Genomic DNA, 258517 nt, shown 5'->3' on the forward strand with positions numbered 1-258517 from the left:
TATGCTATTTCTATTTTTAATTTCTTGAGGAACGTTACTACTGTTTGCCTTAGGGGCTGCACCAGTTTGCATTCCAACCAACAGCATCATACATTTTTCTTAAGGCTAACGGTGCTCGGTTCAAGGGCTTCACCTTTATTCTCTCCTTTCACTTATGAAATGATGGCAATAGCAGACGGCACCTGCTTGTTTTATCTCTTTTGTGATGCGTTCTTTCCCCAGCAAAATTAAGTTGGCAACTTTGTCGGTTCTCCGTTTGGGACATCTTTCCGGCCTGTAAAATTTATAACTTGGGACATCTCCGACCGATGGGAGGTGCTGCGTGGTGAGAAGCCCTCTGTTCAAGCAAAGGAAAAGTCATTGCAAAACCCAGAGCTGGGCAAGTAGTAAATTAACATCAGTGGCCCCGAGCTGCAGCCATCTGCATGACATCTCAGAACAGCTAGGTTGCTATGGTTATCACTATACCTATGTAATTACCTAGGAAGTTGCTGTCTGTGTGACATATGAGGCCCATGCCATGCAGATATTCAAAAGAGGAGAGATTTTTGTGTCTGAGAAATGTACACGTGAGCCAACAAACGCCACTACTGGAATGCAGCTGCATGCACACGGGATAATAGTCATGCATCCAGGAGCAGCATTGTCTCTTGCCGGCTTTGGTAATGGGATGTGCCTCATGTGAAGTCCACACAGCTGTGGGAAACAGGCCTTGGTTCCAGAGACAGATCTTTCTCAGCCAGGATTCTTTCAATTGCTGGAAGCAGAAAAGTGGTCTCAGTGAGAGGGGAGTGAATTGGCTTGCCCAACTAAGAACGGAGTGTTTGCGTCAGGAATAGCTCGATCCAGGGGCTCAGTGACAGTAACAGGACTTGGCTTTCTCCCCATCCCCCTGACACTCTGCTTTCCACCGTGATTTCTGGGCACGGGCTCTCCCCTATGATGGCCTCACCACATGGTCAGCTGGCTGCCAAAGTCCTAACCTTGGATCCACCAGAAAAAAAAGAGAGCTTATCTTTTCCAGCAATTCAAACAAACAAAGGTTCTGCGCCTGGGCCTCATTAGCCTGAGTTAGATCACATGCCCAGAATCTGGAGCTGGGTTGTGGGGGAGCCTTAGTTCTCTAGAATATGGTCAGGGTCAAGGGATGGAGCCAGCCAAACTTACTTTCACTCCCAAAAGGAGTGTGTTCTGAGTAATCCCCAAAGGGCTATCACCCAGGCTGCTCATTCTCTTGCCTCTGTCTGCCTCCTTCCTGATCTGCTCTCCCCTCTGACATGCTGCCCTGTAGGGATTTCATTCCCAGGCCCCTGGCCGGCTGGGGCCTGATTGGATCAGACAACGAGAGGCACCAGCAGGTGATCTGAGGAGGGAGGGAGGAAAGAAAAAGAGGTGGGGGTATTTCTTCCACTACCTCCAGGGCCCCTCTCTCACTGGGCACCAGCCGTGTGCTGCTTCTTCCTCTGCTGCTGTGCTCCCTGGGCTCCCCCAGTGCCCGTAGTTTGTTCCTTTGATCCTGTCCATATATTGTACATGGCCCCTTAAAGTATTTTCATTTAAACCAAGGGTTAGCAAATTTTGGTCCCGTCCCAGCCGCTTTTCATAAAGATAGGCTTCCTGAATGGAACTCAGCCACACTGGTCACCTGTCACTTAGGTGCTCTGTGTGGCCGGCTGCGACAGAGACGACGTGACTCCCCAAAACCAAAATATTTATATCTGGTCCTTCACAGAAAAAAATTACCGACCCCTGGGCAAACCGTCGTGATGGATTTTGTTTCTGCTGGGACCCTGTCTACTACATTTTCTTATAAAATCTAAGAAGAGAATGCTACTTTTGCTGGGAGATTGGCATGTACATATTAATATAAAAGGTCAACCCTAAAATAATAATAATAATAATAAAAGGTCAACCCTGCTGGCTCAAGGAAAGACCACATAGGGGAGACAGGTGTAGCGATTTCTTTCTTTCTTTTTTTTTTTTTTTTTTTTCCAATCAGTGAGCCCAGCTCTCTTCCAGTCCTTGAGTTGAGGAGTCTAGGACAGAGGATGCTGGCCCCCCGGCTGGCACTCGTACAGACGGCACACCTGAGTGCTCCAACTCCATCGGAGCATGCCAGTGAACGGGAAAATCAATATGTAAAGAACCAAACCGAAATGCTGGAAGAAAAAGATGAACATTGCTAGGTTTAGAAAATAAAAATGTTCTAAACAGATAAACAGTAAGCATTGCGCTTTGATTTGTACTGTTTTCCAGGCCATAAACCCCTAATATCCACCGACGTTTCATTAAGAGCTTCCATGGCCCTCGGCGTGCCTGCTGCGGCTTGAACAGATTGCTGCAAAAATGTTATCCGAGCTGCAGACCCAATCTTTAGCAATGTTTTACATGGGTGCTAAATGGGGGAGAAGTCTGATCAATCATGAACAGAGCTCTAGTTTAGGGGAAAAGTAAATGCTAGAGTTAAATGAACAATATCTATCATTCTGCAACCCGGTTCTTCCAGGCAATCAAAAAAAAAAAAAAAAAAACTGTAGGCAAAGAGCATTTAGTGGAGTGAGGAACAGAAAATAAAATAAAATAAAATAAAAACAGCAATGAACACATGCAACCATATCCTTCGGCTCTCAGAAACAGGGAGGATTTATGTCGTGAATAATAACTTCAGTGAAATAAATGTTCAAATTATGTTGGAAAATTGTTCATTTGGACTCCTAGCCTTTTGCAATCTCCAAAGCTAATCATACTTCAGCTTATGAAATCCCTTGCTAATATATCAAAGCCTCTTCATCTGTTGTCATACTCATTCCCCTAGCGACACCTCCCCCCCACCCCCCCCCCACCACCCCCCCCGCCAAAGCTTTCCGAATGACCGGCCAGAATTGAAGGCACTATAGAGGATGCCTTTCTTTGACGATCTCCATCCCATGACTGCAAGGAAGAGGAAAAAGCCCTGGATAAGAACTCGGCAACCCAGAAGTGGATAAATTCTAGGCTGAGCTGAGAAGCCCTGGACAAATTATTAAATCACTCTCTGAGCCTCAGTTTCTTAATCTGCAAAATGGGACCAACCCCCTCTGCCTCTCACCACCCAGGTTCTTACAAGTTCATCTATTTCCATCTGATGCGCATTTAGTAAGCACCTTTTATGGGTCAGGATGGTGCTGGGCGAGGAGGAGGATGCAGCCCCTCCCTTCTGGAAGCTCACACGCAGAGAAGGGAAGGCTGGTGACAGCAGGGACAGCATGCTGTGACAAGCCCCAGGATGGCCAGAGACAGTTCTTCGAAAGCACCCAGGAGGCACCTGTGGGCCAGAAAGAGCTTCTGGAAGGAAAGGATCTCTAAAGAATTCTTGAAGAATAAGCCAGAGAGGAGGGATGGAACGGAAGATATTAGGGCGTCTGGGTGGCTCAGCGGTTGAGCATCTGCCTTCAGCTCAGGTCATGATCCTGGGGTCCTGGGATCGAGTCCCGCATCGGGTTCCCCCCAGGGAGCCTGCTTCTCCCTCTGCCTGTGTCTCTGCCTCTCTCTCTGTGTCTCTATGAATAAATAAATAAATGAACTCTTAAAAAATAGAATGGAGGATATTATCACCCCACAGGAGACAAGAGGTACTGGGAGCATCTAAGATTCAAGGTGGGGAGGCAGAGGCCCTGGGAAGGAAGGGGCGCTAAGCAGGACCCAGCCATCAAAGGCCTCATGGTTCTGCTGCAGACCCCGACTTAACCTCCTCAATGGGGAGCCCACTGAAGGGTTTCTGTTGGGGGAGGTGGCCTTTTAGGAAGGCCACCCCCCACCCCACCACAGCTGCCAGGTGGATGAGTTAGAGGGGAGGCTGGAGACAGGGAGACCCGCGGGCCAGGGGAGGCGCTCAGCTGCAGAAGTAGAATAAGGTATGAAGGGTGATGAAGGAAACGTGGAATCGACAGGACAGCTTGATAGATTGCTGGGGAGAGGAGAGGAAGGGATGATGCTAGGGTTCTGGCTTGGACAAAAGGGCAGGTGCTGGTTCTGTCCACTGAGAGAGTGCATGCTTGACCGTGGTGCTGGCACAAGGTAAGGTACACAGTAGGTGCTCCATAAGTGTTTGCTAACTCCAAGCAGAATCTTATTCTCCTAGCTTCATTCTCCTCCCACCCCTGGTCCCCACCCAACCCCCCTCCACTGCCCCCACCTACCGTACCTCATCCTGCACATCACTGCCTGGTAAATCTTCTTAAAACACCAATTTGTCTGTCAGATTTAAATGGCTCATTTAAATGGCTCAGGATTTCCCCAGGCACCACTCAGAGCCCCTCCGCTCAGCCTCTCTCATCCAGCTCCCCCACACCAAGCAGCCTGGTTTCTGTTTGGCCTCAGCCAGGCTATCCAGACAGTGGCCCCATGACCTACTGGCTGTCAGGCCTTAATTCAGGCTGTGCTTCCCTCCCTGGAGCACCCACCTCGCCTCCCCTTTATTCTCCAAATTCAAATCAGAGGATCACAGAGGAGACCAGGAAAAGAGAAAGCAATTCTCTCTGTACTCCTGTTACTTCTGTTCATTCAAGACAGGCTTAATTCTTTGACATCCAGGCGGCTCATGGGGTCTGCGGTTAAGGAAGTTGCGAAAGGAGAGAAACAAGAGGTAAGTTTATCTAGATTATAGATAAATTGGCTAAGCAAATGTGCCTTAATACATCCTCCTAGCATTCCAGACCTTCAGAGTCCTTTTGATTTTTGAAATGCTTTTTTAAAGCATGAGTGGATTATGACTGTTGCGGCGGGGGTGGGGGGGGGAGTGGGAAGCAGTTTTCTTACTGGCCTTAAGCTGTAGAAACTGCTATTCCCGTTCTTTCCACAAATGAACCCACTTTAGTATGTCCCGCTGGGAAATGAAGGCAATTGCTTTATGCCTGGGAATTACCAAAGATTTACTTGAAAGTGCTACCTCACACTCAGTGGGAAATAAGTCTAAATGAAAAGGAAGACAATTAGCCCAAATGTGCCAACTTCGACAGTGTTGGTTGGTTGATTCTGAAAGCCCATTTTTATTTCTAGAAGTTGCAAAAACAAACAACAAACAACAAGGCCCCCCAGTAGTTCTCTAGTCCAAGAATGAACAGGGTTACTTTGCAGGCCACCCATCTTTGTGTCTGAGCCCCTCCCCGGACTCTGGGAAGAGTATCCCACTGGACAAATTGCAATCCCTCAGGTCAAGAAAGCTACAGAGCTGCCTGAAACAACCAGCAGACCCAAGTTCTCTTGTCAGTCCACCATGCTTCCCCATTGCAACATGGCACATCCCCTGCTCCAAGTTGTCTTCACTTCCTTTCCAGCCACTAGGGCAGCGTTGCTCAAACTAGGGTCCAAGAACTATCTACACTTGCATTAATGCATAGTCCCTAGCCCATGCTTCTTGAGCCCAGATCTCTGAAGGTAGGTTCATTCTTCAACTCATTTGTGTGTAGTCAGACTAGCAAGGCTTCTCTTTTCTTCTAGTATATCGCATTTTCCTTCCATTGTACTTCTTATCCAATTTAGGGTATCTGGGCCATCATTTTATTCTAAGTATCCTTGCAATTGTTCCCTGCTCTGCAATTCTACTCTGTTTCCCCCAGAAACTCACTCCTCACCCACCTCAATAATGTTGTCAAGTCTCTTCTACTCTTTTCGAGTTATAATTTCCTAATTACTAATCCCACAACCTTGTAGCATCGGACCTCAGTCCCTAATTCTCTAAGGATTTAGAGGCTACCAAATGAGAATTCTCTCCTCCTCTAGACACACACACACACACACACACACACACACACCCCTGTCTCCACTGGTCCCATCCTTCACCTTGACTCTGGACCCCACCTTGCCCTCTTTCTCAGAACCTTACACTTTATTATGCCTCTTCTCTCCTGTGTTTTTAGGCACGTTCTTTTAACTGAACCTTTCCATTTGGCTTTCTTTTCTCATTGTAGAGCATCATAGAGTAAAAATTACTGTGGGAGTCCCATCCAATATTCCACTTGGAGAATAATTGCATTGATAAGGACATGTTCTCTACTCCGACACCACACTTGAATATTGTCCATAAATCCTTAATAGAATGAAGAATTATTTAACATAGTTTTTAATACTTGTGATTATAGAAGTTTTCAAATATATTCAAAAGCAGAGAAACTAGTATAAGGAGCCACCACTTACCCATCACCAAACCTCAGTAATTGTCATCAGTTCATGGATGTATTCAAAAGCCAATCCCATGTATCAAGTGACCACAAGGTGTAACTCCAGATGAAAAGAGCAGATTTCAAAAAACATAACATCCATCCATTATTATAACCAAATAATGGACAGTGATTCCTTAATATCCTCTAATACCCAATCCATAGTCCATTTTCCCAACTGTCTCAAGATGTCTTTATAAGTTGGATTGTTCAAAATCAGGATTTAGTCAAGAGTCCCACATTGTATCTTTGTTATGTTTCCAGTTGTTTTTATCCTGTAATAGTCTCCTTGCCTTTATTTTTTTTTTGAAAGATTGATTTCTTGGGCCATTTGTTATGCAGATTATCCCAAATTCTTGATTTGGGTGATCATATCCTTACAATGTTGATACCTCGTGTCTCTATCCTTCACACTTCTGGCAAACTGGTAATTACACCAAAAGATTTCATTAGATTTAGGTTCAGTCTTAGTAAGAATACTTCATAGGTCATATTTTTTAAACATGACATAGTAGAGATCACTTTTAGAAAACTCTCCCTCATATCACATCCTCTTCCAACTATTAACCTTTCTATCTCCCCATCCACAGCCAAACATTTCCAAAAAAGGCTGTCTTCACTTTCTTTCCTTCTTTCTTTCTTTCTTTCTTTCTTTCTTTCTTTCTTTCTTTCTTTCTTTCTTTCTTCTTTCTTTCTTTCTTCTTTCTCTTTCTTTCTTTCTTTCTTTCTTTCTTTCTTTCTTTCTTTCTTTCTTTCTTTCTTCTTTCTTTAACTTTAAAAAAAATTTTTTTTAGCTCCTACCCGCTCTTTAACCCACTCAGATCTGGCTTCTGCCCATATTGCTCCTAGAAACAGTAATGACTTCTATATCACCAAATCAAACAGATATTTTTTTTTCAATTCCTATTTTGTTCCAGTAGAAAATTTAGGAGCTTAAAACAAGAATTTATTTTTATCTCTTATGGTCCTGTGGATTGACTGGGATCAGCTGCACAGTTCTCACCTGGGGTTTCTCAAAGGGCTGGAATCATCTTGACATTCAACATGGCTTCTTTCCTCACGTCTGATACCCAGGCTGGAATAGCTGGATTAACCCGTGTCTGGCCAGGTCTCTCTCTCCCTCTCTCCTTCCATGAGGCATTCTTACAATTCGTTTGGACTTCTTCACAACGTGAATGTCTAAGGATAAAAGGACTTCTTACATGATGGCTGGCCTCCCTTTGAGCAAGCATTTCAAGAGACCAAGGAGGACATTAAAAGGATTCACATGACCTAAACTCAAAAGTCCCATAGTGTCCCTCTGTGCAGTTTAGTAGTTGAACAGGGGCAACCTTCATCCAATGTGAAGGATACTCCACAGAGGTATTAATTTCAGGAGGCACCATTCATTGGGGGGCCATCTTCAGAGACTAGCTGTTATATTTCTTTGACTTTTAAACAATTATCAGAGCCTCTGTGGACTATTTATTTTTTGAAATACTTTATTCCCTTGTCCCATAACACACCACATTTTTATTCTCTTTCTGCCTCTGATAAAAGTCTATCCATGGTCTTTGGATGCCTCATCTTCCTCTTCCCTTGTCCTGCAGGCCTGACCTTAAGCTTCTTCTTATTTAGGTCTCCTCTCCCAAAGCCATTTCATTGTCCATAGTTTTGATTAATTCCTAAAACATTCATGATGAAAATATTAGTAACTCCATTCCCATCTATCCTCTGAGTACCATACCCTCACTTTCTTGCAACCTCCCCTTGAATATCCAAAAGTACACTCAACTTAGCATGTCCAAACTGAACTCTCAATGGACCTCTTCCTCCAACTTGGGCTTCTTCCAGAATTTTCTATATCATCCAATGGTACCATCATTTCCTCTTTTTGCACAGAAACCTGAGGGTCATCCTCAATATCTCCCTCTCTCTTCTTTATTGGCTCTATTCATTCTTTCACCAAAACATTATTTCGAACATATTTCAGCTACTCTTCCCCATCTCTATCTCCATTATCACCACCTTCTATCCAGGTTACCATCTCAAACATGTCAACTTTAGGGCTAACCCTTGAAGAGGGTGAGACCCAGGGCAATGCATGACAGTGCAGAGTTCATCAAAAATACTGGCCCTTGAATGGAGGTCATTCTGTATTGGCATCTTTCATTGGCTCTTTGAGATACTGTTAAAAACAGCAACATCAAAACTGAATTGTAGTGATGTTGGTTAAATGATGTTCATTCTGCAACTCCCCACCCTAATTGTAGGGCTCAAGAAGATTCTCCATCCAAGGGAAAGGCCTGCTATCTGGTCTCCTTGCATCCACTCTTGTCCCTTTAGAATTTCTCCATGAAGTAGCAAAAGAGACCTTTTGCAAATTGAAAATATGGGTCATGCTCTCTGCTTAAAATTCTCTAATGACTTTCAATAGATCTTAGGATAAAGGCAGAAAAAAAACCCAGTCCTTAACATAGCCTCCAACATAAATAAGAGACATGGTCTTCTTTCTTTTTTAAAATTTTTTGAAGATTTTATTTATTTATTAGCGAGAGACACAGAGAGGCAGAGACATAGGCAGTGGGAGAAGCAGGTTCCCTGCGGGGAGCCTGATGCGAGACTTGATCCCAGGACCCTGGGATCATGCCCTGAGCCAAAGGAAGATGCTCAACCACTGAGCCACCCAGGTGCCCCTACCCCCTTCTTTCTTATCATGACATTTTGACCATGAGTATGAGAACTCGGCTCAATCTTGATTGAACAATAAGGAATTTCAGAAGGTATATGCCCCGTATCACAGGAAGTCCTGAGGTAGCATGGCCTTGGAGCAGGTTGATTCAGCAAGTCCACATTTATCAAGGGAAAAGTTCTTTCCACATGGCTACCCCACCACCCTTGCTGCCAGCTTCATCTTCAGGAGGAGAAGACGGCTGCAGCTGCCCACCCCCCCCCCCGACCCCCACCCCTCACATCCAGATTTGACAAAACTCACAGGAACAATTAAAGACTATCTTTTCTTTTGACTCACACTTAGGAACAAGGGAAGTTGGAAGTCCACAGGAAACTTTCCTTCTCTTCTCATTTGCAAGAATCAGGGCACAAGCTGAATTAAATTACTGGGAAAGGGACCACTCCCTTGAACTGGGAATGAAGGCAGTGTCTCTTGAGACAAAACACCATGTTCCAGGACGTCTGAATTCCTGAACAAAATGGAAATTGTGCTGGGAAGGAAGAGAGATGTGGGGATGCTGGGTAAGCTCTCCAGTCTGATCTCACTCCAAGTTCCCCTGGTTCTCTCCACCATGGCTACATGAATCTTCCTTCGCATCCTTGTCTGTACCTGCTTCTTTTGGTCAGAATCTTCATACATGCTCTAACCTGCCCCAGGAATGCTTCCCCCTGGGTAAATCTAAAGTATCCTTCCAAGCTCAGCTAAAGCAATACTTCCCCTTGGACTCACCCTTGACACCTGCAAAAAGATCAGATCTGTCTACTAAATAGACCCTCTTAGAACCATGGATTTCTCCCTTGTAGCATTCACCACTGCTGTAGTTCCTCGTGGATTTCTGTGATTATCCCATCAATATTTCTCTCCGGAAGTATTTCAGACTGAAAACAGAGACCACTACTTTATCATCAATGCCTAGTACAGTGTCTGACACAGAACAAAACCCCAAAACACAAAACTCAAAGAATCATGAGTTGCATGAATGAAAGAGTTTGAAATCAAAGAGAGTGATTTTAGTTAAGGTGACATTTACCTGGGCATTATAAGATCTGTAATCCAAAATGGAAATCTTTTGAGAGTGAAATTGGTTCACTTAATAATTAAACCAAGACAATTGGGTAAACCAAGAGAGTTCCATGAAAACCAGGATCTATGTTTACCCTCTCTGTCCCTCCACATTATCTAGAGTCTTTCCAATACTTCTGTTGTTGTTGTTGTTGTTATTTGTGGGCGTTTCTTTTTGTTTGTTCATTTCAAGTTTTTCCAATACTTCTTCAGGAAAGAATAGGACATGCATTTCCAGAGAACCACACTCACACTGGGGTGCCTCTCTTGAGACTTCCAAGGTGACCTTAATTTTCCTGGTTTATGTCTATGAGCCTTTGGGGGCACATCATACAACTTAAGTACAGATCCGTGGAGTGTCCACAGTTTGCATATTTTTCTATACCTGATAGTCATTTAGAAATCTGCTCTGTTACTTGCCGTTAGTGGGAATGTAATGTGGTCTACCTTTCTGGAGCACTATTTGGGAGTTTATCTTCAGAGTCTTCAGAAAATGATATACCCAGCAGTTCTACTTGTAGGGATTTGTTCCACAGAACAATCAGATAACACGCCAAGATATTCGTACAAGAATTTACTGTAGAAAAAGTCCCCAGTCCTCTACCCCTCCCTGGATCCACACCGTTTGCCCATCATTGTGCCAAGCTGTTCTACTCTGTGTGGTTGGCCACATGGTTTGCGCTTTGGCCAACAGGATGTGAGCAAATAGGACACAAGCAGAGGCTTGCAAAAGGGCTTGCACATTGCTGCCTCGGAATAGCCACAGGAACACGCTGGGGCTAGCCTCCTGAAGGATAACTCACCCGGACAGACCAGAACTGCCCTGGTTGTCCCAACTGTGAGCATCCTAAAGAAGCCAGTAGCCACCCAGTCGCAGACATGTGAACAAGTCAAAATGAGGATTGCTCAGCTAACAGGTAGCTGACTGCAAAGGTATAAGTGAGCCCAGCAGAGAACAGCCCAGCCAAGGCCAGAGTAGCTGAACTCCTGCAATCTTGTAAAGTAAACAAATGTTTATTCTTATAAGCCACTGCCTTTTTATGGTCACTCACTAGGTAGCATTATTGTGTCAAAGGCTACCTGAAACAATTGCAGTACATCCAATAATTGAAGAGTGGCAGGATCTCATGCAGCCATTAGGAATGTTGTGTAGGGGATCCCTGCGTGGCTGGGCAGGTTTGGCACCTGCCTTTGGCCCAGGGCTCAATCCTGGGGCCGCAGGATCGAGTCCCGCATCGTGCTCCCGGCATGGAGCCTGCTTCTCCCTCCTTCTGTGTCTCTGCCTCTCTCTCTCTCTGTCTATCATGAATAAATAAATCTTAAAAAAAAAAAAAAGGAATGTTGTGTAGATGGACACTGACTGGCAATGTTCACAAGGGACTGATAAATTCGAGAAGGAATGCAAAACACTGTATACAATATGATACCATTTTCATAAAACATACATGTCTGCACCTGCAAATGAAAGTGTCAGGTCTGATATACAACAAGAGGCTTGACATGGTTATCTCTGGGTGGTAGGATTTGGGGTGTTTTTCATCTTTGTTTATCCACATTTACAGTTCTTCTATAAGAATATGTGTTACTTGCATAATTTTTCAGGTGGAGAAAAAAACATATTTGTTATGGAGTACAACATCTGTTTGATGACCTTTCGGCTTACCAGTAATAAATAATCCTGAATGGCTTTCAGGTACCTTTTAGGGTAGGGTCATTGGTACTTTATGTCTACGACATCCTGTGCGGGAAACTTGGAAACATCGCCTCTTCTGAGATCCACCAAGGAGTGTGGGTAGTAGAACATACTTCTCTAATCCACCCCCCCCGCCCCCCAGCAAACCTGAGAAGAGAAGCTCTGTGGGTGGAGGTGGCTTCACACCAGCCCCGAAGTTTAGGAGAAACCTGTTTCCAGCCCCCTGTGAGAGCCAGGACACCGCAGAGCCCCCTCCCCTAGAGACAAGGGCTGAGGACACTGGGAGCCGACCAGAGCACCCTGGCAACTTCCTGCCTACAGGGCTTAGTTACAACCCTTCAACAAACAAAAGAGACCTTTCTCTAAATCCCTACTGACGGCTATCAAATTCCATACATTCAGAATAAGGAATTCAATGCCCTAGGGCAGGCCAAGCATCCCTAACACTAATTCCTTCCTCCCTCCCTCCCTCCCTCCCCCTCCCTCCCTCCCTTCTTTCCTTCCTTCCTTCCTTCCTTCCTTCCTCTCTCTCTCCCTCCCTCTGTCTCCCTCCCTCTCTCTCTCTCTCCCTTCCTGCCTCTCTTTCTCTCTCCTTCTCCCCTCTTCCTTCCTTATCCAATATTTTACAGTTAGATCCTCATTTAAAATCTGCCCTACTTTATAGCAACTCTATCCCTGTATTCTCTTTGTCAATCCTCAATTTGTAATAAATCCCACATTCTTTTTTTTTTTTCTGCCACAAGTGCTGCTGTTGCTCACACCTGCTTCACAGAGCTGGTGAAATCACACATCAGGCTGAGGGGTTCTACAGCAGCCATATAATAATAGTATTATTATATGTAATCCCATTTCAGCTGGCTGTCCCTAAAAACCTGGATTTCTTTTTCACATTACTACTTATTTCCTCATTTTCCTCCCTAATTTGAGTGGATCTTAAGCTTTTCAATCTTTTCTATGCCCCAAAACCTCTGCTTCTGCCCCCTCATACTCCGTGGAGACACTGAGTCTTAACATGTCAGATCCAAAGGCTGGCCTTCCTCCTCCTCCAACTTCCTTCTTGTGTCCTGTTAACCAACACGTCCCGCCCCCCCCCACTGCCACCCCCATCTCCCGCCAAAGTTCTTGGTCCCAATCTAACAGGTTTCCCCAGGACAGACAGGAGTCCATAAGGCGCTCCAGGTGATGCGTGGATCTTCTGAAATTAATGCAGAATTTTGTTCTTATGTCAATGTTTAGGTGCGAGTACCTGGCTTTCCTTGATTGATTGATTGATTTCCTTGATTGAGAACTTTGCTTCATCAGTTGCCTATTCTTTCTTGCATTTTTTTTAGGCTCTTCCGTTTTCGACTGGCATCCTCTTCCCTCTCTACAAATAATCTAGGGCCGTGGACAACCATAAAGTATAATTGCCAGGTATATTAGTCTATCCAGGCTGCCATAACAAAATACTACAGGCCGGGTGGCTTTAAGAACAGATTTATTTTTCCATGTTTTGGATGTTGGACATCCAATATCAGAGCCCCTGAGGCTGGTCTCTGGTGAGGACTCTTCCTGGATCATAGATAGCCACCTTCTTGCTATATCCTAAGATGGCCTTTCTCTGGTGTGTGCATGCAGGCAAGCTATGAGGGGGAGATCTCTCTCTTCTATTTCTTCTTCCTTTTATAATGCCATTATTCGTATCAGATTAGGCCCCTACACTCATGAGCTCATTTAACCTTTATTACCTCCTAAAGACTTCATCTCCAACTATTGTCACACTGGGAGTTCGGGCTTCCACGTATGACGGAGGGAAGGTAGCAGGCGGGAAACACAGTTCAGTTAATAGCACCAGAGATAAAAATAGCTTGGTCTGAGATATCAAAGTTGTACTCTTTGTTAAATTGGCAATGGTTTCCTAACTCATCTTCCTGCTCTTTAATCTACCCTTCCTGGCACAGTCATCGTTAACTGGAGGGAGAGACAGGGAAGTGCCCTTCCCCCAGGTAAGATAAGGCTCTGGAAAGTCTTGTTCACTGGAGAGTAGTTCTTTGTCATGGAGAACACTCTGAGCATAATGGTTACTGGGTTCAGAATGGTTACTTTAGAACATTGTCTTTTTTTTTTTTTTTTTTTTTTTTTTTTTTTTTAGAACATTGTCTTCTTCACGCGACTCTTACAGCCAGTTGTCTCGGGGCACAATGGCAACTCTTAAGGGAAAACTGATTGCACCAGTTGCAGAAGAAGAGGTAGCGATCCCAAACAATAAGATCACTGTAGTTGGTGTTGGACAAGTTGGTATGGCATGTGCCATCAGCATTCTGGGAAAGTCTCTGGCTGATGAACTTGCCCTTGTGGATGTTTTAAAAGATAAACTCAAAGGAGAAATGATGGATCTACAGCATGGGAGCTTATTTCTTCAGACACCTAAAATTGTGACAGATAAAGATTACTCTGTGCCTGCCAATTCTAAGATTGTGGTGTTGACTGCAGGAGTCCGCCAGCAGGAGGGAGAGAGCCGCCTCAATCTGGTGCAAAGGAATGTTAATGTCTTCAAATTCATTATTCCTCAGAGAGTCAAGTACAGTCCTCATTGTATCATAATTGTGGTTTCCAACCCAGTGGATGTTCTTACATATGTTACCTGGAAACTAAGTGGACTACCCAAGCACCGTGTGATTGGAAGTGGGTGAAATCTGGATTCTGCTAGAATTTGCTATTTTAAGGCTGAAAAATTTGGCATTCATCCCAGCAGCTGCCATGGATGGATTTTGGGAGAACATGGAGACTCAAGTGTGGCTGTGTGGAGTGGAGTGAATGTGGCAGGTGTTTCTCTTCAGGAACTGAATCCAGAAATGAGAACAGACAACGACAGTGAAAATTGGAAGGAGGTACATAAGACGGTGGTTGAAAAGTGCCTATGAAGTCATCAAACTAAAAGGATATACCAACTGGGCTATTGGATTAAGTGTGGCTGATCTCATTGAATCCATGTTGAAAAATCTCTCCAGGATTCATCCAGTGTCAACAATGGTGAAGGGCATGTATGATATTGAGAACGAAGTCTTCCTGAGTCTTCTGTGTATCCTGAATGCTTGGGGCTTAACCAGTGTGATCAACCAAAAGCTGAAGGATGATGAGGTTGCCCAGCTCTAGAAAAGTGCAGATACCTTGTCGGACATCCAGAAAGACCTAAAAGATCTGTGACTTCTGGCTTCTAGGCTGTAGAAATTTAAAACCATGATGTGATTAACTGTGAGCCTTTAGTTTTTCATCCATATACGTGGATCACAGTTTGCTTTTATCTTCCTAAATATGTGAATCTGGGCTCACAGAATCAAAGCCCATGCTTGGTTTAATGCTTGCAATATGAGCCTTGAATAAATACAATTAACTATTGTAGTGTGGAAAAAAAAAAAAAGAATGGTTACTTTCCCCTTCTACCTACCAGAGACAGAAGGTGATTTTTCTCTTGACACTTCACCATGAGAACCTGGTGGCATTCATGGCGGTAAAACCCATAAAAGTCTGCCCTCTGCCCTCAAGCCTATAGCACTCGAGATGCTCGCTCTCCCTGTAGTCCACACATTGACTCCAGCAATTCAGCAAAATTGCCATTTTAGTGTTCCTATCAGTTTTTGGTTCCAGCAGCTTCTGCTCCAGGTAAACTAACCGTGGCTCTGCCTTCACCTATCTGTCCGGATTTGAGGGTGATGGTTTGCTCTGCAATCTCAGTTTTCTGGTGGGTCCAAGAAGTCACTGATTCTCATTTTGTTCAGCTTTTTTTTTTTTTTTTTTTTTTTTTCTGTTATTGTAAATCCAGGAGTGACAACCTCTAAGGTCTTTATTTGTTGAGGCTGAAACTGGAAGTCCTGAGATAGGCTAGTTTTTCATTGCCTGAGGCTAGCTCTTTCATTGGCTACTTCGGCTTTGCCCCTGAAATCCAACAGTTGGTAGTAACAGGCCCTCCATTTAAATGTATTGAGACTTGTTTTATGGGCCAGAAAATGTTTTATCTTGGTGAATTTTTACACTTGAGAGTAACATGTATGCTGCTGTTATTGGGTGGAGTTTTTTAAAACGTTAATCAGGCCGAGCATTGCTAGAGTTGTTCAGGTCTAGTATATTTTTCCTGATTTGCTACTTGTTCCATTAGCTATTGAGGGAGCATTTTCTAAAAACTTATGGCCAGAGCTGTGTATTTGTCTATTTCTCTTTGCTATTTTTTTCCTTCATTTATTTTAAAGTTTTGCTATTAGGTGCATTAACATTGAGGATTGTTATACTCACTTGATTAAGTGATCCCTATGTGATTGTGAAATGTCTTTCTTTACTCTTGGCAATATTCTATCCTCGGAAATATTCCTTTTTTTTTTTTTTTGGAAATATTCCTTATCTGATATAAATGTAGTCACTCTAACATTCTTTTGATTAGTGTCAGCATGGTCTATTTCTTCTATCCTTTCCACCTATTTGTATCTTTATGTTTAAGATGCATTTCCTGTAGGCAGCATACAGGTGGGAGTTGCTTTTTTATATAATTTGACAATCTCTGCCTTTTAAACTGGAGTGTTTCTACAAATTACCTTTAATATGACCATTAACATGGTCAGGTTTGAGTCTATCATCTTGCTATTTGTTTCTACTTATCTCCTCTGTTCTGGGTTCTTTTTTTTCTCTTTGGGATTGAGTACTTTTTATGACTCCATTCTATGACCTTTGTTGGTTCATTCAACTCTTTGATACTTCTGTGTTGCTTTAGGGTTTAGAGGAGACTTCACATTAACAATGGGAGTTGAAGAGTCAAATGCTAAGGATGAAGACTCATGGGACCCAAAACGGCCATGCTTACAGAGACATATAGATATAGATGTAGATATAGATATAGATAGATAGATATCTCCACAGTAAATACATACCAACATTAAAGTAAAAACATGCATCCCAACCAAAGGCCATCTCACAGTGGGGGGGGGGGGTGGGTCTGGAAATGTCAGAAGGAGTCTTCTATTGCCTCCTTTTTCTATAAGGGTCACACAGCCAAATGCAATTTATGTCTTGGATCAGGAACCACTGTTGTGTACATTGAACACCTCAGAACCAAGTAGCCCCAGATGGCACCTTGTCCAGTCATGTCCAGTCATATTCTTGCTACATGGTGGACTCCTCCAGGAGTCTCAATCAATGATGCCGGAAAGTTGTAAAAATCGCCCCCAAATTTCTTGGACCTTTGGTTTCAAGGCAATACTATGAATGGGTATGTTTCATGCCTTTGCTATGCAGAAACTTAAGCAAAATAGCTCAGATTAAGTCCTAACCCACTGGAATTAACCCTTACAGCATAATCTTTACTATGTCATGGTCTACCATCCAGTGATACTTCACTACTTCATGTGTAATATAAGAACCTTAAAACAACGGACTTCCATTTCTCTCCTCTGGGCCTATATCCTATATACAGTTGTTATTATGTGTCTTACTTATGCATGTGTTATCAACGTTTTAAATAAGAAAAAAATGTCATAATATTTACCCTTTCGGTGACCATTTCTGATGCCTTTGGTTTCTATGTGTTCAGCCAGATTTCCAGCTGGTGATGCTTTCCCTCTGCCTTTTTCGTCTCTCTGGTCCTCCTTTACTGCTTTCTTTTGCATTAAGTGAATGTTTTCCAGTGTAGTATTTTCAGTCCCTTACTGTTTTTTTTTCAACCGTATATTTTTTGAGTTATTTCCTTAATACTTGACCTAAGGCCTATGTTCTACATCTTAACTCATTAGAATCTACATTAGATATACGAACTTAATTGCAACGAAATATAGAAATGTTCATTCTCGATAACTATTCTCTTTTCCAGCACGTGCTATTATTTTTACACATATTACATCTACAGATATGTTACAAACCTAACAATACATTGCTATAGTTATTACTTTATATAATTTTATGTCTTTTAAAGGAGCTGAAAAAAGAAAGTAAAGCAAATATATATTTATAGCTTTTGTTATATTTACCTTTTATTTGCCTTTTCTGGTTCTTTTTATTTGTCCTGTGGATTTGGTTTTATTTATCATCTGATCTAATACAGTCCAATATAGTTTTGTTCCCATCCACTTCCTTTATACTGTTATTGCCAAATATATTATGTATCTATATGTTATAGGCCTAACAATACGACTATATACATACTTTACATATACATTTTAAAATCAGTTATGGGGAGAAGAAATACACATCTATATTGCTTTTTATAATTATGTTATTATCTTTACTGGTGCTTGTGTGTGTGTGTGTGTATGCATGTGTGTATTTGAATTAGTTTCTTGAGTCGTTTGCTTTCTGCCTGAAGAACTTCCTTTAATACTTCTTGTAAGGTGGGTCTGTGAGCAACGAATTCTCTGGTTTTGTTTATCTGGCAATGTCTTTATTTCATCACTACTTTTGAAAGGTAGCTTTGCTGGATGCAGGATTTCTGGCTGGTTGGCTATAGGATCTGGTTTCCCTCATTGGCACTTCTTGTTGCCTCTATTTTTTTTTCCCTTGTCTTGTAATTTTCTTTGAAAACTGGATTATTTTAGATAACATAGCCTAGAACTCTAGATACTGGTCTTCCTCTTCTAGATCTTCTCCTTGTTGTTTGCTTATTTATTTGTTGATAGTCCAGTTGGCTGGAGTCTTTTAGGGGAAGTCTCTTCCCTCACATTGTGAAGCTTCTGACATTGCTCCTTAGGAGGTGCTACCTCAGACATGCATGGAACCACAGTGGTTTAAGCAGGGCTCTTTTTGACTATTTCCTAGACCACAACCAACTTTAGGCACCACTAATAGCCAGCTAATTGCTCTATAGTTTTAGCCAATGTCCTGGGGCAAAGACAGCTCCCCAGTCAGATCCCATTAAACTCATAATCCTTTCCAGGGGTAATTTTTTGAGATTGGTGTTTGAGGTGTGCTCTGACCCCAGGAGGGCTCTTCTTAGCTGTCTGTTTTCCCGGTTCTCTCTGGTAAACTAGCTGGCTTGTGATTTCATGTGTGTTTTTATCACTTAATTAGCATCCTTTCTTTAGCTTAAAGACAGCCCTTTAATGTTTCTTGTAAGGCCGGTTTATTGGTGAACCCCTTTAGCTTTTGCTTTTCTGGAAAACATTTTATTTCTCCTTCAGTTCTGAATGATAACCTTGCTAGGTAAAAAGTATTCTTGTTTGGAGGCGTTTCTCCTTTCAGCACTTTGAATGTTATCATACCACTCTCTTCTGGCCTGCAAAGTTTTCGCTGGAAAATCTGCTGATAATTTTATGAAGATTTTCTTGTAACACATTTTTTCTTTCTTGCTGCTTTTAATCTTCTGACATTTTAATTGTAATGTGTTTTGGTGTGGGTCTCTTTGGGTCCTCTTATTTGGAATTCTCTAGGCTTCCTGGATCTATATGTCTATTTCCTTCCTCAAATTAGGGAAGTTTCAACCAGTATTTCTTCAGGTAAGACTCCTGTCCCCTTTTCTCTCTTTTTTCCTTCTGAGAAACTTATGATGAGAATGTTAATGTATTTGATGTTGTCCCATAAGTCACTAAATGATCTCTACTCTTTTTCACTCTTTTATTTGTATTTTTACTGCTCTGTTTGGGTGAGTTCCACTGCTCTTTGAGTTGACTAACCCTTTCTTCTGCTTAGGCTGTTGAAGGCCTGTAGTGTATCTTTGAGTTCAGTTATTGTATTCTTCAGCTATGTGACTTCTGTTTGGTATTTTCTTATATTTTCCACCTCTTTGTTGCATTTTACACTGTGATCATCCTCTTTTCCCCATTTGGTGAACATCTTTATGACCATTACTTTTAATTCTTTATCAGAGATAAGTATAAGTCACTTCTCTTCATTTTACTAAGGCTTTTACTGAGGTTTTATGTTCTGTTTTTTGTTTTTTTTTTTTTTCATTTGGAACATAGTCTTCTGTTCTGTTTTTTTTTTGTGTGTGTGTGTGTGTGTGTGTGTTTTCTGTTTAGTTTGACTCTCTGTGGTGGTTTCTATGTAGTAGATGAAACAGTCCTCTCTCCCAGTCATGAAGGAGTGGGCTTGTATGGGAGATGAAACTTGTCACCCAACCTTGCCCCAGGTCTTTGTTGTCTCTCAAACCTTTGTGCTTGCCCAAGCAGTCTACTATAGGTTTAATAGCTCCCAGTAGTTCAGGATGTACCAAGACTTGATAATGTCCCAAAGAGGAGGATCTCAGCAACTAGTAAGTCAGACTTACTAGAAGTCAGACTCTCAGGCATCAGTTTTTAAAAATATGCAAATATATATAGTCCTGTGGGATCACAAGCACAAGCCCCACTGGCCACCAGAGCCAAGCAATGTAAAAGTGTCCCCTGGGAGCAGCCATCAGAGTGGGCACCAGACATGGGTACCTTCTAGGAGACACTGGTGCTCTGGACTGCAGCAGAGGGTGAGCCTAAAGGTAGAGCCTGCCCTCTGTTTATCTCTGGAAAGGATCACAGCCCCCCTAGATGGATGTGTAATTAGAAGTCTGCTCCTCAAGTCTAAGCCTGATGATGCTTAGCTAATAGGCCTCTTTCACAGCTCTAAGCTGCCTCTTGCTGTGCCCTGGGGGTGGCAGCTGTTTAAGAATTCTGCATCCTTTGATTATAGTGCTGTGGACCCAGTAAATAAGTCTTACTGGCCATCAGAGCTGGGTGATATAGAGGTGCTCTCTGGCAGCAGCCACAAAAATTGGCACACCAGATGCAACTATGAGCTCCTTTCTGGGTGACACTAATTATTAGAGTCCTACAGGACAAGGATTGCAAACTCCTTGGTCTCTGGAGCCAAGTGATCAAGAGAACTCCCCAGGCCACAGCAGCAAAAATCAGGACACCATATGTGTGTCAAAGCTCCCTTCCAGGAGATGCTGGTGCTCTGGCAAACGCTTTCATAGGAAGTGGGGAACCTCCTTCACTTTAAGCCTGGGTGCAATTGGCCATCCCCGAGCCTGAAGCCGATGAGCCTGAGGCCCAAACTTCCCTGTTTCTTGGTTTCTTGGCTCACTACAATCTTGTGGGTCTTGGGATATGAGCCCCATTGGTTTTCAAAGTTAAATGTTTTTACAAGGTTGTCTCTCAACTGTATGTCTTAAGAGTTCGGATGCTCAATGTGGGTCTCAACAGTTTACAGTAGGTGAACTGTTTTGTTTTTTCTACTTTAAATAAATTACATTTTTGAAATGGTAAAGGAAACCTAAACTCCAAATAAATAAGGTATTTTAAAAAAGTAGAGGGTGGCGATGGGAAGAATAGTCATTTTGACATTTGACGTTCCATCAAAAGAAACAAAAAAAGCGATGCCATCCCAGGGGAAATGATATAAATTCCTTTGGATTCACAGCAGTACTAGAATTCTCTGGTAATTCCCACAGGAGCCAAGACTACCTCTGGAACAATCTAACTATTGGAAACCACTAGTGTCTGGCAGAAAGCCAACTAGAACAGGGCAGAGGATGTGCCGCCCTCAATCCCGAGAGTCTGGATCAGTCCCAGGGGCCCAGGCCTGCCTATGGCAAAGTTGTGAATAAGCAAAGCAAAGACTGTCTCCAATCTCCACCCACTTTCCTACTCTCTTCCCAATCCTTCTCCTTTTAAGCCTTGATCTCTGGGTCTCCTCCCACTCCTCCTTCTCCCCCCTACTCAGTTCACATCACAGGCACAGGATGTGCCTGTGTGATGAGCACCAAAGGTACAAAGCCACCCACCTCAGTGCCCTCACATTTTAATAGGGAGCTCGCCTGCACCCGAAGTAACTGTTGCTTTATTGCTGGAAATTTAAGCCTCTATACTGACAGTGGGTGACATATCTCTTTTTAAGCACCGCACTGCCTGCCCTAAGGAGGTTGTGACACTGAAGTTGACATCCCCACATCTCACCGTGGGCAGGTGGGGATATACAGGGTCACAAGGGCATGACCTCAAACTCCACTGCTCACGCCAACTCACACAGGACCTTATCTTCCCTCATATACCCACAGCCCTGTGGTCTGGCTTAGCCTATCATCTTCAGCCTCAGTGTAGATGTCCCTTTCTTTGGGAGGCCTTCCCCCAATGGATCCCCAAATGTGGGTCCTGTCCCTCTGATGTACCCCCATAATACTGAACAGCTCTTGTCACACAGACTTGCCACTCAGTTAACCAGGACTCCTCACAGTACTCTGACATTTAGCAGGTGCTTAGTTTATTGAATGAATGATCTGTACAAACGCTCTAGCTCCGCGGACACGATGACTGTCTTGTTCCCCGTTGTATCCTCATCATCCAGTCCAGTGCTTAGGCCATGAAGGACACACAATAATTATTCATTAATTGATTCAGATAAGTCTTCATAAGAAAAGGTACTTGAATCTATGTTGATATGTCCTGGTATCCTTATTGCACAGCCCAGTGACCTCTTCTAGACCATCAGGATAGGGGGACAGAAAAAGATAAAGGAAATGCTCTGGGAGTACCGCTGTCCCGGGCTGTGGCAGTGGGCTCCTCTCTTCAACCTCAGCTTTAGTGTTCCAGGGATGCTTAACCTAGGCTCATCAGTGGGGCTTCAGAAGATTCATGAATCTTCCGACACTTTCATCAAACACTCGTGCCAGTGGCCGTATGTGCATTTTTCTGGAGGGAGACCTGTGGTTTTCAAATGAGTCCCAAAAGGCTGTGACACGGAATCTTTGCTCTTAGACCTGTACCGTCCAATACCATAGCCAGAGCCACGTGCAGCTATTTAAGTGTAAACTTAAAATTAAATCTTCAAAGCCTTAGTTACATTAGCAACCTATCAGGCGCTCGATAACCACTGCGGGCCAGCCCAGACACGGACATGACCGCAGAAAGTTCTACAGAGCTTCTCCGTGTCGGCAGCACCACTCTTGCCTTCAATGTACAGACAGGATTTGTTTAAAGCATGTAGTGCTCTGCCAAATGCGCTGCCATCGTCTAGAAGGGAAAGCATCAGACAGCTGCAATCCCGATTTCCTTTGGGAAACGGGACCATCCAGCAGCCCGGGGCCCGCACTCCGGGGCCTGGGAACGCACAGGGCTGCTCAGGCTCGCGGGCCGCGGCCTCGGCGCACGGGAGCTGCTCGCTGGGCCCTCCTGGACCTTTGAGTTTGCGACCCTCGGTGGTTCCAGGGGACCTCGGCCACCCTGGTTTCTTTCCAGACTCTCGCGTTTGGGACCAGACTCTAGATGCGCTAGGGGAGTGGGGTTGGATTTGGTTTAGGGGCGCATCTTGGGGCGGGGTCTAGGGCCGGGACTGGGGCGCCCCGCTGGAAGTTGGGGAGGGCCAGCGCCTCGCTCCCTCCCTCCCTCCCTCCTCCCAATTCTGCGGAACTGGAGGAAGAGAGGGCGCATTTTAGCCACAACATCTGTTGCTTGACAAAGAACTTGCGCGTCTCCCAGGAGCCCTCCGGCCCCCAGCCCCGCGCGCCGGGGCCCGCCCCTCGCGACCAGACCGCGGGGAGGGGCCGAGGCGAAACCCGAGCCCCGCGCCCACCCCCCGGGCCGCCGACGTGGCTCGGGCCCCCCCCCCCCGCCCCCCGCAGCCCGGCGGCCAATGGGCGCGCGAGCCCGGCCGCCCGAGCCTCCCTGCCCGCGGCCCGGGGCGCGCCCCCCGTCCGCTCCCGCCCCGCCCCGCCCCGGCCCCGTCCCCGTCCCCGGCCTCGGCCCCGGCCCCGTCCCCGCCGCCGCCGCCGCCGCGCCCGAGCCCCGCTGCCGAGCCGCCGTCCCCGCCGCCCGCTCGGCGCCCCCCGCCGGCCGCCCTCCCGCCCCGCCGATGGCGCGCGGCGGCCGCGACCGCGCCCTGGGGCTCGCCCTGGGGCTGCTGCTGGCGCTGGCGCTGGCGCCGCGGGCGCTGCGGGCCAAGCCCACGGTGCGCAAGGAGCGCGTGGTGCGGCCCGACTCGGAGCTGGGCGAGCGGCCGCCCGAGGACAACCAGAGCTTCCAGTACGACCACGAGGCCTTCCTGGGCAAGGAGGACTCCAAGACCTTCGACCAGCTCACCTCGGAGGAGAGCAAGGAGAGGCTGGGGTGAGCGGGGCGGCGCAGGTGCCCGCGGGGCGGCGGGGCGCGCGCCGCAAAGCGAAAGCGAAATCGGGTGCGCGGCCGGAGGGCGGGGGCCGCGGCGGGACGGCGGGAACGTGGCGGCGGGCGCGGGAGCCCGGGCGGCGAGGGCACCCCCCAGGCCCCTGGGGGCAGCGGTGTGCAGCAGCAGACTTGCTGTGCACGGTGGCCTTGGGGACAGTGACAGGATTCTCGCCCACCCTCCCAGTTTCCACATTCCCCGGGTGGAGGGCTTGTGACACTGCCAAGAAGGTCCCCAGGATGAGCGTAAATGGGTAAAAGACTGGTGGGGGGGGGGGTTGCGGATGCAGGAGAGGCTGATGCCCGGTGGGAGTTCCTGGGTGGGGGTTGGGAGGGGGGCCAGAGGTGCCCTGGCCTTCGGCCTGATAGTAGGGATGGCAGGAGGAGGGATATAAAAAGCTTGTTGAGGAGACAGAGGGGCATTAGGGGACAGGGAGTGAGAAGCGGGAATGGAAACTGGTCCCCGAGTTTGTGCCTCCAGCACATGTGAGTGAGCGGAGGCACCCGGTGCTTTGGCAGGGAGGGCAACAAGCTGGAGGGTGTGGTGGCAGATTGCAGAGCTTCGCTGGTGAAGCCAGCTGAATCGGGAGCCAAGCCTGGAACACAAAACTTCGGTACATCTCTGCACCCTCTCCAGGTCCCCTGGGGATTCACTTGGGCTTGGGCAGAGATATGTGGGACCCTTCCACAGAGGAACCAGCAGCCGAAACTTGATCCCAGGTGGAGGCTGCGCTGGGCTGGGCTGCGCTGGGCTGGGGGAGGAGGGGGAGAAGGGGGGGGATCCCAGTAGCCTTGCCTAATGGGCACCAGGCCTTCCTCCCGGAACCTGCTTCCTGGGGGTGGAGGATCTTCTCGTCCTGCTGCATGAAAAAGAACACAGCCATCCCTGTGCTGAGGGGGGCTACCAAAGGCCAATGTGGTTGGTTAAAATAGGAGGCTAAATTATACCTATTGTGTAGGTGCACCATCTGCCTGCTGATAAAAGGATCTTTCAACTTCAAAGTCATCTCCAAACAATCACCCTTTATTTTGCAGAGAAGTACTTTTCTCCGCTGATTCAGGATTTAACAATGGGGGCCATTGAGGAGTTCGGCCTATTGTATTGCTTTGAAGCACTTGGTAACTGATTTATTCTGGGACCCTGAGAGGCAGCCATGTGCCACGTTGTCATCAGGGAGGAGGACCAGAGGTCTGGGGATTTGGAGTAAGGAACTCTGCAGTTTGCGGTCCTAACAGCTTCCGGCTTTGATGCCTTTATCCTGACAGGCGAGCCTAGTGGTGAGAAATGGGGCTGGTGGTTGGTCTCCATCTGATGCTTGCATGAACACCTCAGCTTCATTCATTCAGTCATGCAGCAGACATCTGAATGGCTGTTGTGTGTCAGGCACCAGGTTGGCCGGCTGGCAGACACAAGCCGTATGCTCTAGGCCTCAAAGTACTTAGAATCGCCCAAGCAGACACTGCATGAATGCTGGGATGGCCGCATATACAAACCCCAGCGCACAGGCTCAGGAGGAGGAACCCCCAGAGCTTCAGGTTGGAGAGAGCGGCTTCAGGGCTCGGGGTTGTCACCTGATGAGAGCTTGTGGGATGGCTCAGAGACTGCCAGGTGTACAGGCAAGGGCAGGCATTCCTGCAGAGAAAACAATCTGCTCATAAAGGTACTGAAACCTGTTCTGGGGGATGGGGAGTGTTGGGACAGTAAAGGGACAGCACAGAAGTAGGAGGTGGGAGTGGAGGGAAGCTAAGGGCAGAGCAGAAAGGACCTCTGTGAGGTGGAGATTAGATGTTATCCCGTACACGATCAAATGTCATCATCCCCCAAACTTGTCAGGAATGTCAGACGGCAGAACAGAGAACATAACTGAGGCACGAATGGGGCGATCAGGGGCAGGGGAGTGGCTAGGAGGGCCGGAACCTGGCACAGCCAGTCCCAAGGGCCGGAGAGGGTGAATCCAGACACGAGTGGGAGGTAGAATGTGGGTACTTGGCTCTTGACTTGATGTGGGGGTGGGGAAGACGAGGGAGGAACCCAGGGGGTCATCTGATCTCTGGCCTGAATCACGGTTGGGTAGTGGGTAGCGGACGTACCACACACCTGTAAGGTGAAGCCAGGCCACAGGTGGAGGCTTGGAAACGATGGGTGCCATTGGGGACGGGATGGAGCATGAAAAGCCGCCTCTGTCCACAGCTCCCCGTGCACCAGACACCCCCTCCCAGCTTGGGCTGCTGAGGGAGGAGTGTGGCTGGATCCAGGCCATCACCACCTGACCCTGGGTTCTGAGAACGTGACCATTCTGAGGCCCCTGGAGACATGTAGGCCAGGGGCCCGCAAGGTGGAGGCCCGCAGGCCACACACATTCACAGACATGCTACACGGTCTAAGAGAAAACGGAAACTACACCCTGAGGGCTTTCACATACAGACCCTCATTTCTGGTTTCTCTGGACACCCGGCGACTTTTATTCCCATGTGTCCGTCATTGTCTGGAGCAGAGCTGGGCCGCCTTGCAGGCAGCTGGCCACAGATGTCCAGGTTTGCCCGAGGCTCTGCCTGGAGGCTCTGCACACTCTGTTACTCACTGGGGGTTTGCTGAGCTCTCGGTCTGCCTGTGATCTAGGGTCCTGTCCTTCGTAAGGCCAGGCACACATTCTCTCCTTTATTCGCCGCAACATCCCATGTAAAGCAGGTGTTCCAATTTAGAGTCAGGGAAATTGAGACCCCGAGAGGCTGTGCTTCCCTGGAGGGGAGCCTCGAGGCTCAGCTTGTTAGTCTTGAGACCTGTTAAAATGGCAAGTGAGGGGACACATTAAAGCTGTTAGGAGTGCTCAGGCTTTGCTGAGAAAGAGGAGCTTGGGCTACCCAGATTCAGGAGGGCGATGGGGACTTCACATGTCCTAATGCATTCATCCCCCATCTCTGTTTTTTTTTTTTTTTAATTTAAATTCAATTAGACAACATATTCATTGGTTTCAGATGTGGTGTTGTCTAACTTGTCAGTTCCAAATAACTCCCAGTGCTCATCACATCACGTGCCCTCCTTAGTGCCATCACCCAGTTACCCCATCTCCTCACCCCCCTCCCATCCAGCAACCCTCAGTTTATTTCCTAGAGTTAAGAGTCTCTTGCGGTTTTTCTCCTCATTTGTAGTTCATCAAAGAGTAACTGTCAATTAGGACTTCTGTTGACAGTAAGAAAGTTTTACCACTGAATTGACAGGTTTCCAGCCCAAAGCAAAGAAACAGATCCCTAATTAACCTGGGTGGCCCCATTGCAGGTAAATGGACCACTAAAGGAATACTTACTTCTTTCTTTCTTTCTTTCTTTAGTATATTTTTTTATTGGAGTTCGATTTGCCAATATGTAGTATAACACCCAGTGCTCATCCCGTCAATGCCCCCCCCCAGTGCCCGTCACCCAGTCACCCCATCCCCCCCGCCCACCTCCCCTTTCACTACCCCCTGTTCGTTTCCCAGAGTTAGGAGTCTCTCAGGCTTTGTCACCCTCTCTGATTTTTCCCACTCATTTTCTCTCCTACAGGGAATATAAAAAATAGTGAAAGTGATTATAGGGGAAAGGAATACTTTTTTAAACCTTAGAAATAGCTTCTGGGTATCCTTGATCCACAGGGAGAGCATCCCTAGCTTGGGACCCTTGGACCTAGAGATGGACACTGGTGAGTTCTCAGCCTGAAGTTTGCTCTGCATTAGGGTTTAGGGTGCCCCAGGCGAGTCCAATGGGCAGTCGCTGGACCCTGGGCCAGCTGTGGAACAGGAGACACCACTCTTGGACCTGGGCATCTTCACCCTGAGGTCAGGGGCGTCGGCTCCTGCAGCTGCTCAGCTGATCCAGTTTCTTGAATAATTTCCGTGGTGTGAAGGCTCTTTCATCCCTGACATCTTAGGCTTTGGTCAATAAGATCTGGTCTCTTTCTGCTTTAAGTTTCAAGTCTTTGAATCCAAAGGGGTGAGATTTAAAAAAAGAAGAGACGCATTCACTTATCTTTTGGTTTACATAGAATTTTCCTTTTTTATTTCTTCTTCTTCTTCTTCTTCTTCTTTTTTTTTTTTTTTTTTTTTTTGCATTGGCCCTAAAGCTCGGAGATGTAATTTCTTACCCTGATCATAGCACATACTAGCTGTGTGATCTCAGAAAAGTCATCCCATTTCCCTCCGCCTCTGTGCCATCACAAGGGTGTCGGACTGCACCCGGAGGAGACTGCTAGGTTTCATCTTACACATCAACTCTGATCAGTTGGTGGTGTCCTCCTGCAAAGCATTGTGTTGGGAAGGCTTCTGAGGCACCTCTGGGTTTATCAGGACAGAGGGCATGGCCCTCTCTGGCAATGTCTGCCATTGGCACGGGGTCAGGGGGAGGCACATTGTCTTCAGAAAAGAGAAACTTCAAGATCCTTTGCAGCACCATCGGATCATTGATTTTATTTCAGTTGTTTATGCATTTTAGATTCTGCGGTGTTTGATCTTTTTCTGGATCAGGATCACACAAACCTTGATAATAGCCTTGTGGGTTTTTTTGTTTTTTGTTTTTTTTTTCCTAAACTATAGGAAGATCGTTGATCGAATCGACAGTGATGGGGACAGCTTTGTAACCACTGAGGAGCTGAAAACCTGGATCAAACGAGTGCAGAAAAGATACATCTACGATAATGTCGCTAAAGTCTGGAAGGATTATGATCGGGACAAAGATGATAAAATTTCCTGGGAAGAATACAAGCAAGCCACGTATGGTTACTACCTAGGTAAGAGGTGCTGCACAGCTGTGGCCCGCACAACAAGCTCCTTGAGGGAGCCTCTCTTCTCTCTTGACACATCTACCGCCCGCTTGTGTAACATCCTCCTCTGCTTACTAAGAATGTACAGAGCTGCTTAGTCTGAGTCTGTAGGTGGTGAGCAGTGGGAGGGGTCTGGGGTCCAATAAAAAGTGACTTAGCCTAGGTGGCTCAGTTGGCTAAGCAGCTGATTCTCAATTTGGGCTCGGGGTCTTGAGATTGAGCCCCACGAGGGGCTCTGCACTGAGTGTGGAGCCTACTTAGGATTCTCTACCTCTCTCTCCCTCTCTCTCCCTCTGCCCCTCCCCTACCTCCCTCTATTAAAAAAACCCCACAAAAGTGACTGAGGTTGCTGTCGAATCTGAGCTGACAACCTCAGAGGCAAAGAGAACAGAGCAGAGGTGAAGCGTGTCTGTGGTACAGTTTCAAAATGTTGCCCAGTTTCAGAAAGCAAAGACCAAGTGGGCTGGAGCAGTCAAGGAAGGCTTCCTGGCGGAGGGTGGTCTGGGAGTTTGGCCTTGAAAAATGGATATATATTTGAAGAGATAGAGACGGGAGGGGAAGGTGGGCCAGCTGGAGGAACAAAGGGGCAGCAGTGCATTCAGCAGTGGGCAGGGTTTGGATATAAGACATGCTTGTTCATGGGGAACGATAGGGGGATGTGGACAAAGCACAGGGTGCAGCCCCACTGGGTACAGGGTAACAAGAGCTAGGAGACAGGTCTGAGGAGAGCCAGAGGAGCACACACTCACGGCTAGGTTCAGGGAGATCGTGAAAGCTAGACAGAAACCTGTAGACAGAATGTCATGGGTACTGGGGAGCCTGTGCAGGTTCTAGAGCAAAGAATGATATGATGAAAGCAGAGTTCTGCAAAGAAAAGCATGGCAGTAAGGCCCAAAGCCCACACTCTTAACCATTTGCTGTAATGCCCCCATAAACTGTTAGGGCCTGGATTGTGGGGCGGGGGCGGGGGGGGGGTGAAGGAACAGACCCTAAAGCCATCCTGAAAGAAAATGTTTCAAAGAACTCAGTGGCTCGGGACCTTCTGTCCTGTGTGTACCATTTGGGCATGAAGGATGAGTGATCTGGGAGGAGACGCTCTCCTTAGCAGCCCAGTTTAAACACTTCCGCGCACATCCTGCAGGAAACCCTGCTGAGTTTCAAGACTCTTTGGATCATCACACCTTTAAAAAGATGCTGCCCCGCGACGAGAGAAGGTTCAAGGCTGCAGACCTGGATGGTGACCAGACCGCCACTCGGGAGGAGTTCACCGCCTTCCTGCACCCTGAGGAGTTTGAGCACATGAAGGAAATTGTGGTTTTGGTAAGACAAATAGAGCCTGAGCCAGAGCCAAATCTGTACTAAAATCTTGTCCCTTCTTCCAAAGAGAGAGCATTCTTCAACTTGACAAGAATTAAGAGAAGAGCCCTGAAGTGGACTAGGTGGGAAATACCCGCCTACCCGCTGGCTTAGTCGGGACAGGCTGCCCACTGTAACAGCCCCGAGCCCAGCCGTGGGAAACAAAGCTTCTCCCAAGACCAGTGCAGGTGGTCCCCCAAGTCAGGTGGGCCTTCTGGGCATTTCTCCAAGTCCTGTCAGGTACCCGGGCTATTTGCACCATGTACTCAACCATCTTGTGGCTTCCGGGTCATCCTGGTGACAACCAGCTGGGAGACCAAGGACAAGAGAGGGAAAGAAAAGAGGGCAACAGTCTGCCATGACTGTTCTGGCCAAGAAATGGATCCTCCCTCCCTTTCACCTTCTGCGGACTCCTTCTAGAGAGGACAAGGCAGGGAGCTACTGTTCAGATGTGGGCGGGGCAAGAGCAGGTGGATTTAGGGATCAACTAGCTGGACTCTGTCCCATTTTTCAGCTCTGAGGGAACGAGAAAAAGACTCTGAAATGGACTGGTTGATTGTTAAGCCATTGGGGAACTTGAGAGTGGGAGAAGGATGTTCCTCATAGGAGTAGGGCTTGGGAGGGCACATGGGTCTGATTTTGACCCAAGGCTTTGAGGAATGGTTTCCATAGTGCTTTCCATGGCATCAGGTTGGGTCCCAAACGTCTTCATTTTCCAGAACAGTAAAATAATTGCCATCATCTATTTCCCGGGCAGATGTCCCAGGTCAGTTCTAACTGCTTCGATGCTGGGAAACAAGTGGCTTAAGTGTTTGTTCATAATCAGCCCTGGACTATTTCCGTTGCTCAGTTGGTGGATGGGGCCCGCTCTTGCCTCATGCTTCACTCTCGTGATCACCATGACACCGAAGACTGGGCAGTGGCTCTAGGGATCTTTTTACCACCCACCATCCATTTAGGATAGGTGATTTGCCAGAGGAACTGAATTGTCCACAAGCGCATCCTGTGCCTCTGGATTGGCTCTCTGCTCCCGGGGTTGGCTGTTGTCTTCCATCCAGGATGCCTCTGAGTTGCTGTGACAGTGGATCATAAATTCATTTACTTACTCACCCTAGCCGTAATCCCAATTAAGTCAAATATACTAAATGCAGAACATACACGTTCAAAAGTCAGATATGCTTTTACTTTTTAATTGCCCACTGTTTCATATTTTTGTGACACCAACTTAGTGTCCATCGTCCACTGAGCCCCGGCGTCTATTTTTTGTATCTCATCCACTGGTACCGCAGGGGATGGTTTGGCTGGATGGTGAAGATGGTTGGCCTGGCAGGGCTTCCTGATAAAAATCAGAGCCCTTCTGGGCTTCTACTTACATTTTCATTTGAAGAGAGTGTTCTGCTCTTAAAGTGGTGGGATGGGGGAGGAGGAACAGAAGCCACTGCCTGTTTTTTTACAGATAAGAAACCAATGCCCAGGGAGGTAAGGAGACCAGCCAAAAGTGGCCAAGGATTTTCAGCCATAAAGCCAGACAAAGGAGGACAACCGGTAGACTTCTCAGATTCACTTGGGGCGTGTAGCCATCTTGCCTTCTCTGTTCCTTTTTGTTTCCCAGGAAACTCTGGAGGACATCGACAAGAATGGGGATGGGTTCGTGGATCAAGATGAGTATATTGGTGAGTATGGCCTGGTGTCTTGCTCTGCTGGCCCAACTGGGCAACATTCCTGCACCCCCACATCGAGCTACTTTCCCCAGACGTCTCTGTTAGCAACAGCTGCAAGTCTGATGTTGTCACTCCTGTGCCCTCCCACTGGGAAGGGACTTGTCACACCAGCCCTAGTGGTACAGTATCAGGGAGGCACTCTGGAGACCTCACACGGTGGCTGCGAGCGGGCCCCATGGCTCTGCGAGGTGCCCCCCACCACACTGTCTAGTTTTACCCTTGCAAAATGGACATGGAGATCCCACAGATTCCCAGTGAGGCCAGAGCAGACTGTGCCAGACGAGAGCCCCTGAAGTCACACTGTGGGGCCCAGAAGTATGGAGCAGATGGAGCTGTGATGATTCCAGCTGTGGAGATGCCCAGGCATCTGCAGAGGGGTAGGGTAGCCTCCTTAGATGGCTGACTCCTTTTACAGAGTGCACGGCTGCCCCCTGGTTGGCCATTTGGTGCCTTTCTTTTTCTTTTTTTCTTTTTTTTTTTAAAAGATTTTATTTATTCATTCATGAAAGACAGAGAGAGGCAGAGACACAGGCAGAGGGAGAAGCAGGTTCCATGCAGGGAGCCTGACATGGGACTGGATCCCGGGTCTCCAGGATCATGCCCTGGGCTAAAGGCGGTGCCAAACTGCTGAGCCACCGGGGCTGCCCCATTTGGTGCCTTTCACTGAGACTACCGAACCTGGCATTTTGTTCTGATGGGCTCCATTTAAGCAGGAAGTTTTCAGGTACCGGGCACCCACCCGTGGAGCCGGAGTCCACTTAACGGCAGTTGAGTCAGAAGCTGCCTTGCTAGGTTAGAGCCCTTCGGAGCTGCATAAAGGACTGGGGGAGGCAATTTGGGGCTCTGGCACGTGGCTCCAAGTGGCAGGTGCCTTCTCACAGCAGCTCTTCTGCTCCCAAGTGTCAGTAAAGTATAAGCTGGCAAGTCTTTTGAAGGGTGGGACGATGCGTAGAATTTTTGTACGCGTACTCAGTAGAGGCAGTTAATCATCAGTTAATCCCCGTTCAGTGTGAAACTGGAGCCCGCGCCGCCTTCAGTCTCTGGTCTGTGGCTGTGTCTGACTTTGCCACCCCAGGCCCAAGAACAAGCGCCTTTGGTAATGAGGAGCAAAGTTTCTTCTAATCAAGAGAAATGATATTTGATCCGAAGGCCCGCACGCCGTTGTCCGCCGGTCCGTGGTTAACAGACAGGTAGCTCTCACCAGAGTAATTAAAGTGATCTTGGTGGCCCTACCTCTGCAGAGTAACAGATGCTGACAGGCCCCTCGTCAGGGCAAGCAGCAGAGCCTTCCTCTTGCCCGGTGTGCGTGCGACGGACGGTTCAGAGCCGCGGACGCCTCACCTTGACGGTGGTGATGGAATTAGAAAAGGCTGACGGATTGAAACGAGCAATGTAGCACTTTTGATTAAAAGTGTGTGCTCTTCCTGGCCCTCCTGAACTCCGCATTGAAACAGCGCAGAATCAGGGGCAAAGCTCTGAGTGGCTTTGCCTAGAAGAAACATTCCCTCCTTTATGTTGGGGGGGGTGGTTGCATGGTGGGGGGCCTTGTGCTTGAAAATGCAACTCTGAGCAGCTTGCAGTCCGAGAGGCCCGATGTGTGGATTGGTCCAGCAAGTGACTTCAGGCACGGAGGAGCCTTTTCTGGTGGGAGTGAGTGGAACACCAGTGGTGATGTGGGGTGCTGGGAGGAGCACTGGACTCAGGAGTCCTGGCCTCTCCACTTTCTAGCTGTGTGACCCTGTGAGAGTCACATGATCGTGATAAGCCTCAGTTTCCTCATTGGGAAAATGGGAATACATAGCCTGCATGCTTGCGGGAGTAGATGAAGTCCAAGTTAGCTAATAAATACAGACAACCTTCTCTCAAAAACAGTCTGCAGGTGTTAGGTGTGGGTCTGCCCTGTGGCTGAACCAAGGGTCTTGCCTCTCTTTTTCCTTCGTTCATGACCTGCTCTCTCCACCCCCTGGCATTTCCAAGCCGTGTTTCCATTAAAGAGAAAACTGCCCACAGGGTTGGTATCTGTCTTTTCCAAGGAGATCTAGTCACTTAGCAAACAACGCATAAACTTTGCCTTCTTTTTTTCTTTTTTCTCTGTCATTTTGTAAAAGACAGATAATGATTCATCTTACAGAATTGTTGTAAGGATGAAATAAAATGATCTATGGGAAAGCCCTTTGGAAATAATACAAACAATAGGAATAAGTGGTTAAGACCAGGGGTGGAAGCAGAGTGGCCCTGCCCCTATGTAGTCTCAAGCTAATACTAGCTGTGGGTCTTCGGGTTAAGGGTAAGCCTCGGTGTTTTCATCTATAAAATGGGAAAACCAACCGTATCTACTTCATAAGATTATTATGAAAGTTAAATGAAAAAATTATACTTAAAATATTTTATATATAATATATAATACTAATATAATATTTTATATATAAAAACATATATAACATATATAATATAATAAGGACCAACGTTAAGCACATCCTACAGGAAAAGGTTTTTCACCTATACAGTGCCAGTTTGGGTTGTAGAGTTTTTTTCACAGAAAGTATCCTACTTAATCTTCGTAATAACTCTGTGATTTGTAATTTATTACCTCCACATAACAGATAAGACAACTTAAGACTTACTGAATTAAGGAACATAATCCCAGTCACTGAACTAAGTCGAGCCAGGATACATCTTCTGGCTCATAAACTCCCTTCTTTCTATTCCACAAAGCAGCCTTCGTAGTGGATCAATCACTGCATCGTTCTCCTCAAGAAAGCACCTACCAGACATTTGGGTTGGGGCTCTTAATTGGTCACCATCAGCCAAAACTCAAGACGTCAGGCTTTCCTTGACTTACCTTCCCACTTATTTCATAACCAAGGACAACCTTCCCTTCTAGCGGATATGTTTTCCCACGAGGAGAACGGCCCTGAGCCAGACTGGGTTTTGTCAGAACGGGAGCAGTTTAATGAGTTCCGGGATCTGAACAAGGATGGGAAGTTGGACAAAGATGAAATTCGCCACTGGATCCTCCCTCAAGACTATGACCACGCTCAGGCCGAGGCCAGGCACTTGGTGTATGAGTCAGACAAAAACAAGGTATTTCACGATCTTCTAGAATCGTTCCTTGAAGGGACACAGTTTACATAAGATTGGTTCTGTTTGCTTCTTTGGTGATAACATTGGCCCAGGTCCATGCAGCCACATCCTGATCGACTGCTCTCACTCTTGCCCTACATGTGCCTTGTAAACTTAAGCCAATACCATGATAACCCATGTAAACTCATTAGGCCCAGACATTCCCGAACAGTCTGCTAAGGGCCACACACTTAATTCACTCCCATCTCCCAGGATTACAGAAACAGTAACTTTGCTGTGGGCCAGGCTTGGATTTAAGAGGTATACCCTGAGTTGTCATTAGATAGGTTTGTTCGTTCATACAGTCAGCAGATATTATCAGACATTTGTAATGCATCAGACACAAGGATGCCCTTCCCATTACATCCAAGCAAGCTCGTACTGCTGGCTCTGATGCCCAGCACTTCAGTATCTATTAATAAATATCCAAATAAATAAACAAGATTTAGAAAGAAGTCCTGCTTCTTCCCAATTTGATCACTGCCCCCAGTTCTTGGGAGACAGGAGAGTTTTATAGTCAAGCCATAAAAGGGAAGTGGAATTCTTTGGGACGTGTTTTGGGGAATGCCAACACTGCTTGTAGACATAACTGGATTCTAGCTTCTGAATTCCTTGAGGACTTGCCTGCTATATTTTACCATAGCTCTTAAGCCAGGAGGCTGTTCCAGTTTGGTTTTTGGTGGGCAGTGACCGTGGGTGAAGGAGGTGCCTAGCAGCTTCCTAATTATGCCATGTACTAATTTTAAATGTTGAAAATCCATGAAATTATGAGAGCTTCATGCTGAACAATTGCTCAGAGTTACCAGAACTTCTGTGACAGAGGTCTTTCCTCCCTCTTACAGGATGAAAAGCTAACTAAAGAGGAGATATTGGAGAACTGGAACATGTTTGTTGGAAGCCAAGCTACCAATTATGGGGAAGACCTCACAAAAAATCATGATGAACTTTGATGCATCCTCCCTATAGTACATACAGCAGACTGTCATAGGCTTTCTTTTATTGTTTTGGATGGTTGCTGCAGTTGTCTCATTTACAGCACTTGTGGCCTCCCCAAAAAGCAAGTTTATAACCTCGGATTGGGGTTAAATTGTTTTCCACCCAATATTTACTGGAAAATAGTCATCGCTATTGTTTCAGTAAGACTTCTCTCCAAACACATTAAAATCTTGGTAAATCACCATGCTCTATGGGGACACTTGCTAAAACATGATTTTTTAGCTTTTTGCAGTAAACATAAATGAAAGGGGGAGAGAATGTGAAAAAGCCTCATATTCAGAAGTTGGGTGGGCTGGGGGGCACCGTGTGGAGCGACTGCTATGTATCTTAACTGCACATTTTTTACATTTGCCACTGTTGAATAGTCAGTGAGCGGAAAGTCTGACGAAGCTACAGTGGTATCCTCCTATGCAGGCTTATTTCAGAGCACGTCTCATATTCCAGATTCTTCCTTCTTTACTTTGTACTCTGAGCTGTCACTGTAAATGGTATATAAATCCTCAGTGCATTTTTCTATGCGGACCTGCTCATGTGCACAACAAACCCGCATCTTTGTGTTCTTTGTTTTTACAGTAAGAAGCAATCAAGAAAGATAATGTGAAAAAGAAAGGAATTTTAGAGGTAGGGAAGAAATGAATGTCAGGCATTCACAGAACTATAGGAAAATGATCAACACTATTATACTTGAGAAAATTTTCTTGTCATGCAAATGAGATAGGTCTGATCTTTGAAAAAGTGAATAGAAATACAATCCATTTCCTCGCTGATCGCCAGTAAGAATGAGGCAGTGGGATCCTGGGGAAGCTGGCATTGTGGAGTTTTGGAACCCCTCCATCTGGTCCCCCGGACCTGCCCTGGGGACCACCACACCCGGGAATTAGGAATGTTCCAAGCCGTTGACCGAACTGGTAGAAACAACTTTTACAGGTTGAAAATTTACTTTATAAATAGTGAACAAAATAAAAGGATCCCACTGAGGATTTTCTCCTGTGTCCTGTGGTGTTTGACCTCACATGTGCTATTTGTGACATTCTTGTTCATACAGAACTAACAGCAGGATGGGATTCCATGTGTAAGATGCTAAAGGCTCTGGGCTTTTAATCCAATTACTAGAACGTTTAGAACATGCTCACATTTACTTTATTTAACAAATAACATAACTTCCTTCTTCCTCTGCTAGTAAGGGCATCTGCAAGTCTTTGTAACTCTCTGGGACAGGTTTCAAGGCCTCCAAGGTCCGACAGGGTCTGGTCCCTTCCTGCATCAGCATCTCCCTGCCACCCTCCCCTCCACCTTCCATAGACAGCCCCACTGACTTTCTGGTCCTCCAACATGCCGAGTTTATTCCCAGCTTGGGCCTTTTGCACCTGCTGCCCTCAGATTCAGAACACCCAACACCCATCTCCCGCATGGGGGGACTCAGAGGGTACCTCCACCAGGGGGCCTTCCACACTGCATCATTTACAGTGGTCCCATTTGAGTCCCTGTTTAGATTTTTTGTTTCATTTCCCCATTTTATTTTCTTCTTGGTACATATTGCCATTGAAGCCACTGCTTCCTAGGGTTGATGTACAAATTACCTCAAAGAGGGGGGCTTACAACAGAAACTTAGTCTTTCACAGTTCTCCAGGCCAAGGTCTGAAATGAAGGGGTTGGCAGGGCTGCACTCCCTCTGGGGCTCTCAGGGAGAATCCATCCTTGCTGCTTCCAGATTCTGGTGGTCCCAGGTGTTCCTTGGCTATGGCGCATCACTCCACTCTCTGCCTCCATTTTATGGCCTTTTCTTCCTCTCTGTGTCTTCCAAAGACACTTGTCATTGGATTTAGGGTCCACTTTGATAATCCAGGATGACCTCGTCTCAAGATCCTTACAAAGACTATTTTTCCAAGTAAGGTCACATTCACAGGTTCCAGGGGTTAGAGGTGGACATATCTTTTGCAAGGGGCCACCTTCAACCAACTGCAACACTTGACATGTTCTTGTTTGTATGCTGTCCATCTTCTCCACACTGCAGTGTGAGAGCAGTGGCCTGGTTGCCCAGGACCTAGAGCAGTAGAGTCTAGTCTATAATAAGTACTCCATAATTACGTGCTGAATGAATGAGAGGTTGTTGGCTTTCATCAAAGAGAATTTCTTCAGGGGAAAAAAAACTGTATAAATAATTAAAAAATAGCTCACATTCACTGAATGAGAAGTTAAGTAATTTGTTTGACTCCACGGTGATTAAATGGCAGGGCTGGCACTCAAATCCAGGTGCTCCTGGCCCCAAATCTCCACTGGGTTTTTTTGGGCGGTTTTACGCTCCAACCTTCAGATCTGATCCATGTTCCCTTTTTTTCTTGGCTCACCCATGACATATGATTATATGGTCAGGGAGTGAGAATAACTCTTCTTACCCAGAATTAGGCTGACACCTTTTTTTTTCTTTTAAGCAATGAAAACCTGTCTTTTTAAAAAAATGAGAAAATAATATCTTGTAACCTAATTAGAAGCATAACACTTGTAAAAGGTGCTAACATTATTTTCACCCTAAAAGGGAATGCTGGTTGATTTATTAAGTTATGCATAGTAAGATGTTAAATATATTTTGAGCACTAAATTTTTCCTTTCAAGTCAGTGCACATAAGAAGAGAACCCTCACAGAGACTAGTGCTTCTGGGGCTGAATTTAACACTATTTAAAGAAAGAAAACCTTAGCTAGAGGACATAACTGTTAACATGGTGATTTGTAAAGCCTTAGATTTCTAATAGGGTCTGACTGTTTCAAGGAAAACATATTTTGTTTCTAGGTAACATTTCAAGTCGGATTATGGACAAATGCTACAAAATTGATCTGTAATGGGAAATACTGTAATGTCACAAAGCATTATTTATATGCTTAATGTAACTCAGAGCATTAATTGCTAGGAGCCAAAATCTGTCCAAGCAAAACACGAACACACATCTTGTACCTCTTGTCTCTTACTATAGGTTTTTGAATGAATTCGGGTGTAACAAAAAAAAATGTAGTTAGAAAATCAGCAACACCTGAAGGTTTTCTTCACCTGCTTGGATTATTGTAGTTGTTTCTTGTTAGCAAAGGCATGAATCCTATCTGCTCAGAAGTGCCCAGCAAACAACAGCGACATGGCTACTTGTTAGCCGCCCAACGAAAACATCTTGTGGAGTTAAGTGGTGGATGGCTGACTGGATGTTTTTAAAAGTCTTTCTAGACTGATTTTGCCACCTTTATAAAAATCTGGCTTCCTCCCAAGTACATGCAACTAAAATCTGGCTCTCTCTAGGGTCTTAAAACGAGTTTATAGTGCTAGAATTTCCCCCCTAAAAACCAATGAGCGCTGTAACGTTCACTGTTTTGGCTCATGATAAAGTATTAAAAACTTGGATTTTTAAGTGGAAAGACTGTGTCATCAGTACTTAAAATGCTTGCGATTTATGTGAACTTGGCGCTCTTTGCACAGAATCCATCTGTACCGTCAATTCTGGTCAGTTCCGAGTCCGAGGCTAGCTAAACGTATGGTAGATATAACACATCCCACCATCCTGTGTGTCTTCCGTACCTCTATCACTTTTAAAGTAGAAATTGGGCACACTTGGGTGGCAAATTCAGTTGTGTCTGCCTTCGACTCAGGTCATGGTCCCAGGGTCCTGGTATTGAGCCCCTCATTGGGCTCCCTCTCTCACTGCAGCTCTCCCTGCTTGTGCACTCTCTCTCTCTCAAATAAGTAAATAAAATCTTAAAAGACAGAAAGGAAGAAAAAAAAACAGTGTGCAACTCCCACTGAAGCACAGGAAAGAAAATGAATGTAAGGCTTGGTTACTTTCCTATCTTGGAGGTGCTTGGGTAGCTGGAGCACATGGCATTTCTTTTCTTTTACACTAACAGGCACAAACCAGCCACTATTCCCAAGTTCTTGCACACATTTCTCCTGGAACCCTCACAACAACCTCTGAGGCTGTACCCATTGGGAAGAGGAAGAAGCTGTGCTGTGGGAGCAAACAACTCCACCATCTCAGGGGTTTAAAGCAACAGAGTCCCGTCCACGACAGCTGTGGTCGGGGGTTGTGAGCATCAAACATAGGCAAGCAAATGTGTTTGCACCCCCAACAACGCCCAACGTCAAATAGCATCCTCCTAATTAGAAATGGCAGGGCCAGGATACAAATCAGGTTCCTCTGATGGGGGACCCCCACCATCGTAATTACCCCACTATGTTGCCCCCAATTAAAGAGCCTCTTGGCAAATCCACTGTTAATATTGCTGCCATTTTAAACACTGGTGGTCATGCATGATGAAATTTGAAAATTCAGGACCATTGGGATGAGATGCAGAGTTGGTGGCATGGAAAGATGGGTCCAAAGGCCTGGCTGGATTGAGTTCTCGCTCTGCTACACAGAAGTTTTGTAGGTAAACAAACAACTCAATAGGTCACCTTCCTCCTGAAACCCTATTGTGACGTGGACAATAATAATAATAATAATAATACTCAGCCCTCAAAGTAGTCACAAATACGCATGACACAATGCACATGCAAGAACCACAAGGACTGAAAAGTGACACACACAGAAGATTTTCTTTCTTTTTTTAAATTATTTTTTATTGGAGTTCAATTTGCCAACATATAGCATATCACCCAGTGCTCATCCCACGTGCCCCCCTCAGTGTCCCTCACCCAGTCACCTCCACTCCCCGCCCACCCTCCCTTCCACCACCCCTTGTTTGTTTACCAGAGTTGGGAGTCTCTCATGTTCTGTCTCCCTTTCTGATATTTCCCACTCATTTTCTCTCCTTTCCCCTTTATTCCCTTTCACTATTTTTTATATTCCCCAAATGAATAAGACCATATAATGTTTGTCCTTCTCCGATTGACTTACTTCACTCAGCATAATACCCTCCAGTTCCATCCACGTCGAAGCAAATGGTGGGTATTCATCATTTCTAATGGCTGAGGAATATTCCATTGTATACATAGACCACATCTTCTTTATCCCTTCATCTTTCGATGGACACCGAGGCTCCTTCCACAGTGGCTATTGTGGACATTGCTGCTAGAAACATCGGGGTGCAGGTGTCCCAGCATGTCACTGCATCTGTATCTTTGGGGTAAATCCCCAGCAGTGCAATGCTGGGTCATAGGGGAGATCTATTGTTAACTCTTTGAGGAACCTCCACACAGTTTTCCAGAGTGGCTGCACCAGCTCACATTCCCACCAACAGTGCAAGAGGGTTCCCCTTTCTCCACATCCTCTCCAACATTTGTTATTTTCTATCTTGTTCCTTTTCCCCATTCTCACTCGTGTGAGGTGGTATCTCATTGTGGTTTTGATTTGTATTTCTCTGATGGCCAGTGATGCGGAGCATTTTCTCATGCGCTTGTTTGCCATGTCTATGTCTTCCTCTGTGAGATTTCTGTTCATGTCTTTTGCCCATTTCATGATTGGATTGTTTGTTTCTTTGGTGTTGAGTTTAATAAGTTCTTTATAGATCTTGGATACTAGTCCTTTATCTGATACGTCATCTGCAAATATTTTCTCCCATTCTGTAGGTTGTCTTTTAGTTTTGTTGACTGTTTCTTTTGCTGTGCAGAAGCTTCTTATCTTGATGAAGTCCCAATAATTCATTTTTGCTTTTGTTTCCCTTCCCTTCATAGATGTATCTTGCAAGAAGTTGCTGTGGCCAAGTTCAAAAAGGGTGTTGCCTGTATTCTCCTCTAGGATTTGGATGGATTCTTGTCTCACATTTAGATCTTTCATCCGTTTTGAGTTTATCTTTGTGTCTGGTGTAAGAGAATGGTCTAGTTTCATTCTTCTGCATGTGGATGCCCAATTTTCCCAACACCATTTACTGAAGAGACTGTCTTTTTTTCCAGTGGATAGTGTTTCCTGCTTTGTCGAATATTAGTTGATCAGAGAGTTGAGGGCCCATTTCTGGGTTCTCTATTCTGTTCCATGGATCTATGTGTCTGTTTTTGTGCCAGTACCACACTGTCTTGATGACCATAGCTTTGTACTACAACCTGAAATCTGAAATTGTGAAGCCCCCGGCTCTGGTTTTCTTTTTTAATATTCCCCTGGCTATTCGGGGTCTTTTCTGATTCCACACAAATCTTAAGATGATTTGTTCCAACTCTCTGAAGAAAGTCCATGGTATTGTGATAGGGATTGCATTAAGTGTATAAATTGCCCTGGATAACATTGACATTTTCACAATATTAATTCTTCCAATCCATGAGCATGGAATATTTTTCCATCTCTTTGTGTCTTCCTCAATTTCTTTCAGAAGTGTTCTGTAGTTTTTAGGGTATAGATCCTTTACCTCTTTGGTTAGGTTTATTCCTAGGTATCTTAGGCTTTTGGGTGCAATTGTAAATGGGATTGACTTCTTAATTTCCCTTTCTTCAGTCTCATTGTTAGTATATAGAAATGCCACTGATTTCTGGGCATTGATTTTGTATCCTGCCACACTGCCGAATTGCTGTATGAGTTCTAGCAATCTTGGGGTGGAGTCTTTTGGGTTTTCTACATATAGTATCATGTCATTTGCAAAGAGGGAGAGTTTGACCTCAGGAGTTTTTCTTAAGGCCCTTTCTGAGCAAGTGGGAGCCCTCAGGCAGGCCATTCCTATGGATACTGGCTGCTGGTTCATAGTCTTCCCTTCTTGTGCAAGATGTTCTATGCAAGATGGATCTACTACTGGAGGAAACAGACTGCATTAAATGTCAAAGGAATCGCACTCAGCACTGTTTTTTTTGTTTGTTTGTTTGTTTTTATCGTGGTGACAACATTCCAAAGCCCTGTGCGTATGCAACAGGGATTCAGAACTTAATTCAAAAGCAGATCAAAAGAGCTCTCTGCAATTTCAAAAACAAAACAAAACAAAACAAAACAAAAACCATCCAGGGCCCCAACTGAAAAAGGTCATGTGGGGTCTTGTTTTCAGAGGTGGAAACTGAGGCTCAGAGAGAGTCAGCTTGTGGTTCTCCCTTTCTCCGGATTCAAGCAAAGGTTAGACTAGAACTCCTTCTCCTACTCTAGCAAGTTCACTTTAAAACCTCCGTGATCTCATCTGAAAAATGGCCACAGTAATCCCTACCTCCGAGAAGAGGAATGGGGATTGATCAAGGAAATGCCCAGAAAGTACTTTACAAAGCCAGTGCTCAGCAAAACGTAACCATTTTTATTAGTATGCCAAGCAGGGTCCTTACACGGTTCAGCTGCAGACACTACTTATTTGTGCTTACTTTTAGGTTTCTGCCCATGGCAGGAGTGAGTAAGCGAAGTTGTGGATCAGAAAACTGTCAGAGGGTTGCTTGTTTTAAATACATGAAAGAAAGGTATTGTTGGTTTTTTTTTCTTTTTTATGTTCTCATCTTAAAAAAAAAAAATAGAGGTCACATCGTTATTACCAGTAAGAAGCTGAGCAGATTTAACCAGTCCTATCAGATGGGTAGTGATCCCAACCCAGGGACGTGTGTGGCCGTGCTGCTAGGATATTAGCCATAAAGGCGCACGCAAGAGAGCACACCCGGGAGACTGAGAATCAGATGGACTCCCCAGCTGGAGGACTCTGGGCCAATTGTTTTGACTCTGCAAACCTCCTTTTCCCCTTCTGAAAAAGGCCATAAGAGTACTACCTGTCCCACCGGGTGTCTGGGGGAGACTCTGTGTAAAGCACTCTGCTCCTGGCCGGACACAAACAGACGCTTGATCAGTGGAGCCAGATGACTCTGTTTACAAAAACTTTTAAGGAACTGACAGTCATTTTGAGGGTTAAAAGGTATGCCAAGGAAATCTAAAGAAAGCGTTTTAGAAGATAAACAGAATTTTATTTTCTGATGAGCAAACTTCCACAGATGATTCACACAGAAGCTGCGCTCATTAGCCTCAGAAGGCCCTTCCTGAAGTCTTCTGGAAGGCCCATTGGTTTGCTGGTGGCTGGATTTACAAAGACATGGACTGAAGACCCAGTGGCACAGGCTAAAGATTCAAAATGGGCCAGCTTGGGGTGGCCAAAGAAAAAGCCATCACTGAGGTCCCAGTGATTGACAGAAGGCAGCTCCTTGGTGGCCTTAGGTGGGAACAGAGCCAGGCGGTAATGCACGCTGGAGTGACCCATTTTCTCCACAGCCAAAGCAGCCACTGGGACCTGAGGAAAGCTGATCGGTTTGTGGAAGGTACACTGATTGGTCACCATGAACCCTACCATGGGAGATGTCAGCAAGCTGGTTTTCAGGCCGCAGTATCTGGAAGGTTGAATGACAATGCTTATTCCAGGCTCCTGTGACCCTCTCTCCCAGCCCAAGAATATGTTTCAGAGTAAAGGGCTCTAGCCTCAGAGGGCCACCATTCACTAGCTGAGTTACCTGGGCAAATTATTTCACTACCTTGTATCACAATTTATACAACAGAATGTTCATAACCATAACACCTACCCCAGGGGCTAGCAGTAGAAATCAGTGACGCACGTCACTTAACACAGTGAGCATTGTCCTACACGAACAGTTCCTAGATATATAAGCGCTCATCAACCATGGGCTATTATTAGTATTATCAATTCCATCTTACCCTTCTTCTTATTGCAAATAGCTAAGGAACTTTGGCATCAAGTTGAGAGAGAAAACTCACTTATACAGATGTTTACCGTGTCTCTTATCTGTGCTATTAGATTATCATTTCTTTAAAAGACAGTGGCTGTGTCTTATTTATTTTTTAAGTCAGTTGACTAGAAATGAGGTTGCCTTGAGATAAATTTGGAAGTTGAACAGGATCAGAAATAAAAGCATAATGCTGAATGATAGTCTCCCCACCACTGCTACCTGTAAGGCCCACTTACGACCTAAACATTTTCAATGCACTGTCTTACTGTTTTCTTTTCTTGAGAAAATAAACTATGAATGTGGGAATTCATTGTAAGGGAACAATCAGGGGCTGCAGAAAGGTTTGACTACCAAGTCGTTCAGTGAATCACTGTTCACAGAAAAGCCACCAGTCTGCACCCAGGGAGGGCATGGCAAATACCTGCGGCCAGCCACCCCAGGCACCTGCCGATGTCGCCCATGGTGACATTAGATAATGTTCCTTTGCTGACATGGAAAACTGTTCAGAGGGACACCTGGGTGGCTTAGCGGTTGAGCACCTGCCTTAGGTCCAGGGTGTGATCCTGGAGACCCGGGATCGAGTCCCACGTCAGGCTCCCTGCATGGAGCCTGCTTCTCCCTCTGCCTGTGTCTCTGCCTCTCTCTGTGTGTCTCTCATGAATAAATAAATAAAATCTTAAAAAAAAAAAAAAAAGGAAAGCTGTTCAGTGAGAAAAATCAGGTTACAGAATGGTATGTACCATCTGATCTCATGTGTCATATAAGACATATTGGTTGATGTACTTATTGCCTAGAAAACATTTTGAAATTTGAAAGGATAGACTCCAAAAAACGTTTTCAGTAGTCATCTAGCAGTGGAGTTTTTGGCTAACTTTTTTCTTCTTTTTGCTTGTATGAATTTTCCAGAATGAACACGATTTGCCTTTGAAATAAGAAAAAAAAAGTTATTTTTAAAGATGTCTGAATATGAATTTTATTTTTAAAAAAACCACCGGAGTAGGATGCCTGGGTGGCTCAGTGGTTGAGAATCTGCCTTGAGCTCAGGTCGTGGTTCTGGGGTCCTGTGATTGAGTCCTGCATCGGGCTCCCCACAGGGAACCTGCTTCTCCCCTTGTCTATGTCTCTGCCTCTCTCTGTGTGCCTCTCTTTCATGAATAAATTAAAAAAAATAAATTTAAAAATAAAAAAATAAAAAAGCACCAGAGTGATGAGTAGCCTAGAAAAGCAAAACTCCTTCTGTCCATTAGGATCCCACTCCTGGTTACCCTCACTGAGGAGGCTTCCCCAGGAATACCAGAGAGGGAGAAGGGAAACAAGGAAAGAAAAGCCTTGACTCCAAGATCCAGTGAGAATCCAATTCTTGTATTTTCATTCCCATGCTTCTTTGTTGCTATTGCTTTCCTGTTTCTCTGCCACTGGTTTTCTCATTCTTTTAGGACACTGACAGTAAAGAAATAATGCCTCTTCCCACAGGGAGAGGAGTATTTCATGAGCTCCTTGTATCTCTGAGCCGAACCATCATACCCTTAAATAACTGAAATGCAGAGGTACTTGCAACAGTCTCATCTATGGGCATCTGGTCGCCAGGGCTGTGCCAGGTGCTTTACATTTTATATTTAATCTTCCAAACAACCCTGCAAGGCAGGTCTCATTTTTTCCATTTTACAGGGAAAAAGTCAAGAGGAGAGGTTGAATCAATCTCCCAAAGGCAAGTGCGCAGTAAGTAGTGGCTTAGGCCCAAACTTCAGGCTCTCGAGGGTCAAAGTTCACACTTTCTCCTCCATTCTGGCTTACTAGATGGTGTAGCCCAAATCTCCATTTGAGTCCAGCGGATGAACTGCATGTTAAGTGTTTCTATGCCTTTAAGAATTACATTTTCCTTAAGTGTTGCAAGTCAGTGTTATTGTGTTTGGACAATAGACCTCCTATTGGCAAGTTCATAATCCAATCTGATTTCCCTGGTGGTAACAACAGGGTACTTGGTGTGAAATTTATCTATTGTTTCTTTTCTTTCTTTCTTTTTTTTAAGATTTGAATTTTTATCAGACTTTATATATGTACATATATGTATATATGTACATACTCTGAAGTTAAGTGATTGCTCAAGGTGTGTTACAAAAAAATAGTAGTTCTCTGACTGGTTATTTTATGGGTTATAATCTAGGTCAAGACGTTCTTAGAATGACCTCCACAGCACACTTACTCTTTGTGAGATACTGAGGGCACAGCACTGAGTAAGAGAATTCCTGCTCTCATAAATTCTCAATTTTAGGAGATTGAGGTTGGGGGTGCGATGTGTGCGCTCTTGTCCTCCCTTTGGAAAGAAGGAGTGGCTAGTTGCCTTCCTTTCTGGTTCCTCTTCCATGCTTCCCTTCTTTGTTTTCTCTCCCTTTCTTTACACACTTCGTGCACTACTTTGTTCCATACATGTGCTAGGCATAGAAGAGAGAGCAGGGAACAACCTAGAGAGTGACTATTCCTGCCCTCGTGTAGCCTTTCTTGGTCTAGAGAGCATGCCATCATGTTGCCGTGTGATGAATGCTATGCCAGGGAAGGCACAGGGGCTCTGCAAGCTCGTAGCAGGAGGCCTGACTCGATCTTGGGTATCAGGGAAGACTTTCTGAGGAAGTAAGAGCTAAGTGGAACATAAAGAAAATGTCACAACTATTTAAATGAATAGTAAGGGGAAGAGTCCTCCAGGAGGAGGAACAGCATATGTAAGGGCCCAGCGGCCAGAGATAGTAGGGCACATCCCAGGGATAACACAAGTCCCAGATGGCTGGAACACAGACTGCCAGAGGAGGCTGGGGAGAAGGCAGGAGCCAGACCGGGAGGATCTTGTTGGGAATCTATCCTGGGCCAACAGAAAGCCAGTAAATGGGCTGTATGCAAGGCTGAGGCAAGATCAAGTTGTTTAATGAGCATGTGGCTTTGAACTGAGCAATGGTTAGAAACAATAATGTCCCCAGGAGAATAATCCAGCAACTACCACAGTCCTGGCAAAGGCAGTAGTGGCATGGGCTAGGATAGTGACAGTGAGTCGGAGAAAATGGAATGGAACCAAAAGAGATTTTGCACAAGGTCTGATGTCAAGTCAGACTGAAGGAGACAAAAGGGCCCAAAACGGCCCTAGATGAAGGGCCTGCTTTCTGGTGATTTCATTTGTGGAAAGAGGGAACGTGGAGAGACCGGGGGTGAAGGTTAGGAAAGTCCTGGGCTCTGTTTTGAACACTAGGATAAACTGAGGTGCCCACAAGACAAGAGGAGGTGCACAGTAAGGATAATAATATCACTAATGTTTACCCTGCCCTGTCCAATGTGCCAGGTCTTCCATTAAATACACAACTGGATTCTGTCCCCAAGAGACCTGTGGGTATATGGGCCCAATGCTCAGAGAGAGGTCGGTGCTGGACACAGGAGTAAAGACACCGCATTAAATCTAAAATTGGGGTCTAGGCAGGTAATGTAAAGGATTGAAGCTGGATGGGTGTGCCACACTTGGGTGTGGTGGGCTCGTGGTGAGCCAGAAAGTAAATACCCAGTCTGACCGTACACGAAATAGACTTTAAAAAATACTGGGCAGACTAAATAAAACTTGTGTGTGGCTAGCCTAGGTTTGTCTTTCTGGCCCCCAGTTTGTGACCTCTGGGAGAGATGGTAATTAAGCCATGAGCGGGAGAGGTTGCCTAGGAGAGAATGGAGAAGGGTATGAACTCACATGAAAAACTGGCTTTGGATAAGCTCCCAGTTGGCTATTTCTTGGGGTGCAGCAAGTGACTGATAAAGTGTCTGATTCTGATGCCACCCAATCACTGTGTGAGGCAAATGCCTACCATCTGTGCTTTCTTATCGCCAACTGGGTAAACTTTAGAACACTTTAGGGATGTTTGGGAAGACCCCTTGTGTTCATCTAGTACAGGGCTCTCCAACATTGGTGTGGATCACAATCTCCTAGGGAACCTAGGAAACAACCAGATTCCCAGTATCCCCCTGGACCTCCCAAATCAGTCTGCAAGGGTCTGGGCATCCTGATTTTGACAAGCTTCCAGGGGATTCTGAGGCACACACCTGGCACAGCAGTGGCTTCTCTAGGCCAACCACTTTGGATAAGGAAACAGCTCAGAGAGACAAAGTAATCTGCTCACCTACGTGCAGCTAGGAAGGAACATGGCCTACACTCTACTCTCACTCCAGCCCTTTCAGCTGGGTCCGTTAACCTTTTACACCCAGCCTTGGGCTGAGACCAATGGGTCTGTGGATGCTCATGGCTCAGGAAGAGGTAAGCGATGCTCATGTTCCTACCCTGACTCTACCCAACTCCGACAACTGGAGTCAGCGTCACCTCATTCCCCTCTTCCTAAGCTCCTGCCTCATTCCTTGAGTCCATAACTAGGTTCTAGCTTGATCCCCGTGCCAAAGCCCCGCACTGGTGTCTCCGCATGCTCTGGGTGCACCTGGGGCAGATGTGTGCACCATGGTGCTTCTGGGTCTGTATCAGAAGCCCTGCTGCCATCTGAGGTCTGGAGAAAAGCATCTTTCAGATGGTAGGAGGCCAGCGGGCATATGGCACCGGCGCACCTTTCAAAGGGATGAGGCTATTTTTGTCACTCACTATAAATAGCATAACTGGCTTTAGCTTGTGGTCAGTTACCTGGAGTGCCAGAGCAGGATTCTGGCAATAAGTCTATCCCACCCTCCTGAAACTAAGAATAAGCACAAGCTTGGCAGCATGACCTTAGGGCCATGCCAAGTCCTCAAAGAGCATCACACGGGCAGCTGAAAGGGATATCAGCTCTGGGGAGTCTGCACAAGGAGGCCCCTGCCCAGGTGGTGTTAGTAGGTTATATGCTACAAGGAGAAATAGAGACTTGGGGGAATATACCTTACATGTGAGCATGTCTGAAGTTAAGAGATTAAGATGATAAAACTAACACGGAGGAATGCAGTGTGTGTCTTTCTATAAATACTTTATCTTCAGTCAAGCCTATTGGATGATTTTGCCTTACAGGATGATTCTGGACAACAGAGCTCATTGAAATTAATCATATGCAATGTCAGCCATTCCCACCGACGGCAGCCTGCACTGGTTAAGAGCAAACATGGTTAGATCTGGGTTTAATCGTGGCCCTGGCGCTGTGTTGGGGAGTCAATGTCCCAGAGCCTCAGTGTTTTCTCATCTCTAAAACAGAGATAATAACACAGTCCTGGACTTTTGTGTAAATTAAATAAGGTGATGCGTATTTTATATGTCTTGGCTGATTTCTAAAACTTAAAGTTTTTTGTTGTTATTGCTGCTTGTTTAGTTTTTGAACCTTTGTGAACAGTTTTGGCCTCTAGGGTAGTGGAGACTTACATTCGTCTTTGGGCCAAACTTTTCCTTTACTTTGGGAAGACTCCATGTGTAAGGACCCGGGTAACCAGCCAGTGTGTGGACGCTGGTGATCTCCCAGGGGAACTGTGGAGAAAGGCCTCTGGATTGTTCCTTTTGGTGGTTTTAGGACAGCGGACAACAGCAAAAGGAAGAGCAGAGGCTGGATGAGGCTTGGCGGCTGCCACACTTCAGAAGCTTCGAGGAAGAGTCAAATGAAAGGGAAGAGAGGATGGGTCCTGCAACTGAGTCAGAATAAGTTTGAGCCAATGTAACTTGCATAGTAAATACTATAGAACTGAACTAATGTTTGCTGCATTGTTATAACAGACAGGAATTTACTCAAGAGGCACAAAGTCTTGCCTGGTCCGTCTGGCAATGGTGTAAGCACACCCATTTGTGGAATTAATTCTCTTCGATGGAAACCGGCAAATCAATCTAGACCACATCTTGAGTTTTTCTGACTTAACCACATCTCTGGGTTTGGTGCACCATGGCAGTGATCGGTTCTCTTCTCAAGTGGAGCTTCATCAAAGAGAGACAATAATGAATATGTGGAAACAAACTGAAGGTGAGTGTTCAGCAGGAGAGAGATAGGGTCGTATGAGATGCTGTAATGAAGGAGCCCCCCCCCCCACCCCAGATGGAGGCAGGTGGGAGAACAGAGCTTCTAAGGGACCGAAGGGAGGCCAGTGAGGCCCTGTGGCAGGACCACAGGGCTGGAGCGGAGAATGGTGGTGGATGACGTGGGAGAGGAAGGTTGGGCCCAATCATGCACAAACTGGATTTTAGCCCGAACAGAATGAGGAGCCATGTGGAGCTTTAGAGGGAAGCCGAGTCATGATCACATTTGCATTTCAAGCACAGCCCTTTAGGGAACAGGCTGCAGAAGGCCAGAGTGGATGTAGAGGCACTAGTGAGGAAACAAGGGGATGATGAGAACTGGGCCAGGTGGCAGCGATGGGATGAAAAGCTGTGGCTCCAGAGACATTCAGGGAAGGGTTCGAAGGACCAAAATCTGTGCCTTCTTGGCTGATTGGCTTCCACATCTCACAAAGGTCAGTGTTTGATAATAACAGCACCTATAGCAAAAGTGGGGCCTCCTCCAACTACCTTCTAGTCTTTGGGGCTATTTTCCCACTTTCTAGCAGAGTATAATTTTAGGTCCAGGGTTTCCAAGTACTTCAAGAATATTATTCCAAACCTAAAGGAAATGACCATGCAAATAAATTCATTTGCAAACTTTTAAGCTGTTTTATTTCCCAAAGGGATGAAAGGGATATTTTGAACAAGCATGACCTGAGGAATACTGAGTTTTTCCTTCCGTTAGTTTTAGCACATATTGGCTTTATTTTAAAGGACAAATGAGATCAAGAGAAAAACAACAAGAAAGAGTCCTTAGAACTAAGGTCCAGGAAGACATGAGACTGAACAAATATCTAAGCAAGGCTTTACTCCATGCTGTGCTTATCTTGTCACTTGGCAATATAAAACTAAATAATAAAAATGATATTTTTAAACCAGGTTGCCTATCTCCAAACATAAGAAGCTGATGCAATGAGCTGGCGGTAGCTCACATTAAGAAAATGCCCAGACCCAGTGGACTGCAGATCATCACCACTGCAATTTCCACAGCGTATGCACCGGGTCCCCAAACTGAGCAAAACTAATGACAATCATCTGCTGTCAGAGCAGAACAATTTCTTCGCAACAGTGTTCTCGCAGGAAGTTCATTCTGGTAAATCAGTGTCAAAATGACAAGAAAATCCAACATGTCTCAAGAGGTACAATATATAATAAGCAAAAATCTCCAAATCTGTGTTCAGAAACTGAACGTTAAAGGGGCTGATGAAGAACTCAAGACAAGAAAATGAAGGAAGTGGAACAAATTCATTAAAACATTTTGAATAAAAATAAGAAGACTGTGACATTATGCTCAATTAACAGGAAAACATAGTCTTAAAGGGTAAATGTGGTAGACGATGATCCGATTTTCTGGGACATCCAGAAGCTGAATCAACCATTAGAGATGGCTCTGCAAGACAGACGAGGGGAGAGGGAAACTTTTAACCTACACACTGATGATATCATAACTGTCGTGCTTTTTATCTTTGCAGGACCTGCAGCAAAGTTAGAGTGCAGGACCTGCAGCAAAGTTAGAGTGAGAGATTTCAAAGAAGGCATCTCTGAAAAGCGAGATTGTTCCATCTTCCAAGCCCTCAAATTCAGCAGGCCAGGGATGTAGTGATCATTCTTGCGCCTGCTGTGAGCAGGTGGGAACGCAAGAGAAGGAGGTGGGTGACATTTCCCCTACGCACAACACTCAGGGACATCCCTAAAATACAGCATCTCGCCATTAGTTAGGGACACTGGGAGAACAAGCAGCTGAAAAAACCTACCTTAAATCCACCTGGTGGCAGGAAACACAAAGAATACACAAAGAGCAATCTAGAATACCAAATACACCAGAATGAGTCTCTGAGGGCTCTATCTTAAGAAGGTGGAGCCGCAGGAGACAGAGGATGGGGGATACAGGGTTTTCTTCTTTAGATCACCACAGGGTGATGTTGGAAATTGGTAGAATGTCAAGCTTCTACCAGGAAAAGAGGTGACTGAAGAAGGCAAATACCCCAGCTCAGAGGGCCCCCCATCAGTCCACGCCTGTGCATGGCTTCAAAGCTTTTTGTATCCTTTGTTTCTTTACAATATTTACTAATTAATTTTGTGGCACAATTAATGCATGTGCAGTGTAGAAAGAAGAGAAAACAGAGATCAACCTAAAAAGGAACATTTAAATTACCCTTTATTTCCTAACTCAGCAATGACCAGCACTGACATTTTGGTACACATCTTTCCAGACTGTTCTTCAGAAAAGGAGATTTTTGTTTTATTCTGAATAAAACCAAGAGAGTACTGCAACTTGCTCTCTTCAATCAATTCTAAGTCAGGAACTTGTTTTCACATCGATAAATATATTTCTTTTCATTATTTTTGATCGCTGCCACACATTACCTTGTATGGATATGACATTTATTGCATCAATCCCCAGGCAATTTTAAAAATTTTTTCATCTTGAAGTACTTTCATAACTTAAGGAAAAGTTTGCAAGGACAGTACAAAGGATGCCTGCATATCTTTCATACAGAGTCATCCATTTGTAACACTTTGCCACATGGGCTCTAGCATTAACTCAGATTACTTCTGAACTACTTAAGAGTAGGTTGTGCACCTTCCCCCCAAATACAAAGCTCAGTGTGTATTTCCTAAAAACAAGGAGAGCCTCTACCATAACAATAGTACAGTTAGCACACTCAGGAAAAGGAATACATTTTATTCTAATGTAATAGATAAAATTCCAAGTTTACCAGCTATCTCTATAAAGTGCTTTGCTTAAAAACAAGGAGGAGGAGGAGGGGAAGAAGGAGGAAGACAAGGGAAGAGGGAGAAGGAAAGGAAGAAGGAAACTTCTTTTTTGTCTGGGGCAGGAGCTGATCCAGATTCACATATGACATTTAGTTGTCATGCTTTAACCTGGAACCGTCCTTACCTTTTATGACATTGATATGTTTCAAGAATACAGGCCAGTTATTGTATAGCCTGACCTTTAATTTGGGTCTGCCTCATGACTCCCCATGGTTGGATTGTGGTTATGTACTTTTTCTGGAATGCTATGTAAATGCTAATGGGCCCTTCTCAGGTCTCACATCTATAAGCCCATGGTGTCCATTTGCCTTGATCAGTGATGTTAATTTTGACCACTCAATTAAGGTATTTATTGTCCAGTTTTTCTACCGTATAGTTTTTTTCCTCTTGTCTATTTTATTTATCATGGTAAAATAGACACAACACAAAATTTACCATTTTAACCATTTTTAAGTGTATAGTTCAGCGGTAGTAAATATATTCACATTCTTGTGTATCTTTTTTGTAGATTTCATTTAAATATTTATTTATTTATTTGAGAGAGAGAGAGAGAAAGAGAATGCATGTGACCAGGGGGAGGGACAGAGGGAGAGAAAGGGAGAGAATCTCAAGCAGACTCCCTGCTGAGCACAGAGCCTGACTCGGGGCTCGATCTCATGACCCTGAGATTATGACCTGAGCCGAAATCAAGAGTTGGACGCCCAACTGACTGAGCTACCCAGGCATCTTCTCTACTCTAGTTTTTATTTTTCCTTTTAACAAGTATTTTGTGGGGAGATACTGAGATAATCATAGTCTCATTCTCAGATGCTGTTCTTAATAACCTTTCCCTCCACCTCCTACCCCCTATTTAAATAGTATCCACCAATGATCCCTGCCAGGACAAAAGAGTAAGGCCTTACATTAATTCCGGCCCTTTCCCTCATTCCAGAGACATAGGTAGAAACTATCTATAGTCATCGGCTCTGAGTCTGGGTGAGGAAATGCTCACCTGGATGATTTCCAATGGTCATTTCTGCCCTGGTAATTTCTGATACCATGTTTAGATCGTCAAATAACTCTTGGTTCTAGAAACCAAGGCACAGTGCCTTTTCTTAAGCTATTTACATATTGATGGGAGAGACACAAGTGGTACTTACAGTGCGATGTGGTAAAGGCAACGTGACACTCTGTGCATGGAGGTAGCTCCCGGAGTACAGTAGGAACACAGAGAAGAGGCAAGTCTCACAGCTAAAGTCCAGGCTCATGGAGGTGAGCAACATGTGTCTGTAGGGGCTTGGGTAGTCAGGGGGTAGCAAGGGAGCATGATCGTGCACATAAAATATCAGCAGGGAGCAGTGGGAGATGAGGCTAGAGCAGAGGCAGGGCCAGAGCATGGACTTGATCCTGAGGATGGCTAAAATTAAAAAGATGGACTATACCAAGTGACAGTGATGCCAAGGACTGGAAATGTCAATACTGATTGCTGATGGAAATGTAACATGATACAACTGCTTGGGAAAAAACTTTGTCAGTTCCTTGAAAAAAAAGTAAACAATGCACCTACCATATGAGCCAGCCATTTCACTCTTAGGTATTTACCCAAGAGAAATAAAAGTCCAGAAATTCTTGTACACGAATATTTGCAGCAGCTTCATTTCTAATAGCTGGAAACACGCCAGATGTCGGTTCACAAGTCCACAGAGTGCGGTACATCCACACTATAGAATATGAGTCATTAATTAAAAAGGAACGAACACACAACAGTGTGGATGAAACTCAAAATAATTATGCTGAGTGGTGAAAGAAGCCAGACAAAAAAGAGTACACAGTGTATGATTCCACTTACATAAATTTCTGGAAAATGCAAACGAATCTCTAGTGAAAGAAAGTAGATCAGTGGATACCTGGGGGTGGGAAGGACCAGCAGGGACAGATGACCAAGGAGGCACTAGGAAACTCTGGAGTGATGTTCATTATCTCAATTGTAGTGATGGTTTCACAAATGTGGAAATATGTCCAAAGTCATCAAATGGTATGCTTTCGGTATGCACAGCTTATTTTATGCCAGTGATACCTCAGTGGAGATGTTTTTAAAAATACTACAATAGAGGGAGATAAACCAATATCTTAGCAATAGCAAATATGCCAACATCTTAACAAAAATCAGGCTCTGATCATGGGATTATGCAATTATTAATGATAATCCCTTTCTTTTTTTTTTCCTGAATTTTCTAAATTGCCCAAAATGAGCATGTATATTACCAAAATTTTAAAAAGCTACCTTTGTGGGGTCCTGGGTGGCTCAGTCAGCTAAGCGGGTGGCTCTTGATTTTTGGCTCAGGTCATGATCTCAGGGTCCTGGGATTGAGCCCAGGGTCAAGCTCCATGCTCAGTGTGGAGTCTAAGTCTATCTCTCCCTCTCCTTCTGCCTCTTCTCTCCCCCACTTGTGCTGTCTGTCTGTCTCTCCCTCTCTCTCCCTGAAACAAATAAATAAAATCTTTTTTTTTCCTTAAAAGAAGCTACTTTTGTGGAAAAGAAAGAATTAGGTGTACAAAGAAATTTGGAGAAAACAGTCTGTGCTTATGACTCAAGACCATCAGTTAGAAAAATCAAAGACATGACACTTTCTAAATGACAAAGATCCTCTATCCTTTCAAAAGCTGTGGTAGCAGGCAGCCTGGGTGGCTCAGCGGTTTAGCGCTGCCTTCAGCCCAGGGCCTGATCCTGGAGACCAAGGATTGAGTCCTACGTCGGGCTCCCTGCATGGAGCCTGCTTCTCCCTCTGCCTGTGTCTCTGCATCTCTCTCTCTGTCTCTCATGAATAAATAAATAAAATCTTAAAAAAAAAAAAAAAGCTGTGGTAGGCCAGAGGGGTCTATGTGAGGGTTTTATGTGTTCCACAAGAAGAAAAATATCTAACTGTTAAGCAATCTATGGAGAAGGCAGCACATTAACAAAATGTCTCATTTAGCTGGACTGTCCAGCTCGAATGTCTTCCAAATATATCAGGCAGAGACAGATACAGGGAACAGGGAAAAGAAAGAGACAATGCCAGAGAGCAACAGAAGGTGAATTTTCACATGATGTCATGACCCATTATTTCTTGAGTTCACCCAGGAGTATAAGGATTAAGGGATAATCCAACATAATTAGCAAGTAATCGACATTGTATATCCTTAAAAAGAATACGTGCTGCAAAGCGCAAGTCAGACCATGGTAAAACACTATTCCACAACTGACCAAATATGGCAAAGAATTATTTATCTGAGTTTCCATTCTTGGAAATATTTGCTAACTCTGTCTGTACCGGGCTTAGGATTCACTCTGGATTTTTATTAATAGTGAAAATACCTTTTTAAAAAAAGCCTTCAGGGAACATATTTCACCTACTTAGATGGTAAGCAATTTTTTCAAGCCCTCAGTATTTAGATATCAAGTATTGGGTCTTATCAAATAGTTTTTCAATGTTCATTTATTAAAAAAAAAAAGTCACTGTTAGCAACTGTGCTGTGTCTAGGATATAAAGAAACAAATACAACCCATCCCCTCTTGGAGCTGTTCATCTAAAGACTAAGAAATCTATAAACAGTTGCAGTGCAAAATGTCTGTGGCTTCGGAGAATTAAAAGGAAGTCAGAGCAACTACAGAGAGGAGTAGGGTTTCAAAGGCTATGTAGGAGTTCTCTGCTTAGGAAAAGAGAGACATTCTAGGCAGAGAGGGAGGCACCAAAAATACTGAATTATTCGGTAAACGGCAAGAGCTTCGGCGAGGTTTAAGAATAGGATCCTCTTGAAGGTGACAGGACTTAAAGATGGAGGCCCTTTATCCCACACTGGAGACGTTCAGGCTTTACCTTAGAGGGAACAAGGAAGGATGTTGGTTACAGCTCTTCATTTTAACAGAAATGAATTCATATGATAGACAGAGAGAAAGAAAGAGATGGTCATATGTCTTTAGAGACCTCAAGGGCCTCATGCAGTCATGCCTAGAAAGGAGATGGAAGCTTTCCAGAGGGACTCTCCTCTACCTTTTGTCTCATTTTTTCTTTCTCTCTTCACATCTATGTTATATTAGCCAGGAATTCTTTTGGTCATAAGTGACAGAAATATAACTCAAAACTGTTCAGGCCAATGTAGATTTATTGGCTCTTAACAGTGGGAAGTCTAGGCAGATGCTACAACCTGAATGAATCCTGAAGATGTGGTAAGTGAAATGAGCTACTCACCAAAGGACAAACATTGTAGGATTCCACATATATGAGGTGCTGAGAGTTGTCAAATCCACAGAGACAGAAAGAATGGTAATTGCCAGGGATTGAGGGGAGGCAAGAGTGGGGGAGCTGCTGTCTAACGGTCTTAGTCTGGGGAAGATGACAAAGGTCTGGGATGGGTGGTGGCGCTGGCTGCACAACAATGCGAATGCGCTTAATGCCTCTGCACTGTACACTTAAAAAATGGCTTAAATGGTAAATTGTATGTTATATAAGTTATCATAAGAAAAAGTGGGAGAAGTCTAGATTCAACACAACTTCAGGCACTGCTAGATGCAGGGGTCAAGGGACATCCTTGGGATCCTGGCACTCTGTTTCACTCTACTTTCTTCTGTGACGGCTTCATTTTCAAAAAGCCTATTCTGAAGTGCAGGCAAAGATGGCCACTCTCAACTGAAATCATCTGTAGAGCTAATGTTCACAGCCAGAAGCAAGCCTCTCATGTGAAAGTTCCAGCAGAAGTTCAGGGGATGACTGCTCGGCCTGGCGTTGGGCCATGGACCCTTCTGAACCAATCACTGTAGTCAAGGAGTAGAGTGCCCCGATCAGCCAAGCCTGGGTCATGTGTCCAAGCAAATATTGCCAACCCCAGCTCGAGTTACTCTTTCTCTTTAGTCAAGAACTTTTAGCTCCAATTCAGAATCCCTGGGAGAATCTGACCAGCACAGCTTGTCCAATGAACCGTGATGGTGACAATGGGGAGAGTCTTAGGGATAATATGGCAGCTATCAGCCCACTTTTGTGCAGATAGGGGTAAGTTACAAGGGTTACTGGAGCAAGACAGATACCTCAAGAGGTTTCTATTACAACAGATAATAGACAATTTTACAGCAAAGTGGTGTGAGCAGTATGTATGAAAATAGTTTTGGCAGCTAAACATAGGATAGGCTGGAGTAGGAGAATCTGATGACAAGAGGATGAATCACAGGGATGCTGCAAAAAGATGACTCTGAAACTTCTAGCTTAGGAGAATGGAAATATAGTGGGGCTGTTCACCAAGAACGATACTATAAAAGGAAGATCAGGTTTGGGGTGGGGTCGGAAGAAAAGGATGATGAGTTTAGCTTCAAAAGTATTTCCTTCAAAATGCCTATGGAACAGCCTGGGGGAGAGGCTCAGAAGACAGTGGAGACCAGAGTCCTGGAACCCGAGAGAGAGCAGAGCTGGAGCCAGAGCTTCAGGAATTGCTGGTAGACAGATGGGTGTTGAAGTCAGAAAGCGTCTGGCAGGGTACATGGCGAGCACGGAGTGGAGGTAGAGAAGAGAACAGAGGGCGAACCCTGCATTTTGGGGGCCATGACAGATGCCCTCAGTGTCCTTCCCATATCTGCTCAGGGCTCAGTTTCCAAATAAGCCCATGGCATCTTACTGAAACTCTCTTCCCCAGGGCCTTCTCTCAGGTTGAGCTTGCTGCAGGCCACAAATCCCAGGGTTAACAGTCCCCAGCCAATGGCTGATGGGAAGTAGAGGGTAACCAGTCTAGCTTTCTTACTCAAGTGTGTCCCACACCACCTCCCAGGGGTCTCCCTGGGATGCGGCCCCAGCTGCCCACAGCAGTTACTTCCTCATTCATCTCTGCTCTGGCTTCCTTCACCTCACTGCCTCAACATGTCTATTTTACCTGCTTGTCTTAGGACCACCTCCCCAGTAAATCACTTACATTCCAACCCTTGTTTCAAGGTCTGCTTCTAAGGAGAACCCAACTTGGGACCCAGGCACACAATGAAGAGAGCTCTGAGAAGAAGAAGACTGAGGGACCCAAGTGGTGTGAGGAAACCCAGGAGGCAATGATTTCCTAGGAGCCAGGAGGGAGACAATGAGAGAGGAAGTAGGGCTCCCCTGGAAATACTTGAGTAGTGCCAGATCCAGGAGGAGGGAGCTGTTCCAAGAGGTCATAAGCCAAATGTATCTGAATCTTCTCTCAGGCCTGCCTGGGCACCCTCATACTTCTCCATTTTATAGATGAGAAAACTGAGGCTTGTCTAGAGTCATAACTAGCAATTGATAGCAGTGAAACCCAAACATAAATCTGACTCCAAAGCCCATCCCTCGAGACTGCTTCAGGAAGAAGCCATGTATTTGGTTCAGAAGAACACAGGGAATCTGTGAAAAAGACCTGGTTGGGAAATGGGCTAGACAAGGCTTGGAGAAATTCCAGATGTGAAGGCCCGGCTGGCAGGCAGGCCTATGAGAAGGGAGAGAAGGGAGAGGCAGGCTGTGATGGGGCACAAACCCAGGGACAGGTTTTAGATGTGGCTGGGAGCAAGCAATTTGGACACAGAGGTGAGGATGGGGAAGCTCCTGTGCCAGTGCCACAACAGAAAGCACATTTCATCTCATCAATGATGGTTCGTAATGATGAAGAAATTGTGAGCACAGGCATCTATAATCCAGTTAAATGGTTTTGTGAAGAGAAATGGAGCGTACCTTTCAAGTGGTATCCACTCAGAGATTAATAGGAGGTGTTGGACTATGGTTGCAAATGGTGCTGGTGGATCGTTAAGGTACATTGCACCTGTGCTGATGTTACAGCTTGGGAGGTAAGGAAGGAAGGCAGCGTAAGGAGCCCTCAGAGCTCGTGCCTACGTCCTGGAAGAGCATGAGCAACAGCAAACAGAGCATCACCGTGGCGGCACCACTCCTGCACGGGATCTTCTGTGGTCTCGATGGCCAAAAGGCTCTGGCTGGGAAGGCTATCACTGGGACAAAAGCTTCACCCAACCGCTTGACTAGAAAAAACTCAGCCCTGTTTTCCTCAAAGCTTCTTCCAGCTGCAGGTGATAGAAAGTCAGCTCAAAAGGCTTACACAGAAACGGAGAACTTTTAGCTCATGGAACTGGGAAGTTTAAGAGTAGTCTCAGGTCACTAGGGATTACAGCAATGTTCCCAGAAATTAGCCCTGTCTTGCTTTCCTATCTAACTCTGCTTCTGTTTTCTCCTGTGGACATGTCTTCCTGCAGTGAGAGAGGCTCTATCATCCCCACTTGACCACTCACCCCAAAGGGAGCGAGCTCCAGGCTGCCAGACCTGAATATAAACTCTCTCTGGTTCACCTTCAGTCATGTGCCCATCTCTGGTTCAATCAGTGAGGCCAGGTTGACGGTGTCATGACTGCCCCCTGGTGTGGTGCTGAATCCACAGCTTCACCAGAACCACATGGAGGAAAGGGGCACTTCTCACCAAGTAAGGGGGTGCCATTATCTAAAGGAGGAAAGGGATGCTGGGTAAATAAAAACTGAAGTCCCTTGATTAACAGAACTTTCCAAGGGATTCTCAGACCCAGAGCAATGGTTAATATCAAGGTTATATAATTATTAAGAGGCCAGGGCCTTCATGTCTTGACAAGACAGCGAGGAGGGAAGAGTTGACAATCCCTGGGTGACTCCTGCGTGAGAGACAGTTCTTGTTGCACACACTGCTTCATCTAGTTTTTGTAACTACATCATCTTTATTATATAGATGAAGAAACAGAGGATCAGAAGGTGAAGTAATTGCCCAAAGTCACCCAGCTAGTAAGTCTCAGAGCTGGTAAATGGAGGTACAGGTCTCCATCTTCTGGCAGTGAGAAAAGTGTTGATTTTTGGTCCCCTTCCTCATCAAGCTTCACTCTCAGAGCCCAACAAATACCTTTCATGACCCTCCAACCAGATTTTCTTTGGGCTGTTTCCAAAGCTCAAGATGTGCAAGATGTTTCCTCTTTAATCTCCATTTCAGGGGGATGGGATGGGCTATTTTAATGTCCCTGGACAGACACAGAGGGATGTGAGACAATGGAGTGAGGTGGTGTTACTTACACTGCCAAAGCGGTCATAGGAACCCTAACCACATTAACTGGCACCCAGCCTGGCTCTTGAGCTTCCCGTTCTTATGCCTTGTGTAACAAGTGGATGTTGCAGACTCAGAACATCAAGGATAAAGCAGGAAATTGGAGTCAGTCCCAACTGTCCCTAGTTCCTGCCTTGGTACGTGCTGGTTATATGACCTCTAACAAATTAGCCTCAGTTTCCTCATCTGGAAAATGGGAAGGATCACACCTGCTTTAAAGATGCATTATCCTCATTCTAGTGGTTTTGTCTACAACTTCTGTCCCTTCTGGCCACAGTGGACCAGGGACATACTCTTGACCCAAGGGAAGAAAAATCACTAGGTGATAAGAAATCACTGATGTTCTACAGAGAATTTCAACTGAGAAGAGTAAGGCCATTGCCAAGCCAGTGGTGGGTGCTTCAGGCAAAAGGCCCTGGATGAAGGGGGTTGGCACAAGCTCTTTGGGCCCAAGCACAAAAGAGATGAGCAGAAGAAGCCAGCCAAGAAGAAAGAGAGCTTTGAGGTAAACAGATAAGAAAGAGAGAAGCAGAATGAGAACAATGACATGGCTCCTGAATGACAGAAAAAGAGCATGGGAGAGCCTACCCTTGGCTCCTTTTTCCTTGGTGTGAGTGACATCCCAGTCTCCATTCTACCCGAAGTTTCCATTCCTTGTAATAAAACAATACAGAACACAACACTGAGAGGAGCAAAGGAGTGTTGTGAGAGTTCTTGGTGGCACATAGTAGGTCCCCAATCGGCATTACCACAGTTCTTCCCCTGAACTTAACTGAGAGAGATAAAATTCACTCAAACTAGCCCCATGTGACTACAGCCAGGTCCGTTTTTGGGTCATCTGCCCCTCTATTCCAGAAGCCACGGCCCAACTAACTCTGCAAGATATACTGCACAATTAGTGTGCACCTCTTAGCCTTGGCTAATTACCTCTTTTATCAATTAAAAATATTTTCCCATTAAGCCAAGGAGTGGAGAGGGAGAAAGGAGTCTCCTCTATTTCTAAAGCCTCTGAAAAATCCAGCAAGATAATGTCACTGATTTGGTTAATTTCAGGTGCACATCGGGCCATTCAACCTAGGTGAATTTAATGACTCAGGACAGGTCGGGCGATGAATGTCCCTGTAAATCATTTATAATTGCAAGCATAAAAATTAAAAATCAGTCTGAAGAGCAAGATAACGTAATGCTAATGACGGAGGGCAGTAATCTGAAGATAGAGGTTTCCTGCTTTAATCAGGCCCATTCGGATGACGGAGCACTAAGCCTCTAGGGGATTGTTCTGGTAACAAAAGGCTGGGAACCTACTTCAGTCTTTAATGACTCACCATGATAAAAGAAATTAACTGAATTTTCATATTATAATTATAAAACTTAATAGGGAATTTTTTCCCCCTTCATACTTTTTATTTTTCTCCTGGTCGAGATAAACCAACATACAGTCTATTCTCCTTACAAGGCTGACTTTAAAAGGCCAGTTATGTTCGGCTACATCATTTTGAAAGTCCAGTTAATAAATTATGTCCAGGAAGAGAAATTGCCAGTGCTCTATAATAGAGACAGTTTCCAGAGGCCTTAAGAAACTAGAAAATTCTTTGCCTTATTTCCAGTGTTGATGTATATACTGCAGCCCTCCAGGTCAGTCAGAATCAAGAACAAGATGAGGAACAAAACACCAAGTTTGTCCCTTGGGATACTTTCCAATCACAAATTAAACACTCTCTTTCCCTCATCTTTACTGCCTGGTGGATGCCGAATCCCTTTTCCAAGTCTTGAATTCAGGTGGAACTTCTTCCAGGAAGCCTTCTCTGACCACCACCTCTCCTTCCTCTTTTCCCAGAACTTTCCTACTCTGAAGGTTCACCACTCTTTTTTCTGGGTTTCCTCTGAACGTCGTTCATAAACCTCATCCTGGACTTTTCATGCTGCATTATGACATACAACATAGTAAGACTGCATTCTCTCCTCCAAGTTCTTTGAGGGGAGACTATATGGGGAACATGACCAACTGACCCTCCAAACACCTGGCCCATTGCAGACATTCCATAAATATTTGTCAGCTGACTGAGATATATCTTAACTATAGGCTAACCTAGAATAGTCAAGTGAGAGAAAAATCAAGAAAATACCAAGCCCTTAAGCACTGACGAATAAAAATTACAAAGAGAGATGAGTGTGGAGGGCAAAAAGGTGGGGGTTTTCAGTAGATAAACTTCTGCATGCACACACACATGCACACACACAAATTCTTGCTCTTGATGATAAAGAAAAAAACATGGGTATTTTATCTGAAGCTTTTAAATATTTTCAAGAGTTCTTGATAAAATTACAGTCTTTTCCTGAGCAGCTGGGGAGATATTGCTCCATATAATTTCCTCTCTACATGAACTGTATGTAGTCATATTATGAGGTGCATTAGTAGAGATTTTTTTAGCTGCAAGCAAAAGAAACTGCCTTCAATCAACTTAAGGGGGAAAAAAATAAATCCAGGCATATTCTATTATTTGGACATAAAAGTAGCTCGGCAAAGCCAGGAGAAGGTACATGACCAGCTGGGTATCAGAAGGAATGGAACTGAGAACTGGGAAGTTATTCCATCCATAGGAGCTCTCTCTTTCTCTCATGGATCATATTCCCTTGGTCCCTATCACCCTCTATACCAACTTAGTGTGTGTCAGAATCACCTGGAGGACTTATTAAAATGCAGATTACTGGGCTCCTCTCCAGAGGTCTGAGGAGGAGCCCGATAATCTGCATTTTTCACCAGTTCTCAGGCCACGCTGCTGTTGCTGATCTGAGCAGCAACCAGGAGAACCATTGCTCTATACCCATCAGTACACAGTGCAGGAAGACAGCCACCAGAGCTGCTACGTTCGCAGGTCACAGCTCTAGCCACCAGGAGAAACTCATTCTGGTGCTGCTATCAACTTCCTGGGAGACAGAACTGACTGGTTAGTTTGCAATAAGATATCCAGCCTGGGCCCTCAGCTATGGCCAGACATATAGCTGATCGTGGCCAGGTGGTACGATTCCTAGGAAGGAGGAGTGGGACAGACACCCCAGTGTGACTGTCATGAGACATACAGAAGTCTCTCATTTTTACTGGACTAGTAGAAGCCTGGATGCCTTTATCACAAGAAAAGCTCAGGACTCCGGAAATCCACCCTCAACTGAACTAAAACTTGGACTTGCTCTCACGTCTGCAAACAATAGCCCCTATCAACATAGAGAGGGAGGAAGGAAGTGAGTCTTACATCAGACTGTGTGAGACACTCCAGCAGAAAGTGGAAGAGCTTCATCTAGACCAGTGGTTCTTAACCAGGGAAGACTGTGCCACCTTGGGACACTTGGTAATTTCTGAAGACAGTTTTGTTTTTCGCAACCCAGGCTGGGGGTCGGGGGTGAGGTGCTCCTGACAACTAAGAAGTAAAGGCCAAAGATGCTGCTAAACAACCTATAAGGCACAAGACAGCCACCCCCACCAAACAATTTTTCTAGTTCAAATGTCAGTAGTGTCAAGGTTGAGAAATCCTGGTCCAGAGCCTACGAGATCCTTAAAAACAAACCAACACACCAAAACCTACAGCCTTTACATCCACAAAAGGGACAGCAGTGCTCCCAATGGTTGAATCCCAGTCCCACCTGCTGAACTGGGGTCCTACATTGCTGCTCGCTGGCTGGGTGACCTTGGGTAAGCCACAACACCTCTGAGCCTTTTTCCACATACATGGAATGAGGTAATAGTGGAGTTGGATGGAATTCAATGAGTTAATAGCTGTAAATAATTTAGTCCCATTCCTAGTGCATATTTAGTAAATACTCATATGGTTGTTACATATCAATATTCTTATTCTTATTAATTTGTGAATAGAAATAAGACTATCAACAGATTTCTTAACAGAAAGTTTACAGGCCAGGAGAAAGTAGAATGTAGTATATTTTGAATATATTCAAAATACTAAAAGAAAAAAAAGTCAACTAAGAATACTATACTAGCAAAGTTATCCTTCAGAAATGAAGAAATAAAGATTTTCCCCAAAAAACAAAAGCTGAGAGAGTTTATCACCACTAGACATGCCTTATAAGAAACGCTAAAGGGTGTTTGTTCTGCAAGCTAAAATAAAAGGATTAACATAATATGCATGAATGTGTAAAACTCACTGGTAATAGTAAATATATATAGTCAAAGATTCTCTTATATTATAATGGTGATGCATAATTCACTTACAATTGCTTAAAAATTTTAAAAGTATCTTAAAAACTATATTAAACATATTAAAAACAATTAAAATAACTTGCTATTAGATACACAATACAAAAAGATGTAATATCAATAACCTAAAATATGAGGGGGGAGTAAAAGTATAAAGTTTTTGTATGCTATGGAAGTTAAGATGTTATCAGCTTAAAATAGAATGTTATAAATTTAAGATAATTTATATAAGTGTCATTTGACAACCAACAAAAAATCTTTAGCAGATACACAAAAGATTATGATAAAGAAGTTAAAGCATACCACCACCACCCCCCCACACACAAAAATCATCATACCACAAAGGAAGGTAGCAAGGGAGAAAGCAAGGTTCAAATGAGCTAAAAACAGTCAGAAAACAATGAACAAAATGGCAATTGTATATTCTTGCCTTTTCATAATCACTTTAAAAGTAAATGGATTAAATTCTCCAATCAAAAGCCATTGAATGGCTGAATGTAAAAAAACAAGATCCAGCAATAAGTTGCCTATAGAGACTCATATTAGCTTTAAGGACATGTGACTGAAAGCGAAAAGATGGAAAAAGATATTTCAAGTGAATGGTAACCAAAAGAAATCAGGGGTACCTATACTTATATCAGGAAAAAAAAAAACAGATTTTAAGCTAAAAATAATAAGAGACCAAAAAAAGTCATTATATAATGATAAAGGGGTCAATCCATCAAGAATATATAACGATTCTAAATATTTATGCACCAAACATCAGTACACCTAATATATAAAGCAAATACAGAACTAAAAGGAGAAATAAATAGCAATCTAATAAGAATTGAGGACTTTAATACCCCACTTTCAACAATAGATAGATTATCCAAAGAGAGAATCAATAAGGAAACCATGGATTAACAACACTATAGACCAAATGGACTTAACAAACATATAGAACATTCCGTTTAACAGCAGCAGAATACATATTCTTTTCAAGTATATGGAACATCTTTTAGGATAGATTGTATCGTTAGGCTATAAAACAAATTTCATCAAGTTCAAGAAGATAAAAACTGTATTAAATATCTTTTCTGACCACGTGGTATGAAATTTGGAGGAAAGTGAGAAAATTTGCAAGTACATGGAAATTAAACACATTTCTGAACAACCAATGGATCAAAGAAGAAATCAAAAGAGGAAAAAAAATCTGAAATAAATGAAAATGAAAACACAACATATCAAAATTTGTGAGATAAAATTTGTGAGATATAACAAAAGCAGTTCTAAAAGGGAAGTTTAATACTTTTTTAAAGATTATTTATTTATTTATTCATGAGAGAGAGAAAGAGAGAGAGGCAGAGACACAGGCAGAGGAGAAGCAGGCCCCATGCAGGGAGCCGGATGTGGGACTCAATCTCGGGATTCCAAGACTACGCCCTGGGCCGAAGGCAGGCGCTAAACCGCTGAGCCACTCAGGGATCCCTAAAAGAAGAGTTTAAATAAAAGAAAGATCTCAAACTTTACATTTCCAGGAACTAGAAGAATAAGAACAAAGTAGGCCCTAAGTTACTAGAAGGAAGGAAATAATAAAAATTAGAGCAGAAGTAGATGAAATAGAGAATACGAAAAAAAGGCAAAAGATTAACAACATAAATGAAAAATAATAAAGTAATTCAATAAAGTTGCAAGATATAAGAATCAAAATATAAAACCATTTGTGTTTTATAAACTCACAAGGAACTATCAGAAAAAGAAATAAAGAAAACACTCTCATTTATGAAAGAACCAAAAACAATAAGACACTTAGGAATAAATTTAACCAAGGAGGTGAAAGAGTGACACTAAAAATTACAAGCATTGATAAAATAAATTGAAGAAGACACAGATAAATGGGAAAATATACTATGTTCATGAATTAGAAGAGTTAATATTATTACAATGTCTATAGTACCCAAAGCAATCTCAATGCAATCAATCCTTATCAAAATGATTTCATGGATTTGACACCAAAAGTATAAGCAACAAAAGCAAATATAAACAAGTAGAACTAATCAAACTAAAAATCTACTATATAACAAAAACGAAAAAAAATCAATAAAATGAAAAAGCAACCCAGAACATGGGAGAAGATATTCGCACACCACATGTCTAACAAGGAGTTAATACCCCAAATATATAAAGAACTCCTACAACTCAATAGCAAAACAAAGAACCCTCCCCCCCCCCCAAAAAAAAACCTCAAACAATTGATTAAAAAATGGCAAAGGATCTGAAAAGACATTTTTCCAAAGAAGACATACAGATGACCAACAGGTATTTGAAAAGGTGCTTAACAACCCTGGGTATAACCACGGTGCTCCCTGATTACATCAGGGAAATGCAAATCAAAACCATACTGAGGGGCAGCCTGGGTGGCTCAGCGGTTTAGCACCACCTTCAGCCCAGCACATGATCTTGGAGTCCTGGGATCGGGTCCCACATCAGGCTCCCTGCATGGAGCCTGCTTCTTCTTCTGCCTGTGTCTCTGCCTCTCTGTGCCTCTCTCTCTGTCTCTCATGAATAAATAAATTAAATATTTAAAAAAAACATGCTGAGACACCACCTCCTACCTGTTAGAATAGTTATTATAAAAAAGACAAGAAATAACAAGGGCTGATAAGGAGAAAAGAAAACGCTTGTGCATGTTTGGAGGAAATGTAAATTGGTGCAGCCACTAAGGAAAATGGTATGGAGTTTCCTAAAAAAAAAAAAAAAAAGAACTATTAAATATGATCCAGCAATTCCACTTCAGGCATTTATCTGAAGGCAATTAAGACACTAACTTGAAAAGATGAATGCTCCCCATGTTCACTACAGCAGTATTTACAATAGCCAAGATATGGAGACAATCTAAGCATCCACGGACAAATGAATGGATAAAGAAAATGTAGTGTGTATATACAGTGGAATATTATTCAGCCATAAAAAGAAGGAAATTTTGCCATTTGCAGGAACATGGATGACCCTTTGAGGGCATTATGCTAATTTAAATAAGTCAGAGAAAAATGAATACTATATGATCTCATCTACATATGAGGTCTAAAAAATACTGAACTCATAAAAACAGGGCAGATTGATGGTTGCCAGGAGAGAGAAGTGGGAGGAATTGGTGAAGGTGGTCAAAGGGTACAAATTTCTAATTATAAGATGAATAAATTCTGGGGATGTGATATACATACATCGGGGGATGTAAGGGTGATTATAATTTACAATACTGTGTATTTGAAAGTTGCTAAGAGTATAGATCTTTTTAAAAAATATTTTATTTATTTATTCATGAGAGACAGAGAGGCAGAGACAGAGGGAGAAGCAGGCTCCATACAAGGATCCTGATGTGGGACTCGATCCTGGGATCCCCGGATCACGCCCTAAGCCAAAGGCAGATGCTTAACCACTGAGCCACCCAGGCGCCCCAAGAGTGTAGATCTTAAAAGTTGTCACCACACACACAAAAATTGTAACTATGTGAGATGATAGATGGGTTCACTAATCTTATTGTGATAATCATTGCACTGTTCGCCTTCAAGTTATACAATGTTACATGCCAATTCCATCTCAATAAAGCTGGAAAAATCTAATATTAAAAAAAAAGGAGGCTAAGCTTTTCTAAAAAAAGAATAAACAGGGGGTGGAGGAAGGCTCTCATTTTTCAGAAAGGAGATACTAGACCTTGTGATCAGCATCATTCTGCATTCCCTCTTCATCTCATAGCAAAGTGTTCTTATGTTGGCACTTTTCATACTGCATTAGGGAAAGAGAATATTAATCTGAGCTGATACTAATCACCCATGACAGAAAATTCCCACTCTGATCAAACTTTCATAACATATTAGGAGTAAAAAGCCCTCTCCTGCCTCTCACAGGTCAATCTCCGTGCTGCTTGTAAGTGTATGATCCTAACAAACACCTGTCCTGCAAAAGGCTCCTTAACGTAGACCCGTGACAATGTGGAATTGAGACTGCAGTCAAAATGTTAAATGGCCAATTGACAAGGCCAGCCTCCATCACAGTGGACGGTAGTATCCAGTGTTTCCTCGATTCTCCAGAATGCCAGCATAAAGCTCTGCCCACAAAGATGCCACATTGGGAAAGCATTAAATCTTGGAACTTTTGAGTTGAAAAGACTATAGGTATCTTCTAATCCAATTCTCTCACTTTTGAGCTATCAGTTCCGGAAAGGGACTACTAGAATTTTCTAACCCCAAGATATTAAATCGTCTGTAGGAACTGGACATTAGCCAGGGCACAGGAATCATCTGAAAGTCTTTGCCTCCTAATACAATTTATGATGGACAGTCCTTTAAAATTGAGGGTTTTGTGGTGTTTTAATTTTTACTTGGTTTTGATCCAGTCTGATAGTCTTTGTCATATAATGGATTAGTTACATTTCTTGTGATTACTGAATTGCTTCTGACTTCGTAGTTTGTTTTTTCCATTACCTAATCCATTTTCCTGGCTTCTTACCTCCTTTCTTTTTCTGGCTTCTTTTAGATTGACAAAATTTTTAATAATTCCTCTTGTTTATTCAGTTGGTTTAAAAGCAATGGCTTGTATTGCTATTCTTGTAGTGGTTATCCTTAATGTCGTAAGCCATCCACTTATCTTTATATTTGTACAACAATGTTCCAAATTAATCAGTAGTTCTATCTTATTCCCAAATGTGACACAGATGTTAGCATGTGAAAATGACCGTATGGCCCTGAAATATTTACTATCTGAAATAGTTTTCTTCCAGAAAAAATTTGCAAACTCCTGCTTCAGAATAATGGTTTCATGGGGTAGAAAAATTCTAGGTTGACAGTTACTGTCCCTTTGAATATATTATTTCAGAATCTGCTGGTCTTTATTGTTGCTTATAAAAAATTATACTTTATGTTTTAAACAGTTTTACTATGATGTGTCTAGATATAAGTTTTTCTTTATATTTACTGCTTGGAATTAAGCATGCACTTTGAACCTAAGGAGGTCATGTCTTCAGTATCGTTTCAGATACTATTTCTATCTGTAGTATCATGCCATTTCCTGTGTTGTAGTCCTTGATCCATCCTCCATGTCTGATAGGTTTTTTTTTTTAATATTACTGTTTTGTTTCATTAAAGTGTCCTTCCTGCTAGTGCCATGTTCTGAATTATCTTCTCAGTGCTATCTTCCAATTCATGAATTCTTTCTTTAACTGTGTATAATCTAGACTTTATCCTATTGCTTTTTTAATTCAGTGATTATAATATTTTATTTCCAACATTCCTAATTCATTATTGATTGATGGATTGCCTTTCATTGCTTGCTTAACTCCTCTTGTGTGACAGCTTTGCACTTACGTCCATACAGGCTACCCCAGTTAGATATTTTAATGGCATTTCAGGGTTTCTGCCCCATGTATTAATGGGAAAACAAAAGATTCGGTCATGAGATGGGGGGCAACTTGGTTAAGTTCTTACTTGGAAGGCTCTGTGTTCTCCAACTTCCATCATTTTTCTAGCCCAGTGATTTCAGTCAGGGCTGATTTTTTCCCTCAGGGCATATTTGGCAATGTCTGGAGCATTACTGGTTGTCACAACAGGAGGTGGGTGTTTGCTATTAATAGCATCTGGTGGGTCAAGGTCAGGGATGTTGCTAAACATCCTACTGTGTACAGAACAACCCTACTACAAAGAATTATCTGGTCCAAAGCATTAATGGCACTGAGGGTGAGAAACAGTGGCACAGCTCCAGGCAGCGGTCAGCACTTTTAGCCCTTCCACAAAGGAGCTGCACCTTAGCTCTCAGCTTCAGCTCTGAACATGGCCTAGTGAACACTATTCATCTTTTTTACTCCTCACAGGTGGACTTCTTAATCATCCTTGTTGACTTCCAGATCCAGAGTCAGTAAGCCCAAGGGCTCAGCCCCATTCATACTGCATTTCTTGTCTACATAATTATCTTATTTCTGAGCCTAGCCTTTTATACCTCTGCAGTTTTCTACTTTAATATTTTATCCTTCATTACTATGAATTTGGAGCAGAGATATTGGGCCAAAGCATGAACAACCCACTGAGCCACCTTGATCGAGGCCAACTCCCTAATAAGGTGAGTCTACCTAAATCAACCATTTTTTTGGCCCTATTTATTTAATGGATAAAAATATCAGATATTGTGCAACATGCTCTGACACAACTCATGGAATAACAAGATACTACCTCCCAGATAGAATCTTCTCAGTTACTTTTTAGCAACTACAATAGGGCTTTCAATAGACTTCCATCTAAAAAGCCTGTAGCTGGCAGGTATAAAAAGATACCCCCGATGAATGCCTGTGCCTTTTGCAGGAGCTTCTTCTGCATTTATAAAATGCTGGGTGGAGATTTTTGAGAATTGCATTTCAAGAAACACAGATTCCTCCCTTGTGACATATGCTCCCATTTCCTTGTGTCTTGGCAATCCTGTGAGAACTGCTGTATAGAAAAGGGACAACTATGAGATGCCTAAGGCAGAGATCTCCATCTCAGACAAGATACTAGAAGCTGAGTGTGGAAAGAACTGACCCCTTTATCATTATATAGTGACTTTCTCTGTCTCTTTTCACAGCAGACCCTAAGGTTTTCTGACACTGGATGGAGCACAGCTGTCATTGTCATCTAACATCTTGCTCTTCCAAACCCACTGGGTCTGAGTGATTTAGGGGCAAGACCAGGGCTCAGGTATATGTAGCATTCCACACAGCTTCATCTGATTCAGATGTCACACATCTCCTCCAGCGTCTCCCCTCTAAGGAACCTCCAGCCCAGGCAGAGGTGTGTTTCTCAGAGATGTGTACAGTGTCTCCTCTATTATTTATCATGGGTCTGCTTTTCGCTCACTCTGGACACATTTGATTGTCTTCATGGGACACAAGGCCCGACTAACTTCTCTCTCTGAGGAAACTGAGTTTGGGTCATGAAGACATGGTCATTGACCTGTGGGGAGCCTAGCTAGAAAGTTATGTAGGATTGGGAGCTTAAGACATCATGTTGGGTGCACTAAGATAGGACCATGTGTACATAGGGCCAAATGTATGAGAGCACCCAACTGGGGAGCAAGTGGGCACCGAACTCAGCTTGCTATGCTGTGTGCCCAGGAAGGGGCACTTTTTCCTAATTTGCACAAAGTTGTCACATGAGCTAGCAGTGAGTCTTCTGTGCAAGTAGATGAACGTGGAAAGACACCTTTGGTCTGCAAAGATAAGAACAAAGGAAATGGGCAGCAATGATGTAGCTTCAGGGAGAAGCAAAGAGGGAGACGCTGCCTGGGCCCAGAAAGTATCAAGAACTTTGTTCCAGTTTCTGTAATAACCAGCTCTACTTCCTGTCCTAGGCTTGTAGGAGATACCCTATTCTCCTTCTGAAAAATGCCCTTAAATTAGCTTTAATGAGTGGGTTTCTGTTTCTTGTAATTAAAAATATCCTGTTGTAAAAGTATATAAAGTATATATATATAAAAGTATATATATATATATAAGTACACACACACACACACACACACACACACTTGTGTTTAAGCTGCAGGAGGGCAGGGGCTGTATCTCACTCACTACTATATGCTCAGAGCCTAGCACGGTGTCAGCATATAATAGTTGCTCAATAAAGACTTGCCAAATAATGAAACTATATCTCTATCTATTTTAAATTTATTTATTTATCTATTTTTAAGTAATCTCTACACCCAACATGGGCCTTGAACTCATGACCCTAAGATCAAGAGTCACATGCTCCACCAACTGAGCCAGCCAGCTGCCCCTAAGATTTGCCAGATAAATGCCTGGATGAGAAAGCAGTGACATGAGTGGTTTAAGAAAGTGGCAGCATTGGAGACTCCTCAGCAAATGCACCTGGAGCAACATAAGGATGAGAGTTTCTTCAGTGAAGTTAAATCACTAACATTTTTCACCGGAAGCCACTGCCAAAATTTCAAGTCTAAAGAAAACAGTGTGAGCCCCAAGACTCAGAAAGCTGGAATGCTCCCTTGACAAAAAGAAACCTCACCTCTGTGGTGAAATAAAACCCCTGAAAATTTTTGAAATTAAAAGAAAATCAATACGTTTAAAAAAACTTAATTCCTTCCTTAATTCCTTCTGGAATCATAGAAGCTGGTACAGCCTGCAAAAGATCAGTCCATCCAGCACTACTGTTTGAAGCAGTAGCTCAGAGAGGTTCAAGAACTTACAAAGGTCTCACAGCATGGGTAGGGGAAGAGAGCCTGGATCCCATGTCTTTGGCCTCTGAAGACAGTGTTTCCACTATACCGACCTTGGCAAAGGAGGTTTTTACCTTTTCTCATTTCTCTGCTACTACAGTGAAAAAGACACTTCTCATGATACCCATTGAAACAGTTCCCATTTACTACTTCCAGTTCTTTTAACCCTGGTCAAATGATTGAAGAAATGACTGCCTTTATGCATTTATAAATTGAGCACACATTTAAGAAACAACAACCCATCAAATATGTCAGCTTCACTGCAGCTAAAGTTTTAAATGACCAGGTTACCAAAAAAAAAAAAAAAGTGCAATTTTCTACTGTATTATTGCCTATGAAATATTACAAGTGCAAAATGTAATTACCTTAATGCTATTTTTGATATCATATCAGCAAATTATGCTGAGTCCCCACTGTGACACTTCTATCAGGGTAAGCATTATCCTGTTGTGAGTGTCGATCCTCAGGGAAAATGAAGTCGCTCTAACGGTTTGGATGCTCCAGCAATTAGCCACCTCGAGACAGCCAGGAAGGGCTGATTCTGAGCCACTTATGGAATGTTTAACCTGTAAACATCTAGGACATTTACCTCCTGTTTGTTTTTTTCCCCGTGAAGCCCCCAGAGATTCCTCTTTATGTAAGCAAAGGATCATTTTATATAATAAGAACTTTTCTCCTCCTATTTTCCTTCCTAATCAACAGCAAATCCTCTTTTGCTATTAAAACGCACACCACGAAAACTGGAAAGAGAAGTATTAAGTACATACCATGCTGAAGACTAATACCCAAATGCCATGAGGAGAAAAACACACACAATGTGATGTGTTGGAGGATTAGCTATCTTCACATTGAGCAAACAAAAATAATAACTTCCAGCAATCTCTGGAGGCCAGTGATTTGTTTTCTGAGGTTCCCAGAAGCTTTATCGGGAGATTAGAAAGGATACAAAACACACACACACACTGAAGCTTTGCAAAATAGCTTCATTTGCTTTGGGTATAAATACACAGTGTGCTGAAGTCAGATCCAACTTAAAATTAAAAAAAAAAAAACTGTGCAAAACTGACTCTGGGCGCACCTGAGGTACCAATAGCATGCAGACTTTCAAACAATTTCTCTACCAAAGTGAAGGACTCTATCCTCATCTCACTCTCTCTGAGCTCTGTTAAAATTTAAACTGGAAAGATCTTGTGATATAAATGCAATAGTAAGTTGTTAATAGAATTCAGACTTGTGATTGAATTTGGTAAAAACTGAAGTTTTGAGGCTGGAGATTATTCATAAAGAACTATTTTCTCCGCAGTAAAAAACCAACCTCTCAGAAAAGGAACAGTTGCCTCCAAGTTGGCAGTCTTTTCAGGTTTAGTTGCAAAGATGAAAATATTAAGGTCGGTTACTAGATCTTGAGCATCTCTACATTTTCAGTGTCTATTTTGGGTAGAAAATCACCCCTTAGGCTGCCATTCCATCTGGAAAATGTAATTAATAAATCATCAGCTCTCAGCTCTGCACACTGCCTTATAAAGTGTACCAGAGGAGAGAGAGAAAGACTAAGATCTATTTATTATGTATCAGGTCCAGCACTGCCCTGCAGACTTCAAGTATCCCTGGGTTTCTGGGAAAACAAGGCACTTGGATGTACCTGGACAAACCCGGCTCTCTCCTCCAAGCACACAGAACTGTCCTCGCATTATCCTGTTGTGAGGGTTCTCCAAGCACGGGCTTACAACCCATCTCCACATAGCTGGAAAGGGGAGGGAGAGGCTGAAATACCCCAGTGGGGCTTCAGGGCCCATCCAAACGCCCCGCCTGTGACAACAGCCTCAGGAAAGCCAAGTAGGAAGGAGGAGACCTGGTTGGGAAGCACCAGGAACATCCTTAAATCAGAATCAGATTGAACAGGTCAAACCCAGGCTCTATGTGGCTGTGTGAAGTTGGGAAGGTGACTTCATCTTTCCAAATCTTGGTCCCACTCCAGAGTAAGCACTTGACCATTAGCTATTAGTGTGATCTAGCATTTCTAAACTTATTAGAAAAGGGAAACACCTCCTGGTGGATTCTGATTTGTCAGGAAAAGTCATCTCAGGATGCTTGGTAGAAGTTGTTCAGTGACACAAGCAGGTATTTTAATGTACATTTTAAAGAGAAAACTGCTGCACAGAGATGTAAATGGCCAGGCCAAGGTCAAGGTGGTGGCTCAGCTCCCTGGTTTAAAGTCTGCCTAAGACCCTGGTCCCACCTTCACAAAGGCTTCATTCCATCCCTCTAATCTGAATATGTGGGATCCCTGGGTGGCGCAGCGGTTTGGCGCCTGCCTTTGGCCTGGGGCACGATCCTGGAGACCCGGGATCGAATCCCACATCGGGCTCCCGGTGCATGGAGCCTGCTTCTCCCTCTGCCTGTGTCTCTGCCTCTCTCTCTCTCTGTGACTATCATAAATAAATAAAAAAATTAAAAAAAAATAATCTGAATATGTCTCTTATCATCCTTAGGCCAGAAGAACTGTTTTAATGCTACATCAAACCTAAAGGCTTACCTTTATTTTCCTGGGCCTCTTTCGCTTTGAATCTACAGTATTTACTCCCTCCGCCTGCAGTCCTGATTAATGTCTGAATTCGACCATTGCAGTGTGTGTGTGTGTGTGTGTGTGTGTGTACAGATATTTACATACAATCCCAACCCTCCACAGCTAACTGGAGTGTGATCTTACTTGGCTTCTGGGTTTCTTTACCTCCCTGCATTAGAGCGCCAGGTATTTGGGATTAAATCCAGCCTGAAATGTTATTTGCTCTGTTTAGTGCTTTTATGATGATTCTCTTATTATCTGCATGTGCTTCAGTGCTAATTGTACATTACAATGGTTGTAAGCAGGCTGCCTGCAAGCAAAACAGGAGAGTGGTGGGGGTTTGGAACAAGCTGCAGCTCCACAGAACCCAGGGAAGAAAAGGCCAGAGCAAGAGACACCAATGAAAAAGAGAAAAGGGGGCAACCTGACTTTGCAGCTCCCTGAAAACAGGGCCCTGTGATGCCCCGAGGGCCCAAGTAACTGTTTCGGGGCATGTAGTCAAGTGTTCCACCAAGAAGATATTTAAAAGATAAAAATAAATGTTATTCCTAAAATCCTAGGAGGGTGCCCGAAATAAACCTGAATCTTCAGACTTTAGAATCCATATGGTTATATCCAAGGGATGTTTAAAAAGGGAAATATACCATTTAAATTATTAAAACAGACGAAAGACTTTGATGATAGTTGGCATACCAATACAAGCATGAAGATTAAAATAGCCAAATAATAAATTCCCAATCCTGAGTTTGAAAAGAAATTTCAAAATCACCCTTGTGATATCCATGCTACTAAAAGAGCTCACAGGAGCCAAGTATGCTTCACCCTCTACAAAAATATTTCCAACAGCTGAGAATCACATTGGGCCTCGGAGTCATGATCTCTAGCGAAAAGCTCCATTTATGTTACATGTAGTTTGCAAGCTTTTTTTAAAGATCACATATGGCACTATAATGTATCTATGGAGGTTTGATAAATTGCATATAGAAAACAAATTATGTAGTAGTTCTTGGCATTTTTATTAGCTTAAAAATGATTTTAGCATTGACATTTTGCACAGGGTAATGAAACACAAATTATAATTAGAAAACATCTTGGTGTTCATTTTCAAATTCATCTTTTGCAATTCCCAGTTTTCTGACAACTGCTCAGCCACCAGAGATGAGGAACAACCATTACCAGCCTTAAACCGAGCCTCCCCTTCAGTCTCTAGGATTTCAGCTCCTTCCACATTTCATAACTGATCTGGCCGGGACCACTTTACATGAGGTTACTACAGCCTTAGCATCAGGCCCCTGCACTCACTGGGGTCCCTTTCAAGGCCCTGGATCTAATTTTGTATTTGTTGTTCTGTATTCTCTTTTGTAAACAGAAGTTTTCCCGAATGTATAGATTTCAAGCTGCATAAAATTGCCCCTTGGTAGATGGATGAACCTTCCTTAAGCATCTCGGTCAAGTCATGGAGAGCAAAATGCCAGCCCCTTTCTCCTCCCTTCAGAACCAGGGCGTGCTCGCCTGATGTAGCATATCACATGCAGACCAGTGCACAGTGGCTGATACCATGAATGACAGGGTCTGTCGGTGATTCTCTTGTACAATGTAGGCCAATACTATATAGTAAAAGATGGTTTCGTGAGATTTTTCTTTTGTGAACAGAAGCTTGTTATCAACTAGGCCTTGTTTTTCATATACAATGAAAATTTTCAGATACCTCTGGAGTGACCCTTAGCATTTCAAAGTCATGATTTTGACTGATTTTGAGCAAGCTTAGGTCTTTTAAACTTGCAAAATGGTAATATAGTTTGGCTTTTTTGTCTAACCATTTGAAAATTTCCTAAAAATTCCATTTCTAATTTTACTTGGATTTAAAATTTTAATTTATGGAAGCATAGCTCAATCCAAAATGTTCTGCAAAGTTCATAAAAATATCTAAAATATCTAGTCTCTTTTTCATTTTATCCAAAAGTTTGCAGATTTCACAAAATAACTATTTCTCTAAAGATTCTCTGGAATCTTGAAGTCACTATGTAATCACATTTCACCTTAGAACTTCTCATGAATACAGCATTAAGAAAATGGGCGAGATCTAATTTTATTGATCACTTCACTCTTCCCAGGCATTTGCTAGTATGTAGCTAATATAAGCTTCAGAATAATTCCATGAGGTAAATACCCCATCCTTACATTATACTCATGGAAACTGAGGCTTGGAAAGGCAAAGTAACTAGTTCAAATCAAGTCACATAACCAACTAGCAACTGAATAAGTGTGGAGTCCAATCAATTCCATGACACTAGACAACTAGGTATGTCAATACACACATAACCTTTCTCATAGTATATGTGAGAAGAATCACTAAGAAAAGTGATTCTTCTTTTCTTTTTGAAGAAGGGGAGAGAAAGAAAGGCAGAGAGAGGGGTAGGAAGAGGCAGAGGGAGAGAGAATCTTAAGCAGCTCCACACGCAATGCAGACTGCAATGCAGGGCTGGATCTCAAGATCCTGAGATCATAATCTGAGCCAAAATCAAGGGTCACAACTTAACCGACTGAGCCACCCAGGCACCCCTCCCAAATCTGGTCATGTGTTACCAGCAGCGTGACAGGCAGAAATTGTGACGAGTTGAAGACAAGGCATAATATGATATTTCCTTGAAAAACAAGTAAGTGTGCTGAAATTCTTGGGCTGCTGCTCAACACTGATCAAGGTTACCAAGTCCTGCATCCTGGAAAGCATGCTCGATGCTTGAGATTTCAGAAAGAAACAGACACTCTATGGAAACCAAGACCAGGAAGTAGGGGATATCCTTCTTAGAGGCACTGGGCTTGGCACCAGACCCCATACTCTGAGAAGAAGAGAAGAGGTCGTCAGGATGGAATCAAAAGACAGTATCTGTTTAGAAGGAAGTTAAGATTCTGAGGCTGTAAGCTGAAGATCAGAAAAGGTCATTTATTCCAGAAAGTAATGTCATTGAGGTCTCTCAGTGGGGCTCAGTGGAGATGGAGGAGTGCCCACCCAGTTATAAAGCACAAAACTGACAGATTGAATGAGAAATGGGCAGAAGCTGAAACACCAAATCAAGGAAGATGGACAGTCTTTGGCAAGAGAAGAATGGAACTCTAAAATGAATTTGGGGCATAGGGTTGAATTTAGGTCTTCTGGCATCGATAAAAAATGACAGCAGCACTCGATTTGATCCTGAGAATCAATGCCAATTCCTTATTAAACTGTCAATCTTTCTTAGTGTCAACCTTAAAGATCTTGATTCTGTGAATGTACCAGTGAACCTGAAAGCTGCAAGTTTCAACAGCCCTCCTTGAAAAGTAAACACCAGCCTCTCACCCAGAATTTCTGGAACTTCTGGTACCATTTGGTGCCACTTTCATACTGATTTTCCTAATAAGCCACACTGGACTATTTGCTTTATGAATAATTTGCAGAAGATGTCTAATCTTGAAAACTACTTTTAAAATAAATAGTGGGTACTAATTTCTCTAGAGCTCCCAAATAACAAAAATCTATTACTCCCTAGGCTCCACTGGGAAGAATTGTGGCAACAGCCATGCTGGCAACTGGAAAATTTATAAGACCTTGATAAATGTCAGTAACTTTGTCCAAATTATTTCTCCCTAAAAGATCATTCCCGTATCATCAGCTCACTTGAGCTCCTTTGGGGCTGCAGAGAAGCCAGAAGAAGGATTCAAATCTGATTTCTCTTTTGGGGGTAGAATATAGGAGCTCCTTAGTTTTGCAGCTCCCAAAGAATATGGAATATGGAATATGTGGTGACTCGTGTCACTCGTTTGTCTACACCAAACTTTAGAGTAGGCTGATTCGGATCACCTAGGGAGTGAAGCACCAGCTTGAGCTCAACTACGATTCCAACCTTGATCAACAGTCTACACCAAAACACAGAATTCTGAATTCGACCTCTCGTCATCGTCATTTCAAATCTGGGCAAGGCAAGTATATTTACATGCAGGATCTCCTCTCTTCTATCCTGGTGAGGCAGTGAACAGGATTTCTCCAACAAGAATGAAAGATCAAGACCATTAAGGACGATGTGGTCATCAATGCAGATGCATACATGGAAATGTATATGTAACACATAAATGCATTTGCTGTGTGCAGACACTGTGCCAAGCACTTTACCTAAAGTCTTTGATTCCAGCACCTGGTACCATCCACATATATCTGCCCACATAAGCCCATGACCCTAACTGCCCACTTGCCTTCTTTTAAAAAATACTACCTGGATGCCTACCGTGTGTCAAACATGGTGCCACAGCCAGGAGGTACACAATCTGGTAGAGAGGACCGGCCATATGATAATGCAAAACCGAAGTAGATATAGGGTATAGAAAACATCCTTCTGGGGCACCTGGGTGGCTCAGTAGGTTAAGCAACTGCCTTTGGCTCAGGACACGATTCCAGGGTCCTGAGATTGAGTCCCGCATTGGGCTCCCTGCTCCACAGGGGGCCTACTTCTCCCTGTCCTTCTGCCTGCCACTCCTCCTCCTTGTGCTCTCTCTCTCTGTCAAGTAATAAATAAAATCTTTAAAAAGAAAGAGGAAAGAAGAAAGAAGAAAGAAAGAAAGAAAGAAAGAAAGAAAGAAAGAAAGAAAGAAAACATCCTTCTGCCCAGTGGTATGGGAAGTGACTCCTCCTGGCATTGGTCCAGTAGGTGTAGGAAAGTCCTGGAGGTCATTCAGCAAAGCAGCCTGAGCAAGGACATACTGGGGGGCATCTTTCTTCATCACTGGATCACTGTCTGGTTTCACTGGGGTAGTCTTGCCTGACATTACCACAGAGATGTATTGCTTGAAAGATAACTCCCATGAGCATCAGATGGGCTTTTCTGAGATTGTCCATGGAGCAAGCACACCCACACTACAGAGGGGCAGCCCGTCTTGGGCTTCTCCTTCCACTGTGGACATCTCACCCAGCTCTGCTGCTACAACCACCATGGCTCAACCCAGTCCTGACCAGCAGACCCAATTCAATGGAGGCCAGAGAGTGGCATGTAGATCGGGCTTGGCTCAAGGACAATAACCCAGAAGAACACACGGCTGGGTCATCTGGATTAGGAGGGTCAGCTCTGTCTCACTGCCAACTGGGCCCCTTAAAACCCTTTCCCCACCTGCTTCCATCCTGCCTTTGTGTGGCCGAAGCCACATTCCCAATTCCTACTCCAGAAATGTCTTCAGGCATAGCTAGAACCTTCTTTGTCTAGAACCAAAGAGATGAGCTCCTTTCTCTAGCTTCCAAGGCTTCTTTCCCATCTGAGGCCTCCTCTTTCCCAGACTTCCAGTCTAGGATGGTCACCTTCTTCAACGGAGACTCTGCATTTTCCTCTCAGGTGTGTGACCTCACTCAGGACGTCACCACATCAGGATACGTCTCCGGAAAGGCTGCCAACAAAGTGGAAACAAAGGCCGCAAGCCTTTGCTGATGGCTGCTCTCACCGGCAGGTTTAAGTCATGATCTAGTCACTCAAAAACAAACAACGTGGAGAATTCTCTCTGGCATACAAAGCAAATGAAATGTCTCCAACCTCGAGAGAGGCACTGCCCAACAGAAACATAACAAGAGTCACACAGGTAAAGTTAAAATTTCCACATCAGTAGCCACATTAATAAAAAGTAAAGAGAAGCGGGTGAAATTAATGTGAACAGTTTATTTAACCTCATATATCAAAACATTATTGTTCCAACATGTAATTAATACCGACGATTATGAGAGAGATACTTTAGCTTTTTCATACTGTATCTTCAAAGTCCCACCTATATTTTACATTTACAGCACATCTCAATTCAGACTAGCCCCTTTCCCCAGTGGCCACTGCGGGCTACTGGCCACTCCACTGGACAGTGCAGCTCCAGACCCTTACAGTCTAGTGGAGCTGAAAGTTGTTCCCACTCTTTCTACGACATAAAGTGACGTTCAGACTCAGAATCTGTCTCCCCGGCTTAACCCAGGGATGGTGCGTGGCCCAGGACTTTCCAGGGTGAATTTCTTGGCTATCTGTTAACACTAACTGCTCTGTGGATGAATGGCTCTATTCCAGGCAATGGAACAGGCCCCCAAAAGTGGAACAGGGCCAGTGCCGAGCACCAAGTGATTCTAATGTGGGGGACACTTTGGATATTAGTGAAGGTAGCTGTTAGGAACGCCTCAGTTGCAAATGATGGAAACACCAATTCAAACTAACTCAAGCCAAAAATAGGCACAGGGCTGGAGTGCCTGATCAGGACCCCTATAGGGGTGGGAGGCCCAAAGGGGGTGAGCTTCAGGTGAGGCGGCATCAATTCCACCGAGGACCTGACTTCACAGTCTGTCCACTCTGCCTTCCTCCACACTGACAAGACCTTCCAACCTCACTTAGTGGTCGCCCGCAGCTCCAGGTAACCACCCGGGGTCTCAGAGTGACTTCAACAGCAGTGACCTCACGTCCAGCAGAAGAAAAGCAGCCTCCTGGCTAGTTCCCCACAAATCCTCCCATTCGTCTTCTGCCATTGGCCAGAACTGGGTCACAATGTCCATGTCTGAACTAATAACTGCAAGTAACCCATGGCTTCCTCAGCCGGCTTAGGCCAATCAGAGCCCATCCCAGGAGCCAGAGGTGGGGTTCATCCCACCCGAACTGTACCCTGAGGATACAAGGGGGTCCCTCCACGTGAGAAGCCGAAGGTCGACACTGGGGAGGCTCCCGACAAACATCCACCACCATCAGCATCATGTGTCCGGGGTTGTTACTTTATCTTGCCGGATGCATGGGGATTCGACTGGAGGACTGCTGAATTCTCTGGTAGCTTCAACTATGTCTCACTAAATTTATTTCAGTCCTTCCGATGAGAGTTATGAGAGCTTTCCTAACTCCTAGACTTCTCTGGATGGACAGAAATCTCCCCAGCACAAAGCCTTTAAGAAAGCAAGCCCTCATTTTGTTAGGATTTTCTCCAGTGCTTTATTGAAATCTCAAATATAATCCAGGCATATTAGAGACATGAATGCCTCCTAAGAGTTAAAAGCTACAGAAAGAGATTTTATGAACAAAGCTCAGGTGTTATCAGCTGGTACCCTAAGATTACACAAGGAAGCCTGGTCAAGCACACGCCTAGCACGTTTTTCAACAACTAGTAAAAAAGATTTAAGGAAGCCTGTGATGTCAAATCTCTGTGATGGGCCCTTCAAATGCATTTTTTCCCCTCAAGCTCATAAAAGCTTGCCGTGCTAGTTTCTTCTGGTGACAAGAAGGCAGGCATACAAGGGGGGAAGGGGAACCCCAGAAGTAAGAAGCAAAGGATGCTCTTTGAAAAAGAATAATTCTTGACACTAAAGTATCCTTTAGTATATTTCTGCTCCAGAGGGCTTTAAAATCTCACATTCATTTGAAAGATGGAATGCTCCTCCTAAGTTTATAATCTATAGCAATTACTGTAATTAATAATCAGTGACATCCATATGGGCAGGAACTGTGTCTGCTCTGTTCACCACCATGAACCCAAGTCCTGGAACACGGTAGGTATTCGGTAAATATTTGATGCAGTGAAATCAGATTAAATTTATTTGGTAGAAGGCAACCTATTTTAACACACAGCCTGGGCCTGGAGACTATTCCACTCTTCTAATGTAATTCCTCTAGGTGGTTGGGATTGAGGTGACGCAGGTGGTGATGGTGGTCAGGGAGCAGTCAAGAACCAAATGCTTCAAGGTGACCTAAAACCAATCCTTCCAACAATTCCACCCCAGATTGCTCGGTGTGGGGGATCCAGAGATGGAAATAACACAAGTTCGTAGATGCTCAGAGCAAGAGGAACACCTGTGTAGCGATAACACAATGGGATAGAAAACAGAAGGAAATGTAAAGTGTTGTGGGCACAAAGATGATCCCTCGCAGGACCAGGGAGGATTACAAGGAAGAATTTTGGCTTGTGACTGTTCTCACCAGCAGCCTCCACAAAGGCAGTATTTACCGTCTCTGGAGACCAGAGGAGTGGTGAGTAGGAGGTGGGAAGATCAGAGGGGCCGTGTAATCCCTGGAGCCTTTAACACTGTCTTCACAGATGGACGAGTCCTCCCTTTGCTGCCCCAGGACCCTGGATGCACCCATCGCAGGCCCCCGGGGTCCCCGTCTGTCTGCTGGGAACAGAGCCCCAGCCAGGAGGCAGCCCAGTGTCCCAGGAACTGAAGAGTTTAGCAGGGACGGATGGAAAGTACTTGCTTTGAAAGGAGGCAGGGGGTGGTTCCTGCCGTGCTATCTTGTTTCTGGTGGGATGCAACAGACAGTGGTTCTGAAGAAGAGACCACATCCTCTCCGCTAGATAGATCTGTTTTTGCCACATGGTTTTCAGTGTTCCTAATGAACTGTTAACAAGCTGTCAATTAAGTGCACAAATTAGGAGAGATGACACGGAGAGGTTTCTACAACAGAGCATGCTCCCGGGCTGCAAACTACAGACCCTTCCAGAAAACCGAAGGGCCTCCCATTTGGACTTTCCAATGGGCACCTTTGACCCGGTTGGGGGAGCTGCTGCCTGTAGGTCCCAGTCTGGGGCTAGGCCTTAAGATGTGACCTAAAAAGTGATATAATTCTTTTTTTTTTTTTTTTTTTTTTTTTTTTTGGCCTCACGCTCAGTGCCAAAACTCCTCTTGGCTCCTAGCAAATCAAACAGTTAATTCTCTGCTGCAACCTGTAAACCTGTTTTACTTAAATGGGTGCTGACGGAAGACTTTAATCTGTGTGACTTTTATTGTCATTTCCTTTCCAGCCAATTGGTCCCGTGGGCTCTCGGTGGTGCCTTACCGGCCCCTCTTCAGGGAAGGAGCTCCTCACAAAAGAGGAAAACTTTTAGATGCCATTCTCCCTGCTGCTCCTTCCCAAGGGAGACTCCTACCAGCCTGTCTCACTGGGGGAGCCCTAAATCTCCCCGGCCCCGTTTATTGCCTGAGGTGGGATGTGAAGGGAACGGCTGAGGGCAGCGTCAGGGGCGCTGAGGAGAAGGCCGCTGAGCACATCCTGGGGGGCGGCGTGGAGCCGCTCACACAAAGGGACATGAAAGAGAAAGGAAACAAAAATCAGAAGTGCTCCCTCGGTGGGAATTGTTGGAAGGGTCCCTCACACAGAAGTGGGATAACAAAGAGACCAGTTACTGGTTAACTTGAAGAAAGAGCGGGACACGCTGGGGAGAGGGCCGGGGCCTTAATACGCTGAACAAGGCCCCGCCGGCCTGTCTGTCCCAGGAGTCAGCGGGAGGACTTCTGCTGGGCCCGGGCGTCTCTAAACACATGGAGCTGACAGGAAATGACTGTTCCCATGTCACACCCCAAAGTCGATCCTTTCCCCCCCAGAAAGGCCTCTGCTGGCTGGGCCCTAAGACTCGTGGGGCTGACTCCCCAGCAGCCGAGGCCCTCTGGGACTGTTTCTCCACCCACTGAAGGCCTGGAATGATGCCCACTCTCCAAATGAAAGGGGACGCCTGGGGGCAGGACCCTTGGCCCTTCCAGAGCCGAGAGGCCAGGCTGGGAGGAGGGCTCCTGTCAGCCTGGGGCCCTAGGGCATCCCCACCTACCAAGGGCACCCCCCCCACCTTCTCCCCTTCCCGGGGCACTGCTGCCTCCTGCTGACCTGCCTCGTGAGCGTCAGGTTTCTCCTCAGTCTGGCTCATCCTCACCCCCCTTGCGGTGGGCCCACGGAAGCCACGACCCTCTCCCCCTCCAGTCTCAGGCTCTCACCCTACCCGGCTGCAGGGCAGGGGGTCTGAATTTGGAGTCAAGACCCGGTTTCTGTCCTGACTGCCACTCACGGAGTGACAACGAAGACATTTCTTGGACCCTCCTCCCATCTTTGCTTCCTTTTCTGAAAACAGGTCACCGAGAAATAAAGCTGTTGCACGACTCAAATGAGAAAGCGGAAAGTTGTGTAAACCAGAAGGCAATACACTAGAAGTTCAGAAATTCTCCCTCCTTCTTTCTTTCTCTTTGAAAGTAGCCGCACCCCCTCCCTGTTCCGTGTAGAAGGGACGAAAGGCAGAGCCTTCTGGTCCAAGCAGGGGCAGGGCCCCGGCCCCTCGGCCGCACCCCCCAGTTGTGCTCCCGGCCTCAACATCTGAAAACCACTCCCCTCCACTAATAGTTGCTAAGCATAATAGCTCATCAAAAGCATCTGGAAAATAAAATCCATGGGATTACAGATAACACAAATGGAAGCCAGCCTCCCCCCCCCCACCCCCCGTCGGGGCCTTCCAGGGCTTATTCACATCAGACCTAAAGGGGGGCAGACGCGCACCGCTTGGAGTTTATCCATTCATCTTTCGATGGACACCGAGGCTCCTTCCACAGTTTGGCTATTGTGGACATTGCTGCTAGAAACATCGGGGTGCAGGTGTCCCGGCGTATCATTGCATCTGTACCCTACCGCTTGGAGTTTAAATCTCTTGTCACAACCACCTGGCATCCTCACGATGCCACCTGCCTCATGCACCGCACCACCCTGCTCTATCCTTGTCTTACACCCACGGTTACTTATCCTTTAAAAGAGGCATCGCCTGTCCATTTTGTGATTCAACCCTACACACTCATCAGTACACACACACACACACACACACACACACACACACACACACACAATAGCTAGCTCAAAGTACAGATTTCTTAAAACCGGTCCAGGAAGAACGAGCCACAGACTCTCTGGAAGCCCCTACTAAGCCCCATTACCCGTTGAAAGAAGTTTCTCAAAGTGATTACAGACAATCGTCCCAGGCTGACTAATGACTCTGCAGAGTCAAGGACGGCCCTGCTCACCGAGGCCCAGCTTTAATTCAAAGTAAGCATTCCTGCAGGATTCACCACCGCCTCCCCCTCTTTGCACTCTGCCCATTTCATTAAGCATTTCTCCCTCCGCATCTAAATGCTAACTGTCTGGCAGGCTGCAGAGCCGCATTCCCTACCCCCAGCCCCTGAGAGGCCCAGAGGGAAGTCAGCAGGCACAATTATAGCTTTCATGTGTCTTTCTGGAGAGAAGACTTAAGTGTTATTTTATATATTTTCTCTGAACCATGTCAGTGATTTTCCTCGGGAAGCCCCAGCCTCAGGCTTCCCCCCCACCCCCACCCCACTCAGATCCCCCATGAAAATTTCATAGAAAACTTAGGCAGGCTAAGAAAGGCAGCATTTTTTTTTTCCTCCTGAGAGCTATGCGGGCTGCTTTCTGCCACATGGCTCCTGTTACAGAGTCACAGACAAACCCAAGAAGACAGAGGAGGGCTGTAAAATATGAACATGGAAGAGAAGGGGGGGGAATGAGAGAAATCAAGAGAGAGCAACTCATTTATAGGAAAAAAAGAATCACAGATTGCTTTCTTCACAAATGAGAGAATCAGGCCTGCAAGGGGCCTCTTTCCGGCTTCCCAATCCCCAAACCAACGCGCCAGCCCACGGGCATCCGTGGCTCTCTTGTGCCCTCTCGTGGACGAAGGTGGTCACCGTCCTTCCCTGAGTGACAGCCAGAGTCTCTTATGCACTTGTCGGCCTTCTTATTACATCATGAATTTTGATAAGCCCATTAGCCAGCCAGGCAGCCAGGAGGAGGATGTCTTTCTCACTTGATGACTACACAATGAGGAGTAATATATTTTAATTTAAACACCATAAACCTATTGAGTGCTTAATTAACTTTAACCGTCTTTAGGGGAATGAAGCCAATTTGAGGGGGTCAAAAGGAGTTGTTTCAATATCAAACAGTTTTACATAGTCAATCCATTCATTCGGCCTACAGCTACTGATTAACACACAAAATTAACATGTTAGTAAAAATTCATATTCAGGCCTCTAGGGAAATTAAGATGCGCATGCACAGGGCATGATTAGCACAGCTATTGTTTTCTCCCAACAATATAATTTAATGGGTTTTTAGAATTACAGAAAGAGAGACTTGGTGCTGGTTTGAATTGATTATTTACCACAATGCTTTGAAATATAGAAAGGAGAGAAAACATCTCAAGCCAAAAGGGCCGGCGAACAGAGGCGGACGGGCTCAGAGTGAGTGTATCTTACTAAGGAGCTTGGCCAGGATGAACCGGCAGAGAGGCAGGCTGGGCACCACAACCAGACGTGAGCTGGGGCCAACAAGAGGAGCGGCTTTTTGGCTGCATGAAAAAGCACAGTAAGAGCTGCCTTCCCAGGGAGGAGGAAATTATTTCATTTAAGATTTAATCATATTACACACAACCAGCCTGTTTCCCAGGTGTAGGGAGATAGGTACCTTATTCAAACACAGATAAAGAGAATAAATAAAAATTTTTTTAAAAAAATAAGAAGTCAAGGAAAAAGAATAGAGAGCAATAGAATGAGGTAGTCGCCACATTCACAAAGCAAATTTAGTTCTGAGCTTCCTGGCGGCCAAGGAAAAAGTGGCAAGGGCACTGGGATATCTAGTCCTCATTATCCGAAGTCCTTAAGGTAACATACAAGTCTGTCTGAATAGAACGTGTTTCCTTCCTCACCCTGAATTAGAGAGATGGATTGTGCAATGGCTTACAGAAGGGTCATTGTGGATGAGGGACTGCAGGTGTGTTTTGGGCTTAGCAAAAGATACAAAATACAAAATCGTGTTTTCGAAAGTACTTCTTTGTTGACACTCCATAGCAGGCAAGGGCAAAATTTGATGCTGAAACTGGCAAAACCATTTCTGTAGGGTAATCATATAATACAGTCTGGGTATATGCTTTCTGGTGACCCTTCTAGAAGCTCCACGGTAATAGTGGTAGCTTTAGGACCCAGACTAGCAGGAAGCAAAAAGGACTTGGTCCTCACACACAATTTACAGGGTCTTTGTAAGAACCTCATAACTGACCTGATTGCCTTCAATCTCTCCCCCTCTCTGAACCATCTCTACACAGCAAGAAACGAATCCTTCTAAAACACTACTTTAGTATACTCCTTCGCTCAGAATCCTCCAGAGCGTCCTTGCTCCCCACAGGGATCTACTTTTAGCCTCGTCTCTCAACACTACCTCACACAAAGCCTCCGGCCCACAAGGCTGGTCTTTTACCAACCGCTCACTGGGCCCCCAAACCCCTGTTCACACCATCCCCCCATTCCACCCTGGGTTGCCTTTCCTCATCTTCAAATCCTTCCTCCTCCACCAAACCTTTCTCTCCTCTCCTCAAAGACTAATTTTCTGCACAAGTAGTCAAGGATGCCCTTCCCTATCTGACCCCAACCCTACTCCTGCCATCACCTCCTCTGTAATTCCAGCTTCAGGCTATGAACACCTGCTTCTCCCCAAACTCACTACCAACATCTCTGCCCACATCCTCCTCCTGCCTTGCTCTCCACCCTCTTGCTTTCAACCACACACCTTCCTTCAAGACGCAGTTCATCACCTCTTCTGTAAGGTTCCCACCCGCCAGCAGGTCATCTCCTCCTGGCCTCACCTCCGCTCACACCCCTTGCATACCCACCACAGCTCCCTTCCAATATGTAGGTCGGCTCCCACCTCCCACCTGCCACACTGGGAGCTCCTCCATGACTGGGTGAGCATTGCGATGGCTTTTTCTTCTTCTTTTTAAGTCTCCTGTGGTTAACAGTGCCTGGCACTTACTAGGGTCCGTTGAATGAAATCACTAGGTAATCCTCAACCACAGACTCAGAGCTCCCAGGATACAGGGCTACAGGGCTCTGCTTCTCGGTGCTTCTCATGGGCTGGGAAAGCAGTCCTCCTCTCTGCTTGCTGTTGTAGGGAGACCTTTCACTGTCTGTCCGACTCATCCGCTGTAGATCTATCTGTCTGCCTCCTCCCCCTTATCCCTTTTCTCTTCTCTCACCAAAGAAGCCTCTGGCAGGTGCTCAGTCGGTTGAGCACCCGACACTTGATTTCAGCTCAGATCATGCATGATCTCAGGGTCGTGAGGTTGAGCCCCCACCTGGCTCTGTGCTCAGCAGGGAATCTGCTTGAGATTCTCTCTCCCTCTCCCACCCCCTAATTCTCTCTCACAAAATAAATAAAATCTTTACAAAAAAAAAAAAAAAAGGAAGAAGCCTGGCAGGCAAAAAGGACAGATACAAGGAACCAGATGGAGAAAAAGCTAGTGGTTGAGAAGACTCAAGAGCACAGCCTCGTTCCTCCTACTTTGACCCAGCTGGCCTTGTTTCTTGGAGCCCTGGAAGGCCCGAGGTCCAAAGGGTTTGCTAAAGCCCAGTCCTTCAGTGAAGTGAGCAGACCGGCAGCTGTTGGGCCACTTTGACAGGCTGGGGTCAGGGTGACGCAGACAGACACTGGGTTGGCTGGAGCGCAGGAGACAGGACTGAGACTTCTGTACAGGAGAAGCTGAGATCTGGGAACTGTGTGTGTGTGTGTGTGTGTGTGTGTGTGTGGTTCGGGGAGGGGCAGGCCAGCAGGGCAGGAGGGAGGAGCCTCGGGGTGTGCTCCCAGGCTGTCACCAGGCTGCACCAGGCCTGTCCTTGGAGGAGTGTGGCATCTCCACGCCTCAGTGACCCTGGCCTGCTTCCCCTCCTCCTAACTCTCCCTCTTCATTAACCACGTGAGCTCCCTGTTTTTCCACAGGTTTCAGAAGAGGCAAACATTTCAAGCCACATATGTTCACAGGGAAAGTTTTGCACAGTGCTGAGGGGAGTGTGAGCAAAAGCTGCTCAGAGGCACACACCCAATTCTCTGGCTTCAGTCTCTCGGTTGGGCGCGTTTTGTTGGGTGCTTCGCTTCCACAAACCATCTGACAGAAGAGGCCGATCCTATCTTGCCACAAGCTTTGGGGGCTCACACTCTGATCCTCTGCCCAGCTCCACTGCACTGTTCTACAGAATAAGCGTAGGCACACCGCAGAGCCATCGGATAACTCAACAGGGTGCTGCTAAAGCAGTTACAAAGCCACCAAGGGAAAGGGGTCAGCTCTCCATCGGATGTGCAAAGGCAAGGTGGCTCCCCTGGGCATCTGAACTGACCACCCCGAAGGGCACCCCTCAGCACTGATGGGGACAGGCTTTCGGGGGGGCAGTTTGGCATACTCGCTTAAGTCTTTAAACGGGTGCATTCTCAGGATTCTCAGTTTATTTAGGAATTTATGCCAAATAAATCATCATTGATGTGCTCTGTATAGACATTCATTACAGCATTTTTTAGTGAAAAGCTGGAAACATGCTCAATAATAGATTGATTAGTTAGTGAAATTATGGCGTCTGTTCAATAAAATACCAGCAGTCTAAAGTCCCTTAATATTTATAGACAGAAAAAACATATATCCTATCTTATTAAATCAAAAAAGCATGGAATAAATGTTTCTATAGGATCATCCCATTTTCTCTGAAAATATATGTATGTGAATATATGAAAAAAAGTTCTGGAAGGACAGCTACCAAGACGTTCACAGCAGTTATCGCTCTGTGATGGAGTCATGGTGCCTTTCCATTGTCATTTTTTTCTCATTAATCCACAATTTTAAATTTTCTAACAATAAAATTATGTTGCTTTTGTAAAAGGAAAAAGACAACAGGAGTCATTTTTAATTATTTTTTTAAAAGCCAATCATGCAGCTTTACAGCTATTCCTACCCTTTATTACAAATATGATCCTGGATTTTACAAAACCATTACCTTCCTTGGCTAAAATGATTGCTACACAGCACCCACTCTTTGCCTCTATGGTAACAGAACCCCATCGTTACCCCGGGTGACGCTCACTCAGCTAAATGACTGCCTTTTCCAGCCTCCCTTGCAGATGCTGTGGCCTTGAGACCAAGTGATGCCCAAAGGGATGGATACGGCAATGCTGTCTGGGGCTCCCAGAAAACTCTTCGTGGAAGTGGACTCCCCTGGAAGTTCTGCTCAGCATCTGTCCTTCCTGCCCTCCTCCTACTTGCTGCCACAGGGGTTGAAGTTCTAACAAGCTTTTCTAAATCCAGTTTTGTATGAAAAAAAAATGACATTCTTGTTTAAGCCCCATATTTTGGATTCTCTGCACAGGCATCCTTACCCCTCGCTGCCACCGTGGGACAACAGTCGGGGGAAAAAATAAAGGAGGAAAAGAACTTGAAATTCTAAATTGGGGTGGCAAAGAAAGCCGGCAAATACATCAGGGCCGGGGTCTCATGTGCTATTATTTAAAATCATAAATGCTGACATTTACGCAACCGAGGGAGGAAATGCCATTATTGCCGGCATTAGCCGCACGGAGCTATGGCAAGTTGTTTCACTTAGAAGATGTTTAACACGGGTACCGTGATTGTCACTTAATGGGTCAGGGAACCCAGAGAGACCTGCCTTTGTCTGTTAGAGCTTCCTCTCTGCAGATCACAAATATTTCCTTTTATGTTTAGGAAATGTAATTACGTCTAATGCAAATTACAAACCAGAATACCATCACCACGCTTCTTGCTTTTGTGGGGCTTTAGTCTTTTCATTATTTCCAAGCCCTGCAGCCCCCAGAAGGCAAAGCGTAACTCCCGAGACCCTTGGGGGAACATTTAATCATGCCCTTCGAGGAACCGGTCACTGAGCCTAACACTGATGCTGGACAAGGCTCCCAAGGTGACCTTTTAACCACATGCTTCCCCGAACTGAAGATTTCAGGCACCTCCCTGTTGTTGCCTGACTTATCTGGGTCCAGTGTCCCCTCCTCCCGGTAAAGCTCGGTTAGGGCCTGGTCGCTGGCATTCCCCTAATACGTGCGGCTAGCCTCTCATCATAATAGCTGCCACCTGTCGAGTCCTTACTACGTCGGGACGCTGTGCTAATCGGTGCCTCATATGAGCCATCACACGGGACCCCACAGCAGTCCTAGGAGGTGGGTACAAGTGTATTTTATAAATGAGGATACGAGGCTTAGAGAAGCTAATAACCTACCGTAGGCCTTGTAGGATGATTCAAAGATTATGAAGTAATGATCCAACCAAAATTCACCTGGTCCTGGGCACAAAGTCATACTGTCTTGTAAACCAGCCTCTCATGATGCCATGTGCTTCCCATGGCCTGCGGTGCTCAGCAGCCAGTAGGTACTCAGTAAATGTCAGCTGAATGACTGGGTCCACCGTCAGTTCATTCCTATCCAACTCTACAGACGTAGGTTAAAAATCACCAGATGGAAATGACAATTAGTCCCCACGGCTGGAAGAAATAACCGCAGGGAAACGTGGCTAAACAGAAGTCTATTGACAGGGAATGGTGGCCCATAGTTGAGGACGGAAGCTCCTTTCAAGAGGCACCTTTGTATTGCTGAGGGATGAGTGGTTGGGAAGAGATGCACATTTCCTCCTCACGATTCCTCACAGACACAAAACAGAACCCACGGCAGCTTCAAGAACCCGTGAGAAACGGCAACCTGGAAGCAGACCCAGCCCTGTGCTCTGATTCCAGAAGACAACGGCTCCGAACTCACAACAGGACATAGAGGGTGTCCGTGAAGAGGCTCCGGAGACTTTCAGTGGAGAGTCAGCTGGGGCTCGGCCGGAAAGGCCCAACCAATAAGGCTTTTCCTCAGCCTCACGATGAGGCTTGTCCCCGACGTTCTTACAAAGCCTGGTGCTAAATTCTGGTTTAGCGTTGAAGCTGCCCCTACTGAGTCATTATGGACCCGGCACATGATCCTGCCCCGGGAAGGATGTGCGGATTCGGGCAGGAGCAGGCCTCTGCTTCTCCCCGGACACTCTTGGAAACCAGGAAGGGACACATCGCGCAAACTACAGAGACCAGGTGTGTTGCCACTCCTCCCCTTGAGCCCTCAGAGAGAGCTTTTTCACAGGCCTTTTCTTTTTTTTAATATTTTTATTTATTTATTCATGAGAGACACAGGTAGAGAGAGAGAGAGAGAGAGGCAGAGACACAGGCAGAGGGAGAAGCAGGCTCCATGCAGGCAACTCGACGTGGGACTCCATCCCGGGACTCCAGGATCAGGCCCTGGGCTGAAGGCACCACTAAACCACTGGGCCACCCAGGTGTCCCATTCACAGGACCTTCCGACACCTCTCTCACTCTCTCTGAGACCACCTCAGCAAGGCCCTCCGTGCTTACGGCTGCAGACCCCAGCAGTGGGGAGACTGGGCCCTACGGGGCCAAGCACAGGACAGCCGCCATGACAGAGAGCAAAGCCAAGTGGAGAGCATGGCTTCCAGCAGCAGCACCTGGCCTCCTGGCAACTCCACTGCCAGGCTTGGAGTTGTGCCTGAGTTTTTTGTTTCTGATTTTGACAACTCCCCCAACCCTCGTTTCATTTTTTTTTTCTTTCCAAATAGGATCCTCTTGTCAAACCCCTCTTGTGGCTTTGTGAGGGGCCAGATAGCACCAGTCCTGAACTGCTGCCCTCATTTTGCTACAGAAGCTATCTCTGACTCCTTAATCAACCACAGGCTAAAAGCTAGCCTCCCTGAAACTGCAATTTTGATTCGTGAAATGACAATGAAACCCCTTGTCCCCTGACATTCCACCAAGGCTGCTTTTGCTAAGGTAGCGCATTGGGGGGCAGCTACCCTGTTCTGCAACGGACGCTGGGCAGGATCGTCGCTGGTCTTATCGGTGAGCTCTGTGAGGCATTCCCCTCCTGAAGGGGAACATGGCAGCCTGGAGACGTGGAGGCAGACCCTACAACCAGGTGAAGTTTGGGCCAGACACCCACCATCTCCCCAGTATCCTTCCTGTGCATCTACCATCACCAAGTGCGATAAAGGCCATGTCCTCAACAGCCGCTTTACGGCCTCTTCTCTATGCCCAGCACCAGAAGGCCAGCCATCAACACCTTCTGTCCCGGCTCCTGCAAAGGCTCCCATCTTTCCTCCACCCTGCCTGCCCACACAGTGTGATTGTGTCCCTCCCACTCTCCTCTGCCACAACACCACAAGCTGGCTCACGTGAGACTTTCCATCCTCATCCTCATCTTTGACAACTCCTATCCCATCCCTACTCTTGCATTGTGCCCCACTGACACCTACACACCTGTTTGTGGGAGAACCCCTGCTTTAAGTCCATTGCTCACACTCCTTGTTCTTCAAAATCCAGTTCACCACCACCCTCTCTGGGATGAAGACTGTTGAACTACACACTGCCCACTCCAGGCTGAGTAAGTCACTCATTTTTGCCACCCCCAGGAGACTGTTGAGTCTAGAGCATGGTGTGAATTCATCTTTGGGTCTCCAGCACCAATATGGCTTCTGTCTTAGGTAGGGACACTCCATTGTTCCTCTGTCACCACAAGCTCATCTGGATGGAAACCAAGCTCTGCATATTCACCTCCTCTGTCCTCACCTCTGACAGCTGATCAATAACTGGCTTATGTCATTCTCACCACCACAGTCACATATTCCTTGCCATCTCTCCTTCGCATGTCCACTTCCACTGCCCTCAGGAGGACCGCATCATCCGACACCTGACCTATGGGAGTGACCTCCTTGGAGCTGACAAGGTGATTATGTCACTCTCCTGCTCAAGATCCTTCAGCGGCTTCCCCACTGCCTACAGAATAAAGCCCAAACTCCTTCACTTGCCATTTAAGATCCTCTAATGATTTAGTCCCACCTTAGTTTTGTCATCTCATTTCTGAGCACCTGTATTACGAGGACGTCACCCTCCTTCCCAACAGAATGATCACCGTTCCTTTCAATCCAGATAAAATATCCCCTTCTTTCCGGGTAAGATCAATCCCTCCATTCAAAGCATTTCTGCAACACACAGTTTATATGTTAACAGAGCACTCCTTTCATTCTGCCTATTATTATATTTGGTTGCTTTCATGGCAGACTGGCCTGCTAGCCTGCAAGCTCTCAGGGGCAAGAATCCTGCCTCATCCACCTCTAATCCTCCATGTCGCCTTGAGCACAACAGATGCTCAGTGTATTTCCATTAACTGCAAATGAAGCAAATGAATCGAAGTTATGAGTTGGGTTTAAATGGGTTCACGTGGGTTTGAAAAGCACCACAGTCAAGATCATGTTAAGCAGCAGCCCAGGATAAGAAAATGGCTCTTAAAGAGCTCACAGTATATTTGAGACAACACAGGTGACCATCCAGACATGAAAAGCCACAGAGTAATATGAGGAAAAACAATGTTCTTCAAACATGCGTGCAGAATGAAGCAGAGGTTGCATACAATTTCTGAAGCCCACAGAGATGTTCTCACGCCGCCACGGTTCTGAATCACACCTCTAGGCTGTAAGATTCTATCAGCTTGTTTGGAGAAACAAAGATTCTCTGAAAGCTCTTAATATTGTTGCACATGACTGTTAGATGTGTAATCATGATGGGTCCACAGAGGGAACTTGCCCGGGGGAGGGGATCTCTCCTCGAACCTAATGGTTAAGAGCCAGACCGCCTGAGTTCAAATCCCAGCTTCATCACTTACTCCTTGGTGACACTGCACAATGGCCTTAATCCCTCTGCCTCACTTTTTTCCTCCTACAAGTGGAGAGCCGAATAAACACCTACCTCCTTGGATCTTTGGAAGAGCTGATTGGGTTAGTATATATAAGGTGCTTAGGACATAGTAAACACTATATCTGATTTTTAACACCGACTCTTATTTTTAACTAGACCAACTTTCCAGACAGGGATGGAGACCAATCAGCTAACAAGCATTTGTGTAATATTTAGTATGTAGGTACACTATTCTTTCTTTCTCGTTGATTTTAGAAACTACTTTTTAATGGGAAGTTTGTTTTTTTAAGAGGTTACCATTTATCAAGGGTTGACTCTTCTCATACAGTATATCAATTACTCATTTGGGAACACGGTATAGCAGCTAAGAGCTTGGACTCTGTAGCCAGGGTGCCTGGATTACCTGCGGGTATCTCCACTATGTGACTTAATATTTCTGGTTCTCAGTTTCCTTGTTTACAAAAATGGGATAGTAACAGGATCTACCTCTGGCCATCCTTGTGAGGATTAATGAGTTGGGACAGGTAACGGCACTTTGGGATGTTGTTAGTGCTTAATACGTGTAGCTAATCTTATCTAATAAAGATACTGAGGTACTAAGGACCTGCTATGTGCCAGGCACCGTGCTAGTTGCTGGGGATCCAAAAGCAAAAAAGGACAAAGTTCCCACCCTCTAGAGATGTATGTGCTATTATTATCAACCTCAATCTTGAAATTGGGACTTAGGGCATATTTAAATCTGCCTGAAGTAACGTGCTAGTAAGTAAACAGGCAGTGGCTTAAACCCAGCCAGGGCTTAACCAGAGTATGATCTCTTCAACATGGAGCCTTTGGAGCCAGCACTCAGTCTTTCATAACCCTAGGGACCCTGCCCACTGTCTGCAGAGTTAGAATTTCAGACAGTTGACCATGGTACCATCTCCACACCCCTTACTGTGGGAAGCAGCCCAAGGCTGATCCTTAAGAAAGGCAGAGCCCCTAATTGGACCACGGGTGGTTTCCTGACCCCAAAACAGTCCAACTATAGGCTTCCCCTGATCCATGATGAGGCCAGCACAAAAACTTTGCTCAGTAGGGATAATGGTAACTAGAGAACTAGTGAAGCCAATCAGGCTCAGTCTCCCTCCAGGATGTGAACAGAAAACTTTAGAGAGAAGAAAGTCAATGGGATAGAGGACTCAGAATCAGAAAACACTGAAAAAGATGCAGAGAGTGCATGGGGCAGCATCTCCATTGCTGACAGAGGGAAGAGGCAAAGATCTCAAGCTCCAGGTACTGAGGACAAGACCTTGGACACAGAACAACAGTGAATCCATGGGATCTTCACCCACCTATAGACCCCCACAGCCTGGCAAGAAGCCCATTTTCTGAGAGAGCGCCTAAGACTCTGTGCAGCCATTCAAGGCTCTCCAACCCCAACTTCCTGTCCTGCTTCCTCTTCTACTTTTGCTTTATGCATAACACTCCTGGGGCCCAAACAGACCATGAGCGTCCCTGCTCATATTCTTCCTTGCCCTACGCCTGTATCCTTCAGGCCCAGCCACACTCACCGTCTGCCTGATGCCACCCTCAGCAGGTGGGGCTCACCACCTGTGACCCTTTTGATCTCCAGTTTCCTCCTCTGCCCACAAATCCAAGTCCTGTCTCCCCAGCATGACTCCAATCATTCTGTGGGCCTAGTGCCTTCTAGTATGTTGCCAGTAAACATTTGATGGTTGGCTAGACTTCTGATAATGCACAGAACCACAGGGCTAGAGAAGGAGTTCTCAACCTTCAGCCCTAGGGAGTGATTTGCCCTCCCCTCCCCCATCCAGGGGACATTTGGCATTGTCTGGAGACCTTTTTGGTTGTCACAACTGTGGGGATGTGCTAATGGCATATAGAGGGTAGAGGCCAGGGATATGATCAATGCCCTACAATACACAAGACCACAACCTCCCCACAAAAAGAATTATCATGCCTAAAATGTCAGTAGAACTGACATTGAGAGACTCTGGACTGGGTCCATAAGAAAATTAAAGAGAAACAAGATTTGGGGAATACACTTACAACAATGACATATTGTTAGAATGTTTGGCTAGATGATATTCCTCTGAGTAGTGTTTATGATTTTAGATAAATTACAGTAAAACCCTGTGGTCTCAAGCCCCAGGATAATGCTAATTTGGATATAAGGCAATCAACAATTGGCAGCAAGTTCACCCCAGAAACTCCATTCATCTCTCAATAAACAATAGTGTGACCCTACATCTTATGTGGTGGGGTTTTCAGACCCCACTGATAGCATTACGGAGGGCTCAGATTGCAGCTCCACGGTGTTGGCAGAGATCATGAGCAAGCTAATGCCATCCTGGCTGGTGCGACAATCTTTTATCCAATCTGTGGGCTTCACAGGGTTTGGTCCTACTTACCTTCTTTCTAACTTGAATGGCATTTCTCCCTTTGTGTTAGTCACACACATGGCTTTGGAGAACAGCAGAGCCAGACTCCACCCTCAGTTTTGCCAGTGACCTGAGCCTGCACTGTCCTGAAGGGCTGGACCGTGCCCATGTCATCGGCCACCGCACACTCAGTGCTTGCAGGGTGAGGGTACTTGGGAAACACTCCATTCTCCAGAAATCACTAGAATAACGCCCATTCTCTACTCTCATTTCATTCAAACTCAGTTTCTTCACCTATAAGATGGAGAAATTAGCACCAAGGACAGCAGCTGTTGCAAGAATTAAATCAAATGAGACCATGTGTATCAGGCTCCTGGAACAGAGGTGGACACACGGTTCAATTAATGACTCTTATCCCTCCCACCTTAAAACTAGTAAAAACACCTGCTAGCTCTTCCAGAATCTTGAAAGGTCCCACGATTACCTCCCCAAACCCTCTGTTCTTCAAAGAAGCACTAGCATGCTAGAAGAAGCTCTAAAGCGCTGAGAGTGGAATAGGTTTATTTCTCAGAAACTAATTAAAAATCAAAAGTTCGGCCACAATTTCCAAGCCAAACTGATTCTCACATGTGGGCTTCACATTTTAAAGTTTAATTTGATTATGCACCCCTCAGACTAGCAACAGGAATGGATGAGGGCCAGGGTTCTGTCGTTTTATATTTTTCTCAGCATTACCCACCTAACCGCAGGTGCCTACTAAACAGTAAATGAACAAAAGACAGAACCACAACTTCAAGTCCTAGCGACCAGATCTCCTAAGGGTGAAGACTAGTTATACAAACATGAAAGCTTATCTACTTGTACTCTGGTTCACAACTGGACAGAAAGCCATCAGGATGAAGGCGTTTAATTGTGGCATCAACTTCAGGTAAAACCTTGCAGCCCCCATAGCTTCTGCGAGAATTTCCACCAGGCAGTATCTGTGAGTGCACACAGACTGGAAAGTCTGCATGGCTGGGCAAAGCAGTCAAAGGGGCTGGTTCCCAACCAAGCTGGGTTCAATCCCTGGTTGCACCACTTCCTTACTGCAACATCAAGTCTGCATTTCCTCATTTGTAGAAGAGCACTAATACCCCCGCTGCTCTGGGCTGAACGGTGTCCCCCACCCCACCCCAATTCATATTTTGACATCCTAACCCCCAGGACCTCAGATTGTAACTTTACTTGGAGAAAGGTTATCTACTCTAGTGCAAATGAGGTCATCAGTGGGCTCTACTCCAGTATGACTGGTATCCTTCCATAAAGGAGAAATTTGGAGACAGGCCCACAGGGAGAATGCAGTGTGAAGATGAAGCCACCAATAGAGGTGATGCTGTTACAAGCCAAGGAGCACCAGAAATGACCAGCAAACCTCCAGACACTGGAGGAGAGGCAGGAACATATTCCCCCTCACAGCCTTCAGAAGGAGCCAACCCTGCCAACACCTTGATCTCAGACCCTTAGCCTCCAGAACTGTGACACAATACACTTCTGTCATTAAGCCACTATGACAGCAAACTAACAGAGAGCCTTGGTGTGCAAAGTTGGCAACTGTTGTTATTACTGATTAGAGTATCACTAGTTGAACGTAACACAGGGAGCAGACACAGGTATATGCTGAACACAGGAGATGTCATATTGTCTGAATATAAAGCAACTCCCTAAATGCCAATCTCCCATTTTTCTATGAGAAAACTGGGGGGAACCTTTTCGGGATATCGATGAAATAGCCCAGTGTCTACTTACAACATTCAGTTTAACTCAGTTACACACACACACACACATATAATCACATGTATAAGAAAACCATACACTGATTTTAGAAATACTTTTTCTAGTTTCATATTTTGTGAAATAATTTTATTCTAACATCAGTCTTCATCATCTTTATTTATTTATTTATTTTTATTTTTTAAAAGATTTTATTTATTCATGAGAGACATAGATTGAAAGAGCAAGCGAGAGAGAGAGAGAGAGAGAGAGAGAGAGAGAGGGAGAGAGAGAGAGGCAGAGACACAGGCAGAGGGAGAAGCAGGCTCCATGCAGGAACCCTGATGTGGGACTCGATCCCGGGGCCCCAGGATCAGGCCCTGGGCCAAAGGTGGTGCTAAACCACTGAGCCACCTGGGCTGCCCAATCTTCATCATCTTTAGAACTTTTTCATTTTTTGAGTTATTTTTAAGAGAACTTCATCTTGGTTTCCATCTAAGTTGTTTGAGATGTAGCACTTTTGAATCTGTATCTGATGTTAATGGGAAAATTTTGTCCTAACCCCCAAGTACTATTTTCACATACCACGATAACTATTGGGTTTTATTTTTTGTTTATAGGTCTTTACATATATTCATGATCTTCACTGTGTAACCACAGTGCTGTGTAGCATGATTTCTAAAAGGTGCATTTAAGACAAATTCCAACAGTTGCCAATGTGAAGTCACACCCAAAGGAATAATTCCTAAATCAGCGCTGGCATTGAAAATTAACCTTGATTTAGGTCATTTCAAGCTAATGTGGTCCTTTGAAATAAAACAATGGAAAGAGAATCCCATAACATGAGGGAACTTGCAAGATTTGACCCTAAGGCATTGTTTTCTTTTCTGAGGGGCAATTCTTGGGGGGAAAATCTGTTACTTTAGTTCAGACTACAAGCAGCTTATGCACAGTGGGCTTTAACAATCTCGATATTTCTTGCTTATGTCCCACTGATTCTCATCCACAAAGACCAAGTTCAAATGTCCTTTCCTCTCACCCACAAAGTTGGAATAAGTCTCTTATCACTTCATTCCCCACTGCAAATGCCTATTCCCCATAGTTTTCTCTAGTCCTGAGACTGGGTCTTTGTCTTAACCACTCACACACAGCATCCTGGTTTGCAAATAAAAAGTTCCTTTTGGGGGGCACCTGGATGGCTCAGTTGGTTGAGCAACCAACTTGATTTCAGCTCAGGTCATGATGTCAGGGTTGTGACGCTAAGCCCCGCATCGGGCTACACACTGGGTGTGGAGTCTGCTTAAGATTCTCTCTCTTGGGACGCCTGGGTGGCTCAGTTGTTGAGCGTCTGCCTTTAGCCCAGGGCATGATCCTGGAGACCTGGGATCGAGTCCCACATCAGGCTCCCTGCATGGAATTTGCTTCTCTCTCTGCCTGTGTCTCTGACTCTCTCTCTCTCTCTCTCTCTGTGTCTCTCATGAATAAAAAAAATAAAATCTTAAATAAAAAAAAAAACTCTCTCTCACAGCCTTCTCCTGCTCTCTCTCTCTAAAAAAAAGGTCCCTTTTTCTTTAACAAATGGAGAAAATAACTGTATTATTTTATCTGATTATAAAAGTAGTGCATATTCATTGTAAAAAAAAAAGTCAAATTATATAGAGATATTTTGAAAATAAAGTATGTCTGGGGCTCTGGGGTGGCACAGTCAGTTGGCTGACTCTTGGTTTCAGCTGAGGTGGTGATCTCCTGGTCGTGGCATCAGGCCCCCTCGCAGGCTCTGGGCTGAACATGGAGTCTGTCTATGTTTCTCTCTCTCTCTCTCTCTCTCTCTCTCTCTCTCCCTCTGCCCCTCCCTCCCAGAAATAAATAAATCTAAAAAGAAAATAAGGTGTATCTTCCAAAACTCCCCCACTATTAAATTTTTTGTGTATATACTTCCAGAATTTTTACTATGTGTACACATGCATGCTCATACACATGCATATACACACATACATAAACACATTTTAAACAGATAAGGAATCATGCCATAGCATGCTGTTTTGTAATCTGTTCTTATCATTCCATAAATTACATAATCTCCCTATGTAAAGAATATAAATTTATATTATAATTTGTAACGGCAGCATAGTATTTGAACACAAAAATTTATTTAGTCATTCCCCTACTGATGGATATTTCAGTTATTTCACATTTTTTAGTAAACACAATGAAAAGCTTTGAAATTACAGCTTATAAAAATGATAATTTCCTTAAGATAAATTCTGAAAAGTATAGTATGCTAGTCCAAAAAGGTATACTTAATGTCACTTTTAACCTCAGCTAAACTACAGTTATAACTACTCCCAATAACAATGATGTCACACCTTCCACCTTCTGGTAGAGAAGTACTGCACCACTACACAGCCACAGCCACAGTGCAAGACAAGTGTGGCAAAGGGGATTGTAGGAGCAGGCAAATGTCCCTAACTGCGTGCAACAGGAGAAGATTTTGCTGCAGACGCAGGTTAGAGAGGGTCAGAGAATTTCTTTGTACCCAGGAGGAAAGGAAGAATTTGTGAAGGGGAAGGTGTGTTAAGAGGATAAAAAGCCATCTACATGTCATGAGCATGGAAAGGAACACCTGGAGATAGCAGAGGCATTTTAGGGATGACAAACCCCCCCACCCCCACCCCCAGGCAGGCAATCAATGCTCTGGGAATCTTTGTTCCCTTTGTCACATCCTTTAGGAAGCTAGACTCCTGAAAAGGAAAAGCTGAGGAGGATGAACAGAAGCTAGAGCAAGGTTTGTAGCTCCTGGCCTCACTGAGTCTTCATTCTTTCTCATGAGCCAGGTGTGAACACTTCCTTCTCTACAGAAGACAAGGCCAGAAGAGCCTCAAAGTGAATGGAGGTTTTTATTTTTAATATATAATTTAAAATGTGCATTCTTTTTGTCCTGGAAATTTCTCCTTCAGAAGAGACTTCTGATTGCACAAAATATTACAATGGCACAAATGTCCAATAGCAGGGTGTGTGGTCAATATATGAAGGTATCTCCTACCCACACACGTAGTATAGTTACTACAGTTAGCGTTGAAGGAAAAATATTTACTAGCATGAACAATGTTCGTGATGTTGTTCAGTAAGAGAAATTAAATCATGAAGTAGTGTTATGGTATTATTCAATTCTTACAAAAGAAAAAAATTTAACGTATGAAGAAAAACACCGAAGTGTTCATGGAGGTTACTGATGATTGATGAGTGTGGAATTACTGGTGATTCAGGCTTATCTACATTTCCTAAAGTTTCTATAGGAAAAATTTGTTACTTTTGAAAAAAAAAAAAAACACCAAGAAATCAATTTTAAGTGTTCCTCCCACCCAGGGTCAAGACCTAGAACAAGCATACACCTGGCTACAAGCCCTGAGTCTTATTTCTGTGACCGGGCTTGTTCCAGGGCACAGAATTCAAGGCTGGGTAACAGAAAGTAGAGTTCCATTCCATCACCACTATTTCATTCAGTGGGGAAAAAAATATCTTCGTGTGGAGTTCATACCTAGGGTGTATAGGCTAATTCTTCAGTTGTAAGAGCTGCCACTTGTTATGCATTATCTCCATGCAGGGCTCTGTGCTGAGCATCTTCAAATGATCTCATTTAACCCACCAACAACTGTGAAAGTTAGATACCATTACTTCCATTTTACAGACAAGGAAATAGAGACCCAAAGATGCAAGTCACCAGCCCAACCCCTAAATGACCGGTAACTATAAGAACTGAGTTTCAAACTCTGGTCTGTCTGACACAAAAGTCTTGAGTCTTCATAGGCAATTCTTCCTTCTAAAGATCCAGTTTGTTAATATTTATAGAAAATGCATATGCATTGAAAGAGGTCTTCCAAACGTCCTGGGTCTGGCATGAAAACCTCCCTCCAGGAAGTTACCAAATATAAGGTAATAGAGGACAACTGACAATCAAGCAAATTATATCAAACAACAAAGGTAATGAACATAGCACTCAAACTCCTCACTTAATTAATTTACTACCTTTTCTACTAACTGCACTCATATCTGTGGGGTGGAAATACTATCCAGTGGTATGAAGCTCCGTATCACTCTCCACCTCTGCATTCCATGAAATCTCATGGGTAGCTTGAAACAAGCTACAGTGGTAGGATTACACCATGAAAATCAGCAAAAACTAGAAATCAGGCTTGATTTATTGTTTTGTTGTCTAGACTAAGGAAGTTATAAAGAAAATGTTACTATAGATCACACTTAAACTTTGCCATCTTTGTAGCCATTTTATTGTGAACAGCACAAAAAAAAAAAAAAAAAAACTGAGGAAATATTCCTCCAGTGTTTGAAAGCTAGTATGTACCTCAAGAAAGAAGTAGCTCATGTCATTGACCAGAAGTAGCAAGTCAGGTTCTAGTCTACGTCTTTGTTGTCTCATTCATGTTGGAACTGTGCTCCTTTACCAGTGATGTGATTAACTTCTTTGCTGAACCAGATTGCAACACCCATTTATTTATGGTCTGATTTTGTCACAGTGGTTAGACTGCAACCAGAGGTTGGCCACAGATATGAGGTCTGCAAAAATCAACGAGAGCACTCTGTGATAATGAGACTTACAATAAAGTATGTTGCCGGTGTCAATATTATTTGTAAGTTGGGAGCTATTCCTCTTTTATGTCAGTGAAGTTTATAATAAACTGTTTTCCTGGACAGTCACTTGTGAAACCTGTAAAGCACACCACTGGGCAGAACTGTGGACAACTTACCCAACTCCTTTAGTGGTAAATTCTCATAATTGTACAGACAAGATCCTTAGTCCCAATTACCCCCAGGGAGGTGAATTTCAGACCTTCCCCTCCTGCAGACACAAGCCCTAGTTACCAACTTCTTAAAGTCATGTGAACTCTGGGCCCTCTTTACGAGAGCTAACAACAGGTCACTCAATAGAGAGACATTCTCCTCCGGACCATGAGCTAGAAAAAAAAATAAGCCTGGTAAAACAGTAAGCTTTCCTGAGCCCCTGGAGAGAAGGTCACCACATTTTCTTCTTAGTTACTTGTGAATATCTCATCAGCACATTTACTACGTGACATTGTTTGTTACTGATTTACATGCCAATCCTCTCTGCTGGACCTTGAGCTACATGGAAACCAGGGTGTCTCTGGTCCAGGCCTTGCTGAGCAAGTGTTCGATATTCTTGAGCTCATGTATGAATGCCTGAGCAGACAGAGAAGAGAGGAAAGGATCTCCTTTACAAACCTGGCATTGGCAGAAGTCACATGGCTCATTGTGTTATTTAGGTATTTCCTTTAGGATTCAAGAGCAATGTTTCCATTCTGATGCTATATCCAAATGGGTGCAATAGCAAGTCAATTGAAAAAGTCATCCACATTTTTCAAAATATGCTGTATATACTTGTTACTCCTCCTATACAAGGCACATGACCATCACATTAATTAAAAACATCCATGGAGTTCATACAAATAAATAAGCTGCCTTTGCAGATACGGTTCTTAAATCCACAAATGTGTGGACTAAAGACACTGTACAAGTATGATGTAGACTCATCACTTCAAGTTCCATATTTGGAGAGAAGAGAGAAGAACAACCCATGAGTGGTTGTGTGCCTGTGTGTAGCAGGAGCAGGTTCCACATGTACAATTTTATCCAGAGGTGATTACATCTACTTTGTTTCAGAAAATCCGGGAGCCCATGCCCAGGACACTTTGTGGACAGGACACTGAGATGCAAAGGGGGTGACAGCTACTCTCCAGAACACAACTAACCCTGAGAGAAATCACAAACAACACTTATACTTGACTTTGCTGCAAAACCATCCAGAGCTTAGGTACTTTTCTACATTGTCCTGGAATTTTTTAAGAAGGTGGTGGAGGTGAGGGGGTGGGAGATGCCAAGCAATACATGTGAGATAGTTAAGTCATTGTTTAATTCAATCACTAAAACAACAGGTATCAAAATAGCCCTAGAACTTTCTTTCGGGATCCATATAGATTTGGGTACTGGCCCACCTTCATGATTTCCACGCTTTCCACAGTTTTTAACTTCTCCTTTCAAGGACTGCAAACCAAATAGACAATTTTATCCTTGGAAATTCTCTCTCACTAGGAACTGGGAATTTTCTGACCTTGCAAGCTAATTCAGAACACGTTACCCCGGCAAGGGTTGCCTTGCAAATCATCCAGCATCAAGGGGTTAATCTCACACATTTACCATCCTCCCTCAAACAGGAGCCAGGAACAGGCTTCTATGACAACCTTCCTAAGATGGTGCTACTTCTTCAGAGCACAACAGTTAAAAAAAAAAAAAAAAAAAAGAGCCGTGCAAATGGAGATGAATGGTACGCAGGCCACCGAGGTAATTAAAAATGTATTTTCCATCTCCTAGTAATTGAATTGTGTACAAGCTGCAAGTTAATGAGGTCATCTACCCTCGAGCACTGACAGGAAAGCAGGAATAATTATCTTTCAATTTTTTCTTATGTAGCAATTAATTTTAACCATTCGCTTACACCCCACTTCCACTCCCCTCAATCCCAGTCAGTCAAAGTCATGGCTAAACCGAATTGACAAGCAATTGATACGGTGGCGGCACGGAGCTGCCGAGGCGGGCAAGGTAATCAAGGGGCTGCAGCTGTTGAGGGCCAAGCGCTTCCAGGTGAACGTCGCCGGAGATTTCGCTTTCTGCCACTCGGAGGACACGGGACACACGGTGGAGGCTGACAGCACATCTGGTGCCAGGTGGGCCGGGAAGAGGCACTGCTGACTTGGGAAGGCAACAGAAGGATGGACAAGGATTGATGGATGGACAAGACTTTGAAACAAAATGTCACTTATGAAAAGGGTCATCCAAAATCGGGGGAGAGATGCTCAGCCACTCGTTAACTGTGTCCTGAGCTTCTTGGAGGGTTCTGGTCCCCATCGGGGGGGGGGGGGGGTTGCTAATGACTCATGCTTCTAGAAGCCACGAGCACAAAAAAGTTTCTTTCCTCATTTAGCTCACCCATCATCATCCTGAGCCCACAGTTCTGGTTCGGGGAGGTGCTGGCGAGAGATTTATCGCAGTTTTGCTGTTATTTGATGGACTCCACCCAGATTGCTTCATGTGGCCTCATGTCAGGAGGGGCGGTGGCTGCAGTCTGTCCCTCTGTGACACCAGTGCGACCGATGCTTAGATCAAGTCCTAGTCATTCCACTCCCACCACCACTCCCCCACTTCTCTAATTTATTAAATTAGGGAAAATTCTCATTTTTGACAGGTTTCCACCAACACGACTAAATATTTACAAGTGAGAGAGAAAGAGATCGGGCCTTCGTTCACTTAGCCTAGTAAGTCTTATGGAGGCCAGAGCTCTTAATACTAAGCATGGTGGCCAGATTGCTCAGTTGGTATCTCTTGTCCTGATGCAGCTGTTCACAGCATCTACTTTCATCCTTGCAGGTGTCCCATTACGGATGACAACTTATACGGCCACCTGGTCACCCTGCCCTAGGGTGAATGGTGGGATACGGCAAGGGTACAAGTTTCCTTAAAGGAAGAAGCCCTCCTCACTCCGGAGAATGGGTTGCCATGTCTTATTCTTCTCTTCTTCTGAATGTCTCCGTGATATCCTGCACGAACACAGCAGCCTTGCGCTAAATGCGCATCAATGCCCTTGTAGAATCCGGCCGGAGATCACAAGTCAGTACGGGAAGTGATGCCAGCAGGAACGTGGTTTTTCTATTTGTCTCTGTGCTGAAAACACAGATCTGAGATAAACCTAGTTTCTCTATTCCCAAACCAAGTTAGGCTTTTGGAAGAATGTCAAGCCAGGCAGAAATACGTGGCTGGAAATCTTTCCATGTTCCTAGAGACTTGCCAAAAGGGAATTTCCTTTTGAAAGTATAACCTGATAGTTTAGAATTAAAGAGAACGATCATCTCAGAGCAAAGCCAAATTCCTCAGAAGGTACCCACTTGGATACCAAACAGAGTGTCTTCTAGTCGAGGAAGCGCAGGAGGCGGCATCTTTTTCCTGTGTTCCTGGGGTTTCGTTTTATCTGCATTCACATAATGTCTACGCCATTGCCCCAAGGGGACCACAGAAGGGAGGGCACCTTAAAGCTAGCCTTACTTTTATCAATGCAGGGGTGACCCTCTTGCTCAGCAGTGATCAATCTTCAGTTCTATTTTGACCTTCAACTGATCAGATGAGGCCCAGCTACATTATGGAGGGCAATCTGCTTTACTCAAAGGCCTCTGATTTCAAGTAAATCTCATCCAAAATACCCTCCAGAAACATCCAGGATAATGTTTGACCAAATATCTGGGCACCGTGGCCCAGTCATGCTGACACATACAATGAACCATGATAGGCACACAGGAGTGACAAAGCTGGTGTCATTCCAGAGCATCTCCTTGGCTAAGACCAAGAAGAGGCAGGATTTCTGTGCAGCTTCCAGCCTTCACATCATTTTTCTGTTTTCCCTTTTCTGTTTCCTACTCATGAATGGAGTAGAGAAAGCATTTAGGATGCTTATTGGGAAAGACATATGCTAAAAGGTAGTGGAAGAATGTTTTAAAGACAGGATGTAGTGGAGCATGTGTCTACATTGCAGGAGTGATCCGCTGGAGATGTAGAGAGGTAGGATTCAGGAGAGACAGGCAAGACTTCTAGACTAGAAGCTGCTGGTAGAATCATAGAACCCCAGAGCTAACGGGGACTTCTGAGCTCCCCTCACCCTCTGCCCACCAGAATGGCAGGGTTAAATAACACAGGCAAGGCTATTCAGCTAGTTGATGGCCCACGCAAGACCAGACCCCAGGCATGACTTCCTGTTTACTGAGCCCTTACTATGTGTTAGGCATTTATTTTACAGAGAAAACTGAGGTTCAGAGTTGTCCCAACTCAGACACCTCCCAGGGACTGGAGCTGGGATTCAAACCTGAGAACGTCCGACCCAGAGACCTGAATACTTATGTCCCACACGGAACATCGTCCCGAGCCAGCGGTCCCCTCGCCCTGCAGGGATGAATCACCAAGACTCTGAACTCCTCACCTGTAGCTGCTCACACCCTTCTCGGGTAGAAATAGAGCATCCGAACTCTTGGAAGACAAGGGATGATTCTGTCTCCATCTGTGATACGCAGCCTCTCAAAACAAGAGACAAGCCTGAGATCAGATGCTTGAGGGAGTCTGTCGAGAACACCACACACATGTCCACACACGTGGAGGTGCTCACGAACAGACGGCACCACTCCACGTGGCTGTTGAGCAGGAGAAGGGGCCACCAGCGGGAAGCCCCATCATCACCTGCTAACGACTAGCTGTTCCATCCCCATGCCGAGCCCTGGAACCACCGTGCGCTCAGACACAAAGCAGCCCGGCTTCGTTCTTAACAGCCAAATTGCCATCCAAAGAAAAGACTGCCCAGGACAACAGATTTCTCTGGGGAGAACACAAAAGGGTGAGCAGGTGGTTTCCCATCAAAAAGCGTCACCCCATAACTTTCTCTCCAGAGTCCGGGCTGCCTGGTCAGGCCTGGAGAGGAAGACACAAACTGGCTCCAAACAGAGACGTTTTTTTTGAAATGCAAATGTACCTTTTGAGTTGCTTTGGGCATTTTATTTTCATAGATAGAAGAAACTTCTTGCAAAAAGGTAAAATGGTGATGATGGTAACGACTACTGATTACACTTGATAATAACAGTAGCGGGGATTTTATTGAGGCCTTAGTACATGCCAGGAACTTCACCTGCCCTCTTTAACCTGATCTTCACAACACCTCTGTGAAGGGTATTCTCTTCCTATCACCATTTCACTGAGGAGGAAGGGCAGGTTCCAATTAATTCACTCTCCAAAGACACCTGGTGTGTACATATAGTCACTGAGGTTTAAATCCAAGTCCACCTGATTCCAAAGCCTGTGCTCAGTGTGTGTGTGTGTGTGTGTGTGTGTGTGTGCGTGTGTGTGTGTGTGTGTGCATGTGTGTGTGTGCATGCAGATGACCTCACATAAAATGTAAAGCACCCTGGGCATTAACAGTCCAAGAAGCAGGAAGGACACAGAAGGAAGTCAAGCTCTCTCCTCACTTTCTCCATTACCAGGTCCACACGTTAGGAATATACAGGCAAATGCCCAAAGCGCCCCTGCTTAAGGGGCAAAGGTGGCGGCACCTCCTGCCCTATTGCATTTCCCGACTTTTTTAGTTTTCTAGACATTAGTAAGACATGGGTTCCTGGTGCCCTCCCCAACTGCCCTCATGACATCCACCTACTGCCTCCTTACACATCCCTTCTGATACCTTCAATCACACCCAGAATGAAACCCAGTGTCCTTCCCAGGGCCGACGAAGCCCTGCATGATCTGGCTCTGGTGCTTCCCTCAACCCTGCTGAGCTCCGTATCAGCTCCAGACCCTTCACATGGACTGCTGTGTGAGAGAGAAAGAAACCCTTTTCTTGTTTCAGGCATGGCACTTGGGAGAGTCCTGTTAGAGCAACCCAGCCACTAGCTTACTCATCTTCTTGGTCTCTGACCTGATATTTAACTTGCCCCACTCTCCTCCAATCTCAGATCTGCCCTATCCACCTGATCCCACATTCTCAGCAGACAACTCGATCTATTTCAGACAGAAAAGGAGGCCAGCATATGGGAACTCTCTCTCTCTCTCTCAGCTTCCATTATGTAACCTTTTTATGTGACATCTGCACCCAGCCTGCTCCCCCCTTCCCTGCTGGGACTCCATGGGAATGTCCCACCTGTCCTGGCCAGGATTTCCTTCAGGGCTTTGGGTCCCATGTCCCCAGTTGTCCTTCAGGGAATATCGGTCATCATTATTGGTCATCCCTTCTCTTTTATAATTCAACCCCTTCCTCCCAACTGTGTCCACAGCAGTATTTAAACATGCTCGTGTCTTTTTCATCATAATGATAAAAAAATACATGTATTTTCACACCACCATCCCTTACCCTCAAACCATCTCTTAGTTACTTCCCAGCAACATTGTTTAAAAAGAGTTGCTAGGGCGCCTAGGTGGCTCAGTCGGTTAAGTGTTCGGCTTCAGCTCAGGTCGTGATCCCAGGATCCTGGGATCAAGTCCCACATCAGGCTCCCTGCTCAGCGGGGAGTCTGCTTCTCCCTTTCCCTCTCCTCTTTCCCCTGCTTGTGTGTTCTCTCTCATTCTCTCTCAAATAAATAAACTCTTTTTTAAAAAAAAAAAGAGTTGTCTATGCTTTCTGTTCCTACCTCTTTAGTTGGCCCCAGCCTACCCCCTAATAAGAGCTATACCCCAACACTGCACAAAGAGTCCCAGTTAACTTCTCCAGTGACATCATGTCAAGAGGTTATTTCTTCCTTGCAACTGTCCTCCATGACACCATCCCCTCCTGATTTTGTTCCCACTTCTCTTACAGTCCCTATCGTATTTAATTTTGAGCAAATCTATGACGTAGAACTATTCCTATCTCCATTCTAGAGAGAAAGAAATAGAAACCTGAGATGCTAAATAAGTTGCCCAAAGTGATACAGCAAACTGACAGATCTAGGATTGGAACCCAGACTGCTTACACCAGAGTCAGTGTTCTGAACCTCCATGTGATGTTATCTTCTAGACTCAAAAGGCATACGAGTATGAAAATAGTTGATGGTTTCTTTCCCTACAAAGCAAAGGCTGGCATGTAAGGAAGCAGCAAACTCTTTAGCAAGGGCATCTTGCCTATTCTAAGACTGAGTTTTCCAGGATAAACATGGTCAAAGTGCAAAGGAACATGTGGTCGCATTGGAAGTTATGAAGTTATGTCATTACAGTGCAAGGACTCCCATCTTTGGAAACGCAAGTAGCGGAGTAGAAAGAGACTTGAATTCTGGTTTAGGTTCTGCAGTTAATTACCTATGTAACCCTGGACTATACTTAACCTCTCCAGGCCTCATTCACCTCCAGCGGAATGATATAATACCCGCCTTCGCACCTCATAGAGTCTTTTGAAGCCCAAGTGATATCATATAACAAAAGATCTTTGACAAATGGAACATACCACTCATATGCAAATAGAAGCAATGGGAAAGATAAACTTGGGGAATCCCCAGTAATGCTTGAGTAATGAATTCCTATCCCCACCTTGTGTGTCCTGGAGAAAGGAGAGCATAGCATGCCAAGTTCTGATCTACAGAGCAAACACTGGCTTAGCTCCGGTGGTGTCACCAGCCACTCATTCTCTGACCAGTGTTTCTCTTCCCCAAGCCCAGGTACTCCTGTGGTGTCCTACTCCCATTAGAGACTGAGCCATGCCCTCAAGGAGTCAGCTAGAGTCACTGGAAAGGGGCCCCTCTCCTAAAAGCATGAAATTAGGGAACCTCGAAAGCCAGTGAGAAGAGGAGAGGAGTAAGGTTGTGACCAGGAAAGGGGATGTCTGGGGCCATTCAAATCGCACAGCAGGTGGCTGGCACTGTGCACAGAGCCTAAGAGTGAGAGCGCGGACAACAAGAGCCTACAGTAGCCAGCGCTGTCTGTGGATGTGCCAAGTATTCTTCTAAGTGCTTTACCCAAGAATCCCCTAAGGTCAGCATCCTTATTACCCCCATTTTCAGGTGAGGAAGCTGAGGGACAGGGAGGCTAAGCCCTTTGCCCTGTCCTCCATGATTCCAACCTATGCGATCTGATCCAGAACTTGCACTGACAACCACCATTACCCGGCATGGCAAGAAGACAGACCTCCCACTTCCCAGGCTTTCTCGCCCTTCTCAGACTCCTTCATAATTACAAAACTTACAAGGTGTATCCGAAAAGAGGCAAAACCCCCACCACTTTTCAGCCAGGACACTTCCCTTGCCAGTAACGATAGCAAAAGAAAAAGAGCTACAGAAGCAGAAAATAACTGCAGTGTATTCTTTTTTTGTCCTCTTCCCATTTTCCTTGGCCACACCAGGCATTCTTCCCAAAGGGATGCCTCAAACCATTCTATTCATGCACCCCTTACCCTTGACTCTACATCTCTCTGTGATTTATTTTTTATATAAATTTATTTTTTATTGGGGTTCAATTTGCCAACATATAGAATAACACCCAGTGCTCATCCCATCAAGTGCCCCCCTCAGCGCTCGTCACCCGGTCACCCCCACCCCCCACCCACCTCCCCTTCCACCCCCCCGAGTTCGTTTCCCAGAGTTACGAGTCTCTCATGTTCTGTCTCCCTTTCTGGTATTTCCCACTCATTTTTTTCGGAGAAGGACAAATATTATATGGTCTCATTCATTTGGGGAATATAAAAAACAGTGAAAGGGAATAAAGGGGAAAGGAGGAAAAATGAGTGGGAAATATCAGAAAGGGAGACAGAACATGGGAGACTCTGTGATTTAGAAACACGGTCACCTGGTCACCGGCAGAGGGGGAGGTGGCGCAATCAAGGATCCACACCACCTGCAACGGAATGCAAATCTATTTCTAATGCAAAGTGAGGGAAAAGCAAGTATGTTTTCTCAGTTATTTTAACCTGACACACAACCTGAGATGAAAGTCTTCCCTAAACTGGCCTTATTGAAGAAGCTCAGGTATAAATGTTTTACTTCCATGGGCAGCCCTAGTGGTGCAGCGGTTTAGCACCACCTGCGGCCCGGGGTGTGATCCTGGAGACCCAGGATTGAGTCCCACATCGGGCTTTCTGCATGGAGCCTGCTTCTCCCTCTGCCTGTGTCTCTGCCTCTCTCTCGTTCTCTCTGAATGAATAAATAAATAAATCTTTAAAAAAAATAAAATAAATGTTTTACTTCCAGGAGCATGTGAGCAAGTACAATGAATCATTCGCACCCTCTCAGATGAACAGGGAGTGCTCCTCACTGCTGCTGTTTCGGACTGGCAAGTCACCTGCTTTCTGATAACTAACACTGCTTTGTTATATTTGATCCACAGAGTCATCAAGTTTACCAAGGGTGGGTTTCTTTTTATTTTTTAAAAAAAGATTTTATTTATTTATTCATGAGAGACACAGAGAGAGGCAGAGACACAGGCAGAGGGAGAAGCAGGCTCCATGCAGGGAGCCCGATGTGGGACTCGATCCCGGGACCCTAGGATCAGGACCTGAGCCGAAGGCAGACGCTCAACCACTTGGCCGGCCACCCACCCGGTACCCACTAAGGACATGTTTAATTCCAGAGTTTTGAGGGGAATTTTTAGGGTTGGGCAGGGAGGGAGGAGTCCCTGCAGCATGAACTCTGACCAAATCTACAATCTTCAAAAACAAGAGGACTGTTTCTATGAGCTAAGCTAAAGGATCAGTTCTTTTAAGTCTTCTAGAATAACCGGAAGCCAGCCTGTGCCTTAAATCAGAGTAGGTCTCCCCTCAGGGCACCCCTGCAAACCAGCCAGGGAGTGGGTGCCTCTTATCTCTTGCTTTGGGAGCTGAGCACTAAAGAGACAAAAATCTCCCCTGTGGTAAGAGGGCTCAGTTGAGTTCCCTTGCAAAATAGGGCCAGAGAGGACACAGAAAATACTGGCTGCTTCATGGCACCTGTGGAAAGTACCATGGAATCATCAGGGTCTTTACTCCCTCGCAACCAGACACCACCATCATCATCATTACTGTTGTTACTGCTCTTGTGGTTCCAACAGATTTCTCTGGCCCCTTCTGTAGTTTATAGAGAACTTCAAATACAGTACTCTCCTTATGCGCAGCGTCACTCTCCATGGTTTCACTTACCTGTGGTCAACTGCAGGCCCAAAGCAGACATGGGGTCAGAGGGGCTACATCATAATGCTGATGTCACACACCTCACTTCATCTCATCACGCAGGCATTTTATCATCACACATCATCACAAGAAGAAGGGTGAGTACAAGGGAAGGCTACCAAAGCGAGAAGATACTTTGAGAGAAAGAGAGAGAGAGACCCCATCCACATAACTTCTATGATGGATTATTGTTATAATCATTCCATTTTATTATTAGTTATTGAATTTGGGGTTTTTATTTTATTTATGTATTTGACAGAGAGAGAGAGAGAGAGAGAGAGAGAGAGAGAGAGAGAGCATAAGCAGGTGGAGTGGCAGGGAGAGGGAGAGAGAAAAGCAGGCCCTGCACCGAGCAGAGAGCCTGACAAGGGGCTCAATCCCAGGACCCCAGGACCATAATCTAAGCCAAAGACAGATGCTTAACCGACTGAGCCACCAGGCGCTCTAATTATTGTTGTTAATCTCTGAGTGTGCCCAATTTAGAAATTATACTTTATCCTAGGTCTGTATATACAGGAAAAAAACACAGTATATTTAAGGTTCAGGACTATCCGAGGTTTCAGGCATCCGACAGGGTCTTGGAATGCACCCCCTGTGGAGAAGTGGGGGCTATGGTATATTAGCAGAGCTGGCCCAGGGCTTTGGACACTCAGTGCCCCTTCCTCTTGCACCGGTGTAGTCAGGTCACACTTGGGTCCTCTCAGCAAGTAATGCTGTGAGGTCCTCCTCACACTCTCATGCTCATCTTGCCCAGATGCCAGAGTTCAACGGTTCTACTTTGAAATATCTACTCATCTTTGCCTGACCCCTCCTCCTTTATTTCGACTTTATCATCATAAAATGCAAGCAATAGATACATAATCTCATAGGGTACTTGTGAAGATTTAAGTATATTATACAGAGATACAGACAAAGACATAGATACACATTATAATCAGGATTTTGCATTGTGGCCCACAGAAATGAAATCTGGCTACTTTAGGATGAAAAGGGATTTATCAAAAGAATTCTGGAGAGCCCACAGATCTCTCGAAGGGCTGAAAAACAGGTTTAAAGCTGATGTTGCCAGGAATATCACCCAAAATCACATCACAGAGGGAGTCCCTTGAAGAAACCTCTGCCACAGCCACTGTCCCCAGACACATGCTGGATGTTAACACCGGAGCGCTGTCATGATTGCCACCTCAAGCAGGATGTGGCTGCCATCGATACACCCCCCTCTCAGTCCCTGTCCCAACACATCAGCAGCTCGCAATTCACAGCCTGGGGCAGATGCGTTGCCAAAGCCTGGGTCATTCGCCAGAGTCCTAGCTGCAAAGGAGTCTGGGAAAACAAGTATCTGGCATTTTCAGCCTCCATAATGTGTGTGTTGTGTGGAGATCCCTGCAGTCCTATGAAGTGTGTTTAGTGGCTAATAGCCAAAAAGAAGGACGAATACTCACTAAGCAAGGGAAACTCAATCCAGTACCTGATGTATTAGCACCCTGTACCTTATGTCTTTGTACCTTGTGTGTGTTGACAAGTCGGCCAGGACACCGCATTATAAAGATATTCACGACCCCCCCCCCACATCCCCCCAAAAACTTCCAACCTGTAAAACCCCCCTATTTCCATACATTGGTCTCTTTATTCTTCTCCCCAAGAAGTCAGTGGCTGCCTGATAAACAAATCCCTGCTAAATGTCTGATAACCTATAATGGGGCACTTAGTGGGATTCCACCCCACCCCCCAACCTCAATCTTTCTATTTTCACAGGAGATTCCAGGAGCCTCAAAGCTTCAAACCCAGCAGAATTTCAGGCAGCTGTAAAGTCTATGTAGGGGAGTTTGAGGTCCTTAAAGGAAGTCTTTGGACTGAGGCAACCACCCTCTAATAAACACCCTTAGGAAACCAGTATCACCAACTCCCTAACACCCCCTTACCTTTAGGGGGAACTCACATGCTTCCCCCCCAGGTTTTATGTCACTCAATCTTCCCCCAAACCCCATGCGATCTTCAAGGTAAGTGTGAGGGCCTTCATTTGGCACATGAGACCTCCAGAAAGGCTGAATGAACCTCCTAAGGCTCTAAATCTGGTGACCAGGGGCACCGAGACAGGACACAGGTTTCCTGACTCCTCATCAAATGCTTTCACTTTCTACAGTCCCTGGCATCCTTCTCCAGGTCTCCACACAATCGCAGTGGTGTCAGTGAAAGAGAGAACATGGGGATCCAAGAGACAGGCACTGGGAGGCAGGAGGGGCTGTCAGGGGGAAAGAAACAACCCCAAGATGATCCCCTTCCTAGAGCGATTCCATTTGCTTTGATTTAACTCTGAGTGTTTTCAAATGAGTTCTGATTCCACAACATTTACATTCACCAGGAGGACTGAATATAATTACTCCCTTTGTGTCTCAAAAATTGCAAAACTTACGGGATGTACAACAACCACAGAAGGAATCCAGGAGCCAGCCGAGGTGGGGGTGGGGGGTAGGGGGCGGGAAGCCCAATCTGCAAAACCAGTGTGAGCCTTTTTAGCCGCAGCGATGGGGAAAGTGTGCTGTCTCTGAGCTCCGTGATTAAAGCAACTGCAAATTAGTTTCTGCAAAGGTCTTTCCCCTTAAATTGAAAAGCACCGTGTAATGGAATTTCATAGATGCTGCTTTGGAAATGACTTCATACCTCACTCTGTTCAGAGCTGAGAGGTGGCTGCATGGCGTGAATCATAAGAGGCTGAGGCTCCCTTGGGGCTGCCCAACCTTCCTCCCACTTTCACATCTACACAGTCTCGGGCTGCTCACCTCATCCCTTAACCCCGGCAGGGAATTAGTGAGCTCGGAGTGCCGGAGTCACTGCTACACGATTAGCAGTCTTCTCCTGCCCCAAACCAGGCTATCTAGCCACAAACCATGCTTTCCACCAGAGTCAGGCTCCTGGGGTTGCTAGGTGCATAAGCACTGCCCCGGGGGAAATGCATCTTAAATAAAAAGGCTTTGGAAGACTATGGGGTTTCCAGGCTCTTTAAGATTTCCAGTAGAAACAACTAAGTCAAGGTGACAAAGATTTAATGAATGCTAGATGTTGTTGTTGTTGTTGTTGTTGTTTCACTGTGCTTTCTTCAGGGCACCCCTCAAAAATATAAAAATGAGATTTGTCAGCCGTTTTGCAGGGGAATCAAACAGGTTGCATTCCTGCATCAAGCCTGATTGACTAATATTCCCAGACAGCCCAAATCCTCAATGCACTCATGCAAGAAAAATGTATTCACACCTACTATGTGCCAAGCCCTGGGATACAACGAGCACAGCTATTAGTCACGGCTTTCATGGTGCTTGCAAGCAAATGATGGAGACAGGCTGCTTTCAAATCATTATTCCAACAAATGAAAAACTGCAACTCTGACAATGCTATGTGGCGGGTGGTACCTAGAGAGCCTGGGAGAGGGGAACCAGACCTAGTCAGCACGCCTGGAAAGTGTCCCCGAGGAAGCGGCCTGTCAGCTGAGAACTAAAGAGAAAAGTTAACCAATAGAAGAGAGACAGGAAAACCCTTGAGGCAGAGGGCCCAGCAGGTGCACAGCCCTACCTGGGCAGCAGTGTGCTGAGGACTGGGGAAAAGGCTAGGATACATTCAGCCTGGTGAGCACAGAGGAGCATGGCACCAGAGGAGCCTGAGAAGGGTCCAGACCCTGCAGGGTTTTGCAGGACATGTAAAGAAGTTTTGTCTTTATTTGGAATGCAAATGGATGCCATGGAGAAGTTGTAAGTGGCAGTGTGGGTGGAGAGACAATATCACACCTGTAGAAAGTGGCTCTCTGGCTGCAGCATGGAGAAGGCCACATTAGGAGGTGGGGGTAGGGCTACGAACTGTCTGGCAAAAACCTATCAGGGTGTTCAGAGCCTTATCTGCCACGGCTGAGACCTGACTCACCCACAATCACAAGGGAAATGGCACAGCCAAGTCAGGATTTCAGGGTACCAGTCTCCTACCCCGAAACACTCTCCACCGCAGCATTACTTTGTAGCACAATTTTTAAGGTGTGACGTCACCTAGGAGTAAGTTGGTAAATCAGAGTGTATCCCTAGACCTCTCTGGAAAACAGCCCACACACACAGACAAAAGCACTGACGGTGATAAGTAATATAATAATAAAACAGTAAGGTACTGACTCCAATAATGGGATACCAGCACCCACTGGGTGATCTCTTTCCAACCACCTCTGTCTACATATCCTCTGCCTAAGAGAGAAGTTCAATTGTGTGCCCTTAAAAATGATAATAATAAAAACAATTTAACTTCCAGCTGCTATCTATGTGCATGGACACCTGAGATGATGGAGAGAGCTGGTCACCCAAAGGACCAAACTGTCCAAACACAGGCTCACCTCATGTAGAAATCTTTTATTTAAGAGTTAAAGTACATTGTGCTCTGTCTTAGTTTGGGCTGCCACAATACACAATATTGCGTTGTATTGACTGGGTGATTTAACAGATATTCTCACACTTCTGGGGGACCTGAAGTCCAAGATCCAGGTTTTAGCAGATTTTATTCTGGTGAGGGCTTTCTTCCTGGTTTACAGTGGCCACCCTACTGCTATGTCCTCCCAAGGCTAGAGGAGTGAGCTCTGCTCTCTTTGTCTTCCTAATTTTATGGGGATCATGAAGGCTCCACTCTCATGACCTCATCCAAACCCAATTACCTCCCAAAGTCCCTGCCTCTTGATACCATCTCATTGGGAGTTAGGACTGCCACATAGGAATTTTGGAGGGACACAGTCATGTAGTCCACAACATGCTCATTTTGGTAGATTATTTCTTATTAGCTTATCATTTAATAAAAAGATCTACCCAAGATAATGGCATTAACTTTTAAACTATTGTCAATATTTTTTTCTATTTATAACAATCCTGTTAACAAGCATGTTGCACAAATAATCCACCCACAGCTCAGCCCCTTCCTCTCTGCCCAATCTGCTGGGGTGGTTCTTTATCTCTCTGTTTCTATATCTCTCTGTTTCTGTTAAAAATTAATAATTATGCTCCTCAGAAGAGTTTTACGTGAGCCCATCAGTTTCCTTTAACCACATCAGCCTGGATTAGATTATTTAATTCGTTAGAAATCAGGGTTCTGCAAAAATAATGGAAGGGAAGACAGATTAGCTTTGATAGGGAAGCAAAAGAAGGTAGAGACATAAAAAGGCAGGCCTAAGTGGGTTCCCAGGGTGGCAACCAGCAGTCTTGAAAGCCTCGGGTGCTAGTAAAGGGAGGTACCAAATCCCAGGTTCTGGTGTATCCTTGGTTTGTCCTTGAAGAAGGCCAGTGTGGCAGGAAGTGCCTCATGTTGAACAAACTCCATTTCCTTTTTCTCCTGGACACACTTCTAGACACTTCTAGACATTTTTACTTAGGTGAGGCCATGTGATTTCTGCCTATGAGAGTGTGGGTGGAAGTGATGTATGCCACGTCCAGACACGGCTTATAAAAACCTCTTGTAGAATCCTCCTTGCTATATCTTTCCGACTCCTTGAGGAACGCAGAAGGCTCTGTTGTCTTAGAGTAATGCTTCTCAACTGGGGACAAATTTGGCCCCTCTCGCCAAATGTATCTGGCAATGTCTGGAGACATTTTTGGTTGTCACACTGGGAGAATGTCCTACTGGGACCTAGTGGGAGAGACCTGGGATGCAGCTAAACATCCTACAATGCACAAGACAGCCCTCCGTAAAAAGGAATTAGTGAGCCCCAAAATGTCGATAGTCTCATTACTGTGAATTCTGAGCTAGAGGGGGGCAGAGCCACAAGGTGGGTTCTTGAATGACTGTGTGGACACATATGCACACACACACACACACACACACACACGCTGACCTATGTTAGTCATTTTAGCAAGAAGTAAACATTTATTGTGTTATATCACTAAGATTTGGGCGTGGCTCTATAGCAGCAAGCATTATCAACAAATACAAGAGACAGAGGTTAGTCTTTCTGTGGAGGACAACTCATGTTGCTCTCTTGGCAACAGAGTCCCATCACTTGACAGACACTGTGGAGGTTTGTGGGATAAAAAGCGAAGGGCAGTGAATGCTTGGTCCTATCCATTAAGTCCCTAGGCCTCACGCCACCATGGCAGTGAGTAAGGTCAAGGATGCAGCGGACTCTTCATAGCTCTTTCATTAATGACCAGGGTGGTACCTTCATGGGGAAACTCCTAGCAACTCAGCGGAGGAACACAGGAGGACCCCACACCTGTCTGGAAAAAACACATGAACCACCAGAAGCAGAACCAGTGCTAACCTCTCTCATTTTCTTCTTTCATCGTCCCTTGTTTGTGCGACAGACTAGCTGACAATAACCAGCAAGGTCCGTTTAGTGTATGGTCTGGTCTTGCTGTGACTAATAAGATGATTGGTTGTATATATCCTCTTTATGGTTGTTCATTATATCACCCTAACATAAAGTAATTTAATTTCAGTGGGATAATTAGGGTATTTTTAATCTAACTGATAGTCTGAATGAAATGAGATTCTCAGAGGGAGATTTGTGTATCAGGAGACTGGTGACCTCCGGCCCCAATTTTCACACAATGTATTAATCTGACAGCCCTACTTCCCAGGCATACTGTATCTGTACATTTCCGAGCCTGTGGGTTATAGAACACACCCGCAAATGAGATTACTTTATTTATAATGAGATTTCCCTGGGCTCAGGGAGACAGATCATAGTATTTTAACTGAGGCCTTCAGACTGACACAGTATCCATCTGTTAATAGAAGCCCTCAGATGCAAATGTATTCAAGAGGGAGTGTGGCCTTGTCTGGGGTCTGGGAGATGCCACTCAGCAGGAGAAATGACTGAGCCCCTAGGATGCCTGCCTGCCTGGGGCAGCTCCAGGCCTCCCCAGGAGAGAAGCCCTGAGCCGGCTGAGGGCCCCAGGAAGACTGTTCTCACCTGCCCCCATGAGGAAGCCACACCTGTAGAGTCTGGTCGTGGAGCCAAGTTGGGGAATAAGGAAAGAGACCACGGGAAAGTGGAAACCGCAGAGGCTGGTGAGGGTCAGCAAGAAGGGCAGCTGAAAAGACCTACTGGCTACTCCTCAAGCCCCCAAACATACCCTCAGTGGCAGTCCCAAACCTTACCAGTAGAGTCCCTCTTTTATACCAGTCATCAGAGGCAGGATGCCGCCTCTTATGAAAGTCTGCTACTGAAAACACTTCCCATTATCCTTTTATTCATTGAGCACCCACTTGCATCAAGCACTGGTCAAGCCCCAGATAAAACCCCTCTTTCTAGGCTATTTGCATCCAGATGATTTTTACTGTTCAAGCCTGCTTGGGAAACTCCTTTAAATCCCTTTTGGAATTTAATTTGAGAGGAGGGAAAATAAGCCTGTTTCTCTAGAAGAAATAAGTTTTCTTCTATCAGGTAATGAGAATTAGGTGGCTCATCTTGTTCCCCTGTTTTCTTGGGTGCCAGGAAGCTCAGAGATTAAGATCATGCCCTGGGGAGGTCTCTGCCCCCAACCTCATGAGAGGTTCTGACACATGGGAGCTAACACCGTGTAGGGCAAGACTCTTCCAGTGAGGGATGGAACCAGGAGATAAGTGCTCCCCATTTTTGTCCTGTGGACAGACAATTCTGAGGCCAGTTCTACATGGCTCCTCAGGGACCCCAGCCACTGTTGCCCACACTGCTGATCAGCACATGAACATTGGGCTGGCTTTCCTTCTTCTAGTTTATACCTCCTAGGTCCTGACTCTTGCTCCTTGGAATCAATTTCTAAAGCAAACTATAGGATCTTGTAGGCAGGATCTTGTCTCAGCTCTGCTTTTGGGGGAAAATCAAGACTAAGACACTACAGTTCCTAGCTTGAGGAGTTCAGATTAGGGTGACAGGGCATTACAAGAGGAAAAATTCAGTAATGGTACATTAACAATCTATGAGCAGTGACTCAAGCTATTAAAATCCAAGAGCAGAGAGAAAGTAGAATAAGTAGGGCGCTACCATAAAGTTTGATTGGAACACAGCCACATTTACATATTGCCTATGGCTGCTTTCCCACTACAACGGCAGAGCTGAGTAGATGCAACAGAGACCCATGGCCAACCAAGCCTAACATATTTAGTATCTGGCTATTTACCAAAACATTTGTGGATCTCTGATATAGAAAATCCAGGACCCTATGGGAATAGAGAGGATGGGCACATAGTCTACTCGACAGGTGGTGGTGGGATGGTCACCAAAAGCTGGGAAGAGACAGGACGCAGAAGAACAGGAGCAGGGGCATGCCAGGACAAAGGCACAGCTGAGCCTCAGCAAACTGCTTGCAAGGAATCATAGGTAGCTTCCTATTGCACAAGAGAAAAGAACCACAAGGGAAGTGATGGGAGATGAGACTACAGGCAGAGATTTCCTCCAGGAAATCGTTGCTGGGTTATTTCTCTCATTTGGGGATATTTCGTTCAATAGACAATGACACTATAACAAAGAGTGACTGCAGAGCCCGGTTTATACCTTCGACCAAAGGGATTTTACGTGAAGTTCCTAACGCTAATGCTCTTCTCATGAACGACGGGAGCCCCTGTTCATAAAGCAGCCCGCTTTGCAGCTGGGCATTCCTGACTTTAGAGACCCACTGCTTTGCCCTCCTCAGGTTGTGTGCCTCGGAGTAGGCCAGCTGGGGCCTCTTGCTCCAGACACACAGCTGACTCCTCACCGGGACAGTCAGCCCCCACCAGGTGCTCTCACAGGTCTCCCCCACAGGCCTGCTTCACAGTTTCCTGGCGTGAGGACGAGGCACTAACGGGGGGCAAGGACAAACCTGAGAGACAGACCTACTGCACAGCCCCAGGAGGTGGTGTTTCTTCACATTCCTGGGAAAGAAAAAACCCGGGTGACCCTGGCTGGTCGGACAGTGGGTTGATTTGTGGTGCTCTTTCAGGGAACACTCACGGAGGACAAAATATGTGTCCAGCGAGACAATGCACTGGGTATATATAAATGACTAGGGTGCTCACAGTCTAGTGGACATGCTATTGCCAGGGCAGGGGGAGCAGTGCCAACTCTCCTCTGATGGAAGCCACAGCTCCTGAGAGGTAAAGCACGGGGCTGGGGAGGGTATTAAAAGCCTACTAAACATCCTAAGGGAATATGCTTTAATGATCATTTTGGAATAAACCACCCTTACCATGTCAGCTGCTGACTGGTGAACGTATGCACAAAGTACTGAAAGAGACTCCAAAATAGTTTATTCCGCAGAAGAGCTCCAAGACTTCCCTGACAAAACATACTTCTACTCTTGGCTGACTTGGTGAACCATTTCTGAAAAAAAGCAATGCAAAGGTAAGTTTCAGTCCCAAAAGGACAGAACTTGAACATAATTTGGAAAACAAACTGATGATACCAAGGTGCTGGCACGTACCCATCCATTTTCAATTGTTTCGGATTTGGCTGTAAAGGCTAAGATGGAAGTGGAGAAAACCAGCAGTGAGGGGCTTTGTTTTGTTTTGTTTTTGTTTTGTTTTGTTTCCCAAAGGAAGCAGAACAGTTAACATTTACTGAGTATGTGCATCTTGTCAAGCACTGGGCTGAGGGCTTCATCATGTGCACCATCTCCCTGAACCTTCGCAACCGTCCTGAGGTCCATTCGAGCACTGTGACTGTCTCCACGTTACAGCCGAAGCAACAGAGCCACACAGAGTGAGTAGCTTGTCCTCTAGCCATCCTGGAAGAGGCAGGTGTCACCTGACAGTTTACCCACCGGGGCCGCACCCTTCACCACCACACCAACTGTCTCCCCTCTCTAGGCCAGTCCCCAGCTCCCGCCCGGGACGTCTTTTTCTTTTTTCTTTTTTCCAGCAGTTTTGCCCTGAATAGGCTTCAGGATAAGTTCCTTCCTTGTGATAAGCAGGGCCCACGATCTCTGACAGCTGTTCCCCGCTCCTCATCATCCTCTGAAACAATCAGTAAGCATTAGAGAGCACTTTTCCCTTTACAAAGGTGATAATTAGATAACAAGCTGAGATTAAAGTAATTACAGTCAGACAGCTGGCGAGGCAGCACAGTCATGTTGAAATATTGTTGGTACTTCAGCATCTGGTTCTAATAACAGCACAGGCTAAAGGATTTTACATTAATTACAGAACATAATTTAATATAAACATATTTAATTACAATTGATGAGCGATAAACTGTTCAAGAATGACTTAACCCCTTCAGTGTGTCAAAGTGATGGGAACTTTGGGCAGGCTGCAGCCTCTTCCCCTGTCTCTCTCACCCTCCCCCATCATGCCCTCCACAGTTCCCTGGTCCCCTCTCCTACAGAAAATCCCCCTCAAAGATGCAATGTTCTAGATGGCCATGTCGCTCATTGACCATCGCATGGGTGTTTGATGCATGTACAGCACTGTCCATCTGTACAGAGCCAGGTGAAAGGAGGTGAGTGTGCCAGTGAGGCTGGCATTGCCTTGGCTGGACCAGCTGCCCTTCCTCACGTTACCTCACACTGGTGAGACGAGGTTGGCTCTCCTCAGCTGGTCTTCCCCATGTTTTCACATCTTTATGTGGTGTTGGCTTGGCTTCTGACAGTCAGTGAGCCACCTATTAGATAATCCTCAGATCTCCTAGAAAAAGTATGTCATGATAGGAAGTCCCAGGCCACGGTGGCCAGGGTATTTTCACAATTTTGGAGTAAATGTGTAATATGTGGAGACCCCTACATGAGAAAGGACACTCTGTTCTGTCAGGAATTCTTCCTTACATGCTGCTAATTCCTATTCCTCCCCCTCCAAACTGGCAGAAACTGGTCTTGTGTGAAACAGTTTGAAACAAATTAGGACCACACAGACACAATCCTCAATGGATAAAGGACTCTGTCATCATTATCTGTACATCAACATCCCAGATTCATAAATAAGAGAGATATTCAAAAGCCACATACACGAGATGTTATGGACTATATGACTATATCCCCCAAAATTCGTATTTTGAAATCATAACTCCCAATGAGATTGGGTTTAGATGAGGTCATGAGGGTGGAGCCCCCATGATGAGATTAATGTCCTCATAAGAGAGACTTGAGCTTCCTCTTGTAGACAAGTGAAGACACACTAAGAAGGCAGCTGTCCGCAAACCAGGAAGAGGGTCCTCACCAGAACTCAATCATGCTGACACCCTGATCTGGACTTCTCAGCCCCACAACTGTGAGAAATAAATATCTGTTGTGTAAACCACCTAGTCTGTAGTATAATATTACAGCAGCCCGGGCTGACTTAGACACTCCACTAGGTCTCAACTGCACTGAGATCAAGAGTCAACCCAAAGAAGTAACAAGGCTGACCCTTCCTTTAAAAGAGTGAATAGTCCTAAGTTGGAAAATTCACTGTCAAATTCCTATGGGACAAATGACATGGAATTATAAACAGCCACAAATACTGTTTTTACCACCTGCTGTGGATTTCAAACTATAAAGCACACATTCTCCTAAAAGCTACAATGAGTGCTGAAAAAAACAGTTTATTATTCCTAGATAAGCAAGTGTAAGCTATTTCTAGAAGAATTACTGACAGGTGCACACAAAGTAAAATTAGTTTGAAGATTCAGGACCACATAGTACCCAAGAGAGAACAAGGAACACTCAAAGTGAAAGCTGTTCTGTACATAACCTCTTGAAAGAAAAAGAAATTTCAATTCACTAATAGCAAATCTGCAACGTGAGCAAGACCTATAAAGTACTATTTGTAGATTAAGTGTTCCTGTAGAAGTGAGGAAGGGACAGGAAGGGAAAGTAACCAATAAAGTATTTGCTACTTGAAAAGGTACAACTCTGCCATCTAGGGAGGACAGACAGATTGGACAAATGGACACCTACCGTGGGCCACATGTAACCATGACCTAAAGAACTGCTGGACTCATGGAGCTGCACTTAACTGAGTCTCTTTCCTGCTACTTTTTGTCATTTGTTCCTTTGTGTTGATTTTGTCCTTGGCATAATTTTCCACTCTAAGTAAAACAAGCCCCCCTGAGTGTTGTGTGTGTGTGTGTTTTTAAAAGCAAAGGACACTGGTGAGAGTGAAAAAACCCACAGGAGAAAGCATTTGTAAATTACATATACGATAAGGGCCTAATAGCCAGATTATTTGAAGAACTCTTAACTCAACAATAAAAATGGAAATAATCCAATTAAAAAATAGAAAAGGGATCTGAACAGATATTTCTCCAAAGAAGATATACCCAAAGGCCAGAATGCACATTAAAAGATGCTCAACATCAGTAGTCATTAGGGAAATAATCAACCAAAATGAGATAACCACTTCCCACACACCAGGATGGCTAGAATCAAAAAGCTAGATAGTCACTAGTGTTGACAAGAATGTGGAGAAAATGAAACGCTCATACATTGCTCATGGGAATATAAATGGCACAACTACTGTGGAAATCAGTTTGATAGTTCCTCAGTAAGTTAAAGATAGAGTTACCATATGACCCAGCAATTCCATTCTAGGTATATGCCCAAAAGAATTGAAAACATGTTCTTATAAAAACGTGTGCACAAATATCCATAGCCGTGTTATTCTTAAAAGCCAAAAAGTAGAAACAACCCAAATGTCCATCAACTAATGAATGAATAAACAAAATGTGGCTTAGCCATACAATTGAGCATTATCCAGACACAGAAAGGAATGAAGTATAATAGAGGTTATAATATGGATCAACTTTGAAGACATCTTGCTAAATGAAAGAAGACAGACAAAAAAGACCACATACCATATGATTCCATTTGCCAATCCTGGACAATGACGTGTCCAGAACTGGAAAATCTACAGAGATAGAAAGTAGCTTCATAGGTGCCAAAGGAAGGGAGGAGAGGGGAACTGAGTGACTAACAGGTATGAGGTTCCTTTTTTGGGGTGATGGAAATGTTCTGGAATCAGATAATGGTGATGGTTGTACAACCGAATGAATACACTAAAACCACTGAATTTGTACACTTTGAAATGGTTAAAATAATAGATTTTATGTTATATAAATTTTAATTCAATTTTAAAAAGCTACCAATTGAGGAACTGGAGCTTAATCCCACTAGAGAAGCCAAGAGCTCGTATAGAGTGAGTTGGGTCACAGTTACCTCAACCAAGAGGTGAGGAAGCTGGGGTATTTATATATTAACTCCCATCAGCCACTGACTGAATAAGATTGCTTCAATGCAATCCCTATCAAGATCCCAGTGGCATTTTTCACAGAGATAGAGAACAAACAATCCTAACATTTGTATGGAACCACAAAAGACCCCATATAGCTAAAGCAATCTTGAGAAAGAATAGCAAAGCTTGATATATAATGCTCCCTGATTTCAAACTATATTACAAAGCTTTGGTGATAAAAAGTCTGGATGTGGTATAAAAACAGACACATAGATCAATGGAATAGAAAACACAGTCCAAAAATAAACCCATGCATATTTTGTCAATTAATTTAAAATAAAGAAGGCAACAATATACAGTGAAAAAAGGACAGTCTCCTTAATAAATGGTTTTGGGAAAACTGGACAGCCACATGCAAAAGGATGAAACTAGACCACCATCTTATGCCATACACAAAATTTAACTCAAAATGAATTGGATTTTAACATAAGACCTGAAACCATAAAACTCCTAGAAGAAAATATAGGTGGTAAACTCCGTGACATCATTCTTGGTGATATTTTGGATCTGACTCCAAAAACAAAGGCAACAAAAACAAAAATAAACAAGTGGGACTACATCAAACTAAAAGGATTCTGCACAGCACAAGAAATCATCAACAAAATTAAAAGCCAATATTCCCAAAGGGACAAAATATTTGCAAATCATATATCTGATAAGGGGTTAACATCAAAATATACTGAAAATTCATACAAATCAATAGCAAAAAAGCAAACGATCCAATTAAAAAATGGGTAGAGAGGATCTGAATAGACACTTTTCAAAAAAAAACATACAGGTGGCCAACACATGAAACGATGGTCAATATCACTCAACATCAGGGAAAAATGCAAACCACAACAACAATGAGATATCACCTCATACCTGTTAGAATGAGTATTTCAAAAAGACAAAGAACAACAATTTTTGGCAAGGGTGTGGAAAAAAGGGAACCTTTGTGCACTGTTGGTGGGGATTTAAAATTGGTGTAGCCACCACAGAAAACAGTATGGAAGTTCCTCAAAAAATTAAAAATAGAAATACCATATGATCCAGCAATTCTACTTCTGGGCATTTATCCGAAGTAAGTGAAAACATTAATTTGAAAGGATATATGCATCCTTTTGTTCACTGCAGTATTATTTACAATAGCCAGGACATGGAAACAACATAAGTATACACTGATGGATGAATGGATAAGAAGATGAAGTATGTCCACACACACACACACACACACACACGCACACTCACTCACTCACTCACTCACACACACACTGGAATACTACTTAGCCATTTGCAACTACAAGGATGGGCCTTGAGGGTATTATGATGAGTGAAATTAAGTCAGAGAAAGACAAATACCCTATGAACTAATTTATATGTGGAATCTAAATAAATGAGACTTATAGATACAGAGAACAGAATAGTGGTGCCACAAGGGAGAGGGGCTGGAGGGTGAATGAAATGGATGAAGGGACTCAAGAGGTACAAGCTTCCAGTCATAAAAGAAGTAAGTCATGGGGATGTAATGTACAGCAGAGTGACTATAGTCAATAGTATTGTCCTGCATATTTGAAAGTTGCTAGAAGAGTAAATCTTAACATTTTTTCATCACAAGAAAAGAAACAAGGTTTTGTAGCTTTGTATAGTGATGGATAGTAACTGGATTTATTGTGGTTGTCATAGTGTGTACAAATATCAAATCATTATGTTGTACGCCTGAAACTAGTATAATGGTATATATCAATTATATCCCAATTTTTAAAAGTCTGTATAAAATGCATCACAGTGCTAGACACAGAGAAACTTTCAACAGATGTGAGTTATTTTTATAGAAAACTCAATATGGTTATGTAAGTTGATCAAGGGACAGCTGGGTGGCTCAGTGTCTGCCTTTGGCTCAGGACGTGATCCCGGTTTCCAGGATCGAGTCCCACCATTGGGCTCCCTGCGAGGAGCCTGCTTCTCCCTCTGCCTATGTCTCTGCCTCTTTCTCTCTGTGTCTCTCATGAATAAATAAACAAAATCTTTTAAAAGAATTATAAGTCGATCAAAATTGCACAGCTAATGCAGAGTGGAGGTAGGGTTTACTCAGATCTATATATGACGCAGTCCTTTTTTTTCACAGCACTATCTTTTATATATAGAATTATATTAACCAAATACATACTAACCATCTTGTAAACATACATCAGAAGGCAATCATGCCAACACTGCATTCAGAGGCTATGACAACATCTTTATATCCTTACTCTCTCCTTCTCCCTGATGTTGGGGGAAGCAGCTGCTTTTCTCACAAAAAGGCCCGAGGGCTGATGTTATTTTCTGCTCAAGTTTAAATATATGTGGTTTTTTTGTATAGATGCTCATTTGATATTCAAAGCCTGCACATTTGCTGACAATTTAGTGCAAAGGACCAAGATATACGAACACCTGAGACTGCAGGAACAGCAGGGCGACACTTTCTCACTCACGTGTCAGTCCACCTGTTCTCCTCTTGAATAACCTGACTCTCAGCTCAACAAAAGAGTGCACTAGCAGAAGAAACTGGAAAGAATCTCTTCCCATAATGTCCTGCATGTACTCCCAACTAAGGGTATGCTGGAGGAATGACATGAGGAAATGGGGCTCAGAAGCCAAGCCTACCTGATTAAGTAGTGGTTGATAATAGTGTCGAAGTAGCTGTAATACACAGCATTGTTCACATGGCCATACTGGTCATTGTCCTGCCACCTCGTCTGCATGGGTAAGAAGTACCCATAGTCCTCATGGTGTTGATGACAATCCACAACTCTCTGGTTCTTTGGTGATGTCCCCAAGGAACGGACATTCCTAGGAAGCAACCTCGAGACCCAGCAGGTCATAGTTGGTGATTGCTGTCTTGGAGCAGACCTTTAAGAAGAAAGCAACAAAGGATAAGGCTAATGTGCAGAAATCCTGACTGCAGGTTTACAAAAGCAATTTCATTAACTTTTGGCAATTGGTTTCAAAAGGAAATTCGATTTTTTTCCCTAGAAAATAAATCATCCCTGATAATCCAAGTGCTTGTCATAAATCTATTTACTTTTTTAAAGGACTCCTTACTAAAAATGCTTTTTCAGACATTGACAGAAACAAATGAGGCCTCTTTTGAATTTGACTAGTGGAAATTTAAAGTATATTTGTATGGAGGTCTTCTGTTCCACAAAGTATTTTCAAAGCAAGGACCTTTCTTTCTTTCTTTCTTTCTTTCTTTTTTTTTTAAGATTTATTTACTTTACTTGAGAGGGTGGGTAGGGTCAGAGGGAGAGAAAATCTTAAACTGATTCCATGCTAAGCATGAAGCCTGAGGCAGGGCTCGATCTCACAACCCTGAGATCTCAACCTGAGCCAAAACTGAGGGTCAGACACTTAACTGACTTCACCACCCAGGCGCCCCAGGGTGGGTAAATTTATAATGAAATCTATAACACCACTCAGGGCATAAAGATAGAACTCAGGCAATCAGTATAAAATAAAATGTTTGCCAGAAGATATTATCAACTGAGCCTACCAACTATCAAGGCTTTTTGAAAGTGTGTTCTTTCTCTTGGGATGAAAGTAACTTTCCAAAAATGGTGAAAAATTTTAAATATGCATAACAAAGTGGGGGAATAGCCAACAACCCAACAACAGCAGCTATATGCATTATTCCTGTCTGATATTTGTGTATCTATCTGTATATGCATTCTTAAACTGGCCCATACTGCACATGCCACATCATCATCTCTTGTGCCCAACAGTAGATCATTATTATGTGTACATATTCTTCTACATCATTTGTAATGTTGAATTCCATAATATTCCATTGTACTGAAACACTACAATTTATCAAATCCCCTATTGTTGCACACTTAGGACTCTGCTTCCAATTTTATTGACTGAGAGTAGAATCTTTGTAAATAAATCTACTCCCCACACAACCACGATAATTTTCTTAGGGTAAACACCTAGCAGCAGAATTGCTGAGTCCAAGGGCAAATAAATTATTAAAGATTTTGATATAAATCAATGCCCTCCGGAAAGGTGGTGCCAACTTAGACCCTCCCCAGCAGTGTATGAGCAGGTCAATTTCCTTGTCAATTTTAAAATGCTTTGTGAATTTGAAAGTGTCATTTCTCTCATTTCCATACAAATTCAATGAAATGTGCTAAATAGAGAGATGACTCATGCCACCAACGATAATAGAAGAACTAGGATCAGAATACACCGAAAGTGGTTTGAGAATCACTATAAAAGCGAGATGACATGTAATAGAAGAACTGTTGGAGGGATCCCTGGGTGGCTCAGCGGTTTGGTGCCTGCCTTTGGCCCAGGGCGTGGTCCTGGGGTCCCGGGATCGAGTCCCGTGTCGGGTTCCTGGCGTGGAGCCTGCTTCTCCTTCCTCCTATGTCTCTGCTTCGGTCTCTCTCTCTCTCTGTCTATCATAAATAAATAAATAAATAAATAAATAAATAAATAAATAATAAAGCTTTAAAAAAAAAACTGTTGGAAGCTAAGGGCAAATAATCAAGGCAGCAGGACTTCACAGGCTGCAACCCTGGAGACAGGGGAACACACAAGTGAGCCCTGCCCTTGCTACTGCTGTTCTTCATCAGTGGGTTTGCCAGCTTGCCAGGTGGGCAAGGAATAAAGTCGGAGAGATGGCATCAACCTACAGCTCATGGTAGTCTTGCCGTGTTGGAAGAGGGGACAAAAAGTGATAGGCTGACATCCTGGAGAAAGGTGAACTGTAGAGAAGGTTCCCCTTGGGGCACCTGCTGCCTCCAACACTGCTTGTGCTCTGATGAGACAAACAGACTAAAAACCTAAGGAGAAAATACGAGTCTCATTGTGCTGAGGATGCACAAATCAGCTTTCCGGGCTGCTAAAGACAAGGGCAAAGACCCCAGACTTTCAGTTTCAACCCGAGAAGGGCTACCCCTTCAGTGGGTAGGTGAGGACAAGCCTTAAATTGATCAGTTTCAATCAAGCTTGTCTACCCAAACATCATCTGTCAGCAGAAGGAAACTAAATCATCTCTAGAGGAAAATAATACCACCTATAGCCTCTACAACTTCTCATAAACAATGTCTGGTATCCGGTCGAAACCAACCAGGCCTACCAGGAAAGAGCAACAAATGACCAAAACCCAAAATCATTTTTTAAAAAAAGACAATAAAGAGACTCAGAGACTCACACAAATTTTAAGACAGCCATGATTACCAGACATCACAGATGAAGGGCTAACATCTACCCCTAATACATAAGGAACTCTAAATAAGAGGGTTAAGATTTTTAAAAACCCAATAGAAAAATACATGAAAGTCACAAAGAGACAATTCACAAATGTTTTTAAATGACTTTTAACATATGAAAAGATGAACTTCATAAGATAAATTATAATAAGATTCTCTTCATAATAGAATTTATAACTATATATACTATTTATGCTATTTATATAAAGCATATGTAAACTCTACATATAGCATAATTTATAACTATGATGAGTTACCATTTCTCAATTATTAAATTTGGTAAAAATACAAAGCTTGACAGCATATTCTCCTGACAGGACTGTAAGGAAAGAGACACTCTTAGACACTGCTGGTGGGAATGTCCCCCACCTCTATGGGAGGAGAATTTGACAATATCTAACAAAATCACAGGTGAGTTTACCTTTTCACACATATCTAAGAATTTACCTTGAAGGTACACCTTCAAGAATACAAAAATACATATGAACAAGGAATATCACTATTTGTTATTGAAAAAAAAATATTATAAAAGATACACAGAAGAATATCATAAAATATTATGATAAAAGATAGACAGAAGACTGGTTGCATAAACTATGGTACATTCCCATGATGGTATATTCTACAGCTGTAAATAAAAACTAAAGAAGGTGTGATAAGGAGTGATTTCCAGGACATATTTGCAGTCAGTCAAAATAAGCAAAGTGCAATAAACCATATACAGTATCCTACTTCTGTGTAAGAGAGAAGAGATAATAAGCTCTTTTCTGGGAGATACTGGCTAGCTGGAGCAAGGCAGAGGGAGAGCACCAAGATGGTATCCAAAACCTATGTTCCTTGAAAGCAGCTTTATTAGATGTACGCCAAACCTGAAGCCCACTCATCAGAACAAAGCTCCAGGACAGGCAAAAAGGCCTGTTTCACAGGACTGGGGTTTGCTTCAGTCTACTATCTGTGCAATGCCCTGGAGGTGGCACCCTGCCAAGAACTCTCTCTCTCTCTGATAGCCATAGTCTCCTGAGACCCAGCAATGCAAGCCCCTACCCCACCTCGAGCTACTAAAGCCAGACGATCAAGGGGTGTCCTCTAGGTAGCAGCTGCAAAAAACAGGGCACCAAACACACAAAGGCTCCTATCCAGGAAATGCTGGTGCTCTAGAGCACGGCAAAGAGAGAGCATAAAGATGGCACCAGCCAGTCTCCATCCCCAGAGAATGTTCCAGCAGTCTACCAGATGTGTTAAATTAGATGCCTACCCTCCAGGCTGATGCTTTAATAAGATAATTATTTATTTATATTTACGAAAAGAAACTCAAGAAGCCTGAACCTGAAACATTATAATGAGGGTGCATTAACAAGGTGGATAGGGGTGAAGAAGGGGAAGTAACACTCCGCTGAATATAGCTTTTTGTGTAATTTTGGGGTTTATGTTAATGTTTTACATACACAAGATTATGACAGGGATGATGATGATGATGATGATGATGATGATGATGAAGTTAAATTAACAATGATGGAAGAGAAAGAAATATAAAATGGAATATAAACAGAAACATATGAGCCCAACTATATTTCTAATGAATAACAATCACACTGAAGGGAAAAATAATTACTTTTTCTTTTTCTTTTTAAAGATTTTATTTATTCATGACAGACACAGAGAGAGAGAGGCAGAGATATAGGCAGAGGGATAAGTAGGCTCCATGCAAGGAGCCCGATATGGGACTCCATCCCAGGACTCTAGGATCATGCCCTGAGCCGAAGGCAGACTCTTAACTGCTGAACCACCCAGATGTCCCAATAATTACTTTTTAATACAGAATTTTGACTCTATACCTTCAGTCTAAAGACAAAAATTTTTAACAAATACTAAACACTGGTTAGTGCACATGTTTTTTTTTTTTATAGCAGTAGGGTTAACAATCCTGAAACTGCTTTCTGTGAATCTAAGACTGGGAAAAAAAGAGATATGCCAAGGATAATGTGAGCCAAGTTTCTCCCTTGCCAAAAGGATTTACAAATAGAAGAAAAATTAAAATGAACCTTCTGGTGCTAGATTAGATTTTGCAGTATCAATATGAACTCATAGATTAGAGATAGAAAAAGATTTCTTAGCCCCATTGAGCCTAGACACAATGGCACTCCAGTAGCAAAATGATTATACTTAAGTGTCCAGATCTTAGGTGCTACACACCTTTCTCCACAAACAAACAAACAAACAAACAAACAAACAAAAAAAAAACAGAATGCTTTAGAGAAATGACTGATTCCAGTGGTGGGGCAGATAAAATAAAAGATGATTCTGGAATACCTCACTGTGCCAGCAAGTAAAGAAATGTTCAAAGAAGATGGTAAAAGTTCATAGAAGCCTAACTGAGGGGGTTTGAAATGACCAAATCTGTACTATTTGAGCATTAAATTTGAAAATAAGATCAATGGGTGGCACCTAGGTAGCTCAGTCAGTTGGGTGTCTAACTTGATTTAGGTTTAGGTCATGATCTCAACGTTGCGAGATCAAGTCCCACATCAGGCCCTTGCTGGGCATGGAGCCTGCTTGGGATTCTCTCTCCCTTTCCCTCTGACCCCTCACTGCTCTCTCCCTTTCTAAAAAAAAACAAATAAATAAAATTAGATTAATGGATTATAAACTTTTCTTTTTTTTAAAGGTTTTATTTATTTATTCAAGAGAGACCAGAGAGAAGGCAGAGACATAGGCAGAGGGAGAAGCAGGCTCCTCGCAGGGAACCCGATGTGGGACCTAATCCCAGAACCCCAGGATCACACCCTGAGCAGAAGGTAGAGGCTGAACTGCTGAGCCACCCAGGCGTCCTGATTATAAACTTCTCAAATAAGTCTTCAAAATTAATAAATGAGGTTAAAGGAAAAGTTATTCTTTATGTAAGTATGCCAGTGACTTTATGGTGGATCACACACAAAGACAGTATGAATTTACCAAGTTATCCAAGTCAATTATAAACGAACCAAGAGACTAAGACACAATATCACATCTGTGTCATTTCTGGCATTATCTGAATCAAACATGATGAAGCATCAGAAAAATCAAAATTGAGGAACATTCCACAAAGTAACAGTTCTATACTCTTAAAAAATATCAATATCATGAAAGATAAATAAGAGTGGAAGAATTATTTTAATTAAGAGAGACTAAATAGCCCTAAATGCATGATCCTAGATCACATACTGGACTGGGAAAAAGTGTAGCTATAAAGATCATTTTTGGGATAACTGATAAAATTTGATTTTAAATTGTAGATCACACAGTAATATTGTATCAATATTAAACTTTATAATTTTGATAGTTATACTGTGGTTATGTAAGATGAATTCCTTGTTTTTTGTAAACACAAACTGAAAAATTTAGGAATAAAGAAGCATGACATCTGCAACATCCTGTCAGATAGTTCAGAAAGAAATAATGTGTGTGAATGTGGCAGGGGATAACACCTATACATGGAGGAGAGGGTGATAAAGCAAATGGGGAAAAATGTAACACATTTGTGACTCTAGGTAGAAGATACACAGTAATGCTTCCTACGATTCCTACAAGTTTTCTGTACACTTGAAATTCTAAAAAAATTAAGGCTGATCCAAAAAGATATCATTCATATGTTCAAAAAACAGGTAAAACATCTGATCATTTTACCAGAGCACTGGAATCTACTAAATATAATCATTATATTATGAACTCAATAGATAGGTAAAACAACAGATTAGTCACAGTAGAAGAAAAAATTAATTAACTGGAACATAGGTCAGCCTAAATATTCAGATTGAAGCACAAACAGATAAAAAGATTTAAAATACAAATAAGCGTAACTGACATATATTGGATAGCACTTTTTTTAAAGTGCTATTGTTAATAATTGTTGTAATTAAAGTTCTAGATAAACAGGAGGCAGGTAATGAGTAAGAAGCAATAGTTGAAGAGATACAGAAAAATTTCCCAAACCGAAAGACAGAGAGCCACAGATTCAAGAATCACTGTAACTCCCATTTGGTTAAATTAAAGAAAAGCAACCATAACAAAACTGCTGGAACCCAAAGACTCTTGAAGAAAAAAAGACAAGACATTTTACCTTCAAAGTAACAACCTAACCTGACTTATTCGATGGAAATAATGGAAAACGGAAGACAAAAAAAATGGCACCTTTAAAGTTCTTAAAGTAAATAATTGCAAAGCTAGAATTCTACACCCAGAGAAAATATCCTTCAAAAATGAAATCTAAATAAATAGCCATTTTAACAAAACCTGAAAGAATTCATCCCAGCAGATTTTAAGCAGGACAATGATCCTCAATGGAAGCATAATAACACAGAAAAGAATGAAGAGTACTGGAAAACGTACATAAGTGGGTAAATTTAAATTAATACTGACTTAAACAGTATATGTTTATATATAAAAGCAGTATATGTTACTGCTATATATATATATATATATATATATATATATATATAAGCAGTATATGTTACTGCTTAAACAATAATATGACTAATATCTTCTGGTTTTTAACATATGCATATGATATAAATATACATAGACATATATTTAAAATAATCCACAATAGGAGCAAAGGGATAATAGAGCAAATTAGTTCTAAGGTCCTTGCATTCTTCAGTAAGTGGTAAGAAGACTAACTTAAGGCTCACTGTAAGTCCAGAATGCATGTTGTAACCTCTAGGATAATCACAAAAATAATAAAAAGTGAATATTTAATTAACAAAAGGAAAACTAATCAATAAAAACATATTTTCAAATCCAAAAGAAGGAAATATGTAAGATGAAATGACCAAAAAACAGATGAAACAAACAAAAAACGAACAGTAAGGTAGTAGACTTAAGAAAAAAATAGCAAAAATTACATTAGTTGTAACTAAATACTCCAAATAATAGACAAAAACTGTAAAAATTGATTTTTCTTAAACCCAACTACACATTACTTAAATGTAAGGACACAGAAAAGCTTAGACTAAAAAGATTGAAAACATACAAACATCAACAACAACAGAAAAAGGCTGGTATAAATGTACTAAAAACAGGCAAAATAGATTTTAAGAAAAGAAGTAATACTATACAGAAAGAAACTTTTGGTAAAGGGAGAAGTTCAATTAAACATGAAGATCTCACAAGATAGTCTCAAATGTAGCAAAAGCTAACAAAACCAAAGGAGTAACAAATTCCCAATCCCAGTAGACAGCTTTAACACACCTCTCTCAGCTAAAAGAACAAGAAGAAAATGAATTAGTTAAAAGAAAATTAGAGCAGTGTGATCAACAAACTTAACATAGCACCCAATGATCATAGAATATACCTGAGTTCCAAGTAGCTCTAGAACAGTTACCAAAATAAAATATACCAGCCTGTAAAACAAGTCTCAACAAATTTCAAAGAATTAAAATCAGAATATGCTCTCTCACCACAGTGGAACTAATCTAAAAAACAATAACATTGAAAAAAACTTTGAAAATCCTTAAATACCTGAAAATCAATTAATAAAGTTGGAGTTTATTAATAACCTAGGAGTTAAATAAGAAATCATAATAGAATACAATAAAACATTTTCAACAGAATAATAATGCAAATATGGTACATAAAAATTTGTGGGATACAGCTCATCTATACTTAGAGAAAATATAATAGTTAAGTGAAAAATCTAAGGATGAAAAATCAATGATCTAAGGATCCACCTCAAGAAGCAGGAAAAGGAACAGCAAATTAAACTCAAAGAAAGGACAAGAGCAATAATAAAAGGACAAAAATTAATTAAATAAGAAAAAAAGTATAATAGAGCACAGGTCAGTAAACTTTTTCTATAAAGGGACAGAGTAAATGCTTCAGACCTTGTAAGCTACATGATCTATCACAACTATTCAAGTCTGCCATTGTAGTACAAAAGTAAGTACAGACAATACAGAAATGGATGGATTCAGCTGTTTTCCAATAAAACTGTATTTACAAAAACAGGTGATGGGCCAATCTGACCAGAAGCCATATTTTGCCAATCCCTGTAATAGAGGAATACAACAAAACCGAAAGTTGGCTCTTTAAATTAAAAAAGAAGAAGAAGAAGAATTGATAAAATGCCAATAATACTATAAGGTGGAAAAGAACATCACTACAGATCTTACAGGCATTAAAAATATTAGAGGCATTATAAATAACTGTAGACCAACAAATCTGATAATTCTGATGAAATGGACAGATACTTTATTTTAAATACTAATTTACCAAAAGCAACACAAGATGATAGATCTAGATAATCCAGATAGTCTTATGCCTATTAAAATAAGAATCTGTAATTTAAAGCCTATTCATAAAGAAAACTTCAGGTCCGAATCGCTTCATCAGTAAATTATTTAAACATTTCAAAAAGAACCAACACCAATCTTATATAAATTATTTCATAGAATGGATAAAATAAAATCACTTCTGAATTCATTTTACATGGTCCATACCAAAACTTAGCAATAAATAATTATTACCAGAAAGAAAAAGTATAACCCAATCTCTCTCATGAACATAGATGAAAAACATCTGACAAAACCAAATAAAAATATTAGCACATCAAATCCTATGATACAGAAAAAGAATAGATTTCAACCAAGTTAATTCATAACAGTAATACAAGGCTACTTTAACATCTGAAAAGCAATCAATATAATTTACCCCATTAACCAAGTAAGAAAAATTATATAGTCACTAAATAGATGCCACCCAAAAAAAGGCATTTGATGAGATTAAATGCCTGTTCATGGTGTTTAAAAATCTTGATAAACTAGTAATAGAAGGAAACTTCCTGTTCCCCTGAGATTGGGAATGAAAACAGAGTGTCTGATATCATCACTTCTATTAAGCACTGTAATGTTTACTGTACTATTAAACATTATCATCATTGTACTTCCTTTAAGCATGGTGGTCCAAAGGAAAGAAATTAAAATTATTAAAATTATTTTTTAAGTTGTAAAAAAAAATCTGTGTCATTGGCGACAGACGATATGATTAAATACATAAAATATTCAAAATAATCTACAAATAAAAGTGAATTTAGCAGTCATGGGATATAGATATCATACTTAAAAGTCAATTATATTTCTATATACTAACACTGAACAACTGGGAAATGAAATTTTAAAACAATATCATTGACATTACTATAATATAAGCTATCTAAGAATATCCAGCATCAAAAATACCAGATACTAGGAACAAAGCTAACAAAAAACATGTAAGATGCATACATTGAAAACTACAAAGCATTGCTGAGAGAAATTAAGGAAGAGCTACATAAATGGAGGGATGTACTATGTCCATGGATTAGAAGACTATTGCAAAGTTCGTCAGTTCTCCGCATTGATCTTGAAGTTCAATGTAAACCCAATCAAAACCTGAGCCGGCTTTTCTATAAAAATTAATAAACTGATCCTAAATTTTTACTTGGAGAGACAAAAGAGCTAGAATAGCCAAAAGAAACATGAAAAAGAATAAAGTTAAAGAATTTACATTATCAAATATCAAGATGTATTATAAAGTACAGGGTAATTAAAATACTGGTAGTGGTACAGGATAGACAAATAAATCACTGATACAGAATAGAGGGTCTATGAAATAGGCCACTCATATAAGGCCACCTAATTTATGAAAAAAGTGATATGGAATGCAATGGGGAAAAGATGGTATGTTTAATAACTGACATTTTTAAATGAAACTTAAACCTACCTCAAAGCATGCACACATGTCAATTCCACATCAATTACAGATCTAAATGTAAAAGGAAGAACAATAAACCTTCTGGAAAGTAACACAGGCTATATTCTTAATGTTGAAGTGAGCAAAATAATCTCTGAATACAGGACATAAAAATCACTTACCATAAAAGAAAAGATTAATAAATATAACTTCCTCAAATTTAAGAACTTATGTTTATCAAAAGATATCAGTAATGCAATACACACATCCAGCAAAGAACTCATATCCAATATATACAGAGAACTTCTAAAAACCAATGAGAAAAAAATGGACAACTCAATTTTTTTAAAATAAGCGAAAGACTTACATAGGCACATCATGAAAGAGGATATACAAATGGTCAATAAGCATAATGAAAGGTGCTAACCATCAGGAAAATGCAATGATAACCACAATGATTTCACTTTTAAGCCCCTCAGAATGGTTAAAATTTTATTTTGTTGATGAGCATGTAAAGCAACTAGAACTTTAATACTCTTCTGGTGGGAGTATGAATGGTAGCCATCATTCAGAAATCTATTTCACAGTATCTACTAAAAGTGTACAAACACCTATCCTGTGATCCAACAATTTCACTCCTTTGTATATATCCAACAGAAAAGCATACATATGTCCACCCAAAGACACAGACAAGAATACCTATAGCAGCATTGTTCACGTAGCCCCAAACTGGAAACAAAACGAAGAGTAGGATGGATAAATAGTGGTAGATTCATGCAATAGAGGACTACACAACAATGAAAAATGACTTTCTGATACACATAATCACATTAATATATCTCAACAGAAATAATTTTGAGGGAAAGAAACGAAACACAAAAGAGTACTTGCTGTATGACTGCGCTCATATAAAGTTCCAAAGTGAATCAGAGTGATTCTTACTTTTGATAAATAATGGGGTGGGACATAAAGAATGTCTTTGCAGTGTTAGTTGTGTTCTACAACTTGGACTGGGTGGTGCTTACATGGGTATATTACTCTGCAGAAACTTATCAAACTTCTTTCATTTGTGAATATGCTGTACATCAAACAAAACATTCTCCCCAAAAGCATGCTATGTGGACAGAAGTTATGTGATTAGATTAAGTCTCCAGTGTCCAGAGCAGTCTGTCATTTTTTTATACTGAGAATTTATCTCTTGTCCACTCTAATGCTAACTCAAAAAACTTGAGGAAGTTAAGATTCTTCTTCATCCATATAAGGACTTGTTATATCAGCTGTTTTATGGATGTGCACGTACAACCCCAAGCAGACACTGATACAATGGATTTTAACTCTCACTTAGTAAAAAAAGAAAGCAATGTCTTAGAATTTTTGCTGACCTGAAAATAACCTGCCATCTAGGTGACATATAAAAGGAGAAGGTTCTTAAACGTGTACATTTTTACATTAAACTTTTTGTAAGGAATAAGCCTTCATCACCTGTACTTTTTGAGAACACAGGGGTTAATATTCATTCACTTGAACACACACAAATATCTCAAAATAAATAAAAGAATGCTCTGCATGATACTGAGTACCAGGTGGTATTTTGACTGACCACCAAGAGAAAGTAGAGGGAAAGTATTTTTTAAAGCAATTTTAAAGAACTGTATTGCAAGTAGCAAAGAACACTAGCATACCCAAAGGAATTCAATTTTGACACCTGCTTCATAGATATTCAGATTTTACAAACAATATTAATGGCATTCCAAACCCTTTGGGAAGTGCCCTGACTTCACAAAGTAAATCACCACAAATGGGCACTTGCTGAAGCCTAAGTACGTGGGGGAGGAGGATCCTGCCATGCAAAGAAATTCTCAGGAAACTGTGAAGATATTAGCTATTTTACTCAATTTATTCCAAGTTGAAACATAATAGTACATTATAAATCTCTTTTGATTTTACTTAATCTAATGAAAAAATGTTCATCTTTTTGATAAGTGCTCATTAGCCATTTTTTTTCTGACATAAACAGACAAGAAAGATGTTCTTGTGCTGCATTTAAAACACAACTCAGCTAATTACAGTGCAATGACGCAAAGAACAAAATCAACGCACTGAAGTTTCTCACTTGAATTGTCTTTATAGTTGAATTAAAAATCTAACCAAAAAAAAATGTTTTAAAGGGCCCCAGCAGTGTATTTTGTACTCGGGTTGAATAATGTTTAAGTAAACAAAGGCCAAATTCTAGCACATGATATAAAATTTAAAATTTTCTAATGTCATTTACTCTCTAAAATTAGTTGCTGAATTTATGAACAGAAGGATTACATGCTTGGGGGGGGAGCAGTGTGATCTCCTTTTGGGAAATGGTGACAAATTTGCATAAGCAATTCACCCAATTTTACCCAGTCCCTGGTAAGGACCAAAAGCCAACACGTAGATAATATGGGGTCAGGGTGAGAGCCAGGCAAGGGCATATAATAGCATAAAGCTAACTGATTGTATAAAAATCAAACTTTCAGCCCAGGCTGATGCCTAGACTTTCTAGGAATATCACATGGTTTGAGATTCTTGAAACTCAGAGTATTAATCCACTGAAACTTTATTCTGATCCCATCTAAGAGAATTAATGCCATTTCCCAAAACGCTTGAGTCATGCTCCAGGAAGAATTTCAACTACAGTAATCTGATCCTTGGGGTATCTTAAATCCAGCCTATTACATAAACGATCATTTTACTGATTTTTTAAAGTCATATTTTACTGTTAAATATGTTTACCTGAAGCTAGAAACTTTAAAAATTATTTTATCTCTATGACACATAAATTATGCATATTGCACCCAAACTCACAAGACAAAAACATCACAGAGAGAAGTAAAATTGATTACTTAGCTATGTCACTTCTTCTACCCTATGAAGTCAGCATTTAAATAAACACATGCAGCCTTTTTAAAGCTTGTTTTAATGAACAAACAGGACAGCAAGTGAACAGTCTAAAAAAGATACACATCTGTGTCTGACAGTAATTCAAACTGCTCTAATGTGTGTTAAGACGATGGTTCTTCTTCATTAACAGAGACAGAAGCACAGTATAACTGTACCTTGGAGGAAAATACTTTGGAGGTTACAAATTCAGGGTCAAAGAGACAGAGATTCAAGTCCCAACTCCACCACTTGCCCCTCAAGGAAACCTGGACAAGATTAGTCACTTTTCTAAGCTTCATAAATGAATAAATAGTAGGGGAAATAATATCTACATTGCTGTTATGCATATTCAGTGAGATGATCAGCAGAAAGCAGTTAGTACAGGGCCTGACCCACTAAGATTCAAATTTCAGCTGAGATTAATGAACCACCAACAGGGCACGAGTTTCAAGGACCTTTTCAGGAGCGAGGAACCATCCTTCCTCCTATCCATCCTGTGACATCTTCAACATTCTAGGGCTGTTTAGAATGAAAAGACAGACCCTTTACCTGTGTGGCGCTAATTGGTCAGCATCCGTCAATACACTTACAACTTTGACCCTGTTATTAGCACCCCAACCCAACCATCTCTCTTTCTTACATCACACCCCAAAGTTGTCAGCACAGAAGAGGAACACAGTACCTGGTGTGTTCAGTCATTATGGGTCATTAGAAAAAAACACATATTTTCTGTAATTCAACCGTTGAGTTTATATTTCCATTAACACTGCTTGGCCCACAGGAAATGTTTGCCATCATATTAGGTAATGGGATGGTCATGTTCATTTTACTCTGCTTTTGACCAAAGAAAAATGAAACATCAATGTGTCTCAACCCTATACCAACTTATCAAGGTGGACCCAAACACCTCATTCCTCCCCATGAGCATAAGGAATGAAGAGTCTTGCCACCCACGTGGAATGTTTACGAAGTTCCCATAAGTGCCTGAAACACTTCCACAGACCATCTCATTTAATCCTTAAGCACCCCTAGATGAAAGTACTGACATCCCTCCAGTAGGAATGTGAGACTCAAGAAAGGTTAAGGAACTTACTTAACGCATGCAGCTAGCAAGTGATGGAGGACTCACATTCAAGTTATCCTAATTCCAAAGTTCATTCTCTTTCTCACAAAACTGTGACACCACAAAGGAGTCCTGGAGATTATCCACAAACACATCTGGGGGGCATTCACATCAGCACCCATGGGAATAAAACTAAACACCACTTATGTGTTAGCCTTTTCACTTCAGAGGTCATCTGCACGCTTCTTACCAAGTTCATCCTTTCATTTATTTCTGTTTATATCTATGGAACAACTACCATGTCGTGAGCTCTGGGCCAGGTGATAAAGATGAAAACAGCATGTTTCCTAACCTAGATTTTTAGTTACTCCTCCCAGGACTCATCCAAAGCCCAGGGACATCGTTAAAGTCTTTTCCTCAACTACAATGCTCTGGACAAGCACTGTGCTTGAAAACAGAGGAAGTAAGATTTTCCATATGTTACACAAATTAATTTATCAACTTTTCTCTTTACAGGTCTTCAGGCACTTTTTGCTGTCTGAAGTTCCCCCAATGATAAGCAACATATGTGAGGGACTTCACGATCTTCCTCAATTGTCTGAGTTCATCTTCCATTGTTCTCCACCATATGCCTTAAGCTCCAACCATGCTGAACCATTCATCTTCTCCCAACACACTAGGCTCCTGCTCACCTCCGTAATTGTGTATACTACTGTTCCTTCTGTACAACACTCTCTTTCCTCTTAAAACTTCAACTCACCCTGTATGACCCAGCTCAAAAATCACCTTTATTACATTCTCTTTAGTCATTCTCCTCGCCTGTCTACAACCTTCAAAAGTCAGACAGAGATTGATGATCGCTTCATTCATTCATTCAACAAACTAATCCTGGAGTTGGGACAGATTAGTGAACCAAACAGACCAATATCCCTGCCCTTGGGAGGCTGATATTCTTGTGGGAGGGAGCCAATAAAAATAAATACAATACTGGGTGCCTGGGTGACTCAGTGGTTGAGTGTCTGCCTTGGCTTAGATCATGATCTTGGGGTCCTGGGATTGAACCTCGCATTGGGCTCCCTTCAGGGAGCCTGCTTTTCCCTCTGCCTATGTCTCTGCCTCTCTCTCTCTCTCTCTCTCTCTCTATGTCTCTCAAGAATAAATAAATAAAATCTTTAAAAACAAATAAATATATATGTAATTATAGAGAATGTTATAAGGTGATAAGTGGCATGTAAAGAAGATACACCAGGATACTTACTACTGTAACATCACCTGTATGGAGGGAAGGCTGCATGAAAGAGGTGCAATTAAAAGCAATGGTCAGAGTAAAGCCAATTAAGAAAGTGACAAAGACACGCGGAAGGTGAGGGCCTCTGGACACTTTGTACTACCTCTTTCCATGTATCATTTTGCAATTTCTCATTTGCATTTCAGTCTTCCTTCTTAAGCTAAGAGCTCCCCAGGGGCAGAGACTAACTGAATAATCTTTTGCTCTCCAGCATATAGTACAGCACTTGGCAGGAATTGCTCAATTTATTGTTTGTTGAATGAATAAATAAAAGAAAGAAAATCACCTGCTCCACAGAGAATCAGTCACTTCTACCTCTACATGTTTAAAATGATGCTTTACTTTGTTTGTCTTTAGATCTCCAAATGGTCTTCCTGTCCTCTAATCCAGTGACCTCCAAAGTGTGGAAGATGCAGGATGATCCAATGATGAGAAGCATGGGGAGGCAGGAAGAAAATAGGAGAACTTCCATTCATGTTCATTTTTTTTATATCAAGACTAAGAGACAAATTAAGCATCACTAGAATGTAATATATGGGTTGATGCTGATACCTTCACTCAGAGTGGGACCTGAGATGTCCTAAGGAAGAGGAGGATTTCGCCCTAGAATGGCACCCCTCCTTGGACAGGGCAGGAATAAGGAGATTTACACATCATATGTTGCTATAGACTGCATGCTTATATCCCCTCAAGATTCATATGATGCAATCTAATCCCCAACGTAATGATATTTGGAGGTGGGGGGGGTTTGGAGGTGCTCAAGTTGTGAGGGTGGAGTCCTTATGAAATGGAATTAGTGTCCTTATAAAAGAGACTCCAGAGCGCTTCCTCACCCACTTCACCATTTACACAGTGAGAAGATAATCATCTATAAACCAGGAAGCCACACCTCACCAGACACCAAGTCTGCTGGCTCCTTCATCTTGGACCTCTCAACCTTCACAACTGTAAGAAGTAAATGTTCGTTTTGTCTAAGCCAACAATCCATCCCCCCTAGTTTTTTTTCAAAGATTTTTATTTATTTACTTATTCATGAGAGACAGAGAGACAGAGAGGCAGGGACACAGGCAGAGGGAGAAGCAGGCCCCCCGCAAAGGGCCCGATGCGGGACTCGATCCCGGACCCCAGGATCACACCCTGAGCCAAAGGCAGACACTCAACGACTGAGCCACCCAGGCATCCCTATCCCCCCTAGTTTTTATTTTAAGATCTCTTTTATTATAAAAGTGATATACCACTTGATAAAAACCTTCAAGCTCTAGAAGAGCATTAAATGAAAAATATCAACTTATTACCTTTGTAAGTATTACTACAAGATTATTCAACATCTTTTCCCCTACTATCTACCCACACTGGTCCTTCACTCCCATCCCATCCCCTTATCTGGATGCCCACTTTCATGGACAGGATTACTAGAATTGTCATATAACCACCAGACTGAGGTCTCTCTGTCCATTCTCTTTAAGATCATTTAGCACTTTTGTAATTATAATACTGTTGCTGTGGTTGTTTAATTAATATCTGTCTCCTCTTCTAAACAGAGGTTCTGGGCAGCCCCGGTGGCACAGCGGTTTAGTGCTCCCTTTCAGCCTGGGGTGTGATCCTGGAGACCCAGGATCGGGTCCCACGTTGGGCTCCCTGCATGGAGCCTGCTTCTCCCTCTGCCTGTGTCTCTGCCTCTCTCTCTCTCTCTCTCTCTCTCTCTCTCTCTCTCTCTCTGTCATGAATAAATAAATACAATCTTATAAAATAAAATAAAATAAAATAAAATAAAATAAAATAAAATAAAATAAAATAAACAGAGGTTCTTTGAGGGGAAGGACCCACTGCTGCTGCTGCTGCTGCTGTTGTTGTTGTTGTTTTAGTTTGTCCCAATTCTAGAAAGCACTCAACAAATATTGGATAAACGAATGAACATTGACAAGTATTACAAAGAATAAAAGTTCTGGAAAACTAAACCAAAGCTTGTCTTTGCACCTCAGTGACCCCTGGTAAGGGCTAGGAAAGACACAGGTCAGAAATTAAAAGGGCTATACCAGTCAGGTCAAGACTGTCCTGTTCCCGGAGTTACCCCAGCTGAGAAACAGTAGCCCTGGTCTATTTGAGCTTATAGGAGACAGAAAAACAATTTCTTTTTTGTACTGTGACCTATCCAAAGGAAGAATCTTTTTCATCAGGCCCTTCCTTACTTCCTAAAGTTTTCTTCTTCATAAACAAAAAGTTCTGATATCTGAGAAGACTCTCATGTTGAGTGAGACTTATCCAGCCTGACTTAGGAGTGTAAAGGGCCATCCACGAACCAACTCTCTGTCCTGATGGAAAATAAGTGATGTGCACCATGACCTCCACTAGTAAAACTTTCTTTGTCTGTAACATGACAAAACCTCACCACTTGGCTTTGGCATCCTGAACACAGCCAAGCAGCACTGATTATCAGACATGAGTAGCCAAAACACAGGCCTGTTCCAGGCCTACCACACTCACCCTCAAATCTTCTCTTGGGAGAATAAAGCAAGAGTGTGCCAAAGGCACCCAGTGATGATTGGGCTATTGAGTTCTGATCAAACTGTGTAGGTATCTTCCTTCTTCCCCCTTCCCCCAGGAGTTGGAGACCTAGTATATAAAAATGACAGAGGAAGGCAATCATTTTAGCATAATGTTAGTATGGGAAACACCCAATATAAGTTGTTTATCATATTTTACAAATACTCCCCACCCAGAGAAGATATTGTAAAAATCCCCTCAAACTCTGTAATTCAGTGCTCTGATACCATCTGGTCAAGAACACATGGAATCAACCACAGAAAGGAGCAGAACTCTGAGGATGGGGAGCAAACAAATAAAAATGAAGAGGCCACATAGCAGTAGAGAAAAAACAGGAACACAAAAGAAGGAAGATTTACTTGGCCTCCTTGAACCTGCTTCTCCATCTACAAAATGGGAATAATTAATGCAAAGTCCTGGATTTAGGTGTAAAACGTCACCTGCACAAATCTAAGGAGGGGATTCTCTGATGAGAACCAGGGGGCTAGTTAGCTAAAGATCAATATGACATACATGTGAAGTATACAACTGTTTAAAAACAAATACAGTCTCCAGCTGCATGAATTGAAGCAAAATTGTTTGCAGTAAATAAAATAAGAACATGTCTATTCTTTCTGCATGAATTTGAAGTAAAGAGTTTTTATGGGAACTCTCAAGTTCCAGAGGAAGGCAAGCAGCATGGCAAAGGCCTAGAAGTCACGCTACCCAGGATGATGGCAGGGATGGCTCCCACGGCACATGGGAAGCCCAACCTAGCCTCCTCCTGATTAGGACACCACCCTTTCTTTATCTATCTCAGCAAACAACAAAGGATTTCATTAAACAGGTCAATTCAACCTAATATTTTATGTGTATGTATGTGCGTCTGTACACCTATATAAGCATTTATTTATATCTTGCCTCATTCGAAAAGGGATTCAAGGTGGTTAATAGTGATATATACAAAAAATGCAAAATAGCATACAGTGAGAATAGATAAGAAAGATAAGTATTGTTTTTTTCTACCTCTCTTCCTCTCCCATCCCCATTTTTGCCTTGGGTTCCCGGGTCACATATGCCATCCAATTTGACCCAACACCTGCTGTGAATGAGTGTGCTTTAGCAGCAGCAGCCTGAATCCAATCTCTGTATCCAGCTTCGTCTTCCCCAGTCCTCTCCTTCAATCTTAACGCTGTCAGCTAGACACTAGAAACACAGTGGGGGCAAGATGAGGTCTCTGCCTCCAAAGAGTTGTGGGTGTAGCAACCCACCTTCTTCCCAAGAGGAAGAAAGTTTAAGAAATTGGCAACATTGACTTAGTGCACATTTAGGCACAATAGGATTGCTGCCCCCCCCCCCCAAAAAAATTTGAAGGACTCTCCTATGACTTACCTTTTTCTTCTGGTTTTGAACTATGTTATTTTATGTGCACCTTTATTGGAAGAGGCCTCAAGCTCCTTTTGGATTTAACTAAATGAGAAATGAGTCCATATAGCAACATAGCAGAGCAGTTAAATGCAGGGATATGGGAGTCAGCTGACTTGGTTTCAAATCCAGGCTTGGCTATTGGCTACAACGTTAGATTATTTTAGATTCCTGAGACTTTGGGCAACTTACTTGGTATCTCCTTGCTTCAATCTTCTCTTCTTTAAAATGAGAACATCAATGTTTTGTGAAGACTAAATGGCATGATGCATGTAAAGCACTTAGCCCAGGAACTAGCAATGGTAGCTAGTGATCATTAAATATAAGCATACTTGGGGGATCCCTGGATGGCTCAGAGGTTTAGCGCCTGCCTTCAGCCTAATGTGGTCCTGGAGGCCTGGGGTCAAATCCCATATCAGGCTCCCTGCGTGGAGCCTGCTTCTCCCTCTACCTGTGTCTCTGCCTCTCTCTCTCTCTGTCTCTCATGAATAAATAAATAAAATCTTTAAAAAATATATATATATATGCATACTTGGGATCCCTGGGCTCAGTAGTTTAGTGCCTGCCTTCCACCCATAGCGTGATCCTGGAGTCCCAGGATTGAGTCCCACGTCAGGCTCCCTGCATGGAGCCTGCTTCTCCCTCTGCCTGTGTCTCTGCCTCTCTCTCTCTGTAACTCTCATGAATAAATAAATAAAATCTTTAAAAATATATATAAGCATACTTGAAAATATACATATATATAGAAACATTAAATAATGTAAGCCTACTTGAAGACATATTACGTAAAAAAGGATATCATGATACCAGTGAGTTGAACTGTGATTTTATTTTCATCACTTCTAGAAACAAAGTCTGGGTTTCTAAGATGGAAATTTCTACTCATTAGTTTAAAGAATAAGTTTCTAACATCTAAAGTATTTTAAGGGGCGCCTGGGTGGCTCAGCGGTTGAGTGTCTGTCTTCAGCTCAGGGCGTGATTCAGCGCAGGTCCTGAGATTGAGTCCCACATCAGGTTCCCTACATGGAGCCTGCTTCTCCCTCTGCCTATGTCTCTGCTTCTCTGTGTCTCTCATGAATAAATAAATCTTTAAAAATAAAAAATAAAAATAAATAAAAATATTTTAAAATGCGTAAAATTAAAAACTGCAACAATGCAAGCGTAAATTCTCTTTTGTTACAAATGGATAAGCAGCATGATCTCTCCATCATGGCTGTCACTGGGAGGCAGTTGAGCTACTTGTCCATAAATTCCCTTCCTACCACAAGACTCTGAATTTGAATTAAAATATACTGTAGGATGAGAACACAAAAAAAATCATATAGCCCCAGGATGGCCCCTCAGCTTGACTTCAGAAGACTAGATCAGAAGAATGGAGGGCAGTTTTCTGAAGCACAGCAAAGATAAGAGATTCCTGGACCTGAGAAGACTCAGATGGCCAGAGGCCAAAACATAGGGTGCTGGATTATTCTGCTGGGCTCCTGGAAACCAAATGCAAATCTAATTAGCAATCAATCAATATTTATTGTTATCCAGGATTATGAAAAGCTCCAGACACGGTACCAGAAATACGACTGAGCCATGGGAAGAGGCTGAGAAATCATTAAGGATGACAAGGATCACGAACCTTACTTTTTCTCTCGGGAGCTGAGCTGTGTCCCCTGAAGCACAGGTCAGAGGTCAGTGTCTTCAGCTACAAGCTGCCAGGCCTGGGTCTCGCTTGAAGATACCATTCCTCAGTCCCTGTCCTTCATAGTGAGGTACATGCTCTGAAAACCTACAGCATTTAATTCTGGAGACTTGATACATAAGACTGGTGGTGATCTTCCCAAATATGGATTCTTTACGGAATATTCCCCCCAGAAGAGCGATAGACAGACAGTAAGGAGTAATCGAGGAGCCCCCAGATGGAATATTTTTAAAATTTGCATTTGAGCTCCTAGAAGAGAGGTACATCATGGCCAAATAAATGTGAACATCTGAAAAATACCTGCCCTTATCAGATAATTTTCAAATAAATTGTTACCTTTAAAGCTACTCTCTGGTTCCTTACAGACGAGTGTTAACTTCTGTTCCCCATCAAAAGCTTTTTTATGCATTTAGTTCCAAGTTGTCATGCTGCCTACAAAATCTGCAATGAAGCAATTAGAAGCCATAGAGTAAACAAAATGTGTTCAGTAGAATGGCAGGCTGAGGAAGCAGATCAGAAATATTCACACACTGTCAGGGTGTTCTCTGGCTTTTTCTCTGTTTTATTCATTTATACTAATGTGTGGACAAGAGGGTTGAAAACATTTTGCTAAGAATGAAACCCTGAGATTTATATGTAATTCCTAAGCTTATCCTTGGGAAAGAAGCCACAATCTGTTTTCAGACAAGACTAAAACACTTGCAATTCCCTTTGAAAAACAACATCCAATCTTCCCTTAAATTGAGATGCCAGAGCAACTAGATTGCGATTTAAATCAGAGAACAAAATTAGTCCAGGTACACCAGGGTGGAAGGAGAAGCAGAGCAGACACTGGTAAATAGCCTATGAATTCAAAATGTAGAGTCTTCCCCCCTCTGCCCCCAGCCAATTCTGACTTCCAACAAATTAGAGAAATAAATTGGCAGTTCACCTACGATTTGCTGGTAAACAAACATTTTTCACCAGCCACTTCATGACTGTCTTTTTTGCTGTGCCTTTTTAAATTCCATAAAAAAAAAAAAAAAAAAAAAAACTGGGATGGAACGATAACTCTGAGTTCACAATATAATCGCTGGCAGGGCTCTAATGAAAAACAAAATCTCCACCTCATTCCAACAATTTGCCATAGTAACAGAAGCCTTCCTATTCTGAATATTAGCATGGCCAGAGGGGGAGCTGGAACCTCAGTGAGGGGCTGGGGCTGGCAACAGCAGCTAAAATATTGCATCTCCTGGTTAAAGTCAATGAGCCTGGGGTTTCAAGTTAGTTCCAGAAGCACAAACGGGGACCAATATCAAGGATGGCCTTGGCCGAACACCTTCAAGAGCGGCAGAAATGAACCAACCATCCTAGGGCATAGAGGCTCGGCCTGCTAGGATTTCCTTGTGCTCTGGGTCAAGAGATCCATTTGTTGGTTCTTCTTACAAACTGGAATAAAGGCCTGGAGGCCAGGCCACCAAACTAGTACACCTGCGGAGAATCAAAACCCCAGATACATCTGTCCCTCTTCTCTTTGGGTTCTGTAATCAGCAGAGACCTCTGCTGGCAAAGAATGGCGGGGGCAAGGGAGGGAATGTATTCTGATTGGAAGTTTCTATTCCACAGAGGTGCCTTGATCTCTGCAGAAGTGTCCTGCTGGCAGGTTGGCTGGAATCAGACAACTACTACGGCAAGGGCATTTCAGGACTCAGCCCAAGGTGGCATCTCTTTGGTCCAAAAGTTTGCCATCAGTAGAGCACACAATCTGCCTAGCAGGCTTCATCGGCCCCCACCCTCCCCTGAGAAAGGCACTGGTCTCAGGTGAGGGGATGTAGCCAGACAGGACAGAGCCTTCTACAAAATAATTCTTGCAAAGATTCAGGTAGGGATGAAGGGTTGGGGGTGGGGGGAAGAGAGGCCAGAGGTGATTTGCATTAATCTAACATCATACCATTAAATTCTGCCCAAGTGGGCTTTTGTCAAAACTCATCCCAAACGCTGGGAAGCGATAATCAACTGGAAGCAAAGTGGTTCCCCATCTTTTTTTCATGGAGGAGGTAGGTCAGGAGGTGGGAGGTGGGGTTCTGAAAGATACAGCAGATCACAAATGTGCTGATCTAACAATATCGGTGACATCTCACCCCAGATGGCAAATGAAGGAGACACTGGGATTTAAGGCACCTACACACTTGCCAGCAAATCATGAAGACATAAGGAAAAAACAAACAAACAAGGATCCTTAAATCCATCGCATGGTTTTACAAGAAACATAGGTGTAAAAGCAATCTAAAGAACGATTTTAAGAATAATGTGCATCTAAAACCTCAGAATAATAAGAATTTCCCAAGGCAGAGAAGGGGAATGCTGACAAAATTCAAATCTGTTCAGAGACTTTATTCCAGGGCACGAGGCTGAGTTCCTGCAATGTACACAAGTGGGGTGTAAAGTCAATGGGATTACATTTTCCTAATTATCTTCTGCTTGAGCTTTCCAGCACATACACAAAATGAGATCAGCCGGGACTTGCCTCTCTAACAAATCACTCAGATTTAAACATCGCTCACATAAACAAAGCGGGGTAGGGTGGGAGAGAGGGAGGCACAAGGCTGGGAAAAGACAGAGAAGGGCTTCTTCAATCACAGTTGCAAGGAACAAAAACCTGGAGGGGGGAAAGAGTTGCTGGACCGCCACCAAATCTCCCCCACTGGAGACAAGAGCCCATCTGCTGAGCTCGGCAACTTCGCTTTAACTACCATTCAGCTCGCGTCTCTGCAGAGATCTGTCTGCAGAACTGGCAGATGGACCCCTGCTTCCCCGAGTCGCTGTGTTATTTGTTTAATAAATTTAATTAATATCCATACTGCATTGGATTGCTCCCAGAAAAGGGGCCGAAGTGCTCTCTTTCCCCAATAGCTACATGATGAGTGATTTCCCAGAAAAGAGCAGATAACAGTGCCCCGGGGCCACCGAGAAATTAAAAGTACCCTGTGCTTACATTATTTCCATGTATTAATTTTTTGCAGTACACTAATATACTTTTTTTGAGAGGTATTTTAACTCTCTGAAAGTATGTAATTCCAAAAAAAAAAAATGCAATCTGAAGATTACCTCTTCTCTCAGAGGTTCGATTTGTTGGAATGGTTTTAGAAGAATCCAATTTAACCATATAAGCAACACTTTCATCTGTCTCCCCCAAATGAAGCATCGTGAATGGTAGGGGGGTTTCTTTTGGCAAACAGCTAGCTCCAGGACCATTGTGAACAAATTGAAAAACCTCACCGGTCATGTTGAACTTGTATTATCTCCTAAGCTGAACCATGTGGCCACTGCAAATACAGAGAAAAGAAAGGGTCTTGGACAAAATCGAGGCAGTACATGCTTCCTCTTCATTAAGTGGAGTGCCAAGCTGCTCGGTGACAGAGTCCCTGCAATCAACAAGTATGAATTAAAGCAGTGTTTTACTTGCCTTTTTATCCAATGTCATCCTGTCCTTCTGTGCAGCCTATTTTATCTTAACCTAGATTTCCCACAGTGTGTTCCAAGAAAGAATAGTCCCTAAGGATATAGGAAACATTGTACCAGAGAAGGTTACACAGGTTTCTTCACTGCAGGACTTCTCAGAGCCTTTAATGTGCTAACAGGCATTGTGAATATTTCTGCAGAGGGGGGATGGGGTTCAATATAAAAGGCAGTATTTCCCAAAACGCAAGCATGCGTGGCTCACCACCATATCCCAGGGCTTATTGCAGGGCCTGGCAAATAGCAGGTACCCATTAATATTTGTCGAATGAAATCGATCAGTGGATAAATGAATGAAGGAGCAAAGACATGAACCCCCAATGGTTTTGCTTAGGGATAATCCTTGGATACTCGAACATGACCACAGATAAGATTTTATTTAAAAACAAACGAACAAAATCACTTTCACACTAAAGAAGAATCGAAGGGACTTGAATCAATTGCCAACTTTGTTGAGTTTCACTTTCAAAGGTGCTATTTCCTTATATTAGCTTTATTTTGCATTCTGAACTCTTCTTCACTAAACAATCAACCCCGTTCCTTTACATGTCGTGAAAACCTGATCTTGGAGAATTTTGTACACTTCTCAGCTCCTTGGAAATACCATAATTTTGTCTTTGATATGTTTAATATTTTCCTAGAAAGTGAGTAATGAATTCAATTCAATCATAGGCATTGAGCAGAGATGAAGAATTACTCTTTTCAAATGAGTTATTTTAAATGCAACAGCTTGGGGATCCCTGGGTGGTGCAGTGGTTTAGCGCCTGCCTTTGGCCCAGGGCGCGATCCTGGAAGCCCGGGATCGAATCCCACGTCAGGCTCCCGGTGCGTGGAGCCTGCTTCTCCCTCTACCTGTGTCTCTGCCTCTCTCTCACTGTGTGCCTATCATAAATAAATAAAAATTAAAAATAAATAAATAAATAAATAAATAAATGCAACAGCTTACAAAGGCAGAATTATTTTGAGAACTTGTTGATAATCAGAATGTTAAACGTACTAAATCGAAATTAAAGTTTTATCTAATAGGAAAGATTAAAATTTATTGTCGTGTAGGTTAACTTTTGTTAACCCTTGTGCATTCTGTGTAAAACAACCCGCCACTGTTCATTTTCCTTATGTAGTTTCCTTATGTAGGATATTCCATCCTGTTGATATAGCACTGAGTCCACTTGTCTTTCTCCCACGATTTCAGACAACTACAGTCCTTCCTGCTAACCTGATACTCATAGAAAATACACAAAATGGCATTCAATCGTACATATCCAGAATAACGACACGATAAATACCTCCCCTCTAGCTCAGCTGGCTCCTAATTTCTAAGCCTAAGAAAAAAATCTTTTACCTGGTGATTTCAAGCTACTGATTGCAGTTTTATATTGAAAGCTCTCAAAAGGCTTAGCTAACAATAAAACCTTTAGGAATAAAAGGAGAAAGTAGAGAGGCTTTAGACAAACAGTGTCTTTTTAAGATTTCCTGTATCAAAATATTTCTTGAACTGGAGAATAAATTAATCAATAAATAGAACTCAAAAAATATACACTAGATTTTAGGAAGTAGACAAAAAACAGAAAGGGCAGGAAATGGTATTTAATGCATGTCTACTATGTGCCAGCCATGGTGTTCGGTACTTGTAATAATAATAAAAATAACCAACGGCTATCACCCAGGTATATGACAAATACCCTGGTAAATCTTTATATGGATTTCTGCTCCTCCCAGTAGATACCATTATAATCTTAAAGTTGAGGAAACCGGAGCTCAGATATGTTAAGCAATATGCCAAAGGTCACAAGACTGGAAAGTAGAATGGGGGAGCTCAGATTCAAGCCCTGCCCATCTGACTCCAGCCAGGGTCCATGCTCCCAACCACTATGCTTTCCCACCTCCTATGTCCTACCTTATTTCAGAGGCTATATACAGTAACACTGGGATTCTCTCAGTCCCTGCAGAATGGAAAAGAACATGATGAAAATATTTTGCATTAACAAAATATGGCAGTGGCAGGAAACTGTTAGCACTGATGTGTGTAAAGACTATCCTTGAACTTAAATCTGTTAACCTCGTCAAAATCCCAAGTCTATCTAAACTGGTTTAGCTGTCTTTTCCACTACCAGATTTTCTGGCCCATGTTTCAATGTGACTGTCTCATGCAGGTATCTCTTTTTAAAAAAATTTTTTTAAAGATTTTATTTATTTATTCACGAGAGACATGTGGGACTCTATCCCAGGACCCAGGGATCACGACCTGAGACAAAGGCAGATGCTCAACCACTGAGCCACTCAGGTGCCCTGTAGGTATCACTTTTAATATTCGACCTAATGTGTCATGCTGTAATTGTTTATATCCCCCTCCACTCCCTCTTCACTTTAGGAGCAGCAATTAATACAGAAATGTGTACTTAACATTAAAACTCAGATGAACAATAACATAAGTAGCCCTCTAGAATTGTCTGCTTTCTCTCCCAAAGACCTCATTTTCCTTCAAGGGAATGGGAGAAATTAATTCCTGGAATAATTTAACAAATATTTTGGTTGTCTATCACTTATAAATATCAATAAGCATGTATTGGGCACCTCCCAAGTGCTCTCTGCCACTAGATGCTGGATAGGGTACACTGTTGTCTCTATTTCACACAGATAATGGATTCGTTATGTATTGCATCATGACAATTGATCCCAAAACTTTTCAGCTTAAAACAACAAATATTTATTACCTCACTGTTTCTGCGGGTAGGGAATCTGGGTATAATTCAGTTGCTTGACTCTGTCTAGCTCAAGATCTCTCCAGAAGCTGCACCCAAACTGTCAGCTGGGTTTGCAGCCTCATCTGAAGACTCAGTCAAGTGGGGAAGGATCCACTTCCATGCTCATTCACCTGGGTGTTGGCAGGATCAAACTCCTAGAGAGCTGTTAGGCTGAAGGCTTCAGTTCCTTCTTGGCTATGAGCCAAAACCCTCCTTCAGTTCCTTGCTACATGGGTCTCTCCACAGGGCAGCTCATCCTGTAGCAGGCAGCTTCCCTTGGAGACAAAAAATGACGGGGGGGGGGGGTGAGGAGAGAGAAGCTGTAGTATTTATGTCACCTGATCTCAGAAATGATACCTCATCACTTTTGTCATATTCTGTTCATTACATGTGAGCCACTATCAGGTCCAGCCTATACTCAGGGAGAAGGGATTTACACAAAGGTTTGAAAACCAGGAGGCGGGACGCCTGGGTGGCTCAGTAGATGAGTATCTGCCTTTGGTTCAGGGCATGATCCTGGGGTCCTGGGATTGAGTCTTGCATTGGGCTCCCCACAGGGAACCTGCTTCTCCCTCTGCCTGTGTCTCTGCCTTTCTCTGTGTCTCTTATGAATAAATAAATAAAATCTTTTTAAAAAGAAGGTAACTGAAATTGTATCGTACAAATTCACCAAGACTATGACCAAGCTCCTCTTCCCACAGGCAGAGATGCAGGAGAATAAAGATTAAGACAACCACTGTTCTTTCCTAGTTAAAACCACCTCAGCATGTACTGTTAGCAACTATTTTAAGAATGCTTTCTCAGGCTAGAGCAGCGATGAGCAAATCCACTTACCCACAAATATAAAACACATCCTCTAACATCAGCTTTAATAATGATGGTGCTATTTCAGTCTCCTTATGCCTTCCTCTGACAGAATTTCAGAGGCAAAGAGGAGTATTATTTATTGATTCCCTTCAAAACTCAATATACATCAAGTAGAGGCCATCAATGATAGATGGTACAAACTGGACATCTCATCCCTGATGCAAAGAAAACACTTAAGCTCCTCCAGAATTTTAATTGCCTTAAGGGAAAAGCAAAGAAGGGTGAGAGGAAATCATTACTAATTTAGAGAGGAATTCATGAGGTGGTTTAGGTATAGAGATTAAATAACATTCCATCTCTCTCTACACCTAAGTTTTCGTAAAGACACTCATTACACACACAAATACATACGTTACAAGGTGTAATAAGTACCAAGAAGGAAAAAGAAAAGTGATAGACAGTAATAGAGAATTGCTTAGTCAAAGAAAGTCTCTCTAAAGAGGTGATATTTAAGTGAAGGAGAAGGTTCCAGACATGAAAAAAAAAAAAAAAAGGAACGTTCCAGATGGAGGGAATAGCATACTTCTTGACAAGAGGAAGAGCTTGGCATGCTGTAGGAATCAAGAAAGCCGCCATGAGGCAGAGAGTGGAATCAAATGAGAACTCACTGGCTATTGTGTGGGAAATGGAGATAGTGCAGGACTGGCAGCAAGGAGATCTGTTATAAGGCTGCTGTAGTCATTTAGGGGAGAGATGATGGTAGCCTGATCCGGTGCACTGTCAAAAGAAACAGAAGTCAGAGGCAAGAAATATTCAGGAAGTAGAAATGACAGGTGAGATTGGATGGGGGTGGTGATAAAGAGGTGGAGAGAGAAAATGAGAGAGAGAGAGAGAGAAATGACTTCTACATGGATGACTTCTGTGTATCTGGATTAACAAGCTGGTGAGCAGTGTACGTCCATGTGACCCATCTCTCTGGCTTTGAGAAAGCAGCTTCCCAGTTGCTTTGAGAAAAATTCTGCAGAACTCAATTCTCACTTTTCATCCTGTCAGCCATGGGTGAAATCCCCCATTAACTGGGAAGTCAGACAGGAAACAGACTAAAATGCCCACAGATAGAGGACTGAGAAGTTATAGAGTATGCATACAATCAAGAAAAGGTCTTCACTGATCATCTATTTCAACCACTTTACTTTAACAGATGAGAAAAGTGTGACTCAGAGCTGTTGAGGAGCCAAGACCAAAGTTAAAGAGCCAGTTAATGGCACAACCAAGGCCAGAATCCAGTTCTTCTGACAGGACAAAATATGAATGAAGCAACACGACAAATGGGTACGATGATTACATGTACTTAATAGCTATGTATTTACCCTTTCCTTTCCTCCCTCCTCCAATCTGGATAAAGAGATTCAGCATTTGAATGCAAATTGGTGGGGGGGGGGGCATAAAATTTTGCATCCTGTTTTGAAGAGAGCCTGCTAAACATATGCTATGGGACACTAAGCTGTAGAGCTCTAAATGTTACTGTATAGAAGGAAGGGAAAGAGGGGGGAGGGAGGGGAAGGAAGGGATAGAAAGGCAGGCAGACAAGGAAGAGAGAGAGAAAAAAAGCTAAAAATTTTAACTTCAAATTATGTTGTTGAAAATAAACAATTGGGACCCTTTATGAACCTGTGATGCCTCCTTTGCTTTACTAGGCTATAAAATGGTAATGAAATCCATGTGAAAATTTTTAATATTTTAATTTCCTAAATCTAAGGATCCAATTTTATAATCTTTTTTCACATTTTTCTAGTAGTCCAATTCTAGTTCTTTTCCAATATGAAGAAAGGAACAGATTGTGAATTCAGAAACAGGTAACAAATGAAAAGAGAGAAGATGATAAATACAAAATATCATTATTTTAGCCAGAATAGTCCCTTCCCAAGTGATATTTCAACACTAGAGACTTTCCATTTCACTCCTCAATCTACTGGCATTTACTCTTAACTCTCCTTTACAAACCCATTCTGATATAAAATTCAGAGAGAAATCTATGTAAAATCTTTCAAATTGTGACTCATCTCGCAGCAACATGTTTGACTAAATTCAAGTTCTCAGGAGGGACAACTTTGAGTGAAGTCTTTCATGCAGACTTACATCTTCAAGCTTTAAAAAAATGCTTATGTCAACAGATACAATTTTACATGAGAAACAAATAGCTTTCATATACATTTACACCCACCAACAGAGAAAACAATCTAGCCCGAAGCTACCCACTTTTCCTGAAATTATAGACAGCCTATGCAACTTGAAAATATCTGTATGAAAGCTTTAAAGCCAGAATTAATTTTGTTTGTTTTAAGATAGCCACCAAATTTTTTTCCCTCTTAACAGGAAAGTTAGTTCTTAGGGCCAAGGCTCAATGCAGATTTGAAGTTTGGAAAGATCAAATGCTTCTCTTTTTTATTTCATGCTCTCCACTCAGAAGGGCTGGCTCAATCTAGGTAACAGTTTTTTCCCCAAACTCTCATTACACCCCTCATTGTAAAGCACAATGTGACTGCTCAGAAAGTTATGAGTCATGGAAAAGAGGAAATTATAAAGCCTTTCTCCTCTAAACTAAATAATAGCACTTACTGCCAACCTCAGGAGAGAAAAGTCGTATCAGTCTTCCTGCAAGCAAGTGAATCATTTCTATAACTTCCCACAAGATTCGTCTCAAATAATTTGCAAAAAAAATTCACACAGTCTCCATCAAACAAGTTGAAAACAAATCCCACTGTGTCTCTGTAATTCAGTGATGAATTTATGACTTGGTAATTTTCTTGTCAATGAAAAGATCCAACTTGACCCTCTTCCAATTCAGTACTGTATTTAAAAGACACCCTGAAGTTTAAATAATAAACTTTAATCAAGTAACAAAATAAAGCAAACCCTGGCATTTTAAGTATGTCATAAACAAAGACACAAATTCAACCCACCATGTCCCCAAACTCTATCAGGACCTATGTATAGTGGATCTGTCCACACCCATGGGATTCATGGGCCTCCAACACCATCAGGCTGGGCAGAAAAGGTAAAGGGAGAAGATGAAAGGCCCAAGCCTACTATTTTTTCCATGCCTTTCTCCAGTTTGTTCAATTTCTCTACCAAGAAAGCAAAGGAATTTTTAAAATATACTCATCATAGTGGTCTACCCACAGGGACCCAAAAAAGAGTAGGAGTCCATCATTCTTTTTAAAATAGATAAATACCACCACTAGCTACAACTAGGTGAATATCCCTTCCATGGATAGACGTTCTCCACTTAGACGCATCCATCAGCCCCATCACCTTGCATCATGTCTCCCCGCCACCCGGCCCCTCCCCCCACCTAGATGAGAACAGGAAGACAAGCACTGATCTGACATGTGATGTGCCCCTTCCTCCAGAAAAGTAGTCCATCAGGTAGCCAATCACATGTGGGTAGCCCTCTAGCAGCGTCCATGAGGTCGGCTCCTCAGAAGGACACAAATATGATTAGTAGTGGAGGCATGTTCCCAACTGCCCCCATATTAACTCATCTGTGGCCTCCTCCATCTTTTCCACTTGTCACACAGTTGGGAAGGAGAAGAGTAAAGGTGCTGGGCCTGCAGGGAGGAGGTGTGAGCACGTTCCATCTGAAAGATGATGCCTGAAATTAACAAATCAAATTCCAAAAATCTTAGACCTAGCTGATGTTCTCACCAAGAGGTATCCAATCCTTGGGAACCACAACAAAATATTGGGGATAGATGAGTTGGTACAAAAGAAGAAGCTAGAATTTCCCCTGCCTGGGCCCATGTCTTCCTCCCAAGCTCTAAAGAGAATTTTATTACCCTTCTTAATTAATATTTACACATCCAAAGCTGTGATAACACTGAGTATTCAAAGAATCCTTAGGCAAATGGCAACAATCTACAGTATCTCAGGCTTACACAGACGTTATTGGCAACTATGGCACCCTAGGATTTTGCACATACATATTCCTTTTGTTTAGCATTGCATTCACTTTTTAAAAGCTTATCTACCTGAGGCCCAGGTGTGGATTCCTTCCACCAACTAGAACAAAGAATAAAAGTAATAAATTTGTATGTGTGTGCACACATGTAGAAAAGGTTATTAAATATTAGAATTGGAGAGTGAAAATTTGGAGGTAGAACAGTAGGTCTATCAACATGGCCCCCAGGCCTTAATCCTAAGATTAAGAAATATCTTAGGTCTGAACAGCACTTTATAAGCACATCTTTAGTATTTATGAACACATCTGTTTCACTTCAGGAAGCTTCGTTTAGCCTAAAAGTACCAAGATGTGCCACAATTTACTACAACTTGAAAACAGAATCCTGTACCCAGGTATTGTGTTTCCTCAGGAAGTTTGTACTACCTGTGAGCAGATATATTATCCTCGACATTCACAAATGTGGGAGAAGTCTAAAGACTCTTGAAGCCTCGAAGACAAAATAAACAGGCCAAGTGTGCTAATCATCTGACAAGTGTGGAAGGCCGAGATACTTCCATTTAGAGTTTTATGAGGATATTCTAAAGCTTACTTTCCTGCAAGTAAGATTTTCAACATATAAATTTCACTAAAGCACAAACTGAATAGAATCATGTCAGTATAATCCTCACATATTTCTGCCAGCTGGGATCCTGGATGTTGGGATGTGACCGCCTCTCCAGGGGCCTGAAACCACCAATCCGTTTCACACAGGTCACCGCACAGCCATCAGATGGAGACGCTATGTGGTCACTACCCTAAGGAACAGATCCAAACCACCTATGTGGAGGGAAAAGGCTACAGCTCCCGTTTCCAATCTCCCAAGCCACCCCGGTCCCTCTGCACTGGAGTATCAATAGAGAGACTAAATGAATTGTTTACTTAATTGTACTGTGCAAGCTGAATAATTGCACGCTTTCCAGAAAAGCTTGGTAACCAGTGAGATGGCACTGGATCTGCCAAAACCTTTACCTTGACGCCAACATCCTTTCTTTCTACAGTCTCTCTCCTCTCACAAATAACGGCAACTCTGGTATTATTTCCAGAGGAAGCAAAACCATGGCAGAAACATCAAAAAACATGTCTTTCAAAATGGAAAAAAAATCTCCATTAAGGTGCACCCTGCTGAGAACTGCTATCTCCCTATATGCCAGTGAGAAACCTGGAGTTACCAACCTCGATTTAATCCTTTACACGCTGAAACAGCCAACAAATGGCACAGTAATCCACCTTTTGGATAAGCAAAATTGGTCCATTAATACAATGACCACATTTTAAGAGGATAAGAGAAATGTCATGAAAATACAATGGGTTAGAAGCTATTTTCCAAATATCAAATACTGTGCAAGAGGACTAGTAAGACGGAAAATGGAGTATTATTTATGTGTTGAGTCTTTAGGAAGATAAAAATCAACTAATACCAAGACAGAAAATACTGAGATAAGATGTATTGAGTGGAAAAAAATACCCGAACGGTAGCAACAATTGAAATTTTGGCCAAAGAAAACCCCACACTACCAAACCAGTCAAGAGAATAAGGCTAAGGATATATCTTTATAACTCGTTCACCAAAATTTGCTTGAAGCATTAAAAAACACAGTGGAAGTTCCCAAAACAAAACACTTGATTCTGGTAAAGGAATTGTTGCAGCACTTCATGTATTGGGTTGTTTTCATTTAGTTATTTCGGCAAGGCTTCAAAGACATGGTTCGAAATTGAAAAGTGTCCCTCCTACCTAGATCTCCAGCCATCTATCCCCCTTTCCGGAGGCATCCACTATCACCAATTTCTTGTTTTCTCCCAGACCAGAGACCTAAATATTCTTTAAGCTTTTTTTCATAATAATGTTCCTCCTATATATTCTTGCACTTGTTTATTTGTTGTTGTCATTTTGTTTTGTTTTTATGCAACAGTTTTTCATTAATAATATCAGGGTCTTTTCTCCGTGGTAGGTCTGTGTTCATATAGTTTGAGATTCTCCAATGGGCTGTTTCTTCTCAGACACCATAATCCCCCAGGATCCAGGCTAATTGACCACAGGATTAGGACTTTAAAGGAATGGTATGCATCAGAATCTGACAAGAACACAAAGATGCTATTTTTACCCAAATAACCTTCAAAAAAAACAAGATATTTAAACCAAAGGGAAACTACAATGTATAGATGTCATGAAACCAAAGTTCTAAGAATGTTTGAGTCTTGGCCCGACATTGTTGTCCTGATTCATGGGCCAGTTAGCTTGGATTTTGGAACACCTCTTCCGATTTTTCAGGTGTAGACTGGCCCCAAGCAATATTGGCCTCAGTACCTTTGAATGTGTTTGGGAGTAAAAAAGAGATAATGGGTGTTTTATTGGGAGGTACCACACATAGTCGTAGAGTCCTCCCAAAGAAACCTTGCTGTGACAATACCCAAAGGAAGGTGATATGAAAATTTCAAATTTATTAGGTCAATTTTTTTTCCTTCCCAACCCCAACTGAGGCCATGGACACGGGGGAAAAAGACCCAATCTCTAGTCCTGATTTTATCACAAACTTAATGTATCCTTGGCCTAATCTCAGTCTTCACATGTATAAAATGAGGTCTTTCACTTTGATGAGCTCCAGAGTCCTTTTTACCTTCAACTTCTTTGATCCACTATGCAATTTTTCTCCATATATATTGACTTACATACCTGTTATATGGACATAAAATTCCTTTGATTTCCCACAAATTTACTCGCCATGAAATAACAAACTGTATACTTCAAATGTTTTTTAAATCCTTGTCAGGAAAGAGAAGTAACTGTAGCGGACAGGTGTCATTTTGAAGATGTCTATGTTTCATTCCTTCTCCCACCCTGATTTCTTTTGGGAGTAGTCTCTGTGTACAATTTGGGGGGAACAAGTTCTAATATTTGCCTCCCCAACTACAGCGGATTAAAAGGAAACTGGAAGTTCCTTCTGCCAGATTCTCCTGAGAAATCCAGTCATCCCTAGAACAGACGTGTGATCCATCAAATTTTCTCCCACAGGACTCTGAATCTTTACCAGAACAACACAAGAACAGAAGAAACAGCTAGAGATCATTCACTCTGTAAGTGGTACCCAGGCAAGACTGCTGAGTAATTCCTGCTATAAGGCTTTCTGTACTTCAGCTTTCCCTTCAATCCTACAAATAACCCCATATCCTTCCAATATATTCTCTTTCTACTATCCAGTGGGTTGCTGTGTAACAATCTACTCCAAAACTTTTAATACCTTAAAAAAACAACCAGTTATTTACTTATAATTCAGTAGATTAGTAATCTGGGTCGGGCTCAGCTGGGGTGGTGTGTCTCTGTTCCATGCGATGTCAGCTGGGTTCAGGAATAGAACTGATCTCCAGTCAGCGAGGAGATCCATTGGAGGCTGACTGATCCCAGACTGCCTCACTCACTCACTTACTTGGAAATTGGCTGGAGTAGTCAGCTAAAACACCTAGTTCTCCATGCTTCCTCTCATTTTCTAGTAAGCTAAACTGGGCTTCTTAAAATGATGGAGAAATGTTCCAAAATAACAAAAGCAGAAGGTGAAACTTCTCTTCCACCACATTCTATTGATCAAAGGTAGTTTAAAACCAGCCCAAATTCAAGGGGTGGGAAGATGGACTTCATCTGTTAATAAGAAGCCTAGCAAAGAAATCTTGCCAAGGAAAGTGGCTGCAAGGAGACATGATTCATTGGAGACCACTACTGTAGTAATCTACCACATTGGAGTTAGTCTCTGTTGCTTGCAACCTGAGAATGAAAACTAATCCACTAATCAGTGAAATGTGACATGGAACACATTAAATTTTGGCAGACTCTACATTTAGGACATGTTACCCTTTTATACCTCACATATTAATGAGATTATTTGGAAAGAATGTAGGTGTCATGGTAGTGGGGCAATGAATTTAAAGGGAAATTATCATGGTTCAAGTCCTGCCAGTTATTCAGGTATGTAATTTTGAACCTGCACAATCACTGTGGCTTTCACTTATATTCATTCATTCTGTGACATTCATTGATAAGAATGAATGAATGAATGGAGGAAATGGGGGTGATAATATTTGCCTGAGCTGTAAAATTGTCGTGGATATTCAGAGTATAACTGTGAACTACAGGCAATCCTCACTGTAGTAGAGAACCATAAAAATGACCATGCAGGTTGAGATTGTGCAAGACTGTGAATGAAAAACATTACACCATGACCTCAAAAAATACCTTTTGAAACATTAAAAATTTCCTCAGTATTGGTTAGAAACGTATGGGGGAAAAATGTTGCTTACTTAGTACATTAAAATACTACAAACGTTGAAAATAAAGTATTTATTTGTAAAAAAAAAAAAAATCTAATCAGATTAGTTTGAACAGTGCTTGCCTTCTTGTCATTCTATAATGGAGTGAGCATCTTTTCCATGCCCCGGCAAATTATCCCCTCACTTTCTAACTTTGCATTTGCTTACAACCTTTTATGCTTTGCTTGTATTTTCAATGTCATGAAATATCTCCAAGAGCTCCTTTAAGTGAAGTTTTTGCTGGTGTCACCTCCTCTGGGACATTTTTATCCTTTCATCACAACTACTTCCCTCCTTTATGTCAACAACTTTGCCTTCACTAAGTTCCTCTGATGGCACATCTTTCAAAAGGCAGCAGTGTCAACATGCCCCCTATCAGCTATTTCTTTTCTGTTCCATTTATGTTTGATTCCAACTTTACTTGCAGCATTATCACTTTTTTGTTTTTTTGCTGCACCTTCACTTTTCTGGCCAGTTCTCTCTTTTTGATTACCCCTCTAATAAACATCACATGGGTTTATCACCAGAGAACAAGGAGGAAACACAAATACATACTTTGCTGTCTGTTTCTGAGCTGAATAACACATACGCAGTGACAAATCACTGAAAGACTAGAAGAAGTGACATTGATTGGTCACTAACCATGATGTGCATCTGTCACTTACGCACTGATCGGTGGACTAAAGGGCTAGCAGCACAGTTGTACTTTATGCAACTTCTCAGTTAATATATTTGGTAACTGAAATTTGAATGGTATCATTGGGAGACTGGTGTTTTGCAAACTGGGGTACTGAAATTTGGGCCTATCAGAACTATGTAAGCAAGCCCTGTGTATTAAAGATTATGTCAGGTTTAATTACTGCCACAGTTCTATTAAAGAAGGAAAGACTGGTCTTCAGTCTTACTATATTAAAAAAGGGGCTGGGGGGGGGGTACCTGGGTGGCTCAGTTGGTTGAGCGTCTGACTCCTGACTTCACCTCAGATCACGATCTCAGGGTCATGAAACTGAGCCCCATGTCAGGCTCTGTTCTCAGCATGGAGTCTGCTTGAGACTCTCTCTCTCCCTCTCCCTCAGCCTCTCCTCCTACTTGTGTGTGTGTGTGTGTGTGTGTATGTGTGTGCGCACGCGCTTGCACGCACACTTGCTCTCTCTCAAATAGATAAATAAAATATATTTTTTTAAAAAGGCAGGGTTGGATTTAATTCAAACATGTCCTGGGCTCCAACACTTTTCATCTTTGCCACCTCCACAGTCTGCAGATTAATGCTAAATTAGGCAGCCAGGAAGAGAGGAGGAAGAAGTGCAAAAACAAGTGCATTATAACCTTCTAAATAGGCCTTCAGGAAAATTCCTAGAGAGGGAAATAGAGCATTCCAAACCCAAAAGCCATCCAAAAGGGAGGAAAGATATTGTCCAAATTAAATAGACCTTTTCATTACTTTTTATGTCCACGACCAGAAACAAAATATTTCAACATAGCTTCCCACGAATGTGGTTGGTGGTCTCCAAAATATCCATTTTCCTTTATTAGTAGCAGAATCCCAATTCTTGGCTGATTATGCTGCTACCCAGAATAAAGGACCTATTTCCTTACTTTCCTTGTGGGGAAGGGATGCCCACATGATTTAATACTATCCAATAAGATCAAAATGAAAGAATTGTAGGGATTTGGGAGAACCCAACTTATTTGGTTGGGAAAAGCAACATTTTGTCCCTCCTATCATCTGGACAAGATATTAGAAAGCACAATCTTAGTTAGACTAGGAGGCAAAGTTGAGAGTAGAAGCCAAACTTTGGGGTGGTGGCACATAAATATAGAAGGTGACTGAGACACCTGATGATGCAAACATCATACCATCTCTAGGCTGGCTCTCTCCACATGACTTTATACATAGTTAAGCTATTCGATTAGATTCTTTCCTACCCACAGATCTGAATGCAGCTCCTAATTAATCAACTGAATACTCTTATCTAGTCAGTAGACTATTTCAATGGCCCAAGTGTCAGTGATTAAATCTTCTATCATTTTACACAACAGAGGTCACAAATGAGGCAGAAACACATGGGCAAAACAGTACCCTTCACATGGTACTGGGTATTTAGGAAAGGAAACCTTATGGTTGTTTGCAAAATCCTAGTACAGATTCAAATAACCAAAACCCAAACACAGATATGGCTTAAGAACCATTTGGACCAAAAAAAGAATAGAGAGAGAAAGAAAGTACTAGGTCACAGCAACCTTACTATAAATCAGAAACTGCAGGTGGGAAATAGAAGTCCCAAAATACAATTCAGTATAAGGCTACACTCATATAAGTATCTAGAGGAATAAAAAGGAGGTGCCAGCTCAGTGATGGTCCCATATCAAAGGAACATTTAACAAACAGAAATTGAGGCAAGAGTAACCAAGGTGGTCTGGATATTCCCGTTTCATGAAGGACGGGAGAAGAAACTGGAGTTATGTAACTGGGAGCAAAGAAGACAGAGTAGAGATATGATTGGTATTTCAAATATCCCAAATGTTACCTTGTGGAAGGGGGACTTTGCTTTAATCTGCATAGTTTGAAGCAGAATTGGGACCAATGAGTGAAATAAATATAAAATCCATTTCAACTCAGTAGAAGAAAAAACCTTTCAAGAATTAGAACTTTCCAAATTGGAATGCACTGTTCTGTAAGACAGTAAGCTATCTGACTTGGTGAATTGGGTGTATTTTTTAAAGTAATGGCCATAATGGAACTCAGGACTTATTCTGAAACTCAGAATAGAAAACAGAAACCCTACTGTACCTTGAAATCCTTGAAGAAACAAAGTGACTTTGATTCTAGGGTGACTATCAATGAAAGATACTGAGGAAGGGAGTTCTGCATTGAGTAGAAAACTAGCAGGTGACCCCGCTAATTCTACTGTTCAATTAATACTCTATTTTCCTATTAAATGTGAAGTGGTTAATACACAGTGATCCAGATGTTGAACCATTGCTCCCTGAGGAAAATTATGATGACTGTATTGGCCAGAACTCTCTCAACTGTAAGTGGATGAAACCGACTCAGGATATTTTGGGGGGAAAAGAAATTCAGTGGTAAGGGCAGCCCCAGTGGTTCAGTGGTTTAGCACCACCACCTTCAGCCCAGAGTGTGATTCTGGAGACCCGGGATCGAGTCCCCCAGCAGGCTCCCTGCATGGAGCCTGCTTCTTCCTCTGCCTGTGTCTTTGCCTCTCTCGTTTTCTCTCTCTCTCTCTGTCTCATGAATAAATAAATTAAAAAAAAAGAAATTCAGTGGTAAGAGGTAAATATGACTTCAAACATGGGTACTCAAATAATATGGCTAGAAACCTTCCTCCATCTCTTGGGTCAATTTTCTCTCAACTGGCCTCAGTCTCAGCAGAGTCTCAACATGCACAAGCCTAGATCACCTCTGCCAACTTCATACTGCATCTAGCCAGCAATTTCAATGGTCTGCAGAGAACTCCTTCTTCTCTAAAGTCTTGTAACTGACATGGGCTAATAGGGGACTTCGATTGGCCATGTTGGGTCACACGAACTGAGAATAGGGCAAGGGTTGTTTCTACAAGGAAAAGAAGGCTTCTGAAGTAAGGGATGCTGCGAAGATAAAAAATACTAAATGTTCACTACCATGACAATGAATGCGGTAAATTTTTAATGACAACCTTAATGGAATTCCAGAGCTATTCTGAATCTCAAAATGGGAAAGAGAAACACTGTTATATCTTAAAATCCATGAGAAAATAAAGTGAATTTGATTCTACGCCTTAATCTGAAATTCTAATACTCAGGCAAATAACAATTTTAACAAGTCTGTCTTTTCACCAATTCCCCCCACCTTTTTTTTCTTAAGATGCCTCAAATCACAGACAGCCTCATCAGACAAAGTAATAGCAAACGAAGAAAAAAGCATAAAATGTTTATTGAAGTGGATGAAGGCATGGCATGTAAAGAAAAAATTCTTCATTAACAGCTGAAAAAATCTTTCCCTATATTTAATATTTAGGTGGCATATTTCTATTTCAAGAGAAGTAAACATTACAGTCATGAATAGCAAACAGAAACACAAACTCCATTTATTTGTAAAATAAACTCATTTTCTTTTCATATCAATGCAAAAAATGACCCAATGCCATATGTTCCATTTGCCATGATTCTAAGACAGCAAAGCTATACAATTTCTAGATCATTAACTTGTCTTCCTATTTTTCCATGTCTTACAGTTCTGCTAGGTAAGCGTTCGTTCATTCACTTTGATAATGCTACCTTTTATAGGTTTGGTATTTCATTTGCTCAATTACTCCATGCAAAACTACAGCAGCCAGTGGGTGGGAGTGTAGGGAAGAAAAGGGCCCACCCTACAGTTTCTCTAAAAGAACAAGAACTCAAAACTACACTTCCAATGGTTTCAAACAAAAGGGGGTTTTGTCTTTTTGCTAGTCTCAAGTTTGAAAAAGGCATACATACACCCTCATTTCATGTCATTGGAGCCAGGCTGAATGCCACAGAACTCAGGATAGCACAATGGTACCACACAGCAGCGTGTCAGCTCCGTAAGTAGTGGGTGGCAAGAGGGGCAAGAGGGAGGTGTCCCTGCAGTCATAAGAGAATCATGGAGGGGTCCCTGGAAGAGAAGGGGAGCCACCATGGACTTAAGGCTACCTGCATGAAATCACAGTAGAATTCTACAAATATATCCCAAAATTAGGCCTGAAAAATATAATCCAGGGTCACTGCAATGATGTAAGAGAGAGAGAACCTGAGGTTAAAGCAGCCATGTATCATCCCTATGTTTTCCATTTTTATTACATTGCCTAGCTAACCATAAAGAGATTTCTTTTGGCCAACTTGATCCATTCAAAATGGCTGCATGGGACTGAAACCATTATGAAAAAAAATGTACTCAACTTCTGAAACAAGCTATAGAGTTCACACTAACTAGCCTAATCTATGTGATTTAGAATATAGTCATCAGTAGATGCTTTCCCAAGAAATCCCAAGAAAACCAGTATACAATCTGAATATATGAACATATTAACAGGACGCAGGAGCAAAGCAGTTATAGGAGACATAAGAGAATGCAATAACTCATGACAGATGCATGCTTACACTTTTAAAATTTACTACTTTTTTATGGCGATAAACTCAGGAGTTACAAAAATGAACAGACATAATAATAAGACAACCATGATTTATCGAGCGTGAATAAATCATTTAATATATCCAGCATGGAGGACCTCACTGAATCCTTCCCATTTTTTAAATTTAAATTCAAGTTAGGTAACATACAATGTAGCACTGGTTTCACGAGCAGAATCCAGTGATTCATCACCCACATACAACATCCAGTGCTCATCTCAACAAGTGTCCTCCTTAATGCCCATCAGCCATTTAGCCCATCCCCTCACCCACCTCCCCTCCAGCAACCTTCAGTTTTTTCCTATATTTATGAGTATCTTATGATTTGCCTCCCTCTCTGTTTTTATCTTATTTTATTTTTCCTTCCCTTCCCCTATGTTCATCTGCTTTGTTTCTTAAAGTCTCCATATGAGTAAAATCATGTATTTGTCTTTCTTGGACTGCTTCATTTTGCTTAGCATAATACACTGTAGTTCCATCCACATCACTGCAAGAGCCAAGATTTCATTCTTTTTGATGGCTGAGTAATATCCCATTACACACACACAGCCCGCATGTTCTTTATCCATTCATCAGTCGATGGACACTTGGGTTCTTTCCATAATTTGGTTACTGTTGACAGTGCTGCTATAAACATTGGGGTGCATGTGCCCCTTCGAATCAGCACTTTTGTATCCTTTAGATAAATACCTAGTAGGGCAATGGTTGGGTTGTAGGGTAGCTCTATTTTTAAGTTTTTGAGGAACCTCCAGAGTGACTGCACCAGTTTGCATTCCCACAAACAGTGTGTGTGTGTGGGGGGGGGGGTTCTCCACATCCTCACCAACCCTAATTGTTTCCTGAGTTGTTCATTTTAGTCATTCTGACAGGTATAATGTGGTATCTCATTGTGGTTTCAATGTGCATTTCCCTGATGATGAGTGATGTTGAGCATCTTTTCATATGTCTGTTGACCATCTGGATGGTCTTCTTTGGAAAAGTGCCTATTCATGTCTTTCTATAGGTAGGTACTAATAAGATCTCCATTTTATAGACAAAAAGTGTGGATATCAGGCAATTTTGTGTAATTACTCTAAAGCCACACAGCCAGCAAATGCAGAGCCAGGATTTTAACTCAACTGGTCTGATTCCAAATCTGTGCTATTAACTATCAGTGCTTTTTCTCTTAAGCACTTTGTGTGAACTTGCTCATTCAACTTGATTCTCTTAACAGCTCCAATAAAACAGAAATGATTATCTCTACTTTTCTAATGAAATAATCAAGAAGATAAATCATTTGTTCTAAGTCACACTGATGGTGAGGGGCAAAGCCAAGACTGGAACTCATGTGCATCTGACTCTAGAGCCCACCATCATAAATAATATGTCACAGACTGCTACCTGCCCACTAAAATCTATTCTCCTCTTCTTCCTTGGCACCTGTCAGCCTCACCAAAAAATACACTGCTAAGCTTCCTCTGCACCTAGGTGTGGCCATTTAACTAAGTTCTTACTACAGGAATATGAGTGGAAGTAAACTGTGGAACCTCTGAGTCAAAAGGAGCTCCCTGGCCCCAGACTTCCTCTCTTTCTCATGAACTGGAACTCCTAATGGCTAGGATCAAGCTTCAGTCACACAGACAATGGCTATATCCTAACGGATAACAGATTTAAAAGCTTGGAAGAGCCCAAGTTCCTGAATGACTGCATAGAACAGAGCTGTCCCAAATACCTGGACCACCTTGGAACCATTATGGAAGACAGAAGTCAGTTTCTACACTATTTAAACCACTGTATTTTTAGAGGATCTTTGTTACAGCAGCTTAACTGATCTCTAATACAGCCAACAGGTATCACACACGCGAGGAAAAGATGCTACAGATTTAGGTAAGAAGGCAGGCATGAGGGTGTGAAAGAATCAGGGAGACTGATATTCTAATTACTGTATTCTTTCTATGAAATCAGCGTTGTAATACATTCCTCATTCCTAAACACAATAAAGTATTCTCTACAAAAGACGTCTGCAAAACATCATCTAATGAAAAAAGCAAAACAACAAAAATCAACCACCTGGGATATAACAGACAGAAAATACTGGGATTTTTCATTTTTTGTTGTTACTTTGCTTTAGATCCTTAAACCGACTAAGAATCTTTTTGAAATGTATTGGCTCTTGACAGAATTCATTACAACAACCAAGCTACAATCCACTAGATTGTACCAAAACAAAATCTCCTTTAAAACAGATGTACTGGGCAGCCCGGGTAGCTCAGCGGTTTAGCGCCGCCTTCAGCCCAGGGCGTGATCCTGGAGACCTGGGATTGAGTCCCACGTCGGGCTCCCTGCATGGAGGCTGCTTCTCCTTCTGCCTTTGTCTCTGCCTCTCTCTCTCTATGTCTCTCATGAATAAATAAATAAAATCTTTTAAAAATAATAAAATAAAATAAAAATAAAACATATGTACTGGGGCACCCAACTGGCTCAGTCAGTGGAGCATGCAACTCTTGATCTCAGGGTTGTGGGTTCAAGCCCCATGTTAGGTGTGGAGATTACTTAAAAATAAAATCTTTAAAACAGGTGTGCTGAAATGAGCCCAAATCACAATATTATGACATACTAGGCCAGTATATCTGGACATCACTTCAATTATCTCATTTCATCCCTACCCTATTATATTGCCTCTCTTTGGACATGTTGTGGGTCATGCAATGCAATCTCCTTTGTCATCTCTTTGAAAAAATATTAGGAAAGATTGTATGGACAAATCTTCAATTATACACCCACCCCTGAGTCTGTGGTTACTCAAAGAACCTATGCGATCTTCCAACTGAATCTGAGAAAACTTTAAGCTTTAATTTTTTAATGTAAAAAAAGTTCATTTTGAAATTCTTCATTCCTGTGGAAAGTAATTTTCTGAACTACTAAAATGATCATAACTTTGGACACCCTAACTCTGGGTTAGAAATGACAAAAAAGTATTTTAATAAAATGATACAAAGTATTATATTTGCAAAAATGTTCACCAAACCATATTTAAAGGGAAAAAGCTGTAAGCAAAACATAAAACAGCAGAGAAAAGAGAGTTAAATGATGATCCATCCCTAGGGGAAATGTAAGACTGATATTTAAAAACAAATCCAAAAATCCAAAGGAAGAGCACTGAAAAACAAATTTAATCTTTGTGGATATCTTTCAAAGAGATAAAAAAAAAAAAAAGGAGATTTGCTTTTTGCATGACCCAGAACAACATGTCAAAGAGAGGCCACATACAGTGTAGGAATTTAAAAAACAGGTTCTGCAAGTCAAATAATATCATGGAGGAGCAAACAGACAAATGCAAACTGGGGACATTCACAGAAGGTCTGCCCAGGCTTTTTCAACAAGTTAATGGCATTTTTTTAAAAGGTGACTCTGCTATAGATCAAAATAAAATTAAGAAATATAACAACCATTGCAATATGGAGATCATTATTTGCATCCTGATGTGTATGAATCAAGATGTTAAAATGACATTTTTGGGACAATCAATGTAATTTGAATATGATTGGGTTATATGTAATATCAAAGAATTACTGCCAATGTTATTAAGTATCATTATGATACTACAGTTGCATAGGAAAACACCCATATTTTCTAGAAATGCATAACACAGTATGTAAGGGTGAAATGACAAAAGGACTTGGACGTGAACATAGTGCAGTCCCAGTTAACAGCCACCACAACAAAACACGCGTATAGGCGCACACACTACTGTCTACTCAGGTAGTTCCTATTTTGAGTCAACACTGACTGGCTATGTGACCTAAGGCAGGTTACTTGACTTTGCAATGCCTCTGTTCCTCTCTTGTTTACTAGTGACAACAATCCCATCTTTTGTCTCAGGTTATTGTGAGGATCAAATGAGATGAGCTTATGAACCAAACCCCAGTCACCAAAACACTTAATCCCTTGAAATCTCTCTTCTGTCCTGCTCTCTGGTTCTTGGTTCCATCCCATTTCCTCCCTTGCTAACCCGTTTCCTTCTTGAGCATCCGTTTCAATTGTTAACAATAAATTAACATCTCATTAATTTTTAATGACTTTCTTTTTATTTTTTAATTTAATTTTATTTTAAATTCAATCAATTAACATATAGTGTAGTGCATTATTAGTCTCAGAGGTACAGTTCAGTGATTCATCAGTTGCATATAACACCCAGTGCTCATTTCACCATGTGCCCTCCTTCATGGCCATCACCCAGTTATCCCATCCCTGCCCACCTCCCCTCCAAGAACCTTCAGTTTGTTTCCTAGAGCTAAGAGTCTCTTAAGGTTTGTCTCCCTCTCTGATTTCATGATTTTCTTTTGAAAACCTTAATGAGGAAAACCATGGGACAAGATGGATGTAAGGAGAGTACAAAAGTAATGGGAATAATTACACTCGGATATGAACACGGAGAAGGATCAAAGCAAAAGCGGAATATATAGATGGAACCATTCTGAATGAAATCGGAACCTTATACCTGGTAGTTTCTGTTATTAGGTTCAAGCAAAGAAGAAAAAGCAAATTCCACAGACTTACGGGACCCTTAAAAATAACCGAATAATAAGTACATGTGTGCGTGTTTCGATGGAGGGCATGTTTGGCAAATCTAGGGCACAAAAAGGCAATGGAAGACACAAACAAATAGAAGTAATAATAATAATACTAATTTTCTTGATTCCATGGTTTCATGGGTGTGTAACCTATGCAGTCACACAGGGTCCTGTGCTTAGAAGGACCCCATACTTGGTTTAATACTTCGCTACCACCATTTTGAAATTCTTCATAATTTTTAAGGGCCCCCACATTTTCATTTGTACTGACTGGGCCCTACAAATTATCAGTCCTGATTCTACCTTATGAGACCAGCATTATTATTATTCCTATTTTTAAATATTTTTTAAATATTTTTTTATATTTTTTTATATATATTTTTTATTATTCCTATTTTAAAGAGGAGAAAGCTGGGGCTTTAAGAGAGTAAGGGACTTGCCTAAAGTCACACAGCTAACAAGTGGGTAGGATTTGAACACTGGTTCTCTCCATAAAAGACTATGGAAAAAACTGAAAGAGGAAAATAGAGAAGAGGAAGAAGAAGGAGAACAAACAGAAAGCCGAGTAAGCTGGACACTAGGACATTTCATCTACCTGGGCACCAGTTCCTGAGTAATACAATCAAGGCCATGGATTTAGTCTGACAATTAATGCAATTCCTTTCTATAATTCTATTCTGTAGCTGATGCCAGACTCCATAACACAAGATTGTGTGAACAGAACATGGAAAGGGTGCAGGCACCCCTCAGCCCTCCGGAAACATGGTCTGCAGGAAGGAAGGGCCAGAATCATTTTCCCATGTAAACAGGCCAACTCCTTGGAGGCTCATGTGTTCCTTGGCCAACAAAGCAGTGAAGGATTAGGATGGTCCTGTTACTCTGTTGAAGTGAAACTATGTTTCAACATAATGCTTCCTTAGCTTAGCTTAGTTTAGTTTAGCTTAGGCAGCACAAAAAATTGTTGGTCCATCTCTGTCCTAACAACCACTTCAGGAAGTCACAGAGCTCTCCAGGCAACAAAGGCCCAACAGGAGGAGATGCTGGACTTTGATAATTACCCACATCCTCCTTTGGATCCATCTTTGCATCCCTCTTGCCTCACTCTGGAACCTCATCTTATAGGATGAGGAGGATCATCTTGACAACACTAACAAAACACAGAGTCACACAAAGTCTTAAGGGTTCTATTCCAAGAGGTTTAGTGGCTGTGACTGTTCTTTTAAATGGATCAGTAGACTTAGAGCCCATCTCTTTTTTTCTTTTTTTAAGAATTTATTTATTCATTTGAGAGACAGTGAGAGAGCGCGCGCACAGAAGCAGGAACAGAGGGAGAAGGAGAAGCAGGATCCCTGCTGAGCAGTTGCCCAATGTTGGGCTGGATCCCAGGATCCCAGGATCATGACCTGAGCCAAAGGCAGATGCCTATCCGACTGAGCCACCCAGGCACCCCCTTAGAGCCCATTTCTAAAAACAAAATAAAAAAAAACAAATCTTAAGAATCAGGGAACCAGTTCCTAGGTTAGCTGTAAGAAAACAATCCCCCCCCCCAAAAAAAAAAAAAAAAAAAAAGAAAACAATCCCCCACCTCCCATCTGTGATTTCACTTTGGAGGAGGGGCAATGGATTGTATTTTCTTGTGCTTGTTTCATTTAGGCCAAAGCGATGGAGAGGGTTGGGAAGACTCCTAACAGCAATGAATAGGAATAAGACAGATTTTCAGATGGGAAGCTAGTCTGTAGGGGGTACGTTGGAGAGGGAGGAAGCCCCTGTTCTTCCCTAGGATCCTCTTCCCATATCTGGATCTGCTTCCTGCCTCGTCTTGGGAAAAAATACCCTCTTCGACAGAAGGTAGCCAGTAAAGGCAGAATGGTACCCAGAACACCAGCTGGCCTAATTCAGAGATTTCCGAATATGGCCACAGATCGTAATCCTCTGGAGTAGCTTTTTCATATACAAATTCCACGACCCAATCTAGGGCCACTGACCCCACAGTGTTCTAGATCATTGCCTATAGGTCATCACTGAAGCTGTTGGGGCAGCTGGCTGAGAAAACAGAGTTAAATGAACACATTCTCTCCAGGACACAGGAATGTGGGTTATTTATGCTTAGGATTGGTTTGTTTTAGGTAAGATAGACTTATTGGGAATGAATTATCTTTCATTGATTTGACTCATTAGTTAAAACCAGGAACAGGCCTTTTAGCTCCTTGCAAGATTCAGCAGTTGCTAGAGTGTGGTTCTGATAGGCAGAGGTCAGGGAGAAGAGAAATACGGGCCTGGTAAATGAGGTCATTAGCAATGCCTTAATTATTACCATGTTGGTTTGTCCACATTTGGTTGACCTAGTAATAGGTAATGACCAGTAATAGGTAATGACCTACAACATTCTGAATGCTTGTCTAGGAGATGTGGGAGACCCACAGCTGCAAAAGACTGAACGGAACTTGATAAGCTGTGTTTATTGACAAAGATGGTTCTTGCAATGCAATTAACTAAAAAAGGATCTGTTTCCAGAAAAGATGTGGCCACGACAACACCAGAAACAAGAAACTTCCTATGAATCAATAAGAAAGGCAAAGATTATCCAGTAGAAAAATAAGCCAAGGATATTAATTATGCCTATGCATGCCACAAAAAAGGAAATCTGGACGACTTATATAACTATGCAGTGATGCTCAGGGAACTAGAAATAAAAAACAAGACACCCTTTGATACAGACTAAATAATATCAGCTGTAGTGAGCATGTGGGAAAACAGAAACTGCAGTAGAGTGCTGCTGGGGGTAAAGAGGCACAATCGCTTCAGAGAAGATTTGGAACAGGAAAGCAGAAGACGCACGGTTCCATTCCCCAGTGTCCGCCCTACAGAAGCTTGTGCACCTGTGAACAAGGAGACTGTTCCAAGATGTTCACTACAGCATTATTCGTAATGGCAAAAGAAGTAAAACAACTTAACGGCTCATCAGTTGGATGTATACATGTCAAAATGATTAAATCTCAAAAAATAATGTCAAAGAGCAAAAGCAAGGTGCAAAAGCATATTGATAGTAAAGGCAACCTATAAAACTCAAAGTAATACTAAATGCTATTTATGGATACATACAGATGTAGTAAATACACAAAATCATGGAGGGAATGTGACATGGATAACATGCCATCTTTAAGCTGCAGAAAGAAGTAAAAGGGAGGGGGCATAGCTTTGACTCTCATTATTCTATTTTCATTTTTGAAATGAGGGACCAAAGAAATTTGAAGCAAATATGGCACAATATGAAGTCTGTATTGTGGGCACAAGGATTTCCAGAAAATGATTTTCTTTTCTGGTTGGTTTACACGTTCAGTAATTAAAATTTTTATTTCAAATGAACTTTAAAATAAGAATACACACTAGAGAATTAATGTTTCCATGTGTATTTCAAGAAACTGGATATTCAGACCTTTATTATTGATTCAACTTTACTGATTCGACTAAATAGATGATGACTTGGTGAGTGGTAGAGAGAAGGAGGCAGGGATAGATGGATGGATGGATGGATGGATGGATGGATGGATGGATGAACAGGTGACTGGATGGAATGACACTAGGATACAGAGATCAAGATAGAAGAAATAAAGGAGCTTAGACAAGTGGAAGTTATAATGAAGTCATATAAAATGAAGTGCTCAGAGTTGGGAGTCCAGAATCCCAACTCTGCTACCCCTCCGACTGCCACCTCCAGTAGGGCCACCATGTGAACTACGCAGACAACTATGTGAACGGTGCCCGGTGGAGGGTGCGATGCCCCAGCCCTGACGGCAAGATCCCTTCACTCCGAGTCCTCACTTCTTTACCTGTAAGATGAGCCCAATCGTACCTGCCTCACAGGGTCTTTAGGAAGACTGAATGAGACGCTGTATGTGAAGCGCTCAGCACAGAGCCCAACACACAGTGAGGAGTGAGAATACGGTAACTACTATCCAGGTAGTACCAGGAAAGATGACACCGACTCTAGCAATCGAGAATAGGCTAATGAGGGGATCTCTGGGTGACTCAGGGGTTTGGCACCTGCCTTCGGCCCAGGGCATGATCCTGGAGACCCGGGATGGAGTCCCACGTCGAGCTCCTTGCATGGAGCCTGCTTCTCCCTGCCTTTCTCTCTCTCTCTCTCTCGCTCTCTCTCTCTCGCTCTCTCTCTCTCTCTCTCTCATTGATGGATAAATAAAATCTTAAAAAAAAAAAAAAAAAAGAATAGGCTAATGTGCAACAGTAGCCCTAGCAGCTGTCTCCTTAGAATTAAAAAAAAAAAGGGATCCCTGGGTGGCGCAGCGGTTTGGCGCCTGCCTTTGGCCCAGGGCGCGATCCTGGAGACCCAGGATCGAATTCCACATCAGGCTCCCGGTGCATGGAGCCTGCTTCTCCCTCTGCCTGTGTCTCTGCCTCTCTCTCTCTGTGTGACTATCATAAATAAATAAAAATTAAAAATAAATAAATAAAAAAATAAAAAATAAAATAAAATAAAAAATCACCAACTTGCAGTAGAAGAGTAACATATGTGCCTTACACCCACCTGGCCAGTTGTGGCTGATCTTGGTGATGGTAAGTTTTCCAGCAGGCAGCGGCCTTCCTGCCCACTCCCTTCCCATCCGCAGCGCCACAAGAGAGTGGGGTCGGGCTGCTGAGAACAGCACAGCAGATGGGCCTTCCTGTGCCCCTAGACACAGGGATCCCTTAGTTAACACAGGAGATGGAGGAGTTTACAAACGTAAATCCGATTGTACGTAAGCTCTCCACAAAGCATCTATAAAATGGTCATGGTGTGCAAACAGAACAAGGTCAGCCACGATGTGGTGTGGGGCGTGGGGGGAGAAGCCGAGAGGACAGGCAGGAGGAGGCAGCAACACGGGGCTGCTGGAAGCCAGCCCTCCTCGTTCACACTGTCATCGTGCAGAAAGTGATTTCATCATTAAAAATAAGCTGGCTTACACACACACACACACACACACACACACACACGGAGCAAACCTAGCATTAAGATTTTCCTGGAAGGGGATCCCTGGGTGGCGCAGTGGTTTGGCGCCTGCCTTTGGCCCAGGGCGTGATCCTGGAGACCCGGGATCAAATCCCACGTCGGGCTCCCAGTGCATGGAGCCTGCTTCTCCCTCTGCCTGTGTCTCTGCCTCTCTCTTTCAAAAAGAAAATGTTTAAGATTTTCCTGGAGGGCACCTCTCTTGGCCATCTATTTCTATTTCTAGTTCGGTCATCTATTTAAGCTCAAAACGTAGTGGCTTAAAATAACAAGAATTGGGGGACGCCTGGGTGGCTCAGTGGTTGAGCATCTGCCTTCAGCTCAGGCCATGATCCGGGGTCCTGGGTTGAGTCCTGGGGTCACACTCCCTTTGCAGAGCCTGCTTTTCCCTCTGCCTAGGTCTCTGCCTCTCTGTGTGTCTCATGAATAAATAAATAAAATTTTTTAAAAGATTAAAAATACTAATAAGAATTGACTATTTCTCTCGACTCGGCACTTCTCTGGGTGGTCCCTCTGCTTTTCTGGTGGGGTCGCTCATCTTCCTGTCATCAGCTGGGGAGTCACCTGGACGGGAAGGTCCCAGATGCCTCCTCAGGTATCCTGCTCTCAGTACTGGATGGTGGTAAGGTGGCCTCAGTTCCCATCCCCGCCCCCCGTCCTCTGGCCAAGCAGAGCAGCTTCTTCCCTTGGTGGCCTTAAGGTAAGGACCCAAGAGGACAGAGGGGCAGTTTCTTCACCTGGTCGTCTTAAGGCAAGGACCCATGAGGATGGCAATGGGAGCTTCCAGGCCTCTCGAAGCTGGGGCTGGGACCTGGGCAGCTCAGCTTCCACCGTATTAGCCCATTCTCAAGGTCAAAACAAGTGAACCGGCCACCAGATGCAAGGGGAGGAGAAACACACTCCACCCCTTCCTTGATGGGAGAAGCAGCAAAGCCCTTCTGCAAAAGATTTTAGCAGAAATGGTTGTAGCTGTCTGGGGAAACGATCTGCCACAGAGCTCTTTGAAGCCAGGCAGGGACTGGTCTGGGCTTCTGCATATGATTTATTTAAAAAGAAAAAAAGTCCATGGTTACAAAGAAAAGTTTGAAAACCACTCTGTTAAAGCAAAAGACCAGAAAATAAAAATAGGAGTGAGCCGCACTTTTTTTTTTTTTTTTTTTTTTGTCTCCTGAAGAGAAGTCTTCCTGGTGGGAGCAACAGGGTTCCTGAGGAAGCGAGATTTCTCCTCCACTGAGCAGACACTGAAAGTCATATCGATGTGACCAATGAAGATGGTGAACAAGTGACTGGGGGAGGAGAGGAGTGGGTCCCCGCTGGAGCAGGTACCTGAGACCTGGTCTCTGGGCGCTGATGACAGAGTGTGACGCTGGCGTGGAGACAGGCCAGGCTGTCCGGGGAGAGAGAGGTGCAGCAAGGTGAGGCCGTCCAGGGAGAGAGGGGTGCAGCAAGGTGAGGCTGGCCAGGGAGAGAGGGGTGCAGGAAGGTGAGGCTGCCCGGGGAGAGAGGGGTGCAGCAAGGTGAGGCCGTCCAGGGAGAGAGGGGTGCAGCAAGGTGAGGCCGTCCAGGGAGAGAGGGGTGCAGCAAGGTGAGGCTGGCCAGGGAGAGAGAGGTGCAGCAAGGTGAGGCCGCCTGGGGAGAGGGGGGTGCAGCAAGGTGAGGCCGCCTGGGGAGAGGGGGGTGCAGCAAGGTGAGGCCGCCTGGGGAGAGGGGGGTGCAGCAAGGTGAGGCTGAGCGCGCGGGGGCGGGCGGGATGGCACAGAAGGAAGCCAGTGCCGGCAGCAGCAGCAGCTGCTCACATACAGAGATGGACAAAAGGCTGAAAGGCGACACTCCAGCATTCCTCCCTTCCTCTTCCGGGGAGAGAAAAGGAAAAACAAGAAGTCAGCTTTGTCGAAAGAGCAGAGCCTTATTAATATAATTGAACACTAAGGAAGTAATGCCCTGACAACTCAAAAGAAGAGGACAAAGAGGAGCAAAGACAGACGAGAATAACACGGAGCTTCAGACAATGAGCAAGCCGTCCCCCTCTGGGAAGCACGCTCCCGCTCCCTCTGTGCGGGCAGGTGGGCACACAGAATCACCCTCCTATACGGGGCTTTATAATTGGTTTCATTTTATTCCATAGTAAAATGGGTTAATAGTGAGTCCATATTGTGACAACATTCTCTAGCAAATGTCCTAATTAGGAACCCTAACTAGCTTTCCATTATTTCAAAACTGTCCAAATCTGGGTAGACCCCAAAGACCATCTGGAACCTGGACATATGCCCGGGCAGCAAGGGACTGTCCTTCATTAGACCTCTCCATGCCCCACCTATGTGAAAGAGAGAAAGGGTGATGGAGAGTTACATAGTGAATACTCTGGAAAACGGCATTCCCTGCTCAGACATTTGGTTTCATGATTTCAGCTTCTTTGCAATTGGCCGTGTTCATAAAACTTCAAAGGAGATTTTTCTGGTGCTTTGGCTATTGAACATTAACTGGGACAAGCATTTATTCAAGTATGCACTGATGTCTGCCTACATGAGCAGAACACTCATCCAAGAAACAGCAGAAAGTACTGATACTCTTTATTTTATCTTTAAACTATTTTAGTTTGAAAGGGAAGCTTTTTAAAAATCAAGAATAACTTCAAAATCCAGAAGGAGGAATTGCCAATAAAGTAACACCACTCACGTTGATTTATCATTGTATTTCTGCAACCATTGCTTGCTTCAGTAGCTTGTCACTGTAGTGGGTGCGGGGGGGTGGGGGGTTGTGTGTGGTATTCATCTGGATCTCACATGTCCCATATAAAAAAAAAAAAACTGATATGGATTTTAAAATTCAATCATAAAGCTCCCCCAAGTGGGTAATTTTTAAACTACACCAAGAAACTGGCCATGGTATCTAGGATTGCCAATCAAGACTGAAGTCCCAAATACGCTGTGAATGGGCAGCAGTGACCTGACTTATCCATCATTTTGTATATAATTTAATAAGATCAGCATCTTGGGAAAAGAATTCTATAAATGCTAAAATGGAGTCTGCAAAAATGCTCCCCCTGGCTTCCTGGGAACTTAACAGGGGCTAGGAGCTGTCTGTGGCTATGCAAGATCTTACCTGGATGCAGGGAAACAGTGATTTACAGCTGCTCAGGGGTGGAAAATCCCCTTGTGGCCTCTCTGGAAAAGCTCCCTGGTCCATTTAATTGTGTTCCTTATTCCACTATCTGGGCTGATTATACTGAATTACTTGGCACCCCCGTTAAGCCTGTCACTTAGATTCCAGAACAAATTAAGTTTGTTGAAGCCTTTGCTCTTTCTCTCTATTAAAATATTCATATCTACTCTAACAACCTGATAAAAACTGGCTAAAAGCCTTGATGGTATCCCCAACAGGGAGTGCCATTTTTAATGAACACGCAAGCATCATAAATAAAAAATAACTGGTCTTAATAAAGAATTGATAGAGCAGCTCTGACCCCAGATAGGTGTCAATATGGAAGCTACACACAGCCTTGGGAGTCCCAGCGCAGCAAATGAGTCTCCCAGAGCCTAAAGGCATCCAACCAGCAAACTCAAAACAAAGGCAAAATCAACCAAATTCCTGAATAACTTTCCATCAAATAGTTGGATCTGGTGGGTCTCAATGGGGGTAGATGTAGAGGGTGTCAAGGAAGCCCCTCTGGGGAGTATAAGAGAGTAGGAAGAGGGGCGCCTGAGTGGCACAGTAGGTTAAGCGTTCAACTCTTGATTTCAGCTTAGGTTGTGATCTCAGAGTCATGAGATCGAGCGCCCCCCCTCCCTGCCCCCACCATGGGGTTCCACCTTCAGCACAGTCTGCTTAAGACTCTCTCTCTCTTTCCCTGCCCCCTTAAATAAATAAATAAATAAATAAATAAATAAATAAATAAATATCAAGGGAAAAAAGACAGAAAGCCTTGGAGGAGTACAAAAGGGCATACACAGGTGGTAATAACAGTAACAGCTAATGTTACTTGAGCTTTTACCATATACCTACCATTTTCATCCCAACAACCCCACCAAATGGGCAGTATTAACCCCCTATCACAAATAAAATAAATGGAATATATATAAATAGCCCGAGGTTTGAATTCCAACCCAGGTCTGACCCTAATCCCAAGTCCCTAACCACTAAAGACTTTAGAAACAGTAACTTAAAACTCCCAACTCATTCCAATTAGTTTTTGGTAAAAGATGGGACATGAAGTCAGCAATCACAGCATTCAATCTTGCCCCTGGGCCAAGGCTCCAAACCCCCTGGCTGGAATCCTGGCCTCCTCCCGACTATGCTGAGCAGACGGCGTGCTCCAACCCCACCCCGCGGTCCCACAAGAGTGCACAGGACTTGGACTTAGATCCAGAGGGCTCCAGCAAATAAACTAAATATATACTTACACAGCTTCTGGAATTCAAGCAGAACTTCAGCCCTGGCTCTGTCATTTGGGGATTGTGAAAAGCGTTATTTCATCACTCTGAGCCTGCAAACTTGTCCATTCAATAGGAATGACAGTCTTAACTGTTCACACCAGCTCTGTTCCAAAAGAGTTTCGGGCAGCTAATAACACCTACTTCACTGACTAGTGACCATAATAAAATAGAATTTTATTAGCTATTTATGACAACAGCATTTTTTATGACACCCTCTCCATAAAGGATCCAGTATAGCACCTGGCACACGGTGGGCTGGTCTTCATGCCCCCAGGCCCAGATCGTCCAGCTCCGCAACAAGGCTCCCATGCCCAACCAACCACCCCACCGTCCTAAGGCTCCCACTGCGCTGCTCTCATTCCTCTCCTGCCCTGGTGCCTCGGGATGGGGGTGGAGGGATATAGGACGAGACCAAGAAAAAGGGAGTTGAAACAATCCTAGCTTTTCCTCACTCCTCAAGTGTATTCCCAGAAAAAGTGCTTAAGTAGCCAAAGTATATAGTTGGAGTGATGTCCCCTGCGGAGAGGAGAGGTTTACCTCACTTAATTCTACACCTTCTTTCCAAGTAGTAGGGGCAGGACAGAGGGAACCCTCCCCTGAGGTAGCCCAGTCTGCGACATCCAACAAAAACAGAAGAAGGAGCCTTTCAGTCAAGGGGTGGCATAGGCAGTCCAGACAAGCAAACCTTCTTCTTCAATCATATCATTTTCCTGTTTTGTTTAATTGTAAGTTTTAGACAAGTACCATTTTCTGGAATGCTCACACAGCCAGACTGCATGTCCAAGCCAAGATGTGTAGCCTCAGCTTTCTTATCCATAATACTGAGATAGTGATCAATCATACCTAGTAAGGTGGCTGTGAGGATGAAATAAAATAATCCACATAAAAGACTGGAGGGCACCTGATATATAGGAGGTGCTCCACAATACTTAGTTTTTATTATTGGAGCTAAAATATAAAATAGACTGCGCTAGCTTTGGCACCTGGCTTCTGGTTAGAACACCACTGCTGATGAGAGAATATTCTAAGGTACAAATCACGGGCTTCCAATGAACTCTTAACAATTTGAGTTGTTATGAAAATAAGAGTTACCACTGAATTCTCAATCAGCTGGCTGTTAGGAAAAGACTGCCTTTTTTAAATCAACGCGCAAATGCAGATCACGTATTAAAGACAGGACTGCAGCATGCATGATCCTTTCCTTCATCCAATGGGTCCAATGTGATCAATGTTTTTTAAATTATATTTATTTATGAGACAGAGAGAGAGAGACAGAGAGAGAGAGAGAGGCAGAGACACAGGCAGAGGGAGAAGCAGGCTCCATGCAGGGAGCCCAGGTGAGACTCGATCCCAGGTCTCTAGGATCAGGCCCTGGGCTGAAGGTGGCATAAAACCACTGAGCCACCCGGGCTGCCCATGATCAATGTTTTAAGAAAAGAAAGTATGCCTCTCACAGCACTTGCCAAACGTTTCTTAGGTTCAGGGTAAGAGAACCTTGTCACCTCCAGCCCACACCCCCAAGGCCTTACTCAAAGTCTACGTGGCAAGGGACCTTTATTCAGTGACTGCTGACAGCTACATTGCTAGACATATTTTTCTGACTCCAGACTGCTGGGGTCTGGACCTTTGCAGGGGTGCAGCCAAGAGGCCCCACCTTGGTCTCATCTCAGATGGGAAAGGGAAAGGTCAGGGTTCGTCTTGCTCAAAAATATCTCCTCCGTAATCCTACCAATTGGTTTCACTGAGCCTACCAAATTCTCCTCTTAAAAGTGAATACTGCATAAAAAAGAATTCTAAAAGGAGATGCTCAAGAGTGTAACACTGGTTTTCCCTAAGTGGTGAGATTGTAGGTGATTTCGGTTTTCTACTTTTTTGTGTATCTCTATTTTCTAGGGTTTTTTATTTACTATGAACAATCAAAAGTTCATTTTGATTTCGATTTTAAGACCTTTCATAGATGAATTAAATACTTTGCATTTGGTAGGAATCCTCTTTAAAAATGAAGAAAAGGGGATTCCTGGGTGGCACAGCGGTTTGGCGCCTGCCTTTGCCCCAGGGCGCGATCCTGGAGACCCGGGATCGAGTCCCACGTCGGGCTCCCGGTGCATGGAGCCTGCTTCTCCCTCTGCCTGTGTCTCTGCCTCTCTCTCTCTCTCTCTCTCTCTCTGTGACTATCATAAATAAAAAATTAAAAAAAATTTTAAAAAAAATAAATAAAAATGAAGAAAAGAAACCACAATGAGGTGTCCCTCCACACTCATTAGATGGCTGTTTTTGTTAGAGGTAAAGAACAAGTGTTGACAAGGACAAGAAGCTGGCACCCTTCTATCCTGCTGGCAGGAATGTAAAATGGTGCAGCCCCTTTGGAAAATAGGCTGGCACTTCCTCATAATCTGACATTAAGTTTCCATATAGCCCACAACACTCTACCTAGGTATGTATTTAAGAGAAATAAAAACATATAGCCACATAAAAATTTGTACACACATAATAGCCAAAAAGTGGAAAAAACCCTAATGTCCATCAGTGAATAAATAGATAAATACAATGTGGGATATCCATACAATGGAATATTATTTGACTGTCAAAGGCAATTAAGTGCTGATACACACTGCTACATGGATGAACTTTGGAAACATGCTAAGTGAAGGAAGTACAAAAGGCCCCATATTATATGAATCCCAGAATGCTGATCAGCGGTTGCCTGGTGTTGGGGATGCAGTAGGGAATGCTGTGGGGGATAGAGGAATGGCAGCTCTTGAATACAGTTTCTTTGAAAAGAGATGATTGAAAAAAGAAAAGAAAAAAGAAAAGAAAAGAAAAGAAAAGAAAAGAAAAGAAAAGAAAAGAGATGACTGTACTTATATGCTTAAAACTACTGTGTTATCTACTTTAAATGGATGAATTGTATTTCAGTGATATCTCAACAAAACAGTTACCCCAAATTGAAAGAAAGAAATCCAAGTAGGATGGGATTATTGACTTGTATGAAGAGGCACACATGTGGGAGCTCAGAAGGCCCTGGAGACGGGGAGACCCGAGGGGACCAGAGACAGGATATGATACGCAGCCAAATGATCAACCTGCACAGACTGGAAAAATCAATCATCCCCGTCCTTGGTACAGGCCTGCGCTTCCTCTCCTATACATTAGCTAGTCAATAACCCAGGTGATTCCCTGGACTTACGCTGAGCACTTACCTTACCCTGGACTTACCCTGAGCACTACAAAACTTCTCAAATGAGAAATCAGAATCAGAGCCAGGAATCAGAAACGCACTCCACCAAAATCGCACAATGCCCGCTAACTTAGAGGCTTAACCCAAACCTGGCTGTTCATCAGAATTACCCAGGGAGTTTGTTGGACTCTCTGCTTGTTTTGAAATACAGACTGCTGGGCCTTAATGCAGATATTCTAATTCTATAAGTCTGGGAGTTACTAAGGAAACCTGTACCTTTTAAAGGTCTCCTCCATATTTCTGACCATAAGCCAGGCATAGGAACTATATATTTTATATGTAATATATATATATGAAGAAAAGAAAAATAAACACACTTTCTAATTTAAAAAAGAAAAAAGCCTTTAGCTTCCATGAGAAGGCAATACGTAGAAACTGCTTAATCATGTTTTTTTAATGCCTAGTGCATACAGCTACAAAACCAGTTTTTAGAAGAATAAAAATACTCATGTCTCCACAACTTAGCAATTCCCAGTGTTAGTGAGATGTTCCAGTTGATTCTTCTAAAGTGCTCCTAAACTACTGCTTAAACATCACAGAATTTGAAAGCCGACCGAGACTTGGATATCGCTTCAACTCTCTCACCCTAGAGAAGAAGAAACGTCAGCCACAGAGATGAAGGGTCTTTCCTACCCGGCAAGCGGACCCGGATTAGAGTCCAGGCAGGTGTGCTCATGGACCTGCCTTCTCTCTAACATCACAGGACCGTGAGCTATTCTGCAAAAATAGCTTACACTGAGGTCTTTAGTTGCACTAAAATTAGACTTTGTGGATGTGAAGGAATAAGTCAATACAGAATAACTCAAACTACAGGATCCTAGGTGCATTCTAATGAGAAGGAACCTGCAGCTCAGGGGACCAGAACCTACAACTTACAGGTGACCTAGTTCCATAAACCACAGTGAACCAACCAGAAATGATGCTGGAGGATCCGGACTTGAGAAGGAGCCTTCTGAGAGGGATGATTATTATACCCTCAGACCCAAACCTATGTCCATTGTGAATTACACAGGGGGTGCCTAGGAGGCATCACTGCAGCTGTGGCTACCCTCGCAAAGACTGAATCACACTCAATGTCCAAACTGATGTCACCTGTATTTTTTTCCAAGGCAGCCACAAAGCAGCAAGGAGCCCTCTGCTGAACCCGAATGGAATGGAATACTGGGTTTGGGTTTTCAAGATGTGTCCCAGGCACGATGGTAACACCCCTGCCAAAGCCCTGCTAATTTCTCCCCTGCCTGCCTCCCCCTGAAACCAGGAAGCCAGAGGTACCCCAGCCAGTGCTCATGTCAGGGCCCAGGCGGCTAGTGGTGTTTTGATTTCTAAGAGTAAGGACGGTTCACTTACAGAAGACAGGAGTCACTGCAGGAGGCTGCATGCCCAGATTCTCTATATCCTCTCTCCGTAAAGGAACGAAGTAGAAAACCCGTGCCCACCTCTGGGTGCCTAGCTCAGCCCTAAATCTCTTGTGCTCCAAAGCTGTACTTTCACCAAATTGGCAGTGCATTACCCAGATCTGCTTGTTCAGAAGGAACAGGCTGCTTGTGTCTAAAATCAGCAGAAGGAACAAGCAGCTTGTCTCTAGAATGGTACTTACGTGGTCTGCGCAAATTAGCAACAAAGTGAAGAATTTTTGCAAGAAGAAACTCGCCCATGTTTTTTAATCCACAGAAATACCTCCTGAGATTGTGTTTCCTTGTCCATGCAAGAAGCTCAAAGGTAAGAGTCAGCTTTCACCAAAGAAAACCCCCCAAAAAACAAAAAAAAGTGATTTGTGAATCAGCATCTGAGACCACAGTGGGCACCCATGCTAGGCACAGTCATTGTCCCTCTCCCTGCCTCCGGCTAGAAGGACAAGGACATTTATCATTAGAGGCTCGAGGGGGCCTTCAAGTGATCAGATTCAGGAAGATTCCCTCACAGGGAAGGCCCCAACAGGGCCTGAGCTGTTGGAGAAAGGCAAGTACATCCCAAAGCTTCCATCCTTCCCACAATTCTCCTGATCTCAAAGCTTTCTTCTCCTCCTTCTCCTCCTTCTCCTTCTCTTCTCCTTCTCCTTCTCTCCTTCTCCTTTTCTCCTTCTCCTTCTCCTCCTCCTCCTCCTCCTCCTCCTCCTCCTCCTCCTCCTCCTCTCTTCTCTTCTTCTTTTTAGGAAAGGCATTTGTTTGTTGTTCTTTTAAGACTCCCTTTTTAAGTAATCTCTCCACCTAAAGTAGAGAGATCGAGAGTCACATCCTCTTCCAACGGAGCCAGCCAGGCACCCCTTAACCACTGCTTGCTTACGGTGGGCAGTAGGCTGCTGGAAGCTCGGACTCTTCAGTCCTCAGCAAGGCCTCCGAGGCCTCTTCGTGAGGCCCTTTGGGTGACAGTCCCACTGTCCAATGTCTCACGCCTTCCCTGCCACCACCACCACCACCACCACCACGTGCTGCAGGCTGACCAAACAACCATCTGTCCTGATCACTCGTCACAGTGCCTGGCACAGACGATCGTGGGCTGTATCCGTGAGTCCTTGCATCTCCCTAAATGAACCATGTTCTTTTCCTTCTCCAGGTCTTAGTCCGAGCTACTCTCTCTGTTGAGCTCTCTTTCCCATTCCTCTAACCTCCTCTATGTTTACGAGAATCAGCTTCAGAGTTCTGCTCACTTGGGAATCATCTTTGACCCTCTCCCTGAGTCCGGTGAGGGACACCCATTACCAAAAAGATCCTGTGTGTGATGAAGAAGAAATGGGACTGGGTTTAACTTTAACACGCACACCCAAATTCACATGCCAAAGTGTCATCGCCTTTAAGGAAGTTATTTAGCCACTTCTTAAGAGATCAGTTGAGTTTCTGATGCTAGTACTGCCCTCTTCAAAGGCTAAGAAATACATTAAATTTCCCAGGACATGAGACCACAAAGGGTGGCTTCACTTTTCCTACCTCTCAGAATTGAGTGAGTCAAAAAGTCAGGGCCAGAGGGTAACTTGGAGATCAACTCAACCCTTCATTTTACAGATGTGGAAACTGAGGTCGGGAAAAGCTGAAGTCATCCCAAAGATCAAATAGGAAGTTAGTGGCAGAGTTGGGACAAGACCTCAGCTTATCTTCAAGCCAATCACACACTCAAGATTTTCATCTTTCTTCATCTTACACTCAGAAGAAAAATCCAGTAACTTCCACCCAACCCCTGCTTTGAATCACATTCCATGTTTTGTTTTGCTCTTTGCCTCACAAGTTAAAGAATAATATTATGCTGAAAATTCAAGTCAAAGGTGGAAGATTGTAAGAAAGCTCCAGATGGTTTCGACTTAAGACATGTTACGTCAAGACATGGGATGGGGGGGCATCCGCAGTGAACAGAAACTAATCCCAAGGTTCCGACCAGTCTGTAGTCCAATGTTCTTTGAACATCATTAATTCGCATATCCTTATCTCAATTTTTGAGCTTTACGTTATTGGCTTATTTCTTTTGATTTACTTTCCTTTCACTCACTTTTTAAAACATAAATAGCTAATTTAACCTCAGTGTAAGCAAAATAACTAACAATCCAAGAAATCATGTGTCTTATAACTTATACTATTTTCCTAGCACATTTAAGATAGACACATAACTATTTAAAGAAAAATTATTCATGCACCACTTAAAATCACTCTGCATACTAATGCTACATAATGCATATAACATCATAGGAAATTAGCTTTTACTCTAGAACACAGCTGATTTCATCCAAAGCGAAACTGTTTACTGGTGTTCTCGTTAAGTTTCTATTCGGTCTTCTCTACGCACCTATTTTATCTGAAATGCCAATCAGTAGTAGCAAATGCAGATCCCAAACGAAAGCTTATCTTTACACTAATAGCTTTTCTTATCAACCGCTAGATCACTATGCCTTCCACACATTTGATCTGTCACTTTGTTTGAAATAATCCTTTACCCTAATGTTCTTCACTGACTATTAATAAATTATGAACAAACAGCAAAAATAATTACCCTTTCACCTAGGAAAACATTGGTGACTACGACTTAATGGTCTACCAGTGACATACAGCTTTACCCGGCATAATGGATGCAAATGTGTAACAGGATATGGGTAAGTTATTTTCACACAAGCTGTCACTTGTCACACAAATTACATGGGCTTCTTAGCTGTTTAATTCACAGATTTTTTTTAAAAAAAAAGAAAAAAAAACAGATTCCACTCACAATACCTGCATTATTCCCAAGCTCCTGGGGAAAGCAGAACCAACCCACGAAACCACCGAAGAATAAAAGACTATGGCAGCTGGACATTTTTGTGTATGTACGAGAATCCTGCTTGGGAGTGGTGGAAATAATGTTGGTTAAAGTCATCGAATGATTCAAAAGTCTTCAGAGGAGGAGAGAGAGACCCACAATTAGGAGCAAAGCCTAAATCTGGTTGCCATATCAGAGCAGGAACTCATGGAGCCAGCCGGGTAGTTTATGGAGCTGCCGAGCCTGGACAAGGTGAGGCTGGTGGGGTGCTGCTGGCGCCATACAAAGGCAGTGCTAAGGTCGGCTGCTTTACATCATCAATCTACAGCAGACAGAGCCCTCGGAATGGTGCTCTCCATGCACATTCCTGAGGAGCAGTGACTGGGGAGCAAAGGCTGAGCAGTCTGTGTTGCCAGGGGGCCCCGGGGCCTGGGGCTGCAGCTGTTGGGCCAGTTTCTGCCCGGGGCTCTGTGACCATTTTAGGAAGCTGGCAGAGGCTTTTGCCAGCTGACCTGGTTTGAGTCACAGCTCTTACATCTTAGAGTTGGCATATTTTACATTTGGCCTCTTTGTAACACACAGTGATGATAATAATAATAATAGCCAATATTGATCCAGTCCTTTGCATGTACCAGGCACTGTTCTAAGCAGTTCTCGTGTGTTCACACATGGAGAATCATAGGAAGTTTGACCTGGAAGGAGCCTGGGATGTTGTGGTGGAAGGAGCCTTGGACGGATGCCAGGAGAAACGAGCGCTTTGACACCTATGACCCGTGAGATTTTGAGCAAGGCCTGCCTCTCGCCCAGGCCTCAGTTTTCCCATCTGCTGAGGTGGTCAGAGAGATGAGAGATGATGAATCGTTTTCTAAAGGAATGCCAACTCTGAGCCAGTTGACCTGTTTGGAGCACGAGGTTGAGTGGGATTCTGAGCCAGCACAGCCAAGTGCCACAATCCATCAGCAGTGTCTGCCACCACGGCCACAGGAGCGGGGAGGAAGCCTGTCATCCGTTTGCCATCTCTGACTAGAGCATCTCTAAGGTCCCTTCCTGCTCAAATCACTTGAATTCATGGTTCCGGCCCAACAGTCCCACTAAATGCAATCTCCTTATAAATTAAAAAAGAGAAAGAAAGAATTCGATTTGGGCCCTGGATGCCTCAATTCCATCATAGAGCATGTGACTTTTACAAGTCATTTCATCTCTGTCTCAGTTTATTCATCTACAGAGTAAGGATAAAAACATTTAACCTGCATAGCTATCTCAGGGATTAAATAAAGGTGTAATGGATGCAGTGCAGTGCTCGGGACACAGCAAATGTTCAATGAGGCCGAAGCTATGACTGGTATTTGCCGCCTCCACCTCCTCCTCCTCCTCCTCATCGTCGTCATCATCATCATGTCTATCAGCCCCAAACTGGATTTGTAACATGTTCTGACTCATGATTTGTAATTAAAGGAACATATGCTTTCAACAAAAACTGATTACTCTAACTTTCCTTGAGAAATAAACTTGAGCTCCTTCCCAAGGAAAAATCATTAAAAATCATTTAAATAGTTCATTATGGAAAATTTCACAAACACACAAAAATAGAAGATATTATAATGAACTCCCCTGGACCCATCACTAAGTTTCAAGTATTATCAATTCATGGCTACTCTTGTTTCATCTAATATTCCCACCCACTCACCCCTCTTTCAGACAACTTGTATTTTTTTTAAGCAGATCCCAGACATGTCATCTGTAAATATTTCAGTATCTATCTCTAAACAATAGAAACTGTTCATTCTTTGTAATTTTAAAAGTATTTGTTAACTGAATGACATGGCAACTGCAAGGCATAATTAGGAAATTATTTTCTCGCATGTCTAATAATATTCCATAAAAGTCACTAACAAGTGTATGCACTTAAAAAATAATAATAATAAGGGGCTGGCTCATGAGGCCACGTGGGAACTGTGGTATGCATGATTTATTAGAGCTACACAAAGTGAGTTATTTCATTCTTTCAGATATTTATGACACCGCTAAAACACTGAATACATCAACATCAGAATTAATCATGAATAATATTTAATTAGTGCTTGACAAGGATCAATTTGGCAACTCTTTTTGTTCTTTCTCCTTCCCCCAAATAGAAAAATAGTCATAAACTAAAGTGTTTTATTTTTTCCATCTGCTTCTGGTAAAGCGCATCCCTGAATTGCAAACTTCGTTTGAGATCTCCTGAACTTTCATATACCCAGGTAATTAGACTCAGATGCTGTCCGGCCTGGGATTATAAATCAAGTCTGTATATGTAAGCAGAAAACAGACTGCTCGCACCAAAGTGGGTGTTGCTGTTTCTCACGGACCTGCCCGTGGAGCCAACAAGCCCCATGTCTGCACAGAGAGAGCATCTTTCGTGTCCGGCTCCCATGTCCATGGACGACCCCTTCCCTCACCTCTGCAACGCCCAGGAAGCACTGACTATAAACTGAATTCTTTATTTACAAAAGGAAAAAAAGAAAAAAAGCCTTTGGGACCCTTGAGCAAAAATCCCACCCAGAGCTATGGTAGGAGGTAGAAGCCAGAGGCTAAGGCACACGGAAGGGACCCAGCCTTGACGTCTCTCCGACCAGATCCTTAGACCCCAGGCACGTGGTGACCTCATTTCCCAGCCAGGCAGTTGTGTTCTCCCACAGCAGGATTAGAACTCTCAACCCATTGTTTTCTAACAACACACGCATTCATTTGGTTTTAACAGAACAGCAGTCTTTGTTTCAGTGGAAGTTGTATTCTAAACCTCAGAGCCAAGGGCTCCTGGGTTTTTTAAGATATCGGAAAGAAAGTGTTAAATGGTTGTTTTAATTTTTTTTTTAAGATTTTATTTGTTTATTCATGAGAGACACAGAGAGAGAGAGAGACAGAGAGAGAGAGAGAGAGGCAGAGACACAGGCAGAGGGAGAAGCAGGCTGCATGCAGAGAGCCCAACGTGGGACTCAATCCCAGGTCTCCAGGATCACCCCCTGGGCCAAAGGCAGCACTAAACCACTGAGCCACCCGGGCTGCCCAATGGTTGTTTTTAATATGGGGTGGGGGCAGTGTTGTTCTAATAGACCCCTTTGGCTTTATCTCTGACTCACAGCCAGCAAAACTAGGGGTGAAATGCCTCCTGGAGACCATACACAGCATCTCAGAAGATCTGGAGACGGGAAGCTGCCTAACACGTGTGTTAAGTGCCTTGTACCACACACAGTACATCCCGCATCGAACCGAGGCCTCCCAACAGCCCTGGGCTGGAAGCATAGGATAGCAACTTTCGGCAGAGAACCCAAAGGCTCGTTGGTTGTATGAGGTTCCAGAGTCACTGAGTTAATGATGCCTACGAGTCAGGAGTCCAGACGCAGGCCCTCCTGAGCCCATAGTCCATGTCTGTACCCTACAGACTGATCTCCTATAATCGATCCTCCAGCTTCGCAACTATAAGAACTAATACGATGGAGCATCATCTGCTGCTAAGTGCATTATATGAATCACCTCATATATTCCAAACCTGTGTAACTCTCAGTCCCATTTTACAGGTGAAAAAAACCCAAGGCTTAGGAAGGATATGTGAGGCGCCCAGCATCACACAGGGAAGTCACCAAACCGCAGGGCCCTCTGTCTTCACATTTTGCTACATCCACCTGAAAGGCAAATTGGACCACAGTACTGATTATATGGCAGGTACGATACCCCGAAGTTCTGGGTTCCCACAGAATTGTAAATACTGCTGAGTGCCTGAGCAGGGCCCCAGGAATTTCACACTATGAAACGGCGTATATAACTAAGAGTTCTAAACCCTCTGACAGAGGACATTCAATGCACACACACACACACACACACACACAGCGTAAGGACACAAACAAAAAATGGGTACAAACTACAGTTGAGTGATTTTCACAACGTGGAGGAATGGTAAGAAGGGAAATGGCCAGAGTTTATCATAAAAAGCGAGGCTTGTAGAAGATATGATTGAGATAAAAATTCTATCTGGTTCTACCCTCCTTGCACCAAATGCTGAAATTCCCTCCTCCGTGGCTTGGGAGATGAGGTCAGTGGATCTTGTTTCTGCTCTACTGACTTTTCCACACACAACCTGATAGCTTCTGGAAACAAACCAATGATTACGAGATCATTAAAGTATGTTATTTTAATTACAAGAGGGTCGTATGAAGAGGGGGAGGAGGGGGCAGGGGCAGGAAACCTGTTAGTGGTCAACCCAGGCACCAGGTGAGAATCTGCTCACCCCGGCCTATCTCACCACCCCTCCCTCCTTCCCAGTCTACCTCCACCATCACAGCCTGCCTCTGGGCCCGATTCTGCTTTTGCACCCACATCAAACTGGGTCAGCCCACTAGAACCTCACGTGTGATGTTTTCCAGATATGCCCCGAGAGGTGAAAAGTTAGTGCATTAAAGCTACGAGCTAAGAGAGAGGCTTGAAATTCAATAGGGCTTTGAAAAGGAAAACGAAAAAAGAATGAAAGTCTAGACTGCCAAAAAAATTAATTGGCATTGTTGTAAAATTGTGTTGCACAGCGAGTGTACAAATATTATTCATGTTAAGGAAAGGGCTGACCTGAGATGTGATTTATAGGCACTTCAAATGCAGTACAGGAAGTAAACGGAAAAATTAGGGTGCAAGGTCACCGAGTAGGCAAGAGTCAACTTAAGGGTAAAGTTAAAAACCTTAGGAAGAGAGCACACAGTTCAGCTCGCCCTATAAATTAAGGTCTGTCCTCACTTTGAAGACATGGAGAAAACTGAATATTAAAGCGCCTATGCTCCTAAAGGCGCTTTCTTCTCAACACGCAAGAAAAGAGGAATGCTCGGCACAGGGTGAGAAATGCCAAAGGGATGTTTCATAAAGAAAGCGAGAGGAGGTTGATGCAATTGGAGATGCAACCCTGCACTCAGCCAGCGATGTAAACAAATGAGGCTGCAAGTAAAAGGGCTCGAGAGGCCCTGGGCTGAGCAAGAACAGGGAATCCCAACTGAGTTTTGTTTTTAGGGATGTGTTGCTTCATTTTTTTTTTAAATTACAATACTCTCAACTGATGTGCACGGTTCCTAAACTTATCAAGGGCCAGGGGGGGAGCAGTGAGGCAGGAAGGGGCTGCAGGGGTGCTGCGCTCTCAGGTCATCTTGCTCCCTGGCCACTCTCTTTTAAATTGGGGGTAGCATTAAACGCTGCCTTTCTAGGATTTTTTTGTTTCTTTCTTTCTTTTTTTTTTTTTTTTTTTTTTAAGGGATCGTGAATGTTTCTCAAAGAGCCACTAGAGGGCAGAGCTCGGTGGTGTTCAGAAATTCTTAGCTGCTCACCCGGCCGGGGAGCGCCGGAGGCCGAGGGGCCCGGGAGGGGGGGGGGGGAGCCCCAAGTCGGATCACATCCCCCCGCATCCTCCGCCGGCTCTCCGGCCCCACCCTGGAGGATGCTGTCCCCCCAGCCCTTCCCTCCACCCACGCCCTGGGGTTCATTCCGCGGTGATTCCTTGGGCAGGTGAAATACCGGGGAGGGGCGCCTTGCTGGATCTGTCCCTAGAGCATGAGGTCTCGGGGTCTGAGTTCAAGCCCCCACCCCCCCTACACATACACACAGCTGGTAGGGAGACTACTTAATAAATAAATAAATTAATAAAATAAAATAAAATAAAATAAATAAAATATAATAAATAAAATAAAATAAAATAAAATAAAATAAAAAACACTGGGTAAGAAGAGCCTGCAAATCCACTTTGGCCCTAAAGCATCCCTTATTTTTAGTCTCCATTCATTTTTTTAAAAAAATTTATTCATTCATTCATTCATTCATTCATGGGAGACACAGAGAGAGAGGCAGAGGGAGAAGCAGACTCTCTGCGGGGAGCCCGATATGGGACTCAATCCCAGCACCTTGGGATCACGCCCTGAGCCAAAGTCAGAGGCTCAACCGCTGAGCCAGGTGCCCCATCCGTGGATTTTAATGTTTTTTTTTTTTTAAGATTTTATTTATTTATTCATGAGAGACACACAGAGAGAGAGAGAGAGAGGCAGAGACACAGGCAAGGGAGAAGCAGGCTCCATGCAGGGAGCCCCATGTGGGACTCGATCCTGTATCTCCAGGATCAGGCCCTGGGCTGAAGGCAGCGCTAAACCGCTTAGCCACCAGAGCTGCCCCCATCAGTGGATTTTAATAATAATTTCGGGTGTCCTTAAACTCTCCTTGCTGGCTGTTACACCCCACACCCCACTCCGAACAGAGAAAGAGAGAAACGCTCAGAGTTTTCCATCCCAGTAGAATAAGCCTTGAAACATATCCCGTGTTGGCTCTGGCGTTCACTACCTGCATGACCCTGGGCAAATCGATGGGATTAACAACAACCTACTTCAGTAGGAAGGTTGTAAAGATCAAATGAGAAAATACATGGAGAAAATGACTTCAAAATCTGCAAATACAATGATAATGGTCCCTCCCCCACTGCCCACATAAAACAGCCCCCAATGAAAGCACACCCTACGGGGTAGTTTGTTACATGACAGCCTGGTGGGGGGAACTGAAATGTGCTTTTTGTAAAGTAATATTTGTTACTCATCATAGTCTAACCGAAATCTGGGTTTGATGACTAATGACCACACCATGCCCAAGCTCTGCACTGTACACCATCCTCCTCTTTGCAGCATCCCACAGGCATGACCATCAAACCTGGCCCATCACTGACTGATTTTCTTTTTTCTTTTCTTTTCCTTTTTTTTTTTTTTAAGATCTTATTTATTCATTCATGAGAGACACAGAGAAAGAAAGAGAGGCAGAGACACAGGCAGCGGGAGAAGCAGGGTCCCTGCAGGGAGTCTGACGTGGGACTCGATCCTGGGACCCCAGGATCACACCCCGGGCCAATGCAGGCACTCAACCGCTGAGCCACCCAGGCGTCCCCACCGGCTGGGTTTTATTGCTGTTGCAGTGGTGTTTTAGGCCAAGTTCTCTGCCAGGATCTGCCAGGATGGCAGCCCCATATGTGATCACGGGTCATGGGTTCACTTCCAGCAGCTGAGAGCGCACAGCCCATGGAGAGGACGTCAGCAGGGTAGGCCACCCCGTGGCCAGGAAGGTGGAGGAGCATATTTACCACAGTTGCTAGCACTGGAAAACCAAACATCAGTGCTCAGATGCAATACCTACCATGGAGCAACGAGGGTCTTCAGAAAGAGCCCAGGGTGGGACTAAGTTTATTTAAAATCTCCTCCCAGGGCCATCCTTATAATAACCCGGGCAGTGGTTTCTGTAAAAGCCGGATTAGATCACCCTGCCTTGCCTTTTAGAAGTTTCCACAACAGATGGAGGGACACAGCTTTAGAGGAAAGCCGGGCTCACATCCGTCTACATTCATTATTGGCCCTGTTCTCCGAAATGCTATATGTTATCTTGAGCCTGTTTGTTTTTATCTGTCAGAGTGGTTTATTGTTAGGGAAATGCGGTGTCAGCTGTCTCTTCCCCACCATCAAAGCCGCTTCATTAAAGTTAATAGTGTTTGACTTGAAGAGATCTCTTACTGAGGTAACCCAAGAAAGCCCCTGCTGGCTGTTATTTTTCCGGCAGTAAAGGCACCAAATGGATGCAGTAACTGCATTAATCTTTTAGGAAGAAGAAGAAATTAAAAAAAAAAAAAACCTACTGCATGACTCTATCTAGTAGCTGCTTAATAAATGTGCCTTGAATTCATGAGGCTAATGCCACCCTTCGGTTTGGGAGGGGGGCAGAACTCAATGATGACCTGTGTCCTGACTCGGCCGCTCAAGGCTCTGCGGCCTGTAGCTGGTCACTTCCCCAGGGTGAACTTCAATTTATTAATCTCAGAATTAAGAGGATTAGATTATAAGGAAGTTTTTTCTTTATTTTTTTAAAAGATTTTATTTATTTATTCATGAGAGACATAGAGAGAGAGAGAGAGGCAGAGACACAGGAGAAGGGAGAAGCAGGCTCCATGCAGGGAGCCCAATGCGGGACTCGATCCCGGGACTCCAGGATCGCACCCTGGGCCAAAGGCAGGCGCCAAACCGCTGAACCACCCAGGGATGCCCGAAATTTTTTCTTTAAACTGGGTAACCCTTTGGACAAAAGTAATCTTGCAATGAAGCCTGAAGTATAAAGCAGATAAAAGCAAACTTTTTCTTCTTTCTGGAGAGAAATCAGAAGTCCCACCTTCTCAGCGTATCCACCTGCCTCCCTACTGGCCTTCATCTACACCCATCCTCGTCCCACCCCCAGGGGTCCCGGGCAACCTTTGCAGGCTGCCCCCACCACCATCTGAAATCTACTGGCCCGGAAAGAATGATCTTTAAGGTCTTATCTGCTTGGAGTCTGGATTCTCTGATTAAGCAACTGGAGTCAAACCACATGAGGACAGTTTCTAATTAATGTAATAACTTCATGAAAGTCTCTGCTCAGGGCCCCAAAACATCGAACTGTCTCGGTTTGGCTTTGTTTTCGATCTTCTAATCACGGCTTTCTATTGCGTGCTGTCAAATTTCCCTTCACCATTGGAGGAGTTGGGTCTCAGGCAAGTGCTCTGTCACCTCCGGGTCATTGTCACTTAGGGCCAGTTAGTTCAGTTTCAAATGTCAGTGCGACTCAAATTTAAACCTCATCACCTCCCTCCCCGGCAGAGCAGGCTGCAGCTGGGAGTGTGACTCTTCGAAATGCTTCCTCACCTGATGGGCTACCCTTTTGGGCCAGAAAACCAGCAAGAGAGTCAAACCCAACAGGCCCTGCGCCAGAGCGTGCACCTGACCACGACAGACTTGGGCATCCTGGCCACATCTGCCAGCGCACGTGCAGGCTCCGTGGCAGCCAGCCCCTCAGCGTCCTGCCTCCTCCTCCAGTCTTCCCCTCTGCTAAGCAGGGGGGGGGACAAATCTGCAAGGCCGCTACCCAGGAAGATGTCCAGTAGGGAACCTAAAGCCAGTTTTCCCTTCTTGCAAGCAAGAAGGGATTTCTCCCCTCATTTAATTTGTTGAAGGAATTCCGCGCCCCCCCCCCCCAAGGCTCTGTTGCTCCAAAAGGCTGCAGCCAAGAAGACTTGCCCTCTCTTGCTTCCCCCATAACCGCCAGAAAAGGCCTTCAGGATGAGAAAGAAAGTTTGAGTCAACAATTGGAAGTAGGAGGACCTAGCAGGCTGCCCCATAGTGGGGGAGGGGGGTGGTAAGGGAAGGAGCAGGGGGCACGCTGTCATCGGCTTTCTTTAAAATGTTGCATCTGCAACTACGGTCCTAGCTGCCAAATCTAATACCACAGAAAGAAATCCCACCTCACATCCTGTACACATGTCCTACTAGGATATCCACCAGATTCGATTTGTATTTATACATGTGGTTCAGACTTGGATGGGTACCAGCCCAGTACACCTGCGTAAAACTCTAAAGAATCCCAAACCACACATTTAGTTTTATTTTTTTGGCCCAAGTCTCTGAGGGGGAATATAAAACGAGAGCAAAGAGAACTATTCTTTCCTTCCTTCCTTCCTTCCTTCCTTTCTTCCTCATTTAGCTCTGTCTATGGAGCCTTTCCTTACACCAGGCAGGTGCTAGGCACTTGCGTGAGGCCATGGCAAATAAAACATGTCCTTTGCCTGGCCATGGTTACCCAAAGCCACAGAAATGATTCCACTATTATGACACTTTAGCATGGTTTTTCCAGAAGCTTTTATCCCCAGCAGCTCATTAAGATCCTCACAATAATCACAAAATGGTTATGGTGGATATAATCACTGTGTTACAACGGAGGAAACAGAAATAGAGCAGCGTTAAGTGACTGGTCCAGTCCACAGAGAGTTAAGTGCATCTGACTTCTGGTCCCTGGCTCTTTCTGTGTGACCAAACTGTACCCGAATGTATCCTGTGTTTCCCCATGACGACCTTACAATGACTGTACATTCCAGATCTTCCAGGATCCTTTCAACTTTAAATATTCCGTTCCTTTGTCTTCCAAATTTTGCTTGTCAGACCACTTGAGCTAGTTCTGAAAATAGTCATTTATACCAATTTTAGGTTTGAAAAAACGTAGCTCTCTTCTTTAGCTTAAACGGACTGAAGTGAGATTTAGACTTCATAGCATTAAGACTATGCAAGAGTCACAGTTTTTCAATCAAATCATCCTTTGGTGTAGAAAATGATTTCAGTACACACATTACTTAAGCTATTCCGAAAACTACTCTGACATTCTTTTTATTAATCTTTTTCCTGTTTCAGATCCTTCCATCAGGCATTTCTGTCAGGCTTCTGAAGGCTCCCATATGCACACTTCCAGTGCAGAAATGTGTTCTTTTTTGGTTCACTGGAATCTTTCAGAATGTCTGGCACTGAAACAGATTGGCTTTAATTAAAAGGCTATGATTTCTGTGAATTCCCATTAAGCTAGTGAAAGAAATCTGCATTTAAAAAATACAGTTAACACATTAAGGCACACTTGTACTGAAAAAATGCTTCATGTTTAAGAAACTACTTAAGCAGATGAAACTAAACTGCCTGTAATAAAAATATGCTCATTTTTAGTAAAATCCCTCAGTTCTGAAGAGAGGGGTTAGTCTAGTACATATGTGCCCAATTAGCCATAAAAACTCAACTAGACATGAACCATGCAATCCGCCTGTCGATGTTAAAACACATATCCTATTAACAGCAATGTAATTTAAATGGTTAAAAAGTGATAAAGTACATAACTATCATCTGATAGGGTTTGAAATATGATACTGCTGTACCCCGATGACAAACCAGTTTTGAATTATGACTCCAGCAAAGTTTGAAATAGCTCAAGCATGTTAATTAGTGATCCACAAATTCAAGAACTGCATTATATTATGTTATATATTATACCCAGGCACACCTCTTTGCCCACCAGCAAAAGCATATCCCCTAATATTCAGAGAGGAAAGCCATGTGAATCTTTTTGAATTCTAGGTCCCGGATACCCCAGGAACACCTGACATAACTTCCCCTCATTCAACTCACTTGTCTTTAAGATGTGATACAACTCAAGATAGTTTCTCGGGGAACAATATTTCAGAGGACCCAGGAAGTGCAGAGAAGTTCACCAGTTACTAGGAAAATGCACGAAGAGCAATCAATATAATCACTTCTTTCCACATCGGTGACCCTTAAACTATGTAGGGGCACTCCCACACAGGCAGAGGAAAGCCTGTGATAACCAAGAAGTGGGAGGAAGATATTTGAATCATTTATTATTAGCTTTATTAGAGATAAAAGTGAGCTGATGTGCCTTACTTTTTATTATAAAATAACACCTTGTACATTTATGGGTTAGGCTTGAGCCCATCCAGAGGATCCTGTACTCACCAATGAACTGGTGACCCTGCTTTGAGAATCACTGCACTGGGTGCTTATAATGTTAAAGGCAGGATTTCTTTGATAACCATTTATAAATAAAATAAAATTGATTATTTCGGAAGGCAAACTAAACTCCCGTCATCTAACTTAACTGTCTCGTCTGTTTAAGTGACCACAAAATAGTGAGCCGCAGCCCCCCTTGATCGTGCAATTCCGGTAATCTCCAGGTATCTCCCATCCTTAGAATCAGCCCCTCGGACCTAATCCAAACCCTGTTTGCTCAGGCTCAGCAAATTGCCTCCGATTTTACAGTCACTAGAAAAAAAGAAACGTATTGTAACACCATCCTCTAAATACTGTGCCACCATCACAAATGTAGCAAATGGCTAAGAACAGTATGCTCTGCCAGAGGACCTGAGCCCAATCAAAATTACCAAATGAGAGGCTGAATAATGTGCTCTGGCTGGTGTCTCTAAAATAACTAGTTTCTTGGAGGAGGAGGAAGAGATCAGCCTGTGAACCCTGGCAAATCAATCTATTTAGTTCACATCAAACTAAATGGTATGAACCATCGGGTATGAAGAGCTCCATTCGAAGTTCACCAAATGTGACTGTGGTTTCACACCAGTGATAAAACTGTGAAATTCAAGACAGAGATCTTGTCATTGCTGCCTTCCTAACCAAGCTCTGATTCATGTCTCCTTTCCATTTTCTGCTGCACCTCTTCTAGGCGGCATTATATTCTTGCCTGGACTGGTGCAGTAGCCTCTTGGCTGGCCCCTCCACCATGGGCCTCTCATCCTTTGCCCTGCTGAAAACTTAATCTTCCATAAGTCCAGCTCCAATAAAATTGCTCCCCTGACCAAACAACTTGAATCATTGGTCACCGCTGCCTGTCAGCAGAATTAAGGTCACATTCCTTAGCCTGGGATTCGAGGCACTTGCCTCTTTCTAATGTCCTTTCTCACTTCATTGCAAGCAATCTGCAAGGCCCGGTCCTCTCTGCACAGACTCTCCCACATTTGCTCCTGCAGCTCCCCCACCTAGGGTACTATCCTTTATTCCATCTCCTCGTGACCCCTCTGTGTCGAAATCCTTCCCATGGTAAAGCCTACAAGAGAGAAGTTCCGTCTTTGCTCTAAAAAGTGCAAAGAGTGGTGCCTGGCTTAAGTGCACTCATTTAATGTTTTCTGTTATTATGGTAGTTACTGCTGCCCTTGTGCCATGAAGTCTTTAATCTTCACAGACGGACTAACCCCTTGCTCCTATGGGATTGTTAACTGTAGCTCTCTTATGATGTACCTAATTACTTTTTATTTCCTCCCTTAGTTATTTCATTATACATTTCATCTCCTCTTGTGGACTGTGAGTTTCTAAAACAGGTCTTATTTCATTCACCTTTGTATCTTCCATCAGACTACAAGGCCTTCCTGCAAATCTTGGAAGAAAAATGTTAAATATTGTATCGGGCCACGAGGGGGCACGGTTGAGCTACCCTAACAGTGGAATCCTCTTCCAGTTAATCAGGTTTGAGAACTGAGAGGCTTTTTCCCCTTGGAAGTCTATTTGTAAATCTGTGTAAAGTAAATGTATATGCATGATGTGTGATTCCAAATCTATTTATGTTGACGTGGAAAGATAGCTGTGATACAGTGAACCTTGAAAAGGAAGAAGCAAAATAGAATATATATGATCCAATTTTTGCATAACATCTAATCTTTAAATAAACATGAGAGAAGAGTCTGGAAGTATATCCACCAAAATGTTAACAGCTGTAACCTCTGGGAAGGGGAAAGAACAGAGAGGGGAAATATGAAGGTTTTGTTTTCTATTTTGTACCTTTCTGGATTTTTTTTAAATAAACCACACCTATTAAATTTTACAATCAGAAAAATAAAGCCATTTGCTTTAAAAAATCTCAAAGCAACATGTTTATTTCTCTTGTGACCTCACTGTCAGCTCCATATTTGATATATTTAAAAGTAAGTATTTCAGGAATTTTCTGATAAATTAAAGCAAAGAATCCCAAATTCTCTTGATAGACTGTGCCTTTAGTGTCTCAGTAATTTTTAATGGCACCCTTGGATGAAAGAAACACTTAACAGCTCCATTTATTAAATGTTAAAGTCCAAACAACGTATGAAGTATTTATGTCCTAACAATTGTGTGGTCATTGGAAAGAATAATACACATAAATCGAAAAAATATATATTTTTTTATTTCATTCTTAAACGGTATAATTACTTATTAACAGACTGTATACACCTATCGGGCACCTTACAACTTCTTAAACCTGGGAATCAGATTGGACACTGCTGCTCTCATCTCCTACTCCACACTGATTTTCATTAGGTACTCAGTTTTTATCACAGCAAGCACCAAAAACCCAGCTTCGCAAAGATATGACACCACTGGAAGGAATGTAGCACGACCTAATGTTGAAACTATGAGCACCTCCAGCTAGCAGCTCTTGAGCATCCCACAAATGTCAAGTATAGTTGCTTTTCCCTTAAAAATGTAATATATCCCACGGTACCCCTGCGTGTTTACTGCAGCACCCCTGGGCACAGTGGCACACAACTAGGGAAACAGTAAATTCCAAAGATAAAAACCGATTGCCTGCAAGGCTGGCAAAGGAGGAGAAATGCATTAAACTAGACCTGAAATTATTCCAACCTAGTAACTCTGTCAAAATTATTTTGTTTTCTCTGGGGCTCCTGTATGGCTGTCAGTTAAGCATCTGCTATTGGTTCAGGTCATGGTCTCGGGGTGCTGGGATGAGCCCCAAGTCTGGCTCCCTGTTCAGCGAGGAGTCTGCTTCGCCGTCTCCCCATTCCTCGCTTGTGCTCTCTCTTTCTCTCTCTCTCAAATAAATAAAATCTAAAAACAAAAACAGAAAACCTATTTTGTTTTCTCTAAACCAAGGTCTTTAAGGAAGGAGAAAAGAGTGGTGTGGGAAGCTGGCCTGAGCTTTGGACTCTGGTGGTTTCCCTATACCTCCATTCCACCAAAGTCCTCTGCCAATGTTCCTCCTATTCAAAACTAAGAACAACAGCAGCCCCCAAAGCAGCATGTTCCTGGGAAACAGTCCAGTTCTTTTCCATGGTGTCTAGGCCTGGATCTCCAACCAACCTCCTCACTTTTCTACCCCTCCACCCCTAAGTTTGAGGCTTTACAAAGATGGAGGAAAGCATAGCAGGCCCCAACACTGAACTGCTAACTGCTGAGTTGGCCCTCATCCATCCTTGGTGAGCTCCTGGGACCAAGTCACCCCACAATCAAGTACAGAACTAGTGCTACCCAGAGGCACCTGGGTGGCTCAGTCTGTTAAGCATTGCCTTTGGCTTAGGTCATGATCTCAGAATCTTGGGATTGAGCCCCACTTTGGGTTTCCTCCTCAACAGGGAGCCTACTTCTTCCTCCCTCTGTGCTTGCTCTCTCATTCTCTCTCTCTCTCAAATGAATAAATAAATCTTAAAAAAAAAAAAAAAAAGAACAGTGCTATCCAAATTGACTTGAAATCTGGATTAAAAATTATTTTTTCTCTAAAGATGAATGAGCTCAATTTCACATCTTGATTTAGTGATATGGTTTGTGATTTTCTACTAACAACTCAAACATAATTAAAACAAACTCAAAAAGCATCTCCAACTTGTGTGGAGGGAAGTTCCATGCAGGAACTGCTTAAAGAAGTTAATCAAGATCACAGAGAGGTAGAAACAACACGAAGGTCCATACCCACATAAATAGATAAACAAGTGTGGGCTATCTGTCCATACAATGGCATATTATTCAGCCTTAAAAAGAAAGGAAATTCTGACCCCTGCTACAACGTGGATGAACCTCGAAGACTTTCCTCTAAGTGAAGTAAGCTAGCGACAAAAGGACAAATACTGTGAGATCAGAACCTGAACTGAAACCAAGAGTCTTACGCTCAACCGACTGAGCCACCCAGGCACTCCTCTCCTTGTCTTTATCCATCTTTGAAGTCCAGCTCAAATGCTGGGACTCTGTGAAATCATTAATCTTTTGTTTGAATTCTACCAAAGACTCTGACAGTAGGAATTTCATAGTCCATTGTACACTCAGCTTGGTTAAGTGTCAGAAGTTTCAAAATAGTCCATAGTACAGTTGACCCTTAAACCACACAGGGGGTGGGGATACGGATCCCTGCATAGTTGAAAATCCACGTAAGCCTAACACCGTTGGCCTAACACCGTTGGCTTACGGTTCATATAGTCTCTGAACACATATTTCATATGTTATATGTATTATATACTGCATTCCTACATTAAAACAAGCTAGAGAAAATGTTAAGAAAATCATGGGGCAGGGGACGTGCCTGGGTGGCGCAGTCGGCTGAGCCTCTGCCTCTTGGTTTAGGCTCAGGTTGTGACCTCAGGTTTGTGGGATCAAACCCCAGGCCAGGCTCCACGCTCAGCTCAGAGTCTCCTTGGGGTTCTCTCTCCCTCTGCCCCTCCCCACCATGGGCTTGTGAGTGCACATGCTCAACACTCTCTCTCTCACTCAAACAAATAAAGCTTCAAAAGAAATCATAAGGGATCCCTGGGTGGCGCAGCGGTTTGGTGCCTGTCTTTGGCCCAGGGCGCGATCCTGGAGACCCGGGATCGAATCCCACGTCGGGCTCCCGGTGCGTGGAGCCTGCTTCTCCCTCTGCCTGTGTCTCTGCCTCTCTCTCTCACTGTGTGCCTATCATAAATAAATAATAAAAAAATTAAAAAAAAAAGATTTCAAAAGAAATCATAAGGAAAAGAAAATACATTTACAGTACTGTATTTATCCAAAAGATCCACATTTAAGTGAACCCACAGTTTAAACCTGTATAGTTCAAAAGTCCACTGTATACTAATGCATTACATAATTGAAGGACTACAAACAAGTTTGATTATAAAACTGTGCTATCATCTCTTAATTTCCCCAAATGCTTAACCCAATGCTTTATACATAAAAGCATTTAATAAATGTCTGTTGAATAACATTTAACACACACCATCCAATTCCTAAACCTCAGTTATATCCTTAAGCCAGTGATAGTCAATATTCTTTTTTCTTTCTTGCATCACAGACCTTTTTTGTAATGGAATCCCAACATATATTTTATAGGAAGATTGTTTATATGTTCTATATACAGAGTAAAGCACATATAAGTGGCATCTCATTTTATTTAAAATTAAAATTTACAACATTTCTTATTATTAATAGACCTGTGAGGAGGCTGTTTCTTTCTTTCTCTCTCTCTCTCTTTTTTTTTTAAGATTTTATTTATTTATTCATGAGAGACACAGAGGCAGAGACACAGGCATCCCAAGGAGGCTGTTTCAATGAAAATAAACTCTGAAGTAGAGGGCTAGGAGTGGTGATTTGCACTCAGCCATTTCCATTTTCAGCTTATTTCTGTGTTTTGATTGGTTTCACGATTCAGAAAATCCCAATTCACACAGCTAAGTCATAGTGTGCAATGAGTTCCATTTTTTTCAAGCTCAGATACAACCTGTTGTATCTGTGACACATTAAGAAAGCCATACACAATTAAGAACCCAGGCGCTGATTTAAATCCTGCCTCTCCTGTTTGACAAAGCAGACCTCAAGCAACTTATTCAGACTCACTTTATGCATCTGTAAGCTGGAAATAGTAACAGTTTTCCCTCTTAAGGTTGTACAGGAACAAGATACGCCTCGCAAATGAATAATACCTCAATAGTCTTCAGTGTGTTAAAATGCAGTACAGGAGACTGAAGTGTGTAGTTATATTTACTTTTTTTAAAAAGATTTTATTTATTTATTAATGAGAGACACAGAGACAGAGAGAGAGGCTGAGACACAGGCAGAGGGAGAAGCAGGCTCCACGCAGGGAGCCTGACGCAGGACTCGATCTCAGGTCTCCTGGACTACGCCCTGGGCTAAAGGTGGCGCTAAACCGCTGAGCCACCCAGGCTGCCCAATATTTACTTTTTAAAAATATTTTATTGCTTTATTTGACAGAGTGAGAGAGCAAAAGGGCAGAGGGAGAGGGAGAAGCAAGCTCTCCCCCGAGCAGGGAGCCCGATGCGGGGCTCCATCCCAGCACCATGGGATCACAACCTACGCTGAAGGAAGACACTTAACCCACCGGGCCACCCAGGCGTCTCTAAGTGTTCAGTTTTAATGTTTTATTATATACTGAACCGTTATTAAGACATTTATTATGTGTAAAGCATAAAGAAGAACAGTATAACGAAACCCATGTTCCCAACCAGTTTAAGAAAAATGACAGTAACTGTTGAAATCCCCAGTGTGCCCCTTCCCTGTCCTCCCCCAGAAGGAACTGTTACCTTTTCCATACTTTCTTTTTCAGTTTTGTTTAGCACTTACCCTATTACTATAAGCCAGGTCCTGTCCTGAGTGCTTTCCACAATGCCCACATCTCACCCTCCCAACAAACCCCATGGAGGTACCACCTGCGCCCTACAGGTGCACAGGGTACTAGGCAAGAGCATGCTCACAGTTTGCAAATGGAGCTGCCGAGATTTGAACCCAGGCAGTGGGCCTCCGGAGTCTCCGTTCTCCGACACACACCCAGGCCCGAAACACAGTGTTAAGGGCATCCTCACACTTCCCACTTGAATGGACCCTGACGTCAAACCTAGGTGCCAGGCACCTCCAGGGAAACTACACAGCTCAATGGAAAGCTTCTCCTCTCTGGCACCTGACAGTTCCTAGAACACTGGATCCCCCTCACGGCTGGACTCCAGCTCTTGGCATCTGAGAGGCAGGCCCTGGGCCAGGCACCCCGTGAGCCCCTGGGAGCTTTGTGTGGCCTTGAGGAAAGGCGGGCAGGCCTGGCCACCTCACCTTGCTGTTGGCCAGGGTGGTTCTCGACAACAATCAATCCCCAAGGAACCACGGGAAATTCCAAACTTTCTGCCCCCACTCCCAGCCTCTTCCTCATCCAGGCTTCCTCTGAGAAGTGAACCACGTAGGACTCCGCAGGAATCCACAGCCTCTGCCAGCAAGCAGGCCAGTTGCAGTCCCGTGGCCCAGCCCACAGGGAAAGACCTCCACTTTAGCGCATGTCACTCCCCTAATTATTCCCTGTGCCTGGAGGCCAACAATAACAGAGCGTTTTTCACGAGCAGCTCCCACCACGAACCCTGCAGCCTCGTGCACGCAGCCAAGCGCTGAGAAGTGCTAAAGGGTCAGGGGGTTTGCACGGCCAGCAGTCCCAGGCCTCTGGGGGAGAATCCCGGCCACTTTCTAGTCCAAAATCCTGCCCCAAAAAAACTGCCTGAGGCCCCAGCTGCCTCCAGGGCCTACTTCCTGGGGCTGGCCTGGGTCACCGTGGGTGGGGCCCTAAGTAGGGCCAGCAGATCTGGGAGCAGCTGCACCCAAGCCACCAAGGGATAAAAGCAAGGGAGTAGGGGACAGGAGACTAAAGATGTTTCCTCCACGGTCACAATCGGCAAGTGCTCTCAAGGCTATCCTATGTAGCAAAGATTGTTTTTTTTTTTAGTAAATTTATTTATTAAACCCCAGTCCTGGCAGATACTGGGAGTGGGGGGTACGGTTCTAGAATATAACAGCATGTAAGACAGCAAAGTCTCCTACATTGTTGTTGCGGTGGGGGCTGGGGGGTGCAGCAATTACCAAATTAATAATTTCAGATCGTGGTGCGTGCTTGGAAGAAAATAAAATATCATTGTATGGGGGTGGGCTGAGAAATGAATATGAGCTAAGATCTAAATAAGGAGGAGCTAGCAAAGCAAAGGCAAGGGAAAAGCATTCCAGAAAGAACAGAGGTGCAAGACCCTGAGGCCTCTGATTAAATGGTGATTAGGGGTTTGAAAAATATCTGATGGAAAACCAGTGCTCTCAAAATCCTAATACATGGTAAAGTTATTTCCTTAAGAGCATAAAGATCAAAGTGCTATGTTGGAAAGAAATTTGTCCTTGGCTTTGAAACGAAGATGCAAAAGGAATGTATGCGAATATATATTTACATTTATATGTCTCAAAAGGATCTTTTTAAAGAGCCTTTCATGTCCTTTATCCTTTAAACTTTTGTAATATAGGTTGAAAGCATGATACAATCTTTAACTTCCAGCTCATGCACTGAAAGATCTTCCTCCTAGAACTAATGAAGACATCCATTCTGTCCGGATGTAATTTACCTCCCTTGCCCCAGAATCTGAAATCAGAATGCCATGTACCTCTAATTGCAACTATGTTAACAACAACAACAACAACAACACGTGTGCACATGGATTAAGGCCGTGGGAGTATAGGAAGGGGTGGCGGTTGTTTTCCAATATTCCTTTTTGTTGTTGTTGTTGTTGTTGTTGTTAAAACTGGGAAGAAAAGAATACATTGTGCACAACCGGGCAATTTTCTGGTCTTCGAGGTCAACAGATGTGTTTTTAACTGCGGCTCGTATCCCATTTCCTACGTCACCACCACCTACACCCTCTCCGAGCTACAAGTAGAGCTGAAAAGTGCAGAGCTCTCCGCAAACCCCCGTGCAGCGAGGGGCTCGGCTCCTGCAGGGTCCGCGCACGCCCTTCTCGGTCTCGGCGGAGGGAGCTTCTTGGGGATCCGCGGGGCTCGGGGGGGGGGCACCCCGGGGCTCTTCTAACGGGAGGCGCGCGTTCTGGACCCAACAGGCCTCGCTTGGCCCAAAGCTCCCCTCTCTGGGGCGTTTTCTGGAAGGGATCTCGAGCTGGGCGGGGTCCCGGCCGGGCACGCAGGTGTACCCGTCAAGGGGAGCGGCGGGTGCAAGGGCACAGAGCGCGGCTGGGGAGCCCCGAGGCGGGGCCGGGGCCGGGGCCGGGGCCCCCGCGCCTCTGCGCCCCTCCCCGACCCCCGGAGTGTGTCCGCGCGCCAGCGGCCGGGGCTCCAGAGCTTCCAGGACCTGCGCGGGTCGCGGGGGTCGCGGGGGGCTTACCGTCCGCGGCGGGGGGCGCGCGCGTCTCCGGACCCGGGGCAGCAGCGGGCCCGGGAGCCTCGCCCCCCGCGACCTCTGCCCCGCAGGGCGGACCCGGCGGCGGAGACCGCGCCCCTCTCGAGCGCGTCTGCAACCTGCGCCCGCGCCCTGAACCCCGCCCCCGGCCCAGCCTGGGGGGCGGGGGCGTTGGCGGCCCCGGCGGTCGGAGGTTTGGGTGGCGGTGCTTTAGTCGGACTCCAGAGCTTTCAAAGTAGAGACCGTGGGCCTGGAAGAAAGAGGAGCATTAAGTTGCACAGAATTAAGGAGCAGAGAACAGGGACCCTCCCCCCACCCCCCAAAAAAAACCAAGGTTCCAAATTTTGAGCGGCCACTGCTTCCTTGTGCCAAAGAGCAAACCCACTTGTTTTTCTTTTCCTTTGCTCTAATTGCTGTTTCAAAAAACCCTTTTATGAGGCTCTATAGCTTCCATTCCGAAGGCCTTGTGTGAATTTTCAGCCAACAGCGGCCCAGACCAGCCGGGGAGAGGGCCTCCCCATCCCAAATGTTTGCCTGCACGCTGGACTTCATGGAAACCACTACAAACTGGGCCAGCCCCGCGCTGTTTTCTGGGCTTGGGGCCCTGTTTGATGGGGAAAAGTGTTCTCAGCCCCAACCCCGAGACCCTGGGATGGCTAACAGAGGGAATTCTACGGATGTTTCCAGATTCAAGCAGCTCTAGTAATTTCTGGCGAAACATTGTCTAAAGCCATTTTCTCAAATCGTGGTCCAAGGACCACCTACATCAGATATCCAGGGATCCTTGGTGTAGATTCAGGATTTAGGGCCTACACTCTAGCTGATAAACTAGATTAAGAATGATGAGGCCCAGAAATCTGCATTTTCACAAGCTTGCCTTGTGAGGTTTCTGCTCGGTATGGTTTGAAAATTACTAGACTTGGCCCTTTATTTGACACTGCTGAAATGGTACTTGTTTTTCCATCTGGAGCACTCCCTCAAAACTCTCAACAGTGTTAAACATTCTTCTTCTTCTTTTTTTTTTTTTTTCTTCTAAGTGTAGGCTACAAAATTTGGCTTCCAAACAAACTGTGCCTTATTTCATGAATTTTTTTTAAGAAAATTATGCTAAAAGCATTACTTCCTACTGTATAGGGCTCTGAGCACATACCAATGATTTGAAAAAAAAAAAAAAGTAGGTGGATTTTGCTGAGTGCCTTCTACTAATGTTGAGCAAGCTGTCATTCTGGGCCAAACCTATATCTGCCCTGCTGCTAATTGACTGAATGTTTGCATCCCCCAAACTTCATGTTGAGACCTCATCCCCAGTGTGATGGTATTTGGAGTGGGGCCTTTGGGAGATCATTAGGTCATGACGCAGAACCTACAGGGATTAGTGACTCCATAAGAGGCTTGGGAAAGCTTCTTTACCCTCCTGCCATGTAAGACACAGCTAGTGGATGGCTGTCTGAACCCAGAAATGGGCTCTCCCCAGACACCCAATCTGTCAGTGCCCGGATATCCTAGTCTCCAGAACTGTTAGAAATCTCTGTTGTTTATAAGCCACTGAGTCTATGGTATTGTGTCATAGCAAGCCCAAATGGACTAAGACACCTGCTGGGTTTTCTTCTATTGCTTCACTCCAGCCTCAATCAGCGAGGCTTTCCTGGGGAAAATGGAAGCTGAGTCTGTGATCATGGTGGTTTCCAAATTGCACTGTACAACAAAATCACCTGCGGAGTGTTTTAAACTACGGACCCACACAAAATGTCACCAATCCCAAACACATTTGTTTGCAGAAAATTTGTTTCACAAAGCATCCCAATGGAATTAATGACCTATCAAAAGTGGTACTGCCAGAAGAGCAGTAACTGAATTTGAGGAAATAATTAAAGATATAAACAGAATTTTTGCAACAAAAGTGTCCAACACGTTCTTGCTTACAATATAAAGAATTTGAAAATAACCCCAAGTTGTCCAGCAGTAGAGAGTTGGTTAAGTAAATTATGGTATATTTATATGAAGGAATACAAGACAACTATTAACATAGTTCAGAGAATATTTATTGACCTGGGAAGATGTCCATGGTGGGTAAAGTGAAAAGAAAAACATGAACAATTGCTCCTTTCTGGTTATTAAAAAAAAAAAAAAAAGTCGAGTGGTAATGGACAGAAGACTCACAAAACCATACTCCTAAGCAGGTGATGTGATAGTGAACACTGAAAAGAATCCCAATTTGAACAGCAGAACTGGGACACAGCAGAAAACAGAGTTTTAGTCTGAAAGCTATTGAAGAATACATTAGATCTCCTCTCCAAGTCATTACAGCTGGGTGACTGCCCCCCATGGCAGCAAAACACTGAAGGTTTGTTCTCTTGAGAGGGTAAGTGCATTAAAAACAAGAAAATTCAATGAAAGTTTAAATACTGCCCAATGACAAAACATGAGAGACACCTAACTCTGGGAAATGAACAAGGGGTAATGATAGGGGAGGTGGGCAGGGGGTTGGCATGACTGGGTGACGGGCACTGAGGGGGGCACTTGGCGGGATGAGCACTGGGTGTTATGCTATATGTTGGCAAATTGAACTCCAATTAAAAATAAATTAAAAATAAATAAATAAATAAATACTGCCCAAGCCCTCTTCCCCAGCAGGCTGGAAGCCTGACATACATTCTCCAGTGAGGAAATTGCAAGATTTCTTTTCTGTGACATGAAGGGCTCCTTATCAGATCCAATAAAACTGCCCTGTGGTGAAGCCCATAGTTGGCAAACCCCATCCACACATATAGAGCTTCTAATCAGCATTTTTCTGCCCACTTGGCAGATACCAAGAATCACCAGGTGTTAGAAGTAAGATTCTAATGTTAAAGATGCAGTAGGAGCAAGCAGAAAAAAACAAAGACTATGAAAAAGAAGAAGAAAAACCATTTTTTAAAAATTAGGATTCTCAGAGAGATAAAAGAAGATATGAATCCATGAAACAAGAACAGTCTGGTTTGGTTGGTTTTTAAAAAGGAAATAACACAGGCAGAGCTCTTCAACATTATATATATGAAAATATAAGGCATAAAAGATATAGGTGAAAATAAATGAAAATAAAGATCAACGAAATGATAGGTATTCCAGGAAGAGAGGACCGAAAAAAATAGAAGGGAGGTTATCATTAAATAATTAATTGATTAATCAATTGGATTTTCCCACATTGAAGGCCATTAGTTCCTGATTGAAAACCTCTTGAGTGGGACACCTGGGTGGCTCAGTGGTTGCCTGCCTTTGGCTCAGGTCGTGATCCTGGTCCTGGGATTGAGTCCCACATCAGGCTCCCCACAGGGAGCCTGCTTCTCCCTCTGCCTATGTCTCTGCCTCTATCTCTGTGTCTCTCATGAATAAATTTTAGCAAAACAAACTTTCCTTATTAAAAAAAAAGAAGAAAGCCTCTTAGGCATTCAGAAAAATGGTTTAAAATAAACCTATACAGGGCAACCCTGGTGGCTCAACGGTTTGGCGCTGCCTTTGGCCCAGGGTGTGATCCGGGAGTCTCAGTATCGGTCCCGCATCAGGCTTCCTGCATGGAGCCTGCTTCTCCCTCTGCCTGTGTCTCTGCCTCTCTCTATGTGTGTCTCTCATGGATGAATGAATGAATGAATGAATGAATAAATAAATAAATAAATAATAAAATAAATCTATACAAAGGAACATCACTATGAAATTTCAGATATTAGTTCAAATAGACTTTAACCATTTCCAAAGAAAAAAAAAATGAGTGACCTAGAAGGGATCAAGAATCAAAACAGCTTTGACAATAGCAATAGAAGTTGAAAGGCAATAGTAGCTAATATTTTAGACGAGACTTTAACTCTATTGTACTATAGTAAGTGCTTTACAATTATCCTCACAACAACCTTATGAAATTGGTGTTATTCTTATCCCCATTTTATAGGTGAGAAATCTGAGATACACAGTAGCAGAGTACAAATTTGCCCAAATGACATAGGTAATAAATGGTTAAAAGCTGGGATGGAAACCAGGCAGTCTGGCTCCAGGTGTCTGAGATCTAATTGGCATATCATATGCAAACAGCACTTTCAAAATTAAACATGAAAAGTACATCCAACACAGAATTATATATCCAGCCAAATTATCTATAAGTGAGAAATAAATATACTTTTAGGTATGCATGTTCTCAAAAAATATACCTTTCATATACCCTTTCTTAAGGACAAACATATATGATTCCAGTTATATGAGGTACCCGGAACAGTCAAATGCATGACGACAGAAGGTAGAAGATTGGGTACCAGGGTGTGTGGTGAGGTGAGAACAAAGAGTTTTTAATAGGTACAGAATTTCACTTTGGTAAGGTGGAAAGAGTCCTGGAGTTGAATGGTGGAGATGCTTCCACAATAATGTGAATATGCATAGTGTCATTGAATTGTACTCTTCAAAATAGTTAGAATGGTAAATTTTAGGTTATGTTTACCAAAAAAAATAATAATGATAAAGCTACTATAGGAGAAGATATGCCACCAAAATGAGGGAGTGGAACAAGAAAAAGTTGAAATACAGGAAGCAAGAAATCTAACTCAAGAGCAAGGCAGAAGGATCCTCAGGATAATGATGGAGGGAGGTCGTAGGATAGCAGCTGTGCTATAGGCACAGAGAACAAGCATTCCAGAATGCAGCAGATCAGAAGGCTCCGGGAGTGATGTCTCCAAAAAGAGGAATTGATGAAAAACAATGTTTTGTTTTTTTGAACTTCTTGAGAACATATATAGCCAACTGGGAGATAATTTGAGGCTAAATTAATAATTAACAATGACATGAAAACCTAAGGAAACAAACAAGATGATCCTTGTTTCTGGGAAAACATCAAATTGGGGTAGAAATTAAAAAATAATCTTGGCACTCTTTTATACTGCATGGCTCAGAGGTAACTGCATGTATCTAGTCACAATAATGTGACCATGAAATATTGATTGGACCAAAATTAAGATAGAATTGCATTGAGAAGATGAGTGGTGTGCACCAGGGTGGGCAAATGATCATGAAAGCCAAATTCTTAAGAATCAGTAGATAATGCCTACAAGAGAAAAACCAAGAAATGTCTTAGACACATGTGTTAAGTACCCAAATAAACAACTAAAATATTTAAAGGCAGTTGTCTCTAAAGAAGAAATTGAGGAGGCTGAGTGGTTTGGAAACTGCTATGATTTTATGATAAGCCTTGTTGAACTATTTGACTCTTCAGACCACATGGACATGTAAGTTTGTTAAAAACTAAAACTAAAAAAAAAAAAAAACAAAAACAAAAAACCCACAACTCTGAAACTCCTCCAGATGATCCAGAAAAGTCTATTTCTACCTCCTTCTTTTTTCAAATCAAACTCATTTTTTTCAAGCCGCCGTTTTCTGCATGACAGCTCTTTATTCTCTGCCATTGTACATACATTTTCATAAAATAGGCTTTTGTGAGCTAGCCTAGGAACTCAACTATTGCTTATATTACTTCTCCAAAGATGTGTAGCTTCTAACCAAACAACTTCTAAAAAAAACTTCCAGAATTTCTGTTTATTTATGGGGCAAATATTATCCATTCCCATAAGACTTTACAACAAAGCTGAAAAGACATTTGAAAAATCAGAGAATATTGTGATTGCATTCAACACCATGCCAGCTGTTTGATGGAGTCAGTTGAGTGGTGTGGCTCCTGGAAAGAGTAATGTGCAGGAGGCAGTCCCTGGGAGAGTCTTCATCAAAGAGGCTCAATTCAAGCTGAATTTGCAGACGGACTGTAGCTTGTGTAAATGGTGGTATGGATCAGGACTCTTTATGCAAGACACTCAAGCCAAACAAGCTAAGCCAGAAGTAGAATTTTTTGGTTCGCCTAACTAGGACATCCCAAAAGCTCTGGCTTCAGGCAAAGATTGATCCTGGATCCAGAAGTGATGCTAAGCTCTTTCCATCTCCATTACTCCCCTCTGCAGCTCCAATCTTACTCTTCCAGCTTTGCAACAGAGGGTGTTGATGGGGTAGGTGGATAACTTTATTGGTGTACATCAAAATCCCCGGTGAAGACTCTGATTGGTCCTCCAACTGTTCAGGTGAATGGATACTATGATGGGCCAGGCCTGAATCAGCTGCCAGAAAAGGGAAGGTGGGGAATAAATTGCTGGGGTGCCAAAAATAAAACCTATTACATCCCTGTGTAATTGTACATACCAAATATGCTCTAGTGGAGATTTATTAGAGCCTGGGCCAATTGGCAATATACGTAAAAATGCCTCATAAATGCTAAAGCACCATGAAATGCTGGTTGTGAGTCAGTACTAAATGTAAGTCTACATCAGCCCTACACAGCCAAACTGCAATTACTCCTGGATCTTTAGCTCTCTGGATGTTTTAAGTTTTTCTTTCCTCCTAGCAGATTCATTTGTCACAGTTTCCCCAAATATTGGCCTCTTTCTTCTCACAGAGTCTGTTTCCAACTGCAGTGAAAAATCTGTTCATGTCATTTTTCAAAGGAAGTCAGAAGGAAAAAAAAAATGTCCAAAGTTGGAATGGTTTGAAACTGCAAACATAATGGATGTATGTGTGTGTAATCAGATTGTTCTCAGCATCTTTCACTCTACCGTTTCCCTAATCTATTGAGTCACTTTCTTGGCCTCATTGCTCTAGTCCTCAAATAAGCCAAAAATATTTTGCTGATACTAGCCGCAATTTATTGAGTGATAGGGTATTTGTAACGTACTTTGAGACTGAGCTTATAGCTGCGAAGATTAGGCAATTAATTAGCAGAGAAATATTTTTGCCATCTAGAGCAAAAACCAATTTCAGAATAATTAACAGTCCATATTGGAATTTCCAATTTTTATAAGGTTACTTTAGACATCTGATTTTTAATAAGGTGTGAGGTGTTCTTTTACTGTTGACAATGTGAGGTATGCTGCTGCCTAAATTTGCTTCTGATAAACCTCTCAGCAACGTCAGCACTTGAATACCTAATGCTACGTTGTATTTTGTGTTTGAAGGTAATATGGATGAAAAACTAACTACCTATGAGTCTGAGTTTTACTAAAAAGACCATCAGTCAGATCCTGATAATATCCTCTGTAATGGACACTAGCAGAATCTTAGGACGTGGTCTCTACTTCGTTAGCACAAAATTACCCAAACAAGACATTATTGGATGACTACTAAGGCCATTCTCAATCCACTTCTTCCTCACCAGCTTCCCACCACAGAGACTGAAAACTCCAGGTATTTATTTTCTCAGCCTCCTTTGCAGCTACATGGCCACATGATCCAGTTAAGGCCAGTCAGACGAAAGAGAAAGATGGCTAGGGCATGTGGGGAAAGATTTTCCTACTAGTAAAAGACAAGATGCATTGGGAAGACAGTCCTTTTGTGTCCATCCTTCCTGCTTCCTTCTTGTTTGGGTCACATCTGAGAAGGTAACACCAGGAGCTCTAGCAGCCCGTCGTAACCATTACTGAAACATGAAGATGACAAAGCAGAAAAAGCCCACATCTCTGGGGCCATCATCGAGCCACGACACCAACTGGAATGGCCCGCCTTCACAGTTCATTCTAAGTGTGACTAATAATCTCCTACATTTCAGCCATTGGTTATTCTAGCATTTTTAACCAAAGACATGATTTTTTTTTTTTTTGAGACAGAGAGAGAGAGAGATATCAAGGGAGGGGCAGAGGAAGAGGAAGAGAGAGAAGCCTAAGCAGGATCCACACCCAGCCCGACATGGGGTTCAGCATAGGGCTTGATCCCATAGCCATGAGATCATGACCTGAGCTGAAATTAAAAGTCAGATGCTTAACCAGCTGAGCCGCCCAGGCATCCCGTGGCTATCTTTAAATAATCCAAGGATATAAATTATTTACACACTAACCATTCTCTGCTCTTGACTTCCTGACTGTGTCCAGATTTTTATTTGAGTATCCAGTCTTCCTGTGTATTTCCTATAGCTTGTAGATGCAGACACTGCCCACATTTCCAGAGGTGATCATTGATTGACTTAGGTTGGCCAACAAATTCCACTGCCCTGGTTTTGAGTGATGATTGATTCAAGGAGTAGCTGCAACTTAAGTTGTCCAACCAGGGTGAACTTTGGATTTGGAGTGCTAGAAGAAAGAAGTGCTCTCTCACCTTCTCAACTGCTCACATACGAAGCCTGGAATGCAAACAGAAGGCAGAACAGAAAGACGGAAAGAAACTGAGTCCATGATAATGTCACTGAGGTGCTGGATCACCCTTGTCTGAAAGTTACCATTACATGAGCTCATAAATCTCCTTTATCAAAGTCGGTTTGAGTTGCATTTTCTGTTCTTTGCAACTTCAGAATGCATTCTGATTTGATACACCTCCCATCTGGACTGACGGGCAACAGAGAGGAAAGCCCAAATGGCAGTCTTTTAGGAAGTGAAAGAGAAAACATTCCTCCACCTTGGATAGGTGTATGGCCATTCATCCTTTTCTTCACTCACCAAAGCTGGAGAAAAATAGGATGTGTCCGGCTGTCACATGTAATGTGCCCTGCCACTTACTCTGTTGGGCTTTGAGCAAGTCAATCAGCCTCTCTGTGCCTTGGCTTCTGTAGTGGTGGAATGGAGATGATGACTGTACTTGTCTCCTAGGGAGGCTCTGAGATTAAGTGAGATAATGCATGTCAAGTCTCTCTGACAGGGCCTGGTCGTGGTAATCATTCAGTAAAACATCAAGTAGGATCAGGACCCTCTGTGAACTAGGGATTGCACTGGGGAGGCCAATATTTCCTGCCAAATATTCCCAATGAGCTTTGTACAAGGTATCATCTTGTTGCTACAGAGCTCATTCCTCTTCTTTCAGGCAAGAGAGCAAAGTAAGATTTCTCCAGATTTCTAAACAGGCCCCACAACTCCTTAGCTCCACACACAGGCCTCTTACTCAAAGCTCGGTCCTCCCTTTCGGAAGGACCCAGAACACTCCAATGGTAGTGATTCTCTCTCACATACACACACACACACACACACCTGTGAGAGAGGTTCTCGCCCTCTGTATCCCCCTCACCCCAGGAATCCAGAGCTAGCCCTGTTCCTGACTGCACACCAGCACCACACCCAGCATGAGACTGAAAGCCCAGCCTGGGGTGTGTTTATATTTGGCAACTCCCACTTCACCGCTTAGCCCCCTGGGAAAGACCAGGATGGATTAGTGGACCCAGAGGGAAAGGGAGAAACCCAGAGGCTGAGAAGCAGCCTCTGTAAACATGGTTCCTGGAACGGCTACATCGGTGATTTCATCCCCAGTCAAGGATGCCATAAAAAAGAGAAATATTCAGTGATCCCCATTTCACATCGCTGTAAAAGACTTCGAATCAGGGCCCAGAAAGCTTGGGTTCCAGCAACATTCTGCTTCGACAGGACCTTAAAATGCCTTCTGGAGTCAAGTCGGGGAGAAAAATTCTTTAGGTAACCGAGTGCAGCAAATAACTAAGTATGAGGAATTTATTCTAATTGCCAAAAAGGAATATGGCCAAGGCTCCTCAGGAAAGGGGGGGAAAAAGTGAAAAAGAAAGCAGAAACATTATGATAAGAAGAGAAGGGATGTTCATTTTCAAACAGGAGATAAGATATGGATTAAAGTTCATCCTCAGAATAGTGTAGCAAGAAACTTTATAGCCAAACTGACTCCCAACCGGAAAGGTCCCTGTTTTCTCGGATCTCTTTGAATTATAGGGAAAACTAATTGGATCTTCATGTTTACCGTGGAGGAAACCAAGTGTTACTCGGGATGTAAATCCTGGAGGTACTTTAAAAGGACAACGTTGACCTTTACAAGCCTCTAAACTTATAGATCTGTAAGGAGAAAAATATTGATTTCCTGACCTTTGACTGGTTCCTTGTCATTCCCCCCCACCCCTCTGCACAGGGGCCTCCATTCCCTTTACTCTCTCCCTGGGGTTATTTCTTTTCTGACTGTGCCCTCTGTCCCTGGTCAGACCCAGTGGAAGGGAATAGGCCCATTTTCCAGGCCAGCCCCGGGGAAAGCCAGCCTGGGCCGAAGTGTGACTCCTCCATCCAATGACCCAGGTGAAGCCTCCTGCCCCCCCCCCCCCGCCCCCCCCCCCAGGGGCCTCCACTGTCTCTGGATGTTGACTCACCTCTTCAGCAATCCCACGACAATGAGACTAGCCTTCACATTGGGCACCTACCATGTGCTGAGTATTGTGGGAAGACATCTTCAGACAATATCTTGATTAATTCTCACAACAACCCTAAGTGTTTGGGCCTCTGGCTACCCACAAGTCTCTCACTTCACAGCTTAGGAAAAGCCTCTGTCCTCACCACTTCCTTTCTCCTTCTTCCTCCTTTCTTCATCCCACCTTCCTGCAAGCAGAGAGGTGAGGTAGATGGGGGGGACAGATCGTTGGAACGAAGAATTTCAGAACTGGTAGGACAGACAGCTGCTGCTGAGAAAGGGAAGTGAGATCTAGAGACAGAGTGACTTGCCGTACAAGGGCCGTCAAGCTCCCGGGAGGCAGGGCCAGGAGCCCCCACACCAGCATTCCTTCACTGTGGCACACTGCATTTCTTCACTCTCCCAAGCCTGTTCAAGGAGGCCACCATTCTTCAAGGTGAAGTAATTCCCTCTGAGTTATCTGCCATCTTTAGTGTCAGAGGGAGAAGAGAGGGGAATTTGGAGGCCATTGCAGGAATGGAGGGAGAAGTGGAGAGTGGAGGGGGGTGGGGGGGTGGGAGAGGAATATATGAGCACACCACGGAGAAGCCAGACTGTGGGAGTGACAGGATCATGGGGCGGAGGGTGGACGATGCTAAGCGAGTCACCAATTTATCCCCAATCCTGAAGCAAAGATGACCCTTCTCAAAATAAGCAAGGGGCTAGGCAGTGTGATCTGAGAGGTGTTTACCTCAGGGTCCCGCACAGGGCCCCAAATCATTGCTCTTTGTCATTCAAGTGGCTCTTGCTTTTAAAGCAGTTGTTTACCATCCTGAAGATGTTTGTCTTACTTGTGAAACGAATGCAATATTATTTGCTTAACAATTCAGATCTACTTTTCAAAAACAAATAGATAATGTTTTAGGGAAAACTGCCTCAGGAGTGTCAATGGAAAGTCAGTGTCATTTGCCAAAAACAGAGGCATAATAATAAATACAATGAAAGCAAAACAATGTTACTAGGTGCTAGCTAGCTAGCTAGCTAGCTAGTCAAGGGCCCTGAGCCTCATCTTTGTTCTCTTTCTGTTAAAAAGAGAGATTGCCGCCTGGTAGGTGTTAAAGACAGGGCCAAATGGAATTTGTCTCCCTGACCTAAACCAGAAGGATTGACAGAGAAGCTAAATGCTGTTGAACATCATCTAAATGATCTTAGGAGCCACCAGTGGTCTTCATCCCAGACTCTGGGGAATTCTGTGGGCCCCTTTCATGTTCCTCCAAAAACCAACACTTCTTCTAGGAGCAGTTCATCAGACACCTATTATCTAACTCTGTGAGTTGAGGTGATTTACTTCTCTGGGCTTCAGTTTTCCTCATCCGTGAAATGGGAGAGAGACCAGATAATGTCTCACAGTCTTTCCCAGCTCTAGAGCCTACTTCCGGCATTATAGAAGGAAACGAACATCAGATCTGGGACATGGGACAGCATGGAGGTAAGAGACAGCCAGATGGTAACTTGAAAGGTGGTACAGAAGGGGCCTGAATGTTGGAGGAGTGGTGGGGTGTGGAAGTATCACAGATAAAAGTCATCCTGTTCCCAGCCTCACCTGGGGCCACTGCCATAACATGTTTGGCCCCAAAATGCCCAGATGGTAAAATTATAAAACCCTGATCTTCTCATATTCAACACTCAGATTTCAGAACTAGGCTGTATAATTTGTAGTGAGGAAATTTGACTTCAGTTTCCTTTAAGAAAAAAAAAATCTCTATCTACTTTCTGATATGGAACATCCTGAATAGACTGGCTTCTGTTTGATTGAGAGGTGGTTTGCACGGTGGTTAGGAACTTGGCCCGAACTCCATCACTTACTAAGGGTATAACTTGGGTTAAGTAAGTTTCCATCTTAAAAGAGGGGTTTATAATGATATCCACTGTGGCACCCATTTGTGGCACAGACCACTATTGAATTGCAGTGACTGGGTAAGAAAATACGTGCAAAGTGTTAAGCCCAGGGTCTAGCAAACAGTAAACGTATGAACAAACTTATTAGCTCTTCGTGTTTCCTGCCCCTCTTGGCCTTTCCACTTGCTGTCCCAGTACAGACCCCTGCCCCACAACCCCTGCCCCACTCCAGCCCCTCCTTCCTGTCCCGATGATCACTTTTCTCCTGCTCTGGCTGGTACCTCTTTGTATGCCTGTCTCTGTGTCCTTTGCCAAATGCACTCAGCACTCAATAAATCTGTTGAATTGTGTAGAGGCCCTTATGAAAATAATGGGAGCACCCCTTTAGCTGAAAACAGGAAAGATTTTATGTGGATATTTTCTTATACTGCCTTCAGACTGGCTGCTGACAAACCTAACCCCAAAGTGTGTTTTATACGTGAGGAACATCTTGCGCAGCATATGCAACCTTTGTAGGAGTTGGTTGAAACAATTCCTAGTTTGCTAAATTAAGATGGGGGAAAAGAACATAATCTCCCACTTCTGTTTCATTTCACCCCAGGATAAGGAAGAGAAGAGGATGCGAGTTTCCTAGCTGTCCTGGTTTTCTTCTTAGATTCATCTAAGTGTGTTTACAAAATATACTCAGTGGATTCCTTAGTAACACACACATGATTAGCCCCTTCTGATATCTGAAAGATATATGAATTGCTGAGCTGCTGATGAGAAAGATCCGTGAAGAGTTTTTTTAATTGGTTTAGTAAGATTATTTCCAGTCAACAATTCCTTAGTTTAGTGGCAGAAGATAGATCTGTTTTCCATTAAAGTTAGATGCCAGACTTTTGAATCACTCCAAATAAAAACTATTCCCTTAAAGAGCCACTTGCTATCATTTGTTTTACAGCAAAAAATAAAAGTCAAGATAGAAACTATTATCACAGAATGGCATGCCGAAGAGGCATTAGCAATGATAAGAACACAAACAGCTCTTATGCCAGGACTATGTTTCCAACCACCGCCACAGGATCCTCTGTGCTTCGTTGGAAACAAATAAACAAACATAAGCCAACTTGCCCTCATTTGTTTCCATCAGCTCAATAAAAACTGCTGCCTCCTACTTGACAGTTAGAAAATGCTTTCTTGTCTCATTTTTATTTGGTCCTCAGGACATCCCTGGGAGGCAAATGGGGTGGGTTAGAGAGATAACATCAGGAACAACCCACGTGTCCATCAGCTGATGAACGGGTAAGCACAATGCGGTATAACCATACGATGGAATATTACTGAGCAGTAAAAAGGAACGAAGGATTGAAACACGCTACAACATAGATGAACGTTGACAGCATTAGACAGAGTAAATGAAGCCAGTCGCAAAGGATTGTACGATTCCCTTTATGTGAAATGTCCAGGATCTACAGAGATAGAATGTAGATTGGTGGTTGCCTGGGGTATGTGTATGGTGGGGCTGGGGTGGTAGGGAACCAAGGTGGAAGGGTTTATTTGGGGGGGTGGATAATGAAAATATTCCCAAACTGATGTGTATGGTGGGGTTGGGGTGATAGGGAACCAAGGTGGAAGGAGTTTATTTGGGGGGTGGATAATGAAAATATTCCCAAACTGATTGTGGTGTTGGCTACACAACCCCGTGACCATACTAACAGCCAGTGCATCGTAAACAATAAGTAGCCATATGATATAGTTTTTTTAATGTTTCAGTGAAGCTGTTTTTAAAGAGAGAGGTAACATCATGGAGCCTATTTTTGGCATGAATGTGGGTTCCATCCCAGCTCTACCACTTAGTTACTGTATGACTGTAGCCACATTACTTCAACTTTCTGAATCACAACTGACCTCTCTCTCGGAAATAATAATGCCTCCCTTGCAGGGTGGGGCAGAGGGTCTAATCAATGCTCGCCCACGGAGTACCTGGCAGCGTGCTGACTGTGTGGTTAGTACTTGATAAATGGTGGCTCTGATTGTGACCATTCGGATGTTGAGCCCATTGAGACTCAGAGGATGAAAAGCCTTGGTGATAGATGGGAGAGGGGCCTGGCTGGCCTCCTGATGCCTGGCACAGATCTGCCTTCTTCATTGCCTTCTTTGAGGCAGGACAGACATTTATTTATTTATTTTTAAAGATTTTATTTATTTATTCATGAGAGACACACACACAGAGGCAGAAACACAGGCAGAGGAAGAAGCAGGCTCCATGCAGGGACCCCAATGCGGGACTTGATCCCGGGTCCCCAGGATCATGCCCTGGGCCAAAGGCAGGTGCTAAACCACTGAGCCACCCAGGGATCCCAGGACAGACATTTAAAAGAACATCAGATTTGGAAGCAGGAGAACCAGGCACTTACACCTCCCCATCTGCTAGCTCTGTGCTTGTGGGTTAGGACACAGTGGAGGGCGAGGTGAACGTGGTGTCCCTGTCCTCAGGGACATCACAGAATAATGACTAGGAGGACCGGTTGGGGAGCTGAGTTGATAGGAGGTAGACTACGGGCACTACCATGGATTTGCTTTGTAATCCTGGGCAAGTCATTTCACTTTTCTAAGATTCAATATCTGCAAGTGTCAGGTGAAAATAATAATAAGACATAACCCTGTGTCAACTATCCTCAAAATAAGTTTTTTCTTTTGCTGTGAAGATGGGTTTTAAATTTTTTTCATTAATTTTTTTTAATTCCAGTGTTGTTAGCCTACAGTGTTGTATTACTTACAGGTGTACAATGTAGTGATTTAACACTTTTATATGTTACTCAGTGCTCATCATGATCAGTGTACTCTTAATTCCCTATTTCACCCCCCAAAATTTTCAGTAGTAATATTAACCTTAATATTGGTGTGATAATTCACATTATCTATATGAAGTATTAAATGGCACTAATAAACACTAAAGAAATAACTTATGACTATTTTATTTATTATTATCATTAAGAATAGCATTGGAGGGGCACTTGGGTGGCTCAGTGGTTGAGCATCTGCCTTTAGCTCAGGTCATGATCCCAGGATCCTGGGATTGAGTCCCACATGAGGCTCCCTGCAGGGAGCCAGCTTCTCCCTCTGTTTATGTCTCTGCTTCTCTCTGTGGCTCTCTCATGAATAAATAAGTAAAATCTTAAAAAAAAAAAAAAAAAAAAGAATAGCATCGTATCTCTGGCCAAAGGACAATCTACCCAACTTCTATTAGGTTATTTCCTTACTTATGAACTGGAAATATTCATGATCACCTCTAGCTTTTTATGTAAGGCAGACCAGAAAATTTGTGTAAAAAGTATTTTTGATCCAGAATTATTATTTAATCCCCGGAAAGTAGCACCACTCAGAACCCTGAGTGAACCAAAGTATTGCTTTGTTTTGCCTCAAACAGCAAGTCCTTCTAAATTACAACCCTGGGAATTCAAGATGATAGTAAATTATCTGAGCCATCCCCTGGCCTGGGGGCCTTAGGGTTAGGGTTCAGGTAGTAAGTCCTAGAGTAAGTGGACATGTAGCCAGGCTGCAGATTGATGAGGGCTGAGAGGAGCTGGTTATTTGATCCCCAGGAAATGTTTCTGTGCTGGGGTCACTGTTGCCAGCTTTTGAATCAATAAGGCAGCACCTTTCAGACCAGAAAGTTCAATTCTATTTATCAAGTCAAGAGAAGTGAGAGAAGCAGAGGCATGATGAAAGCAGAGCACTAGCTAAGCTGCCGTGGAGGCCAAAACTTTACTCCTCCATAGAAGAGGGCGGAACCTAGGCAGAGCATCTCCTGGTTCACATGGGCTTCTAGGGGCTTCCAGGGGCCGGGGTGGAGGGGTGGTGGTCTTCCTTCAAGAGCTCCACCACCTTTCTAACCTCTCCATGGAAACAATCACTAAACACCAATTCCTTCCAAAAACCTTTATTGAACACATACCAGGGGCCAGGCACCATTCTAGGCATAACCTAATATTCATTCATGCAGGTGTAATGACAGTGAGTTCTGAGCACTTAATCTGTGCCAGACACTGCGATAAACGGGACGATGAATGAGACAGGGCCACTCACAGAGTTTCCAGTTTAGCAGGGGAGAGAAGTAAATCAGCACCTACAGAGTGATAATAGTATGAGGAAGGGGTGAGCAGGGTGCTACCAAAGCACAAAGAGGGGAAACCAGACCCAGAGGAATCTAGGGTGGCTTCCCAGAGGAGGTGATACTCAGTCAGGAACGGAAGGAGGGGTGGAAGTTACCCGAGGGGAAGGGAGGAAGAGCTGGCAAGCAGAGGGAGTCGAGTATCCAAAGGCCTAGGTGTGAAACCCACAGTGTTTTTGCAGAATAGAAACTCTTCCATTTGGCTGTAGTAGAAAGAGCACGTGTTGGGGATTGGTCAGAAACACGGCCAAAAAGATTGACTGAAGCCACATCTCACCTACCTGCTCCAACTATTTATTCTGTGCTGTTTTGGAACCGACTGAATGAACCATTCCCAAGCATCCTGGCATGTGGCAGACAGACAAGGCCGAGAAGGATGCACCTGTCACGCGCTGGGCCTGAGGAAGAGGGCAAGGATGCTCAGCCAACCTAACAACATGGCCGCCAGGGTGCTGTGGTGGGTGGGGGTGGGGGTGGACAGAGGGTCTGGTTTCCTTAGCCAAGGGGAAAAGACGGCGAGGGGGAAAGGAATGACCCAAGGTGAGCTCACTTCAAAAGCTTTCCTTGGGACACGTCCGTACGTACTTATGTCTGTATTATTGACTAGGAACGGAGTGGCTTAGAACAGTGTTTCTCAAACTTAACATGCGCGTGAAACACCCGGGGGACTTGCTAACACCCACCTTCTGACTCAGTACACCTGGGGTGGGGCTTGAGGCCTGACTTTCTCAAAAGCTCCCAGTTATCTACTGAGGTAATAACAAATTACCCCCAAACGTAGCCGTGTGGAACAACAATAACTTCTTGGCTCACACAGTTTCCGAGGGGCAGGAATCTGGGAGCAGCCTGGCCGGAGGACTCTGGGGTGGGCTCTCTCATGAGGTGACAAGCAAGCTGTCACATGGGCTGCCGACCCTGAAGGGCCCGGCGCCTCCGCTTCCGGGCTCACTCTGGTTGGTGACAGTTGGCGGGAGGCCCTCACCCCGCGGGCCTCTCCAGAGGGCTGCTTAGGTGTGATATTGCTTCCCCTGAGGTGGAAGCCACGGCCTTTTTACACATAACCCCGGAAGTGACGTGCCATCACGTCTGCCATATTCTATTTGTCAGAAGGCCACACGGACGTGAGGGGAATTCCACCTCTGGATGGGGAGACACTTTCGTGACCGTATTAAAACCATCACAGACATCCCTGGTGCTGCTCCTCCGTCCACACCCGGAGAGACACGGGCTTAGAACAGTCTTGAAAGCCACCCTGCAGAGGTCGGAAGGTCACTTAACCTCTCAGGACCTCATCTGCGAACTGGACGTAGTGATGGAACCCATCTCGTAGGGCTTTGCCCTGTGACAGAACCACAGAAACAGCTCAGCTCCCTGCCCAGAGCGTGGAAGGGCTCGATTTGTGGTGACCATTGTGATTGTCATCCCCGACGCTGTCGCTTGGGAAGCCGGCCCCCATTGGGCTCCCAATGCCAGGGGGCACCAGGCTCTGCTCTCCAGCATCTTGGTCCCCGTGCTGCGCAGCGCGTGATGACTTCTGTCCCCAGAAGCAACAAGGCGAGGACTGAGTGGTCCCAGAATTTTGGAGACCTTCTCACCGTCCTCCAGCCTCCTGCATGGGGAAGGCTGGGTGGGTGGGTGGCATGTAGGGGAGCAATACCTGGAGGGCACAAAACCACCATCAGGGGTGCTGCACAGGCCACCATAAGGTGACCATTGGTAGACTTTAAGGGTCATCTTAGAGTCAGAGCCGCTGAATCAGAACCCCTGGATACCCTGCATTTATATCACACTCTATAGGAGAATTCCTGTCTACACTGGAGTTCGAGAGGCACTGCACACAGATGCAAGAGATTTATTTATTCACCTACCCACCGCCCCCCCCCCCCCCCGAAAAAAGAACAGCAAGGCTTGACTTTGAGTTCCTGAGAACAATAATGAGCTGTCCTCCTGGGGCCCTGTCTGAGGCCAGAGCTGGACTGGCCCTGGGGTTGACCCGGTGCAGAACTTCTGTCCTGGTGACTAATGATCCAGCACGGCCCAGCCTGGCTGCGGTTTGTCTGCAGGCCCCATGACAGGCCCATCCACCCAGATAACCGCAATCTTGCTTTGTGGGATCAAATACTGGCTCAGGATTTATGAGTCCAAGAAACGACAAGGCTGTGCCGGAGAGGGGGCGGCGGAGGGCAGGGGGCGGCCTCTTCTCCCTGCAGAGGCTTGGCGGCCTTACCTAGCTGCAGGCTGCAGGGCAGGCCAAGAGGACAGGCTGCTGACCGTTGTGGGTCCGAACAGGGTCAGGGTGCCAGTGAACAGCAGAGCAGCTGCTTCCTGTCTGCGCTCAACCCCTTCCACTTGTGTTAGAGGGTGAAATCATTGCATGGTACACGCTGGTGCCTTTTGTCATCCTAAAACTGAAGACGAGGCTAAAAAAAAAAAAAAAAAAAAAAAGCAGCCTTCTCCCATTCTGTAATCAGGGAATGGAAAAGATGTTTGCTACTGTTATCCCTTCCACAACTGGAACTAACGGCTTGCTGAGTGCTGAGAGGCTGCAGGCCTGAGCTAGGAATTCCAAGAGGCATCTTTCTAGCCTGGTTCCTCCTTTGGGAACTTGGGCCTGTGTCTCACACGGCTTTCGAAAGTTTGGAAGTGTGGGCAAATGCCAACCTGCGTTTCCAGGTGTCGGGGGCTCACAGATCGCAGCAGAGCAACATCTCCTCACTAATTTATGGATTTATCTGTCCATTTAAGTGATTTCTATTAAGTGCTCTTGGCCGGACACTTTCTTTTCTTTTTTTAAAAGGTTTTATTTATTTATTCATGAGAGACACAGAGAGACAGGCAGAGACATGGGCAGAGGGAGAAGCGGGCTCCCTGCGGGACTCGATCCCAGAACCCTGGGATCACACCCTGGGCCCAAGGCAGACGCTCAATCACTGAACCACCCAGGCATCTCTGCTGGACACTTTCTTAGGCAACTGAAGATGTTCCAAGACTGATGATGGAGCTTACGTTTTTTTTTGGGGGGGGGCCTCAAGGGACACAGATAATAAACAAGGAAACCTGCAGATTAGGCTAACTCCCCCTTGTGATGAAGCAGGGCTGGAGGTGGCAAGCAGCACTCTTAACAATCCTCAACCTGTGCCATGGTTGGAGAAAGCGAAGAATTAAAAATTGATTTGCAATCTAGGCTTTCAATTCTTTGATTGTTTCTCTTCTGAAACGGTTACCTGACGACAAGCTATCTGTCGTCCTCTTCAATTTCCATCTTGTTTGGACGGAGCATCGCACAGCCTTACAGCCCAGGGACCCCATTAATAGCCTGGTTGTTACTGCACAGATTTGTCCAGGTCAGATTTTATTGTTTTTGGCTCAAGGCTGCTGCAAAATTTACAGAGCAAGGAGAGGTACAATGTGGTCGACTGAGCAAGTTACTGAGTTAGAGTGAGTTTCTACGCTTGAAGATACTTAGCATTTAAAGGCAATTTCATAAAGTCACCATTAGACTAATATATCACAGTGGCAGTTCAACAATGACGTCTAAGAGTTTTAACTGTGATTTTTTGGAGGAGCCGGTACAGGAAAAGCCTCGAATGTAGGATTGGGGTGATTTTGCTTATACTCTTTGGGGGTGATAGTACTCTCTGAGACCTACGGAACACTGTGAACCCAAAAATGCACACACGTGCATTCACATAAAATTTCAGGGTGTGTGAACTCTTTAAGTCCATCCATGGATCTCCCTGGGGATCCATGGACCCTAGCTTCCTGCTCTAAAATTTATATTCATGGAAAGATGTCCAAGATATTTTTCAGTGAAAAAATAATAAATTGCAGGCAGTATATATAGCATGATTCCACTTTTTTTTTTACATGTTATATATAAATGAACATTTGATACCTGTGGGGAATGGGATCAAGTGAAAAGCTTGCTTTTTACCTTTTATTTTTACATACCTCATTTTGAATTATTTTATATAGCAAGCATATTACTTTTGTAATAACAATCTTCTTAAAAATTAAGCCTTCTAAAAGTAGAAATCATGACCATGAGTCAGACAAGCGCAGTTGCCCTTTCTGGGAAATTGATTTTGATTGAAACCAATACTTCCAGGAAGCCCTGGTATCAACCGGATTGTAAGGCGCTGAATACAAGGTTATGCGGAAGGTCTCTCTCGGGGTGCTTTCGATGTAGGGTTGCTGGAGTTAAAAGTTCAACTGGGTAGCCAGAGGATAATTTAGAGTTTGTCTCCAATAAAGGAAAGAGCAAATTGATCTAGAATAGTCTCCTCAGATCACTTTAGGTTATATTGGAGAGGTCTCTCACATAAAGCATTAGGATCAAAGATCTCTGTTCTGAGAAACTGATGCCAGTCTTCTGCTGAGTCCTCATCAGGAAGGAGCAGAGCTGAAGTGAGCGAGGGGAGTGATAAACTCAACTCCCACAGTTCCATACCTGGGCAGGGATCACTGGGAAGGCTGACACTGGGGGGATTTGATCACGCACACAGGGATCCCCCTAGGGAGGTCTAGAAATCGGTCTGTCATGCTTTAAATCATGACTCCCCTCCCATCTGTGCTCCCTGCTAAGGTGGCGAGTAGTAGAACATACAGAAGTACTAAGGAAGGCCCTTTGCGGTCGGGAATCATTTACCACTCTGAGGGTAGATTTTTGCAAAACCATTAGCTCAGCACATCGCACGATGTATTAAAGGGAGCCCGGCCATGCAAGGAAGAAAGAGACCAGGCCCTCCTCTGAATGGAGTCCTGGCCTAGTCCTTGCTGCTTTCTTCCCACCAGGAAACCACAAGCTGTTGAGAACAGGCTTGGGCCAGCTCCTGCTCGGTTTCCCCTGACCTTGGGGGATGGAGGCCAGTTACATTTACCGGAGTCACTCCAGCTGCTGTGCCCTTGGCCAGTCCTCTTGAGCTTGTGCTGGACAGGATTAATCACCACACTTCGGAATGGCTGTTCCAGGGGAGGTAGGAGAACACGGTGACTAAGTTAGCTGGGCCTACCGTGATTCTAGTGATAGAGGCAGAGCTGCTACAAGACAGACACCGGCATAAAAAAAAAAAAAAAAAAAGACAGACACTGGCCCTGCAGAGGACCTATTTGGTATCTCTGGGTGAAGGGGACACTTCTGTCCCACCTCCAGGGAGTAAAGCCATGTATGGGGTTGGGAGCATTCGGATCCCTCCTATCTGTCATTCCCAGGCCCTCTTTGAGAACAAAGCCATCAGAGGGTACCAAGACAGCCCATGATATCACTAGGCCTCATGACTTCATTACTCGCCACTGCAACTGCCACCACCTTATATTCACAGCATACTTCCTGGCCATGCGGCACAGCCACATGAATGAGTTATCTCTTTTGACCTTTACCATATATCGGTGAGCCCCAGATGAGTGGCCCCACTTGACAGATTAGAAAACTGAGGCTTGCAGCAGACAAGGAATTCTTCCCAGGTCTGCCCATCTCGGTAGCAGAAGAGAAGGTGCTTGAAACCAGGTCCTCTGACCCTGAGTCCAATGTTCCTCCCCTGCCCTCCCCCCCCCCCCACTAGCTGATTAGGCAAGTAACCACGACCAAAGCACAGTCCAGCACTGAACCAGTGAGTATACCGGGGCATGACATGCAGTTTTCTTGGACACAGCAAAGGAAGCAATCCTTTACCACCACCACCCCCACTCCAAAACAATACTAACTAGCTACCATGCTTTTAGCTCTTACTCTATGTCCAACACTTCAGAGATACTATCTCCTGCTTCTCCCAACAGCCCTATGTAGAAGGGCCCTACGTAAAATAAAATTCCTCATTTTATTAATGAAGAATCTGAGGCTCAGGGGCATCCAGTGTCTCGTCACAGACAGGAAGTGACCATGCCAGGCCTTCATCCAAGCTGCAGCACTGCGGAGGTCCTGACTCCCAGCCACCACTCTTGCCTCCCTCCCCCCGCGGGCTTGTCCCTCTGCACTTATCAGGCAACCCGCCCCAGGTCCCGACACCCTCAGAACCTCTGCTTGGTAGCAGGTTGGCTGATTGAATCAAGCCGAATCCTTACACCTCGTCTGTTAACACCCCTTCAGCAAGGGTGCATTAGGGGCCTAAGAGCCCTTAAACCAGCAACACAAGATCCCCTCTTTCTGCAAAATTGCTCTTTCAGATGGCGGTCGAACTCCACGAGGACACAGAGACAGATTCCTCAAACAGAGTCTCACTCGGCAACATAATTAATAAATGTCCTGAAGAGGGTCAGGGGGAAAGATTTGCTGCTGTTTGGCTGGGCATCTGGGGAGTGAAACGCAAGCAACTCAAATACATTTTTTATTCCCACTTATTACCTTTGTCAAGAACCTCCATATTCCATAGGCCAGATGGATTAGGGTGTTTTTTTTTTTTTAACATATATAGTTCCACGTTTACATGAAATAAGCCTCCCCCTCCCACCTCCACTCAATAAAAAGAAAAAAACGATGCACAAAGAAAGAGAAAAGGCAGAAATCTAAGCCTCGGCTGTTGACACACACTGTGGAAGAAACTTTCTTTTTTGTCCAATTAATGATGATTCTCATGTTTCAGCAATTTATTCCCCCCCTCCCCAAGCAACGAAGCGCAAAGTTAATACAATTTGGTGGAGAGAAGCAAACTTGCAAGGGATTGCCCCCCCCCCCCCCCCCCCCCACAAAAAATGTGCTGATTGTGAAGCCGGGATTTAAGATTTTGGAGGTTTGGGCCAGAAAAGGGGAAGCAGGGCCTATTGCCTGTGACCTGGAAGTCTCTGCCAGGCAAGTCCCCGAGTTCAGCCCCGGGTTCTGGCGTTCTCCTCGGAGACTCCGGTTGATAGCTGGTGTCTCTGCGGAGACCACTTGAACTAATTTCCAGGATAATGACCCGGCCTCCCATGATTTACTAACCTCACCGCTGTGCAGCCGCCCGACCAGGGCCGCCTAATCCTTTAATGGTCCCTGCAGTGTGTCCGGGGCTGCTCCGAAAATTCCACAGCCCTCCCTGGAACACTGAGAGGCATTGAATGCCCTCTCCCCTCCCCAGCCCCCCTCTCCCCACCCCCACCCCTTATCTTATCAGGTGGCTAATTCCCACAAATTATTGTGTGATTCAGGGGGAGAAAAAAATGAAATTGCTCTCAAATCATAAATTCGTCACTTTCTGGACAGCTGCTAAGTCAAGAAAATCTTGACCAAGTGGGGCTTAGTCACCGTTCTGAACAATTAAGACCTGTGAGTGCTTTTGGTTCTCCCTTGTGCAATGTTTATTGATGGGAAAGAAGAAAACAGTTTATACAGAGATTTAACATGCTATCTGCTCTTAAGTGGAGTGTAATCCTTCACTGGGGGTAAGGTGACTCACAACACTCTGTGCCGGACAAAATGTCTCTGTGGCCCACAGCACCCCATTCCCTGTGGTCATCCTTGGGATCAGTATTTGCCTTAAGATGGAGAATACCCAGGCGTCCTAAATCCAGTCCTACTCAGAGCTGAAAGCAATCACAAGGGCCATAGGAGGTATAGACCTCATGGGGTCCCATGTACACGAGCCTCAGAGAGGACCTTGAGGCACTTTTCTTTTAAATCATATATCCAGAATCTCCCCACTTCTCACCACCCCACCACCACTAGCCTGTCCAAGCCACCCCTTGCCTCAGTGGGATTATTGCAAGAACCATCTGATCTTTGTCCTCACCCACTTGAGCTTATTCCCACACAGCAGCCTGAAGGATCCTTCTATTTATTTCTTCATTGAGGTAAAGTTCATATAGCATAAAATGAAACATATTAACATATATAATTTAGTGGCTATTAATCCATTCTGAATGTTGTATAACCACCACCTCTATCTAGATCCAAAACTTTTTCATCATCCCAAAGGAAGCTGGAACCCCTTAAGCCATCACAGCCCACTCTCCCCCTCCCTCGCCCCTGCCAACCATGAATCTGCTGTTTCTATGGATTTGCCCATAGAGACTCGTACAATGGACTCGTACAGTATGGGAACATTTTCGTCCAGCTTCTCTCACTTACCATCTTTCTCTGTCTCACTCATGTTATAGCATGATTCAGCACTTCATTCTTTTTTATGGCTGAATAATATCCCATTGTGTGGATATACCACATTTAGTTTACCCAGTTATCAGTTGATGGACATTTGATTGTTTCCACATTTGATATTGTGAACACTGCTGCTACCAACATTCTTTTTTTTTTAAGATTTTATTTATTTATTCATGAGAGACACACAGAGAGAGGCAGAGACACAGGCAGAGGGAGAAGCAGGCTCCATGCAGGGAGCCCAACACGGGACTTGATCCCAGGACTCCAGGATCGCGCCCTGGGCCAAAGGCAGGCACCAAACCGCTGAGCCACCCAGGGATCCCCTGAACATTCTTATACAAGTTTTGTTTGAATACTTGTTTTTAATACTTGGAGATTGGAATTGCCGGGTCATGGTCTTTTTCATCTTTAAGTCAGATCAAGTTACTCTTTTGCTCAAAACCTTCCAGTGGTTTCCCACCCTAGAGTAAAAACAAAAGTCTTTACAGTTCCCTACAAGGTGGATTTGTAGGGAACTTCTCTAAACTCACCTAATATGTACCCATTGGTCCCAACACACCAGCCTCCAGCTGTCCTTCTACACGGCAATGCCCCACCTTGGACTCCTACACTGACTCTTGTATGTGGAACACTCTTCCCTCCTGCTCTCTGACCTCCTTTGGGTCTCTCCCCAAATAATTATCCTATTTAAAAATAGAGCTAAAAATTTTTTTAAATAAATAAATAAAATAGAGCTCCCATCCCCTTTATCCTGGTTTATTGTTCTTCACCAGACCTAATAAATATTCATTTGGTTTCGTTGTTATTGTTTTTGTTGGTTTCCCCAAATGAATGTAAGTGCCGTGGGAGCAGAATTTTTGTTTTATCCACTGACATTCCAGTACCCAGAACAGAGCTCGCCCTGGCTAATAACAACTGGCACTTACGTAAGTTCCTGAGCTGCCAGAGGGGTGCTTTGACATGAAGCTATCATCTCCCTTGTCTCCAATTACAGCAAGAAACACTAGTTCCATCTCTACGCATGTCTCAGGTTAAGAAAAAAAGTTCAACACAAAGTAAATTAGCCATCACACCCAAACAGAGGTATTCTATACATATTCACTCAAAATTAATCTTGACAAGAAGGCTACGTGTTAGCTTAACTCACAGGCTTCTCGTAAAGAGGTTAAGTGAGTTGCCTACTATCTGGATGCAATGAATGAGTGGGCGCCCCAAAACATAAGCCTTAGAGATCCAACTTTTCATTTCAAAAATCAAGATGGACTTAAAACACTTGCTGGGATAGGGGTTGTTCAAATACATTTTCTTGCGCAGCCAAGAAAGAGTTTTGAGTTGTGGTAGGACAGTTACGAAAGCAGCACATAACTTTCTTTTCCTCGAATGGAACTTAATTCCTATGTCAAACTCCCGTGTCACTCGGGTCTGATCTTGGCTCATGTTAAAAGGTCTAGTGTAAGTTTCAGGAGACTCACTGCCAAAGCCTGGAATATTGTCTTCCTGCCGTTCCAGCGGCTTGTGCACGCAGGTCTTCGCTGAGACACTTCCCCTGTCTGCCTGTCCCCTTCAGGCCTGGAGGGCACTAGACATGCAGCTGGGCCATCTATGTGCCCTACCAGCCTGTCTACCCAACATGCATCACTTAGCCACCTCCCCCTGGGGTCTGGCCATGTCCCTGCCCAAGCCCCTCCTCCTGCCTAAAGAAATGTTTTACTGGTCTTCAGAAAAAATCCTTCTTTCTTTTAAAGTGTAGTGATTTCTTTTCAGAGTCATTCGCTCCGTGATTTTTTTTCACTCTGTGGCAAATACAAATACAAAAATACATAAAAACTCAAAGGAGGTATGGGACGCCTGGGTGGCTCAGCGGTTGGGTGTCTGCCTTCAGCTCAGGGCATGGTCCTTGTCCCAGGCTCGGATCCCACATCGGGCTGCCCAGAGGGAGCCTGCTTCTCCCTCTGCCTGTGTCTCTATCTCTCTCTGTGTGTATCTCTCATGAATAAATAAATAAAATCTTAAAAAAATACTTAAAAAAAAAACTCGTAGAAGGGACCCGGTGACCAACTCTTCCTAGCATGCCTATTCCCTGGGGGAAGAAACCCCGGGACTAGCTGCTAGAGTACAGAGAGGGAGAGCAGAATGCTAGGAGAAAAATTAAGAGGATAATATTTCCAAAGCAATAACCCGGCCAAAACACTACTGAGCACACACTACAGGCCAGTCATTGCTCTGGGTAAGAGGGCTAGAGAGGTGAACAAAATCTACACAGAGTATGCCTTAGTCTTCTCTTGTTGCTATAACGAATTCCCCCACAAGCATAGCAGCTTAAAACAACAAAAATGTTTTATATGACAATTCTGGAGGTAAACAGTCCAAAGTGGTTCTCATTAGGCTAAAATCAAGGTCTATCATCAGAGCTGCATTCCTATGGATGCTCCAGGGGGAAAATCTGTGCTCATGCCTTTTCCAGCTTCTGGAAGCTGCCCACGTTCCTGGGATCATGGCCCTCATCACTCTGAGCTCTACTTCCTTTATTATTTCTCCTTCTCTGATTCGGACTCTCCTCTCTCTTTTCCTTGAAAGGGCCCTTATTACATTTAAGGTCCACCTCAATAATCCAAGATAATCTCCCCATTTTAAAATCCTTGACTTAATCATATCAGCAAAGCCCCTTTTGCTTTGTAAGGTAGCATATTCACCAGTCCTAGGGATTGGGACATCTCTGGGAAGCTGTTATTCTGCTGGGATGGGGGTTTAGAGTCTGGGGTTTCTGTGGTAGGTGCAACTATAGGGGAAATGTGCAGGTTGTAAGAGAGGTCTCAGGAATGGTAGTTTGGGGGTTCAGGAAATGCTTCTCTGTTTAGCTTGGGACCTGGAAGATGAATAAGAGGGATTTGAGAGAAATGGGACACGGAAGCTACAGAAGGAGGGATCCAGACAAAGTTTAGAGCAAAGGCTCAAAGATGAAAGAAAAGGAAGTCAATCTTTGGAGCTGTGAGTTGTTGGAGTGAGGCCGCAAGGTGGGGGTCAGGTGTTCAAAGGCCAGGTAACCTCCTGGGACATCTAAGCTTTATCCTAAGGGCAAAGGGCAGTGAGGCAAGATGACTCGCATTTTAGAGAAGTCCCTTGTGGCTGCTGTGCCAGTAGAGATGAGAGAGGGCAAGACTGGTGGTGGAGAGAACAGTTAGGAGGTTGTTACAATAATCCAGAGACAGATGATGGGGGTGGGGGCCTGGAGACAAGCAGAGGCAGTGCAGAGAGATGTAGATTTAGGACTGTCAGGGCTTGGCGATTGATTGGATGTTAGGTGAAGGCGTAAGGAAGAAGGAAGAGACCAGGATGATTCCCAGGTTTCTGGCTGGAGCCACTGAGCGGGGAGAAGGAAGAGGTTTGGGGAAGAAGATGATGGGTTCCATTTTGAATATGCCGACTTGTTGGTTTCAGTGGGAGAGCCAAGTGGAGATGCCTGGGAAGCAGTTGGCTACAGCTATGCCACTGAGTTCTTTTGAAAATTAAATGAAATGTCCACGGACAGCATTTAGCCCAGTGACTGGCACATAGTAAGTGCTTCGTAAATTTGAAAGATTAGTATTTTATTTTATTTTATTTTATTTTATTTTATTTATTTTTTAGTATTATTAATTTTATACTCAGGTCTGGGATGTGCTTCAGTAAACCATGCCCTGAAAGCCATTGAGGTCAGGGCCTGGGGACAAAAGGAAGGCAAATCAATGAGAGAAGAGGAAGGAAAAGGGTGATTCTGTAGCTGCATTCATGTGCATGCTCTCATGCTGAGTCCCAGAGATTAACAGAAAAAAGGTAGACAGTTCGCCTGTTGAAGTGGGGGCTTCAATTAGCATCAACCAAATATGGAGAAAACAAAACGACCCTGAGTGCACAATATCACCTGGGGGAGTCAGGAGGGAAACTTAGGGTGATGACTAAGATGAACCCCAGGCTGGTTGGTTCTTAATGGGAAACTGGGTGGGGGTGAGGAGTGGGGCAGGCCTTTCTCAGCATCAACAACAGCAGCAACGAGTCGATTCTTCTCTTAGCTCTGATCTCAACCTAGTTTTGCCATCAAAGAGAGCTCTCTGTCTGCACATCTGGGCATCCAGGCCCTTGTAAGAAGACTGGGGTAGTTTCTCCTGGCAGTTTAATATTCATACTTGCCCCTCAGAGAGAGGAATTAATTTTTCCAGGCAAAAGCACCATTTGGTACAAGGAAAAAATTTTGATCTATGAGGCACCAGGGGCAATTTATTTCCTTTAAATATTATCATTATGAATGCAGCAACTTCGTAAGAGATAAATGGAATTCAAGGAACATTAACCACTAACTAGTTACAGCATTTCAAGTTCCTGGCCTGTCTTCATTGTCAATAGGATAACTTTGGAAGTGGTGAGCCCGAGGTCAGACAATGCAATGAGAAATATCCAGAATCCAGTCAGTTGTTGTTTTAGTATATTTTATGTGTTGTTGGACTCCAATACGGAAAAATATTCAATGAATGAAGGATTTGACCAAGTTTAAAGGTCTTTAAAACTAAAAAAAAAAGGTCTTTAAAACTAGAACAGAGACATTTAAATATCTCAAGAATCAAAGAAATTCAAAGTCCAGTCAAGGGAAGTAGCAGGCTGGGAGGTGTGCAGACTTCTATGAATAGAGAGAATGATTAGGAATTGGGACTTGCATCTGGGGGAGACTGGGATACAGGACCACAAATAAAGCCCAGTAGGTCTCATCAGTCTGCTGGATGGTTTTGTAGTCAGCATCCAGATGCCATCAACCCTAATAAAGGTAACCCCAAAAATGTTTCTTCAGAGGGTGAAAACTTCCTTAATTCTGAAACCCAGAAGATTTTGTTTTTTATACCTAAGTGTAAAGATGGCAAGAGAATCATACAAAAACACGAACATTTTTGTGTTAAGACATCAGCACATATTTGAGACTTTAAGGGTAATATTTAAGAGAACTCGGCCTATTAGAGTTGGCAGGTTGGTTTTGCCATTTTATTTTAAAGGGCAATGTGAGTAGATCTTGCCAATGTATCTAATCCCTGTTAGATGGAGTTGTAGCAAGAGATCTCTTTGTCTACTTTCATTTTCAGGAGGAATGGCTTAGGTTCTTGTACATTAAGGATGTTTTTTGGCTGTTGCATTTACTTAAAAAAAAACTTTTTATTATGGGAATCTTCAACATGTACAAAGGTAGAGAGCAAAGTATATGAAACTACCATGCGCTCAACAGCAAACCTCAACAATTTTTAACATTTTTCTATTCTTTTGTTTACAGTCTCTACTCCAAACATTCTTTTCTCTTCCTCCTCCTCAAGGATGGTGAGGCAGGCTCGAGTATTTTTATACCTGGGATAAAAATCAAGGAGTTGTATAGATTTTCAAGTGAAAAATTTGATGAATTTTGATAAATGCATACAACCAACTAATCAAAATCCCGATCAAGATACAGAACACTTTCATCACTCTAGAAAATTCCCTCATGCCCTCTTTCAGTTAACTTCCTCTCTGGAGACATAGACACCCACTGTTCTGGTTTCTATCACCACAGAGTTATTTTGCCTTTTCTTGAACTTCATATAAAAGGAATCATTCAATATGTTCTCTTTTGTGTCGGACTTCTTTCATTCAAACTGCTTTTGAGATTCATCCAAATTGTTGCATTGATTATTCCTTCATTCCTTTTTATTGCTGACTAGTATTCCATTTTATGAATTTATCATAATTTATTTATTCATCTTCTTGTTGATGGACATTTGAGCTGTTTCTAATTTTTAACTATTGTATTACAGGTGATAGAAACATTCTGATATTTATTGGTGATGTATGTTTTCATTTCTTTTGAATAGATACTAAGGAGTGTAATTGTTGGGTCACAGGATAGGTATATATTTGACTTTATAAGGAACTGCCAGAAAGTTTTCCAAAATGACTTTACCATTTTAAACTCATGCTAGCAATATGTGAAAATTCCAGATGTCCCACATCTTTGTCAGTATTTGGCGTTGTTAGTCTTTTTCACTGTTGCCATTCTAGCCAATGTGAAGTGGCATTTCAATTTGTTGAGATTAATTTGCATGTGTGTGTGTGTGTCAAGAAATTCTTTCCACCAAATTTTTAAGTTTGACCAAGAAAAATGATAGATTCTTTATTAAGGCATTTGTATTTATGAAAGTAATTCTTTTTCCTGTTAAATAGGAAATGTTAATAGTTTCTCCAAATTATATCTTCCACTCCCAGAATAAGCCCCACATTACCATCATAGACAATTTTCTCTTAATATGTGCTGTTTTATTCTAACTGGTAGGGTTTAATATACAGCTTTTGTATCTTTTCCCATGTAAAATTAGTTTAAATTATCTGGTGGTAAGAGGAGTGGGCTCAAGGTGGAGCTGTGTCCTTCTCAGATTTAGGAATCAAAACCAAATTCAATTCATACAATAGGTTCCATGAACAGGTCAACTCCTGAGATTTTTGGAAGAATTTGTGTAATAAAAGGATTATTTACATTGCCATAGAAAGAGCAGGGACTTGGGATGCAAACAGAACTGCTCCAAATATCAGCTGGTCACTCACCAGCCTTATGACCGGGCAAGTTACTCCATCTCTCTATGCTTCAGCATCTCCCTCATCACAGAGCACATGGCTGGATGGAGGACAGGTGCCTGGTGAATCCTGATGGCAAGACTGACGATTTGAGATCAAATTTTCTGCGAAATGTGACAAGCAACCGAGGGCATACATCAGCCAATATCTCCTGACATGCAGAATCGCTGGACATTCATCTTTATACACTGGATTAAGTTTCCCACAACTAAGTGGCTTAGAACAACAGAAATTTATCTCACTTCTGGAGGCCAGAAGTCTGAAATAAAGATGCTGGAAGGTTTGGGTCCTTCCTGGGGACTCAGAGGGAGAACCTGTTCGTGCCTCTCTCCTGGCTTCTAGTAGCTGCCAGCAATGATTGACATCCTTGGGGTTGTCATCACTCCAATCCCTGTTCTGTCTTCATGTGACATTCTTCCCTGTCTCTCTCTCTCTCTCTCTGTCTCCTCTCTTCTCTTCTTTTTTTTCTTCTCCTCTTCTTGTAAGGGCACTAGTCCTATTGGATGAAGGACACCCCCCCCCCTTACTCCAGTATAGCTTCATCTTAGCAAATTACATCTGCAGTGAAGCTATTTCCAAATAGTCACATTGTGAGGTTCCAGGGAGGACATGGCTTTTGGGAGGACGCTATCCAAGCCAACACACACACTTATATTGACACATCTTTGGAAACTCAATTGCAGGTTATAAGACATGGGCCTCCTTCGATGCGTGCCCTTGGCAGACACTGTGAGGCACTCAGAAGACCTAGATTCCAGTCACTGTCCTGCCTTGAGCTGAATGACCTTGGGAAATCTACATCACCTTTCTGTGTCTCATCTGGAAAACGAAGTCAGGACAGGTGGCTTCTAAAGTCTCTTTTAATTTAGCCATTCACAAGATTGGGGAATCCAATGAAGTCGCTTTCATGCAGGGAGATGTGGGAGTGAACCATCAGGAAACCATGCGAGAGGCTGGGAGGGGACATAATTGACAGAAACAGGTGGCCCTGGTGGGGAGCACCCCAGCATCACTGTAAATCTTGGTGGATGGGGGACAGGTACAGTCCTAATTCTGGGGCAGCCTGGGCTGCAGGTACCCAGAAAGCATCTCTAAAGGTGTTACCTGCTAAATATCACCATTCAAAGCCTCTGGCCTCTGGGGTTGCTTTCAGCTAGAGCATTTACAGGATGTTCTTCTGAGCTGGTTTCTCATTAGATAATAAAGTTTATTAGCACATAAATTAAAGACCTTGATACACATTTTGGGAAATGTGGATTGATACCCCCTAGCAGGAATCAAGAGGACAGATTCTATTTACTACAAGTTGCCAGGCATTGTGATAAGGACCCTCCGTGGCCTCTTTGATTTAATCCCTTAAAGAACTCTCGGGCCAGTTGATCCATGTATTGCCTCTCAACTCCAAACTCACCCTTCAGTACATGCTTTGCAATGACCAACTGGACTCTGAGCATTTCTCCTTCGCACTGACCACTGTGTTATGCTCCGTCAGTAGAGGGCAATGGAGGAACGTTATAGGAAGAAGTTTCTCTTCCCAGTTTTGGTGCGCTCTTTGCCTTTTGTTTGTCCCTGTTGCTCCTTGCACCCCCCGCACCCCCATGGGGAGCCATCCAATGGTGTTCTGTTCCACCCAGGGTACCCAGTCCCTCCAACAACCTCACAGCCCCGCCCAGAGCCCGGTGACCACCTCACTGTGGCTTTCCTGATGTAAACACTTCAGGCCTCTCCTCAGTCTTCCCAGGCACCCCCTGTGCACCTGCCCACCAGCCTTGACTCATCTGCACCCTGGAAGATCACCTCTCATGGCCCTCCCAATGTCAACACTTCAAATCCTAGGCCAAGTGTCACCTGCCAGGAAGCAGACTCCCAAAGAATCTCCTTCCCTTTGCCCACCCATCTGGGCTCACCTGTACCTGCGCTGGTTCCTCCTGTGTGGCGACCGTGTACAAGCTCTGGGCCAAATAACCCAGGAAACTTCTCTGCCATCTGGTGGCCTGCAACCTCCAACCAAGTCTGAACCCCAGCCTTACGGAAGGCTTCCCCACCCCAAGTTTGTCCTTCCTTGGGTATCTTCCCTCGGCTCTGGTGTACCCTTTAGAATTCTCTTCCCATCTTTCTATTTCCTGACCTCTCCAAGCTTAATACTTCTTTAAATTAAACCACCTCTTTTCAAATCACTGTGTGGGGCAGCCCAAGTGGCTCAGCGGTTTAGCACCACCTTCAGCCCAGGACGTGATCCTGGGGTCCTGGGATCAAGTCCCACGTCGGGCTCCCTGGATGGATCCTACTTCTCCCTCTGCCTGTATCTCTGCCTCTCTCGCTCTCTCTTTCTGTTTCTCTCATGAATAAATAAATAAATAAAATCTTAAAAAAACAAAAACAAATCACTGTGTGGTTTCTGCCTCCTGGTTGGACCCAGACAGATACAGGCAAGTACCATTATTAATTCATTTTTAAAGATAAGGGAATGAGATGAGCAGAGGCCAAGAAAGGGATCATATGAGGAGTGTGGCAAAGCTGGACACAAACCTGATTTGTTGGTTCCAATACCTTTTTTTTTCACCACTCTACCACACTAACTAGGGCTTGGTGTAAAGACATGACCTAGGACAGAGAGACAGGCTTACCTGCCCTCAGCCCTCCTTTCCCATGCTCTTATGTCCTGGGTATTCAGATTAAAACAAGGGCCAAAAATGCAAAAAAGAGGCCTGCTCCTAGAGGAAGGTTTTCAACATTGAAGAATGTCAATGGTCATCTGAAGCTAATGGCCAACATAAACATGAAGGAGAAGAAAAAAGAAAAAAAAATCTACTTAAAAATCACTTCCATGCATTTTACATATGGTCAATATTCTGTTCCAAATACACTTATTATGAGGCTGATATTTGATTTTTGCCAATTTCCCCAGCTTAGTCTTATCTGCTAAAATGCCTTATTTTCCTAAAGAGAGAGCTAAAATTCCAGTTTGGGGTCTTTCCTGTATTTGTATTTGGCTCAAAACAGCCAGATTTCTGGATGATGTATGTCCCATCAGCTTTCGGGGACTCTGGTCCCCACTGAGGCTCTCAGAGGCAACATGTAACAACTTCCATGTTCCTGGAAACGGGGCCCCGGCCTCCTCTTTCAGTCTCTCCCTTGGGGATCACAGCAATGAGAGTCCTAATTAGCCTCAAAATAACAAACCCCAATATTAATGATCTTCCTGGAGGGTTGTTCTGGTCTTCCAACATCAGTAGGAAAAAAAAAAAAAAGGCCAGTGCAAGGATTAACCATTTCCTGCTGAGGAGACGTGGTGAACTCTGAACTGTGAGTTAGGATCCCCAGATTTGAGTCCTGGCTTTGCCACTCATTCTGCGGCCCTTTGAGGCTTTGTAAATAAGAGGACTGGATTCTAAGCTTTCCTCCAATTCTATGGTCCTTTGACCCTTAGACTCCTTTCGAGTCGCTTTAGTCGTAGCAAGTGAAACCCGGGCAGCTCCCATCACTGACTGCTCATAGAGCATGTGGCAAATTGTTGGATGCCTTAAATGCATTATCTCGTTGATTTTCACTGTAAACCTATGAGGTAGGGGCGCCTGGGGGGGCTGAGTCAGTTAAGCATCTCCCTTTAGCTCAGGTCATGATTCCAGGGTCCTGAGATGGAGCCCCGTATCGGGCTCAACGCTCAGCAGAGTGTCTGCTTCTCCCTCTGCCCCTGCTCATGCTTTCTCTTTCTCTCTCTCTTTAGTAAGTAAATAAATCTTAAAAAAAAAAAAAAAAAAAGAAAGAAAGAAAGAAAGAAAGAAACCCATGAGGTGAGCACTATTATTATCCACATTTTACAGCTTCAGGGGGATTCGATTGTGGAAGTAAATAAAGCCATAGTCACGAGACCTCTCCCCAGATGGCTTACTGACTTTTTTCCTAACCTAATGAATATGCATCAAATAGGGTCCAGGGCAGCCTGGGTGGCTCAGCAGTTTAGTGCCTCGTCAGCCCAAGGAGGGATCCTGGAGACCCGGGATCCAGTCCCATGTCGGGCTCCCTGGGTGGAGTCTGCTTCTCCCTCTGCCTGTGTCTCTGCCTCTCACTGTCTCCCTCTCTGTGTTTTTCATGAATAAATAAATAAATAATCTTAAAACAAAACAAAACAAATAGGGTCCAGCAGAAGAAATGAAGGTAGATCCACCATTGATTTTTTAAAAAAAGAGTCAGCATCTGACTCTCCTAGCTAAATGAGGATAAGACAGTGGGTAGAAGTTGTCAGGGGGATGGTGAGAGGTGAGGAGGAGGGAAAAAGATTTTAAATAGCACCACCAGGCCCTTTACACACATGGTCTAGTTAAGTCCTTACAACAACCGTATGAGGTGAGCTTGTTATTCCCATTATACAGATGAAGAGATTGAGGCTCAGAGAGGCTAAGTAACTCATATACACTTCCCACCACTGGCCAGCAGCAAAGCCGTGATCTGAACATGTTTTGTTTGACTCCTTCTATCACACTACAGTGGGACAATGGTTGGTGGCCAGAGATTTCAGGGCCTGAGCAGCTCTATGTAGATTTATCAAGGCCAAGGCTATGTCAACGGACAATGAAATAACTGGTCAATTTGGTGAAAAGGAAGAAAAATATGTTTCTTTAAAAAGTCAGTGCTTCCTTGACGCGAGCTGAGCTGAGAGCTGTGTCTGAGGCCCAGCACCTCTGCAGCAGCTCTTTCTGGACAAGGGCCACTGTACCCATGAGGGAGGAAACCAGGGCCTGCGACTCATCCTGGAGGGGCTGCCTCTAAGCCAGACCCCCGTGAGGCTTTAAGATAGGTTTGTGGGAGGAAGTATAAGAATATGGAGTGAGGTGGGCACAAGGCCTGCACAAACCAAGCCATCTTCAAAACAGAAAGAATCGGATTATTGTTCTATTTGTCTTTTGACCCCATCTTTGAAGGCCAGATGCTTCAGAAGAACCAAATCAAGGCCTTCCTGGCAAAGGGCAGTAACAGTAACTGACTGAGCACAAACACATTAGGCCGGTGAACTGGCTCTCCAGGAAACAAGCAGTCCTGCTCTGTAGCATTTGCCAGTGTCTGTGACATAATACTCCCAATCCGAGCTACTAATGTTTTAATCACAGGCTTGCAAAATTCTATATATATATATATTTTTAAGTAGGCTCCACATGCAGCATGGAGCCCAATGCAGGGCTTGAACTCACGACCCTGAGATCAAGACCTGAGCTGAGATCAAGTGTCAGACACTTAACCGACCAAGCCACCCAGGCACCCCAACAAAATTCTGAATATTTAAAAGAACTGGCTCACAAGTCAGTGGAAGCCGGCTGTATACACCACTGGGTAACCAGATCCGAGGTTGCACCACCCAGAGAAAGCAGCAGTCTTTTGGGACCGTGGTCCAGTGCCCTCCTTCTCCACGATGGCTTTAGGTATATTAAAATATTCTATCTTTTTAATTCTCGAAGTTCCTTCTGCTTGGAATGTTTTTCCCTTCTCTTCCTTCTCTAGAAACTCCTATGCATCCTTCAAAACCAGGCTGAAAAGCATCAGGCTGACTGTAAACCTTCCTAAGCCTCTTGAAGCAAACCTCATTCTTCATCTTTTGCACATGCTTGTACCGTCTGTTTAAGTTCCTGCTTCTCCCACTAGACTGTGGGGCTCTTGGGGAGAAGGAAGGCTCTGGACGAGGAGTCACACACATTAGAAGGCTCACCATGTGTGTTTGCTAAATGAATAAAATTATAAACATCTCTCCGGTTTTGAATTCGGCAGTGAATGGCATGACTCCTCAGCCGACATAAAATGTCTATGTCTCTGGAAGGCCCATGAAAGCAGTTCTAGTGATAGTAATCGGGCGACAGTGGCTGGTGGGGTGCATCCATCCTCTGGCTGTGGGCAGGGGACAGAGCTCCTTGGGTCAATCCCAGCTCTGAAGGGACCAGACTGCCACAGCTGGCCTTAAACATTTTGTTGATCAAAAAAAAAAAAGGGGGGGGGGACTTTGAGGCTGGAAGTTGATCCTTCTGGTGAGTCCTCCCCACCCCAAACCTATGAGCCTTGTATAGGGACCCACTGCAGGCAGGGAGAGAGTCCTCCAGGGTGTCCCCTCAGGACTGCCGCGGAACCCAGGCTTGGGGGGCCAGGCCTAGCTCAGACCCACCATCTCAAACTGGGAACTTGGACCTGCCAGAGGGACAGAGGAAGAAGGAACGAGAAGGGGAAGAACAAGAGGGAAGGCAGGAGCAGCGACGGAGGAGGAGCGACGTTCCCTACGGAGACAGGTGATAACGGTGGGTCACAGCAATGACAAAATTAAGAAAATGAAAACACTGCTCGGAAGATTTGCGGAGCTCACTCAGCAGTAACTGATCAAAAGCTACGGGGGGACAGCCACACAGCTCCCCAGCTGCTGCTGCGCTCCATGTGTGCCCCAGCTCCGCTTTGGGGACACCACACGGTGCGGGCGGCCCCGGGCACGGGAGCCTAATTTGGGGGGTGCAGGGGCTTGTGCGGGGGTTGACCCCGCCCCTGAGGAGGCAGGCCCCCTTGACTGGATGCAGTGGCCCTGTGACGAGGGACATCCACAAGCGGAGGCTCCTTTGTCAGCCGGAGGGGTTCAGGGGGGCCTGACTCCCCAGCCCGGACCATCTGGGAGGGCCTCAGGTTCAGCACCCTGTCATGGGCTGTCCCTAAGGGGTCACCCGGGGACCTGCCCCCATTTGCCACCCAGGGCCTGCTGGCAGAGGGGGTGCGGCTCCCCAGTGTTTGCATCCCAGCTCGGAGGGCCTGTGGGGGGCGGCACCCAGGAAAAGCCAGGAGCAGCCCTGGATGCCCCAGGCAGTAGATACCCCGACACCCAGTGGGCATGCACGGGGCCCAGCACCAAAGACAGGCAAGCGCTGCTGTAACTCCCCGCTCTGTGCCAAGCACGCCAGGTGCTTGGCCCCTTGAACCCGGACACCTGTCCTGCGAGGTCAGGGCTCCAGTCCCACCTGACAGATGAGCAGCGTGGGGGGAAAGTCAACCGGTCCAGAGTCCCGGGGCTGGTAAGTGGCAGATCCGGGGAATGAAACTGTGTTTCATCTATTCTGAGAGCCTGTAATCCTGAAAGGACAAGTGTCAGAGGACAGCAGGCACAATGAAATGACGTTCCTGGCGCCTTGGCGGGAGATGGTCAGAGAAAGGGGTAAAATTTTCAGTTTCATTCTTGTTTTTGTTTTTAATCTTATTTGAAAGAAAGAGAGAGAGAGAGAGAGCAGAGGCGGGGAGAGTAGGACAGGGAGACGCAGGCTCCACGCCAAGCAGGGAGCCCCGATGCGAGGCTCAGTCCCAGAACCCTGGGATCACCACTTACTGAAGCCAGATGCTTAACTGACTGAGCCACACAGGGGCCCCTTTTCTAAAAAAAAGATTTTATTTATTTGAGAGAGAGATCATATGCAAGCACGGGGAGGGCAGAGGGAGAAAGAGAGAGAGAGAGAGAGAGAGAGAGTCTCAAGCAGACTGCCCACTGAGCATGGAGTCTGACGTGGGGCTCGATCCCAGGACCCTGAGATCATAACCTGAGCTGAAACCAAGAGCCAGCCGCTTTAACCGACGGAGCCAGCCAGGAACCTCCTCTTTCATCCAGGTCTAGTAGCATCTGGCGATGACCCTAATTTGAGAGATGAATCTGCCCTTAATGGATTAAACACATACACACCACAAATTCATTTCAGAACCCAGTACCAGAAGTTTTTAATCACCGCTGCTTTGGGTTATTTGAGCCACCGCTCAGCTCATCTGGTGCCCCTGACCAAACAACGCAGCCAGCAACGTGGGAGGCAAGGTGTCTCCAAGGCCCCGTCCTGGTCTGCAAACTGAGACCCACAGAGTTCCCAGTTCCCTGATACTGTCCCACCTGCCAACACGCACCTGGTAAAAAAAAAAACTGTCCCTGTGCCAAGCCATCTGAATACTGTTTTCCCCTCATTTGGGAAGTTGAACCAGGAGGAGGCACTTCGGTGGCTTCAGAGAGGACCTTTACGCAAAGGATGCCGCAGGACACACAATGAGGGTGGGTCCCGGCCAGCCAGCCCCACCACACATACAACCCCGCCCCCCCACAGCACCCTCCTCTGTGAGGTGACCGACAGGTGGGAAGTGACCTTGTACCCCCAGTCCCTTTAGCCTCCTGAGTTGGGCAGGTCAAAAAAGGAAGACAGAGACACCCATGTGACAAGAGAAACTTGGCCTCTTCGCCCAGTGTGGCCCATCTCTCTTCTGCGCAGTGGGGCCGGACCAGGGATTGCTGGCAGGCCCAGAGCCTGTCTGACACACAGCCAGGGACCTGGCTGTCCTTGACTGAGGGTCTGCGGGCTAAGCACCTGCCCAGGGTCCCCTTCCATCTTCTGGACAACCCCTGGAGGTGAAGTTTTGTTATGAGTGGAAGCTCTGAGGTTCCAAAGGTGTTGGGGTCTCACAGGAGTGACACCAGAGCCTGTGCTGTTAGTGGCTGTGTCACACGCTGCTGGAGTGTCCCTGCCTCCCAGAGGACATGTTCACCCCGCTTCAATGATCCTCATCCTTTGCTGTGGGCCTTTCTAGGCTGCTCTCATCAGAGGTGAATGGCTGGCTGAGCAAACAGAACCACCATGTCTTGCCACCGGCGCTGGACGTTACTAGAACACTTAGGGAATAGGGCAATCTTTCAAAATTCCCATCTCTTCGGCTGCTTCTCCCAGGGCCTCAGGGTCCCTGCCTAAAAGTGGTGGCAGCTTATCTCCAGAGGACAGCGTCAGGAACATGCTCTGTGTTACCCACCCAGAGAGCTCAAAGGCCTATCCTGCAGCCCCGTTTGATTATCTTCCCGCCGTAAGATCTCCAGAAGCCCTGATCAAGCGTCACCTGCCCTTCCTGGCCTGCTAGGGGGAGAGGTCTGCTAGGGCTGGGGTTGGAAGGAAAGCTGTGCCACACTGAGGCCAGGGACACGGCTCACTATATTTTTAGACCTTGGAAAAATTAGGACAAGAGGCATCTGTGACCATCTCCCCTGGCCCTCTTCCTTTGGATCAGAAGGACCCAATGACATCTTAGAAAAATGGGGACTGCCTGCTAAGGCGAGGGGACAGTCCTATGTATGGGACGCATCCACGAGTCCCCCACCCCCACCCCGCTTCCTCCTCAGCCGGTTCCCTCTGCCGTCCAGCTCCTTGGGAAAGCAGGATGCTGCTTTTTAAAAGTACTCATTGACCTTGAACTTTTAAATGTGTTTCTCAATTTTCCCCTTTTATCACTGTCCGGCTAACATTACGCTATGTCATTTCTTAACTTCCGGTATTTAACATAAAACACTGAATGAAAACATATTTTACAAAACAGCTCTAGGACTGGGATGGATCCGTGAGGAGAAGACACTTCGCCAGTCACGCCAGGCTGTCTCCGGGCACGTGACCAACATGCCCGGCTTCCCAACAAACAAGTGGGCAAAGCAGTGCTGCGGCTCCTCCGGCCTGTGGGGCCAACGGGCCCGGGAGCCGGAGGATGACTAGGGAACAAAGCGGGGGTCAAGGGTCAGAGTCGGGTTAGAATCCCCGGTCTGCCACATACAGGCCGGAGGAGCCTGTGTGGCCCACCTCTTGGAACCTGTTTCTTCATCTGTTAAATGGGAATATTCTCAGGAAGAGCATGCCGGGCACTAGTCCACACGCGAAGGTCCGTAAACGGCACCCAGTGTGACCACTTGCACGTTAGCACGTGAGCCTCCCCTGTGTGGGAGAGCCCTGGCTGTGTGTTCACAGCGCCGGCGTGGGTTCACGCGGGGGTCAGGCCCTGTCGGACAGAAGCGCCCTCTTCCTGTCAGACCTCCCTGACGTCCACACTTCATCCCTCATCCGTCTCATCTTTCTTCCCAGGGTTGTCTGTCTCCCTCTTTCCATCCCTCCTTCCCCCTTCTCCTGGACTCCAGCTGCCTCCCTCAGTGGCCCTCGGCATCCCTGCGTGTCAGGCAATCCTTCTTAGCCAGCGTCAACAGCGCCAATGCTCCCGGGACGCCGCGGGGGAAGGGCCGCTTGCTCCCACCACCCCCCCCCCAAAACTGTGCACTTATCTCAGCCCCATCTCCCCCGGACCAGCAGTCAATCCTCCCCTGCTCCATAAAAATATCTCGTTATCTCTTCAATTCACATTTGCTGCTTTGGTCTGCGTTAGCCGCTCGCATCTGCAGTCTCTCTGTCTGGGGCTTCCGCTCACACCTGGCTGCTTTTCAGTCTGGGCCTAACGGCACTGACTCTCCAGGGCCTTGGGTCTTAAGGAGGTTGTTCTCATCCGTCTCTGCAAAGCAAACTTACTCAGGCCTTGACTACATGAGGCCGTCTGCTGGCTGAGCTGGTGGGTTTCTAGCTCCTTCCAATTCCTTCTCAAGGTCAGTTCAAGGACTAACAGAATCAGGGTCTTGCTTGAAAAATGGAGAAGAGCCCAGAGCCCTCCACCAAGGCAGCTACTTTCCCAGGGCAAGAAATCAGACCAGGTGTGATCTTCATCCTCATGATCACTTAAATTTATTAAGCTTTACACAGATTTCAATCACTTGATACATAAAACTTGGTCATTAGCAGCAAAGGTATGATTTATAGACATGAAACAGTGGAGCAGAGTTGCAAGCCTCCATCATCAAGGGTGATTTGGTGGATACAGAACATCAAGACCAAGTCCTGCCTCAGCCTCTTCCTCTTACCGAGCCTCAGCTTCCTCATTTGTAAACCGGTGATAGTACTTGCCCCCTCCGCCTCACAGATTGTTCTAGATACAAAAGCACAGCACCCACAGGAGGTACCATTTAACGTTACGTACTTAGAGTGCTATGCTGGAGCGGGCTGCGAAGATCCAGCTAAGGGGAAGGGGCCTTTCAAAGACATTGAACCATATACTGAACCAGACACAAGAGTAAAGCAAAGGGCCAACACCTTTCTATTTTTTTTTTTTTTTTTTAGGGATTTGTGTTCCTTACGGTGGAAGCTTACTTTTCCTTAACTGTCTTACACATTTACTCGTGAGAAATTCTTAGAAGCCACTCCGCCAGCTGCAAGGCTTTGAAGAAAAAGGCCCCCAGTTTTCTTGTGTGGTGAGAAGCACTGTTCTTCTCACACACACACCTCTCCCTGATACACCTGTTGGTCCAAGACTGGAAGTGCAAACACCCGGCAGGGAGGAGAAGGCTCTAGAAGCCACTGCCTTTCCTCGTTGGTACCCTACCAAAGACACTAACTAAGCAAGCAGTTCCTGGTAGGAGCAGAACATGGGGAATTCCAGCCTGCCAACAAGACTGCTGGCTCACAGCGAGTACGTTCTCTCCAAAGCCACAGAATTCCAGTTTGTGGGTGTCAGGGAGGTCGAGGCCTGCTGCTGCGATGTGGACCAAGGAAGGCCCAAGGGCTGGATATGCAGGTGTGACCATGCAGAGCACTTCATCTCCCCTAGGGAGGCGTCCCTGCTTGTGGCGAGTCACCCACAGGATGGGGAGCCTGGGTTGGAAACTAAATCTCCCCGAGGATGGATTCCCCAGTTCTTCTGACCACATTCAGCACGAAGGTCCCCAAGCACAGCTCCATGGAGCACTGCAGCGCAGCCCCGGGCCACCTTCCCTGGCTGCTCTGAGTCAGACAGGCTCAGAGCGGCCCCAGAACCGGCAAGAGCAAATCTCATTGGTCACCTTTCAGCAAGTATTTGTGGAGCCGACGGTCTAGGTCCTTGCTGTGGAAAGGGTGGTTCACAGGCCAGCTGGGAGCTTGTGAGAAATGCAGACTCTCAGGCTCTGCCCCAGAACCTCCAAATCTGAGCATGCCCCTTAGCGATTCCTCCAGTGACATGCACGGTCACCGAAGGTCGAGAAGGCTTCTCTATAAGTAACATAGGAAAGGCAGACAGGCTCCTCTCTAGAAGCTCACACCTGGCTGGGAAGGTATGATTTATAGACATGAAACAGTGGAGCAGAGTTGCAAGCCTCCATCATCAAGGGTGATTTGGTGGATACAGAACATCAAGACCAAGTCCTGCCTCAGCCTCTTCCTCTTACCCAGCCTCAGCTTCTTCATTTGTAAACCGGTGATAGTACTTGCCCCGTCCGCCTCACAGATTGTTCTAGATGCGAAAGCACTTCACCCACAGGAGGTACCATTTAACGTTACGTACTTAGAGTGCTACACTGGAGCGGGCTGCGAAGATCCAGCTAAGGGGAAGGGGCCTTTCAAAGACATTGAACCATATAGTGAACCAGACACAAGAGTAAAGCAAGATGGAAAAATGCACATTTTGACAAATGCACCAAACAGAGCCCCTCACCGGAGGTACAGGGAGCGTCCACTGACCAACTTTCACCAACTTTCATCCTGACCATGGACTGACGCTCAGCTGGGCGGGCCTCAGCAGCACACACTCACTGCCACCCAGGGCTTCGCCAAAGACGCAGGGCAAGCAGATGTCGTCTCTGTGGGGAGGCTGGCAAGAGCCCCACTGCTGCAAACCTTACCTCTGGTTGGGGGCATAGGAAAATGGGTTTGGCATTTTGTGGAGCTGGCCGATGAAGATGGCTGGACTGTGCCAGAGGATGTCCGGGGAAGGGGGAGCCAAAGGAAATGAGCAGGTGCGTCCTTGGATAAGCGTTTTCCTGGGTAATGCTTATGAAGCCTTTGCTAGGTCCTGGGTGTTTTTTTATTTCATCTTCACAATGATCCTGTCAGGCAGGGCCATCTTTCCTCCTACCTTACAGGTGAGGAGACTAGGGATTTAGGATTTGAACCCAGGCTGGTCGGCTTACCGAAGCCCATGACCTTATTAACTGTTGCTCGCTCAACTGCCAGGGCAGTGGGAGACTCTCTGGTCTTCCTCCTGCAGTTGAAACAATGTGGCTTTGCTTTTGTTGTGAAACCTGGCTCGCTCTGACTTGCTGACGTTTGCCATGCTTGTCCTGAGCTTCTCCAGAGAA

General features: G+C 43.9%; 2 protein-coding genes and 1 pseudogene across 11 annotated transcripts; 2 read left to right on the forward strand and 1 right to left on the reverse strand.

The window, feature by feature from the left end:
* The first annotated feature begins 13842 nt into the window (after positions 1-13842).
* LOC112930467 (L-lactate dehydrogenase B chain-like) lies at positions 13843-15025 on the forward strand (annotated as a pseudogene).
* An 8312-nt stretch (positions 15026-23337) lies between these two features.
* Positions 23338-36720, forward strand: RCN1 (reticulocalbin 1). The gene is made up of 6 exons (XM_026012858.2): positions 23338-23694; positions 28314-28507; positions 29682-29860; positions 31509-31569; positions 34502-34701; positions 35583-36720. The coding sequence occupies exons 1-6, from the start codon at positions 23441-23443 to the stop codon at positions 35688-35690; spliced, it is 996 nt and encodes a 331-aa protein (XP_025868643.2). The 5' UTR covers positions 23338-23440; the 3' UTR covers positions 35691-36720.
* A 6820-nt stretch (positions 36721-43540) lies between these two features.
* On the reverse strand, positions 43541-214896 carry LOC112930601 (uncharacterized). 10 transcript variants are annotated; one of them, XM_072759057.1, is made up of 8 exons: positions 214661-214827; positions 158814-158957; positions 157836-157881; positions 155699-155844; positions 152777-152881; positions 149287-149415; positions 131229-131474; positions 43541-43979 (listed from the first exon to the last, which is right to left on the reverse strand). In XM_072759057.1, exons 7-8 carry the CDS (start codon positions 131444-131446, stop codon positions 43595-43597), a joined length of 603 nt encoding a protein of 200 aa, XP_072615158.1. In that variant the 5' UTR covers positions 131447-131474; positions 149287-149415; positions 152777-152881; positions 155699-155844; positions 157836-157881; positions 158814-158957; positions 214661-214827; the 3' UTR covers positions 43541-43594. The 10 variants fall into 10 exon arrangements, with proteins under 10 accessions (XP_072615158.1, XP_072615159.1, XP_025868727.2 ...); XM_072759058.1 differs by lacking the exon at positions 214661-214827 and adding an exon at positions 160158-160235; XM_026012942.2 differs by lacking the exons at positions 157836-157881; positions 158814-158957.
* Positions 214897-258517: the final 43621 nt, after the last annotated feature.

This window comes from Vulpes vulpes, chromosome 5 (assembly GCF_048418805.1).
Source record: "Vulpes vulpes isolate BD-2025 chromosome 5, VulVul3, whole genome shotgun sequence".
In the NCBI taxonomy this organism is placed as follows: domain Eukaryota; kingdom Metazoa; phylum Chordata; class Mammalia; order Carnivora; family Canidae; genus Vulpes; species Vulpes vulpes.

Bases quoted from the DNA above. Each gene is read 5' to 3' on its own strand.
- RCN1 (XM_026012858.2), top strand. From the start codon at position 23,441: ATGGCGCGCGGCGGCCGCGACCGCGCCCTGGGGCTCGCCCTGGGGCTG. The intron at 28,508-29,681 runs GTAAGAGGTGCT...CACATCCTGCAG, and splicing joins CACGTATGGTTACTACCTAG to GAAACCCTGCTGAGTTTCAA. The intron at 34,702-35,582 runs GTATTTCACGAT...TCCCTCTTACAG, and splicing joins ATGAGTCAGACAAAAACAAG to GATGAAAAGCTAACTAAAGA.
- LOC112930601 (XM_072759062.1), bottom strand. From the start codon at position 131,446: ATGACCTGCTGGGTCTCGAGGTTGCTTCCTAGGAATGTCCGTTCCTTG. The intron at 43,980-131,228 runs GTAGGCTTGGCT...TCAACCTTCCAG, and splicing joins ATCAACCACTACTTAATCAG to ATACTGCGGCCTGAAAACCA.